Source organism: Diplotaxodon limnothrissa, linkage group LG6 (genome assembly GCF_057381915.1).
Source record: "Diplotaxodon limnothrissa isolate DT_005_m linkage group LG6, D_limnothrissa_male_GT1.1, whole genome shotgun sequence".
NCBI classification, from domain to species: domain Eukaryota; kingdom Metazoa; phylum Chordata; class Actinopteri; order Cichliformes; family Cichlidae; genus Diplotaxodon; species Diplotaxodon limnothrissa.
This window is the reverse complement of record NC_140601.1, coordinates 41,061,644-41,350,001: the sequence shown is the minus strand read 5'-3', so window position 1 is coordinate 41,350,001 and position 288,358 is coordinate 41,061,644. Positions and strand designations below refer to the sequence as shown.

General features: G+C 42.5%; 6 protein-coding genes across 12 annotated transcripts in view; 4 read left to right on the top strand and 2 right to left on the bottom strand.

Annotated features, from left to right (window-relative positions):
- The window catches only part of LOC146631255 (sodium/potassium/calcium exchanger 3-like), a 56,910-nt gene extending 11,586 nt beyond the window's left edge, over positions 1–45,324 (top strand). For both annotated transcript variants that reach the window (XM_085356473.1, XM_085356475.1), the window contains exons 3-17: positions 30,092–30,168; positions 35,017–35,091; positions 35,737–35,821; positions 36,664–36,767; positions 37,951–38,025; positions 40,307–40,332; positions 40,432–40,485; positions 40,561–40,691; positions 42,405–42,565; positions 42,953–43,217; positions 43,302–43,468; positions 44,054–44,168; positions 44,278–44,390; positions 44,600–44,665; positions 45,172–45,324. In XM_085356473.1, the coding sequence (XP_085212599.1) occupies positions 30,092–30,168; positions 35,017–35,091; positions 35,737–35,821; positions 36,664–36,767; positions 37,951–38,025; positions 40,307–40,332; positions 40,432–40,485; positions 40,561–40,691; positions 42,405–42,565; positions 42,953–43,217; positions 43,302–43,468; positions 44,054–44,168; positions 44,278–44,390; positions 44,600–44,665; positions 45,172–45,324 (1,667 nt within the window). The remainder of the gene's footprint in view (positions 1–30,091; positions 30,169–35,016; positions 35,092–35,736; positions 35,822–36,663; positions 36,768–37,950; positions 38,026–40,306; positions 40,333–40,431; positions 40,486–40,560; positions 40,692–42,404; positions 42,566–42,952; positions 43,218–43,301; positions 43,469–44,053; positions 44,169–44,277; positions 44,391–44,599; positions 44,666–45,171) is intronic.
- A 7,047-nt stretch (positions 45,325–52,371) lies between these two features.
- LOC146631254 (ras and Rab interactor 2-like) lies at positions 52,372–90,780 on the top strand. Its single transcript, XM_085355222.1, has 13 exons — positions 52,372–52,468; positions 62,469–62,604; positions 70,328–70,422; positions 70,720–70,909; positions 70,991–71,108; positions 75,459–75,531; positions 76,124–76,215; positions 80,325–81,701; positions 85,669–85,751; positions 85,849–86,074; positions 86,706–86,837; positions 89,423–89,586; positions 89,846–90,780. The coding sequence occupies exons 2-13, from the start codon at positions 62,536–62,538 to the stop codon at positions 90,170–90,172; spliced, it is 2,946 nt and encodes a 981-aa protein (XP_085211348.1). The 5' UTR covers positions 52,372–52,468; positions 62,469–62,535; the 3' UTR covers positions 90,173–90,780.
- Positions 90,781–99,482: 8,702 nt separating this feature from the next.
- Positions 99,483–108,146, top strand: LOC146631253 (NACHT, LRR and PYD domains-containing protein 12-like). Its single transcript, XM_085356657.1, has 7 exons — positions 99,483–101,089; positions 101,499–101,843; positions 103,197–103,364; positions 104,221–104,391; positions 104,528–104,743; positions 104,848–105,021; positions 107,969–108,146. Exons 1-7 carry the CDS (start codon positions 99,483–99,485, stop codon positions 108,144–108,146), a joined length of 2,859 nt encoding a protein of 952 aa, XP_085212783.1.
- Positions 108,147–114,652: 6,506 nt separating this feature from the next.
- On the top strand, positions 114,653–118,525 carry LOC146631252 (elongation factor 1-alpha 1). The gene is made up of 7 exons (XM_085355221.1): positions 114,653–114,796; positions 114,974–115,153; positions 115,833–116,129; positions 116,425–116,575; positions 116,812–117,068; positions 117,155–117,389; positions 118,401–118,525. Exons 1-7 carry the CDS (start codon positions 114,653–114,655, stop codon positions 118,523–118,525), a joined length of 1,389 nt encoding a protein of 462 aa, XP_085211347.1.
- Positions 118,526–123,512: 4,987 nt separating this feature from the next.
- On the bottom strand, positions 123,513–265,277 carry LOC146631251 (potassium voltage-gated channel subfamily KQT member 5-like). Of its 3 annotated transcripts, none has more exons than XM_085356472.1 (15): positions 264,842–265,277; positions 160,991–161,081; positions 156,279–156,405; positions 146,517–146,692; positions 145,653–145,778; positions 144,004–144,114; positions 143,501–143,596; positions 141,726–141,820; positions 137,072–137,098; positions 134,986–135,042; positions 133,214–133,443; positions 130,164–130,269; positions 128,343–128,474; positions 125,423–125,549; positions 123,513–124,757 (listed from the first exon to the last, which is right to left on the bottom strand). In XM_085356472.1, the coding sequence occupies exons 1-15, from the start codon at positions 265,180–265,182 to the stop codon at positions 123,513–123,515; spliced, it is 3,087 nt and encodes a 1,028-aa protein (XP_085212598.1). In that variant the 5' UTR covers positions 265,183–265,277. The 3 variants fall into 3 exon arrangements, with proteins under 3 accessions (XP_085212598.1, XP_085212597.1, XP_085212596.1); XM_085356471.1 differs by lacking the exon at positions 134,986–135,042 and adding an exon at positions 128,097–128,204 and having other exon boundaries at positions 130,164–130,272; positions 133,220–133,443; XM_085356470.1 differs by lacking the exon at positions 134,986–135,042 and adding an exon at positions 128,097–128,204 and having other exon boundaries at positions 133,220–133,443.
- A 10,217-nt stretch (positions 265,278–275,494) lies between these two features.
- rims1b (regulating synaptic membrane exocytosis 1b) overlaps positions 275,495–288,358 on the bottom strand; it is an 87,963-nt gene continuing 75,099 nt past the window's right edge. For all 4 annotated transcript variants that reach the window (XM_085355217.1, XM_085355218.1, XM_085355216.1 and 1 more), the window contains 6 exons: positions 284,918–285,135; positions 278,535–278,679; positions 277,946–278,058; positions 276,294–276,395; positions 275,966–276,105; positions 275,495–275,848 (listed from right to left, as the gene is read on the bottom strand). In XM_085355217.1, coding sequence (XP_085211343.1) covers positions 275,630–275,848; positions 275,966–276,105; positions 276,294–276,395; positions 277,946–278,058; positions 278,535–278,679; positions 284,918–285,135 — 937 coding nt within the window. In that variant the 3' untranslated portion in view covers positions 275,495–275,629. The remainder of the gene's footprint in view (positions 275,849–275,965; positions 276,106–276,293; positions 276,396–277,945; positions 278,059–278,534; positions 278,680–284,917; positions 285,136–288,358) is intronic.

Here is a 288,358-nt window from a genome sequence, read left to right as displayed (position 1 = left end):
TGTGTGGACACAAAACTGATTCAATCCTCTGAAATCCTCTGAAAATGGTCAGGTACAAGGAGTTGAGTGAAAATGAGTGAAAAAGTAGACAATGTCTAAAGTAAAGATCTTCAGAAAGCTGAAAAACTATTGTTCAAGACCAGTTTAAGAAATAAAGAAAGTCTGGCTCCTTGGAATTAAAATATAAAGTTGTGAACGGGGGTGCAAAATACAGTATGTTAGCTCCTCTTTGCAACCTGTTGTTGTTTAACAGAGATTAGTGTGCTGCACCAACATTATCCCAAATTACAACTTAGACATCCATCTCACAAATGGTCAGGAAAATCTGGTTCCTGATAGGTTGGGCTCCACTAAAAACAGCCTGCTGTGGAAAATGGTTTACAGTTTCCAAGAAGTGAATTTAGACCCGTGTCAATGTGATGGAAATGCACTCAGTTCCTTGTCTCTGGGTAAAGTTCCTGTGGTGGAAACTGGGCTCTTCATAACTTGCATAGTCTCACATCAAAAGCAAAAATTTCAGCATTTCTGAGGATGAGAAGCAGCTGGTGTTTCCATCCATGTCATTGTGCAACTTTTAATTTACTATCGGGACTGGTTTTATTAACTTCCACTCAAACGGCTAATCGAGTGATCAGCTGGTTTCGTGTGGGATCGTGTAGCAGCTTGCACATGCATTTGTGCACAGCAGAGTGTGTGTGTGAGTTATTTCCACAGCTTGCCACAGTGTACAGCACAAGGCTGGCTGATGAGGAAGTATCCCAACATGAGCTCTGTGTTCTGGGAGGATGCAGCGCGGCAGAGGCACTGACTGATTGTTGCCTGAAATTAGAGACCTGCTGATCAAGTGCTCGAAAGATGATGGAGAGAGAGCGAGAGAGGCCCTCATTTGCTAATTTCCCCTTCCAGCCACACATGAAACAAGCTATCATACTCGTCATTACTTCTCTCTTCGTGATTTTAATTACGAGGACCCCGCTGCTTCTTTTTATTTCAGGCACTTGTTTATGCCTTCTTTCCATCACCACGCCATTTTTTAGTCAAGGGGAAAAAGAAAGGGAAGCACAGCCAGTGGCTGGTAGTAACGTTTGAGAATAATGTGTCACCTTTGGTAATTATTTCTTTGCCCATTTGATCTTTTTGGCCATGCTCTGAAAATATCAAGGAGAGTTTGCCTAGAAAATGTCTGTAGAGAGGTGGCTGTGTGTTTGCTGTGTAGGTGAGAACGAGCAGTCTTATTCAGAACGAGCCCTCTCTGTGCGGCTCCTGACCTTCCTTTTATCATGAAAAACAAGAGTGTTTCATTTTGGTGACTTTGCTGCCCAGATCCAGCCCTTCCATGCATGAATAATGACAGCCTGTCATTGCTGAGTCACTATTTGATTCAAACTAGTCTCAAACTTGCTTCTTGTTTTGGAGGAAGTATTTAATGGCCATGGACTGCATATAAAAGATGAGTTATTGCTTCCTGGTTTGAAAAGTACCTGAATACTTTCTCATGGCCAGCAGGGATCTATGGGAAACCAGGTTTACTGCTCACTCCAATCTGAGGGCCTCAGGAAACAATTTCCTGATGAGTTTCTGCTAGTCTCCCGTCTTACTGATTAAGATTTTTCGACCTCGTTCTCTTCACATTTGGTTTCCAAACATCACAACAACAAAAAAAGCTTAGCTCAATGCTGTAAGCAGGACCTTACTAACCAATGGCTTATATGGGGTTGTGAAGGTGGCAGTAGGGCTGGGTATCGTCACTGATTTCTAGAATCGATTCAATTCCGATTCACAAGGTCCCGAATCGATTCGATCCACGATTCGATTTAATTCGATTTGATTCGATTCGATTCTGGGAAATTTTGACAGTCAGAAATATTATAATTCAGATCAGTACATTTACATATTTTTGTATCTATTAAAAGGAAGCTGACACACGCAAGACTTTATCAAAGGTGTGAGCATCACAGCAGATGCCTTTGTGTCAAAGTAGCTGAAGATAAAACACAGAAAAACATGAAGGTGATTTTCCTGTTCTGGGATTTTATAAAAATATTCTGCAGTACATCAAAAACGAAAGAAAACCATTAATCAACATATGAACATCACCTCTGAAGTTACAGCGGTTTTATTAGAGACACAGCGTTTTGCATTTTGCTTAATTTTAAAAAGTTTAAATTTGTTCAATATTGAACGGCAGAAATTAGGTTTACTTTTCGGAAGTAAGTAAAAGGGAAAAAAAAACGTCGGCCGACAGCGCTGTAAACAACGGTAGACTTGTGCGTAACAAGCAAGCGAATAATGCAGAAAAGAGAGAGAGAGAGAGCTGTGCATGAAGTGTGATTTTTATCCTGAAAAGTCAGCAAAAGTCAGAGGGAATTCATGACGATGTTTATGTGAAGCGTGGTTTGGATCTTCTTTTGCTGCTGGTTCGGTCAATATTGTTTGGAGAGAGATAAAACTAACAGCCATATGATCAGGCAAAAAGGGCGTAAACACACAGCGCGGACCCGCGGATCAGAATCAGCGAGCTGTCGGCTTTCAGCCCCGACCGTCAGCTGAGAAAAGCGACATCTAACTGATCCTGATCCGTCGGCGCTGTGTGTTTACGTCTTTGTGCAGAAGCCGTGCACCTGCTCTCATTTACTGTCTTAGCTGTTTGGTGGTTGTTGAAATTTTGTGATCTTTCACCTGAGATTCTGGCATTTCGGGCAAAATAAATTAATATTAAAAAATCGATTCAGGATTTTAATGAATCGATTTTACGTTATCCAAGCTAGAATCGATTTTAATCGATAAATCGATTATAAAAACCCACCCCTAGGTGGCAGTCAAAGCTGATGTCCAAACATCCCTCAGCCACTTTTTCCAGCTCTTCTAGGGCAACACAAAGACATTCCCAAACCAGCCGAGAAACATAATCTCTCCAGTGTGTCCTGGCATAGCGCTGAGAGGAGGCCCTGCCCGAAACACCTCATCTAAGAGGCGTTCATCCAGAAGACGTTTTGTTCAGATATCCAAACACCTCAATTGCCTCCTTTTGATGTTGATGAATATGGGTTCTACTCAGAGTCCTCCCAAATAACCAAAGCGTATTTCTTCTGCTTGTATCTCCACTCTATTTCTTTGGTAACAGCTCAAGAGCTTAGTTAAGGTTAGGAATGTGGACTGACCAGATTGACACCTTTTTCAAAACCTCAACATCTCAAGGATACTTGCGGGTGAGTGGGAGTTCAACTAGTCAACTAGTGTTTTGGGGTTACTGGAAATACTTTCTCACTTCACTTTTTTAACAGCTCATCCATCCGGATTTAAGTATTAAGTTTGGGGTGTGGCTCCTCTGATTAAATATGGCTCGACATAGGCAGCTGTAGCCTCTACCATGGATAAGACCAGGCAGGATTGAAGGAGGTCTCCACTTAGAGACCATCGAGTACAAAGTGGCTGCATTTTACTTTGATGCCCCTACACCTATAGAGGAAAAGAAGAAAAGTCCACCTTAGAAGAAGTAAATGGGCAACGATTATCCGCAGTAAATCTGAAAAGATGTACGTTTTAAGCTCACGGCCACGAACCCGCACGCTCACATGCACTTCATCATGCAAAAACATCCCCACAGCTTTTCCTTCAGTTTGCAGCACATTGGCAAACAGATTGCTTAATGTAACCCCCCTGAGCATCTCTGTGTACAGTAGCATTGGCTGTGTGATTAGACAGAGCGTCTGGGTACCCCGTACACGTGACTGCTCTCTCCAGGGGTCTTTCCCTGTTATTAAAGTTCCTCTCCACTCAGCTCAGCTCAGCTTCAACGCAATGCTCCATTTTAGGAAAGGAGGTTGCTATGACTTAATCAGGGCTTCCCTGTGAGAAATGTGCTGTGTGTGTGTAGATGAACTGTTAAGAATAGTATTGATTAATGCGAGGGTGCTGGCCCTGGATTCAGCAGCGAGGAGGAGAGGGTGTGCTGTTTTGCTTAGCGTGTATGTTCACAGATGTGCACATACATACACAGGGGGCTGGAGGATGCCCTCACTTCACGTGGGCATCTTGCAGCTTCCTCCCCACGTGCCAGAGGTAACTGAGTAAGCATCACCACAACACAGCTGATGAATTAATCAAGGCAGAATCCAGTGATTTCTCCTTTAATGTCTAACAAAAGCCCTCCAATCAAAAGCAAAACTGACCCAAAGAGGAGTGATTTCCTAAGAGAAATCCATTGTTAAAATTACATTAATAACTGTGAGTGGGTTGCATATTAACAGTTGCAGATGGAGGCAAAGTTCTTTCATAACTGCCTAATGTGCAGATTGGGAAAGTCATCTTGTCTTGTTATTGCAGGAGCTCCGTGCTCGGGGGAATAAGACCAATCCATCACAGCAATTAGCTGAGCAGAAACTACCCTCCACATCAGCTCCTCCTGGTTCTCCCTCACTCTGCGTCTCCTGCACCTACAAAACTCATCCAACGTTACATTTCATGCTGTTTTCCTCTCACTTTGATTGTGTTCATCCGCTCGCCACGTGTGGAGGAAATCTTACTCCTGCTGAATTATAGAGCTCAGGTTGTTTGCCAGCAGCGAAAGCGACTTGACACACCTTTAAAGATTCATCCTGCTGGTTGTGACTGCGACTGAGCAATGTTGAGGCTGTTTCCTGAGCCACGAACATCCCTCTTTACTGTCGTGCTCCCAAAGCTCCCACGTAAAGTTTTGCTCTGAACAGCACACTGGGTGTACAAATAAACTTCTTACCGAGCTGTTGGTTCTTTGATATGCTTCAGTTGTTAAAGTTTGGGTATTTTGGATAAAAGCTAACAGAAAATAAGAAAAAGTCCTGGACTTGAATCCTGATGTTGTAGTTAAAGTGTTGCTGTTTTACATCCATAGGACGCCAGGAGATTTTTAAGGGTTTTTGGTGCTCTGGGGTAGATCCTGAAGTCACTGCGCATATTACAGATCTCATCTGGCCTATAAAAACCTTGGGATCCATCAAATATACCTGGAAATAGCAGCTGGAGGAAAGGATGTCAGGAATACCATGTTTAGCTGCTGTCGCTGTGGGACTATTGGGATGGATGGATGGAATTCCCTAATAAAGAAAGTACTTCTCCCTCATTTTAAATTGGTGTGACACTAACAAAGACTCGTGGTTTGCAGTAAATTTAAAAACTGACTTCTGTGGAGACAGTTTTGAAGCCAGGCGGCGTGTATGTGCCACACAGCAGCACCTAAAAGATTAAAAGAACAGAGAGTGTTTGATAAGGTGTTTGATTTGCTTTATGGGGATGAATATTTCAATCTGTCAGATTGCCTTTTCTGAGGATGAGCTCTTCACACAGAGATGCCAAGCGACCAGGAGGCTTTGATGATGACTGACAGATCCACGGCTCCCGAATGGTAGAGCTGGCAGTTTCAGCTCTACCAAGGGAAGCATTTGTAAACAGCTAAACTGAATTATTGTCCTACTGAAAGAAAGAGAAGTGATTACACGTAAACATAAATAACAGATGGATGTACAGCTGATTATAAAGTCCTGTCTGTTCATAGCTTTGAAACATCAGCCAGTGAAAACTGTATCTGGTTCCTTACATGTAAAATGCTGGAGATTAACTGCTGATTGAAAGGACGTGTGTGTGTGTGTGTGTCATATCTCCATGTGGCCCAAAAATTGGAAGTTTATTATACTTATGGGGACCAAAATCCTGGTCCCCATAAGTTTGAAGACATTTTTGAGACTCAAAATGTGGCTTTAGTGACGGGGTTACACGTGGTTATGGTTAGGCTTAGAGTAGGGGTTAGGGTTAGGCATTCATTTTTGATGGTTAGGTTTAGGGAAAAAACAGGACATCAGAATATATCGTCAGAAATAAATACATCATTAAAATCATAAGTGTCGACATCATCAGATAAAAGGCTGATGTGCTGCCTCGGACCTTCGTATGGTTACTTGAAAAAGCCTGAACAAGAGTTTAAACAAAGTAAAGTTGTAAAACAGTTCTACCTAAGTCATAGTACAAATGTACTTTTACTATACTATGTACTATATAGTATTATCTACTATACTGTGATCCAAAACCCCCAAATCGCATATACTTAATATACAACTATACATGCATCTAAAGCATAAATAATTCTGATGCACAATCATATAAATATACTGTTTGTTCAATTGGTTAAAATGAATTTATATAAATGACTGTTGCAGCTCAAGATGATCGTAATCAAGGAGATGCTGCTAACTATAAATAATAATACAGTGTGTTATATTTTTGGATTGATATTTTTAAAATCTACAAAGTAACAAGGAAAGTAGTAAAAAGCAGAATAACATAGAGCAGTAAATGTAGTGAGTTTAAAAGGTCCTATCGCTGCTCTTTCAGGCTTTTGTGACCAAGCCTGAAGTCATTGTGGACCAAGATGAAATATTTTTAACTTGCACAGATGCAGATTGACATCATGTGGCACCAATTCAGTGAAAAAAAGTCTTTGCATAGACTTTGAATGTAAATGTGTTGCACAGAAACTTCACGTCACATTTGTGGTGAATGCACACCAAAGACCCTGCCTTTATTTAGTCTTTCTGGGACTGAAACACAATGAATGAATGATATTTAATGTAAAGGCAGGACTGTAAGGAGCTTGGAAAGAGAACCGACTCTACTTCTTTGAGTTTCTTAAAGACTTTTCATCAGAGAAGCTTCTTCAGTTCTAAAACCAAATGCTGGAGAGTCCCAGGTGTTTAAACCTTAGTGGGAGTTGTCCCTTCACACCAACGACTGTATCTCATCACGTCAGCCAAGGTGTGAAAACCTCAGCAGAGGTTTTGGGTGAAACCTTGCCTCAACCTATAAGGTGATGTATTGTGTCGTAAGCTCCGCCCTCTGTTCAAGGATGGTTGTTCACAGCGGACATAGATGGCCTCTTTCAGTCCTCTTTCAAGCCATCTGTATTATCCATCCAAAATGTGAACATTGGCATCCTGGAAAGAGTGACCTTTATCCTTCAGATGCAGATGCAAAGGTCGCTCTCTTGAGAATGCCAATGTTCAGATTTTAGACGGAGAAGACAGACGGTTTGAAAGAGGACAGAAAGAGGGTGATTTTCAAACTGAGCATCAGAATGGGAAAGAAAGGTGATTTAACTGGATTGCTGTGGTTGTTGGTGCCAGACAAGCTGGTCAGTATTTCATAAACTGCTGATCTGGGGTTTTCTTGCAGAACCATCTCTATGATTTTCAGATAATCGTCCAAAGAAGAGAAAGTATCCTTTTTTTTTTTCTTTTTTTTTTGAAGAGAAGAGAAGAGAAAGTGTCCAGTAGAATGGCCAAACCGATTCAAGCTGACATGAAAAGCAAAAGTAACACAATTCACACAGCGTCAGCAGAACTGCACAGCACAAGACTGGAAAAAGGTTGCCTAAATAACAGTAAAGAGAATAAAGGAGCTATTGAAGCACGTTTCTAAATACTTAGAGAATTTGATGGCTTCCGTGCAGAAGCTTCTGGGTGGCTTCACTCAGTTAGAAACCCTCCAAAGCAAAGCTGACTAATTTGACCACAGCACATCTAATGCTTTCACTGTGTTTTTTTTAACTACTTGTGAAACTCTACCTGTTTTTATCGAAACCCGGAGCTCGTTTAAAAAACCACAAAGTCCACACAGAAGCGTCCTGGCAGGGTTCAGACCCTTGACCTGTTTCCTTTGAGACAACTGTGCCAACCACTGATCCACCGTGCTGCCTGTTGTGTTATTAAGGCAGAAATGTGCTATAAATTGAAGTAAAGGAGGTAAAACACCACGAGATGCCACATGTAAACTGACTTAAACGTCAATGAGATCAGGACTGCAGAGAGGTTCTGCCTGTCGAAGTGTCCAGCAGTTTACTGAAAACTGTCAAAAGCGATTTCCTTCACGCTTCCTCACAGGCGTGCAAGATGCATTTTGGTGTGAAGCAGTGAACTTGATCTGAGCTTTTGTTTGTTTACAACAAAAATTCCTCAGGGTACCTTTAATATTAGATAACATCTGCCTCCGATGGGAAATGAAGTGACACACATCTGTAATGCAAGACAGTCAATAAAGCAGAGTAATAAAAGAACCCCCAACCAACAGAATATTTACTGTACACTCAGCTGATTGTGCGGTTATGTTAATATACTGTCGAGAAAACCCGGGTGAGTCAGATTGTAATTAAAAATGAATAAAAAGTGTTAAAAAGATTCAAGAAGTGAAGGAAAAGTGCAGACGGTGTAAATGTGAAAGTTATTGGTCTCTAACTTTGGATGCAGTACTGTGTCGCCACAGATGTGAAAAGATTTTCTATTCAAAGCTAAGCTGCCCTCCTGCTGAGGTAATGGGAATGTGGGTACAATCTCCTCCTCCAGTCACTCATAAGAAAAATGTCAGCACAGAACTAAAACTCTTCAGATGTTGTTCTCGTGGTGCCTGCAGGTTTATCGAGAGAGGACGAGGGTTGTGGTGAAGCTGCAAACACGTGTCCCCTCTCCAGTGACTGATCACAGGAGTCAACCTGAATCTCAGAGTCTGTTGCCTTTCGTATGTACGTGTTGTCAGTTACTGTATGAGTGGAGTTTGAATCGCTGCTCTCATTCATCTGATCTAAATGCAGCAGTTTTGCCATTTTTGTTCCACAGAGATGAGTCACGAGGAGGTAAGCTCCAAACAGACTGAACCTAACCAGCTCGCTGGGCCGCCTGTGTTTCCATGGTGATATACACTGTTTAACAGTGAGTCACCGTCAGTATGCCCAAACTTTGCACCGTGTTTGCACGGATTGATCTCGTTGACGTGACATGAAGGGATGACGCTGGAATTGGCTATTTTAGAAACCGCAGGAACCAAAAACTTTCAGCTGGTGCCACCTCAGTGAAGAGATCTTCTGTGCCAGAGCTGATAATTGGCGCCTTCACAGAAACCGCCTTTGAGATTACACCATCATCTTGTGATTTCTTGTTTCTTTTTTTTTTTGCATCAGCTTTATACAATACATACTGATAAAAAGTTTCAAGAGCACATCCATGAAATCACAAGCCTTTGTGGATTTCAATATGCCCACAGACAGTTTAAATGGTGGGCGGAGCCACTGTGACATCACCCATTGGTTTGTGAAATGCTGCTTCAAAACCGAGGAGGAGCAAAATCAGCTGATCTCAATGCCGGCCTACGTCAGCTGATGGCTCAGGTGATATGCTTTACCCTGCCTGCAGCTGCTGCACATCTGCAAACCACTTTGCAACCCTACACCCCCTCAGCTGTTCCTATTCATGCTGCTTCAGACTCAGTCAGAAATGTTCTCGCTGCTGGGACGAGCAGGTCCCAGAGCAGACCCACAAAGCCAAATATAAATTACTGCAGCCAATATTCTTTTGATTATAGTGGTCCTGACTGACTTGCAGCTTCATTTCAGCTGTGCTGGCATCGTTTCTAACCGTAATAACAGCTTTGTACTCGCCAAGTTAATCACTGAGATCTGAGAGGACAGTAACAACAAACAAACAAACACGAGCTGCTGGGTTTACTTCAAGAAATCATTTATTTCAGTCCAGTGCAGACTTTTTATCGTAAGGGATGATGGTACAGTGGTGATTTTTGCAGCAGATTAAAACTAAAAAGGTGATTTGTTTCCCAGCTTGTAAAACCTCTGATGTTTTTTTTAACTCTCGTCACTTCATGATGGGCTCTGATGAATTATTGCAAAGGGAACTTGTTTTTGTGTTTGATCCATCAGTTACCTGCTGAACTAAATCAGAGAGAGCCTGACGCAGCTTATCTTATTAATGCAGCAGAACCTCACTCGTGAGTGTGCGTTGTCTAGCTGAGTGATGCTGCATCACTGTTTGTTGAGCCTGATTTTTACTAATGCTCATATTATATTTCAGGATGTATTCCTTAATTGTAACAGCAGGTTTAAGGTGAGGATATTATCCCATCCTCAAGAAATACATCAACTTAAAACATAGCTGTAGCAGAATAGATATAGAGGCATTTGTTATTAATACAAAGATTTGTCATGCTCAGACCATGCATGCCTGTAATATAAGTGTGTGTCTGTGTTTGTGTGTGTAGATGTTTGTGGAGACACTGTGTTCATGCTATAAACAACGCAGCAAGGGACAAAAAGCAGGAGCCCTTAAATGTCACACATTACTCAGCACAATAGCCACGCTCACGACATGCGATGTGTCAGCCCACATCATCGTCGCCCACTGAGCATGTGCAGAACAGGCCCCAAGCTCTCCACGTGCGCTCGGTGTACACGCGGGATGTACGGGAGGATGAGCCCTTACGTGTCCCCATGGGTGGGAATGAAACTTTAATCGTTTGTTTCTTTATTTCGTTGTTTCGTGCCGCGATGCCTCTGCCTGTTGTCCTCGTGAGTGCGAGATTCCATTAGAGCAGGTGACAGCGACCGTCACTCCTCTTCGTCCTGTGTCATCATTACACTCTTCCCAACCTCAGTCAACTTAAACTCCCAGAATGCCTTGCTCCAAGTCATATGGTGCAGCAGCTAAAGTTAGGCAGCTATTTTAAGGATCTGTTTTGCATTTAAAAATGTTTTCTCGTTCTCACCCTTCCAGTTTTTTCTGTCACAACAGAGATGCAACGGTTAAAGGCACATTTCAGTGTTTTAGTGAGATCGAGCACACTGCTCTCCTACAGAGAGCTTCACAACCCTGAGCTGTTTGCATTTGAAAGAGATGACTGTGTTTACGCTACAGCTGAGCGGCTGTGCATTTCACAGTAAATATTAGCCCTTTTTTTTGTTTTTTTGTCAGACGATTGAGCCACGCATCAGTGATCTTATTCCCTTCAACTGAAAACAAATATGTGTTCACGCCAGCTGTGACATGGTTAGTTTTTTCCCCTCTTTTATTTAGAGATTTCTCCAAAGAATAGCTGAAAGACAAAGCTGATCAGATGGCATGTGTAGCAGTCTGTCTCCGCTCGCGGCGTGCTCCGTGTGGAGTATCTCGTGCAGGAGGCGGCACACAGGATGGCCACTCTCGCCAGCTGTGAATACACTGGAATGTTACCCTGAGCTATTCTCACATCAGCTCAATATCACATCACACAGATGATCTTTTTACGATTCTTGCAGTTTGAAGGGATGTTATACTGTCATTACTGTTATTATTTTACAACTTTTATTCTTCTGGCTGTTTGTAAAATATGAAATGTTTTAATGCCATTATAATAAAGATAGAAAATCACACAACTAAAGGATAAATTATCTGCTCTTAGGCTCTCCTAACAAATGCACTTTAAAAAATAACTCCAGTAGGACTTGACCTTTAAACTTTGTAGCACAAACGCTTCTTCCTTCATACATTTGTTTAACTGCTTATCTAATTCAGCCATAAAAGGCTAGCATGTATCCCAGCTGTCATAGCGTGAGAGGCTGGGTGCATCTGGGCAGGTCGACCACAGGGCTGACACAGTGAGAAAAGAAAAACGTTCTCACCTACAGCCAATCAACCCAGAGAACCCGGAGAGAACCCACACAGGCACCAGCAGAACATGCAAAGTCCACACAGAAAAGCCTCAGCTGGCAGGTTTGAGCCAAGATCCTTTTGCTGTGAGGCGACAGTGCAATGAAATCATTGTGTGCCTGTTATGCTTTTATTTTAGATGCATTTCCCTTTTTGTTTAACCAGAATAATACACCAGAATGAGGTCTCGTGCTGGGTTGAAAACGTCAGGGTACCAGTTTATACATTGGGAAAAACTGTACACCTGCTCTGCATCACGTGTTTTCTCATGACCACATTTATTTCCACTACGTTTTGCAGTTGTTGCAGGACTCTCTTGTGGGTTTTTTGTTCTTTTTTGCATTATTTCCTCTTCAGTGTGGTCAGTGCATGGGTGGTGCTTGTGTGTGTTTTGTCTTTGTTGCACAAAATGAAAGAAAGGTTCCCATGAAGAAGTTCTGACTGACTGATGATGGAATATGTATCATGTGATTGTTTGTTACCGTCTGGTATCGCTGTCAAATTTCCTCTTTATTCAGCATCATAACTTCTTGTTGTAACTCTTCTCTAATCATGTTCCTGTAAAGGTTGAGCCATCTTATCTTTGTTTGCAGATGTTAAGAGTTCATGTTTTTGTTCACTGTTCACTTTTTTTGTGGTTTTCAAATTGAGCAGAAATTTCTTGGGTTGTCAAAGTCAAGAATTCACATGATCATTTGTAAAGTATCGTGAATCCGTTTCTGATGAATCTGTCTGTATTCGTGAGTCATATTCTACAGGGGACTTTATTCATGCAGTAATCACTCAAAGTAACCCCGTATAGGTGTGGCGGTCTCTCACGTTTCTTGAGCTGAATCATTCCCTGCTGATTGGCATTCTTGTGAAGTTTTGGGAAACAATGTTGAAGCGATCTCCCTCTATCAATTCAGAAGTCTCATGAATGTTTTTTGTGGCTGTTGTGGTCACGTTGAAACAGCCACACGCTGTCCTGGATTGTTCTGCATGGTTGAGGATGCGGTAGAGTCCCAGAAGTGCTGTTTGAGGTAACAATATGCACTACTTTAAAAACATAAACACATTCACACCAGAACAGCAAGTGCTGAGCTGAAAACAAGCCTAAAGCAAAGGTAAAAACCTACCAGCTCTACTCCAGCTTTACCCGTTTACTGAACCCAAACTGTGCACCTGCTCATCATCACAGTTTTATTTCATTTTTTTTAAACTGGCCACCTAATCTTTTAGTCAAACAGGAACAACTCAGTTTAGACTCCTTCTTCGGTCCTCACTGCAACTATAGGCCAGTGTGAGTCTTTACTCTACATACATGTGGCTAAGACCAAACACCTGTTGACTGGTTTACAGAGGAGGCCCCCGCACTCTGTCTGATTATAGTGAGTCTGTGGCAGTGCAGCAATATAAAAAGTCAAACCAGGGATTGTTCTTTCCAATGAGTCAGTGCTTTGATTTTCTATGACTCACTTTTTGCTGGTCTTTAAAACTGTATCTTTAAAGGAGCAAATTGGTGAGGAATGTTTAAGATCAAAAACCAGGGTTTTGAGTTCATGGACTTTGAATGCTTATTAATAATTTTCTCTAATTTTCTCTTTGTTTGTTTAAATTTTCACTGTCACCTCTTTACAGAACATAACTAGAACTTATAACTAGAGTTTCTTAGTTTGATCAGTTTTTCTCTGTTTTCTTTTTGTGTCTTTTCTCTGTGTTTAGTTTATTTCTGTGTCTTGGTTAGTTTTCCTGTTTAGTTATTGTTACTTAATTGCTTGTCTTCTACGGCTGGTGTTGTTTTGCTTTTACCCCTATGATTGCGTTGATTGTGTGCACCAAGAGGTTAGGAAAGAAAAAGTGGGATATAATGAAGAAAATAGGAGTACTGGGCAAAAGGAAAAGGTTTATAGTGTGTTGTATTTGAGACTGGAATACTAGGGAAGAAGAAAAAGATGGAAGGAGTACTTTGAGGAACTGTTGAATGAAGACAATGAGTGAGGAGGATGGATGGAGGAGAGTTAGTGAGTCAGGAGAACTGAGCATTAGTACGGTGGAAGTTGGGTGTAGTAGCAGAGAAGATGTGCTGCTCTTCACACCTCTCTGTGGAGTGAGTTAGTGGGGAATTCATTAATGGCATTTTTACGTATTATTCATCTTCGGTGAAGCTCTGCAGACTTGCTAATGGAGATCAACTGAGGCATTATTCTGCATAAAATTGTCACCTTAGTAACCATGTAAACGTTTTGCTAAATGACAGTCTGATCAGAGTGAATAATTCATTGTGCAACAAAGTGAGAAAAACACACAGGTTACAGACTGCAGAGGATTTCACTTGTGCAACAAAATATCACAAAATCTTGTCATCGGAGTCTTTACATCATCGGTACTATACAGGTCAACGGATGTTTAGGATGGGTTTCACAGCTTCCAACAACTGCTCACTCTGTCAAGGCAACACACCTGACAATCACATCCACGCTCTTTGGTTCTGTCCACCAGTTCAGAGACATGTGAAGACAAAGTTTAAATGTCATTTCAGACACTGAATGTTGGGGTGGGTGTAGTTTTTCCTCTGCGGTGGGGTCGGGTGGCCCGCCCCATGCTCTGTGGTGCTGCTGCTGTGGGCACCCCTCTGGAGGAGCATGGGCCCCCTGCCCTTGGTGGATTCCCGGGAATGGCGGTAACGATCGGGGTCAGCGGGGGAGCTGGGAAGGGGTATGGTGTTGCTGCCCACCTCTCAATTTTAAATACATGTAGACATTGAGGGTTCTTAGGAGGGGCCGTGGGGTGGTCTGCTTGTCTCCACCCCAGAGTAAAGGGAACCATCTCCTGGGTCTGCAGACTGGTTGGCCCTCTGGGGGTGATGGTACCTGGACCTGGGGGTATAGAGTATGTGTGGGGAGTGTGGGTGTGCGTACAATGTTCATTTCTGTGTGTCTTTGTATATTTGTGGATGAGGATGAGAATGCATGTTTGTGTCTGTGTCTATATTTCAGGTCAGGTGTTAGACTCCACCTCTCTTGGAACATCTCAGACCCCCCCCCCAACGTGTAGGGGCCTATCTCCTCTCACCACCCTCCCTGCCAGTGGCGGATGCCCCCACCTGCTGGTGCGTTGGTGGTTCTCTGTGGGTTGGATGCTCTAGTATGTACTTGCTCACTCCTGGTGGCTGCTTGGTGGGGACTGGCCCCTTGGCTCTGTCGGGCCCCTTTGGGGGTGTGGAGGGCCCTCGGATCTTGGGTCTCTGGGCCCAAGCCTGATCTACTCTGCCGTAGTCGGCTGGTCACCACAGCCCCCTGTGGCTTCTGCACCATGGTTGCTGGGTGATATCTTCGTATGTTTAACTCTATAAAAGGATTTCTTTTTTTATTTCAAACTAATTTTCACAGTGAATAAAAATTGGGACCACACAAGACTCAAGTCTTAGTGTCCTGGTTGAAAGTCATGTGGGCTGGAAACAGTCATTACACTTGCACTGGTAGGTAGAAGAAGAAAAAAAGATGATATGATTCTTGAGCTGGAGGACGTTTTGGTCCATTTAATTAACACAGACAGGATTTGGTCCAGACTTGGTCCAGACAGCAGGCTGTCCATGTTGGGCTGAATGATTTAAGCAGATTCTTTTAAAAAAGGAGAAAAATGTGTGGCCAACTGCCACACTTCTTAGTTCAAAGAGGATGGAGTTCCCACCTTGGGTTGGAATGAGTTGCCTCCGTGTGTCGAGGAGTTCAAGTATCTCAGGATCTTGATCACAAGTGAGGGAAGAGTGACGGGCAGGTTGGTGTCTGTAGTGATGTGGACACGATAAGGGAACTGAGTGTCGAAAAAAAGCTGAAAGAATTGAGTTTCCTCCAAGAGGTGGCTGGGCTTTCCCTCAGAGATAAGGTGAGGAGCTCAGCCTTTCAGGAGGTTTAGACCATGGAGATCTGGCTCTCCAACATCGAGATCGAGACCTAGCCACACATTCATCACTTAAGTAGGCGATACTTCATCACCTGCTGCTGCTCTTTGTGGATTCAGCCAACTGAATGCAACAAGATATAGACAGATGTTACATGAGCCATCGTGGCTCAGTTTCCAGTATGAGCATCAACACCTTAAATTCAGTTTGATGTCTGCTACCCATGATGCAACACTGACCATGAACATCACAGCTGGTCTGCACCAGTGAAACAGACTGCTTTCCTGCAAACTTCACCACAGCGTTGCAAACTAACCAGTGTTGCCTACGAAAACTGACCGATCCTTTTCATGCACACTTTGAACAACGAAAAAGTTTGTTTTCATGATTTTTCACAATATGAATAAAACCTTCATGCACATGTTCAAAAACACTCAAATGAATGAGAACATTACATGAATGAATTTACAGTTTAGCAAATGTCAGTGAGCCGTTCCTACTTTTAAAAATAGTCTGTTTTGAAAAAAAGGTCAGGAGTAGAAAGTACAGATATTTACTTTAAAATGTCAGCAAAGTACAAAGTATTTGTTCTTCGTTGCTTCCTTAGAGTTTCCCAATATTAGCTGGAGGTGTTTGAGGGAAACAGTCTGAACATCGATTGCTGCTCAAATTAGGAACCAAAGCTTAATAAAAGCCAGAATTGAAGAACTTGCTCACTAGAACAGTAAAGTAATCCAAACAGGCAGCAAAACTCAAATGTTACAAGAAAAACTTGAGTTAGTGTTTGTGTTCTTCTGGATATAAACTAAACAGAAATCTCTTTGGGTCAAGTTTCTTACAATTTTGCACACCGAGGGAGAAAAAGTACAGATAACTCAACGTGAGTAAACTCCAAAAATTTGTATGAATTAAGTCAAGCAAATGACCTCGCCAGCTGTTTGTTCATGCTGTCCATCTGCTCTCTGGTCTGTGCTGCTCTGCTGCCTCTCAGTCTGTCATTTCCACACACACAGAAATCCTCTCTTCAGCCTTGGCTCCAGAGGTCGGTCAGGTCTGTACCAAACTGTATAATATGCTCAGTCATCAGAACAGCAAAACAGCATCTGCACACACACACAAACACACGCGCACACGCAGTGCACTTCAATCCAAATGGGAGCCTGGCATTCAAATATCCGAATTCCAAATGCAGTTAGACAGCCCCCTCTGCTTATCATCTTACACCCCCCCACACCCGCCAAATCCAGCCAGCCAGTGCCTTTGCGTTTCCATGACAACAACCTGAAACTATTATATCATCAGTAAGAAGGGAGCAGCGGTGGAATTTTGCACTCATGCTCACAAACTCGAACAATTTTTGCACCCACTTCCCAAAATGCTTCCCCATCCCCTGCTGAAGACTTTGCTACACAAGGTTTTCTTTTTTAGGAGATGTGGCATCATCACCTGGTAGGAGTAGGTTTTGGGGAGCATTGTCCTGTCAGGTGAAACCTTACTTTAAGGAGGCTCGGCGCATTCACTGAAGTGTCCCTCAGTTTGGGATTAACAGCAGAGAGGACGTATCCGTAATGAAGCCATCACATGAGTGCCAAAGTCTGCAGATCATTTGCTGTCAACTTTTTCTAACACAGAGAAATCTTTGGAGAGTAATTATGCAAAAAATCTGTTTTAATGTATCTTTTGGATATTTTAAAACTGAGTGAGTTGCAATTCAGCATTAAGGCAGAAATACTTGTGTTTATACAGTCTTGAACCAACATTTAAGAGCATCTGAAAAATGGCAAACAAATCGTATTTTGCATGGTTGGATCTTAACAAGGTTCCAAGTAGAGCTTCAACATGCAACAAGAAGAAATGGGAGTGAGACAGAACATTTTTTAAGCATGTAATTTATTGAAAACAGCGCTTAAACTCAAACAGGCTGTTTTACAGCTGATCAAAAGTTTAGGACCACATGCCTCTAAAAGGCCAAACCTGTGCAAAAATGTGGATTCATTTTCATTTCTGTCAGGTAGTCACACTGTCATGACGTTCTGGTGTTAAAGGCAAAAAAAACATTCCCTTTTCGAGCGTGGTTGATAAACACAGCACGCCATCTCTGCTGAGGTGGGACGCAGTAAGACAGTCATTGGGAATTTCTTAAATGGTTTTTAATGTTACTGGCATGACAAGCAGATCCCACCTGAGATGTTTTCTATGCGCCACAGTGGAGGGGGCGCCATAATGGTCTGGGGTGCTTTTTTCTTCAGTGGAACAATGGAGCTTCACGAGATGCCAAAAGGCCACTGGCTATGTCTAGATGTTGCAGAGAGCATCCCTCATGACTGAGGGCCCTCATCTGTGTGGTAACGACTGGGTTTTTCAACAGGACAACGCTACAGTACACAATCCCCGCAGGACAAGCGACTTCTTCCCGGAGAATAACCTCACTCTTTTGGACCATCCTGCGTGTTCCCCTGATCTAAATCCAAATGAGAACCTTTCGGGATGGACGGCAAGGGAAGTTTACAAAAATGGACAACAGTTCCAGACAGTAGACGCCCTTCGTGCGTCCGTCTTCACCACTTAGAGAAATGTTCCCACTCACCTCATGGAAACGCTTGCATCAAGCATGCTGCAAATTTTTTGAAGTGATCAACAATGACGGTGGAGCTACTCATTACTGAGTTCGTGTTTGGAACTTTGATTTCTGTTTTCGGGGGGTTTATGAGGTTTTTTTTGAGGGTGTGGCCCTAAACCTTTGATCAGCTGTAACACAGCCTGTTTCAGTTTAAACATTGTTTTCATAAACTGCTCTTGGAGCCTTGTTAAGATCCAACCGTGCAAAATATGATTTTTTGCCATTTTTCAGGTGGTCTTAGGGTGCCTGGAAAATAATATCGTATTAACATGTTGACATGGCAAGAGTGCATAACCTCAGACAGATATACACACGTTATTCAGCTTGAACTGACTACGATTGAAAGTTACACTGACTTCGTAGTTCACAAAGTTATCATGATCCCAGTCATTTTGCAGAAAGAACAGGCAGAAATTCCCATTATTTCATCCACAATACGACTTTCTTAGGATTTGAAGTGTGCAGTCAGTAGAGGAAGCATTGCATTCATGCAAACACGTAGCGATGCCATGTAGCTCGACTGGGCTCGACTGGATCAAGCAGCAACTTCTGGGTCTGAAAAGTGAAGCAAGCTGAACCTGTCTGTCATTTTTGTGACACTGGGTTCGTTTCAAACATTTTTAATGTAATTATTTGACAAATAACATGGCTGGCTGTGAAATTCTAGTATTTTTCAGTCTGTTACTTGCTAACTAAACTTATTAGCACTCCACACTCTCAGCCAAATGTGGTAGCATCTGAAAATTAAGTGAACATCCAGCTGTTGCTGCTGATTAGTTCTGTGTAACTAAGCTATGCGTGTTATAGCTAATGATGGCATGAGATGAGCGAGGCAGTGGTCCAGAGCAGAAGTGGTGAAGGAACACAGTCACAGTTGGGGCAGAGACTTTCCTGGTTGCTTTTTTTATACTTCACCGGCAGAGATTTCAAGAAGTCCCCAAAGACTTCAAGCTTTACTCCACCTTTCAAATTCCAGCTCCATGCCGGTTATAAATAAACATGAAAGATGGAGAAGGTGGGGGTAAAGATGGTGAGCGTGGACGTCCACTGGGATTTGTACAGTAGATGTTTGAAGGAGAGTTCCAGGCCAAGATATCAGCGCATGCCCTCACACTTCACCTCCTCTTTGCTATTTCCCTTTCTCTATAAATAACACACACACACACAGTTTGTTAGTCAGTGCAAGGTCCTCAATGGTGCTGAAATCACGAGGCAGCCGAAAAACATTTGAACATTTAGTAACAAATATATCTGATTGCTTCAATGGTTTGCCTTCTATTACAGCATATCTTCTATTACATGGCATCTGTAGACCTGTTAAACTTTTCTTTATTTTATTTTGTGCACGGCTCCAGAGATGGAAGTACTCTACTCTTGGCTCGGTGTTATGATCCCAAATATGATCATCTCAGGTTCCTGTTTAGAAGTTCTGTGTATTAAGAGTAGCCAATCAGGAGAAAGCTGGCTTCAAAGGAGGGGGAGGAGCTAAAACTGTTAATTCCACACAGAGGATAAAATGAGTGTCCCAGTATAGGATAAATAATGTTTATTTTTAACTTTGAATCATGCAAAGCTGCTCTAGCAAAGTGAGCAGAATCGCACCCCCAGTTATCTTGGGATAATTATATTGGAATAATTTACCTGATCCAAGCTTACTTTTCCAGTGAACATGTGCAGACTTTAATGGATAAAACTCCAACTGTCCTTCCAGTCAGTATAAAACAGCGTAATTACTACCGTATGTTTGCAGAGGGTGATATCGCACCCACAGGGGTGATTAAGATACCCCTGACCCAAGCAGTCACATGATTGCAGACGTCTGTCTCTCTGCACAGAAGGGTGTTCTGAGCTTGTAAAGGTCAGTTTGAAAATCACTTTTTAGACCAAAGTTCTGCTGCTGCTTTCAAACCAAGAGTTGACTGAACATTCGTTCACATAGCATCCCATCTTCTTTTAACATCAGCCTGTAGACATCTGAGAAAATGTTGTTTTATTGTTTTTCTGATAGAGGATTCTAGCTGCTCAACAGTCCTGGGTCTTCTTTGCTGTATTTTTCATTTCATGATGCTCCAGATGTTGTCAGCTGGTTAAAGGTCTGGACTGCAGGGAGGCTTTTCCAGATGTGCAAGCTGCCAGTACCAAAGGCACTGATGCACCCCCATCCCCACGCCCAGAGTGCTGATTACAAGCTGGGTTGTCTCTCTTCTTTTTGGATGATCTGATATCGTCGTGTTGGTGGAACAACATAGTAAATGTTGTTCCAGGAACAACATTGCAAGTGACCAATCACATTGTTGTGACGTTATTCTTTGGTGCGCCAAGCCATTCGTGCATTTATGAAATTCCAATGTTGCAAGGACAATATCAATTCTGCTTAGCGTTTATTAAAGGGTTAGGGTCAGGGTCCGTTGATCGGCAGACAGAGGTGGTTTCTCGCAGCTTAAGTGCAGTTTTTTGTTTTACGGCGGTTTTTCCCGAAGTCGCAAAAGTATGATGTCACAACATTCTCATTGGTCACTTGCAATGTTGATCCTGGAACAACACCAACACGACGATATCAGATCGTGCCTCTTCTTTAGTCCAGAGGATGCAGCTTTCATGTTTTTTATGTCAGTACATTTTGCAGGAGTGATCCTGAGTGCATGAAGTGATTCAAGATAAGATAATATAAATCTTTGTTAGTCCCACAAGTGGGAAATTTGCTAAATGTTTTACAGGCCCCAGCGAGATTTGAACTCACGACCCCTGGTTTACAAGAGCAGTGCTCTAACCCCTGAGATATGGAACCTTGACTCTTGGATCTGAGCCTTGCTTTCCCTGACAGAATCAAACCTGTTTTTAATGCAGCGCCACCCAAGGGCCCGAAAATAGCGAGCATCTTCATTTTCAACCTTGTACCTGGTGCACAGAGATTTCTCCACATTCTCTGAATATCTTGATGATGTATTTGTTGCCCCGTTCCAGCTTTTTTGAGACATTTTATTTCCATCAAATTATAAATGAGCCGTTCTATACCATGTGAATAAAATATGGGTTTATAAGAATTGCAAATCATTGCATTCTGTGTTGCTTTACATTTTCAACAGCATTCAGATGTTTTGGAAACTGAGATTGTATTTTATATCGCTTATTGCAAAGATATCCTCTGTTTATAGAAGCAAACAAAATCTACTAGAATAATGGAATATTATACCAGGATGAAAAGATGAAGCTATGTAACAAGTGAAACATGTATCTCATAAACGTAAATTACTTGAAAGTATTTGTATATTCTAAAAATGGATATCTGGTAGTAATATTCTGATTGTGTGGTCGCAGGATCAAATTATTATCAAATTTTTACAAACAAAGACTCATACAGTTGCTTTGTGCAGTAATATAAACACTGCCTTGCTGTGTAAGAGGGGACTTGCTAAGCAGCTATTGTTTGTGCAAACGTCGTCATTCGTCCACCTACGGTTCAGTTTCCCCCGTGATGTTGACAGAAATTTAACAGGAAAAGTAATGTCAGGGTTTGAAACATGTTTGCTGGGAATTGTACACGGTCAGGGGTTGCATTCAGTACCAACCATTACAGTGGCTGCTGGCTTCATTATTCCTTAAAGAGCCGTGTCTTAATTTAACAGCAGGTTTTTCACATTAAACCATCTCTTCTAGCTCCAAAAATATTTGGAGAGTAATGATGCACAGAATCAGCTTGTGTCAGTTTTGTTTCTTTTAAAACTTTGTGACCTGATTGAACATTAGTCGTGCATTCAGCTTATCTCAACTAACCACCACAAAATCATATTTATACTGGTCAGAAAATAATGCTGTTTTTGTGTTAACATGTTGGCCTGGCAAGAGTGCATAACCTTAGATAGTTATGCAAAGGCAGATTATTTAACTAGAACTGACTACATGATTGAAGTTACACCGACTTCTTAGTTGACAAAGTTATCATGATCCCACTCATTTGTTTGCAGAAAGAACAGGCACAAATTCCCATTATTCCATCCACAACAACACTTTGTTTGGATTTGAAGTGTACAGTGTGCTGAGGAAAAAATGCATTCATGCTGATGGTGTAATGGAGCAACTGGATGTGACTGAATCAGGCAGCAACTTCTGGGTCTGAAAAAGGAAGCAAACAGGGAGATGTCAACAACTGCAGTTCCTGTAATGGCCACTTGAGGCTCAGTAGCTACAGATGCTGGAGTCAGCGGCATGCAAGTATAACAGACAGATGTCCGATTATAGCTAGCTGGGCTGATATCTGCCCTCTAGACCAGTGGTTTTCAAACTGTGGTACGCATACCACTGGTGGTACTTGGGCTACATCTAGTGGTATGCAGGAAGTCTCCAGATTAAATAATATAGCATGTTCTGATGAGGGATTTCTGAAAAATTCAAACGTACAGCTCTGTTATCACTTCCAATATAAATGAAGACAGAAAACTAAACAGCAGTGACATTTGTAGGGTTACTGAAGTCGGGCTAGCTGGTATATAATGATGTGCTATGTGGTGGCTAGCTATACAGCTATGTTAGCATAACATAAACTGGTGAAGCTGGAGCATGAACGCAAAGTTTTTTTCCACTCGATAAAAGTTAACATGAGGGTTCCCGATGGTTAGGGACAAATGCAATCACATGGCAGGATACTGTAAACGGACCAAACTTCAGTCAGGAGAACAACTGAGATAATCCATCCACAATACGAGGTTAGTCATTAATATACTGCTGCATGGGCGGGGCTGTAGTGAATGTTCTATTGGAGTACAGTTGGTACAGGCTTTGTACGTCTTTCATGTACAGTCTTTGCATTTGGCCGGTTAAACACTCAGGTAAATAAGTTACTGAAATATACAAGATATAAGAAAACAGCAGCTCTGATATGTTATTATAATCAATGCCACTTTTAATTAGGAACTCAGGATGGGCATAGGCTTTTAATTGTTGTTTACTTTAACTGCATCATTGTTTGCATCAAAATGAAGGAACAATTCAGTGCCTTTGCTTCCATGTTAGTAATAATGATTGAATCTACTCCTCTCCTAATGGTAACTTTAAAGGTCCATTTGTTTCATGTTACAATATGTGTGAGAGTAAAAACACTTAACACTTAAATATTAGCACTTTATTCATTCCTTTTATTTTCTTTCTTGAAACATAATATTTGATGATATTGTGTATGATATGAAGTTTTATGGGATTATGCTTTCCAAATATTTGTTTACTTAAAGGGGTTACGAGACATATGGATATATGACACAACCATGATGCATTACACAAGGAAGAACTGAAGAGGAGACAGTCTCTGCTGTCATTGCTGTTAGCAGAGAGGATCCAGAATAAAGCTAGGAAGTGCAAACGAGAGTCTGTGCAGGGAGAAGATGGATATACTACGGTGCATCAGTCAGTGTGATATGCTTGTGTGCCTAAACATGTACAGTGTTTTATAAAGGAGAAGCCATGGTGCTGCAGAGTTCCAGCACAAGGAAACAAAGAGGAATCATGTTACATTGATTCAGAGCCCACAGTGGTTCCCTCCAAATTGCCTGGGAAATTAGACTGGCACGGGATGATGCAGGCAGGCAGGCAGGCAGGCAGGCACGGAGCAGGAGAGGCAGAATGTGTCCCCAGCAAGCTGAAGCCTGATTGCTGATTGATACATTGACTGCCACTGATTGTGCATCACGAAGAAGAGGAGGAAAACCGGGATGATTGCAGAAAGGGAAACAATGAAAGTCCCTGTGCACTCGTGTGCTGTGATTCTATGTGTCTTGGGTGCGTACGAGTGTTCAGCTTGTGTGTCGGTGTGTGAATGTACCACAGAGAGCAGGGGTGGTTCAGTCCAAAGCACCCTCAGCAGCTGTTAAGGGTTCATCCCAGTGACCTCACTTACAACTGCACTAATTATCTGACCACCTCCATCACTTTTTTTCCCCTCTCATGCGTACAATTCACTTTTCCCGCTTTCGAGTAGTCAGCTGAAGCCCTAAAGAAACACGGAGTGAGGTAACATCTCACGTCTTCCCACATCATTCCCCCACATGCCAGTATTACATGTATTTCTTTCCACTCTCCAAACATCATGCATAATGCACCGAACCTCAGCCTGCTTTCTGCAACGAGTACATCAAATGGCACTGCTAATGGCAAGCGTGCTGCCTAGCAGCCATGGCAGCGGCAGAGTGACTCGCTTCACCTTAACTCCAGCACTCTGTTATTTGTTTCCACACTCTACATCAACGAGACACTCACACTGTTGCTATGGAGTTAGCGTTCAGGCAAGCAGACTTCACAGGCACGAGTGATGATTTTAATTAAACAGGTGTGTCGTTGTCACTGACGTGTCAAATTTCATTTTAGAAATCTTAAACACTTTGTAGTCATAACTTTGATAGATTACCCAGACTGTCATCTAGTAGTTGTCAGATTAACAGAAAGCACCATTCACGAGCCTCATTCTCCTTTCGTGTTTGGGACCATTGTTTCTGCTTAAAGCAGGAGTGGCTAACTCCAGGCCTCGAGGGCCGGTGTCCTGCAGGTTTTAGACGTGTCCTTGATAAAAACAGCTGATTTAAATGGCTAAATGACCTCCTTAACGTGTCTGGTAATGAACTAATCATTTGATTGTGAGTTGACCCAGGGTGATATCTAAAACCTGCAGGACACCAGCCCTTGAGGTCTGGAGTTCCCTACCTCTGCTTTAGAGGGAATGGTCACTGCAAGTAAATGCGAAGCTGCTCCAATGGGAAGCTGTCTTGAGTAATTTCTGCCCTAATTGGACTCTTCCAAGATGATAGCTGCCCCATCTGTGGTCACGAGTGATGAGCATGTGACTGCATACATCATTACCTTCTTAGTCATCAAATCTCAACCAAATTAAACAGCTGTGGGAGATTTTTGGCCCCACACTTTTCTCCCCACAACCATCATCAAAACACCAAACGAGAGAAGATTGCTCATACAGGATTGAGGACCCAAAGACGAAAAAAACAACATATGAAAAAGTGAATGAACAAAACAAAAGGCAAGCCTTTATTTCAGCTGATAAAAAGTCCAAGTAACAAAGAGTACAAATGGATGATAACAGATACAGACACTGAGCAAAGGAACGCCAGGATTGCATTTACATGCACACTGAGGGCTAATGGGGACTGGATACAGCTGGGAGGAATGAGACACAGGTGCACACAATCAATACAATCACAGGGGAGGCAGTTCAGTTCAATTCAATTTTATTTATACAGCGCCAAATCACAACAGTTGCCTCAAGACGCTTTATATTATAAGGTAAAGACCCTACAATAATATATACAAATAAACCCCAACAATCATATGACCCCCTATCAGCAAGCACTTTGGCGACAGTGGGAAGGAAAAATTCCCTTTTAACAGGACACAGAAGACAAACAACTGACAAAGTAAAACAGGAAGTAAGTAACGATAACTAAAAAGGAAAACTGACACGGAAATAACTTTAACATGGGGAAAGACTGAAGGAAAAACGTGAGGGATGTAATGAACTCTAATGGAAATAGTACCTGGAACTAGAACTAAAGACTAAAACTACAGAGGAATACACAAAGACAAAAATATTTAATGATAAACACAATTTGAAATCCAAAAACTCAAAAGCCGAGGTCCGAGAACGAGGGCCACGACAGATGAGAGTGAGTGCACGTGCTGCAGGTACCTCTGCAGCCACGACTCTCGCCGCCGCCGCTGGCGTGACCATTGTCCCAACTGCTCGTGTAGAGCACCGTTCACCTTAGAAGTTTCCAACTTTGACGTTTGATTTGAACCACTTTCTGATCATTTCAGTCCACAAAGTCGTGCTGCCCTTTACTTACTGTTGCTTTGCTTTTTAAAAGATACTCAAGGTTTATTTCCTTGCTTTGTGGCTGGTGTGTTAAATACCTCTGCCTGGCGTTCTTTTCATTTCACCCGGATCCAACTGTTACTGTCCCCCACCCTCATCGCCTAGCTTTTATGTGGGGACGTAACAGTGGGTCATTTCAACCTCAAACTTTTCATATTCGTGGCAGAGATTTGGGGGAGTGCAAGGTCCCAGCTCTAAAAGGAATTGTATATTACTTTGAAATTGCCTGAAAAGCACGACAGGATAAACATGACAACAGGCAAGAGGAAAAAATGTAAACGTTTGAGTTTGTGGTGACCTGTAAAAGAAAAACTTCACATTATTATACAGGATCTTAAATAAAACTGCTTTCCTATTAAATGATGAGAACTAATGAAAAGCTCTTGCACCTGGGTTGCGGCTGTAGATCACCATACTTGTGTGAAATCCTGATCTGTTTTTCATTCCTTATTCTTCACTTTTTTGTTTTCTTTCTGAAAATCTAGAAAAAAGATGCAGCACCCTTCCACTTATCCAAGTCTCACAATGCAGTGAGGAAATCAGGATCATCACAGTGACAGCCGCAGTTTTTCGAGGGTGGAGGTGGGTTTGGCGAGCAGCACGTTCATATAGCGGCGTATCGTGGCGAGCATGTGTTTGAGGTTTGGAGAGAGCCAGGTGCTGTGAAGTGGAACCTTTCAGTGCTGATGTTTTATAAAACACCTTGTTTACATGGAGGTTCAGCGGGTTCCTTGTGGGAGTGTGTGGTTCTGCATCACATCCGCACGTGTACTTATTACCTCTCGTGGGAAACTGAGCTTCGTGCTTCTCGGAAAAACAATTAGCTGTTTGGCTTTTATCCCCCGATGCTTCAAGAGAAATCGTTTTGATAGATTATTTCAGCATTTTGTCTTCAATTGTTTCATAATGAACTATTTCTGTTTTTCATTTGAGAAAGTTTGAATTCAGGCAGAAGTGTTGACTTCTTGTTCTTCTGCGTTTCCAGCCTGATTCCTGTCATAAGAGCTGCTTGTTGTTTCCCCTCACATACTCGCCTGGCATTTTCGGCTGGATTGAGTTGGAGCTCGCCGACACCGGCTTGTAATAGTAAATATTAAACACATCCAGCTGTCGCTGTGAGATGGCTGTCTGCTCTGCTGCTCTGCAGCCTCTGTAGCTTTTTACAGGCAGCTCTGCATTGTGTTCGACTTTAGAAGTCGTGGCAGTGGAACATAGTGCAGGCGAGGACTGGTGGCCACAGATATACTGTGGATACAATCAGGTCAACAAACAGGGGAACAAGCGCTTATTATTCTACCCGCTCTTATTTCTTCTCTACAACATGAACATGAACGATTTTGCACTGAAATAACGCGTCATATAAGAGGAAGAGAAAACTACTCACCACGCTGGACTCTCATGTTTGTTCATTCTTTCACCTTTAGCCTGTCAGTGATGCAGAGGGCATCCCACTCTGTTCGAGCTGCTTACTCTGTAAACATGGACAGTTAGACTTAGATGCTACACCTGTTACTGCTGTTCGTTTTAACAACGCCTCATGACAGTCGCCATATTGGTCTGGTAGAGCTGGACCCCTTAATGCATTTAATTTTAAGGAGGCAGAAGTCTATACGCGAGTAGTCGACTAGACATTTAAATATTACTCCTCTTGCTAGTCTGTGCCAGAAGTACTGCCTGGTTAAATGTAGTATTATTATGTTATTAATGTGCTCAGAGCTGGTACTTACAGTAGCGCCGGCCACTAAGATAGCAGATGGCAAAGTAAACAGATGACAGCCCTGCTAACCAGCGCTGTTCTGCAGCACTTTGATGGTGTATGTCAGCTTTAAGCTGTTGAGACATTTATCACTGAAAGTTATATGTGCCCACCATCGCGGCTACCTTCTAGTGTTGTCTTACTGGGATTACTGGGATCAGTGAGCAGACTCACACAGCCGTTGACTGGTTTCAAAGGTTTACTGAATAACGCAGGAATGAAGTGGGCCAACGGGAGCAGGGAGTGAGTGAGCGGATCAGGATCCAGGATGTGTACGGAGCCTCAGCCAGAGAAAAGAGGCGTGTGTGTGTGTGTGTGTGTGTGTGTGTGTGTGTGTGTGTGTGTGTGTGTGTGTGGAGGGGGCTGCAGGTTTGGCGAGGGGTGGAAATCCCAGGTTGGAGGAGGGTTTCCCTGTATGGTAACACTTTGAGCTGATCACTCCCTGTAAGGTATTTCACATAACAGAGATGATCATATACATACGGAAGAGGATTAGGGCCACTGGGAAAAAGTCAGAATTCTGACTTTAATCTCAGAATTCTGAGAAAAAAGTCAGAATTCTGAGAAAAAAGCCAGAATTCTGACTTTAATCTCATAATTCTCATAATTCTGAAAAAAGTCAGAATTATGAGATTAAAGTCAGAATTCTTTTTTCCCAGTGGCCCTAATCCTCTTCCATATACAGGCTTGCTGTGGGATACTTTTGCATTTTCCAGTTTTAACACAAGCATCTGATGTCCTGTTGGATTTATTTAAACACTGGCTGAAATCATACTGTCAGGATTTCTGACCTCTGTTACAGTTACCCACACATCAATCCAAAACAGCCTGTTGGCTGTTATTATTCCAAAGCTGTTGCAAACCAGCCAATCACAAGTAGTTGAAACATTCTCGTGATTTTTTTATGCACTAATTTGTACATTTTCTCCATTATTATATTATCATCATATGCTGGAATGTAATGCGGTCTCTGGGATTCAAAACCAAACATGAATAAAATCTCATGAAAATACAGGACTGTGCTTTTTTACTTGACTCTTTGAAGCTAATCAGTAAAATATTTCTGATGTTTTGTGATTTCTCGTGGCTTAGCACTTGATAGCCCAAATCTGTGCCTGATAGCTGTCCAACCTTCCCCTGTTATCTCCGAAATATGTAACACATGTTAGCAGTGACTTCTGGTTTGTGTGGGTGGAGATGATGACAAGGATGACTCGACGCTTAAGGGGCGAGAAGGAGAGCTTCCTCGACTCTCGCCGGCACCCGAGTGCCTGTCACTCAGAGAGTCAGTGAGGAAGCCACAGAGAGGCAGTGGAATAACCCCTGCCACCTTTTAAGGCCAAACCCCCTCCTTTATGTTCTCTCTGTCTTTTCCTTGTGCTCACACACAGCTGATCCTCCGTTGTACTCACATTCTCAAGCTGAAACATTGTGGTTAAACTCCCATCACCCTTTCTCTCTTCTTTGCTCTCCATCCCACTTGCTGTACCTTAAATATCCCGTGCTCTATTTTTACGATGCTCTCTCCTCTTTGCCCTCTCTTCGTCCTCCTACTGTTTTCCATTTCACTCTTCTCTCTGAGGAAGGGTACTCGTACGCAGTGCCTGGGAGGACACCGTTTGACGGTCGTCGCATGCTTGGTTTAAGTTTAAGTATGTCATGGTCCTGGGCCATGTGGGCCCAGTATTCTTAGTTCCTTGTATTTTTGTATTTCGTTCCTTATTTAGGCCATGTTTTCTGAGTTGCCCTGTTGTGTTGTTCCCTAAGTGTTTTCCCTTCATGGCTTTTACCCCCTGTGTGCCCCTCTGTGTATCTGTGAGCCCTCGTCTCTCCTTATGTTTTATTCCATGTTTCCCCTGCCCATTATGTCTAAGTTCTCCCCGTGCTCTCTCTCCCCCCTGTGTGCCCTCTATGTATTTATGAGCCCTCGTCTCCCTTTGTGGTTGTTTCATGTTTCCCCAGCCCGTTATGTCTGTGTTTCCCCGTGCTCTCTCTCCTCCTGTCTGAACCTCGGTGCCTGTACATGTCATGTTCAGTTCACCCCGCCCTGTCTCGTTATGATTATCAGTGTCACCTGTGTTCCCCGTGTGTGCCCACTTTCCTCGTTTACCCTCTGTGTATTTCTGTCTGAGTCTCCCTCTGTTCGGCGTCGCGTTCTCCCTCATGCTGTGTGTGATTCCCCCGTGTTTCCTGGTGAGCTTTATGTTAGTTTTTCCCAGTTTAGTTTTGTATCTCCTATTATCTTTTGTCAGCAATAAAGCTGCTTTTTGAGTTCATCCCCGTGTGTGTGAGTTTTGCATTTTGGGTCCTCCTCCTGCCTGCCACACAGCCGAGCCATGACAAAGTAACTCTCTGGAAGGGACCGAGTTTAAGCTTCTGCAGAGCATTGGAAACGTGTTCTGTGCAGCATCCTCTGATAAAACCCACTGAGCGAAGTGTCCTGATCCTGGCTTTCTGTCTCTTGCAGCTCTGCACGAGTTCCCTACGGACCTGTTCACGAACAAAGAGAGGACAGAAGGAGCCGTGGCCTTGCATGTCCTGTGTGTAAGTTTGCCTTCACCAACACAGCTCTGCATCCGTTCCCCTGTATCCACGTTTGAGATTTTACTTACTCATCCAAAAATTCCCAGATGGTTTGTGCATCCAAAGCCTTCATTTTCATGAACACATGGAAACAAAATGCACATTGTTTTAGAAGACCTGCCGCCCATCACAGCCCAGTGGGTTAAATAATGGCGATGCTGAAAACCCACTGAAAGGACGGCTCTACCATTTGTCTAACCGATACTGCCTGAAAATGCTGAGGTTTAAAAAAATTCAAGCTAAAAAGAAGAAAAACACCCATTTACATCTAAATTTGATTGAAAATATAAAGAACATCTCTCCTTTTCCACATTTCCACCAACTCCTCAAACTGAGGCAGAAGTGCTAACCACTGGTGTAACTTTGCCATGCTAATAAACTAACTCAGGGTTAGTTCAAAGTCAATCTCATATCAGCTGATGGCTTCTACACATCTGACTGCAAACTCTCATATAAGGCCCACAGTTTAAGCTGCTTTAGCCTGCTCACAGTTGCAGATGCACCTTTGCAAGCTGATTTGCAACCATCTCTGTCCCCGGTTCTCCTCCCAGAAAAGAGCCATGCCACCAAATATAAATCAAAGCAATTGGAAATATCTTTGGTGTTTGGATTACAGTATTCCAGACTGAGCTGCAGCTCAGTGCCAGCCGAGTCTTTTCCCATCCGGCAATTCAACAAACACACAGCCTTTGCAGTGGGACCCATGCGAGGCCCAAACTATGATGGGGCCTTTCTTTCATCGCTGTGGCGTGAGCGACAAAGCATGCAGAATGTTTGAGCACGCGATGATCCATGTTGCATTGTGCTGATGGTCTCTGAGGGGTTTCATCATAATGGAAGCTCCTGCAGCATCTCCGCAGGACTAAACAATGAAGCGTTTGCCATGTCTCACTTTGCAGCCACCCTCTGAGCTGCTGCAGAACCTTTACTGGGATGCTTGGGTGTTTAGAAATCAGTGCAAAATAGCAGGTGAATATAAGCTCCATCTATTTTTTTAACCTTTAAAATAATGTTCAGTGTCCTTTCATAGCTGATGTCATTGTGCTTTTTTCTGTGTACAGCGGGAGGACAATCGTGCCCTGCAGCTGAGAATAAAACGCTGCTGTAACAGGCTGCCTTTAAAACAAAATAAGAAATGTTCAGACTGTGATTGTGTGTGTCTGAAGTATGACATGCAATTTATGCATTTGACTTACCCAAAGTGGGACAAAGTGGGTTTCCAGGAAGTTTTCGGATGGATTACTTTGCCGAGCCTGGGAATAGTAAATAGTCCTAACTCAAGGTGAGTTTACGAGGTTTTTCCAGACTTGATCTCAACTTGGCCTTTCACCAAGCCTTGGATATCCTTTCAACATCCTACAGGAACCCGTCGAGCACTTAAACCCAGAAGTTTATTTGGATCTAGAAGAGTCTGTGAGCTGAGTATACAAAGATGCTCTTGTTTCCGTTTGCAACGTATTTGTAAAGACACGTGACAAAAAGTCCACATTTGCCCTGTTTGGCATTGACAACGAGTCCTTCAAAAAACAATTAGAGGCAAAAGTTTAGCTCTCCAAAGCTGGGCAGTCTCTTCTAATGTTGGCCTTAAACCAAGTGAGTCAGTTTTACAACCACAAATCCACGTCTCTCATTTGGTCACAAAACTCAGTCCAAGCTGTTTGCTTTTTTTTTTTTTTCTTGGTTCAGTCTTTGACTTTATTATTATTAGTCTTTGAATTCATTACGTTCTGTTGAAAAAAGCAGCAGATCAACTCGAAACTTAAAATCAATATATTAGAAAATGACTTTTATGAAAGGAATCACAGCTAGAAGATGAGCCTGATGCCAAATTCTAGGTAAAAGGAGACCTTTTAACTTGTTCTGAGGAGTCACCGGTCACATGGGAATAAGACTCTTCAAAGTTTACCCAAAACGCATTTGTTGAGCTTTCTCCATTGAATGATCAGAGATCCAAGATGCCAGTGCTTGTTTCTGTTTCTCTACATCACGGGCATGAAAATGGCGCAGTTTATAGAGGTTATAGAGAAAAAGATTTGTCTCTAGATTGTTACACTTAGACTGGGTGTAAAATAGACGTGGTTACAGTTTCGAAAAAGATTAAATATGTTTTTCAGCCCAGAAATTACAAGCTACACATGGATCTCTCCTGAAGTCACGAGTGATCATAGATGCTGGACAAACAAACTCAAAGGCCTTAAACTCGCCTTAGTCGTTGGCTGTGATTCACTTTGATATTTTCTTCAGTAGAAACTTTAAAAGCTCGGATTTTCCTGTGCTTGTGACTTTGTGAAACGCCCTGCGATCTCCTTCATTAACCATTTACCTGTTTAAAAATATGAAATATTGAGCATGAAGCTCAAATTGTGACATTTTGGAAAACATGCAGCTGCTCCTCTGTGCAGATACTCTCTGCACAGTGCTTGTAAATGCTGAAGTTAAATTTTATTCCAGGCCATCCTGCGACTCAGGTTGACCACAGAGGGATGCAGATTTAAACACTGCTGTCTTTTCCCTCACATTTCCGTGTGATGCAGCCATAAGTGAAGCTGAACTGGGAAAGCTATAATTGACCATGAGTATTTGTGGTTTTTAAAAATGGAAGCATGCTTTGTTCATGCTTCAGTTTAAATTTTTTTTTGTTTTTTTAATCGCAGTATCTTGCTCCCAACTTCTCTCCCAGCAGCTGTGCTGCTGACTCACTCTCCAGTCCCGCACAGCTCGTTAGCGCTGGGATCATCACTTCTCCGAAAAAACACAAACACAAGCTCGGACTGAAGGACTTCCTCGACTCAATTCACACGTGCACACATAGAAACAAGTGTGCAGTCAGCATACGTCTCTGTGGCTGAAGACGCTTTCTCCCACCCTCTACCTCAGCTCTAAATCTGTGTTAAACCCAGTTAGCAGGATTACATGTGACCTCTGACCTTTTGCTTTTGGCACTCAAACACATAACGTGCTCGCTCTCACCTGCTGTCAGAATCAGGAAGTTGAGTTTGTGGTTGCTCGGTGAAATGTGACTGATCTCCGGGCACGAAGAGCGTGATCACTCCCGCGTCGGTCTAACTGTAAAGGTTTTGTTATTGCAGTGTGTGAGAGCGTTTCTCCTTTGTTCACACATTAGCAGTCACTCTGTCATCACTAGTGCTTTTGATCATCGCCACCTGTCTTTGATCTCCACCCCGTCTCCATTTCTTTGTGTTGGATCTATTATGTGATGCCAGAGAAGTTGATGTAACATCTAATATGACAGTTTTCAGTGTCACAGGCTGCCTTTTAATCCAGATCACTGATGTAACGTATGCTGCACGTGATCAACAAGAATTCATGTTCAGAGTTTTGGGTTTATTCTTTTTAAGATGATGTGATCTGTGTGTTTGTAATGGAATTTTTATGTTTAGGGTTTAATTTAACGTTTTTCAGCTTTTTTTTTGTCAAATATTTTTTCTGTGTTATTCAAACATGTTTTCATGTGTAAAGCTGGCAGTATTCAGTATTCGGTCTATTATGTACATTTCTTCTTATGGTGACTCTTCTTAAGGTATTTTTAATCTATTTGCAGATGATGAACTCGTATTTTATTGTTGCAATAATCTGAAACTTATTGTGGATACAGGTTTGATTTATTTTTATTAACTATTATTCATTATAAGCTGAGTTCTATTTTCAGTTCAATTCAGTTTTATTTATACAGCGCCAAATCACAACAACAGTCGCCTCAAGTGTCTTTATATTGTACAGTAGATCGTACAATAATAGATACAGAGAAAAACCCAACAATCATATGACCCCCTGTGATCAAGCACTTTGGCGACAGTGGGAAGGAAAAACTCCCTTTTAACAGGAAGAAACCTCCAGCAGAACCAGGCTCAGGGAGGGGCGGGGCCATCTGCTGTGATTGGTTGGCTATCCAGTCCATCTGCATAATACTTAAGTTCCCTTTGTAGATTTACTATGTTATAGAAATAGATTATATATTATGCAGATTACTACTCACTGATTAAATCCATATGTTTGCACTTTAGTCTCTTTTGCAGTGACTAAGATATTGCTGGTACCATAAAGGAGAGACAAATAAATTATAGTTGAAAAGAGCAGAATAACCATAAAAATCTTTTTAAAAAAACAATTAAAAAAATAACTTCTGATTTCCTCTTGGTTTTAGAATTAGGCTGAATTTAAGCATGTCTATAAATAACTATATTAGCTTTGGCTGACTACTATTGTTGAATAATGGGGGTTTCTCATAGCTGTTCATAGAGTGCACAGTGCATGTACGCAGTAAGAAAAATGTCTAACGGCCCAGTCTTTGCCCCCAGAGTCAAGCTGTTTGCATGTAATGTCTGCTCAGCTACACAGTAAAAGCTTAGAAGGAATCACAAATCCAGCGTCTTTACTAAGCATCAAACAGCTCGGTTACATTTACAAGGTCAGAGGTCATGTTTTGGTTGCAAACTTCCAGACCTGGAATTTTTTTTTTATGCCAGCATGCTTCAGGAGAGAAAACTAACTTCCCTGTTTTAAAAAGTTAAGCGTGTGGGCCTGCTGTATGTGTTTCCTGAATGTTTAATGTCCGATCTGTTAATGGACTCCACTGAATTGTCATGGGCCGAGATCTGTGACTTATTTTTAGGGTAATTTACATATAAATTTAAGCAGAAAGGTATTCTTTCTTGTACCATTCTGGAATTTGTTTGATGCAGAATAACAACATCTCTTGTTGCTGTCCAGTTTAAATAGATCAAATCACATAAAGCACAGTGTTTCTCCTTCACTGTAATGTTTAAGGCTCTTTCTGTCTCTTCACAGACCATATACATGTTTTGCGCTCTGGCCGTCGTCTGCGATGACTACTTCGTCCCCTCCCTGGAGAAGTTATGTGAGGTATTAATCAAGATTTTCAAAATATAGTCACTCAGCTGGGGAACTTATGTTGAAGAGTCAAGAAATTTAAAGAGTTACAGTTTCAGATGAACCACAGATACTGATATTCAGAGCTGGATGTTTATTGCTGGCGTATTTGCTTTGACAAACACATTTGAACTCTATTTCATTTTTATTAAGTGCTTTTCCCATCTCCCAGAAAAAGGAACTCATCAGCACTGATACTGTCTTTGTCCTCGCAGAAGAAAGAAAGAAAGTTGTTTATGCCAGTTTTTATCCTGATAAGGAGTTTTCTTTCTCTGTTTTAAGACTTTAATGTACTTCGCCAGCATAAAAATAGCAGAATATCCGACTCACTCTTTGAATATGAATCGTCATGTTTGCCAAACAGGAATATTTTTCTGTTTTTTTGACTCTTTTTTTTGTAAAAACATGTTTTCTTTTGCCAGTAGCAGAGACCCTTTTTTCTGTATTTGATTGAGAAATAAACAACCAGACTCTGTGTATTTACTCATTAGCCCAAATTAGTTACATTTATTTATTCTCCCAAAATTTTTCTAAAATCCTTCAGTCTTGTCTGGATTTTGAAACTGCACCTTTTTCCCTGTTGAAATTTTCTTAATCTTCCGATCTGTTCCTTCTCAGCGTCTCAATCTCAGCGAGGACGTCGCAGGTGCAACCTTTATGGCCGCTGGCAGCTCGGCTCCGGAGCTCTTCACATCCATCATAGGTACAACATTTCTACGCCCATCCCTCCATCAGTCTACATCCTCTGCTCTAACTCTGACAGCTGGAGCTGCAGTGCTGCTTTAGGCAGGCAGCAGCCATGGCTTTGAATGCTTTTATCCCAAGACACATGCAGTGAACATGGCTTTAAATATTCAGAATCACTTAATGGCAAATACAGTGTTACTGGTGGGTGAAGGGTACTGTTAAATTTAGCTGCAATAAGTTATAAATATGTTATAAATATGTAAATGTGCCAAATGTGTTTAACATGCTTTATTTTGTTTAAGTTCAAGGTGACATATTCAGCTCATTTCCAGCTTTATAGTTTTACTCTAAGACTCTACTAGAGTAGCTTTGCTTGATTCACAGTTTGAAATAATCCTTATTTATCTGTTATTGGGCCTTGGTGCAGTGTTCAGGTTAACCTTAGCTCCTCTGTTTTAAACCTGCTTTCTTCTAAATGGCTGACATCCCCTCTCTGTACAGATACAAATAGATAGAGGAGGAAAAACGTATGAATCCGAGTGTTTGTAGCACTGTGAAGCTTTGGCTTTTGGCTCAAAAGAATTAGAATTTGAAATGTATCATCGTCAGAGAGTAAGGGAAAGTATAACAGGTCCACAGTGATGCTTTCTCTCTATCGTTAACATAAAGTGCAGCGCTGGGACACGCACCCCTCTGCTGGCACGTGTGTTTGAGTCAAGTACTTTGACAGTTGTGTGACATCTGTTTGTCACCACTGCAGATGCTACGTGTGCTCTGCTCTCGGTGGACCTCATCGTGTGTGTGTGTGTGTGTGTGTGCGTGCGTGCGTGCGCGCGTGTTGGCTCACTCTCCCTGCAGGAGTTTTTATCACCCGTGGCGACGTCGGCGTCGGGACCATCGTGGGCTCAGCCGTCTTCAACATCCTCTGCATCATCGGCGTGTGTGGCTTCTTCGCCGGCCAGGTATGATGTCATAGCAGCGTTACACTGGCTGAGCTCGCTGCTGACCCGGTGGCATTTTCACAGCGCGCAACCGGCGGCCTAATGTCACCTTTAAATACCGAGCAACCACAGAGTGGTAGAGGGTGAATTCATGTTTATGCGAGGAGTGCACGCTGTTCGTTTGCGCTTTAATGTCACAGATGTTAGCTGTGGCACGCTTAGCGGGGAGTTCATTTTTATACATATTCTGCATCATTTCAAAGTAAATATTAAAACGCTGTAATGTCAGGAGATAAACATGATGAAAACGAACAAATCAGGAATCACGCTTGTGTTTTATATTTGATTCTTTTCTGGAGCTTTTGTATTTTTGTTTGTCTCTTTTAATTCCCCGCCTTGCTCAGACACATTTAAAACATCATGTCAGTGTGATTACAAGAGGCTGTTTGTATCTTTTTTCTACTTTACCTCACTGGTTTTGTGTATTTTACATGAGATACAGAGATAGCATCACGTAGAGCAGCCTCTCTCTGATGCTATCTGACATGCCTGGGACATGGAAATGAGCAAAGTACAAGGATAAGCTCTCTGCTCTGAAAAATATATGTGCTGGACTCCAAACAGTGATGCAATCCCAGATTGTGGATTATGTAATCATACTTGGATAATGAGGGGGAAAGACAGGCACTGGGATGGAGCTCGGAGGGGGCTCGGAGGGGGCAGTGAAATCATCTTCGGTTCCACCCAGTGCACCTCGCCGCTGCTTACCTTTAGCTAGATGTTTGTAGCAGGTTCCTTCTACAAAGTCAAACCCAGTAAAAGCAAACATTTTGTTGGGATCCAACTTTACGATTCCACAGCTGGGAGTGGCACATTCAAGATGTGACCCCCTGACCCTCCACTTATATATACAGTGAGCGCTGTGTGGGAGCGTGTTACAGCGTTAGTCACGGCATCGTGGGCCCCTGCGTTATATCTGATTACATAAAGTCGGTAAACACAGCGGCTCTTTTTCTATGTAGGATGCTAACCTGCAATTGCCTTTTTCAGTGGCTGTGATTCAAAAGGTTAACTTAAGACCTCCTGTGTTTACATCAGTATGGTAATGATGTCAGAAGGCTGAGTGTTTCTGTACGAGAGCAGAAACTGATGCGGGATACTTTCAGTGTGCTTATCTCTCAGTTTTCCTTTTTTCCCCTCACAGGCGGTGAAGCTGTCTCACTGGGCTCTACTCCGAGATTCGATTTATTACACGTTTTCTGTCACTGCCCTCATTGCGGTAAGAGCTTATACTGCAGAGTCACGTGTAGATGCACAGTTCACATGATCAAGTGTGGAGTAAGTGCAGGAAGAGGCACTCATGCAGTCACTTACTGAGCCAATTTACAGGGCAGGTCATAGTTAGCAGCTTTACAGTCACTACACATTTGCACTTTCTACCTCAGCAGTGTAGCTTTAAGTGTAGGTTTCTCTCCCACAATGCAATGCACAAAGGCAATGGAGTGGTAGGATGTATGCTTACTCAAGTACTGCATAGTTTCAAGTCAACTTTTGTGCAACTTTTTGTGGGGAAATATTGATCTTTTGACTCCATTGCATCTATTTGTTACTTTAAAGATTATACAAAACAATATTAGTTATTCGAAGTATGATGATATGTTGAAAACTAAATTAGCCTTACCTCAATGAACTACAGCAATGAAATAACACTTGCATGTTAATGTGGGAAACCAGTGGCTGACTTATGTTTCCTGTACAGTAGAATAAACTGGAGTGTCTCTCACGTTTAAAGGGAATGGGCCTCTTTGTTTCTTCCTGTCCAACATGTTTATATTAGCTAATCTGAACAATTTGCTTTTTAGATATTTTTATTTCTAACGAAAAAATAAACTGAGCAAAGAAACCAAAACAGGAGGAAAGTAGATGGGTGTCCTCAGGTGGGACGGTTTTCTTTTTAAAACAAAAAACAAGGCTTGGTCTGCAGTAACCGAGGAGGCGAATGTTGTTTCACCTGAGACACAGAATGTGGATCAAAGAAAAAGAAAGAAAAGGTGCGACATGAGTGTTTCTGTCCAACAAGGAGCACCAACACAAAAAAGATGTTTAAACACCGCTGAGCTCTCAGACCAGGGCGAGAAACTCACAGCAGACATTGCATTTTTTAAGCTAATCTGTGATTACTATTACAATTACCTATGTTACCGAATTAATGTTGTTATACAGTTTTACTTTGCCATCTTTGAGTAGCATAGACGGTGCTGTTGGAGGCAGTTTCTCCAGGACTGATGTGGCTTCAGAGGCCATGCATCTAAAATGCATTTAGGCCACGTGATGTCTTAAGAGACCATAACTCTCCTACGACAGCTTTTCAGACCTGATGCAAATAAACCTTTATTAATCTAAGCAGAGGGAGGAGGGCATGATTGCTAATGAAATCAAGCTTACAGCCCGTAGAGGCTCCTTTGGGATTTTTGTAGGGATTTAAATGATCTCATCAAAATGCAAACAAACAAAAAATCTGTAAATAATGACAAAAAATAAAAAAAAACAATTAATAGTAAGAAGAAGACCAATAATAGATCGCAGTATTTCGTTTAAACATGTTTGCATGTGTTCTGTTTGCATGAAATAATCATTATGCACACTTTACAAACAGCTTTGTGTGTCGACGCTGTGAAAGAGTCTTACTGGATGATATTCGTGACTACAGATTAGTTATTAAAAAGCTATTGATATTAAATTATACATTGGATTAGCCGATGGTTTCCAGCAACTGTGACTCTCCCGAAGGACTCTTTACCTGCATGCAACCAAAGCCTGCTCAGTGATTGGCCAATAAACAGAAACCAGAGAGACTGTGATGTCACACATCATGTCCCTTAAATGCAGGTTTGCATATTCATTTACAAATAACTGAACTGAGCTGTTCTGCACAGATGCAGAACCTTGCATAAAAAGCATGAAAACAAAATTCATATTTTTTAGTTATCGGTGCAGAAATGGTTTAACAACTGATATGTAACTAACATCCGTTACATAAAACTGTAACTGAGTAGCTGAAGCTGTAGAATAATAACGCCCTGCTCCACATCCTCATATTAATGATCCAATAACTTATTATTATACTTTTAAATAGTTATAATTTTATATTTACAGGACATCTTTATAAAACTTCATAAAATCAGTCTAAGGGTTGTACATATTAAATGTTTACTGTTAATAAACCAGAGTACAGCTACTGCAAAGAACTTTTTTTCAGTGCTTTTCTATCCTTCATAAATTTTAGCCCCGTGGTGTATGATATTTCAACTTTTTACATAACTTTTAAATGTATTATATTTGTATTTGTCAGTGTCATATTCCATTTGTTTCTTTTGGCATTGTTTACTATTTTGGCTGTAACACAACAATCTTTAATTTGGACCCTTTTGTAGATTTGAGCTCTTAGCTGGGTCTGCCCCCTAGCGGCAGAGATGCTGAACTGCAGGATTTAATTAAACTCCCACGTACTTCCTCCACCTAATGACCCCCTTGTGTCCTCTTTGTCTTTGCATCTTTAGTTCATCTACGATGAGCAGGTGTGCTGGTGCGTATTGACATTTACCATAAAACTCTAAATATATATGACTGAGCTTTTGAAATGGAAAGAGTGACTGTGAAACCTTTTGCTTGTGTTTGTGTGCAGGTGGGAATCTCTTGTCCTGATCCTGATGTATGCGGTCTACATCCTCATCATGAAGTGAGTGTCAGCTTCAGAGAGTTAAACAGCTGGTTGCAGTGATTTACTGAGTCTGTCATCGTTTGTTACTGCCAGGTTCAACGGCCGGGCCCATCGCTACTTCGACCGTCGAAAGAAAGGCTCGGTGAATCTGGCCAATGGGCTCACGGGAAGCACTGATCTGGAGGACGTCACGTGTGACGCCACTGCAGTCCTGCTTAAAAAAGGTATCAGAGCCTCTTCTGCTTGTCCTCTAAAGTGTCTCAGTGGGTTGCAGTTGTTCATCTCTGCACACTGAAATTTGCATAAATATAAAAGCCGCAGGAGCACTTTCCTTCTATTTTGATTCTGCTCTGTGTTAAGCAGGCAAAGGGTGAGGACAGTACCAAAGGACTACTTGTGCAGACTCTAAGATTTTGTATTCGGTGATTATGACCCTCTGTTTGAACACCGAGCTTCTTTCCATCCAGGAAACAAGCCAGCGTAAAGACGTTTGCAGAGAAGTTTGAATAAACTGGTAAACTGAATTCATTTACCTTCTCCAACCAAATAAGCAACCCAGTAGCCTTCCCGGCGTGTCTCTTTAAGAGCTTGAGAGTTGCTTTGGATGCTAGGAATGTCAAAGAGTCAGCCGTTTTGTTTGCCGTCTGCAGCTTTCTCTCTGCCCTCAAAAATAAGTTACAGCTTGAGAACAACAGAAGAGAGGACTGCAAGATGCTGGCACAGCCTGCTCTGTCAGCTCGTTTTGCACCTGATACTCTGAATGCTGCCCCAGTGAGAAACAGTCGCCCTCCTCACTTGTTACTGGGCAAAACAGTTTCAAGGAAATGCTCACAAAATGTCTTCCTGGACAGTAATTTTCCCCCTTTTCCCACCCAATGAGCATGATTTTATATCGGCATGATTTTATAATAGCTATTGATTCATATTCATGTGCAGAACCTGCATTTTTTCCAGGTTAGGTTGGACCTGATCTGATCTTTGGTTTTGCGTTTATCTCGAGGCTCCTTAAGGATTTTGATGCCGTTCTCGTGGACGTATCTCTGCAGCTTTGCAATGACGTCAGGGACAGTGCCCTCGACAAACTGGTGGTGTTCCAACAGTAGAGGGATCACACTCCTCAGCTGTAGACATAGACCTGGCATAGACTTTCAGGGCACTGGTGAGGGAAGTCGAATCCTGCATTCAGAAGAAACAATGCTGTTTTCATCCTGGTGATGGAGTCGACCAGCTCTTTATTCTCTTGGAGATATTTGAGGGTGTGTGGGAGTTTCACCAACCAGCCTACATGTGCTTTATGGACTTGGAAAAGGAATTTGACCACCATACTTCCCAACATTCAGCCCCTGTACAAGAGAGCTTAATCTGCATTAGCAGCAATAAGTCAGGCTTGTTCCTGCCCTTTGTCCAAGATTCTCTTCATAACTTTTAAGACTTTTATGGGTTTGGTGGTCTCAGAATGTCATCTCTACTTTTTTGCCAATGATGTACTTCCCTTGGCTTTATTGAACTATGCCCCCTGGGCGAGGTGTTCCAGTCATTATAAACCATGAGGAAGCATTGGTGGAGACCCAGGAGACCATGGGGAGATTATGTTTCTCAGTTTAGGAATGTCTCATTATCTCCTAGAAGACTTGGAAAAGGGGGCTGCAGAGAGGGATGTCTGGGCATTTCTGCTTGGATGGTTGACCTGGACTTGGATAAGCCAGAGAAAATCAGTGGATGGAGAGATATAATTAATTAATTAATTAATTTTTGGGGGGTTGGGTTGAGGCAATGATGCAACTTGCTGTCTGTGCAGATATGACTCCAGGCTTGTACTTCACTGTGCCTCCATACTGTGTGTTTTACAAACAACAGCTAAGATTTTCCAATCCAGCGAGATTTTATATTTAATGTTTTATCGGCTCAAACGTATTTTTCTGTTTTTTATTTTTTAGCGAACTTCCACTGCACGCCGTCTGTGCTGATGGTGGATGAGTTGCTGTCTGCCTACCCCCACCAGCTGTCTTTCTCTGAGGCCGGCATGAGGATCATGATCACCAGTCATTTCTCCCCGAGAACCCGGCTCACCATGGCCTCTCGGATGCTGATCAATGAGGTACTTACACACTGAACTATTCTTGGATGTGTGGTTTCAGATGCTCCTCACATACTTAGGAGAAATATAAATTTGTCAACTAAAGTTAGCCTGAAAAATTGCCCAAATCCAGAGTCTTAGCATAAATACAAACCAAATAATTGGGTCTGGGTTTAGCAGAAGATGAAATAAGACGTGGAATGAATGCTAATTGTCTTTTGGATATCTCAGACACCTGTCTGCTGCAGACTGAAGTTTCAGCTTGAATCCAAAGGAAACAACCACAGTTGGAAAGAATATTTATTTCTACCTCAGAGAAATATTTTCCTGTTTTGTATTTTATGCATAATGACAAAATAATTCACGAGAGCAATGCAAAGTGTCCAAATGATTGTTTTAATGTTCCAGAGACAAAGACTGATCAACACCATGGAGACTCGAGTCAATCGCATCACGAATGGTGACTCTGAGTCTGCAGCCAGGGCGCAAGGGAGGCGGGGCCTAGAGAATGGGATGGGCGGAGTCGAGCAGGGTGTGAACGGGAGGTGCAGACTTCAGCGGCTGGAGAATGAGACGGAGAATGAAAATGAGGACAACGAGAACAATGAGAATGACGAGGAAGGAGAGGAAGAGGATGACAAAGAGGGCCCCCTGGTGCCCTTTAAAGTTCCAGGTACATGAGACGATCTGGCTCTCAGCAAATGTTCATTTTAGCATCGTGTAACGTTAAACCCTGACTACATCTTATTCATTCCAGCGGGTGTGTGTAACAAGCTCAAGTGGCTGATCATGTGGCCGTTGTCCCTGCTTCTGTTCTTCACGGTGCCCAACTGTGGCAAGCGCCGCTGGGAGAGGTGGTTCATGGTCTCCTTCTTCACAGCCACCATCTGGATCGCCGGCCTCTCGTACATCATGGTGTGGATGGTGAGTCCAGTCAGGCTCGCTCAACCACCTCCTGATCCTTTCCCTCTAAACATGGAGACAGTTTCTTTCAAGACTATTAAAACTGTGTTTTTAGAAACGTCTAAATGATTTCATCCTTTTGACTTATGTAATGCTGCAGTCACACTAGAGAAAACACTGGTTGGGAGACGGCAACACGGCCAAAATTGTTTCAGCCATCTGCAGTTAACTTTCAGCCTCATTGCCTTGGAGATGGAGACAATCTGTCCACGGTTTGGAACTGAATGGGGTCAAGTCGCTAATTGCATTCAATCTGTTTGTGATAAACATCACAAATGTGTTTTCATCTATATACATAAAAGTTCACATTAATATTTACATTCACAGTCCAGCCAGAACCTCGTAGATTTGATACAAAAATGTCTATAAATAGTGAGTCGTTTCTAACACTGACACACAGCTGTCATTATGGAAAACACACACATCCTTCGATTAAGTGCAGAAACAGAGGGAAACTCTCAGAATTGATTCATTTATCTTACCGCCCTGCGTAAGGAGGAATTCCCAGAGAGTCTGTCTCTTGAGACGATGTCTGTCTGTTCTCAGGTGACTGTGATTGGCTTTACTCTCGGCATCCCTGACGTCATCATGGGCATCACCTTCCTCGCAGCGGGCACCAGCGTCCCAGACTGCATGGCTAGTGTCATAGTGGCGCGGCAAGGTACGTTCACATAAGAAGTCCAGCGTCGCACAGCAGAGTTTTGCTTGTCGTAATCGCTTTGTCTCCCGACTGAACACAGACTTTGACAGTGTTTCTCTCCTCACCTCAGGTCTGGGAGACATGGCCATCTCCAACTCCATAGGCAGTAATGTGTTTGACATCCTGGTGGGTCTGGGTCTGCCCTGGGCGCTGCAAACGCTCTGCATCGAGACGGGCTCCATCGTGAGTGTTCCCTGCTCCGCTGGAGGAGCGTCTGCTGGAGCAGAAATGAGTTCATAAACAATGAGACTTTGTTTGTCACCAAACTGCATCACCGTGAACTGAGACGGTGTTATTTGTCTCATTACACTTTAGAATAAAACAAAAAAACTGCATTTTAAAGTCATTGGTGAAAATGATGTGAAAATGCGCCTCTTTCTCTGTTTCTTCAGATCGAACTTAACAGCAGAGGACTCATATACTCCGTGGCACTCCTACTGGCCTCAGTATTCTTCACAGTAAGTCACAGATTTCTGCAGCTAACATTTTTGAATGCACAGACTTGTGGAGCAATGATATGAAGGCGTCCCTCACAGCTTTAACTTATGTTTCCCTGCCCTGGGGTAAAGACAGCGCACGGCTGACATGAGGTTTAAACAAGTTGCACACACTCCTATGTCAACCACAGGTTTGAAATTAGTATATTTAGACAAGAGGAAGAGCAAGTTCACTTGCAGCCACATAAAACACCTAGTTTGACGTATCGACAAACGCGGGAATTTCAGAAAACTGAATGAAGGCTGTCAGATGTATATAAGTATGCAAAGAAGTGCAAATACCTAAAACTGAAACATGACCTGAAGTAAACAGCTGGACTTGAGCTGGACCGACTGTTCCTGGGAGGTCCGGACAAACTAATAAAGGCTTTGCATTGTAGCTCTTTTAAGTCAGGAATTGTTTCATAGTTGCATCCACTCTTCTTATCTTTGTGCGGTGTGTCTCTAATCGTGTCTTCTTCGTTCAGGTCCTCGGCGTCCATTTGAACAAGTGGACTCTGGACTGGCGACTGGGCTTGGCCTGCCTCATCTTGTACGCCATCTTTCTGTCCTTCTCCGTCCTCATCGAGTTCAACGTTTTCACTTTCGTCAACCTCCCCATGTGCAGAGACATCCACTGACCCTCCCGCCTTCTCCTCCTCTTCTTCTTCTTCTTCTACTAATTCTTCCTCTGGCTGATGGGGGAACCTCACCTGGCTTCCAGTTTCATGGCACCTCCAAACAAAGTCCTACCTATTACTTAATAGAAAAATAGAGTTCTGTATGATTTATATTTGGTGCAATACACACGAGTGGCGGACAGAAGGACGTCGGATGTTTTGGGGTTATTTTCTGGAGGTGCGAAGAGAAAGTGCCAGCGGCGGGATTGCTGCCAATCATGTATAATGAACCAAAACGTTGGCTGGAGTGAACTTAACTGTATTAACGCCGACAATTAGGCTACTGTTGGTGAACAAGCTGCTACTGTAACTGACTGAGGCGAGAAAAGAGAGAAGTCAGCGATTTTTAGCTGGATTGTTTGTTACTCTTTCTACAAGTTTGGATATAAAGCACACGATTAAGTAATTTTTAAGCAAAAACTGGCTTTCTGTGTATATATTAGAAGTACTTCTATCAGCTTTTGTGTGGAATCCTCTTATGCACAACTGGATCGGTCTTGCAAAGCCGAAATATTCTGTGTTTTCCTTTAGGCTCAAAATGCTTCAACATGTCTCCTTCCAGCCCACACAGCATGCTGTAACAGCCACAGCTCTAGCTTTGCACTGTCACAGAGATATTTATCACATAAAGTCTGCTCTTGGCTGTTTTGTTTTGTTTGTCGTACCTGAGTAGATGTGGGCTTTAAATTTTCCCACACAATGAAAGGGATCTACCTGGAACTGACATCCAGCACCGTCACTTTATGGATTAGAGATTTATTTCTTTTAATATTCTATTGCAAAGCGTCTGCAGGTAAACATGTAACTACTGAAGTTAAACTTCCCTGTAGGCGGTAGACGTCTCGTACTTTATTGAAAAGTTAGCTTTTAGTCTCAGTCGAGTGTAACGTTATTTCTTAAAGCCAAAAGTATTTTTAGATTAGCCGAACTTGTAGATTTGGACTTAAGAGTCGAATGCACAGCGTGTTTGTGTGTGTGTGTGCGTGAGTGAGCGCGTGCCACAATCTGGAGCAGATGCAAAGCATGCCGAGGATGTAACTGGGAAGACGTAATCGTGATTTATTTATGAATTAATTTATTCGAAGATCACGTCTGACCTCCAGTTTCAGCCTTTTGGATCGTGTACAGTGATTTCAGTGGAAGCTGTGTACAATGTACTGTACCTAATATATAATCTAAGTACTGGAAACTGACTTGATGTTGTTTATATTTAAGAATAGAACTTTATAATTTATAAGTTTTGTATAGTTTGGAAATGTTGCATTTATATTAGTTTAAACACAGTGGATTTGGAGACAAAGGATGGAAATGTCAGCCTTTACAAACCCCTCACATGTTCTGATATGTCGCCCTCACGTGTTAAATTAGGGATGAGATGCAGATGTAACGGATTTCTTTTCAGGAAAAACACCAGACTTTGAACTTTCACAACAGTGCTTCAATTACTGTGCCGTCTCTTGTATTTGAGGCTCGTGGCTGTTCTTCTCTGCGTATTTGAGCACCACTGTTAGAACATTATGGTCACATTGTTTCAGCATGTGTTCAAAGAAAATGTGGACTTTTTATTTCAGTTCTTGAATCTGATCAATTCAAAGCGTCCTGCAGTCACAGGATGGCGCTGTAGAGCTGCGCTATGCCTTCAGCGAGGCTGCGCTTTGGGTGTGTGGGGGGATATTTTCAGGTAGGCTACGTAGTGACATATACTGTTCGGTTTTGCATGCCTCTTTCATAGTTCTGATTATTTTGTGTGTAATTTTAATGCAACATCTTAAAGGCACTGTCTTGATTATGCTGTACATATCAGGAGGAATATGCTATCATAAACGCAGGTGTTGGAATAACTTCTGATGAGCAGTTATATTTGAGATATATACAGTATTTAGGATGTAGGCCTACAGCACTTAGTTTCAGCTAATTCTTGTCATTTTATGCTCATGTCTGTTAACTTGTTTGTAAATCCTCATTTTTGTTGATGAGGAGCTCTGGGCAGGGACAGATGGACACCTTCACCTTGTTCCCAGTGATCTTCTTGCAATAAATTGATTTACATACACATAATGTTTTCAGATGCATTTATGAGTCATCGTGGAGTCATCTTTAAACAGGACCTGTGCAAAAAGTTTTCTAAGGAATCCAATGGAAAACTACACACAGCCTTACTGCTTCGGGAAACGAGAGGGTAGAATTGAGGTGTGTATTAACACAATGCCTCAAGCTTTGATCGAACATGACGACCAATTCATCCCAAAGTCAGGCCGTGCAATGCTCAAAGGAACTGCAAAAATTCAAGTGCTACATCTCAGGCTCTACAGGCCTCGGTTAGCATGTTAAGCATTAAAGTAATCAGAAAAAGACTGAACAAGCATCGGCTGTTTGTAAGCGTTGCAGGAAAAAACCTCTCTAAAAAGAAGATGGCAGTACGGCCACAGTTCTGTAACAACGTCCTTCTGACAGACGTTTGGCTGTAATGCAAAGCATCACATCTGGGGAACTCCAAACACAGCATATCAGCACCTACACCTCATACCAACGGTCAACGTGACGGTGGAGGGGGGATGTTTCAGGTTTGTTTTGCTGCCACACGACCTGTTGTTGACCGTGAACTCTTCTGTATGCCAAAGTATTCTAGAGTCTGATCGACGGCTGAAGCTCAGCTCAGATTGTTACTTGAAAGAGGACAGTGATCCCAAGCACAGCAGCAAATCTCCAACAGACGTGCTGAAAAAGAATCAAAGTGTTGCAACGGCCCAGTCAAAGTCCAGACATCAACCCGACTGAAATGCTGTGGCGGGACCTCAAGAGAGCCGTGCATAAATGAATGCAAACAAACTGTCCCCCGCCTGTCCCGTTTGGTTCTTTTGCCATCAGAATTATTGTCTAAAGGCCAAGAAAGATGCCCAATGGATTTACTTTACCAAGTGGACCTTGTCGTATTGATCCATTTGATTGACCTTTGTTTTTATTGTTTATTTAATTTTATTTTCAGATGTTACATAAGGGACAATATAATAAACAACATCATCGCGATGATCTATGTGAATATAACAGTAAATACTAAATATTAAACGTTATTGTGCAGCATGTAGGATCGACAGCGCACAGTGTGCTTTGAGGTAGGAGCCAAAAAAGTTTGTGTCTGTGAGCACCCGTGTGTACACCTGTGAATGTGAGCGCGCTTGTATTCAAAAGGTTCCTTCATGTCATGATCTGCTAGAGGGTGTGGGGAGCCACAGCCCCGTCCTCCAGGGCATGAAGCAGGCATGGAGGAGATCCAGGCTCCAGACATCCAGAGACTCTCAGAGCACAAGAGACCAGGGAAGACCAACGGAGGGGCAGCCGTACCACTCTGCCGGAAAGAGCTGAGGAGAGTCCCAGATGAGGGGTCACCCAGCAGCCGCGGAGCAGAAGCCAGACGGTGTTGCAGTGACGTGCCCGTGAGCTCCGCCGGCAGCCAGCTGTGCCAGAGTGGACCGAGCCCCAGGCCGAGAGGCCGAGGGCACCCCACCTCCTGAAGGGGCCCAACTGAGCCACAGGCGCCAGGCCCCGACAAGCAGCCACCGGGAGTGAGCCGGTGCATATCTGAGCGCATAGCTCCGGACACCAAGAACCACCAATTCATCGATGTCTGAGGGCATCAGCCACTGGCAGTCAGAGTGGTGGGGGGAGATAGGCCTCCATACCTTGGAGGGCCTGAGATGTCCCAAGTGAGGTGGCGTCTGACATATAAACACAGACAAATGGCCACACACAGATACGAATATCCAGACAAGCAGACCACTCCCAACTCAGTGCAGGGAGGCCCCACATTCCAGACCCCAATCGGATGGCCAACTCCTCCTCCCAGCCCCCCCGCCCCAACGGGCAACAGAGAACAGGGGTGTGTGAAGACTCCAAGCCTCCCTCCGCCCGCTCATATGTCAACACGTAGTGTTGATGCATGTGTGTTCTAAGGTGCATTTAAAAGGAGGGAGGGCATGGAGCTACCTGCCAGAGAGCAGCAGGTAAGCGCATAGCCCCTCCTGCTAGCCCTCAATGTATACACGTATTTAAAATTGAGAGGTGGGCAACGACGCCAGAGGTGAGGTTTTATTCCCTGATGGTCTTCTGGATGCTGTGTGGCATGCCCACCCCCAAGGTCCTATATGTATGTGTTATGAGAGTGTGAGTAATGTGAATGTTTAAGTTGTGGGATAAAATTGAGGCACAGGTGGCCAGAAGGGGACAGGGGGGGAGATGCCTCCCCTGCACACCTGCACCCCAAGGCCCTGCATGTGTGGGTGATTGTGGTGGAGCGGGAAGAGGAAGGCAGCTGGAGACGGGGAGGGAAGGAAGGGAGGGGCAAGAGGCCCCTCTCTGGGGCCAGCTCCCCCACTGACCCCAGTAGGCACCCCCACACTCTGGGCAAAGGGGCCCAGGCCCATCCGGACCGGGGCCCACAGAGACCGGGGCAGCCCACCGTTTGGTTTTTTACACACTGTTTCTGCATTTGGTTTAGCTTTTGGTAAATAAAGAAGGACGTGATGTAATGTGACATTTTGAATGTATGTATATGTCCTGATATAAAAGATGTATTTTTACCATGACTGTAGATGGTGCCTGGCTTTTAGGAGAGACTGAGAAGGTACAGACTCAGTTTTCTTCCCTGAAGAAAGCAGAAGACTTACTTGGAAAAATTCTCAAGTATTACTCATTGATGACTGCTTCAGACAGGGGCAGTTTTTTTTATGATGAATGGCCATGAGTTACATGAGTTTGATGGTAAATGGATTGGTACTTGTACAGCACTTTTAAGAACTCAAAATGATTTTTACTACAAGCCTCATTTAACAAATTGCACAAGTGTTTTTTCTATGAGTAAGCACTTTGAACATTCGCACACACTCACACAGTGTCGGGGGCGATTCAGTGCAGCGGCTTCCTCCGATTTATTTCAACACACAAACTGGAGGAGACGGGAATCAAACCACCGACCCACTCTACATCCTGAGCCACAGGCGTTTCGTTTTTCAGTTCATAAAAGGGAAAAACCAAAGCAGTTCACTCCACCTTGAATTAAACAGAAGTTCCTGAGAAATTCACCAACATGCATGTGTTTAACATTTATCTGATTAGCTTTATCATCCAGTGCGACTCAGAGAGTGGGATGATATGGGAGTTACTGAATCGAGGCTTCATGTTGGGAAAGATTCCGACAAACGTGACGTTTGCTTTGAGAGTGTTGATGGAGAAATACGGAGCAGGTCAGAAGGAGCCTCGCTGTGTCTTTGTGGAAGTAGATGATAGGATGCTGAGACAGGAAGTGTGATACTGCATGAGGAAGTCAGCAGTGGCAAAGAAGTATATGAGGGTGATGCCGGACATGTATGAGGGCAGCAAGACAGCGGTGAGGTGTGCAGTGGAGTGACAGATGGGTTGAAGGTGGGGGTGGGACTGCATCAGGGATCGCCCATTCTTGTTTGCAGTGATGATGAACAGGCTGACAGATGAGGTCAGGCAGGAGTCTCTGTGGACTCTGATGTTCACAGATGTGGTCTGTAGAGAGAGTAGGAAGCAGGTGAAGGAGACCCTGGAGAGGTGGAGGTATGCTCTGCAGAGAAGAGGAATGAAAGTCAGTAGAGGCAAGACAGAATTCATGTGTGTGAATGAGAGGAAGACAGTGAAGATGCAAGGAGCACTGAAGAGGATAAGATAAGATAAGATAAGATAAGATAAGATGACCTTTATTAGTCCCACAGGTGGGAAATTTGTTTTGTTACAGCAAAAGTGCAAAGTTATGTAGCAGAAATTAGAAAACACTGGAATGCAATAAAATACAATACAATAAAATACTATATACAATAGAATAAAATACAAATACAAATACTATATACAACTGAGTAGGAAAATACAAAAATACAACTTTGTCAGAAGAAGAATTGCACATATAGCAGTCTTATTGCACATGTGTGGGTTTGTGTGTTTGATCAGCTGCAAAAGTCTTTATTATGGAGTCTGACAGCAGTGGGGAGGAAAGACCTGCGAAATCTCTCCGTCCCACACCGTGGGTGCTGCAGTCTCCCACTGAAGGAGCTGCTCAGTGCTGTCAGAGTCTCCTGCATGGGGTGGAAGATGTTGTCCAACAGGGATGACAGCTTAGCCACCATTCTCCTGTCACTCACCACCTCCACTGGGTCCAGAGGGCATCCTAGAACAGAGCTGGCCCTTCGGATCAGCCTGTTCAGTCTCTTCCTGTCCCCAGCAGAGATGCTGCCGCCCCAGATGAGTTTAAAGACCAGCCAAAGCAGTGCACAAGAGAGGTGAAGAAGAGTGCAGGCAGAGTGGAGTGGGTGAAGATAAGTGATTTTAGACAGAAGGATAGCAGTAAGAGTGAAAGCAAAGGTTACAAGATGGGAGTGGGACCTGCTGTGATGTATGATTTGTAGACAGTGGTACTGATGAAAAACAAGAGGCCTAGTTGAAGATGTTCAGGTTTCACTGGGAGTGAGCAGGATGGACAGAATTAGAAGTACATCAGAGGGACACGACCAGCTGTGGGGTTTGGAGACAAACAGAGACAAAGCTGAAATGATTTGGACATGTGCAGAGGAGGGACAGTGGACATACTGGTCAAGAAGTGGAGCAGCACATGCAGAGGGTTGGTGTGGCGATGATGACGATCCAAACCAGTGCTGCAGGGAGAGAAAACAAACAGACAGGCCATCACTTCTCAGAAATCATTTTGTGTCTGTTCAACTGTTTGAATCCTCACTTTTACTTCAGCAGACTGTTAAATAAAAAAAACTTAAAGACGTAACTTAAAGACAGTGCGAGATGTGACGCAATGAATTCCTCAACGTTTAAAGGAAACTCAAGGTAAAATCATGTCTCAGCCAATCAGAAGGAAGCATCGTATTACCGCCCTCCTCCTCTCCCCCCCGTTCCTCCCCCCTGTGTCTCCAACACCTCAGCTGTCTAACCCCGAAGTCTCCGTTAAAGGATGTAACCGACAGACACTGGGGGGGACCAGAAGCTCCTCGGTGCCGTCGGACAAACCGAAACATCCCGGAGGGTTTTTATCATGGACAAAAGCAGCAGTAACACACCGACTTAGATCAACCACAGTAAGGTTAGTGGACGCAGTAGTTCTAAAACTTTCAGGAAACGCAGGACATGTTAAAATGTTTGCAGACACGGGTGACGGGAGTTTTCCTCCCGTGCTGCAGAGGAACAGCGACACATGCGCTAAAGTCTGTTTATTCTGCGCACTTTGTTTACACGGGGCGCCTTTTCGCTTCCTTCTGCAGCGGCATCGCTAAAATAAGCTGATTTTATCACAGCAGAAGCATTTTGTAAAGTTCACATGAGGCTGAGCTGCTTTTCCATCATGAACTGAAAGCATAAAGCTGCTGGTAAAAGTAAACACATGTTCATGGCTGTAAATCAAACTGCGACTTCAAAGCTTTGGATTTTTCTTTCAAATATGATAAAACCCAGACGTAAAAGTTTTACTTTAGGCACTGTAGAAACCATCACACTCTTCTTTGTCGTAAAAAACACAAGATCCCCTCAGGGTGCTTTACTTTTTGGACCTTTCCACTCTTTCTTCTACTCTGACCCTTTGATGCCCCTGTGAGGCCAAAACAAATTCTGAAATATAGTAAATCTCTTTGTCCCCAGTGCCAGGCTAGCAGGGTTTAAACGTAAAAAAAAGCTTTCTGACCAAGGCCAGATGATTTAATGGGTGTTGCGGTGAGCGGCAAGTTTTAATACAAAGAATAATTTTATTTCTACGGCACTTTGGAAAACACAGAGCTAGAAAGAGCTTCACAGTGTAAATAAAAACGTGGTTTAAAACAATTAACAGACGTGATAGGCTGAGGAAGGTTGTTCCAGGGTTTGGGGGCTACACTACAAACTCAATGTGATCACCTCTGGTTTTAAAATCAGAGCGTGGGACAGTAATGAGACCATGATTGGCTGATCGAAGAGGTTGGTTCCAGCAATTAGGTCTTTATATGTTAATATGTGTATATATGTTATATATATAATATATGTTAATAACAGGAATTTAAAGATTATTCTGAATTTCAGTGGGTGCCAGTGAAGAGATCCATAAATAAGTGGGATATGTGAGCACTGGCTAGTTTTCTTATCAGCCGTGTTGCTGCTCTCTGCACTAATGGGAGGCTATGGAGGACTGAGAGATACACGTGAAGAGAGAATTACAATAATCAAGGCCAGAGAAAAGTTCCAGATGATTAAATAGGAAAGGAACTGATTGAAAGGTTTGACGTATTTGCAGTATCTCTGACATGAGGGAAACAAGGGTGAGCTGAGAGATGTGAGATTCAAAATTCGGATGCTGGTCAAAGATGATGCAGAGGTTCTGAGTAGATGATTTGATGGTGCTGGCAAGAGCTACTGTACTGACCTCCTAGGGAAAAGTGTCCGTGCCAAACATAAAATCCTCAGTTTTACTATAAATGAGATGAAGGAAACTTTGATACGTCTAACAAAGAATGGCAGAAAATCATTCACTGAGGCATGAGAGGCTGCTGAGGATGTTGGGCTTAACAGAAAAGCATAGCTGTGTATCGTCTGCATACAATTGGCAGGAGATTCCATTAAACCCGTTATTTTAGGTTTTGAAGTTTAATATGTCACAAAGAATGATATATTTAGTCATAGAGGAGAAAAGGACAAGAGAAGGGATTGACACAAAAGTTCTGTGTGCGGACAATTTCATGCAAAGATTTTATCCTTATTAAAAAAGGCTTCATTTTCAAAGCTGAAGTTGTACTGTGAATGTTACTGTTCATTTTCCAGTGAGGTGCGTATGTCTAACGATAGAAGAAAGAACAAAGCTGTCATTCCCAGAGGGCTGTGACGGGATGATTTGTGCAGGTTTATAGCAGCGAGTCCGTCAGCAAACATGTTGATGATATTTAACCTTTTCAGGAAGATTCTCAGCTACTGCTCTGCTAAATGTGACACAACTGAAAAAAAGGTCATAAAAATAATTTTAACAATGTTTGTGAGAGGCGTCGTCTTCACTTCCCTTTTCACTTCACAGTTTATGAATGTGACAAACACACAAATGTGGATATATATGTTTTATATATATATCTATAAAACATATAGATGTGTTATATATAAAAAATGTATAACACATAAACCACCATAAGCACAGATGATAGGTTGGCTATGACTGTATGCATAGACAAGTTCTTCTTTATCTGTACATGCAAAACAAACTAATCGTACTAGACTAATGAGAAAAATGTAAATACATGTCAGACGGTGCACCTTATTATACACTAACAGTGATAATAATAATAATAGTGAAATAATGGAAAAATAGCTACCTTTCCTTGCTCTACCAAATGAGTTACCTCACTCGCTTTATGAAAAACGTATTAATCCTTCCTCAGCTGTGATCCTTTTATTCCCTGCAATAATTTTCGCACAGTCCCTCACTTGTTTAATCCACAGGTTGGATTTTGTGGGGGTTTTCCTGAAATTGAAAGAATTTCTGTATCTGGTGGCAACATGTCCCAGCTCGCTTTCACAACTGCATGAAGTGATTCTATCCAAAAAGATGTCTGCACCTAAATGCATATCCGACTCTTTCTTTCCTAAACAAATAGTTAGCTGATGTTTTTTAGAAGAGGCCTAATAAGCTCCCAATTTCCTCATCTAAGCTTCTTTGGAATCTGTTAAGGAGATTAGTTTTACTGCATTTTTGGCACTTTGCACCCTTTCTACATGCTGCACAGGGGAAATGACTCAGCAAAAAGGTGAGAAATGAGAAATAACTCGCCAGATTGTCAGATTTGGGTTATGAAGCTGATGTTGTTTTTGTCTGCATTGGCTTTAGAAGAACAGAGTTTTTGTTTAAATCACATCTGCCCGCACCTTCAAGGCAGAACTGAAAACTCCAAACAGGTTTATGGAAAGTGACGTCATGCTGGCTGGACGGGGAAACGGCCGCTCGGGTTGGTGTGAGAGTAAAGCGTCCGGTTGGGGATGTTAACACTGAGCGCTTTGATTGCAGCCTCACTGATGTCCGCTGTGATCCTGCAGAAACGCGCTGGGTTCTGGTTTTCCCATTTTGGCTTTGCGCTGACTGTATGTGTTATTTCACAAAGATTTCAAGTAAAGAAAAAGTCTCTGGTTGAACATTTAAATGCCAGAATTTATCTACCAAACTCATTTGTTTCATTTGTCTTGAGGGAATTCAAGTGTTTAAACATTTCCATGACTCGATTGGTTACCGTACATAATATTACAGCCACTGATAATAGAGAATAGACCAGAATTATTCTTCAAGGAAACAACATTGATTGCATTCATCGTAATGAATCATTGCAGCATCTTAGTACCTACAGTGGGGGAAATAATTCCAATATTTGCTGAATTTGTAAGTTTGCTCACCTACAAAGAAATAATTTTATTTTAATCACCTAAAAGTTTGATTTGATTTGCTTGTTACTGAGTATAATGAGTATTTAATCACATGCAAAACATGACTTATTACTTGATGGAGAAACCCTTAAAGCAGTAAGATGTTACTTGGTCAGGTTTGCAGACTTCTCAGGAGAGATTTGGGCCTCAACTCACCAGAAACTCTCTGAATCATTCAGGTTTCTTATTTGCCGTTTGTCACTTAGAAGCTTGAGGTCTGGAGGCTGGCTAGGCCACTTCGTGAAAGGCCTTCTTCTTTAGCTCCCTGTTGTTGCTGTGGTAGTATGTAGGCCCATCGTCTGCGTGAGGAAAGGAGCTTCTTGTCCAAGATGTGACATACGTATCGTGACCTATTGGCCCCTCAATCCAGCAAAGTCATCCTGTACACTAAGCAGAAAAACAGCCCAAAGCATGACGTTTCCTCTCCGTGCTTGACTGTGAGGATGCTTCTTCAGCTGCTTGCTGCCATATGTGTGTTTTAATCTATAATAAGTAAGCCTGCAAAACTGCAAAGTGCTCATTCAAAAATCATTACAGTCACAATGTTAAATGCACTGCTGCTATTACTGTATCGTGAGTCTTTGTGTTTTAGGGAGATGAGGTCCTCTTCTGCTGAGAAACACCTCCAGATGCTGATTCTGGGAGAAGAGTCTTACATTTATGTCCTACAGACACAGAAGGAAAACAAAATGTGTTTAACTTAAATTAAGGGTTCTCGTTCTCTCCCAATGCATTCTTTGTGATTTTTATCTCATGAATATGTCAAATTTTGGCTGAGCTACAATAAAATTATTGGGGTATTTTTCTAGAGAGGGAAGTCTTGTGTAAATTCAACATAATGTGGATTTATGTTGATGTTTTGTCTTTGATGACAGAACTTTCAAACCTGTTTCAAACACATTTTTCATATATGTGTATATGATATGAAATATACACCTGATTAAAGGAACTACTCATAACTAAAGCACTTTGGAGGTGCTGGTAGGCAGATTTGGCACAGCTGGCCAGCTATTTTTCAGTTTTCACACGTCATGTTAAGCCAATTCTAGCCAGCTTCTAGATGCACTTTGTCTTTGAGGCCACATCTTAAGCACTGGTTACAGGCTGGTTTGGGTTGACGGGAGTTTCTAGTGTTTGTTTACCCTTCTCTTCCTTATCTCATTTGGAAATTCCCAAACTATCTGCTCCATCTTCTGCCCCTTTATCTTCCTTTCTAGTCTGGTAAAGTCCGAGCGTTTGCACCGAGGAGCTCACAGCTCAGCTCCATCCAGTGTTTCTGTTACTAATTTAAAGGGGAGCAGCACAGGGAAAAATATCCAGGCTTTTCTCAGCTGACCTTTCGTTTGGAAAGTTTTGGCTGGGCGTTGCTGGTGCCTGACACAGTTTCTAACCATGATTTAATCCTGTGGCACTCTGATTATATGTGAAGCTGGATTTGTCTGATTGGCACTTTGAGTATTTTCAGGAGTCTCTTAAAGCTGTGATTAGAGGTCAGGCTGTTGGTCCACTTGGTGTTTGACTGACAAGAGATTCATAAACAGCTCATGGAAAAAATGAGAGTAATCCAACCCTTCTGTCCTCCTTTTAAAAATCTGTGAGTGATCAGATTCTTCAGGTCCTCCCTGGGCCAGTGGGTTCAGCTGAACTCACCAACAACCACTGCTCTGCTCTGCAGCCACAAAGAGCTCACTTAATCATCTTCCTCTACTGTAGTCGATCCTTTTTAAACAACTCCTTTGCCCTGTTTTGATTAAATGTACCTTTCAAATCAAATGCCCTCCAAATGGCTGTTTCCTGCATACACCCACACCATCATCTGGTTTGCCTCAGAGCGATAACATGACCCACGTGTGGGAGTTCTTATCTGCAGCTGCCTGCAGCCCCCCATCGCCATGCTCTGCTGTTCTGACAGCATCACGGACCCTGTTTGCCTTTTTGTTTGTCTGTTGAGAGTTTGAGTAAAGTCACACTTCATGCCGTCTTTGACAGTTTGAATAAAAACCCACTGGAAAGACATTTACAGACCGGCTGTAAAGAGAAGTGAGAAAATATCACGCAGTTTCACAGCAGTTTGAAACATTAAATGAATATTTTCCATTTTTATAGGTTGAACATGGTTGGATGGGTTAGTGTTGGAGTGCATCAAACAGATGATAGTTACTGTTTGCTATTGTATTGTATGCACTCTGAAGCTTTAACATTAGTATTTTAAATGCTGTTATTGTTTTTGAAGCCAGATGTTGTTAGCTAATGCTATCAAGCTTGGTTAGCAAGCTGCATTTCTTAACAACGGGAGTCCAAGCGGAGACACACATATTGGCTAATTAGGACTAATTAACATACAAAACCCAAGAAATTCACTCATTAGATCTGAGGCACAAACTCCTTTGATGATCTGTACAACACAGCAGCTTTAATATTAGTCCAGTAAGATCATATGAAGTCTGTGGTTCACTTCCACTGTTAACACATAAGAAGCATTAAAAGTTGAGTTCTATTGTGTGAACTGGAAATTGTTATCCATACTTTATTTCATCACATCTGGATTCTTGTAATTAGTGGTTTACTTAGGTAAACTTCCTTGGAACATCTGCAGGTTGTTCAGAGCGCTGCTGCGAGGCCTCACATGTCACACTGTTGCTCATTCAGTTGCATTGACTTCACGTCAACTTCAAACTCCACTTACTTTTAGAACTCTGCATGGACGAGTAGAAGCATATATCAGTGAACTTTTACACCCATACATCCCCAGCAGGTCCCTGAGGTCATGTGACCAGGACCTGCTGGCTGAGACCTAAAGGAGACAGAGCTTTTGCAAGAGTGACCTCCGACTCTTGAACTCTCTCCCACCGAGCCTGAGATCTGTGGACTCTGCTTTTGAGGAACTTTTTACTTGGATGTTTAAGCTGTTTTCCTGTCGACCATTCTTTGATATTATCTTGAAAAGTGCCATATAAATAGAATTTTATTACTTTAAACACTTTCATTTCACTCGAATTTTAACCCTTTGCACTGTTGTTGTGTTATAATAGTAGTGCTGACTATGTTTTGTAGCTTGCGTTGCGTGAATGATCCTGTTATCAGTGTGGCACAGAGCTTCATTCCTGACTGCAGTCAGATGGAAAATTCAACACCACAGAGCTGAATACAGTGTGACTGTAACAAGCTACAGTTTGGGTGAATTGTTATGGTTGAGTGCCTTTAGCATGAATTCTTTTAATGCCCAGTTGACAGTAAAAAAACATGGACGTATCTTCCAGGACAGAAAAAATAAAGTGAAATGATTTGAAATAAACTTGCGTTCTGGCTGAAGGCCATCGGATGGCGAAAGCTGTGGTTGAAAAACATTTCCGGTCCTGGGAAAACGGCATTCCAACCCCTGACATCTGTAAACACTTTCCTGCTGCATTAATGGGCTCAGTCACTCATTTCGGTCCATTTTGTAGATCTTGGTCATGGTATGCTTCAAAACAGAGGATTATCCGTGGTATGCTCACTGGCTAATGCCCTATAATTGAAACCGAGATGGTAACAGTGAAAACGTTCATCGTAGTGCTCCAAAAGGAGACTTTAGAAACAAATCTCTGACATTACGGCAACTACAGCTGTGGGTTCGTGGTTTTGTAGAAGTCTGGGGAAAGACGAGCCACCTCTGGTGATTTTATGGGCTCACTTCTGGTTAGTTTTCGAACGAGGATCGTCTGGGGGTGATAATTTTACTTGCTGTATTGCTTGAGAAATTTCCTGAATTTTCCTCCCTGAAGGACGTTTTCAAATAGCTTTTTTTTTTTTTTTTTAAATCATCTGGATCATAGTTTCAGTGCCAGGTCTCTGTCTTATAATTTCTTTCTTAGGTTGGAAGCTCTCACAAAAAAAAGGTGATTTTTGATGGAGCTGTTAAGAGGTGCTCATCTTGTTTTCCTACATTACCCAGCATGCTCTGTGATCCATCAGCTGCTCAGAGGTTTGTGTTGTGGAAACACATTTATCAGATTTCATTGGCACGTCAGCTATTATCACACCTTTTACCAAATCGACAGCAGAAGAAGACAAAGAAAGTAAAGTTCACGTCATGTGTGTTTCTCCTGACATTCTTTCGTTTGTCAAAATGAAACCACGATGGCTGAAGCAGACGATCGGTTCTGTTTAGAGAACATCAGGAAATGGGTGCAGTCTCTGCACAGTTTATATTAGAGCTTAACCAGCATTTGTTTGACTTCACTGTGGGTTATTCAGGCTGTAACTAACAAGTATTGCTCAGTCAGTATTAACTTTCAGTCATTAGAATCATTTTATTCTTGTTTTGTCTGTAATAAAACCCACAGCAGCCAAACCCTGTTGCAGCATAACTTAGAGATGATTCAGGGTCTTCTTTGCATGTCTGACTGAAGCATTCAAACATCATCACTGAAATACGACGGAGAACATCTGAACGTCGTCACTTCAGAAGCCAGATTCAGAAATAATCCCTGCAGAGCAATTTCCTGTATGTAACTGATTAATGCTTTTCTTTCTGCTGTAACATCTTTAAATTCATGGCTACATGTATTAAGCTGTTGTTTTATCACCTTGTAAACTTTTTGATTCATCTTAGCAAACAAATCTGATTTCCAATATAGACTGTATATAAAAGATGGATGAGATGTCTCCTGTCCAAACAGTGTGATGAAACAGGCGCTGCCCTGTGTGCTGCTGACACAGCACTTGGACTTGAGCCATTGCACTAGTATATTTATCCCAGTAGTTTGGAAATTCCCAGGTTAGAGCAGCCAAAGAAAACCCTCGAGTAACCAAACAGTTTCAGTGACTAAGATGACCTCATTTATGACCCCATTATATTTCATACAGAAGAAATTTTCTGTAACAATATTGTAACAATAGAGTTTATAGTTCTGCATTAAATCTATAGATGCGCTGTAGCCACAAACCTTACAACATAACCTGTGCTGTAACCTGAACTGCTCCTCCCTAAAGTGTCACGACATCCTGCACAGATGTAAATGCTGGGAATAGCCTCCATCACTTGTAGATAAACAGCAGAGTCATAAATTCATTGAAAAGTTACCTAAAAACTCTTTTCTTAACATGTTCCAACATAATGTACCGTGCATAATAAATGTGACAAATGTCATTAAAAAACAAGAAAACATAAATATTTAAAAATCTGTCAAAACCCCCAAATTTTAAACATTATTGCATAACAACAATGATGATTCTGGGTTGTAGATGTAACATTAGGATATTTTGCAGCAGTAAATCATCCTGCTGCCGGTTTGTTATCTGTGGTGGAATAATATATAAAAAAACAAAGCTTCTTTCTATTGTCCTTGAAACACAAAGGGTCCATTTTTGTAAACTTGTAGTTTCCCAAATTTATGATAGGAAACATTTTTATGATTAAAAATATCCCAAATGCCGCCCCCCTCCAAAGTTGCATGAAAGGAGTTGAGTTAGGCATCCGATTGCAATGCCTCCTGCGTGTGGCGCTCTGAGCATGTCCTAAGAAGAAGGCTCTGGGGCAAACTCGGGACACGCCGGAGAGATCGTATCTCTGAGCTGGCCTGGGAACGCCCCTGTGTTCCTCCGACTGAACTGGAGGAAGTGGCTGAGGAGAGGGAGGTCTGAACCTCGGCCCTGGATAAGTGATAGAAAATGGACAGTTGGATGGTTAAAGGCTCGTGTAATAAAATGTCTCAATAAGTAAAATTAAATAAAAGTCAGTAAAAATACAAATTTAAATATGTTACAATAAATCAGTGTTTAAAAACCTGATAAAAATATAATTGAATCAGAGCAGTACTGCAGACAAATACATGAAGATTCATAGTTTTATTCAAACTGTTGCACCAGGATATGTTCTGTATTATATTTCATTGAACTGAGGGTGGGTTCGTTGAGGCACCATGAAGTGTGGATGAGCTGGTCGTCACTTTCCTGACCTGAACCTGTGAACTGTCTCTGGTTTTTTATTTCCTCCCCCTCAGTCTGTGATGGTGGTGGTCGGGTTAGAGGGATGGGGTGGGGGGGTGAGGGGTGGGGCTAATGGCTTCCTGTCTGAGGGAGATAAAAGTGGATGTGGAGACTGACGGACAAATGGCGCATCGCCCTGATTCACCAGGACTATGAACCTCTGCAGGAAAGGAAAGTGCTAGTCTTAATAGTTTCAGCCTGGCTGCAGAGAAGGGCAGGTCGAGAGACAAAGAGACAAAGATAAAGACCATAAAAGAGATTTTAAAAATGTGAAGGTGCAGGCCTGTTTCTGTTTTCACTTTATGGAAGTTAAAAACCACCAGACATTTACGTTTTCTCATATTTGGAGACGTTAATTTTTGATGGGTGGGGAAGGAAAGCAGCTGTGTTGGAACTGAGGCTGTCCGGGATGGAAAATAAATTATGAATGACGGGATGAGGACATGAGAACAGGATGAAGGAATGAAGAGAGTGAAAATGTGATACGGTGAGGAAACGGTGGAGACAGGTAATCAGAGGACAGCAGTTCAGCCCAAAATAAAAAAGGGGGAGGGGAGGAGGGGAGGAGAGTGACAATCAAAGATTCCCAGCAGACGAGCATCACTGTAACCCCGACTGTGGCCGAAATTGGAATTTCCTCTGGGTGCACCACAGCTCAAGTGTCTGAAGTGAAACATGTTTGTGTCCCACAGAGCGCCAGCCTCTGCAGACGCTGACCTAAAAGGAAGAAGGACCGAGTCCTGCTGACAGGAAGACAACATGGCCTCCAGCTCGCAACCCAGAAATCCTTCCTGTGGTCTCACAGACAGGAGCAGCAGTTTCTTTAAGGTAAGGACTGGACAGCTCTGTGGAGACATAGCAGAACAAAGATCATGCAGAAAAGTAAGTCATCACATTTGTGTGGCAGATGCTGAATTTTATGAAACTATTTAAACAATTTTTTTTTTACCTTTTGGATTAATTGAACAAACAAACTGTAGCTGAGATGATTTAGATTAAGGGTGATGTGAAAACCGAGGTAACTGGTTGATTGGACGGATCAGGACAGGAAACGATGAATGTCTGTTTCATATTTGAAACTTATTTACACATTCAATTCAATACAACTTTGTTTACATATCACCAAGTCACAACAACGGTTGCCTCAAAGTGCTTTATATCGAAAGGTAAACACCCTACAATAATACAAAGAAAATAGACAAAACCCAACAATCATATAACTCCCTGTGAGCAAGCGCTTTGGCGACAGTGGGGAGGAAAAACTCCTGTTTTACAAGAAGAAACCTCAGAGCAGAACCAGGCTCAGGGAGGGGCGGGGCCATCTGCTGTGACAGGTTCTGGGTTTGGGGGAGGAAGTGAGGACAGAGACATGCTGTGGAAGAGAGCCAGAGATTAATAATAACTAATGATTAAATGCAGAGAGGTGTGTAAACACATATCAGATAAATAGTCACAGATGTTGGCTGTGAAAACAAAAAGTCCACCCACCTGTTCATACCTTCTGGTGCAGCCAATCAGAAGAAAGTTGCCTTAAAGAGGAGGAGTTAAAGCAGCTCGTTTTAGACAGGAGATGAAGATAAAGAAGGCTTATGTTGAACATTTAGTTATGCAAAGCTGCCCCAGTAGAGTTTAGAATAAAAACATGAAAGTGAACAAGAATTTTTGCTTTAAGCTACAAACTGGTGTCATAAAAGGTTCCCCGCTGGCAGCAGCTGTTCCGCTGGTTATCATGCACACCCCTCAGCATAACTAACATAATTATTCTGTTGATAATTAAGTATTTTTCTGAGTGTTTTAAACTGCTATCACATTTCTTCTTCTTCCTCCTCCTCTCGAGTTGCCACAGCAGATGATCTGCTGCCATCTCACCCCAGCAACCTCCTCTGTCACACCAGCCTCCTTCATGTCCTCCTTCACTACATCCATGGACCGTCTCTGTGGTCTTTTTCTTTTCCTGGCAGCTCCATCTTCAGCATCCTTCGCCCAGTGTCCCCTCACTATTCCTCCTCTGCCAAACCATATATCAGCCAGGTCTCTCCCTCTACCTGTCATTTCCCCCTTTTATTTAAGTTTGCCACCAAATACACCTTCCCTCTCTCCTCCTGCACTGTCTTCATCCAGCAGGAGCTCAGTTTTTTCTGGCGCCCTGCTGTTCGACAGCAATGGTGCTGGTTTCTGATGATCTTGAATATCTGAATGTTTGATTTGGGAAAGATTCCAGGCTTGGGATCTTGCATATAGTTTCTTTTAAAAAAGTTTTGATTGGCCACATTTATCTATTGACAATCACAAATAATTTCATAGACCCCTGTTCAGTAATCTTTTTTCTTCTTACCATTTTTGAGACAGACTCATGAATGTCTTCATGATTTTTTTTTATTAGTATTTTTAAAGCACTCATCAGAGTCTGTTTGGATTTATGCACTCTGGGATTTCTTTATCCTGTTGAGGTTTTATCTTAACTTTAAATTCTCACCATTATTAATTCTGACTAAGCACTTTTCCTTCATATAATCAGGAAATATGGACTGTTGACTGATGAAATACCAAAGTGGATCAGTGTGTTTGACAGTTTTCCTCCACTTTCTGCCATGCATCGAAGAAGTTCTGGAAATGAACAAAACCAGCTGCTCTTCCTGGCAGCCTGACAAACACACTCACAGGACTCATAAAAACCTCTCTCTGTCCACTCCTCTCTCTCCCTTTCATCTTCATCTTCTCCTAATTTCTTCTGTTTTCTTTCTCTTCTGCAATCAGTTGCATATTTTTGCTCCAATGTCACTCAGATGTGAAAACCTTTTCATGCAGTGCCTGTATGTACTGTTGTAGTCTTGTGTTATGAAAAGACCTGATCTATTTCTCGAGAGTTAACACATGACAGTAAATCTGTTTCCTCGCTGCTTCTGATTTCCTCAGTCTTTCCTCATCTTTCAGTGCCCTAAACATTTTATTTTGTGTGTGAGCCTTGGTCAGTGTTAAACGGATTGTCCTAACCTTGTGGTATAAAACCCTGATTTAACTCTGAGGCTGACCTTTAACTTCATCTAATGCCTGAGCCACACAGGCCTAGATACTATTAAGCGACTTCTCCCTGGCAAATATGGGGTGTTAAGGGAAAACGTGTATTTCCCAACTGGTGATGAGTGGTTACTGCCTGTTGCTGGGTGAAATTGGTTGCAAAAATGGTGCAGCATTAAAAACCAGCCTATGATTGCTTCGGGGCTAGCAGATTGCCCCAACCGTCCGTTTGCACGGAAGATTGTAACATTTACTCTGCAAACTGTGGCAAAGCTTGAAAAAGTGAAGACCTGACATGAGAAACATTCACCTTCACAGTAAAAGATGTTCCTTTGCGAGTATCTCTGCTATGGCAAGGTTTTACTTTTACTTTGAAGCCGATCCATGCCACAGCTTTCACAGTTTCACAACAGCTTGGAGAATATTAGGCAAGCGTTTGCAGACAACTGGACGTCTTCCTTGCTTCCAGCTACTGGAAACCACAGGATCTTCTAGCGCAGTGTTTCCCAACCACTGTGCTGCGGCACATAGGTGTGCCGTGGAAGATTATCTGGTTCCACCTGAGTAGTACTGATTAGTACTGATTAGTACTCTAAGTGATCAGCATAACAGGCAACACAGTTACATTCTCCTCCACTAGAGGGCAGTAAAACTACCTGCTCTAATTAAATGGCTTCTCAACTGCCAGTAAAACAGAAGAAGAGGAAGAAGAAATGACATACGGTAATAGCCGAGCTTTGAGACCACAGTGATAATAGCAATAGCAAAATTTTCAAAAAAATATTTGAAAAGAAAAGGTAGTCAGTCTGAGCTGGGTCCTGGAGAAAGTTACGATCCAGATGAAGCATGGGCAGTGGTCAGAAGAAAGCAATTCCTCTGTACCTGATGCACGGAGAAAAATGATCAATATGCTTGTTGTGACATTTTAGTTTTATGGTGTGCCGTGTGATTTCTCTAATGTGAAATATGTGCCGTGGTTCCAAAATGTTGGGGAATGCTATTCTAGCACCACACTTTTCCCTGGTGACCAGTGGTTGTCAATGAGCAGTCTCTAGGCCTGTATGACTGGGACATGAGCACGTGCGTACAGGTAGATGGATTCATTTGTACCTTGCTTCATGAACCAGGGTTGTGTTCTCAGACAGCTGTTGTTTATAATGTTGGTCCAAATGTCACTGCAGCAAACCTTCATTTCTATGCTGATGATATAGTGATGCTCCTCTGCACCACCACAACAGGCTCCCAGCACCACCTGTGTGTGTGTGTGTGTGTGTGTGTGTGTGTGTGTGTGTGTGTGTGTGTGTGTGTGTGTGTGTGTGTGTGTGTGTGCCCTCTACTGGCAAGTCAGTTGTGTAAAAGAGATTTTTATATACAGTCTTTTAATGAAAAGTTGATTTTTCATGTAAAATCTTTTACATGCACGAGGTCATCTCTCCACTATGGTTTGATTCTGAAGCTGCCTTATATGTGCAAACTTTTTATTATTAGATTTTGTTTTTTTCTTCACACGTTGCACATTTCTCTGGCATTATGGTGCTTATACTTTAATTCTGCACCCCTGAAAGCCTACTAAGAATAACACTTGAAGCTCTTTTCTGTTCTGGGCAGTTTCTCCCAGAGGGCAGTGAGGATGGTCTCATTTCTGGCTTTGTAAAATGTGGGCTTTTAAAAAAAGAAAACAAAGATTTGTTAGTGATGTAACAAATCCTTATTATGTGTATTATGCCCACTAGCCCTGAAGTGATTGCATCAGCTCAGTTTATCTGTATGATATATCAGTGCCCTGCACAGAGGAATGAGTAAAACCCCTTTGAAAGTAAAAGAGACGTCTTTAGACCAGACCAGCAACTCAGAAACAAAGTCACACTTTTAATTTCCTTTGCAGCTTTTTCCATCTTTAATAACCCTGTGAAAGCGCTCTGTACGCGTCTGTGTGTCAAAACCAAACACATAGTTTCCCGTTGACTCCATCCATGGCTTTAACAGCAGCTCATGCAGTGAATCAATTACGTCTACGCATGCACACACACACACGTGCATTGCTGAAGGAGCTGTGTTTGAGCGCTTCAGTCTGCCTTTGCTCTGCATACCTGTGCTGTTAAGAATAAACTATAATGAATGAAAATAAACCCTGTTTATAAAGCTCTGTATAAATCAGTGAGTGCTTTTTTATGGATGTGGGTTGTTTTTCTCTAAAGGTCATCAGTGTGACATAAGGCCTGTGTGGGTATCATCATTAGAGTTCTCTGCCCAGATCCAGTCACTCAGCAGCGCTCGTGCTCACTGACCTTCGTTTTATCGGTCAGGAATTTCCCATGTCTGCTCTTCTGGCTCACTTTCTACTTTCGCATTCATATAATTCAGTGCCCGTCTCAACAATATGTAATAACTAATGTTTCTCCTTCTTTCCGTCACTGGATAAACTCAGGATATGAGGCTCTGCAGAGAAAAAAAGTTCATGTATGATTCTGTAACATGGAAACCGTTTTAAAGGCTAGAAGGTGACATTAGGATAAGCAGACTGATGCCACGCTCACGTATGCTCTAAGACTTGACTGGACTCTGGCTTTAACTACAAAGACGAAGGGGAAACTTTTAACCTGGTACTGTCCAACACCAGCCTGACAAATTCCAACTTTATTATGTGATTCCCACTAGCCTTAAAACATTTTGTGCATTATAACTGGAAACTGTTTCCAACAACAAACATATGGTGTATTTTACTCCCTCCCATGTTATCTTTTGGCTAATACAAACTCAGATAATTACATTACATTACAGCTGATGATGTCAGGTAACACTACACACCTGAAACAACTTAACGCTCATCCATGTGACGCTGGCGCTCTGGCAGAGGGAGCTGCCAGCTTTGTTTTTGTCTCTGAGTTGGTTTAGTGGCTTGAATTTCAACTGGATCTGTCATCAGGAACACTGTAAACAATGCGGTCTGAAGTGGTGTAATCTTTGTCAGCAGCATGGGAGAGCGCTCGTTAGTTCTTTAGAAGGATGAAACATGAGAGCAAATGTTTTCCTTTCTGGGATTACCCGTGCTAATTAAAGGTTCATGCTGTTCAAACTTCCACTTTGCTATTTTCTAGCTTCTACTTCTACATTTCTTACATTTCTTGATTGAAAATTGATGCTTTGAAGCATGAAATCTTTGGCTGTTTCTCCAGCTTTGGTCAGCCTCTGTCTCCACCCAGGCTCCGGCTGAGAGCTCCTTCTCTGGGTTTGAGATATTAGTTGTTTGGTGTTGCAGTATCACTGGGGATCGGCTCGTGTTGTGTAACAGAGTTTTGACCTGATGCAAAGCTGTGGGAGTCTGTGGCTTTTACAGAGCTGGCTCCACTTAGTCCTGTGAGGGGGGGTTGAAGGTCCTGTGGTGGCTGTGGTCTGGCCTGGAGCCCAGTTTAGGGAAGAATGTTTGGAGAAGGATGCCTCCTGCTGGTTATAATGTATAATGGGCGCGCTAGTTCATAAAATCTTTACAAATGTGCCGTTTCTGTGATGATACACATCCTTCTGGCATATTTTCCCTAAATGTTGCATTTTAATGTAGAATATCAGAAAGATAAATACTGTAGGCTTTCAGGAGCAGCCCTGTTTGCACTGTTTGACCCAGATAATCAGTGAAAAGCATCCAGATTTCAACATCTGCTCTGATACGACGAGGAGGCTCTGAACCCCTGGGAGTTCTCTAAAATGTGCAGTGAGGGAATGTGGGAATTGCAGTGAAAAAAGACAACATGAAATCAGTTACATTTTTATGCAGCCAAACAGTTTTCAGCTCCAGTACATTTTGGAGTAAATTGCACACAGAATTAATTTTGCCAGAATGTGTGTTTTAACTGAATGCAGACGACTCAGAGATAATGTGTGGGGTGAAAGGGGCACACGTTTGCTTTAAAATAAAAGGAAGTTGCAACCGTTTTTGTTGCTGGTTCCTCTGATTTTACCAGCTTACTGTGAAAGTGAGTCAGAGCTTGGAGAGAAAAACGTACATGAACTATGGGTGAAATACAGTGGAACAAGTTGAAATCTAAATGTACGCAAATGAAACATTATTGATTCAGTTTGGGCTGTTTTCCTCGATATTGATCATAAATAAACATCCGGAAATCTGAGCAGACCTCAAAGACTAAAAGATGGAAGAATTCACATTTTTGAAAATTCAGCCGACTTGTTGACACTGTTGAGTTTTTGGAGCCAGTATGGATCATATTTGATCCAGATGATCCAAAGTTTTATTTTTGAAGCTTGGAGGTGAGGATTCTGTTACTGTTACCATCTTTGAAGCCACGTGTCATGAAAAAGGGCTGATCAGACACTGCTCACCTGTACAGTAAACACCAAACACTCACTGCGCCCACCCGAGGCGATGTCTGCGAGTCCACTCACCTTTTTTAAAGGTGTCACAGAAGCAAGTCTCCAGTCTGCGCTGGGTTCTTATTTATTTATTTATTCTTTGTTTGTTTGTTTGTTTTTTGAGGAAAGCAGGAAGTCCGACACAGAGACTCTGCCAAAAGCTCTCGCAGTTTCGTTTCAGGAGTTTAAGGAAAGGAACAGAAACACACTTAAGACACCACGTCACAGAAACCCACACACACCCAAAGAAGTGACTCTGGACCCTCGTAACATTAAGAGCAAAATACAGCTGAAATATTTAAAACGAGAGGTTTGTTCAGTCACTTTCATTTGACCTTATTCCATTAAACTGAACATTTTACATTTACAAAGCAACCAAATCCTGACTTTAAGTAATTTGATTACATGAAAATTACATGTTACAAAACATGGCAGCATAATCTGCAGGAGAATACCATCAAAGTGATGTAACTGTAATAACTGTAGTGGAAGTATAACTTCCAAGTTGCAAACTTAGAGTTTTTCTCTTGTTGTTAAAGTTATGGCTTTCTCATTCAAGCCCATTCATTTAGACTGGAGCTTCAAATTAGCTTTGCTGGTACTTGTTACCATGGCTGCTTTAATGTTTTGGGGGGATTACAGTTGGGGACACCAAAATCTACATGTCTCCAATCATTTCATAAACCGAGCAGGTTTTTGTTTTCTTTGTTCTTTTTTCCAGGTTTGTAAAACAGACTCCGTATCATCCATGTCATCACTGCTCGAATCCTAAAATATTCCAAACTAAATGCGGACCTAGATTTGAATGACAGTTGTGATAAGCCTTATCTGTGCCGACCTGAAAACAACACTGCCTGTCACAGATGACTCTTTGAAGGCTTCCTGTCTGAATTAGAAACAGCATTTTCAGTTTGGGCAGCAGTTTGTTATCTGCAGGAGGATTAGGAGAAATTTTCCCTCTTTTTTTTTTCACTCTGTGCTTTGTGTCTGTTTCCTTCCAACAGGAAACGAGGTCTACACCAGAAAATGAGTAACAGTTTCTCCAGTCCAGTCTAGCTCAGGCTCAGTTTTAAGTTTCATAATTTATGTTTCATTTACATCTCGTCCGTCCTCTTCTCCTTTTCACGCTCCCTCCAGAGTCACAGCCTCTCACTCTGTCTCTTTCCAGCTGATTGACACATTTGCGTTGGAGATCGGAGAGCTGAAGAAGGAGATGGTTCAGGTCTCTCATGCTGTGGACAAGGATCCTGTGGAGCTACAAGGGTGAGCCTGTTTTCTATGTGCTATCAAGTATTTTATTCCAGACTTTATGACACAGATCTTTCTGTTTTCATGTGCTTATTCTATCCATTTGGAGTTTATTATAAATTTGTAATTAGATGGTGAGGTCTGGAGGACAGTCTGAAAATGTTTATTTTCTTTTTATATACTAGGAGACAATCTCGGCATTGACTTATTTTATTAATTCTAAGTTATTTTTTGGTTAGGAGGAAACATATAAAAAAACATACAAACAACCAGCAGGTGGCAAAAGTGTTTAAGTCTTTCTCTCTGTGGCAGGCTGGAGAGCGGTGTGTACCTGCAGGCTCGCCACTGCGGTGGGCTGGTGGGTGAAAGGGATTCTGGGTACGACTCCTTGCGGAGGAGGATGAGCGTGTGGGACCGGCTGACTCAAACCCACCCGGCGTGGCTGCTGCTGGGGGTCAGCGAAGAGGAGGCCAATCGCATACTGCTCAAACAGCCGCCAGGGGTGAGGAGGTCGCGTCCTGGGATGCAGATGTTAATATGTCTCCTTTGAATGTCTTTCCAAACATTTAATTTCGCGGTGCAGGTGTTTTTGGTGAGGAAGTCTGTCGCTCTGCAAAGAAAGGTCCTCTCCGTGCGTCTGCAGGAGGATCAGGAATCGGGAACTCCCATCAGCCACTTCCCTGTCAGAGAGAGTCAGTACAGTAAGTGACATGTTTGACTACCTTTAACTAAAAAGTACTTTTCGCTAGACGTCAGAGTCATTATTTGCATTCTCTTAAAGCACTTTTCAAAAAGCTGTGATGGCAGAGATGAGTCAGACGGCTAAAACGAGGCTTTCAGTTTCCTTTGGTCCTTAGAATACATCTCGTTCGACCACAGCCGCCTCTGCAGTCACGCTGTCCTCTGGGTCAAAGACTTAAATACACCATTTCCTGTCCACCTCTGCAAATGATGCCCAGAAATAAACCAACACCGAAACAAGAATCAGATTATGACTGAGGCGGTTTGCCACATGTGTATGTTACATTGTGTACTATTGTAGTTTTGTTTTCTTTTTAAATGTAACTGATCAAGAAAATTGCCGGAACGACATTATTACACCATCGTTTTTGCCTTTAGTGAAGCAGTGAAGACGGATGGGAAAGTGAGGAGCAAGATGCACAGAAATGGCCCGCGGGTCGGGCTCGAACCAGGCCGCTCGCCCACTGCTCACTAAAGTGGCGCCCAGCAGGGAGAGACGGCTCAAACAATCAGGAGTAAATATTTTTGAGAATTCTTGACAAAATTGGCAGTTGTCCCGTCCCTGCCCCAAAGAGGCTTTCAACAAAGCTAGACACTTGGAAGACTCAGGAGCCAATCATATCGTTGCATAAAGCTGGACGACTGTTTTAAACCTTATTTTGGGTGAAAGCAGGTTTTGTTTCTTTGTTTTGATTACTTTTTTTTTTTTTAATTGGACTTGTCTGGTGAGCAGAGATGGGCAGTAACACGTTACTGTAATCCGATTACTTTTTTCAAGTAACGAGTAAAGTAAGGGATTACTATTGCAAAAAAGGTAATTAGATTACCGTTACTTTCCCGTAGGAACGCTGCGTTACTGCGTTACTAAAACCTTGGGGGTTTTTTTTTTGCGAGAATGTCTCACGACAGTGACGTAAGCGAGTGCGCCGTTTGTGACAACAGCTGTGTGCAGATCAACAGTGGATCATATATCGAGTGTGGGAGAGAGTATGAGCGTGCAGCGTTTAAAGCGTGGAAGTACTGACCTTACTTTGAGTTTGATTCCATAAAAAGTGACAAAAACATTAGTGTCCGCTGTGCGTGGGAAGAAAACTTCTTTTTACAGCGAAAAAAACCCCTAAACCTCCGAACAAGCACCGAGTAGCTACGACGTAATGGGAAACTCACAGAGAAACTCGCGGATTCTTCCACTGACCGCTGCAGCTCACCTGCACCAGGGTAAACCTCCGCCTACCACAGTCCTGCTTTACAGGTGAAAATAGAGCAACAGGACCGCTGAGTCTTTGACTTTATTTATTTTCTGCTGTGTTTTACTTGCATCTATTTGAAAGATAAACACACAAAAAAAAAATTTATGTGCTGGAATGTGCAGAAAATAGGTTTAAATGTTAAACTAATTTCTTCCAGTCAGAGAATGTTGCATATAATTAAATGTTTGCTTGATGCATAAAGTTAAAAGATTAAAACTAATAAAACAAGTTTTAAAAAGAGACTTTTCCATCTGATTACATTTTGTATGATGGATTATGTAGAAAAAGTAGAATTGGGCTGAAAGATCTATCGCTTTATCACCTATTCAGGTTGTAAATCGTGTTTTTAACAAGTAACTAAGTAATTAATTACTTTTGAAAATAAGTAATCAGTAAAGTAACGGGATTACTTTTTGGGGGGAAGTAATCAGTAATTAGTTACTGAATACTTTTTTCAAGTAACTTGACCAACACGGATGGTAAGTCAGGCCAGTTTTATGTCCCACTGACCAATGAAATGAAAGCTGTGACTCTCTCTTTAGTTTGGGGCTTAAAAATAACCTCCTGCATTCATGCCAACTTCCCAAGTTACAAGACTTGCTTGTACGAGGATTTTAAAACCTATAGTTAGAATTTGGTCATCCGGATAAATCAAAGAATAAACAAAGAGCCAAAGCCATTAAATGTTGCACGAGAACATAAGACGCTTGAAGTTAAAAGAAAACTTCCCTGCAGTGTCCAGTTTAAGGCAGTTCAGTCAGAAGCAGAAGAGCTGTGCAGCTGATTCCAGGCAGGAGCTGTAAACCCACACAGGATACACAGAATAAACCAAAAACTATAACTTCCTGTGATTTTTGGTGAACGCAGCTCAGGAAGTGAGATGGGAGCAGACTAGGAAATAAGCAGAGCATCCAGTTAAGATAATGAAGCCGAAATGTTGTTACATTAAAAACAAATCCAACATTTTCTATTGTATTTTTACTATTTTAACACATTTCCTCTGACGGTGCTTCAGCTTAGATCTCCAAACTCATCATGACCTCATCTTGTTTTTGCTCGTAGACAGTGTCCAAACTACAACTGCTGAAAGAGCCAGCCCTATAAGGCTTGACTGGTGATACTGGAAATGTGGGTTTTACAAACAAATGACAGCTGAAATGAACCTTTCGTCTAGATTTAACTTTTGTCCTGAGGGTTTGCCATGTGAAAAGACATAACATACACAGGCTTCTGTTTAAGTAAGAGCAATTATAGTACTTATCTTCAGCAAACACGCACAGCAGCCATGATTTTCGTCACCTTTGTGCTTGTGCAGCATACCTGCGCTGACCTCTTTCATCTAAAGCTCTTTGCAGTTGTGCCTGCTTGTTGTGGTTCTTCCTTATGCTTTGTGGAAGCTTTATTGAACTGTTAAACAGTCATTTTTAATTGTAACATTAACGTCTGAGATATTAAAGTAAATCAGTTGCATGTATGGTAAGCATTAGTCATTGAGCTGCAACACTGCCAAGAAGTGACGACATACCAGCTGTGGATTTTCCCTGCTGAAATGACAGCACAGATGGGATTGTGCCTTAGGCCTGCTTTTTCTTCTAGCTGCTCTATAGTTGGCGTGCCTCGTCAAGCTAGCCCTGTACACAGTGTTTGAAGTGAACTTAAAAGCTTTTAATTATGTATATATATAAATACAACTTTAGAAAAGTTTCCTTTGTGAAACTCTGCCTGTGCACATAATGAGAAGAGTAACTTCTGTCTTTGTATGTGACTGTATGGAAACTAAAAGCTCAAAGCCACTTCCCTAAATGTGTATCAGAGAGCCAAGAAGTCTCAAATGAGGTGAAAATCACCTAAGAGAGATTTGAACTCTTAGGTCTATGACATCCATTCAACAGTTGTTGAGGATATCTCAACTTGAAACCTGGAACGATCCACTGTCCCAGATTTTGTCAGTTTATGTAGATGTTGAGTTATTTCGTGGTCTAATTTCAGATACTAGAGATCTAAATACTAGAAATAAAAAATAATAAATGAGAAAATGATCAAACTCATCAGAACTCATGATCTGAGGTAGTCATCGTGACATCACCTGCTGTTTTATAGTCTCATTCTTGACGCCTCGAGCTTCTTGGCCACGGCCACCTTAACGTTGTGTAGCCAGACATGATGCAGATCTCACTGTGAGACAGAAATGTGCTCACAGCAGGTGTACCTTTGAACTCGGTCACCTTAATTTACAGCATGAATATCATATTGTATTCAATAAAACTTGAAACTCAGGAAAGACTGTTGATCTGTATCCTTTTATGAACAAATGTAGCCTGCTAACATCATAAATGTGTCCCATCTGCCCTGCACTCACGATGAAGGTTTCACAAAGAGACGTCACAAAGCAGTGGCTGATGTAATCTATTTTTTATGTACATCTATGACGAAAACGTTGCACCAAAAACCGAACGCACCAGCTTTCTAAGGACGCCAAGACCAGTCAGTTATTGGCACATCCACTTTTATTATTTCTCACCACAGATTCATGCAAGAGTCTCTTTGCCTTCAGCAATCAGAACACAAGATGACATGTTTATATCCTCATATTTGTTATGCGGCGTGAGGACAGTGAGGGAACTCGACACCCTGACCTGGTGTTATAACTGCCAGTTCAAAAGAGGGAAAATACCCAGAGGAGATAAGAGAACTTGTAAAACTTGTTGCGCTTCTGGATTATTGACCTGTTCTTCCAGAAGCGACGGAGAAGTGGGCATGTGCAGTTTGTACCTGGAGTCAGTGAAGAGGAGAAACCCTGGGTAACTGACGAAGGTCGTCTGAAAATGTTGCAGTCACATCGTTTTAATTTATCCTTTGAGAACCTTTTTTTTTCTTTGAGCTGAATTGTTGGGCTCGTTTATTTAATTCTTCTGACACAAGTACCATCTCATCAGTATAAACAAGCCTGAAAAAATGCTGATTAGGCGAGAAATCCCTCGGTGAACTCTTGCACTGCATGTCATTAACTTCCTGTGTGTGAAATCTGATGAGATCTTTGTAAATTTCATCTGCCTACAGCCTTTTCTCTCGATGGATCTGGGATCAGCTTTGCAGACCTGTTCCGGCTCGTGGCCTTTTACTGTATCAGCAGGTAAATACCCCACCTAAGGCAGCTTCTTTGTTTGGTTTTCTTTGCTGTTGCTTTGTGATGATTCAAGCATGGATGAGGATAATGTCGAGTAAGCAGTCCGCTCTCAGCGCTCACGGCTTTCGCTTCTTGTTTTATATCGTGCCAGCTGGGGCAACGCAGACAGACACAGGAAATAGTTGAGCTGAAAGAAATGCCAGGCACAACAAAGCAGAGAATTAAATGGACACAAAATTGTCTTTAGATATCGTCTTCAGCTGCGTGTTCGCTTTATAAAGTCTGAGCACGGGGTGTGTGTGTATCTGTAGCACTGTATTAAAGTGGCGTTAATGTAGTGCAGTGGAAAACCAAGGGTGTGTTATGAAGGCACTTATCTGTATGACCGTGTTTGGGTCGTGTTTTGCCAACCAGACTTGAGGCGTCATCACTTTTGTTCCAGGATTTTATGTCAAACGAGGACGATGGATAAACATAAATCTGTCACACATGCACGTTTCTTTCACGACTGACCTTTAATTCGACAGCTACTTCAGCTCCTATGTTTATCCCTTCTTCTGCTTTCTTAACACATTTTAATTTGTTTTTGTCTCTTTAGAGATATCCTGCCATTCACACTCAAACTCCCAGAGGCCATAGCTTCAGCCAAGACCCAGAAAGAGCTGGAGGAGGTGGCTCAGCTTGGAGCAGGTAGCCTTGCTGCTTTGTAAACTCACACCCTGAATGAACATGTTGGATTTCTCACAAGTATATCTCCAAGTTGTCTGCACTTAATTCATGGTAAATTCTACCTGGTATGTCTTGATAATGTGGTTATTGCACCTCCACCATAAATAGCATAAGGATGTAGCTATCGTGACATCAGCTGCTGATTATTGAAGTTCCATTATGAAGCCTCGAAATGAGCCTTTAAGTCTATAATGTGGATGATAAGATAAGATAAACCTTTATTAGTCCCACATGTGGGAAATGTTTTGGTCACAGCAGAAAGTAAGTTAAGAACAGTAAAAATTAAGAAAAATGAAAAAACAAACAAAACAATAGAATAGAATACGATATGACAGAATAACATACTATACCAAACAGAATAAAAAACTGCTAAACTGGGAAATTGCAGTTGGTACTATTGCACATCAGGGAGATGGGGCGAAAGTTATCGTTGTGTATTGGATGTGTGTCTGTCTGCATATGTGTGGTCATCTGCAGAGACCATGTTGTGGAGTTTCACAGCAGAAGGGAGGAAAGACCTGTGAAATCTGTCCGTCTCACACCGCAGGTGCTGCAGCCGGACACTGAAGGAGCAGCTCGGTGCTGTCATAATCTTCTTTTCTGAAACTTAAAATGATCAAAATTTACAAATGGGACCTAATGTTTTTTTCAATATGACCTCAAATGAGTGACTGAACCCATAAAGTCTTTTCCACTGACTTTACATGTAAACCTGACGCTCTGGCCACCTCTATCGTGTTCAGTGTGAACACACCGTTAGAGAAAGTGTTTAAAGAGTATCACAGCACCATGCGGGAATTCACCGAGCTCCTGAGAGCGACCCTTTCTGTCGGTGCTTGATTTTCATACAGCTGTGTTTGGATAGATGAGTGAAAACCTTTAGCAATGAAGTGTTTTTAAGGACTTTTTTCAAGTCAACCCCATTAGATGGGATTACCTTGTCTTTTGTGCATTGGCTTCACTTTTCACACCCAGTTTGATATTGTCTTTAGGACCTAAGGCTCATGCTAATTTAGTATTTTCTATCCCTTATATTAAAAGTGCTAGGCAAACTGATAAATAGTTGTTGTTTTTTTAAATTCTAATTGTTATGATTTCTTCTTTCTTGCTTGGCTAATCAGTTTCCTTCAGCTTTGTCCTGACAGGAAGAAACTATTGCTCGAGTGCTCAAACAGAGTAGAAATCACTGCATAGGTACTTTAACATAGGTACATAGTGTCTTTAGTGCTATTATTTTCACTTAATGTAAACTAGAGGAGTAAGTAAGTAAAGGCTGCTTTTCAATCTTAGTGCGTTGAACTCAGACTGTTCATTTGGTTTCCAAATCTTTTTAATTTGCTTTCCAGTTTGAGTTTTTGCTCGATGTATCTACTGGAAATTGTAATATTACCTGGTTACTGATCTGTAAAGTGCAGGCAGGCAAACAAAGCAAAGATAAAAAGGTCAGTGTTCGTGCTGCAGGTGCTCTGTTTGTTTTCCCTCACACTGACTATCCTGGTCGGGTTTCATAGCAGATTTGCTCACATCGCTCCGAGTTACTCTAAGCTCAGCTCCTGTGAAACTGCGGGTGAGTCAGCAGAAGCCTACGACATAACTCACCCCTGATGAGGGAGAGAAGGGAGTGGCGAGTGGAAAGCTACAGACGGCCAACTGCTGTCTGAGCACACACATGCCATTGCACTGCATTCAGACCTGTATAAAAACACAAAAGGCTTGCAAGCATGTGTGCTAACATAATATCATCATTACCAAGATGAAACGCTATCATTGTTTTTTCACAGTCTTCTATGAATGGATGTGGGTGGAAGCGTGCAGAGTTACTTTGTGATGAAGCACAGTGGCCGAAACATCCTTTAAGTATTAGCCAGTTTCTTTAATGCCGGATTTGCAAGATTATCCTGTCATTGAGGGAAACTCCCCTTCGTCATTGGACTGCTTCTATTTAAAGACAAACAGCAGACCGTTGTGGACTCTGGCCACGCACATGTAAGGGAAAAAACAAAGAAACAAAACTTATCTTGCGCCTCCCGTGAATCAGTTAGTTTATCTCTCATGAGGCTGAACTCTTATCCTCCCTATCGGCATGACTTTTGTTAGCAGTGCTGTGAGTTTGGTCATCTCAGCTTAGACATTAACTTTCCATTTAGAATGCAAAATACTACAGATTATTGCTGCTCATTGCAAAGTGAGATACCACTCTAACACATGCATGTTAGCATTGCTGACATCATCATTAAAACCGCAGACAGACACAAGGGTCACTTTTTAAAACCTACCTAAAAATTGTTGCAGACCAAGTGGGGACTTATGGGTTTGGAAAATTATGCAAATGTGGCAACTTAAATTAACCTGTATCCACTTATTAAGGCACGCAAACATTGTTTAAGCAAGTAAATCCCCATACACATGTTAAATCTTGCATGTCTGGCTTCACAGCAGAAATCACCATGTTTACAGCGTGCTGCAAAAACAGTTTTGGTCTTTATGGTTAGTTTTTCCCTTTGTAATAACTTAATCTGACAAATATTATGCTGTGAGGCAAGACCATCCAAAGTGTTTGTGCTACAGTTTGGTTAGTGAAATCAGTAGCTGTTAGAAATTCATGTTGTATTAGTTTGTTGCATAGCGCACATTAGCATTGTGCATTGTAGGTAGATCGTTTATGTAGCTGATAATTTAACACCCTCTCACCTGAACATGGTATTTACTACTCTAAAAAAACATGGCAGCAGCATGGGTTACATCACTGTCACTTCATCCATCATTTATATACAGTCTATGGGCAGACGAAAGACTCTAAAGACTTCCTGCATGGATATTTCACAATAAAAACCTTAAGGAATCTCTGGTGGAAGATTCCTCGCTTTCCTGATATTGTTTTAGTTTGCAGCACATGCAGGAAGTGATGAGGTTATTATTGTCAGTAACTTCTGCATTGAATTAATAAATTTATTTATATCTAAAAAAAAACAACCTGTGGTTTTAATGTGGTGAGCTTCACTCAGTATAAACAAATGTCTTGTTTGTAGTATTTAAGCTAAGTGAAAGTGTGTTCGAGGCACTTTAAAGTGCACGTCTTTACTTGGATAAAGGGGAACTGCGCTCAGCCCACTCTGCGGTCAGTCAGTTTTACGTGTGGTGTTTATTCAGGTTGGGTTGCTCTGCAGACACACACCACAGTGTCAGGTGCTCGTTGCTCACATGGACCAGCAAGAATCCCACAGGCAGCTTTCAGTCCCCAGACACCAAAGGATTACAGGACATATGAAACTGACCTAGCAGCTGGAGCTGCTTCTTCATTTCCCCCGAGTTTGTCTCCATTTTTAAGTGGCAACAACTGTGTAGATGTATGCTGAGTGTGGATTATTTGTTGTCTGTTCTCTTAAAGGGTGGTTAAATCTTTATGCTGTAGCCGTGCGTTTATGATGGGATTCCACAGATGCTTTATTTTGTAGTTGTTCTCGCAGCAGCTGTGTTAGAATGAGGTCTGTCTTGCCAAGCAGCTGAAAACAATGGGATGATTCAGTGGAGTGAGAGAGCATTTCCTCCACTCCCCTTTCATGTTTATGCACTGTCAGTGTAAGAAAGAAACAGAAGAAGAAAGTTGTTCAAATGAGATTCACAGACTTTAAATTTAACACTAGATATTAGGAAGAAAGAAGACTGATACTGAATCGACTCAGAGCTACAAGGAAATGCAGAGCAGGAAGAAAGGGGTGGAGGGACTGTGCGCTATGTGGAGTTTTTAGTGCCCTCCCACTGTGTGATTAGCATGTGTGGCTCCCTCTCTCTGGGTGTGTGTCGGCATCCAGTGAGTCAGAGCAGAGAGGCACGGGCTGAGTATGGAACACTTCTAGACGACAAACGAGCAGGAAAGACGGACAAAACTTTGAAAACTTAAAGGGAGCCAACAAAGTTAGTGGTGAGAACCTGCTGAAAACTCTGCTGCTGCGTTAATTTGAACACAGCAGCTGCTCTGAGGATTTATTCTCTGTGGGAGTTTTGACTTGTCTCAGGAGACGCTGGTCAATGTTTGCCTCTGACGGTTTCTTTACGTCTGTGTGTTACAGGTTTCTGGGACTCTGCCCTGTGCAGTCAGCGGCACACCTCCCCCCGTCCCTGTCGCCCTCTGAGCCGGACCCTCAGTCCCCAGCGGACCAACAGGAACAGCGAGGTCGAGGGGTCACAGCAGAGACACACCAGGGCTCACTGTGACAGCGCACCGGCAACCTTACAATCCCATGCACCTCCACCTAACTTTCACCTAGAGAGAAGACATTCCAGCGGTCCTCTGTGCTTTGTTAACCCGCTCTTTCTCCAAACCCATCCGCACCGCCATAGCAGCTCTGAGGAGGAGCCGCCCTCAAAGGCTGTCGAGTCCACCCTGGAGAATGCAGAGGAATCAAAGCCTTTAACTGGCAGCCAAAGCAGTGATCCACACGTGGACAAAATCAAACCCAACAGCAAATCGCGGCCCCCTCGCCCCCCACCGCCGCGCTCGATGCCACGCCGGCGTCCTGCCCCACCTCCACCTGGACCTCCAGCAGCTACTGCCAGACCGAAGAGCATGCCAGAGGCTGTAATTACAAGGCAGCACCAATCCTCAAATAAGCGCCCGGCACCCACTCGACCTTCGATGGGCATCAAGCACAGCGGATCATCCAAAAGTGGCAGCTCACCAATCCCCGTGACTTCAAACCCACCGCCTCCGAGGCCAAAGAAGCCGGATTTGGAGTCTCACCGCTGCCACATTGCCCTGGATGATGAGACCATCGCCAAGGCCCTGTCTCGTGCCAAACTGCCATCCTGCCAGCCTCAATCTGCCACCCCTGCGGATCTGGAGAGTCCGTCCGGTCCTAATGAGAGGGGACACCAGCGACTCAGCGACATGAGCATGTCTACTTCTTCCTCCGACTCACTGGAATACTCCCAGTCTCCTGGATTCTCCCTGGGCCTGACCCCTACCCCATCATTACACCTAAATCACCAAGACCCGGTGGAGGACAGCAGTGAGGACGATGACGATGGGGAAGAAGAGGAGGAGGACTACGGAGTTGGAATGGAGACAGACTTAGAAATGCGCCTCCGTCCATCCTTCAGAGCCCGGAGCCGAAAGGTCGGCGTGAATATAAGCGGTAGTTCCTTCATCCTTCCCAGGGCCTTGAAGGGGCGCTTCAGTAAGGTCAGCGGCATGCTCAGCTCCCTCATGACCCCGGAGAGGCGGACGGTGAAAAGGATCGCTGAGCTGTCCAGGGACAAAAGCTCGTACTTTGGTTCCCTGGTTCAGGACTACATCGGCTTCGTTCAGGAGAATCGAAGCTGTCACACATCAGGGATGGATTTTCTGCAGACTCTCAGGCAGTTTATGACACAGATGAAGGCTTACCTGCGCCAGAGCTCTGAGCTCGACCCTCCTATTGAGTCCCTCATACCCGAGGACCAGATTGGTAAGTGTTTAAAGTGAAATGTGACTTGGAGATTTGTAGTATGGGCTCATCCTGACTTTGTGTGGGTGCAGGTGTGGGCGTGTGTCATGTTTTTGTTATATATCTGACAGCTTTCAGATCTCTACATGTTCACATTCCAGATATGTTGGGCCATTAGTGATTCAGAGGGTTTCAAAATCACTACATTCATCGACAGTGCTGAAGCCTTGCATTGTGTCGTTGAACTTTCCATATTAGCATGCCTCATTAGCCGTGTTGAATTACAGACATGCCAGCGTGCTGTGCCCTAGTGAGTTATTCCTGGCCTGTGTTTGTCGGCATAATCTCACACTGTAGTTGAGTTTGACTTTGAAGGGCAGGTGTTGCTTTTAAGTGTATATTTAACTTGGTGGGGCTGTTATTAAATGTCAGGACTCAAGGCTACAGAACTGTGTCAAAAAGTACCTTCGTATGCCTTCATTTCATTCATTATTATCATTATACTGCTGCTCGTGTTAGGATCCATCAGGTCCTGCTGGATATGTTTTTTAAAGTGTTGCTTTCTCAGTGATGTCAGAACATTTGAAAAAATAGTTTGCACATATGGAAAACTCTCTGAAAGGGACGCTTCATTCTGATCAGATTATTGTGCACTTGCTTTGCAGAATATGTGAGCATGTCTTTGCACACATCTCACATCCCCTTGTTCATTGTAAACAATAACAGCAAAGCCTTGTTCAGGGACAGAGAAATGATCCTTTCTGATTGTCCTAACAGACCGCACATAAACAATCTCGCGCTCACAAAGGTTCGCTTTGGAGAGGAGAACTAATGTAAACATGTTTAATAAGCAGGCAGACTTTGATTCAATAGTTTGCAAAATGGAAATCTACTTTACTAGTCATTGGCCCAAATGTGGCCCACATCTTCAGTTTCCTGTGAGCCACGTTTGGCCTTGAGTGACGCTGATGTATCAGGATGAGTCTGACTGCCTAAACTTAGCCCCACATCCACCTTACATGAGCCAAATGAGGTGTGTTGTGAGTTTTGGCCAAGTCTAACACCCATAATACTTGCTGTAACCCAGCTCAGGATGTCTGAGCCACATCCAGCCTGCTGGAACATTTGTGAGCACCAGAACTGAAACATAAATGAGTATAAAGTGGCTCAGATTAAGCCCTCGTTTGTCAGCTGTCAGAATAAAAAGTCTGAGCTGAGAGCCGACAGTCCGCCTGATGTCATGTTACACTCACACATAACTGTAAAAAAGGAGAAGTGGAGCTAAGGTGACCCTTCGAGCCTCTCGGGCGTGTTTACAGAAATACTGGGGAGTGCAGTTATGTTGCAGCAGAACAAAATGTTCTGTTGTGTTTATAATGAAAAGGAAAGCTTGAAGTGCAAAATTTGGAGTGATTTTAGAGAGTGCAACACTTGAAGTATTGTGAGTGGGAGAAGCAGAATGGTTAGCTTATAGGGAGGCTTTTGACTGGCAGCACACACCCCAATTCATAAGTAAACAGAGAATGTGAATGACGAAGAAAGGCGGGGTGTAAATCAGTAAATGAGATATTTATTATGCGCTTCTGGTGTTCCGTCAGATGTAGGAGTACGTGTTTGCCTCCCGATTTAATTGCTTTTGAGATAAAACCTAACAACAAATCAGAAAGTCAGAAAATGTAACGGTCGATCCTGAGGAGGCTCCGATCACGTCCTTGTGTGCACGTGAGGATCTAACAGAGTCGTCCAAGGCTTCCTTTTTATGGCTCTAGATTTATATCTGTAAGCATTTTGCAATAAAGGACTCGCCAAGCCCTTGTCTCAGGTGAGCCACAGCACTTGGCTCTCGTACAGAGTGAGCGGGATAATTGGGAGGTAGTCATCCTGTACTTCTGTGGCTCACAAAGAAAGCAAAACAGAATACCAATTCTTCATAAGAACAGGATTCCTGTGCGTGCATGCACTGTACTTTGTTCTGCGTAAATCATTGCATAAGTCTGGCATAAACAGCGCCCGGAGGCTGGGGTTGCCTGTGCTGCATGAATACTCGCTGTCAGTGAACAATAACACGCGATTGTGTGAAATGCAGCATGCTGGGCATAGTTGAGGAAATGGTTTGAAGCCCGGGTACGTGGGTCAGAGGTACAGACGGAGCCGTTGTATTTACACTCACGTACAATCTGCTTCCAGGTTGGTATATGACCGGAATGCTTAAAGCTCACACTCGAGGTCAGTCACTCTTTAACCTTATCAGAGCCATAAACATGCAATCTATCTGACACAACCTGATTTCAAGTGTTTGAATGTCAAACTCTAAAGTTTAGTTTATTTACTCATTTTGCGGCTTCAGCTTTGAAAGGCATGCGTTGATCCTTCTTCCAATTATTTACCTTTTTCTGCTTTTTAGTGTTAAGATAGCAAATGTTTCCCATTAGCCCACATGTTCATATAATCTGTTCTTACACATAAAAAGAGCCAAAAAACACTATACTGTAGCAAATAAAGAGATTATTCAACCAGCTTGAGCTTTTTTGTTATGTCCACTAATCAAAGTAAATCATGCTGCTGTGATTAGTGGAGATAATCACGCTTAAATCTGATTTGTTCTCCTGCTGCCGTTTAGGAGGCAACTTTGTGAGAGGAGCCTTGGCATTAGGGAGACATATCGGCGATAGCTTGACGTCCTCGTAAATGATTTCATCACAGGATGGATGGTAAAGGGCATCATGTGCCTGAGGGCCTTCTGTGCTGCCAGACATTGTGCATCCTTATACTCAAATTACTTCCTGTTCATTGTCTTAAACGGCCTTCTGGCAGCATGATGGCGCGGTGGTTTGCGCTGTTGCCAAACCATCCCTGTGTTTTCCCCGTGTCTCCGTGGCTTCTCCTCTCACAGTCCCAAAGACATGCATGAAGTGGGGGGAGGTCAGTCTACTTGGTCTCTGATTTCGATTTGTTTTGCTGATGAGAGCAAACAGACTGGAATTCAAAAGTGTCTCCTAACCATAAAGTGGTTATGTGAGCCCCACAGAGATGCAGCTGGTAATATCTGAGGTAGGAGTATGTACTGTTTATAAGACTGGGGAAACCTGCAGTCAGCTGAGACTGAAGAAGTCAGTTGGATGAGTGACGAAACGTTTCTCCCACAAACTGCTACGTCCAGATGAACAGAATCAACTTTTGGTGAAGTAGGAGGGTGTTGTTGTTATTTTCTAATAAAGAAAACAACTGAAGAATAGAAACATCTGAAGCGTTGAGCTGACTGAGGTGAATTTCTTGGTATGGTCTCCGTTTTGACATGCAAATAACATGTAGTAGAAATGATTTTAAAAATGCAGATATTTTATTTTCCATGTGATTTCTTGAAATGCATTTATAGTGCACTGGGTCAAATTGCCATATTTCCAAAAAATACATTAAAAAAGAAATAATAAAAAGAAAAAGAAAGAAATACATTCAGGTACGATCAATTTTGGCAAATAAAGAAAACAAAAAGTCGGTTTGCCGACTGAATGCTCATGTTGAGCTTATTGTCAGTGATCTCTCACATGTCATCTGGGTTTAATTACTGATTAAAAGCATTAAGTCTTTAAAGATGACGCACTCTGATATTAGGGTGGATAATTTAAGCCTGATAACTTAATCTTAGCCTGACTTTAAGCCATATGTGAGGACGGAGTCCAGGACTGTGCAGCGTTAAATGTGAGAAAAGTCTGTGCAAGTTTCAGGGTTGATGAACATGACTTCAGCGTGCTGACTGCCATAAGCATGTGACGATGGTTTCGGGTTAACCAGTAAATCACCTCATTCGTTCCCAGGAACTGCAGTGTACATAAGAGTTACAGCAAATGTACAGTTTCAGTTTTATTTAACTTGTCATTGCACAACACACAGTGACACACTTTATTATTTGATTACTCAAAGAAATGATCGTTACATTACGTCTGGTGCTTAACCGGTTGTCTGTGTGTGGGTGTGTCCTCTTCCACAGACCAGGTGCTGGAGAAGGCCATGCACAAATGTGTCTTAAAACCTCTGAACAGCGTCATCGAGACGGCTTTGCATGACTTCCAGGTGAAGATCTTAGAAAAGTGTCTTGATAAATGAGGAGATAAGCAATGCTAAAGATGAAGCCCTGATATCAGTGATGCATTGTCTCTGTTCGCTGCAGGTGAGCAGTGGAGCTTTGCAGCAGCTGAGGGAGAACTTGGCGCTGGCTAAGACCAAAAAGCCCCAGGAGCTCGGGGTGGATGGTGCCGTGCCCCCTGACGCCGTGGCTATTGAGAAAATCCGGCAGAAGTTCCTGAACATGAGGAAGATGTATTCCCCCGAGAAGAAGGTGTCACTGCTGCTGCGAGTGTGTAAGCTCATTTACACCATCATGCAGGATAACTCAGGTATGGAAAAGTCCGTTTGTTCCCAGTTTGTCAGTTTCCTCTGATTGTTTACAGCTGTGATTTTTTTCCTTTTCCTTCCTCTGCCTGACCTGTGCGACTACCATCAAGGTTATTGTAGTTAACTGAAATGAAACCAAAAACTAAAATTAGATATAAAAAACATTGTTTTATTCTAAAATAAAAATGAAAAACCAGACTCTTGGAAAAAATTCAAACTAACAGAAATGATTTTGTAGTTTTAGAATGTATTCATTTGTGATAGTAGTTATCACAACTTGGCTGATGAGGCTTTGATGGGCGTGTTTGTTGAGAGTCTGGATGTCTAGACTGTGAGTCAACTGCTTCCAAAAGGAGTTTTCAAAAAGTAACACCTGTTCTGATTTTCCTAAATCACACCTCTTGACATACGCCCTCCATACAATTCCAATTAAAAATGACTAAACCTAACGTCAAAATTAATAAAAACGAAACTAAAATGAAACATTTTAACATTTTCAAATGAAAGCAGAACTGAGAACGATCTAACGAACTCCGGAAACGAACTGAAAACGATATAAAAGTGAAAAATAATTTGAAAATACAAACCTGCCACACCTACATCCCCCTCTGCTCTCCATCTGTTTCCTTCCAGGGAGGATGTACGGTGCCGATGACTTCCTGCCCATGCTCACTTATGTGGTGGCTCAGTGCAACATGCCACAGCTGGACACGGAGATCCAGTACATGATGGAGCTGCTGGATCCATCCCTGCTTCAAGGAGAGGGTAGGTCCTGTCGGTTACACAGGACATACACATTACAGCAGCACTTGTGCATCGGTTACAGACACAGTTACCATCTGAGAAATGTTCGCTCAATATTTGCAGAATTCTTTTCATGGTTTAGAAAAATAACTTCACGATATCTAATCATGATTCAGTTTAGCTGCATGTGAAAATAGTTAGAACAACAGTATGCCTTATACTTTAAAAGATCAATGTCTACAATACATTTAGGTACCAAACTAGTTTGCTAGGAAAAGATCATTGGGTCATAACAGAGCCTTTCCTACTGACGTGTAACATTGTTAAAGCAGGACTTTAAATAAAGCAGAGAGAGACTCTGAGGTCTGCTCACTGAAAACATCACCTCGTCTTAAAGTTTAGATGCTTCATTCTCCAGGTTGGGCGCACCAGTGTGCTGTGAGGCTAAAGAGGTCCACCCTGTTTTGTAACCTGGTCAGAGGAAGGTCTTGCCATTTTGACTGTGTGAGAACAGGAAGCTTCCAGTTTAATGGATGTACATACCCAAGATTATAGGTGGAAGTCACGTAGTGGAAGTTCAGACTGTGAGAGGAGTGGTTTCCTGCCACAGTCCGGTTGACAGTATTAGGATGTTGTATCAGGACTGATTGTGGAAAGGAATATTTTGCATAATCTGCCGCTGCTGCATGTAGCGATGAACCTGCCGAGTTTTATCTCCAAACTCTTTCCTTTAATAACTGTGCAGCTTTTACAGCATCTTATTACTCATTGTTATGGTTTTACAGCTTTGATGTTTTGATTCAGTATCGCTGCTCTTATCAGTTTTATTACCAGCAGCAACAAACTTGGAGCTGTTTTCTTTTGAAAAAACATCCTACAGAAATACTGCTCATGAATAATTTAGTAGGTAATAAGTCAGAGAAACGGCAACGAGGAAGGGTCAGACTCCATATTAGCTGTCAGATCACTCAGGTTTTTTGTGGTGGGTGAAACGTTTTATGAGCAATGTTAATGACAGTAGATGACGAGCTCTCAGCTGTAAGATGTTACTCATTGTTTGTCTAAATAATGAATAATTGCCTGTATATGTAAGTGTGTGGCTGTCGGGGCCATGTGTACTTTTAGCTTGGTGACATCTATGTCATGTCAGAGTAAACGAAACCACAGAGAATAAACCAGGCGTGTATCACTACACCATCACATGTCTTTCATTCACGCCGGGAGCGTTCAGGAGTGGAGTTCAGTCTGCTCAGGGTCTCCAAGCCTTTGCCGGGTCGCCTGTTCTGTGCAGCTTCATGTGCCTCCTGTTTAATTTAAACAAAAATCCGCCTGGTGGCACTTTTAGTGACGCTTTCTTGATGAATGTTTAGGAGGCTTCTGAAAGATGCTGCAGTGCGTCTGGTAGAATAAACATAAAAACACTCCCACATTCAGCTGGTAACAGCTGTACTGTACAACCATGACGCTAAGCTGAGAAACTAAAGAATTTAAAGATTCACTGAAATATTTTCCTCTCCATCACTGGCCCGGAGCGATGTTTTAAAAGCTGGTAAATTATAGAGCAATACACCTTCTGCTAACAATGAGTCATTAACCCTTCGGACCCGTGACCGGCTGAAAGAGAAACAAATGAGTTATGTTTTATAACTAAAACCATGTCACAGTGTGTTGTGTAACACTAGTGTTAGTTACTGTTCGCGGGAGTGAAAGAGTCGTGAATATCTACACGTTGCTGCTGGTTGGAAATGATGTGGGACACGTGGGCAGAGGTTTAATCATCACCAAAATCATCACTACTTGATGAGTTAGTTACAGATGTTTTGTTTTTAATGACTTTAATTTATTTTAATTGGTTCTTTTAGCTGTACAGCACTCTGCTCACCTGTTGTCTTTAAAATGCGCTTATGGAGAAATTGACTTGGCCTGCTGTGCTGCCCCCTAGTGGCCAGAAATCTACAGAAGTAGTTCCTTTTAAAGTTTGATTTAAAAAAAAACAAATGTGAGGTTTTCCTTATTTTAGCATTAATGTCTTTATTATGAAGCTTGGTATTTAGTGGAAACTAAAGACACAAAGTTCACTCGCAGGATGATGATAAATAGTAAAATAAATAAAGACTGAACTGCAAAGTGTCCCAACAGTTTCTGTCTAAAGTCATTTAACATGTTTGTTTCTTCTTTTGAAAGCTTTGTCTTGCCTTCAGTAGAAGGTATACGGTATCACTGAGGTCTTTTACAGTGATTCTCAGCTCCAGTTTTTATTGAAGGTTCTTTGAGAAAACTTGATAAATGCTTGCATAGGAAGGAAAAGTCCTCACAGCAAGGAAATTCCAGTCAGTGTTTTGATTTTTAATGGGCTGGAACCACTTCAAAAGGAAAAAATAAGAAGGTTTAATGTACCAAGAGTGAAATATTTTCCCATCAGCGCCAAGCTGTCTGGCATGTAAACTGAAAATGTTTAATAATCGGCTGTGTAGGTAAATATCTTTGACCCTTAAGCACCAAATCTGATTCATTTCTGCCAGAAAGGCGCAACTGTCTTCATTTTTCTTAATTATTTTTTAACTTCGGTTGGTTTCATTTCTTTTTGTATTTAATTTTTACCCCAGGCGGTTACTACCTGACCAGCGCCTACGGAGCCATGTCCCTCATCAAAAACTTCCAGGAGGAGCAGGCGGCCCGAGTGCTGAGCTCCGAGGCCAGGAACACGCTGCAACAGTGGCACCGCCGGCGGACCGCCCAGCGTTCAGTACCGTGTGTGGACGACTTTCAGGTATCACCTGACCTGAGCCGACCTTGACCATCCAGGCAGTGAGTCAAACTTGTACCAGTAAGAGTAAATCCAGCTTTGGACAGAGGCATGGAAGGTGCTGTGTCTCAACTGTACTAACATCACAGCATGTTGCTCCTGATAACATTACTGCATGTAAAATCTTTGCCACTGCATGTGGGTTTCCTGCCTGCTCACCTCCTCAGAAATGCCCCTTTCGTTCATTTTACAGTTTTCTAAAATTGAACTCTTTTCTCTCTAGAACTATCTCCGAGTCGCGCTGCAAGAGCCGGGGGTGGGCTGCACGGCCAAAACGCTGGTCGTCCACCCGTACACCACCACAGAAGAGGTCTGCTCGCTGTGCGCCCAGAAGTTCAGGCTCTCCGACCCTGAGAACTACGCTCTGTTTCTGGTCAACGAGGAAACCAGCCAGCAGCTCACCCCAGACACTCACCCTCAGCGAATCAAAGCCGAGCTCCACAGCCGGCCGCGCGCTCAGGTCTTCCACTTCGTCTACAGGAGGGTGCACAACCTGAACCTCTGCGTCCCCGGCGTCGTGCAAAATGGAAACTGTCCTCAGGTTGAATAGCAGAGGGAGACAAGCTCCGCCTCTGGTGCTTGTTGATGTTTTGTGGAGAGGGTTGAAGTTGCACGTTGGCAAGTTGATGCAGATATGAAATAAGGGTGTCTTTGATTAGCAAATGATTTTTTTTAATTAGGTTGAACTCTGGAAAAAGACAAAGAAGGGGAAATTCAGCAGCCTGTATCTGCTTTGGTTATAAAGGAGTTTAGCATGTGTTACGTGGGTGGAAATGAAATGTTTGGCCATGATGGACACGTATACCATCCTCAAATAAATGACTAACTTTTGCCTTAACTACTGCTCCCTCGGTGCCTTTAAAAGGAATTGATTATACTGTTTGCCACTGACAGCATTCAACCCAGATTAAAACTCCACTCTAAACATTAATTTAAAAAGAGAAATGAGCTTTTGTAAAGTGTATGATTGTTCTGTTTTTATTGTTCTGCAGTTGCTGGACAACTGCAGTTGGTATTTGTGTGTAGAAATATTTTTATATCCAAATATTTTTTATCCCTTAAGTGACAAAGATTTGTATTCTGAATTACTGTTTCTGTACTGGACTCAATACTGGACTTTATTTATGCCAGATATTTCTCCAAAGTCGACTTAAATCAGAACTGTTTCTATTGTATGTTATTAAAAAAAAAAAAGCTGAATATGTAAATTTATAAAATACACTTTAAACGAGGCCACTTGATGACTCCTGTATTTATGTATGTTTTTCTGAAAAGTCACAATTCAGTAGCACGGCAACAGGAAGAGAACAATGGATGATTTTGCTGCATTTATGAGACAAAATCACACACCTGCAAAATGCACCATTAGTCACCTCCTGAGGGTTTAAACATGAGTATCAGCCTGCAGCGGTGAGCAGCTTTATTTTCTACACTCAACGTGTCTGAGATGAGTTACACAAAGCCTCACATATTGGACAGCTGAAGTAAAACATGGTGCATTATGCCAAACCATTTCAAAAACCATTAATTTGGTAAATTTCTCAAACTCAGAAAACACGAGTCTGTGTGTATACGTGTGTGTGTGTGTGTGTGTGTGTGTGTGTGTGTGTGTGTGTGTGTGTGTGTGTGTGTGTGTGTATATATATATATATATACGTATATACGCACTGTCGAGCGCCTAGGCTGCGCTCGACAGTGCAGCCTAGGCGGAGTAGTCGAACGCAGATTCACTGAGCGCTCCACACAGACAGCATCGTCAGAAGGAAAGTTGATAAAATAAATTACAAATGTTGTATTGTTCGATACATATGCGTACCGAACCGAAAGCACTGTATCGAACGGTTCAATATCGATACGAATATCGTTGCACCCCTAATATATTTTTTTTTTCTTTTTTTTTACACAACTTATACAGCGATACATTGGTGGACTCTGACCACACAGTGAAACTTATGCAAAACAACCACCTTTTGAATGAGTCTACATCATTCACAAATTCAGCCAAATCTGTTAATTTATGCAGCAGCACAGCAGCCAATCAAAGGACTGCACGGCAAGTAATGCACCAAGTTTAACTTCCACACCAAGTTTACTCTCAAATAAAATAGAATAAACAGGTTCCTAAAACAAAAACAAGGTGAAGGTTTGCAGCACTCAGCCATGCCTCTGTGTGCTGGGACAGTCAGCGTGGTTACACCCCTAAATTTAAGCATCATCATGGCATCAGTTAAAAATAAACTTCCAACTTTCCCCATGTGGGACAATGAAAGGATTATTCTATTCTAAATCCACCCCACTACAGTTGTTATGACGCAAGAAAATAAAGAGTTCAAAAGTATTTCTTTTATTTGGAAAAATATCAGGATTCTGTCACCTTTCAAGCCTGTTTCAAGTGGACTGTTATGAATCTTCCTTTCATTCGATTTTCTGTTGGGTTGTTTTGTTAGCAGCGTCAGGCTCCACGCTGACCCTCTGACCTCTGTGTTTGCCATTTGAACCACGCCTGAACAACAAAGTTAATGTACTCACAATAGTGTATGCCAAAGTGTGGTACATAATGTACTGTAACAAAGTGAAAAGCTTCCTGGAACTGATAGTGAGACATTAGGCTTCAAGCTAATGGAGTTGTTCTCCGGTCTTTGTCCCCGGTTCATTGTGACTCCTGCCTGTCTCTTTGGAACATGGGTTCAACTAAAGATCTTCAAAGCCACAAGTGTGGCCTTTGCAATAAATATAGGAAAGCAAAGGTGGATTTAGAGGGTGAGGCAAAAAAACAAAAAAACAAAGACAGATTGTGGGTTTTGTCTATTTGATCAGGAGAAGGGATCAAATAAAGGTTAGGTGAGTTGACTGCTATGTGTAGTTCAAAGCTATTTAGCAAAGATTAAAGACGGTATGTGTTTAGACCAATACTGACTCCAAACAAGCAGTTTAGGTACAAGTGAAGGTGTCAGGTTTATGTTGAGGCCAGAAGATTAAAGTGTATGGTTTTGTGCCATACCAGAAAACAAAGTCTTACAAGGCTGTAATTAATATAATGAAGTCCCTGTATGTAGCATGCTTATTGCTCTTAAAGGACACTGTAAGAAGCCCGCCTCATGCACTACCTACCTTTCAGAGAGAGCACACACACACATCAGGAAATCCCAACTTAACTCTATGTTTGTGTCAGCAGAGACTGCCCCTCTGTGGCACTTACAGGGCAATACAGGCGCCTCCAGGTAGCCTTCAAAATTTGGTTTAGATTATCCCTAAATAAAACCTTCCCCCCTACGATTTTTATACCCAAAGAAGATGGAATTCAGTTTTCATTATATAGCCTTAAGTCACAACAACAGATGCTCCAAGACACTTTATATTGTAAAGATCCTACAATAATACAAAGAAAACAGAGAAAGCCCCGACAATTAGATGACGCCCTGTGAGCAAGCACTTTGGTAGGGAGCCCAACAAGGGACATTGGAGGAAAGAAAATTGAAAAAAAAAGTACGTCTTGTTTTCCCCCAATCTCCATTACCTTGCTCCGTACTTTGGCAACAGTGGGAAGGAAAAACTCCCTTTTAACAGGAGGAAACCTCCAACAGAACCAGACTGAGGGAGGGGCGGACACAGGGCATCTGCCACAACCAGTTGAGCTGAGGTAAGTAAGTCAGGACAGGTGTTAAGGTTTAAACCAGAACTAGAACCAACAAAGGTGACTAAAATCGCAGCCCTTACTTTCTTCCAGAGAGATGAAGGCCTAGAGAGGAGGAGTCAACCTGTGTTTATATACTGCAGGTGTGTGGATAGGTGATGGACAGGGCTGGACTGGGACAAAAAATCGGCCCGGGCATTTTGACTAGAGACCGGCCCACCAAAAATGTGACGTCATTCAGGGGTAAAACCGCAAAGGATTCTGGGAACTTGTGGCAAGAGGTACTAGCACATGCAGGCTTTCAATTGAACTCAGTTACACAGCGATAAAAAGAAACACAAAAAATGGCAAGAAGCTGTAACTGCAATAGCCGGTGTTGTGCCAAAAAGTGATTGCTCATATTTAAATTGCTATAAGAAACTTGTTGGGCTATAATATGTGAAACATAGGTCAAATGCATCCCTCATGGATGACATAAAGTCATCTCTCCATCTCTCTCTCCTGCTCTTTTATTTCTCTCTCTTGCTCCATCTCTCTCTGCTGCTCTTCTGTCTCCTCTGTCACAGACTTCTCCACTTTTGATGATAGATCAGCCTGGTGCAACATGTAAGGATTGGCACAATTTGTTAAGATTTTGAGGAGTTTGAGAAACTAACCTTAAGCATAAAATAAAATTTACTATCAGTAACTTCATAGCACCCGCCCAGCAGTATATAAACTCCGTCATGCTAGCTAGGCAGTACCAGTGACTGTAAAAAGTCAGCACAACGAAAACAAACTACAACTAAACCTGGTTTATATCTGACACAGATAGACAGCAGGGCCCTATTTCAGGAAGCCGGTTTAGAGCAAAATCTGAGTAAGTATACCCTGAGTTAACGAAAACTCTGGGTTTTCGGTTTCACAAAGCGAGTTTAGATTAATTCTGAGCGAGTTACTATGACAACACACTCCGTGAAGCTAACCTGCCCCCTAGCAGGTTTACTTCAACTAACCCTAACTTTCTCCGCCTCTTTGTCGGAAACCTGACTGTAGGAAGTGTCAGACATGGCGTGCCCCTTCCTTGAAGAGCCAGTAGATGTTGAAGCCCAAATTCTCCGCAGAGCTCTCCGCCGGGAGAGAGTGATTAGAGCGCGTTTGGACATTTTATCATTTCCTGATGATTTCCTGTGTGAACGTTACCGTTTTTCAGCACAATCTATAATTTATTTGAATAACATCCTCAGGCCTAATATTGCTCATGTGACACATCGCGGACATTCTCTCAGTTCTGTACATATTATTTGTATTGCACTTCGGTTTTTTGCAAACGGGAGCTTTCTGTATAATATTGGTGACGCTGAGCACGTTTCCAAGTCTGTCGGGCAGTCAGGAATGTTACAGTTGCACTGAAACGTCTCCTGTACACGTTTGTGGTGTTCCCCGGTCATAGACCCACAAGATTCATCAAAGAGGGATGCCACAAAATTGCAGGTATCAGGATGAACGAAACTTAATTCATGATGTGGTGATATTTGAACTACTACTTAAATTTTACATTTATTTTCATGGTTCCCAGGCGTGATTGGCTGTATAGATGGCACTCACATTCCAATCATTGCTCCTTCAGTAAATGAAGGAGACTATGTGAACAGGAAGTCTTTCCACAGCATTAATGTACAGGTACATAGTTCCCTGTAGCATTTCAAACTAACAGATTATTTCATTATAGTAATGGATGCTAATTTGTGTTCTCTGCACTGTGAAGATCATATGTGATGCTGCCAACATTATCACAAATGTGGAAGCCAACTGCTCAGCCTCTGTGAGTGGTGGTGGTGGAGGACCCCCACCTGTTTTTCAGGCCTCCGCTTTTTTTCTGTTGGCTATAACGGGTCACATTTGAGCATACAGAGTAAGCAAATATGTACTTGTAATGTGCTCAGATAATTTCAATAAGTGCTTACAGAGGGGAAATTAATGTAGCCTCTAACTGCAATTGATTTATATAGGACAAACAGACCAAGCACTATGGCTCATAATACAATTACACCTTACCTGTTTGGACTATATTTTTATATTTCATTTTTACTTGCTGCCAGGAACGTTTGGGGCCTGTTGGGTTGCACCTGCGCTCACATCACATGACAAAATAAAATGTATGAAATAAAAAATAAAATAAAATATAATAAAATAACGTGTTACATGGGTGGAAATCCCTAGATCAATGTTTAAATTAACACTCATGCATTGACTCTGTCGGCCATGTTTTGCCATGCATGCTCCCTTTCTTTTGCAGCTGAGGCTGTGTTACTTTTTTTCCGCAAAATTTGCATGTTATAGCCCACCCCCGTGACATCACGCTCCAAAGCCCTATACTGCCATCAGAATTTCGGCCTCAAGCGCTGTAAAATTGACCGCGCCTTCTTTCCCTCCGTCTCCATGGTGACTCGCTTAATCTGTGCTCCACTAATCAGGGCTTTATGTATCCTCGTGCGCGCGCTTAACTTGGGGTTAAAGCAACTCCGCGTTGATTGAACTAATTGTTATCAGCCTTTCTGAAACCGAATATTCCGAGTTGGACAGTTCGGGGTTACTCAACCCTGAGTATCGTTTTTCACTCTGAGTTTTCTAAACCGGCTTCCTGAAATAGGGCCCTGGTCATAACTTCTTACCTGAAGTTCAGTTCCTCTGCCACTATGACCGGTGGACGCCTCGGGTCTCTCCTCCTCTTGCCTCCCCTTTCCCTTATCCACCTGCTGGCCTCTTGGTGATGTTGCTAAATCTGTGGAAGCTATGCCATAGCTACCGCCAAACAATTCAGTTATTTTTACACATTTGGCAGCGTCTGCCTGAAGGGCTTGTTTCTTTTTGGCCCTAATTTTTTCTGCACCTCCTTTCCTTTTTTTGTTCTCCATTTTCTTTAGTTCGTCTATAAGATTGCTAAACAAGGGCGAGGGTGCATCCGACCTCCTCGGCTGTAATTGGTCCAGCCCAGAGTCGATCATGACTAATTGGCCAATCCAACACCTTTCATTATTTATACCCTTCCAAAAAATAATCGATCGGCCCATAAAAACAAAAAATCGCCAGCGGCCCACCGGGCAAATGCCCGGTATGCCCGATGGCCAGTCCAGCTATGGTGATGGAGCACAGGTGTCTGGAATCCACGACGAAATGTAAGAGAGGTCCTGTATCTCTGAGGGTTGGTAGATGTCAGAGCCAGTTTGGGAGAGCATGTGGATGTGATTGTACAAAGAATAAAAATAAATAAACATTGAAATAAAAAAGGCGGAAGTGGTTTCGGGAATACAGCAGCGATCATTTTAACGAATTTAAAAAATGCATTTATTTCCTTATTTATTTCCCTTCTTGTTTTTCCCCATAAAACACTAGTATTCCGGGTTAGGGTTGTTAGGGTTAACCCTAACCCTGGCTGTTAAGGCTTTACGTCGGGGCATACGTTTACAAACGCCAGGCAGCTGTTAGAATGGGTTATTAAACAACAACAGAAGGGTGCAAGTTTGTAGAAGAGCTGGTTGTGGTGGTTGAAGGCGAGTCCATCAGGAGACCGCTTGATTTAAAGTCCCCGTTGCTGCTGGCTTCATGCCAGGAGTCAAAATGGCGGATGCTGGGAAAGTTGCTCAGCTTGCACAGAACACTCACAGAAGGGTATTTTGAGGTAGTTAAAATCGATAAAGATGTAAAAGTGGAGTTATGTATAATGTTATGGCCACTTCTGTGTGAAATGAAGTGAAAACCAGAATAAAGATCTTTAACTCGGGAGATGTATGTTGTTTTGAGCAAACGCGTTGGAGTAGCTAGCTAGCGCCCCCTAAAAACCCAGGAGTCCCGAGAGCGGTCGTTCCCAGATTATATCAGCTTTGTGGTTCACGCCCATTCGTGCTCCTCAGCTGTGGCGGGTCCTAAGAAAGTGAAAGTATTTTTTTTCTTGTCGTTTTCTTCTGCGCACAATGCTGCCGTGAACGCCGCAATCTCCTCTTCGTGGAAAAGAAAGGTGCTGTAGCTTCTTCGGTGAGTTTGGCTCGCTTGTTAATACGTAAATTAATACGTAAACGAACGAGTCAGTATAATGCAAGATGAAGCTGAGTCAACAGTCCCGTCTTGCAGTTCAGCTGGATGAGGTTTTTGCCAAACACCGGTGTTTTTACTTTCGATTTCTCATTCTGGGTTAAAGCAGCTGATGGTGTTTTTTTTCCCCCTAGGGGGTCGATTTTAGTTAAAGTTCATTTCTATGTGTTCAAACGATGGTTAGGTTTCCTTATTGTTTTTTTGTTTTGTTTTGTTTTTTTAACTTTTCAGCTATTCGCGCTACATTGAGGGCACTTCCGAAACAAGAACTTATATCACTGAGCATGCGCAATGCTACACGGGTATTTACAGTGACTGTTGATATGCAGATCAATAATACAGTAAATAATTATCAGGCAACAGGTAAAATAAGCGTTTGATTTGCTGCTGAGTGAGAGTAACTTCTAAAAAATGAATTTATTTTTAGCAAGCAGAACAAAATGCAACAAAAAAACACGAGAAAGTGCGAGCCATACAACATATCTTCATCTGAAACACCGATTCCAACGATGTATTGGCCCCGTTACTGTTTTTACTTTGAAATGTTTATATGATTTCACTTCAGCTTGTTTTTCCGTGTTTTTCACATGAGTGTTGATATGCAGTTAAGCCTGCAGTTATCACACTAAACTCCAAATAGTGCTCTGTGAAACAGCATCTCCGATGCTTAAATTATGATATTTTTCTTTCTTCTTCTTTTACTGCTCCCTTTAGAGGTCGCCACAGGGGGTTATCTGCCCCCATCACCTCATGCCTAGCTTCTTTCTTTGTCTCACCAACCTCCTGTATGTCCTTCCTCACAAGAATCCTCTCTGAGCTGTCCCTCTGGTGTATTAAGTGTAAATCTTAGCATCTTATTAAACCATTTGTTTCCACATAAAGGGGACAAATGTTTTAGGTGAACATTTTGCATTCTACCTATCAATATCTTACAAGCTCTAAAGTTGATAGAAGTTGAAACTGGTCACCTACCTGCCTTTTTCAGTCCCCGTGACTTCATAAGTACAGGGAAATGCACATATCAAGGCCTGAAAAATACATTTAATCTTTGTCAACAACAAAAACTCTAAATGTAACAGTTTTTGCTCTCTACAATTATTTATAAAACCAACACTAAGTCTAAGGGGATATATTAAACTGTTGTAGAGAACATCTGAACACCTAATTGGTTCTCGATTTTAAAGCTACATAATGTAAAAATATAGTCATAGTAGAAAAATTTCATTGGCACTGAAGAAGGCTAGAGGCTAGAAGATAAGTCTGGTATGAAAATCCAGGTAGAGGGGAGACGTTTAGTATGATCTACCTTGTTTGGAGCCACCTGTCCCACATGGTGATATGACTCCTGAAAGTTTACCCAAAATGTTCTGTTTAAAAATGTATCAGGTGAATTATCAGAGCACACATCAAACATTCAGGGTACCAAAGGTTTTGACTACGTGAACTGTCTTTAGTGCTTGAGGTGAATGTCAATCAGCTGATTGCCATCCAAAGAGATTCCTCAATACTAAAAGCTGAATGGCAGTCCAAGAGTTTTAGTCTCATGTGGTGTTAAATTAAAAAATAAAGTTTAGCTTCCTTCATCTCAACCTGGAGAGATGAATCTGACTGTCCAAATGAAGTAAACTTTATCATTTGACAGCGTGCACAAGGTTCTTCACAGACATCCACATGCCTGCAAATGTTGTGTGACTGTGCAGCCTTGTGTGTAGAAGCTGTAGATTACAACAGAGCACCTGTGCAGCGACTTCAGAGTGAAACAGGAATGACTGCTCTGCGCCATGTCTCCAGCTGTCTGTGTCCTCAACATTGGATCATTCAATTTCTAAAGACCAGGGTCACAATGATTGTTCCTCTTGGTTAGTCTTTGTTACAAACATTAAACTGGGCCTGTTTTGTTATTGAAAGCATGACGTATCCCACTTATTGATGCTCAGGCTGGTAATAAAAAAAGCATTCTGATCAAAAATGTGATTGTGGCACTGGCATTGAGTGTAAAATTGATTTGGTTGGGTTTTTATGGCCTAAATGTGTTTTTAACCTTCTGTGTTTTTAACCTTCAGGTGGGAGACACTGACTGAGTTTTTGTGGACTGACTTTGCAGTAAAATGTTTCTCACTGACTTTTCATCTTTTCAGGAGCATCTGCCATTGTTATGGCTCTCCAAACCTGTCTCAAAGCTGCGCTGAGGAGCAAATATGAGAGCCTGGATGAAGCCTTTTCCAAAAGCTCAATACTTCCTTCGAGGCTCTGCTATCAGGACATCAGGTACAACTACACAGAGCCTGAATTCTTCCAGCATGAGTACAGACGCCTGGATAGGAGCTTCTTTTTTCCAGACGCTCCACTTGCAGACATTTTATCGTGCAAATGTCAACATAACAGAAATAGAACAGTCATCACTATAGGAGTGAGCGGAGTCGGAAAAACCACAATGGTGCAGAGCTGTGCTCTTGATTGGGCCAAGGACAAGGGGTACCACAGCATCAGCTTCCTGTTTCCTCTCACCTTCTGGGAATTGAATCTGCTGAAAGATAGACTGAGCCTGATTGAGCTTCTCCAGACATTTTACCCTGAACTGAAGGAGCTTGATGCATCTGTCCTAAATGAAGACGGGGTGTGGTTCATTCTCGATGGACTAGACGAGTTTCAAATCCAGCTCAACTTTGACTGTCCAGCTGTGAGTGATGTTTCTGAAGCATCAACTGTAGACAGTCTTGTCACTAACCTAATCAGGGGAAATTTACTCCCAAGAGCTCATATATGGGTAACGTCTCGAATTTCAGACGAGTATCAAATACCTCCCTTTTATTTGCTGAAAAAAACGGAGCTGCGGGGATTCAGCGATGAAGAGAAGGAGCAGCACTTCCGAATGGTCATCGGTGATGATGATCTTGTCAACAAAGCCATCAATCACGTGAGAATATTGAGGAGCCTGGACTCCCTGTGTCAGATACCTCCAATCTGCACCATTATGGCAAGTGCTTTAAAGGATCACGTAAAAGGGCAAAAGGGTTTTAAATTGCATCCCTTGAGTCTAACTGAGATTTACAATCTGGGTTTCGGTGCGCTGGAAGCTAAACACTTGCCTATCTTTACCAAGCTGAAGAAGGTGGCGCTGCTTCGGATGGGAGTGCAGAACGTCATGTATGAGGATGACCTTTCAGGAAATGGGATAAGTGTCGAGGAAGCTTTATCTTTCGTAGAAACATTCCCGCTTGTTTTGAGAACGGAGACGGGACTGAACGGTACCACTGTGTTTCGCTTTGGCCACTTGAGTGTTCAAGAGTTCCTGGCTGCGTCTTACAAACTGGAGGACATCAAAGCTCAAAAAATGAATTTAAGCTCCTGTATTCAGCATCAAGTGGATGAAGTGCTGGAGAATAATGAGGGAGTCTCTGATCTCCTACTTCGTTTCATGTTTGGCCTCATTAAGGAGCGCATGCTGTTGCCACCCAAAGATTTGCTCTTTGGCTATGTCAAGAAGAAGATCCTGAGCAAGATATCGTCCTACAGCACCGTCATCCTGTTTCACTGCCTGCGGGAGTACGACAGTCAGGCGTTGCAGGAGGAGGTTAGGTTCTTTCAGAGGTATGGCGTTTCTCAGATCCCAGGGTTCTCACTGATGCACTGGAGAGACTTGATGCAGAGGATCAGAGCTTTTGAAGGGATTCGAGAGACTTTTGAGATGGAGGTGTCAGTGAGATGTGATGACAAACTCATCAAGAATATTCCAGCTATTTTCAAATCCAGGAAAGCCATGTAAGTTTGTACTTACTGCATTCACTGAATTTTATCCATACGCCTATTTTCTTAACCACTTATCCAGGCCATGTTGGATCCAAGTTGTTATAGGGCGAGAGGCAGTGTTCACAATCACAGGGCAGTATGTACAGATGCTACACACATATTCGTACATTTAAATGAACTGAAATGTTTTATCTCACATCATATGACAAAACTGTGTTCCTTCAGGTAATGCAGGACTTTTGTTAAACCCCTTGAATTAAAGCTGTAAGTCAGTGTGTCAGGGGTTCGATTTAAAACCCACTGTGATTGTGCACAGAGCTGTAACTGCAAAATTATTTCATTGTCTACATACTTAAACATTTGCCTGGACATACAATATTTCCCTCTTTGCCAGATGTCATTAACTTCTACCTCTTTGCAGGCTGAAATTCTCCAACCTGACTGACAAGAGCTGCCCAGCGTTGGCAGCAGTCTTAAGCTCAAAGGAGTCATTCCTGAGGGAGCTGGATCTGGGGTACAACAGCTTCAGCACCAGTGGAGTCCAGGAACTTGCAGAGGGCCTGAACAGTATGACTTGCAGGCTGAAAATACTTCGGCTGCAAGGCTGTGGACTGACCGCAGAGACCTGTCAGTATTTGAGCCAATGCCTGATGCAACACCAAATACTGCAAGAGCTGGATCTTAGCAGCAATGGAATAGGAGATCGGGGGCTGAAGCTGCTGTCGCATGGTTTGGGAAGTTCTAGTTGCCGGCTGCAGACATTAAAGTAAGTGTTCAGATGGTAAAGCGTTGTTTCTCTATCAAGACCCCCTAACGCTTTTCTGACTTAATTTTGTTGATTAATTTTAAACCCCAATGACATTCTCAAAAAAAGTTTTTTTTTTTTCTTTTGCATAAAGTAAACCCTCAAATACTTCATCATTCATAAAGCCGATAGTTACTCTGTCCCCACAGACCACTTATAAGTCAGGAAAAATCACAAATACTCCAAAGTGAAAAAGGAATTGGGGGGGGAGAAGCTATGGTATAATGGGTTATGTTCCACATAAGAGATCACCACCTAGTGAGCAATCAACTCAAAGATTAATAGGATCTAAAGTGTTTGTCTCTCCCTGATGAGCATTGGTACAGTTTACATGGAGGCGAAGAAGACTTACCGTTTTATTTCTGGGTTTTTTCTATTTATTCTTTACCACGTCTCAGGCTGTTAAATGCCACCAGGACTGCAGCTGAAAGAACGACACTACCTGTCTTACTGTTTCTGCCTGGCAGCTGATTTACCTGTCCATTAACACCATTGATGCTACCAGATCTTTGGCTCTTTCATGTGAACATGACCTTACCTACACTGATAACCCTGAGTTGCCTAAGTGAGCTGATAACCACATTCATGTATTTGCTTAGCCTGATTTATGATGTTAGGATAAGTGAAGCCAAATAATGGAAGCTATCCAGGATACGTTGAATTTGCTTCATAGTGCAGGTCATAGGTCTCGCTGACAAACACGCCCAGTGAGACAAAAAATTGACGACATAAATGAGCATCACAATACGCTCTAATTCAAATCACACCAACAGACAGAAACAATCTCATCATCAGACTGTTGAATCATGAATTAATGAGGAAATGAGGTAAAAACTGTGTTTGCTGAGCTCTTCGATCCGTCCGTCGTCAGTCCCCGAGATCATCTGCAAATCAGTCAGGCCAGGTTTTAAATTTCAACAAATTTTGCAAAAAATTCCAAATCAGTGTTTTTACTTTTAGTTTCAGTTATTGGGTGTAAAAGACCGATTTGTATTATTGTAAAGCTAAATTTGTGGCATCTTTAAATAAAATAAAAATGTAAATAAATTAAAAGGGTTGTATGGATCTGGATACCTGTGTATTTATGTTGTATGTTTATCTTGATATTAACATTTTTAAAACATTAATAATATGTTACTGAGGAAAAAACCCCAAAAGAAATCAAGCAGTTCGAATACTTTAAGGAGTGATAGTGTAAATGCTGCACCTTTTACTCACAGCTGTGCACATACAATATTAAAATGACACTGATAAAACCATTCCTCACAGATGAAATTATGTTGTGTATTTATCGTCTGTATTTCTTACTCATAGGTTGTCACAGTGTGACATTAAAGAGGCTGGCTGCTATGATCTGGGCTCAGCTCTGCTGATAAACCCTCCTTTTCTCAGTGTGTTGGATCTAAGCATCAATTGGATTGGAGACGAGGGGGCCAATGAGATATTTAACAATTTTGACATATCGTATCTAAAAAAGTTGGAGTAAGTATGGCTTAATCTACAGAAAGTCCTTTTTCCAGTAACATACCAAAGCATATAAAAGTTGGGTTCATAGATAGACACGTTTGATTTATGGGATAAATGTAGGCTTTAAGTGTGGTTAGTCTTGATTTAGTGAGTTGATCACAAATATCACATTAACTCGAGGGAAATTTAAGCCATTTTTATACACAGTCCCCTCTTTTTTTTGTGTCTTTTTTTGTGCGCCAAAGCGGATCGTTTACGCCTAGTCAGCCCCCATAGACTACCATGTTAAAAAGAACCGCTTTAAAGCAGAAACAACCATGTTTACAACCTTCTAACAAAAATATCTTTTGGCTTCTGTGGACAGTTGGAGTTTGGAGGAATTTATGCCGCTAAGGTTTAGTGGCTACTTTGACAGATGTAACTGTAGCTACTAACTGCAGTCACTGAACTGGATTTCTCCAGTGTTTTGATGCCTTTTATGAGCTTTTAATACAATTATCTGACAAATAATATGGCAGGAACTAGTGTATATATTGTGATCATACGGTTTATTATTCCACTTTGTTAACAAAGCTTTAGCCGCTAACTTAGCATGTCACCCTCTCCAAATATGGTCACTTCCAAAAATATCATGGTACCATAATGTAGCTAATGAGGCTGCCATTTCTGCTTCCATCTTTTATTTACAGCCAATAATTAAAGCAAAAACTCTGCATGTTTAGCCCATATTTATGACTGTAACTTCATTATACTTTGCAAGAAAGCCAATTTAAAAAAGAAAGATGTCTGTCACCACAGATGTATGGATAACTGCTGCTTATCAACATAAATTGATAGATTTCACTCATATGGTCTTTCGTGTCTTTGGCAGGTTGTACTGCTGCGGCCTCACCGTGCTGAGCTGTGAAAGTATTGGGGAAGCTCTGAAGAGTGAAACGAGCACTCTGTTAGAACTCAATTTGAGCAACAACAGCTTGAAAGATGCTGGGTTTAAAATCATCTGCGAAGGCATGTATGCGTGGTGTAGTCTCCAAAAACTCAAGTAAGCATGACCTGATTACACACTGACTGAAACAAAGAGACGTTAAAAATCCTGGCAAAGATTTATTTTTAATCCATTTATTATCGATGAATATTTGGCTTAACACATTATTCATGTTTGTGGTATTTCTCCTCAGTGTTTCACGATGTGGAATCACTGGTGCAGGTTGTCAATACCTGGCAAAGGTCCTCTGTTCAATCTCGCAGCTCACCGATGGCTGGATGGGAGTTGGCGAGTGGCAGGCGGTGGAGCTGATAGACCTGGACCTCAGCATGAACCACATCGGAGACAAAGGAGTGAAAGAAATTTCACCCGGCCTAATGAATCCTTTGAGCCACCTGAAAACTCTGAAGTGAATCTTTTTTTTTTTTTTTAACCAGACTTCATAATGACAGCGTGGGCTCAGTTTGATTGAAAGAAAAGCTTGCTGTAACATAGCTTTTTGCTTCCTTTCAGCCTGAGTTACTGCAGTCTGACTGACAGCTGCTGTGCAGAACTCGCCTCTGGACTGATGTCAAAGGCGAACATTCTCAGCGAGCTCGACCTGTCTCACAACAACCTTCAAGATAAGGGAGTGAAGAAACTCTACATCGGACTCCAAAGCCCGCAGTGCAAACTTGAGAAACTGTCGTAAGTTATTAAACTTTTATACTATGTTTACAAAAACAACAACAAAAAAACCCTCTTTCTAATAAAGTTAAACGAGTCAACACATGGGCTGTATCTGCAGTGGCACATTAGATCAGTGCTTCTCAAACTTTTCACAATGAGTACCACCTCATAAAATATATGGCTGTTGAAGTGCCACCCTTATGACGGACATTAAAGTACAGTAGTATAGGCCTATTTAACACCACATACAGTTTACACGAGACAGTTTTATTTCTTATGAATGCTATTTATTTAACTGTCTGTCGCGGGGTCCTCTCCTAAACTTCTCCCGAACAAATACAGGCGTAGTCGGAAAGCATTCAGTGTGGATAATTTATTAATTTTGCCGGCCTCCCAGGTGCACAAAAAGTTATTTACAAAGAAATAGAACTGACTTAAGTCAGCACAAACAAATATCTATATACAAAACACAGTCTGCATGTTACCCTCTCTGTAACAGCTCACTGGAAAGAAAGCAAAAGCCACAGGTGGGCCCTGACCGCCTTCTCTTATACCCCATAGCCCCTCCCACTAGGCGTAATAGTCATCTCTTTATTATTATCAAACCGTCTTTCCCCCTCAGCTTATTTCCTGCTGTAGTCCTACAATACATATATGTATATACAGACATTTATGGCCACTTCCCGGCAGCCTACAGTGTTTCACAATAACACCAAACAAACCAAAAGAATAATGCAGTTCACGTGACTCTTCAAGCGCGCGCGAACCCACTATTTAAACAGGATGTGACAAGTGATAATAATAACAACTGTACTGCAATAAAACATTCACAGCAGGTGGGATATCCAGTCTTTACATAATGACCTGATGAATCCTGCTTCCAGGTCCAAACTACTCTGCATTTATTAAGGCTGTTGTGTATTTAACATGTTTTAATGCTTTGTATCTTGTTATATTTAATCTCAACAAGCCCCTAAAAACACTCAGTGATCACTGTCGGCCTCTCTCAGTTTTTATTACCACTCTTCATTTTAAAGCTCAGTTTTTAAACCCTTACGATTATCTCAGTTGTTCTCCTGACTGAAGTTTGGTTCGTTTACAGCATCCTGTGATTGCATTTGTCTCTAACCATCGGGAACCCTCACGTTAACTTTTATCGAGTGGAAAAAAGTTAGCGTTCATCCTCCAGCTTCACTGTGTTTATATTGTGCTAACCATAGCTGTGTAGCTAGCCACAACGCAGCACATCATTATATACCAGACTAGCCCGACTTCAGTAACCCTACAAACGTCACTGCTGTTTAGTTTTCTGTCTTCATTTATGTTGGAAGTGATAACAGAGCTGTACGTTTGAACTTTTGCTGAGGCGGTTAAGCTGCCGGAGTTTTGGCTTCACGACCCTACAAGGAGCTTCGGCATCCAGGCGATAGTTTCCGACTCACCCACAACATCTCCAGCGCCCCCACCGATTCTCCCGGGGGCCTCCGACACATCGATGGTGGCTGGGATCGTGGCACGGCAGCACCGCCGAAAAGGGCTGTGCTTTTTACCGTCAGTGTGACAACGCAGTGCCGCCTTTGCAGTTTTAAGGCCCAGGGAAATGAGCCCACCAGCACTCTCTAGTGGCCGTGACACTGGCGATAAGGAAAGGCTGCTCTTCATAGAGGACTCACGCTCAGGGAGACGTTTTCTGGCTGACCCCAGCTCCCAGAAGAGCCTCGGGAACTCTTGTGTTGTCTTTGCATAGCTCCACAATCGTATATTATTTAATCCTTTAAAAAAAAAGGAGTTTTCCCGCATACCACCAGAGAGAGCCCAAGTACCACGAGTGGTACGCATCCCACAGTTTGAGAAAGACTGGCTTAGAACCAGTGAAGTAAAATTCAGGTTCTCAGTTTATGTGAAAAGTCTACAAAATTAAAATTTACAAATATATGTTAAAAAATCCTCACAAATATGTTACAAAAATAAAATAAAAAAACACAAACATTTATGATGGAAAAAAATAGTTGAACAGTTTTTCGTTGTCACACTTCAGGATAAAGTTGGAAAGAATTCACATCCGCACCGGCCCTCAAGGCCTGGAGTTCCCCCACCCCTGCAATAAGTGAATCTTTTACCCATTTAACCATGTAAAGCAGGGGTGGGGAACTCCAGGCCTCGAGGGCCGGTGTCCTGCAGGTTTTAGATGTGTCCAACACAGCTGATTTAAATGGCTAAATTACCTCCTCAACCTGTCTTGAAGTTCTCCGGAGGCCTGGGAATCATTTGAGTCAGGTGTGTTGACCCAAGGTGATATCTAAAACCTGCAGGACACCAGCCCTTGAGGCCTGGAGTTCCCCACCCCTGGTGTAAAGTGAAGCAATTTTGTTCCTCGACTAATGAAAGTTTCCCTCTTGAAATTTTGCATAGTTCTTTTATAAATTTGTACTTTTTTTCCTCAAATGATTTTTTTTTCGTCTCTTTGTGGCTTTAACCTTCAGATGATATTAGCCCACTCCACTCTCCACAAATGGGCGAGACCTTAAATACTTCCACACATATGTGCTGCTAAGTTAGTGTTTTTGTAGCACAGTCGACTGTGAGCCCAGTAATGCACCCAGATGTTCAGATCTGTATTTATAACAAAACATGTTGACAAGTTGAAATATAAGTCAAATAGAATTTGCAGCTCCTCTTAATTCAAAAGACGTGCACTGGAGAGACTGTGTGTCACCGTCTCCATGAGATAAAGAGTAACAAATTTTTTGATTTGCCCTTGAATTTATGCAGTTATTGCTCAAATGACAGAAGTGATAACAAACATGTCCTGTTAATGTTTGAACACAAAATACTCGCCCAAGTTATTTGTTAATAACCAAATGATGCACCTGAGTCGAGCTCGGGTAAATGCATGTGCATGTTTGTTTGCAGACCCACACTGTCGGGGTAGACTGAGCTGTTCTGTATTTCTGTTTCTGTTCAGACTGAGGACCTGTGGCCTGACCTCGAGGAGTGTTCAGTTCCTGACCTCAGCCCTGAAGTTAAACCCGTTCTATCTGACAGAGCTGCATCTGGTGGGCAACAGGCTCGAGAACTCTGAAATCAGAGCACTCGCGGAGCTAACGAAGAACCACAAATACGCACTCAGGACAATAGAGTGAGTACCAAAGATGTGAAAAATACTCAGATAAGAGCAGGTGGGTTTCTGCTTTTGCCTTGTTGGATGGTCATTCACAACCAAGAAAAACGGATAATATTTAAGTATCGTAACACTGATAGTTTCTACTTCTATTTAGTTGTAAAACGTGAGACCTCAGATGGTACTGTGCAAAAGAAAAATTGTGAGATTTTTAAAACCTGGGCACTATTGTTCCATCTCTTTGGGTCTGTTATTAAAAAAACACAGAAATGTTTGTTTTCATTCAACGTTGAGCAAGAATGCTGTAATTTAACCAACAGCCCTGAAACAGTGGGAGTGTAATGGCTTAAAGCAACGCTCCACATTAAAGTTGTTGTTATTTTCCCCACTGATGGGCTCCAATTATAAGTCTCTCTCTGAGGTATCACATGATTGCATTAAAGCAGTGTAAACATTAGGTAGTACTCACATTCACGGCTTCAACACTGATTTTCTTGAATATGGTGGATTACACTGAGCACATGCGACAGATCCCAGAGTCTTTCACATCTGTCAGGTGTTCAGGGTGAATCTGAATCTGTGAAGAGAACAGGGCACCAGCGGTTTCTGCTTCCCGGCTGGACTGACTGATGTCCCTGAAGTTTAACTCACTTTGGGTTACATTGTGATGACTAAATGTTTCCTGTTAATCATCACCCCCAAAATAGGAAAATAAGACCCACAACTGTCCTTCAGTATATTTCTATCCTTATCTTTTCACTATTCATAACAAATTTCACTCCCTTTATTTCAAGCATTCATGTGCCTTTTTTTGTTATCTTATCTTCCAGCGTCTCAGTGGACTGAAGAAGAAGTGACACAAATGGCTCTGTCTCCTTATTTGCGCAGAAACTGGATGGCTACCACATAATTCTGTTCAGTTTGAGTTTCTGACTTAGAAATAGTGTAAAAATACCAAATGTGCTTTAAAAGATTCGAAATGTTTAATTTTCCATTATTACCTCTTTGTATATAATGTTTTTTTAACCAAGTACTTTATTTCTGGGCCATAGAAGAATTGCCCCACGTCTTGGTTACGGTGGCCATATTCCAACAAATGAAACGTTGCTAATGCCGAGAGGCATGTGGTATGTGAAGGACAAAGTTATTTCACGTGAATGTGACATTTGTAGCCAAGTAAAAACAATAAGTGTAAAAACAAGCTAACATTTTTATATACGATATTGTTCATAATTTACTACATTCTCGTTTTTTTCACTGTAACATTGAAATTGTTGAACTGTTCGTTCTGTCAGCTGGTGCAAACAGCGTTACAAGGTACTTCACATAAGTTATAAACACTGACACATTACAAAATGTGGTAAAATGAGAGAAATGGCTTAAATTAAAGCTAAACAGAGTGATAATAAAACACTCGGGTGACATTAAAAGTTGTCACAAAACACTCTGAGAATCATCTTCCATCGCTTTAATCAGTTAGTTATTTATGAGAGTTTCTATCATATTCTGCCCAAACTGTAGCTGGTCACTTTTAATTTTCCACCTTGGGTGTAATATGTTTACCTGCAGGAGAGCCATGGGACAGCTTCCACTGCCTTTTTTCACAGCTGTTCAAAAACAGATTTTGGATGCCTATTAATGTGGAGCATTTTCTCAACATTTGGCACGGTGTCCTGGTCACCCAGTCACACTCACTGTTTACATATCCATGCAGTTTTATTTGTTTCATTCCTCTTGAATGTGATGCATCAGCAGAACTGACCTCATCTCTGTAAACCGCACACAATAAATGCCTCTATTTTTGAACCAAGCAGTGCCGGTTAATTTGTTCTGTTGCAGCAGAGCGCCATCTAGCGGCTCATTGTTTCACAGAGTGACGCGTGTGACGCCACCTGACACAGCAGCTCTGTGTTTGTGTCGGTGTCGGTGCATCACACCGGCAGCATCTCCAGTTTCACCGCAGTCCAGTGAGCGCGCCCCGCGGCTGAAGGTAGGGTAGGCTTTGGGATGTTTTTCAGGGTGTTTTCCAGCGCAAAAAGCTGCGCTCTTTTCCTGCATCCTTCACTAATCCTCCGCAGATGGATGGGGATTTCATGTGTGTTCTGTGTGTGATGGTTGTTATGTAATTGCATCACACTGACAGTGAGGCTTGAATGTTGTTTGGCTTCCATGTCACGGTAATTTGATAAAGGAGAGAGGTACCAAAAAGTACAGAGGGGCGTGGGGGGCTGGGTAGGCCCGGATGGCGCAGTTTCAGCGCACAGACATTGCTCCCCAACGGCCACACCATCATCTTCATCAGCAACATCGCGCTGCCACAGCTAAATAGTGCTGTGTAATAACTGTGTGACTCCTGGGACATGCGGGCGTCTCTAGTGCAGGTCTGCAGCGTCATGACCACCGCCTGGTCGTTGCGGCAGTGTCGCACAGAAATGTCCTGCAATGACACGTTTTTACGTGCGATCTGATGAGCTGGATGAGATTTGTAAGATTGGGGGGCTTCATTTTGAAGTGCACGAGTCTTGAGTGTATGGGCTGCTGTGCTCTGATGTTAGCTCAGTTTACTGTGTATTTTGGCAAATGCCAACATTTTCCTTTCATAGCCTGCTAAACGAACAGAACAGTAAATGCAGTATTTACCCCCTTACCCCTCCCAGACTCATATATATTTAAATAACCACCGGTTTATGCAGTAAAATAAAAGTTTAGGTTCATTCCAACAATTTTTTTTGTTTTTTTTTTGGTAGTTCATTTGTTGTCTATTTGACTATAATAACCTTGGTTTAGTCTGCAAGCTTCTAAATCTGCTGAACTGCCCATGCGCAAGACACTTCCTTAGCTTGTTAGGGAGTAGTGCAGGTGTTGCTAATCAGACTTACTGTTAGCTAACTAAATTTTGTTTAGCCTCAGAAAACAAAAGGTAAGGTGATGGTTGGAGCTAGTGTATTATTTTGTTTTATGTATATATTTCTAATTGTTAATTTGGATATGTCTCTGTTTAAATTTCAATGTAAACTTTCAAAATACCAGCGGGAAATCCCGTTAGCTTATTGTTAGCTCGTAGGGCGGTAAATTTTGTCATAATAGAAGCAAACTAATATGAGCTTTACTTTTAACCGGCTTGTTATTATTAAATTAACTTATTTTATTATGTAACTAACTCGTGCATTCTATATTTATATGCCAGTCTGAGCCTTGGTGTGAAATAGTACAAATGTGTTTTGTTTTTTTAATATAAAACCTAATGTGCTATGCTGTAAATAAACTAGGGTTTAATACATAAATAAAGGCTTGGAAAGAAAATGTTTTCAAGTTTAACAGGTACACTAAATTAATTATTTAGTGTCCCATATTTATTAAGTACAGTGTAAAAAGTATATAAAATCCCTCTTAGCCATTTAGTGGGGCGTACCAGTATTTTATAGGCCACCATTAAATGTGATATTAATGTTAGATCCGTTGTTATTATACATTAATATCACACTAATATTTAATATTCAAGAACTGTAACAGCCCTAATAGTAGTTTAAACCACTTGGTACGAAAAAGGGACCCAATTGATAAGGTCACGTGACAGGAGAAAATGTAAATGAATTGAGAATATTGCCAAAAAAGTATAATTGTTGAAAAGAAATCTGAACTGAAAAAAATACCCGACAATTTGTACTTTAACAGTTCACTTAAACTGCAATTTGGTTTTTACCAGAATTAATTCATTAAATAGTTAATGAATAAGTCAATTACTGTGCCTTGTTTTAGTGGATGTTTTGTTAAAAATAGTGCCAGGTTATATTTTCTTCTTGCTACACAGAAGAAATGGGGAGGAAAAGAATGACAAACACATAAATAGGTTAGAGAGTCTAGTCTATTTTAAAAATAAAGGACTGTGCACATTTCCACTGTTGGTGATTTTTGGGGTTTTCTCTGTATTACTTTAGGGCCTTTTCCTCACAATATGAAGCGCCTTGAGGCTACTTTTGTTGTTTTGTTGCTAAATAAATAAAACTGAATTGAAATTGAATTGACCCAAATGCTTCACTTTTGAAATACTCCTACTGTGCAAAGAATGGTGTATATTTGAAGTACAGTACAGTATTTGTGGTCATAGGAGAGCAGGTGAGGTGCATCTTCTTAGTTAAATTAATAAGGAATAATTATGAGAGCATTTCCTGGACATGCCTTCATAGCACCAGAGTAAGGACAGATTAAAGCAGAAAGGCTTGTCAGAGGCAAGGCAAGGCAAATTTATTTGTATAGCACAATTCAACAACAAGGTGATTCAAAGTGCTTTACAGAGACATTAGAAACAAAAACAAATAAAAAGCATGATTTAAAATTGATTAAAACAAGCAAACAAACAAACTAACTAAACACACACATTTCACACCTGTTCGCGCGATCTGAACCCTTATCGTAAGGGGAGCTACCAGTCCTTCTGTGGACGAGCTACTTTCTATTTTAAATTCCCTGAATCTAAAATACTCTCTAGACCCAGTCTAGACCCAGCTGGGGAGCTACCCAGAGCTCTAAACCCACTTAACAAACAAACAAACAAAACAGTATATAAAATCAAAACAGATAAAATCAGAAATAGATAAGATCAGTAGTTAGTGTAAGTTTTGAAATTTAAGCTTAAAAGTGTGGATTTGGTGCTTTATTCAAATGCAGCTGAGAATAGGTGAGTCTTCAACCTGGATTTAAATAAACTGAGTGTTTCAGCTGATCTGAGGCTTTCTGGGAGTTTGTTCCAGATATAAGGAGCATAAAAGCTGAAACCTACATTTGAGAAGCAGTTCTTGTTTATATACAATAAAATCCACAAGTATTTGAACAGTGGCACAGTTTTATAATTTGCCCTCCATACATCAACGCAGTGCACTGATCTGGCTTTTTCCAGTTCCGATACAGATGCCCACAGCCAAGGTATCTGCTTAATCCAATACCTGTTTTGCATTAATAATCTGTAATCCTCCCTGTGAGGACTCATTTGTTTATATGTGAGATAAAATCAGGCTTGATATAAACAGCTTCCATAACTCTGTAAATTAAAAGTGAAAAGTTAATGGATCCAAGAATATACATTTGTTGAATTTATTAGCGAAGTAATAAATGATAACAAGCTCGGTATGAACACCATCAAATATAAATAATGTGTTGGAGTTATTCATCCAACTTATTTGCATTAGACTTATTTTGGTTACAGTGAGTCATTAGGCTGCTGCAGGATGATGTCAGGTACAGTCACATTGGTATCTCCTTTTTTCTCCTCACACACACATTATGTGTGAAGTAGGGCTGTTTGATATAGCGATATATATCAGATGATGATATGAAAACGTCAATCGTTGCATATATTACGCTTTCGTTTGTTTCTTGGTGTTGCAAAATAAACTGTTTATGGCAATATTTTTTCATTGTTTTGATAGTCACTGTAGAATTTCTTAAAGTTCTCTCTTTTTCCTATATTTAATATAACCACGCTACGGACGGAGAAGCGACTGTTTTTATGCGTTGACGTTAGCAACAACGACCGTAAAACCATTGCGTGGCTCCGTCGTCCGCTTGTTTATTTTCTACATAAACCTTTCACAATAAAGCTGAAGATCCTGTTGAGATTTTTTCAAAATAAACTGAATCACATGAAGGAGTACGGATGAGAAGCAAAAAAGAGCCGTCAGGTGCTAAAAAATAAACCTTAGAATCAAACGTCAGAACAGGCTTTTCCCCGCAGCACGCCGTGTAATAAATAGTCACAAAGAAAATGTCTAAAAATGTAGTTTCATGCATCGGTCCAAACACTTGACTCTAGGTACACGACCAGCTAAAAAAAAAAAAAACTTCACGCAAATCGAGCTGCCCGAGATTTACAGAAAATGTAAAATTTTTGTGATACATAACGTTGTCGGGACGATAAATGTCTTATATTGGGATATGAGATTTTGGTCATATCGCACAGCCCTTGTGTGAAGCTGTCCAAAGAGCTGAAGTGAAAGATTATTTAATCAAGCTGAGGACAACACATTATATTACAAAGCCATTTGGATCCAAATATCAGTTCAGGGTATATCAAGCAATCAAGATGTGACTGAAGTGGAGATTTTGAACTTTGATTCAAGCGGTTTAATGCAGCCATGTTTAGGTTGTGTGGCCAACTTAGTATTGGTCTGACTCAAAAAAATAAACCTATCAGAGAGAAGGGACTTTAGGAGTGGCCAAATCAATTGTCAATAATGTTGATTGGCCAATTTCATTTTAATGGGATCTGTCACCTTCTTTATGAGGCTCAAATATGTTTTAAAGCTCTGCTGATAAATTCATTTTTCTGACACCCGGTTTAAATGAGAGACAATTTTCAGGCTGTTTAATTTTTCAGATTTTAATTTCAGTTGAGTGTTTGGCTTCCAGAGTTAAAACAAAGAAATCAAGATAAAAATTATAATTGTGTCTTTGCATTACTTTTGCTGTTCCCTTTATGGAGATGACCCAAGTCTGTATCCGTTTCTTGTCTTGTTGTCAGAGTGAGCAGCGATGGGGAAGGAGAAGCTCCACATCAACATTGTGGTAATTGGACATGTTGACTCAGGCAAGTCCACCACCACCGGCCACCTGATCTATAAGTGTGGTGGCATTGACAAGAGGACAATTGAAAAGTTTGAGAAGGAAGCTGCAGAGGTATGACTCATGTTGTTCTTACTTCAAAAAAAGATCATTTTGAAATTTTTCTGCTATTTAACTCCTATTTTCGGTCTACTTGTCTCCTACTCTGGATAATATTCTCATCTTTTTATTACAAGTCCACAAAAAATATTCGGTCATCAGTCTTATCGATTTACCTTTTACACCTTGTAGATGGGAAAGGGTTCCTTCAAATATGCCTGGGTGCTGGACAAGCTGAAAGCTGAGCGTGAACGTGGCATTACCATCGACATTTCTCTTTGGAAGTTCGAGACCAGCAAGTACTACGTCACCATCATTGATGCTCCAGGGCACAGGGACTTTATCAAGAACATGATCACTGGGACCTCACAGGTACAGTTCAGTGGACTTCTTAAGTGCTCGTGTTAAATGCCATTTATAAGTTTTTCCTCTGCAGATCTTTCAGTGAGAAAAACTCCAACATCTCTGATCTCAGCTGGTGATGACATTCCTTGTTCTTGAGCTCACAGAGAGATCATAGTTTAGTTTAGTTTCACTTTATTTAAGACACACACGGGTCCATAGCAAATAAAATAGATGCAAAAAAAAAACAGTAGAAAATTTAAAACAAATTCCACAGTGTCACACAATTATATAGAAAGTAAAACAACAACTGTTCCATAACTTTGAATAACACCTAACTGAGTTTAGTGCAGGGTCAGTCAGAGATACGATTATACTGTTTGTGTAGTCCTTTACCCTACACATACAACTGTGCAGATTGAGACGATGACCACCATCATCAGCTTCTGTCCTAAATGCTTGGAATGGACTACTCCCAAGCATGGGACGAGATCCTCTCTAGAATCGCTGGTACAAGAAGGGTAATTGAACTGAGTGAGGTGTTTCTCCATTAACCCAAAGGCGAATGGAATCTCAGAAGGATTCAAAAACGTGGGAAAGACTGTAGCTAGTAGCATTAGAATAAGTAGAAGAGTATAACATGAGAGAAATGGTTGATGGAGAAACTTAAGGTGGAAAGACGTTTTCACATCTGTCTCCCTCCCCTCAGGCTGACTGTGCTGTGTTGATTGTGGCGGCGGGCGTGGGCGAATTTGAAGCTGGCATCTCAAAGAACGGGCAGACACGTGAGCACGCCCTCCTCGCCTACACCCTGGGAGTAAAACAGCTCATTGTGGGCATCAACAAGATGGATTCCACTGAGCCCAACTACAGCCAGAAGCGCTATGAGGAGATTGTGAAGGAAGTCAGCACTTACATCAAGAAGATTGGCTACAACCCTGACACCGTGGCTTTCGTGCCCATTTCTGGCTGGAATGGGGACAACATGCTGGAGCCCAGCCCTAACGTGAGACTGCCATGAGACCAGCTATGACTCTTTTATTTGTCTGAGACTAGCAGGGAGTTACACGTCTATAATAATATAAGGTTTTATAACTATTAAAGAATGAGCTTTTGGGTAAAAATACTCCAACATGCTTACAGGTCTAATGCCTGCTAGTTAGCGCCTCATTCCTTCTTCAGCTTTGGCAAATGGCTTCTGGGTGTAAAATTCTAGCTCAGAATTTATCTGGTGTTAACATTCACATCTTATCACTCCTTCTTGCTAAGCTGCAGACATGTGGGCTTCTCTCCCTTCACAGATGACCTGGTTCAAGGGCTGGAAGATCAACCGTAAAGATGGAAGTGCCTCAGGCACCACACTGCTCGAGGCTCTGGACGCCATCCAACCTCCGACGCGTCCGACCGATAAGCCCCTCCGCCTGCCTCTGCAGGACGTGTACAAGATTGGAGGTGAGGCTGTAAGGATGAAATGTGTTGTGAAGTTTGGCTGAAGTGTTGGTTGTTCCAGAATATGTATGAAAATAGGAATGAGATCACCTTGTGATAAAAACAGCTGAGCTGAATGAGGTCTGAAGAAATTCCCTTTGGTTCATTCTGTCCTAAATGCTGAGGCTTAGAAGTATACGACTTTAATCCATGCAGGTCTTCCACACAGCTGTAAAGTTGTTAACCTGCCTCTCCTCCAGGCATCGGTACTGTACCCGTGGGTCGAGTGGAGACCGGCATCCTAAAACCTGGCATGGTGGTGACCTTTGCCCCCGTCAATGTGACCACTGAGGTGAAATCTGTGGAGATGCACCACGAGGCCCTAACTGAGGCACTGCCCGGTGACAACGTGGGCTTCAACGTCAAGAACGTGTCTGTGAAGGATATTCGCCGTGGCAACGTGGCTGGAGACAGCAGGAACGACCCGCCACAGGAGGCAGCTGGCTTCACTTCTCAGGTGTGCTGTCAGTAGTGTGAAATGCACATCCTTCCTTCTGTTCCTCTCCAGGTTTACAAATAATACCTGTGTCTGCTGCCCTGCAGGTGATTATCCTGAACCACCCTGGTCAGATCAGTGCTGGATATGCCCCCGTGCTGGACTGCCACACTGCACACATTGCGTGCAAGTTTGCTGAGCTGAAGGAAAAGATTGACCGTCGCTCTGGTAAGAAGCTCGAGGACAACCCCAAGTCCCTGAAGTCTGGAGATGCCGCCATTGTTGATATGATCCCCGGGAAGCCCATGTGTGTGGAGAGCTTCTCTGAGTACCCGCCGCTCGGTAGGTTTTTTTTTATCCTGAAACTGGATTTTGTGGATCTAAATTTTAGCTTTATTTGACTGTGAATTATCCAAACTTTACTCTCACTGACAGTAAGAAATTAGTTTTCAATTCAAACTAAAACCAGATTATTGGCGATGCCTGTAGAACAACATGTACTGAAGGCTTTGTCCCCACTGCAGATGCCTGGGTTCGATTCCAGCTCAAATAATCTCTCTATTCACCCCACAGTTATCTGTCACTGTCTAATAAAGGTGAAAAGGACAGAAATATATCTTAAAATGCCAAATTTATTATTTGCATAAATTCAATGGATATTCTAAACTTGATCATATAGGTGAATATTAAAAAAAATATTTAAAAAGATTTTTTTTTAATTATTTTTTGGAGAGAAGCAGCACTCTCGATAGCTTCCTGTCTATCCAGCAGCACAGAAAGAAAGGGTGGGGGCACAGGTGACCATATACCACATGGTCGAAGTGCTGTATCTTCTCTCTCTCCACCTTCTAGTCTGTCTTCACTGCTTTATCAGTGAACATAAATGGACAGTTATGGATAGCTGAAGTTAAACAATTTTAAAATCATAAAATTTGCCCGTTAGGGAGAACACAACTTCTGAATCAGAGGATCGTCTGTCATGCGTGACATTTTTCTATCAGACGAATAAAACAATAAAAAAAAAAAACAGCTAAATATCCCTGGATTCCTGTTACATGTCTGTGTGTAAAAATAACAACGTCACTCTGACTCTGCACAAACCCAAAGCAACGGGTTATTTCCCCTTTCTACATTTGTTCTCAAGAAAAACAGGAAGTGGTTTTAGTAGCTGAATAAGTTCATCACTAAGTTATTAGGTGAAAAGTCACATAGACATTTAGATTGCTTAAACAACAGAAAACACATTTCATGAAGCTGATCAGATTATATAAAAACAAAAATCTCTTGACACATACTTAGGTCACCTCCTCTCTGTATGTTAATGCACATTTTTTACCAATAATTCTTCCTCAGGGCGCTTTGCTGTCCGTGACATGCGTCAGACGGTGGCGGTGGGCGTCATCAAAGGCGTGGAAAAGAAAGCCGCCACGAGTGGTAAGATCACCAAATCGGCACAGAAGGCGCAGAAGGCCAAATGAACGTTGTGCTGGGCTGCTGCCCCAAACGCTCACCATGGCCGAAGACACACCCCGCCCCTTCTGCACTCCATAGTCAGCGTCTGGTCTATTATCACAATGCATCGCAAAAGCAGACGAAGGAAAAAAACTAACCAAAACGCTGTTAGTGCTCGTCTTATGTAGGTTTTATTGCAGCAGAACACAATAGGTTTGCGTTACAGTTCTCTGCCTGTTGAAGTTAATGATTCAGCTTCTCGTGGATCTAGACGACAATCGTAGTGACGAGGCAGACGCGTTCTTTTGTCAGCTCTTCGTTCACGTAAGCTCTGTGTTGTAGCTTTAACAAAAAGATAAACTTGTTAGCCTGAGGTAGATCAGCTTCTTGCATGTTTGCACCTTAGAGAAACTCTCCGTGCCTCGCACTTTGCTCAACTTAAACTCCCTCCAAGTAGCTCTGATAAATGTTACTGTTAAGTTCACCTTAACCGCTGTTATTTGTGATTCTACGTTCATACAAGTAAAGGTGTTTAAACATTATCTCTCTGCTCCTCATTTCATTCAAATCAAAACCACCAAAAAACATCTGTAGAATTTCCTTTATTGATGAATGAGAATAAAAGTTTGCTTGCATTTACATTACAGGCTTCATAAATCTGAGATTATTACTAGTGTGTAAATATGTGAACATAATTTAAATAAATTAAAATGACACACAGACAGAATGGTAACATGTCAAAGGTCCATTTTTAGCTCAATAGCAAAATCTCTGAATATAAAAACTAAAATGCCTCAAGTAAGGACCTAATGAGAGGAAATAAAGACAGTGCAATCATCTCTGTGTGGAGGAACCTAATGCACCTTTCAGAAACTAAATTAACTCAAAGCTCAATATGTACCATACAAGCAAGGCACCGGTATACTGGATGTACTGCACATTTTGTAGACTTCATATCAGAGCTGGGCTCCTTGATTTTAAACTCAAGTGATGGCATAGCATTCATTATCACTTCTAGATAGGTTTGGATATGGCAGCCTCTTCATGCAAAGGAGATTAAAATCCATTCTTCAAAGCAAACTAAACTTCCTTAAACTTTTCTGGTTTTTGGTAAGGGGTATCTGCAGAATCTATTCAGGTGTTTTATGTCATGCATCTATAGATCAGTCCACGTTCTACCCTGCTATTTAGCCTGTCTGTGTCACACGGGCAGGGACACTCAGATCCACAATTGTAGGTGAGGGTAGAAATGTAGATCGACCAGATGGGCAGTTTTTACCTGTGATAGCCAGAGGTGGACCAATCACCAAAACTGATCTGCATCTAGCTGTGCTGTAATAGTTTTCCCAAGTACCAGAAAAACCTACTTAACCGTATCAAATGCATCTAATTCTCTAACATGCAACAAGGAGGTTTGACATTGCTTTTCTTGTTTTAATGTCAATACTCAGCGACTATACATTCTGTAGCCAGGAAGCAAAAATAATCCCCACATCACAGAGTATAGAAAAAAAGCAAACATTGACCATGATTTTAAATAAGAGTTTAAAAATCTTCCCTCATGTAAGAACAGGCCGGGAGAAAAGCCAGATACAAGAAAAACTCGTACGTCGAAACATTTCCTTCAGTGTTTCTGAACCAAAACAAAGTGCTTTGCCAGGTCACACACCTGTTCTGACATTAAGCAATTCTCTTAAACCAGGTAATGACATTTGAGATGTTCTTCAATCCATGGCTGCGATCGGCAGGGAAACCAACCGGTCGGTGCATAATTGATGTGAAGTTAACAGCCGCTGCTTGTAACCTCTGTTGACGTCCTCACTGGCTGCTGGTGGGAATGGGCATTCTTCTCTGTACACGTGTGCATACAGCAAACTTGCATGCATGCCTTTGAAACATGATTTGAGTTCAGGGGTTTTACGGCCACCCATCAAAGAGACCAACATTTTTTAACATGGGGTTTAATTTATCCAAGGAAATGGTCAGAAATAACAATTTGTGTTGGCTCTTCATGCTTGGTCAACCCCAAAGACTCATTCTGACCAGAAAAATAACTCCCTGAGCCAATAGCAGGGAACTCAACCTCAAACACAACTGGGCATTTGAAAGAAGGTAACAAATAGATGGTGAGCTATGACCTCGGGCTGAGGATTGGTGGTGGTGTTGACAAAAAAGTGATCGTCTGCCAAAAAAATGATTGCCTGTATTTAAACTACTGTAAATCACTTGTTAGCCTATAATATATAAAACATGTATCCCTCATGAATGATATCAAGTCATCTTGAGCTACAACAGCATTCCTGCCACACGGTAGAAGCTGCAGAGTTTTTGGCGTTTATATATGTAGGGCCGCACGGTGCCGTGCTGGTTAGCACTGTTGCCTCAGACAGCTCAACTCCACAATCTGGCCAGGACCCTTCTGTGTGGCGTTTGCATTTTCTCCCTGTGTTTGTGTGGGTTCTCAAGCTTCCTCCCACACTCCACAGACATGCAGTTTGTGGGGTTAGGTTAATTGGTCATTCTAAATTGCCCATAGGTGGGAATGGTTGTCTGTCCCTACACGTTAGCCCTGCGACAGACTGGCGACCTGTCCAGGGCATATCCTGCCTCTCGCCTATGGTAGACGACACAGGCTAGAGTCCCACCCCGTAACCCTGGTAAGGATAAGTGGAAGAGAATAGATGCATATATCCTTTATTTATCCAGTTAACAAATCTCATTGATATCAAAAATGTCTTTAAGAGTGATCTGGTCAAGAGCGCAGCAGTAGTTGAAACAAATACGACTTATGCGACGTTTTAAGAGACCAACATGGTCACAAAGACACTTGCAAAACTGGTCATTTTGTTATTTTATGTAAAACTCCTTTTTAAAATCCTGTTCAAGTCTATTAATCAATATAAATAAAGACATTACAAATAAAACACACACTGAAACATCAGGAATCACTTTTTTGGCAGACTATCACTTTGTTGTTGTAACGCCAGCTCCCGGGCTGATCCCACAAATAGCAAGGAGAGAGGGCGGGGCATGGAAACAAGAATATACAAATATGTAGGGCAGGAAACATTTGTAGACCAACGGCTTGAAGAGGGTGTTGTGAGGAGTGGTTCCACTCCCCAACTTAAGATAAAATCCACACTTAAATGTACCTGTTGTGTTTGGAAAAAGCCCAAAGTACACAAAAGTTGGGCTTTGTGATAAAGCATATCTTTTCTTCCCGCTGAACCTCTGAGTAGCAGCTTATGGTTTTATAAGTTTCAAAATAAGACACCAAAAGAATCTGAGTTTAAGTGAACAAAGACTATATAAGATGGAGGTAGCCACTCTGCTTTCACCTATCGGTTACTCATTTCCTGCTATGAAGCACTTTTGGGGTTCCCATCTTGGTGTTTTTGAAAGCAGAGGTGGAGCTGATGGTGAAACTGAGGGACACTTAATGCCCATATGTTCACCCTGTAAACCTGCTTTATGTCCTGCACAGTAATAGGGATCACGATTCACAAAATGAACAATATTTTACTTGAAACTAGTGATGTTAACTATGAACCCATCGAGGAAGTGAGCAGCAGGGACATTTCTTTCTCAGTTTATACAACAGGGCTTTCTTTTTGAACCAAGGGAGTGTCCCCCTGCTGGCCATCAAAAAGAATGCAGGTTTAAGGCACTTCTGCATTGACTTCACTTTTCAGATCTAGAAGCTACGTCCATCTCTTATATACAGTCAGTGATTGTGGTTGAACAGTCCAAAAATATCATTTTACCTTGATGGAAAACATAAGAGATAAAGAACCATGGTGCTCAGAGAATCTAACTGTACTTATACTAACATAACAATACTTGATAACATCATTATGCTCCAATACATCAGTGTATATATTCTTTCTTTTTTGGGGGGGCCCTACAAGCACAAACAGGAGCCCATTTGTTCATTTTAATTACTGACAATCAAATCTCTGAATGCAACTGGCCCCTCCCCTACCTTCCCTGTGTGTTCTTGCACCTTATAAAACAGAGTTCCAAAATTGTGTTGAGGACAACAACCTAAAACCACAAGAAATTTGTTGTTCTTGCTGTAAAGACGGAAAAAAAAAACATGCATGAAAACGTAAATCGTATTGCCTGTATTCACATTACACTGGTATATTCCTTTTTAATAGAGTTCTTTTTAAAGGTTTGATTGAAACTAAAATGATTTAAATTCTGTCCTTTGAATGTATTGCTTTAGTTTCATAAAATTTACCCTCTTAACTTCAGATTACCTGTACAGATTATGGTTAAAGTTGGGTCTTATTTTAGCCACAAGGCCAAATTTCCAGAAACAAAGACGACGTTACATCTCAGAATTAAGTCTTGTTCATTTCCACATTACAGTTTTTCTATAAAAAGATTTTCCATTTTCCAAACAGGTGAAAATGTTCAAAAATGGGTTGAGTGCTAAGAAACCGAAACCTAAGATATGTCATCAATGACCTTGTGAATCTTAAGAGGTTAAAGATGGGAAAGAAAGAATGCATCTGGCAGTAGTGATGTAACATCATTTCAGTGTGGAAACGTCTTGTTTGATGGGAGACACACAAAATGTGGCTTTTATACACTGAACATGGCCATTCTCAGAGAGGGTTTCAATAAGTGTTAGGAGCCCATGCCCTCGACTGCAAACTGTACCTTTCAAATCTCTGTACCTCTTTACAATAAGCATGCACTCCATGCTGTATGTCAAGGTCTCATATCAACCCGAGTTTAACAGCGGAGGTTTTTGGGTGTCTCTGTTGTCGTTTCTCAGGCTCTTATCTCAGATTTGTCAATCACACTTTAAAACAAAACTCATGCAATGATATGTCATATGGTCAGCCTGTATGAAAATACTGTGATTCTTATCAAATGGATCAACATGAATATAAACAGAAGAAGACCCCATGTAATATTCCCACCCACCCACTTCCCTCCAAAAAGGATAAAAACCGTCTTTTTGAGGTGAGATTGGTGTGCCTTCCCGACATGTAGCTGGGTCTATTTTAGCCGTACGTGTGGCATGTTCAGCAACTCGTTGCTGCCAGTAGAGGGCAAGGATGCGTGACCGCTGGCCAGACTGCGGTTTGAGCCCTGGGTCCCTGCTCCGGCTCTGCCGCCTGTCCTCAGGAGTTCTGAGGAGTAAGTCGGAGTCTCGGCAGACCCCTGTGACAAGAAGTCAAGTCCCTGCGTCTCAATGTCTCTATCACTGATAAAGAGGTCCTCCTCACCCCACCCACCTCCACTCCTCCTGCCTGTACCGCCCCCTCCTCCCCCAGGATCTTGGCTACAGCTATGGAAGCCAATGGGGGAGTCACTGCTTGTACTGGGGCTTGGAGATGACAGGCTGTGGCCGTGATGGGTGGGGGCTACTTGCTTCAGATCCTGCACTGACATGGACTTGCCCAATCCTCGGTCCATCTCGTTGGACCCAGAGCAGCAGCCCAGCGCTGGTGGCACCAGGGGCTCCAGCTCCAAGCTCATTTGTCTCCTCCAAGATCCCTCCTCCTTTGTGCTAAGCCTGCTGTTGCTGTTCCCTTGGAGCTGCTGCCCCAATCTGTTGAGCCCCAACCCAAGGCCCTTCCCGACAACGCTGTCCTCCATCTGTGTCCCAAGACCTCCACAAAAGTCCTCTATGTCAGGGGATACCTCTATGGAGGCTGTTCGCACTAAAGTGCCTGGGCCGTGACTTCGGCTAGGAGGGGGTGGAGGTGGAAGCCTCGCCAGAAGAGGAAACCCACCATCTCTTACTCCTCTGTCCTCTGAACTGCTGACACTGTTCGGGGTGAGGATGGGTGGAGAACTACCCATAGCCTCATCAGTGCCACTTTCAGGTGTGGTGGCCTGAGCCTGGGGATGGTGGTGGTGGCGATGGTGATGATGATGTGGCAGGGGCGATGGGCTGAAAGAGGATGATGCGAGGCCAGAGGGAGGCGTGGAAGAGGGGGCATTGAGATTGAGGTTGAGCTCGTTGGGGGGCCCCAGGATGAGATGGAGTCCTCCCTGCGAGAGATGAGAACTGGTGGAGGAGCGAGTGACGAAGCCGCTGGTGGGCGGCGCTCCACTGCTGCTGACCTGGGTGGAGCAGGACATGTCCTTGCTGAAGACAGAGGAGTGGTAGTCTGAAGTCTGTTCCAGCTCGAAGAGGGGAAGAGAGGAAAGGGTGAGGGCCGAAGACGAGCCTTTACGCAGAACCTGACGATAAATGTCGAGCAGGGAGTCCAGCTTCGACTCAATCGACTGGACCTGTGAGCAGAGAAGAGGAATAAAGGAGTGATCTACCGCCACATCTGGCAGAATGTACAGATGCTCTAAGTGTCGATTTGAATGCTTGAGAATCAGGTCTGGGGGCTCATAGCTACCTCAACAGCATCTTGCTTTCTACCAGATGTTTGTTTTAAGCTTTAGGATTCATATGCATTTGCCACTTTCAACTTGTGCACCTGAAAAAAATCAATTTGCTGTAAAGAGTAAAATGTGATTCAGGGCCGTCTTAATAAGGTTTTGAATTCTACCCATTGTGACAAATACCAAAATAAAATGATCAGTAAGATGTTTTAGTCTTATAAGCAGTTTGGAGATGAATGTGATTAGCTGAGTTAGTCTAATGTTGCATAAAAACTGGAAGCGGGACAGAGCCGGAATACCAACAAGTTTATTTCCTGTAACTTTAGGAAACTTAAACGCAGTCGAGATGGATCACATTTTACTGTATTTAGCTGGTTTGCTGTCGATGGACTGGCACTTACGTAGCGCTGTTCTAGTCTTATTGACCAGAAACACTGGGGGCATTTTGGGGTACGTAATGAGGACCGGAGGCAGCAAGGATCCAAACACTGAAGTTCCAATTAGCAAAAACCCTGATCCTCTCAACCTCCTGAAATTTTAAGAACAAAACCCAGAGGACGGACCTGTCGCTCCACCTTACAGACGCGACCCAGCATGCTCATGTCCTCCAGTATATCGCCATCAGAGAGCAGCTTGTCTCGAATCTTCTTATCCAGAGGAATTTGGCCCTTCCCAAGGATTTGGTCCACCCTGAAATGCACAGAAATACAAGCAAACACAATAAGATATTAATTTTAAAATGTACAAAGGAGGACTACAAAAGGAAGGAAAATTAGAACCGTTTATCTAAAGTAAACCTTTCCCCGAATAAAACAAATCCAAACACGAGAGATTATTCTTCCTCACTGGACTTCACACTTCCAAACATTACCAACCAGATTACATTTTACCAATTAACAATACAACTTTTTATTTCAGACTCTAAACATTAGAGTCTTATATTTTGGTTTACACATGATTATATTTATGTCTAAATGCTAAATCCAGTCAGGCTCTGTGGGATCTGGTTAATAAAGTCTGTTTGTGTTAAAGCTGACAGAGAGCACAGAAAAACTGAGCCAAGATCATGCAATCACGAGTTCACCAAAAGGAAGAAGAAAAAGTCAGGTGTGGACACCCTGTATGTCACCACTAAATCATGCTAGAAGAAAAGGGGATCGAGCACTACACCGGGAAGTTAGATCTGGATTCTAAAACTGTATTTTTACAGGAGGAAGCGAGAAGATTTACGACACTCGTTCATTGTAAATCAGTCCAATTTCAAATAAGAAATGTAATTCAGGATAAGATGGGCAGGAACCGAATGATTCACGCTCCTCTTGAATATGAAACATGCAGATCAAATGTAGACGATCTGGGGATTGTAATTGTGGACTGGATCCAAATATAGACAAGACCAGCCTCCATGTAACATTTTAAACATTTTACTAAAAAAAACAAAAACATTTTGCGTAAATTTAAGGACTGTTACAGCTTTCTCTATTCTAATCTTACAGATGTTTTTCATATATTACAGTGAGGTCATGGCAGGTTGAAGTTATTTGTGGCTGGAGCTTGCTGACCTGTGTTAGACTCTACTCGTGACTACGAGATGTGTTTAAAAAAAAAAAAGAAGCATGTTGACAGGCCCTCCACCCTTTGCAAGTCGGATTGGCTCATCTGCAGCAACAGAGTGCACACAGCATCAGCAGGGGGCAGTGTTGCAACAGCAATGACAGGTGAAACCTTCTGGTGTGTGATTGGAGTGTGTCTAAAACATGTTAGCATCACATTGCAAACTCCTTTCCCAGAACAGAAGTCAATTTACTTAAGAGATCTGTTAGTGGCTGGTTAGTAGCAGATATATCCAGGACGTGTTTGTGTGTGGGAGCAGAGTGTGGCTCGAAGCTCAGTTAATTCAGGCTTTAGCTCGTCAACCAGGGGCCTCATTTATCAAATCATCAGAGGAAAAAAGCTCCAAACTTACACGTTTTTAAAACCTGCAGACAACTTGGATTTATCATGCATATAAAGGCGGTGACAAATCCCGAACTTTCAACCGCTTCTCCTTAAAAGCCTCGGGTGGCACATGTGGAACAAGAAGTGAAGGTAAAGGCAACAAAACAACACTGGCAGCAATGTAAAGGTCCTGATTAACAAAGACAAGCAAATCTATCAGTTTTATGGAGGACTGGAAGGAGTAGTACTGTACTGCACTATGTGTCAACTCAAGCTGATTTAGGCTTCATCTGTCCCCTTCCTGACAAACCTGCCAGTCTCTTAGGACACACAGCATGCTTCAGGGGCTTACATCATTGTTAAATGGTAAGCTGAAATCCTTTGAGTTTGGGATTTATAGAGCTGTGTTTGTAATTGTTCTTCAATGTGAAAACTGTACACATAAAAATAGTTTAATGTCCTGGTGAGCAGTGAAAACAAGGTTCATTCATAAAAGTTTCCAAGCAGTGCTACTAAGTGAATTTTGGATCAAGAGGGTCTTTGCCTGTCCAAAATCAGAAGTGAGATGTTGGCACAGCTGAAGTATTATGTATTATGTACTCGTCAGCCACTCAACACCATCTACAGAGGAGGTCCCCGCAGTCCTTAGACATGCACGCTGCACACCATCCATTTCTCTATTTTATCTCTGGTGAGCCAGGCTCAGCAACTGCCGGTTTCTATGGATCAGTTGATCCAGACCTAACTATATGCTTTGTCAAAGGGAAAGTTTTAAGCCTAATCTTAAAAGTAGAATCCAAACTGGGAGTTTCCACAGAAGAGGGGCCTGAAAGCTGAAGGGTCTACCTCCCATTCTACTTTTAAATACTCTAGGAACCACAAGTCAGCCCGCAGTCTGAGAGGGAAGTGCTCTAATGGGTTTATATGGTACTATAAGGTCATTAAAATAAAATGGGGCCTTTTAAATTTGATTCTGGATTTAACAGGAAGCCAATGAAGGGAAGCCAATATGGGGGCAAATATGCTCTCTCTTTCTAGCAAAAAATGAACTCAACAGTTGTACTAATTGTCCCGAGTGCATGTTTTGTAAACCTCATTGCCATCACTTCTCCATGAAGGGGCGGTCAGGTATGCTGGACTAACGAATGGTTGATAAATGAGGCCGCACTTTATGTTTTCCTTCACGTTTCTGACAACAAACCAGCTCCTGAATTGTGCGACTGAGGAGTGAACTGAACCCATGTGACATGCGAATGACAGAGTAGGTGGGTAGATTGAGTAAGTTGGGGGAATTCTGACCCCTGGGTGGAGTTCTTCCTCCCCTGGCTGTAATAGACAGACAGGGAGGGGGAGGAAAAGGCCTTGGCTCGGCTGCTCAGGGGCTGTGGGCCTACTATCATGTCCAGCCTGGAGAGAAGCAAACACAGGTACAAACATGCAAAAACACAAACTGCAAAAAGAAAAAAACAGCGTGAGATAAACCCATGCATGTATAAGGAATGCATACACACATGCAGATCTTTTGCAGTACAATGTCCGTCCTACCTGGTCTGCAGGCTCTTGATGCGGCACAGCATGTCCAGGTGACCGGCAGAGTACTGTTCGATCACGTCCTTCACATCATACGGACGCAGCGTCTCCTTAAACTTCTTCTTGGCTACATGAAACTTCATGATCCTGCATGAACAGCACAGAAGTTCATAAATTCACCAGAAGGGGGAGCTGTGGTCCAGCCGTGACACTGCCAGCCTGAGCTAATGTAAACAAATTAAAGCCTGCATTTATTTTGATAGTGCTTAATGGTGCTTTTAATGTGTCGACCTGTTTGTTCACAGCATTTCAAACGCTCAGAACAATCACTTTCTCAGAAAAAAGGCAGATTTTAGCTGCATGTGTATGTGGATGGAAACACCTGTGGAGCACTGAGGCTGAATTCAAGGGAACGTGGCTGAAAGTGGAGAGTCAAAGGGGTCGGAAACAATGAAAACATGCTGGATTATATTGTCACAGCCTTCCGATATACAGTTTTGGTCCATGTGAATGCTTCAAAATATCAAAAATATTTAATAAGATGCTCAGCCAGCATCATTTCATAGAGCAAAACAGGAGGTCCCGATGATGTAGTTTACATGTACATACCACTGAGCCTTCTGACACGAAATGTGATGCATATAAAAATGTACAAGTGACAAGTTATGAGGTGAATGGCATACCTGGCTTCTGCTATTGTTAGATTTGACTCAAAGAACATTTTTGCTGCAGCTGCAAATCTCATTTAGTGACTTCCTGAATTTGCCGTACCCCCGACTTACCTTCGCATCTCTGTGCTGTCATGTGGTTTCAGAATGTACCTCAGAATGTGAGACTGTTGTGAGTGAGTGCATACACAAAACTCTACTATGGGCTTGAACATTAGTTTTCCTTTGGGTGCGTTCTGCGTAAGGAAGCTCGTTAGCTTGCAGGTGCCATGGAAGTGAGCACGTCTGTTTAGCTTCTTGGCCCCTCAGTGGCCTCGAGTTTGGCACGTAGGACATTTGATTAGTGAATTTACACTTTTCTTTGCACAATAACTGAAGCATATTTAATGAAGCTAATATTTTCAGAATACAAGCCTTTGAAGCGCACTGATGTTTATTTGCTGTATTTCCAGCATTTTTGATCCTACATAATTTTGTAAATACAGCAGGTACCTACGTTAAAGTTGTAGCCTTTAGTGAAGGCTATCGTGACTGATGTGGCTGTGTCACTATTTTCACACCTGTCTGTGTCCACAAAGTGATGCGTGACAGCCAGTTCACTTTATATGTGGAAGCTGGATAAAGGGATGAGGTGAACCACTGATGTTTATTATTGTTCTTTGATAAAACTGAAAGTCTGTCGATGCTCATAAAGTAAAAACTAAAAGAAAAACCAACATGAGGTGTCTTGTTAAGGAGCTCGTTCACCACATGGAGCCATAGAAGCTTCAGCATTATAGTCTTAGTTGTTATATATTTAATAATTCAAACACTGAGCTGCTTTTAACTTTTATTCAACTCCTGCTGGTCAGGAACGTATGATGACCTTGCATCTAACAGGCTCTTTAGTTCTTTCAGGACACGAAGGACATGAAGACGTGTCTACTCTTGTTTCCTTGTGACACGATCACCTTACACAGCTTTTAATCCTCCCACTAACCATATTTCCTGATGATCCAAAAATAAACTAACAGAAATAACAACCATCCGGTCACTTTAATCCCCTGAGCTCAATCAGAAGACGGCGGGGGGTTGGCCGCAATCAGGGTTAGTTTGCCTGCAGCCTGGGTCACGGAAAACTGCAGCAGAAGTTAGACTGAAAGAGGAAGTCTCATTTCCTCTGTCTCACCTGACAGCTCGGATGACAGACTTGACCGAGGGCTGCAAGTCCTCCACTGAGATGTCGCAGTGACAGCCCTTCTCATCAAAACCGTCCTCCGCTGTAATGTTGGAGTCTGCTGTTTGGAAGAGAGGCGCAGAAAAGGAGGATTATTTATTTCTGTGATAGCAATGAAGTCACTTTATGCCAATGAGAACATTTTGCATCCACACAAACAACAGATTGCAGTGAGCCGTGTTAGTCTTACTGCTCAAACACACTAACACACGGTCACGTAGCTTTCCGTTGCCCTGGAGATCCATCCATTTGTAGTTGGGCAACAGAAGATGCCTGGGACAGTTCAGCCAGAACTTAAATCTTTTCCTGCTCATACATGCCTGGGTACGATCTTGTCACTAAAGTGGACGCACAACGGGATATCATAGCGTGGCTCAAGCACGTGCATCATAGTTTAAACCCCTTGTTTTGCACAACGGAATACGGCCTCCCGTCTGCAGCGAAACACCCCAATAGCTTTTGTATTAGCTTTAGCCCGGTCGGACTGGGCATGAAAGGGCTGCTTAAGTACCGCAAACTCCTCTGCTCCTCCACTTGGACCGCTAGCGCTGGCCATAACTATCGCTTGACAGACCCACCATGCGCACTGTGGAGTGGGATCAGTTTGGATTACGGATCAACTGTGATCCGTTGCACCACTAGACGAAAGAAGGATATGTGAAGAAGAAAACATCAAGCAGTCAGCAGGCAAAACCAGGTTTGGGTAATAGCTTTGTCTTCCAATATGACAACAACTTCAAATTTGCATCACTCCTGCTGAAGAACATCTGACGAATACTTTTGACCCTGGTAGTTTTTGTAGTTTTGGACAATTCCAGCTGTTTTTAGACAGAAACTTTAAACAAAACCTGCTCATCACCAGGTCACTGTTTAGTTTCAGAATAAGTTACCACCTCGATGTAACAGGTAAAAAGTGACTCAAGACTCATAAGAGACTAAACTCGGACTTTAAGCTCAACACAGCTTACTAATCCATTGACCTTCACTTTGTAGTTACACGCCTCTGCTGGGCCGTGGGGATCTCTGTGAGCTGGTGGAAAATCTGGAGTCTAAATAGTTTAAAGCACAGATCAAAGCTGTCCAAAATCCAGAGATTCACCTTAGTGTCATGGGGTAATAAAGCATTAAAGGTTTAGAAAGACTTCATTTTGATTTTCCAAATGGAGCAGGAACCCTGAGCACCCTGAGGAGGTAAGCACAGGGTTAATGCCGTTGATGTGTTCTGTTGAACTAAACACTGTAGATGACCTCAGGAAAGGATCGATTACTCCACAGTATGTGGGTTTTGTCAGACCTCTAGTGTGGTTCCCCAGCTGCACCAAGGCCGATCAGCAAGCACTCCAGCGGGTGGTGAAAGAAGCTGGCAGAATTATTGGAACAAGTCTGCCAGAGATCAGTAATATCTTCCCCACTCGCTGTCTGAGGAGGGTGCACAGTATCCTGCGGGACCAACATCACCCTGCGCGCCACCTTTTCCATCTGCTGCCCTCAGGGAGAAGGTACAGGTCTATACAGGCCAGAACATCCAGACTGGCCAACAGCCTGTATCCACAGGCTGTGAGGCTCCTGAACTCTCTGCCCCCCTCTCACGGACAATAACCATATCCAACTTCTTAATAGCAATGAACTGGTCTACATTGGTGCATCATATCTTTATTCTCTTCCCCCTCCTGCCCCCCCCTCTTTCTTAAATAGATAACTATCATATCTGATATCATATCTCACAGTACAATAATATTGAATGGGTTGCATTGTTGTATTTTGTCATGTTTCTCAGGTCTTTGTCTGAATTTCTACGAACATTATTGCTAAGGATTGTCTTATTGCATTGGAGTCACACTGGGTTAAATATGTACACTTGGGTTTTAAGGGGTATTTATTATTTTCTTCTCTTTTTTTGGGTTGTATGGAAGCCCCAAACGCAATTTCATTGTTCTTGACAATGACAATAAATAAATAAATACTAAATACTAAAATACCTGCTGCTGATGAAAAACAGTGCTGATTAATGATTTGCTCCATTAAAAACTTTCCACTAAAATAATTCCTGGTTTCATTTCTAATTAAGACAGAATGGAAGGGAGATGTTTCCCATCCTCTAATGTCTCACTTAGCCAACATGTCAGCGATCAGACGCAGCGTGGCTAACCAGCCAACCAGTTTGGTTTTGGCTAGCTTGGCTAATGATTCCTCTCCACCAGCAGGCCTCAGCCAGCTGGACGGCTCTGACACCCCATATGGCTCCTGGAGCTCACCACCCCCACCTTCCATCTATCCATCAGTCCGCCGACAACCACCAACTGGCCGTTACCCAGGAGGACTCGCCAGGCCGGCACTGCTAGGCCAAAGAAAGGGAGCACAGCAGCCATCAGCATTCCTCCACTCCGCTGCGTCATTAGTGAGCCAAACCAGTTCTGATGAGCTGGATCGAGAGTCAGTTAAATATGAGCAGTGAGGTTGGGGCAGTTGTGCTTATTTTTATATCTCAGGAACACCTTTCTTTAAATGTGGCACTCAAGGAAGAGCAAGAGCAGCTGTTTGGAGAGGTTACTCACTTCCTGTTAATCCCGCATGACTGAAACTGGCCGATTTTGACAGCACACAATGAGCAGCAGTGAATGTAGCCTAATGGCTAAAATAAGTTATTAGACCTGCTCTGAACAAAAAAAGACATTGAGACATTTCAAAATTTAAATGGAAAAAATTCTAACATCTTTTTTTCCCCCTCACAGGAAAAGCAGTTTTGTCCAGTACTATTTATATAACGCAAAAACACAACAACGGGCACCTCAAGTTAAAGACTCCATGATAATAGAGAGGAGATGATGAAACCAAGAAGGCCGTCTTCAGTTTTGGTACGGTAATATGTTACTTAGCATTTATAAGCCACCACTAAAAAGCCAGCAGGGTGGAGGCCAGAAGCCAGACTCTAAAACAGGTGATTTTGCTTTGTTAATAATCCACACTGATATAAAATACCGGCAGTGAAAGCAGAATGGCACACGCACCATCAGTGGTGGAGCGGGACTGACTCTTGAGGCGGAGCGACGGTCTGAACCGCGTGCGGTCGTTGAAGCTCCAGCTCTTCTGAACCTTGGCGGGACTGGTGCCCTCTGTGCCAGCGTCAGCCACCGGAGAGCGCCTGTCGTTCACTGATGACGTCTGCCTATTCTTGATGCTCTGACCTCGGGGGCTCGCCATCCTCACCCGCTCCTTAAAACTCAACTTCTGGCTGAAATTAGTGATGAAAAGTAGTACAGAGGGAGATTGGAGCGAGAAGGGGAAAGAAGAAGGAAGTGAAGTGGGGTGGAAATGACAAAGAGGTCAACATGTTTGAGCGATAAATGATTTTCATGATAGCAAAAAGTTATCCTGGAAAAGTGTTCCTTCATAAACTGCTGAACATGGCAGCCATCCATTTAGTATAAGGGCTGCAGGACAGGATGGAGACAGACCAGCATGCATTGCAGCAGATGCTTTAGACAAAATGCAAGCTTTGGTTAGATATGAAGCTTCAGCTGTGTGATGATGCTGGTGGTTTGTTCCTGCAAGTGTGCACAGTATGCCGTCTTGTGTGACCAATTCGTTTACACATCATTAAAAGAGCCAGCGGGTGTCGCACAGTTATATTAAATGTATCGCATGTTTTTATATAAAAGTGTGAGTTTATGGATGAAAATTCATAAGAATTACCTGCAGAGTGTGAACAGGCAGGACCATGAGGTGTGGAGATAATTAGCGAGTGACAGATCCTGTGTTTATGCAGAATGACAGCATGCAAAGCCGTTCGCAGGCGTCAGCCGTGCATCATTTACACGCTGCAGAGGATTAAACAGAAGTCTGTGTTCTTCTTATTGTCACCAAATCAGTGGATTTTGGTCATGAATGTGTTGATTCGTCTCAGTAAATTCTTACTCTTAAACTCAATAGTCTGAGAAAGTCAACAGGATGGCTAATGATTTCATTAAGACGTTATCAGCCAACGAGTGCATCTGCATAATCCTCCTTTCTAATAACTTGTAAAATGAACGTCATGATCTCACTTGTTAGTCTCAACGTGACTTGACACTAATGACTGAGCCCGTGAAGTCATCAGGAAAATGTTGCATGCTAGGTTCTGATTCTAAGCTAACGTTAGCTAGTGTTGCTCACTGCTGACTGTGCCGAGTGGCAGTGAGGCCCTCGAGACTTTGTACCGACTCTGACTCGTATCCCTCGTTAGAAATCAGAGCACATGATGTAAGAAGTAACTGAGAGTCTCATAGCTGTTAGGTGGCTAGCAATAAGAAGCAATGCTTCTCACCGGTGGAGGGGATGGTACCTGAGATGTCTGTGTGGGTTCTGGTGAATGAAGCGCGGTTTATCGTTTAGGTGGAATACAAGGAGGTGAGTGAAGAAGAAAATGTTGACGGTGCATCACACACACACACACACACACACACACACACGGTAATTTCAATCTCACTACATCCAGAGAAAAAGCTAATTAGTTATTTCAGAGGAGCTGCTGCTGAGAACGAAACCTGGCACAGACTAATGACCTGACAGTTAAAAACCAAAATCACAACAGGCACAAATAGCGCATTGCTCAGGCAAATATCAAACAAAAGGCAGATAGTGTGTTACTATGAAGGCGACTGATGTCTCCCTGCAGGGTTTTCTGACTCTGCTCTCTCTGAGGCTGCACAGCCTCCTACAGATACCCATGCACCAAGAATTAGTCAGCATTCCCAAAGAAAAACTTCATGTCACAGGGAGCAGAGATGCTGTGTACCTATGTTTCCGAGCAGTACACCTCCTCAGTAGCTTCTGTTTATTACTATGATTTTTACTAAAAACCAAGGGGAGATAGACACACGGTGATGTGTTACATGAAGCAGAAACAGATGAGAGAAAATCTTTCTGTCTTAAACCCTCGTGCATCTAAACACCACTTTCTTAGTGTAAGCTCTGCAGAATAACTGATTGATGAACCTTTGCAGGACTGTATGCATGAAGTCTAGGAAGTACAAAGTAATACGTTTACCGCTGGAGTTTCAATTTGTCGACCACTGACATTTAGAAGCAGCAGAACGGAGGCAAATTGAGCTTAGTAGAGAAAATGAACATCTACAGGACCGTTTGAAAAAGGCTGCAATTTGGTGAGTCACACAGTTCATGCCGATATCCCTCATTTAACTATGTGAATTCAGCTGGGCCATGGCAACAAGTGCCTGAATCACCAGTGAGCGGACAGGGAGCTTTACACAGTCGTGTGGGTTTACTGAAGGTATAAACATGCAAATCCATTTTTGTTTCCCATGTAATGTTTTGGTTTCCTCACTGCCTTTTCTCATATATACTGATTCTGTTAATAAAGCAAGGCAGCTCTGCACTGACTGCACAGTGTGGCGTTTAATCCCTCCTCTCTAGCTCTGCAGTAGAGACATAAATAGAGTTGGGGGTTTTGCAGAACCTCCATCACCTTTTCTACATTGTGGTGTATTTCATAAACCAGGTTCAAAGGGAAAGAGTAATATAAAAAAAAAAGAAAGCACGCCTGCCTTCAGTTCGCAGCGGTGGTTTGCAGACAAACATTTACTCAGTGTTTCATAACTGCAAACACAACATATTACATCACACAGCCTCCACTGCCCTGCACACTGCCCTCCCCAAATGAGTCTATAAATGCATTGGCTCAAAGAGAAACATCAGGAGCACTGATTTCATTACAAAATTAAGCAATATTAGGACATTATCACACAGAATAACATTTGTAATAAGTGTGTAATAGATACCTCAGGCAAGAGGATGGTTTAAAGCATGAGAAAAATGTTGTGTGTGTGTTTTTGCCTTTGTGTGTAGTGAACGCGGTGTGTAAATGATTTTATTTTTTCTCTTTTGGAGAGAAAAAGCAATAAAAAGAAAAAACAGCACCAAACAGAAAGTCAAAACAGTGAGTCATACAGAGTGCTTGTGTAAAAGTGGCTGCTTTTCCAGGCAACACATCATCACCCTTATGGCCTTCAGCTCCTGTTAGGGCACCTGTTCTGTCTGGGTGACCATGCAGGTCGCACAGAAGTGTGGCGGAAAGAGCCCTCAAAGACGGCCGGCCATTGTTTGAACATAACGATGCAGATCACGAGTGTATTAACAGAACTTCTTCAGCTTTGCTGCTGATTTCCCAGCGCTCATTCGTTTGCATTAGAGCATTGCAGGAAATGCTTTGTACCTTCTACTGAATTTAAGTGAGTGATAAAAATAAAAGCTGCACCACATTTTTGATGTCATGCAACATAAGGTACATCCGGTGTAGCTAAGTTGTCCTAAAGGCGATGACACGTCATTAGAATAGAAAGTAAATATGGGCGTGGCCATGGAGAATCACTAATGAGTGAGCTGCAAAGTGCAGATGAAGTTTGAAAAAGAAGTGCCACAATAACATCAGTTCCTCTAACAACCGGTGTTCAAGAAGTCCGGCTGTACAGCAGAAATAAACACATTTATAGCCTGATACATAAAACCATTTCGGCCTCTGTAGATTGATTCCCCCTTCATAACATTGTTGAGGTGTATCTTATAGCCGTCATTCATCTTTGATCTACAGGCAGGAGTTAGAAACTCTAAAATCTAAAGCTGACTTTTCAAGGTAATCTAAAAACTCAAGTACTTACAAACATTTGACTAAAAACAAGAAGAAAAAGCCATGAAAATAAAATTCAGGCACTCAGTTATTTTCAGGTAAATTTCCCAAGTGGTCACACGTGGTACTGCGTCGCATCAGCTTTGTTGATACATTCTCTGATTTGACGCCCAGCCCTATTTCCAAGTCATGGACTTACAACACTACGTAACACAGCGAAGGTCAAACAGTCACAAACCTTGTGGTCGACTCTCCCTGCTCCTTCCTGCAGCAGACAGATCAGAAAAGGAAAGATATTTGAGAACACATCTTTTCATAAAACTTCAGTAATAGTACAGTGCTTATATCAAAATACTGGTGCTTTTGCAAGTTTTAGCCCATTTATTAGAAATCTCATATGTTGTATTAAAGAGAGTTTAACTAATATTTTCCACTTTGTCTTGCATCAATTTTTGTATGGTAAGTTATGTAATCTACCACAGTGAACAGTCTTTTTTGGTCAAAGTTACAATGTTATTGCAAGGTAATACAGTGCACCATTTTTTATTTTGCAGCTTGGTCTATTCCAAGACCAAGGAATATTGGGTATCTAACCCATTATTACAGGACGATCATTTTCTGCACAACCGCAGTGAGAGCCTGGTTCACACTACCAGAAATAATTTGGACCCGGGCACAGTGGAAGCTGCCCTCTGCCAGGTTGCCCTTGGTCATTAATACTGGTCATAACCTTCTAGAACAGGGGTGTCAAACTCAAATACACAGTGGGCCAAAATTCAAAACTGGAACAAAGTCGCGGGCTAACATTAATATTTATTGAAAAATCTTCCTCCAGATATAAGAATGAATCTTTTGCTATGGACTCAAACAAGTTTTGCTGAAAAACTGAATATGGAACAAGCAAAGCCTAATACTAAACGACATATATATTAGCTGTATAATACCAGTAGGCCAGCTCTAATAGTAATTTGGTATGGCTTCGCGGGCCAAATGTAATTAGGCTGCGGGCCAAATTTGGCCCGCGGGCCAGAGTTTGACACCTATGTTCTAGAATTTCTAGGCAAAGCCAAGGGGGCAGGGTTTAGAGTTCAGAGTTCAGGGTTTAGAGTTCAGATGAGGTTCCTTCGAAGGGTGGCAAGACTCTGGATGGAGCATGAGGAGCTCAGTAAGTCAGGAAGGACTCTGCTTAGAGCTGCTTCTCCATCACATGAACAGGAGCCAGCTAGAGTGGTTCAGGTATCTAACCAGGACATATCCTGGCACCTCCTAGGTGAGGATGAGGTTAGTCCAACTAGCAGGAGATCCAGACCCAATAAGTGTCAAAGTTTTTGTGAAGTGAATGCATTATTCCACATAATAACATGAACTCGTTTGGCTTAATGAAAACCAACAAACCAGTTTATAAAGCACACCCTGACGTGTACTGGACAGTGAACCTGCTGGATGCGCTTCATGTTGGGTAATGCAGGTTGTGCCTCATATACTTAGCACCGAGGCTGTTCCAGGCAGCTGATTTCTATGTTTACTTTTGCTTTGCTTTGCAAACCTTTTCAGCGTGTAAAGTTAGCGCGGCCTCAGCAGTAGTGTTAACGGCAAATGCGAATTCTTCTTTAACGGCAACATCATAAATGCAAAGTTTATGTCCACAGTGATGAATGACACACTCAGCATGTTTAAAAACTCCTTTACTCTCCAGTTAAAGTCGTGATGATGTGAGCTTTAGGAATTCATTAAAATACAAGTTATACATGATTTATAACCGAGGAGCTAAAACCTGCAAACGCACCAATGTGTTCAGCATGATAGGGAGATTTCTGCATCACAAGCTTTGCCAGCAGCTGTTTCTTTCACAAGTGCAGAGGATTTGAAGGCCGCAACACATCGATCAATAAGAGGCCTGATGGTGGAAGCCTTAACAAACAGCAGACTCACTACAAACATGCAGGTTCATGCACACTAAAGCAGCAGCGAGAGAAGAAAGTGACTTAAGGACTGCATGTTTCACACATTACTCCTTTAAATAAAGTAATCATAAAGCTATAACTGTACATTATATGTAACCATCTGCAATGCATTTATTGTATACATTGCAGATAGCTGTCCCAATATTTCCAGGCTCCACAGATGGCTTTCAAAAGCACATAGGAGGGGTGGAAAACAAACCCCAATCACTGGGTGTTTGCAGGGTGTTTAGGATGGATACCAAAAAATGCACAAATCATAAAATTTTAAAAATGTTCTTTAACCAAAGAAGAAAAAGCTCCCCATTTCTATAATTCAAGGTGCATAACTAGCTCGAGTATTAACGTTTAGCAGCTTGGTTAGATGCCTGGATTATATCACAGAACTGTGGATAATTTTAAACAGAGTATTTAAATGTAAGTGCACAAAACTCATAAATGCCAATACTAAAACATGAAGTGAGGCGAGCTTTTAAGGGCAGCTTTTCTGCTTTTATCATGTGCTGTTTGGGACGATACCAGTCATTTCCCACAGCACGTGCCATCACACTGTGATGACCTGTCATTTTGACTTTCATTTAAATAAAAACATTATTGTGCCAATTGAACCCATGTGGGTTCTAGAGATTTATGATCTTTTCTAAAATGTGTAGTAACAGTACGTGGGATTATAGCAGTCATGCAGCGTATGTTGAGGTCTTTTATTCTGAAAGGAACAGGAAGAAGCTCTTTTTAGATATACGTTACATAGAGCAAAGCAGGTTTTGGTACAGACTGGGCAGCTTCATGAATAAAGTGCTCATCTTAGGTCAATTTAAAAAATAGAATTTGCTGGCTGGAGTAGACACGGTATGATTTATGAAATAATAAATCAGAGGCAGGGATGTTTCTGAAACTTTCTTAGTCATAAAAATTATTCAGGAACTGCATAGTTAAATCTTTTACCTCACAGGGTATGAAACACAAAACTTCAGGAGCTTCTTTTCCAGCACATGTTCAAATTCTGATCTAGTCCCAACAAACTAAACATGAAGTCCATGATGTTTGTGTGGGACAACATGGGTGATGAGATTAATGCTAAAATGTAGATTGAATTTTTTTTGACATTGAGACAATTTAAGAAAAGGAACACAGCTTGCAGTTTTTTTTTAACTTAATTCCATTTTCCCAACTTTTATAAGCAGAAGTAGAAGCTAAAGTTTGTTTTTATGCTGTTATGCGACATGTCAGCTGCTGCCGTGCCTGGAAATTATCTTTGAGTTCCAGCATCCTTGAGTCAGCACATCTGTTGGTGAGGTGTGTTTACGTTTGTGAACTGGAGCCAATAAAAATTTGGCCTCAATATGTGGGGACACGAATAAAAATAATGTGTGGTCCCATTTAAAGTGTGACACCTTAATACAGAAACCAGGTGAGGCGCAAACATGGAACCTGTGAATTGGCCTTCAAGCGGTTTCTGAATGCTGAGAAGCACCTGCAGCCATGCAACACTCCTACGACTCAGACAAAAACATGTCAACTTTGGTGACGCGGTCCAAACGGTTATAAAGAACACGTGAACACCAAGGATGATTCGGATTGGGCTTTTTAGAAACTTGTTCTGACACCGCTCACACAAAGTCAGGTAGGTGAAAGGAGAACTTTCATGTCATGACTTGTTTTGAGCAGACGCGCATCTCACATGGTGATATGAGCATTTAAAGTTTACCCAGAATGCACTTTTTGAAGTGAATTCTCTGGGGCGTCTGTTCCTCTACACTGCAGACATTAAAGTTGTGTTACTGAATACGATCTGAAACGCTAGGATGTATCACGAGATACTGAAGCTCAGAGATGTTTATAGAGCAGCGGTGTCAAACTCCAGGCCTCAAGGGTCGGTGTCCCTGGGTCAGCAGACCTGAATCAAATGATTACTTCATTACCAGGCCTCTGGAGAACTTTTTAGGAGGTAATTTATCCATTTAAATCAGCTGTGTTGGATCAAGGACACATCTAAAAACTGCAGGACACCGGCCCTCGAGGCCTGGAGTTCCCCACCCCTGTTGTTGTAGAGAAAAACAAATCTTACTTAAATAAAACCTTGATTGTGACACTCGTGGTGATTTGGTAGCAGTTTTTAAAAGAGATTAAATGTGATTTTCAGTCCTGAAGGTTTCATGTGGATATAATAAATACTGACACTTAAAAAGCCTTTAATTTAAAATCATCCCTTTTGTACTTTGAGGGCTGTAAAATTTGAAAAGATTCGCACTATGAAGGTAAAATTACGTATGGTTTTATTATAAATACCAACTTTCCTGTCATTGACAGTAATATGAAGAACCACTTGATGGAAGTTGACGGTTTGACGGCACTGGGGGAAATTTCTCAACTCTTTCCGCATCCCTCATCATTTTCTGTAAAAAAGCTGCACTACAGCTAAACCTTGACACACTGACAGACTGAAATAGGTGCGTCCCTCTAAATCACTCTGGGCCCTGGGCTTTTGAGAAGATGAGGGCTTTGAGTTCAAAAAGCCCGATTGGGTCATTGAAGCCACAATTGGAGTCATAAATAGACGTGCTATGAAAGGGTGACGGCTAAAATTGCTGCCTTGGTCCCTCAAAGCAGCGAACGTTCCTGGCCCGTTGAGCACTCAGCACACAGACGGAGACATTTATAGAGAAGCAGATGAAGGAGTCAGCTTTTTTTTTTACATTAATGGAGCCTGGAAATTGTCTGTCATTTATAAATTAAAATTCTAAAATCACTTCTTCTATAAATTTTCAATAAAGAGAAAAAAAGCAGATACGTAAAACGACAGGACAGAGCAGGAAAAGTGAATAATCCAAAGAGGATCTAAATGAACTTTAAATTTGCAAAGTTGAAGTGCAGGAAAGGAATGTGGCACAGACACCAAATACAGACACCAGCTGCCATAGTTGTACCTACTTTGTAGGGCTGCAGGTATGCAACGCCTTCAAGTGAGGCTTCCAGGTAGCAATGGAAACCGAGTTCTCATCAGCCGCATAACTACGCCAAACACACTGCATGCAGAATACACAAAAAAAATAGGTGGAAGGGAAAAATTAAAAGACCCCCCTCCCAGAAAAAAAACGATAAACAGACAGAAAAAAGGTAAAAAAAAAGAAAAACAAGGCCCCAGAGGGAGTCAGGAGAGGAGGAGAAAAGAAAAGAAAGTAAAAAAAGAGCTGATTAGTGAAAACTAAAACACGGATGTGTCACACGTCTGGGGTCGGCCGGCGGTCAGGCATGGATACATGCCTGTGGATAGGCAGGAGGCTCTCATAGTGCCGCCACGTGGCGTCCAGGTAGGGCCTGGTGCTGTCGGTGGAGTGATAACGCCACGCAGCCTGGTACAACATGGGGATGCACAGGATGAAGAGGAGGAGGAGGAGATGGGAGCATATGATGGACAAAAGGAAAAGGAAGCATGTGGGGAAATATACGAGGAGGTCAATGTGAGGTCAGCACCAGTGAAAGTCAGGATGAAACTAAAGGTGAGTGAAGATCAGGTAGCAGGACGGAGGGGATCGTTGGTGTTTCTGTGCTTTATACCATAGACTGTATAAAAAAGACAGACATACAGTGGGAGGAGTTTTCTCTGTAACTCAGCTCTTGATTTAACATCGCCGTGGTTCCTCAGACCCCAAAAAATAAACAAAAACAAAACAACCATCCCCCCAAATAACCCTGCCAGGCTTTCGGATTGTTTCAGACAATAAGCTCAGTAGGAAGGAAATGTTTTTGACACATTTAAACAATTGCTTTAATCCAAACTGGATTTCATCTGAAAGCTGATGACGAGTCCCAGGTATTTAACCCAGGATTGTCACGTTGGAGTTCGTTCCGGACATGTTGGCCTTGTTTGCGAGTTGTTGTCCCACCCTATCATCATGTCGTTTGTTAAGGTCATATAGGACGAGGACTGAATGTTGTTAGATCGTCTGGAAAGGGACCTCAGGACCGAATCATAGGTGGCAGATAGTTGGAGTTGTCGGACACCACTTCAGTTCAGTGGACAGAGATGCTTTCAGCCACCTACAACACTGACTCCTCATCAGCTTTAAAAACTGAAGAAGCCTTTGGAACGTCAAGAGATCATCTAGATTAGATGAGCTGAACAGACATTTCAAAGCATAAATAAAGTCACACAGTTTTTTTCTCCTTGTCATGAATCTTCCTTGGGCAGTGGTGGTTAGCACAGCTGCCTCACAGCAAAAAGGTCCTGAGTTCAATTCCACCATCATGCTGGGGTCTGTCACACCTATTGGTGTGAATGTGAGTGCGGATGGTTGTCTATGTGTTAGCCGTGGAACATCCCTCGGTTCCACCTGTGCTCGTAACGCCTGCTTTCAAAACGGCAAGAAAGGAAGAAAAACAGGAATCTACAACCCAAATGGTGATCTCATGGTAGCCATGACCATCTTTTATATACAGTCTATGGCTATACTAGTAGGAGGTGAAAGAGATGATTGAGCTTTGAGAAGATGAGGAGAGAACTGGGCTGCACAGGGTGACGATATCTGCTTTTCACTGGGTTTCGTCGAGTCCACGAAGGAAAAGGACAAAGTGGAGAATGACAGTCGCTTATAGATTTTAACAACACTACAGTGGATTGAATCGTCAACGTTAACGTCTTCATTGTCCAGCCCAAAGCAGAGATATGTGTCAGAGACAAAAGAATAACAGGGTGTCTGTTTTACCTGGATGAGGTAGGCCGCTGGGTTTCTTCTCTTCTCAAAGTGCTTCTGTCTGTGCTGCTCCTGGACCTTCAGGGCAAAGCCTGAACCCAGAATACCCTGAAATGATATAAACAGAAATAAATACACACACCACAAATACACCATGATGTGGTTTCGTGCACTGGTAGCAGTGACTTAAAGAGAGTATCCTAGTGCTCCTGTGCAGGCTTCCAGAAGTCAGCCAATAAGAAGAGAGCAGGCAAGCGCTAAAACAGCTTGTTTCAGAGAACTTTTATGTCCTCAAGTAGGTACATAATTCAATTTAATGACTGAATTACTGTGACTGGAAATTAACTGAATGTTCTATTACAACAATACAACAATAATTATTATTATAAACTGCAATAATAAGGTTGTAAATTTACATTAAAAAAGAAGCAAATTTCATAAAAAAGGAAACTTTATGAGAGAAAAAAATGAAAACCTGTTACAGAAAACTGATTCATAAAAAAAGAATAACTTACAGCTGGCAAGGCAAAGAAGGAGATGCCGAGGAGGGCGAACCCCGCGGACAGCATCCGCCCCGTCCACGTCTTTGGCGTCTTGTCTCCGTAGCCGATGGTTGTCAGGGTGATCTGTGAAAACAATGATTATTATCAGGGCCTGATGGATGCTCATATGCAGCCCCTGGCTGTTTAAACAGGGAACTTTTAAACAAATGTTATATTTAAAATTAAAACTTGTGCTGTATCAGAACTTGCAAGTGACCTGGTAACGCTGAGGTTGTCTATGACTTATCTAAACATCTACAAGCTATTAGTAGTTTTTTTATTTAACAGTAAGACGTCATTAGTTGGAAATTATAAAGTCATGTGGAATACCTATACCTATATCTACCTATATGAGACCTGTTTTTAAAGGCATCTTTTAAAGGTTGTAGGACAGAAACTGGTTTCATCTTTTTGTTTGTGCCTCAGGCAGCTTTTGCAGTTTTGGTGAAATGGTCCTTTAAGTGATATTAAAAGGGGTTATTTGGTTAGTAGACTTGAATGAAAATGCATCCTCTGCTTTACTTACACCAATCTATTAAGACTGCTTTTATTTCTGTCAGACTGCTCAGTGTTAAATGTCTTCTAGTACGCATCGCTCCATTGTATTTGCATCTTTTTCCCTTTTGCATACAGCCTGATTTTCTCCATACAGAGACATGATTTTAAATGATGCCTTCAAGCACTGCAATCACATCTGAATGATTAAACCTGCGCAGAGGCTTTAACGGGCGTCAGTCTGTGCGGCCTTGGTTCCAAGAACGCTGCTGAAAGCCGGCGGCTCAAATGTTTATTCTGCCTTATCTGAAAAAATAAAGTTTTCTAAGGCACCGAATGTGCACTCCTCTTGTCCTTTATGTGCAAAGACCTACCGAGCATCTGATGATGTTGTGCAGATATACACGGAGAGGGCGTTTTGACAATATGAAACCTCAGATTCAATGAAAATGGGACTCAAACATCTCGATGTCAGCAAGTGAAGTTTTAATAGAATTAAAAGAGTTAATTGCAGTAATGATTTAAGTTGATGGTACTTAGTGCATCAAAATATGACTGCTGGATAAAAGCATTCTCATGTATTCAACAAAAGCCTGAAAAGGAGCATTTAATGAAGTGTATTCACCATTTAATGACAGGGGCAGATGTATCTGGCCGTGGACTGAAACTGGCAGAAAAACCTTACTTGGCTTTATTACTGTGCCGGTTTTATCTGCCCATCTGTACAGATATCCATCTATCTACCTCTTTGATTTGGAAGCCTGAACATTTTTCATTCAGGCTCTGATTACCATTCATGACAAAGGCTATTTTACACCATTATGAATTTCTGAGCCGGATTAATAATGGTGTTTAACGGAGCCGTGCAGGACTAATGTTTATGGACGGCTGTTGGTGCTCAGAGGCAGAGCTGAACAGGAGATAATAACAGCAAGGATTCTGCTTTTCTGCATCCAGAGCACGACACACTCATCTGAAAATACTCAGAGTAAAACCTGTACTCTGCTGATGTCCAAGAAAGTCTAACTCAGGAGGGTCAGGTGGCTGCAGAGATTGGCTGACAGCTGCTAAAAAAATCATTTCTATCAGGGCTTTTTACTAAAGTACAGAAATTCCTCCAAACTCACCGTGCCCCACCACAAGGCATCCGCATACGTAGCAAACTCATTGTTGAACTTATTCTCCACAAGGTAGACAAGGAACGAAGAGAAGATGAGGACCAAGAAGCCGATGTACCAGGCGGTTACCAGTTCCTGCAGAAGTCAAAGAGGTCATTCAGAGTTTAATGGTGGAAAAAGGAGCATTTATTTAATGCACATCGACCTAAAACCACTTTTCTCTGAACACTGAGGTCAGAAACAGAAATAAAATAATGACGTGATAGGTCACGACCCTTTACAGAACCTTCCTCTGATGCAGTCACTTATTGGTTTAGACATAAATATGATAAAACACTGCGACCAACTTCCTGATGTGCTGCTAAAACAGCTGCTGAACTGCCTGCTCTGAACTCTACAAGACCTCTGAATGTGCCCAGTGTTACCTGCAAATCAGGGACTGCAGCTAATCTGACTCATTGCTCTGCTCGAACAACGCTGTAGGAACACAGCTGTGCTGGTGTACACTTTATCAGGAACATTTAGGTAGGTGATGAATGCTCATGAAACCCTCTGTGACCTCAAAATAGCAAGGAAGAGCAATCAAACTATCATGCAAGATTAGTCTACTAGCTTAAAAATAAATAAATACTGCATTTAATCGCCTATTTAATCGCAATTTATGACAGTATGTTTGCACTGAAGCACCGCAGCAATTTCCTAATGTTGTAAACCTGCTCAACATTTGGCAATAAACCCCTTTCTGATTCTGATAACATTTCATCTTTAACACCTTTAATTGTTTTAATCGTATAAACATAGCGTTACAGAAACATCTTGAGATTCCCTGAAGCTTGATCAGAAGCTTGATCTGCAGATGCCCTCCTCGCCTACCTTGCTGTGTGCGTAGACTACAGAGCCCAACAGCTTCCAGGTGCCTCCCCTTCGGTCCATTCGCACCATTCGTAGGATCTGCAGGAAACGCAGGCTTCGCAGGACTGACGTGGCAAAGATGTTGCCCTGGCTACCTGCTGACACCACCGCCACTGACGCTATCAGCACTATGATGTCTGGAATGAAAACACAAAACGACGGCTTACCAGCAGAAGAGGATACAATTCTTTATGAAGCTGCCTTTAAAATGATCTGCACTGATAAATATGTGTTTTCAAACAGAAATAATCTATACAAAGCTACACTATACAGACAAATCTGCTGGGTCACCAACACACTACACCTACAGGAGCTGCCTTGCTACAGGAACCAGGCCGTGAAGCTCCTGGCATGCCAGAGGAAGACGACCACAAAAAGATCAGAAAAACTTGAAATACAGTTTTTATTATGGTGGATTATGAAAACTGATTTTGATGCTAATGCTAGCTGAAGTTTGGACCTCTGCAGTTACTGAGTCAACAGAGCATTATTCATGTTTATGCACTTTACCTTCTCTGTGCTTGATTTTATACACCTGTGACTGAAACACTTGAATTCAAAGGCTCAGAGGTGTGCACCAACACTTGTGCACAGAGTCTATATTTAAAGAAAAAATTTTAACCGAGGGAAAGTTGGCAGAACCGGACTTCCACAGAGTGATAATAAAACATCAGCAGTGCTGAAAGTGGACACACAGAGACCACCTGGAAGTGTAGTTTTTGGTATTTATGGGTGGTGCCAGAGAACTTTATGATCCCAGAAAGGCTTCCCGACTGTGCATTATAACCCTGGAGGCCAGCTTGGCATAAGTTGACCTGCTGTCAGATCTATTTACTGGAGATATATATTACTGTAATACTAAAATTGATTAAATATTCAATATTACTAATATCTGAATGGACTCGAATATACACGCCACATGCCTCTAACGGCCTGTGGAGTGAATCTTACTTGCTTCGGGGTGCCTTGCTTCACTGCCTTCCTTCCATAAACGGTCAGCTACGTAAACATGAAACAAGAGCTCAGAAATTGAGTTTTTTAATCACTAATTTCAACACTCAGCTCGCTGTCGGGCTAGCGATTTTGCGAGCCCTGTATCTGATTGAGGAATCACTCATCTTTGGAAAAGAGAGTTTATTACAGAGAAATGGCTCTTTCCTAAATAAAAGCTATACTATCCGCTTCTTCTGGGCTATATTCTCAGCAGCATATTGTAGCGGGTCAGGGCTGTTCGGGGTTCTGTTTGTACAGTTATGTTTTGTTTATGTTGCCATAGTGACGGGTGACGCCCTCTCGCTGCGACGGTGTGTCCTTCCGGGGTCAGAGGGCGCCCTGTGTGTTGTTGTTGTTGTTGCTATGCCGTTGCCGCGCTGAGCAGTTAGCTAGCGGCAGTGTTCTTCTGCAGATGTCAATAAACGGCTGTGCTCCCTGGCTAGCTCACGGGAAGCAAGACCAAACGATACCTCCGTCTCCTCGTTGTCTGAGCTCGCCACATTGGTGTCAGAAGTGGGATGATGGTGGCACCCCATGTTCTGACCCGAGTGACTTTCCCCCCGCCGGTCGTGACCGGCCGGTGCGCCAAAAGAAGGCACCTGGACATTTGCAAAGTGAAAGCAAAACACAAGCGCAAATTCAAACGCGATTTCAATATGTCACATATTGACAGTGGCTCACCGATGCCAATGACATAATTACCCAGCTACATTTCCGAAAGAATGCAAAAGCATTGACATATATTTTTCCTTTCTACAATAGCCCTTCCTACAATAGCCCGCTAGCCCCGGGACGTCGGGCTAGCGATTTTGCAAGCCCTGTGTTACAGGCATGGCCCTTTAAGGATGAAGCCTGATGGGAAATGTATTCGGGATGTGTGTAGCGGGACTGCCTGGTGTGTGTGTGAAGAGAGAGAGCGGAGAAGGGGAAAAAGTAACGGTTAGCTACAGAAGAGACGAAAAGAAAATAAATAAAAGGAATATAATAACTCCGTCGACAGCCAGAGTTGTGTCGGCGATGCTCGCTGTGAGTAAACTGTTTCAGCCCACTGTACGCGGTGTTCGTGCCTTAGAGAAGAAATAAAGTTCGGTGAAGCAGTTTCCTACGCCTCCTTCGATCTTTTTGCTAGCGGAGTTGACCTGTATAGTAAGCTGTTGCTGGCTACGAGTCAGTTACGGAACCTTCAAGTAACTGCCAGAGGTTTCCTTACTACAGTTCGGGGCCGCGGATCTGGCGCGGTAACACCTGTATCTGATTGAGGAATCACTCATCTTTGGAAAAGAGAGTTTATTACAGAGAAATGGCTCTTTCCAAAATAAAAGCTATACTATACGCCTCTTATGGGCTATATTCTCAGCAGCATATTGTAGCGGGTCAGGGCTGTTCAGGGTTCTGTTTGTACAGTTATGTTTTGTTTATGTTGCCATAGTGACGGGTGACGCCCTCTCGCTGCGACGGTGTGTCCTTCCGGGGTCAGAGGGCGCCCTGTGTGTTGTTGTTGTTGTTGCTATGCCGTTGCCGCGCTGAGCAGTTAGCTAGCGGCAGTGTTCTTCTGCAGATGTCAATAAACGGCTGTGCTCCCTGGCTAGCTCACGGGAAGCAAGACCAAACGATACCTCCGTCTCCTCGTTGTCTGAGCTCGCCACATTGGTGTCAGAAGTGGGATGATGGTGGCACCCCATGTTCTGACCCGAGTGACTTTCCCCCCGCCGGTCGTGACCGGCCGGTGCGCCAAAAGAAGGCACCTGGACATTTGCAAAGTGAAAGCAAAACACAAGCGCAAATTCAAACGCGATTTCAATATGTCACATATTGACAGTGGCTCACCGATGCCAATGACATAATTACCCAGCTACATTTCCGAAAGAATGCAAAAGCATTGACATATATTTTTCCTTTCTACAATAGCCCTTCCTACAATAGCCCGCTAGCCCCGGGACGTCGGCTAGCGATTTTGCAAGCCCTGTGTTACAGGCATGGCCCTTTAAGGATGAAGCCTGATGGGAAATGTATTCGGGATGTGTGTAGCGGGACTGCCTGGTGTGTGTGTGAAGAGAGAGAGCGGAGAAGGGGAAAAAGTAACGGTTAGCTACAGAAGAGACGAAAAGAAAATAAATAAAAGGAATATAATAACTCCGTCGACAGCCAGAGTTGTGTCGGCGATGCTCGCTGTGAGTAAACTGTTTCAGCCCACTGTACGCGGTGTTCGTGCCTTAGAGAAGAAATAAAGTTCGGTGAAGCAGTTTCCTACGCCTCCTTCGATCTTTTTGCTAGCGGAGTTGACCTGTATAGTAAGCTGTTGCTGGCTACGAGTCAGTTACGGAACCTTCAAGTAACTGCCAGAGGTTTCCTTACTACAGTTCGGGGCCGCGGATCTGGCGCGGTAACACCTGTATCTGATTGGGGAATCACTCATCTTTGGAAAAGAGAGTTTATTACAGAGAAATGGCTCTTTCCAAAATAAAAGCTATACTATACGCTTCTTATGGGCTATATTCTCAGCAGCATATTGTAGCGGGTCAGGGCTGTTCAGGGTTCTGTTTGTACAGTTATGTTTTGTTTATGTTGCCATAGTGACGGGTGACGCCCTCTCGCTGCGACGGTGTGTCCTTCCGGGGTCAGAGGGCGCCCTGTGTGTTGTTGTTGCTGTGCGGTTGCCGCGCTGAGCAGTTAGCTAGCGGCAGTGTTCTTCTGCAGATGTCAATAAACGGCTGTGCTCCCTGGCTAGCTCACGGGAAGCAAGACCAAACGATACCTCCGTCTCTTCGTTGTCTGAGCTCGCCACATTGGTGTCAGAAGTGGGATGATGGTGGCACCCCATGTTCTGACCCGAGTGACTTTCCCCCCGCCGGTCGTGACCGGCCGATGCGCCAAAAGAAGGCACCTGGACATTTGCAGGACTTTGTGTGGGGTAATGGGGTCGTCGGGGACGACTGACCCCTTAGGTGGGGGCTATGTAGCTGGTCAGGGCTATTCGGGGTTCTGTTTGTACAGTTATGTTTTATTTATGTTGCCATAGTGACGGGTGACGCCCTCTCGCTGCGACGGTGTGTCCTTCCGGGGTCAGAGGGCGCCCTGTGTGTTGTTGTTGTTGTTGCTATGCCGTTGCCGCGCTGAGCAGTTAGCTAGTGGCAGTGTTCTTCTGCAGCATGCATGCTTGTTGTTTTTGTCTGCTTCCACTTGTCTTTGCACTAGGATGATGTCTGCGTAAATGTGCAGTCATATTCGTTGTGTTCCCACTAGTGCTGTCAGCGTTAATCTCGTTGAAATGACGTTAACGCCACAACACGGCAAATCTCCGTTAACGAGCTACCCCTGCGTGGGGCTAGACGGCCAACACGTTAACGAGCTAACTGCGCTAACACACTAGTTCCCACCCATGTAATTGAGCATTGCGTGGCACATCCAACATACTGTTTTACTTTAGTCCATGACGCGCTTACCTTCAGGGTCATACCTCACATGAAAACCAAAATAATTCCAAACGCCAGATCTGAATGAGGTTGGGGGAGGTTCAATTTGCCATGTTGCAAGGAGAGCTTAACTTCTGTCTCGCTAGCTTGCCCTGCGCTCTTCCTTCTGACGATGCTGTCTGTGTTGAGCGCTCAGTGGATCTGCGCTCGACAGTGCAGCCTAGGCGGAGTAGTCAAACGCAGATTCACTGAGCGCTCAACACAGACAGCATCGTCAGAAGGAAAGTTGATAAAATAAATTACAAATTTTGTATTGTTCGATACATATGCGTACCGAACCGAAAGCACTGTATCGAACGGTTCAATATCGATAAGAGTATCGTTGCACCCCTAGCGATTATGTGTAGTGATTTATGTGTACGTTCTGTGTGCACTCAAAAAATAAGAAAACTGGCTCTCAGAAAAAACACGACTATTTCCCTCATCTCATTGACAGCTCCAAAAAAAAGAAAAGACTGCTCACTCCTGCTAGCAGAAAAGAAAACAGAAGCAAGTATATCTTGTTGTTATTGATCTTAACGTGAAACCATCCTATCAAAATTCATTCTCATCTGAACGCCAGTTAGACGGTTCGACGTCTATCATGCAGCAGCAATAACAGTAAGTCAGCGTTGTCATCTCTCGCTGCTCACTGCAGTAAATCAGCCCAACAAAGGCTCCATATTACTGGAGATGACATAATCTGCCACAGGCATCAACAGCACAATAGCAGCCTATGGCCTCTTCCTATACAGAGTATATGCTGATTTAAGTTGCCTGGCTACTGCATCGATCTGCTGTTTACACAAACACAGCAGAGGGAGAGGTAATTGGCTAAAACAGTGCTCTGCTGTATATCTGAAAGCAGAGCTCACACTTCTGCTTTGTTTCCTTTTAATTTCCCATAAGAGCATAAAAACTGTGACAGACGTAAACACGGGCACAGAGAGGCAGACGCACACAGATCTGACTCTGTGCAGAGGAAGTTCACACAAAGCACAGCAAGCACATGAATAACACCAAACCCACAAAGAGCACAGACAAATAAGACCTCGTCCAACTCAAAAAAAACCCCCAAATCTCCCCGTCTCTTCCATCTCGGCGATGCTCCGCGTTAAACTCTACACCCGGGCCGTGCTATTTTACTTCACTGTGTACAAGAGGATTTCCCTTCTGTCCTTCAGTTGAACCCATTTTTTTAAAAGAGAGAATGTTTGTTGAGGTGAAGCTGATGGTCGTATAAATAAACAGATCAGTTGACCCACAGTGGGGAGAGGAAGAGAAAGGGGAAAGGTCATGAGCAGCAGCGGCATTACAAATACATTAAAGGGGCACCAGCAGAGCTCGCCGACTTTGAAGGTGCTCAGAGGAAAGTAAAAAAAAAAAAAAAAACCCCACAAAGAATCCAAAGATTTAAATCAGTCCAGCTGACTCTACACAGGCATTCAGCCCTACAGACAGCACATCTCACGATAGCTCCCCAACAGTGAAGTCAAAAATGTAGGAACATTTTCACTCATCACACATCCATTCATCAATCCGCTTGTCCAGATCTGGGTTTCTGAGGAGCTGCCCAAACCGCCCGCCCAAAACACACTTGTACATGGACTAAATGGCCTGTAACATCAGGCCAGATACACTGTACTACTGAAGCACTTCCCTACAGGTTAAACCAAAGGATGCAGGTGAATGAAGTCCACGAAACACATGTAGACTGGTTGGACAAACTCCTATCCTCACTTATCCTTAAATATCATTCTAGGTCCAGTGTTCCACAACCAGGATAGAAATTGTGTATTTCAGTCTGAGTTTTTCACAAACCAACTTCTTCCCAGTTTAGAACTTAAAGACGACAAAGAGCTCAGCTTCTCAATGAAACTACACAGACCGGTGGGCGGCCTCCCATTTTTAAACACCTCCACTGCAAAGCTGCACTTTCTGCAGATTTTTAAAAACTTTAGACATTGATAGCATGTAAGGGCAAGCAGGACCAGCAACAGCAAGTGCACATATGCAGAACATATTCAGTTTCCAGAACAGATCCGAATGCAAACCTGCAGAGTTGATGGTTGATATGATCAAATTGTGATGAATGATCACAATTTGAAGGTCTTCATTTGAAACACAGTGTTCTGAGCTTCAGGCAAAACTTCACACGAAAGAATGTGAGCGTGAAACCAGACAAACACAAGAAAGCTGCATATTATGACAGTCCATCCTCAGGCGCATCATTCAGATGCATCTCCATAAGGGCCGAGCCATGTGCATCACAGCCACCATGGAGTCATTTACTCAGGCTGTCAGCGGACATGCTTCCTTTAACCCCCGGGGAGTCTTTGGTCTTTTAAATGACTCACAGGGACAAATCACCTGTTCACACCAGTTAAAGCGATGCTAGTTTTCATTCCCGCTTCATTTGCGAGTTAATGTTGGTCGCTCTGAAGTCACAGACTAACACATCTTTAGATCACGCTGGTTAAAACGTCATATCAACATGAAGATTCTGCACGCGGTGCTTATTCTGAGCACAGAAACTTCCTTTGGCGTTCGGCTGTTTTGGCATCAACATGCTGCCGTACGGCTCCAGTGAAGCTGCTTGAGCGCGAGTAATTAGGGAGCCCTGCTGCCACAAATAAACTGGTTAACAGAATTTCCACTGGGCACGATGCAGCAGCCAAAGTGAAAAGAAAAAAAGAACTGCTTAAAGGACTCCACAGAAGAAGAAGAAATGATTTAACTTCTGGGCCAAAAGTAACAGCAAAAGGAAGAACATTTTAAATGAGTTCAGCTGGAGGCTGTATTATTTTTAGATATTCAGACCAGGATATCTTATTATTCTAGCATTATTAAAGCATTTTAATGTAAGACAGATCAGTCAGATCCCGTGCATCCATTAAAGTAAATGTTGCTCGAGTTTAAAAAGTACTATCAGCAAAAGTATAAAAACTAAAAGCACTCATGTTTACAAGATTAATATTTTTATTACACTTACAGAGCAGCTTAAAATGGAAATACTCAAGTATAAATACCTAAACTGACTCCTGAATGATTTTCAGGAGTCAGACAGGTTTACTTTCCCCAGGTTGTGCAAATGTTAGCATGACAGTACCATCACCCTAGTGTTCTTCTCTAAATGTGTGTTGAACTCTGTAAATGTTTTAACTATCTGCGCAAATATCAGTGGTTAATACAGCATACAGATTTTTCCTGTCTGTATAAAAGCTAATCTGTCCTGTAGCTTTTACAGAGTTTTCTAAATCCAGAATTAAAGAAAAGGGAAAATACATTTGTGTTCTTCAAGGTTGGATACAAATAAATCATTCGTAAGATTCACCGCTGTCTGGATGAGCTCACTTTCTACACCTTTAGGCACTTTCAAACTATCACACAAATATGCACAGAGTTTGTTTAGAATCACTGAAGTAAAAACAAGCCCTCCTGTTTCCATCTACAACCACTTATGTTTGACATGGCTCTAGAAGAACATCAGCACATAACCGAGCTGACATCACTGATAGGACACCGAGTCAGAAACGGAGATAATTGGATGGAGGCTGGTTGCAAAGTGGCTTGCAGGTGTGCAGCACCTGTGTGAAGGCTAAAGTAGCATATACAGTGCAACCTACCTGAGATTTGGTAGCTGTAGGCTGACTTCATGGCCTACCTGAACCAACACTATGATCAATTAAAGGTCACTGACCCTACATATCATACTCAAGGAGATGTTGCATAAAACGGCATTCAAAGCTACTCACATTTTTCTCTTTCCACTAAAGACATGATCCACTTTAAGTCTTGCCATTCTCAAGGCTTTCAGCATCTCTGAAGTCAAATTAATTCATGATAATCCTAACAATAATCCTGGCGATACAGCAATGCCCAGACTGAGGAAAGACTGAGCTACACAACCAGTTTCACTTCATTTAACCTGCCAGGGGCTAAACTTGGCATAAACCAGGAGTTTGCTCATTTAGAAATCTTCATATAGAGAAATAACTGCAGTCATGGCAGAAAAAAATCAACAACAACAACAAAAAAGTTTTGCCAGTAGCACAAATTCTGTGTTTCATAAATCCTTGAACAGCATTAATCTATGAATCTGGTTTTCCTGCAGTTCTCTGTAGCAGGCTGGATATCTGCTTCATTCCTGCCTTATCAGAGCTCCACACTAAAACCATCCTCAAAGACCAGCTGCTTCAAAGATCCAGGAGTAATCTGGTAACAATCTGTGCATTTTCCAGCTTGTCCTGTGACATTTTATACCATGCTACAAGTAAAAAGTGATAATTAGTCACTGACATTAGGTGAGAAATTCACATTATTTTATACATTTATCCCACAAGTATTTTACTGCCATGACAGTTACGTCAGCTTCTGCTACCCAGCGTTCCGTCTCCAAACCGGCCACAGTGGGAGCTGGTTCAATGGAGGACTAAACCAGAGCTGGTTCTGCACTGGTTTAGTGGGAAGAGCTACCAATATTTCCGATTCAGTCACACTAACACAAAGAAATCACCCACTATCACTCTGAAATCTTAAAATCCAAACGTTTTTCTGCAAATGATGGAGAATAATTGCCGTCATGCTCTGGAGTTAAAGTCGATGTCTGTGCACAGAAACTAAAATTAGTATAATAAAAGTTGTAATACGACCAAAACTACACACAGACGCAGACAGAGTCATTTTATACTGCAGCACAGTCACAGGGTTTCTCTCTGTAGGGATGTGCGTTATGATTCAGCTCCATTTATCCTTCAAATCCTTTCTTTTACTTTCTCACTTTATTATTTTTCCACGCTCGCCATCACACGCCGTCGTCTTCTCCATTTCTCCTTATCTCTTACTTATATTTCACTCTTCTTTTGCTCGCTCCCCCGTCAGTGCTGAACAGTGACGACCGGAGCTTGCGACGCACTCGCTGACCTCGGAGCCCTGCTCTCCCTCCCTGCGAGCGCCCTACTGTACTTTGAAAGAAGCAGCAGAGCGATCCTTGTCTAAACAGTGGAAAGAATAAAAGGCAGTTAATGCAACCTCATTACGTAAATGCTCTCTGCGCTTATGAGGCCTGACCACAGCTGAAAATGACACCAGCAGACTTTGGTCAATAGCGTGCCATGGGCTGCATTCACAGAGAGGACGCAGAGCGGTCCGCTAGAGGGCAACTGTAGGGTGAAACAATGAGAAGGGAATGGCTTTGTAGCTGGAAAACAAAACCTTTAAGCAGCGAATTAATCACCCAAAAAAAAAGAAAAAAGAAAGGCGTGGCCCAAAGACTCACCGATGACACAAAAGGGCTTCCTGGCAAAGCGCAGCCGACCCTGCCATCCTCTGTAGCGACAGCAGCATCCCGCTGACCAGATACGGATGATGAATTCCAACCCGAACACCACAATCATCACAAACTCCTGTTGGAAGCATAGAAACAACAGTTGTTTTGGAAGCGTGTTGATGACGGCAACAGAGAGCATTAATCTGGTTTTCCAGGGATTAAATCAAACACAGTTAAGCCAGTGGATATATTAGACAGGAAGTAAACAGTTATGCACCAAATACACTGGCAAAGAGAGAAGCAGATGTAAGGACCAGAACAAATGTGCCTGACAGTCCGGGTCATGGTTGGACTGAGGAGAGACGAACTTACAGGTTGTTGGTGGAGCGCGGCTGATGTGTATAAAAGAAAGACACAGCATAGTTTTGGCTCAGTATTTTAACATCAGGCTCTGGGAACTGAGCAACTGGTCTCCACAGAGACTCAAAAGTCAAGCCAGTGTAAAAATGCCACAAAGTGCAGTTCCTGTAATGTCCACTTGAGGCTGTCTCCTGACGTGAGTCGATCAACGTAGACTTCGATGTTAAAAAGTCCAATTTTACAGCAGAAGTAAACAGGTTTACAGCCTGGTATACAAACAGAGCTTTGATCTCTACAGCTGATTTCTCCCTTCATAACAACTGAATTATTTTTTTTAACAGTGTTTCAATATCAGAATCTGACATTGTTTCAATGTCAGATTCTGATATTGTTTCAATGTCAACAGTATTAGAAAATATAACGTCGAATCAATGTCAGGTTTCAACATTGATTCAATATCAAAACCTGACGTTGTTTCAATATTAAAAAAGGGTGCAAGAGTGACGTTAGGTCAACGTTAGGGTCAACGTTGATTCAATGACATCACCTGATATTGACAATGTTTCCTTGCTATCTGGCTTGACGTTAGGCACTGTTGGGGGTGTGGTAGGTCGTATCTTGGCTGTTACTCGTATGCTGGGCTTTACCTTTGCTAAATGAACCAGTGAACTGGACCTCTGGACTCTGCTGTTAGTGCTTTTTGGAGCTTTTTAATGCACTTACTTGACCTGTTGTGCTTTTAATGGTACGAAGCGACTGTCCGAGAAGTCTCCTTCACTTCAATTCAGTTCTAATATTATTTCATTACTTAGCACTGATGCTAGCCACAATGCTAGACCCTTTGGATGCGTTTCAGGAAGATCTGCCAAATCAAACCCACTGTGGTGACTTAACTTAGCACTAATTAGCAGATATGTGCTCGAGTAGACTGTACAGTGTATAGATGTAACCTGCTAACCAAGCCAGCTAGCATTAGCTCAGAGGTTAAGAAGCTTGAGTTCTGTCTACAGACGTTATAAAAGATACACGCTGCATTCTTTTTAATGGCCACCAGGAGGCAAAGACATCTGGTCCTGAAAAGTAAACAGGAAACAGTCCTTCACACAGAACTCTGTGAATGCTTTCCTGCTGATTTTATGAGCTCAGTCACTCATTTTAGAAATGATTAATTATCTGTTTTCTTCCGGTTATCCGGGGCTGGGTGGCAGGGAAAGCAGCCTAAGCAGTGAAGGTGCTCTCCCTCTCACCGGCCGCCTCCTGTGAGGTGTTCCTAAGCCAGTGGAGAGATGTAATCTCTTTAGCCACGGCATCTCCTCCAACCTAAACTATTTATTAAACTCTTTAAAATTTGGTTATTTAATCACTGGCCAGTTACTTGTCAATCATAAGTTGTTGTTTTAGTTGTTTTATTGACTTATTGTCTTCTATATTTTACTGCATCACGGTTGTGCATTTTATTGATTTTAGTGGTTTTACATTGTTAAGCACTTTGTGCTGTGTGGACTGTTGGAAATGTGCTATATAAATAAACTTGAACTTGGCCTTGACCACAAGTTAATGACCAATGAGCATGCTCCAGCTCCAGGCGTGATCAGTTTGACAGTCGGATCCACCTCTCACTCATCACATCTGGTTTTAAAACTTGAGGCTTTATAACGAGACCTCACTAACCCCTGGATGATGTCATGATAGCCTGTCTATGTTTCAGATGCAAATACCAGCAGCACATTATGTTGGGCTGGTCTTATTATTTTGGCACATCAGTGTAAATTTACATTAGTCATTATTTGCTGCATTGATCACATGTCATTATACGTCATTAATGCAGTGTTTGTCTCATTTAAATGGATGCCGGGTTGACAAAAGTATTGTGTGTTAAAATGACTGAGACGGGTCATCTGTTAATGCACACGCACGGCTTTACCTTCCATTAGATGGAAACGCTGATGCAATTAGCGTAGTGCAATTTGTGAAATGGCAGCTCCAGCTGCAGGGGCAATCATGTGCAGTAAATGCTGCCCGTGCAAAAAAAGTGACCTCTTCTTCTGCAAAAGCTTTTTTTTTAAAAAAAAAAAAAAGAGAAAAGAAAAGAAAAACGTGAAGAGTCTGTTAAAAAGGCATTTCTGCTCCCGTGCCCACCGTTCCTCGCTTTCTTCTCAAGACATCTTTGAACTCAATTTGTTAGTACTTAAAGAAAGTGGAGTTCTCAGTTTGAGGGCAGGCACTTAAATCTGCCATTTATTCTGTTATCCCGAGGTCGACCCCGAGAGTTTTCCCGATGGCCGTATGGCTTATTCATAATGGCAAATTCTCCTTTCACCAATTCATACTTTGGTTTCTGTTCAGAACTTCTTTAAACAAGACATTCAAAGGAAAGGCAACGTTGTTAACTGCTCATCATATTCCTTATTTATCTCCCACTCCTCCGCACAGTTTGTCAGCGATCACAATTAGCACAAATTACACAAATTACTGGGTATTTTCTGCAGACTGCCTCATTTTTCCTCTTTCACTTCACATCTTGGTTAATTTACAGGATCACTGATATTTTGTAATTAATATATAATTTTACTCATGCAGCTAAGTGCATGAGTAAAATGGAAAATACCAGATTACATTCCATGTTCGGCCCCAGCCACACACATCCAGAGAGCCGACCACCGGTCAGTAAGAAAAAATATGTTTACCTGTTTCTGAATACGGCACTGAAATAAAAAAAACATCTCCCTACAATTGTTTTGATTGCTAGCAGATTACTGTGGTCACTGATAGTTTGCAGTGGAAGATACCAACATGTTTGCAAACACTCAAAATAACTGCTAACCAGCAGGGAAACCTGAAAAAGTGAAATGCAAACCAGGAACAGACAACATTCATCTGCAAAGAAAAACTCAGCCAGCACTCGACTTTTTAAACATTCTCCGTTTCCAGTTTGTGACTCAATTTTTCAAGTTTCACTGCAGCTCAGCGTTTAGAGACAGGTCAGCATTTTGTATGAAAAGTATAGGTAAGCTGTGGGCGACCAAAGGAACCTGAAGTTTTTGGTGCAGCACCAACTTTGTGACCGATTTCACGCAACGGCAGCCAAAATCACTCCGGGTGGTTTCAGGGGTTTCTGAGCGGTCCGCAGGCCTGAGGTCTTACATCTGTGTCAGTTAATCAGACTGAAAGGAAGCGGGTCAGACGTACCTTTTGTAAACGTACGCTTACACTGCAATATCTTGAAAATGTGCTAAATGAGGTTACACTGGAACAATGATTATTATGCTCGGTTACTCTGGATGAAAATTTGGGGTCAGCGGGTGACGTGATAAAATAAGGATACAAATGTCGTGTGCAAAGTGAATGAATAAGTCTGTCACATATTTGTTCTCTCCTGAGGTATTATGTTGCTCTTACAAAAACCCTCCAATGTCAGAGACACCAAAGAGCTAGAGAAACTCAGTTTGTGGGATGAGAGTCTCACATCTCAGAAGTCTGAAACTCTCCAGTCAGGCAGGTGGAAGTCACACACCTGGATGCTGAATCTGAGGAGGAGGAAGATAAGGAGGAGAAGAACTGAGGCTTCAAGGATTTAATTAAAATTTGGGAGGTCGCAGGAGGTCGAGACTCTGGTGATCCACTCGCAGGAAATTTAAAATGTCATTTCCTTCTGGTGACTTTTCATGCATCTTTTCAGGTTAAATTTAGAGTGGAATTCTTTTGTCTGTAAGGGAAACGCATCAATCTGCCACGCGATGATAAAAGTGTCCCTAATAAACGGTGTTAGACACTGAATTTCAAATATATTTTTTATATTTTCTATTTGTTTGTAACAGTGGTCCAACTCAGCTGTAACCTTGAACATAAGGAATAAAACTCAATATCAGTAACTTTTGGAGAGTTAGTGAAGGAGGGCTAACTGACATACTATGATGGAAAACTTTGTATGGATTTGAATATTTCTGATGTGGAGCTTAAAGTAGTCAAGGAAGGTCAATCAATAAAGAGCCTGATCATGGAGAGACGACCACCATCATACGACAGGAAGAAGATACCTAAAAGAGCCAAACTGCAGCAAACTGCCTGAGATCACTTCGTGCTGTCTGACTCAATGCCAGCATAAAGACTACAGTCGTACAGGCACCGACGAGCTCACAGTCCGTGACCGACTGCTTTCACCAAGTCCACAGAAAACACACACAGACTGGCTCTACAAACTCCCACACCCTCAAATATCCTCAATACGAGAGCGAGCCGAGGACCATGGATGGTCTTACTGTATGTACTACACGTATGCTTGGGTATATTGTAGATGTCAATGAATTAAAGAGCTGATTGCTTAGAGTTCCTGGCAGAAGAACATTTTTCCAGGTGCTTACCAGAATGAGCAGGCAGTAGGAGGAGAACTCCTGATGAGCCGGGATGGTGGAGAACACAGAGAGGACCAGGCAGCTGAAGACCAAGACGAACCTGAACAAAAACACAAAACTGGAGTCAAACAGGATGACATCAATGGGCTGACCTCATCCACCCCACTGACCAAACCCTCATTTCCACTGGTCCCAAACAGGCTGTGCACTGAAGTGGAATTGTTCCTCTGTGACAAACTCTTGAACCCATTCTGGCAGTGAAGGAAGAGCAGCACACCAACGACCTGGCAGCGCAATCGCACAATTATTTCCTGTCTGCAGTGAACAGTGAGCCCGACCATTATTCAATTTCCTGAGATATCAAGTTAATCATGCTTGTTTGTGCAACATGGTTTGCAAGAAACAAGCAGTGAAACTGCGGCTCTTGGAAAACAAGCAACATCCGACCACTTCCACACTCCCGACTGTCGCTCCCTCCGCCAGGAAACCGTAGCTTTCCATCTTCATTGTTGTGTTTTGTTTTTCCATCACACAAAGCTTCCAAAATGAGAAATATGAGTGCAGCCTTTAGAGCTACAGTGGCTCCTGATGTTAAATGGTGAGAGCACATCTGTGTTTTATCATCTCAGTCTGCTGCACAGGCCCGTCTGACACGCAGTGTGTGTGTGTTTTCTCTTAACTATTGTGCAATGACAGCAACACAGCCCACTTCATGTTACACAGGTCTTGTTTTTAGGCCTCTGAAGTTCGCTTCAAATCATAAACACACCTTTAATTACAGAATTTCAGGTGATTATTTACACTCCTGTTGAAATCCAAGCAACCCCCCCACCGTTACAGAACTGAAAGCAGAGGCACCTTCTGCTGTCCACAATAAAACCGGGTTGCATCTATGAAAAGTATCCACAGTTCCCGTTTACTGCTTGATACAGAATAAACGTCTTTATTGAAATAACTGTGTTTATTGTATATATTACAAACTGTATATATTACAGGCAGGACCAAAGTCAGAGTACCAGAAATGACATTTAAGCAATAAAGATGGATTACAGTGTGCAAGACCTGTTTGAAAGCCTAAGCAGCTGAGAGATGAAGGTTGTGGTCGAATAGTTGGAATAATACCAAGGAAAGACGCTTCCTTTATTACCTGCTTTAGCAAAGGACACAGTGGATCATCCTTCATGAAGGGAAATGAGATACATGATTGAGTGGTTCAGGAAAAAAGTATATCAGCGTGAGTACCAAATGAAGTAGACGGTAGTTTAATCTGCATTTGCCTTCTAATATGTGGGTGTTTGAACTTTAAACAATGATAAAGTGAAGTGACGGCTGTAGTTTAGCTGCCATCAGTCATTTCACATCAGGTAAAGATCCATCCATTCATTTTCATAACTGTTTATCCAGCTCAGAGCTGTTGGGATGCTGGAGTCTATCCCAGCTGTCACTGAGGGACTCAGGTCTCCAGTCTATCACAGAGCCATCCGTCCTCGCCTGCAGCCAAATTACAATCACCAATCAAACACAAACTTCAAAAAGAAAGGCTTCCTCTCATGAATTCTCCTTCACATCTTTCCTTCCTGTCTTGATGTTTTACCTCAGATTCAAGGAAAACACACGGGAGAGAATCTTTTGAACTATTCAGCCTCAACCAGCAACTCCCACGGGTCTGCCTCCCTGCATCCGCATGTAGTCAAAACTAATACGTAGTGTCTACGAGGGATCCTGGTTAGATGCTTCGCAGACTTCAACAAGTCATTTCAGCCCTTTGTCAAAATACCAGAGTCAGCTTTTTCAGTCAGGATGGGACCAGATATCAGATCGGTGCATCTCTACATCTCCAGCATAGAAACGAGGCACTTTGGTGTTATTTTAACCTGGAAACTCACAATCCATTTCCACTTCCATTCTCAGGCCACAGAACAGTCACCACTGGATAAGCCGATAAAGACTCCTAGCTGGCAGCGGACTGACTTTTAAAACAGCTTTGCATGCTACTGGAATTTGAAAAAGGTTTTTCACATTACAATCATTTCCTCTAGGAAAAATATCATTTCTGGCAATCTGACCTTGGCCCTACCCACAATGCAGTTTGTCCCTGTGCACAGCTGTACCGAAGCGGAGACTGGGGACTCCTTCCTATGGGCCCCTCGTGCCAAACTGACCCCAGATTATCACAGAGTTGAAGGGAAGTCTTTCAAGCTTGTCTGCCGGGCCCATCAGGACTACTTCCAGTGTTTGAATGGTGCCTGTGTGAAAATAGTGGGTGTGCAGAGCAGGTCACACTCCCATACCCCACAGAACAGTACAGGACTGTGCTGTTCTGACCCCACTTGGGCCCTCGCCGACATGCAGAGAGCCAAAATGAAGGTCAGGATTTTCCACAGCCTTGGGGATGGTTATGTCATCATTTCTCGACCCATGAGTTCTCCTCCTGCTCTGCGACAGGCCTCGCAGAGCTGCTGGAGGTTCCGAATGAAACGAAAAGCATAAAGTATCGAAAGTTTGAGGTTTGCACTGTTGACATTTCCAAAGATTTGAATAATGTGCTTTTGATTGGAGGAAAACATCTAGTGACAAGCATTGTGGTGCTGTCAGCTGAAGCACGAGCTCCTTGTCAGTGGCACACCTACGCCTCTCGCACTTACAAGGTTGTCAGACCGAAAATTATAGAGTGACAATCAACTCCCTTCATCCGTAGCCTAACTCATGTTTCCAGTTTGAATATATTTACTTTAAAAAAAATAGGGGGTGGGGGGGGGGGGGGGGGGATGAAGTGAAAAGCCCTGTGACAGCATCATTAAGTTCTCAATGAGGTTCATTAATTAATCCCACAAGGTGAGGCTCTCGGACGGCCATGGCCCCCGTGTGTCGTGATGCCCTGCACTCAGAGCTGAAGGATTCATCTGGAGCATCTCGTTCAGTGCTCCCAGCAGAGTGATCGCTCTTAACCTTCCAAACAACACTGACTGAAAATTAAACTGGCGAACACAAAGAAGGAGAGGTACGTCCTTCCACCTACTCACCCTCCACCTCCCCTGCGCTCGCACGTTGGCCCAGCATCACCGAACAAGTGGTGAGTGCTGCTCTGATTAGCATAATTTAATTGATTTGTCTGCAAAATGAGCTCCAAAACTAATGATATCCGCAAACTGCAATGGTATATTACAGCTCATTATCACTCTGAATTTGATTGGCAGACATTTCTCCACAGTCTCCTTTTTATCTGTCATCTTGGATGATAGGAGGGTAAGGAGAGCGGGGCAGTAAATGGCCTGGAGTGGAATTAAAGCCATGCCTCTGCAGTGAGGACACAGCTTTCACCAGGTGAGCTGCAGGGCGCTCCTGAATGTTTTTTGCCAGAAAGTCAAAAAAATGACTTTGATGCAATGCAAAATGCCACAAACAGACAGCGAGACACAAAATAACCACAAAAACATGCAAAATCACCAGTACGAGGCTGAAAATGACCACGGAGATGTGCAAAAAAGATCAGAGTGAGAAAAGCAAATGGGAGACAGAGGGGCCATTATAAGATACATAAGAATTAATTTGAGCTTTGAATTATGTAAAGCTGCAAAGAATGTCCATCAAAGAAAACAAGAAAGCTGAAAATTAGCAGAAAAGAGCCTCTTTAATACGCCTGGCTGAACACTCTCTGTCTACTGATAATAAAGAAGAAGAATTTTTCACCTCAATGTTTGGTTCAGTGCAAAAAACATAAAATTTAAATAAAACTGGAAAAATAAATCTAAGATGAGGACGTCTGTGTCCTATTAATGAAAGGTCTCTGCCCAATAAAAGACATCAAAATCTGGCTTTGCCGTCTTAAACGTGTTCCTTTCAGTTGTCCGTTTGTTAGGAGCCGGTTTTCGCAGCAGTTCGCAGGTGAGACACAAACAGGTTTTTCTAAAAGTGAGAATCTGCTGCCCGAATGTTTTCATCACTCACACACCTGGATAATCTGCGTAGCAGAGGAAAACGTGCACCCTGGAGCCCTGCAGAGGTCATCGTTTTGATTTGATTTTATCTGACTGCAAACCAGTTCAAGTTTAGCTTGAGCCATAGTTGTACTTTTATTATGTATTTGCCTTTATTGTATTTTATGTAACCTTTTTTTTCACTTATTCAGTTTCAACATTTTTACTTTAGCGTGGCTTCATCTTTGATCCTGATTTTTCTTAATTTTCTTATCGACCATTTCAATATTTTCCTTTTTGTTTTTTGTTTTTTGTTTTAAGATTTCTTATTGTTGGATATTATTTTTGCTTTATTACATCTTGTTATCAGCTTTGCAGTTCCTGTGTATTGTGTGTTCATCACTCAGCACAAAAGGAGCTATAAACTAAAGTCTAACTGATTGATTGCCCCATTTAACCTGGTTTTTACACTGTAGGGTCATGTGAGCGTGCTCAGTACACGTGTCACTGTATGCACAGAGCGTATGCAGAACAAGCAGCATGGCGACTCATTCACATCTACATGTGGTGTAATTAGATAAACTGTGCAGGACAAAAACTGAACATATTTCCCACTTTATGTGTCAAATCTGCATAAAGAAGCTCTACTCCCACTTAAAAGCACCTTCCTGATTAGTTCTGTCGTGTGTTAATTGGACCACAGCACACTAATAGATTGATTAATGATGTCGTAATGATCACATGTGACTGGGTTTATGCCAGATGATGTCATAAGCTGTTTTGAGACACATGACACAGATATATTATCTGATGCTGTCCATGGTCCTGAAACCAAATCCTGCTCCTGCCCTTAGATTTTAGTTTCAGAGCAGATGTCACACGATCGAACTTGATTTGTCTTCAGTGATCCCACCTGCCGATCTGCCTTTTCATTGAACAGAGATCAGCTGGTGCACAATCAACAATTATTCTACTTTAAAGAATGCATCGCCACTTTACACATAATGCTGTTAGTGTGATGCTATAGTGGAAGCTTTGCAACTGTTTAGTAAACAGAGCAATCCAACGTATTGTGATCTGATTTTTAAATCTGAAACCATCAACTGTCTCAGGCTACATTCCCGTTTTTTGGGACAAAACATTAGGACGTCTCAGTGCTGCAACTTTATGAAACCGCTGAATCAAAATTCAACGTAGTTTGATTATTTTGTTTCATAAAGACTTCAAAAAGTGAAAGAAGAAGTAGGATTCCCCACATCAGCTGCATCGCGTATCTAAAATCCAGTTACACTCACAATCTCTACTGACTGTGTTTCTCGAGCTCATGACCTGGAGGGGAGACGGCGTCCTTGCATGCTTTGGCAGAAGATAGTGTTCCCAAATGTCAGAGCACGTGTTGCCAACACTATGAAAACTGAAACCTTTTCACTTATTATGGTGAACTGCGGAGCAGGGGAAGTGTGTGTCACCTTAATGTCCACTGTGTGTTGTCCTCGGGAACTTTATGAGTTGACAAGGAAAAGCAAAACCTAAACCTCCATAAAAGAGCCACACGAGCTCAGAAAAGTCGACTTTTCAGAGGACTGCGTGTCGTGCTGGGTGTTGCACATTTATGTTGTGCGGGTGGCCGGTGTGATCAGATTGTGGAGCAGCTCTTTAAAAAAAATAGCTGTTTCAGGTTTGGGGTCCCGGGACGCAGCAGTGAGAAGTTATCTTCTGATTCAAAAAGCTGCCTAAAGCACAACCATCAACAACATAATTAACCACAGTCGTCTAACCGTGACCCAGAAATTTGACCTCAAGACCTTTGACCTTCCCTGCGAGGTTGACATTCCTTCACGCACTCAGTCAGTCATGCATCTGACATCTCAAAGCATTCCTGGCATTCGTCCTGACAGTGTTGGTTTATTCCAACAGCGACGGGCCTCCTCTGTGCACTCAGCACATTTCAGAGACTCACCAGAGGAGGAGGAAAACCTTATCACTTGTTCAGAGACGACCATTTATGGGTCTTTTTATTTTCTGTCAGTTATTTGCTGTCAACCGTGATGAGATTGAGTACTCGACATTACAGCATGCGTCTCTTACTGTTACCACCGCACGTAAATTTGGGTCTTTCAGAGGATGTGCCGATCAATTGTTCGGTGTGTCTGCTCACTTTAAGGACTCATCCTACCATAAACACCGACTTCTTCCAAGATCCACGTGCAATTTGGTGACAATCTGTGCATTTGCTCAAATGACGGAGCATCATGTCACAAAGCAAAAGTGATAACAAAGTGGCATCAAGTGAACATTTCAGATCCATGGCCAGGAAACTCCCACAACTCTTAATCAGATTGACAATTTATGGTCAGTCCTTAAAAAGCACAGTCTGCACATTTATCAACTTGGAGCTCTGATAAGGCAGGAACAGGTCATGCTACACTCTTCCTGCTCAGTCACACATGCATGTAACATATCTGCAGGGCTGTACGTATGAATATAAGCTGTTAGCTGCTACGTGTTAAAAGCCACAGTGCTGACAGTGAGCTGCAGACATTAGTGTGACTGAAGCTCAGAAGACGACAGAGCACATTTCCATAATTCACCTGGGCTCTCTGAAAGCCTGAGCCAGGGATGCGCTCTGTATTTTGTCAAGCAGTAGCAAAGAGGGGTGGGGAGTGTCTCTCATTCCCCATAATGCTGATGTTATGCATCTCAGGCTGCAAGAAGCACGAGTTAGAGCAGAACAAGCTGAATGCGTTTGGGAGATTAAATGAGTGCAAATGAACTTGCAAAGTCGGCTCAATGAGGAAGCGAGCGTGAGGATTTTTGTGACGTCTGACTATTGATACAGCGAGGCGTCTGGGAGGAGCCCCATGACAGAGGGCTGTTTGCCGCGAGCAGTCTTCAGAATACCGATAACGCACGCACTGAAAACGATGCACGACGAGCAAAGAACAGAAACTACAGCGCAGGGATTTTCAAACCGTGGTGGCCACATTAAGAATAACAAAACACACACTGTAGCTATAATGTTTCATATTTTCAGTGACGTCCTGCATTGTGGTGAGGGCAGCGGTGGTGTTTATGTTTGAGTTAAAGGAGAGGAAGCTCATCCACCACAGTGGCAAGCTTCGGAGTCAACAGATGACAGGAATGTTGCTTCTTGGCAAAAACTTCCAGTTTACAATATTTCTGCAGCCAGAGAACTTCCTTTTTACGTCATTTCATTTAAGTCTGGCTTTCGCGTCTGCACACACGCCGAACCAACGAACCTCCGCCGAGTCATTAGGTACGAGACGATTATTTCCATTACATCCTTAAAATCGCACAGCCAAGAGACGTTCTTCGACGTCATGTAGCTGCAGGCAGCGTTTGGCTGTGACAGCTTTCATTTGCTCCTCTCCTGAGGCGTCTCCTGCTTTATGTGTTTGAGAGGAGAGGACTACATAAACAGTTTATAGATTATTTCAAAATGAGGTTTCAAGCAGTCACCAGCACCGACTGCTTGCGTGGGAGTCATATCACTGCATTAAGTTGTGTGAAAGATTAACTCCAGAAAACACGTTTAATATCAATTCTCATTATAAAACTGAAAAATAATATTTCAGAAATGGGAAAAGCTCCAGGCTTGAATGTGTAGGCAAAATGAGAACTCTCAAGTTCTGTTCTGTTAATGTACTCACAGATTGATCAACAGGAAGACTGTGATGCGATGCGTACAGTGTGCTTGTGCACTCCAACTATGGCCTCACCGCAAGCACTGAAGCCTTCCAAATCAGGACTAATCTCACCATATGAGGCATCCTCTACAACATAGGTGTCAAACTCTGGCCCGCGGGCCACATTTGGCCCGCAGCCTACTTACATTTGGCCTGCGAAGCCATACCAAATTACTATCAGAGCTGGCCTACTGGTATTATACAGCTAATATATATATTGTTTAGTATTAAGCTTTGCTTGTTCCATATTCAGTTTTTCAGCAAAACGTGTTTGAGTCCATAAGAAAAGATTCATTCTTATATCTGGAGGAATAAATATATTTCAATAAATATTAATGTTAGCCCGCGACTTTGTTCCAGTTTTGAATTTTGGCCCACTGTGTATTTGAGTTTGACACCCCTGCTCTACAAGGTGGATACACTGGATACCTTGTGTCCCCAGAACCTCAGGGTCTTGGCAGATAATAAGCCCCCCCCCCCCAGTGAGTGGACACGGGCTGATGTCACTGCCTTTTGAAGGACTCAGGGAAGCCAAAGGCTATGGGAAAACACCCAGGTACAACATCCAGACAGATTAAACTCATGAACAGGATGGAATCACCTGGGAAGGACTATTCAGAGAGAAACTATAATCCAGCAGCCTGGAGTTTCAGCATGGGGTTGACTAGAAAGAGTCACAGAAAGTAATCTGAGAACTAACACTGTTTCTGATCTATTGGATGACCCGAGGCAGGAATACAACCAACAGGGCAGTGCGACATGTAGACTAGCTGAATGTGAAGACCAAAAACTCACAGGTCAAAGATCCTGAACATTCCAAAAACCCTTAAGAAGGCGAAATTTCGATTTATCTGTCGCGCTACATTCGAACCATTACTTGTAGCCAGGAGTCATGGAGTTGTTAGCTGATGAGTGTATTTCACAGTCAGACCCACACCCCACTTAGATCCAGCTTAAAACACTGATGGTGAAAGGCTTCACTAACAAATGTCCATCTTTTAACACTTATATCCTACACACTTATAAAGCAATGACTTTAAGTTTCTAAAAATCTTGTATGCTGCATGCCAACAGTTATGAAGGCAAGCTCTTAAAACCTCTTAAGACAGTCACTACATTGTTTGATATTTGCCAAGTAGAAACAGTTCGAAGGCACCGACTCCAAACTGTACACGCATTGGAGGTCGTTCACACTCTCCAAATTAAAAATTCTTTATTGAAGTCCTGAAACAGCTGCTGGCGAATTGAGCTGCTAACATCTACAGTTATGCAATATTATGATAATAAACAATAAAAAAGGACTAACAGATTTTATTAGATTGGCAAAACAGTCATGCACTGTATTGGATCCTGCCCTAAGGACCCTAAAGCGCTTTACACATCCAGCCATCCACACATTCACACACTGGTGATGGCAGCTACATTGTAGCCACAGCCACCCTGGGGCGCACAGAGGCGAGGCTGCTGAACACTGGCGCCACTGGGCCCTCTGACCACCACCAGTAGGCAACAGGTGAAGTGTCTTGCCCAAGGACACAACGACCGAGACTGTCCAAGCCGGGGCTCGAACCGGCAACCTTCCGATTACAAGGCAAACTCCCAACTCTTGAGCCACGATCGCCTCAGATGACTCACCATTATCCATTACTTGCTGAAGGAAATAAATCAACTTCTTATTGCGGCTGAATAAACAACAGACTCACGAATACAAGGAGAATTTGACAGAAAGTACGATATGTCTAGCTGGATATGCCTATACTTTATTATAAAAATACCCCAAATTACTAATATTTCTGAGTATCAAACTAACATTCAGTCATAATGATCATGTGATAAGACAGTGATGTTAACTCAAAAAATGTATCCAATCAATATACTTTATGCTAAACTTACTGTCTCTTCACAGAAAATACACACAAAAAAAATCATCGTCTCTTGAGTGAACTTTGAAGGGAACATGAATACATCATCTGAAAGTCAAGCACCAAGTCCAAACTGGAAAGATGATTTTTTTTAAGCATTAAACTGCACCATCTGTTTTTTATTTCGGCAAAGTGGATAATGATGTGAAAATGACTCAATTTACAGTCAGGTCGTGTTGACATACATTAATCTTGACTCTTTTTTCACATAGAATGCCAATCTGTGGGCTACTGCGTGCTGCAGACCTGCAGCACCAGCACACACATGGCCATATACATGTGTGATGATGCACCGCTGAAGTCATCGGCTAGATCCTGGACTGCAAAAATATTTTGGCCTCTGTTGATAGTTTCCCCAATCATAAAAGCTCTGAGTGGAGTAGTTTGGTTATACTTCATCCACTGGGAGCAGGTAGAGGCGTGGCCACGCTGGTTAAAAGGTGTCTGGACACAGGCGGGTGGAGCCCATCGACCTCACGCTGATGACCACCTTTTAGACTATTTTAGTCAAGTCAAGTCAAGTGGCTTTATTGTCACTCCAACCATGTGCTGTGGTACAATACGCAGTGAAATGAGACAATGTTCCTCCAAGACCGTGGTGCTACATATGACATACGACAGACAATCAACACAGGACCACATAAAGTGCAAGTGTGCAAAAATTGCAAAAAATAAAACAAACACAGTGCAACCCCAGACATAACAGAACGATACAGACACAACAGTGCAATAGAAATGTGCAAAAGGCACGTCTGTTATTTAGCATTAATCAGCTAATACCGGTGTTTGTGCATTGTATTGTAACATAAGTGATGTTACGATGGCTTCATCCATCTTCATCCATCAGATGTGAGTCTGTGGCGTCTGACTCCCTTTAGGAGCCAGACTCAAGTGGTCATTAGGGGACTGCAGTTTTTGGCACTTGGGGATGGCTTTGTTTTTCTGCACTGGAGGTTGCATTGTAGCTAAATTGCATTGTTTTAAACTGTACTACAAATAAGTCTGTATTCCCCTATTATTATCAACGACTTATTAATCCACTCTTTAAAACTAAAACCTGAGATTTTAGTAGGGCACGGTGGATCAGCAGCAGGCCACCTATCCCATTAAAACAGATCTAGCCAGTGCATCTGGACTACAAACAATATTGTTACTAGTTTTCCTTCTGATACGGTTCAGTTTGCAGTATAATTAAAGTCTGTGAACCAAGAACTTTAACATTTTAACCATGCTTTCACTGACGAGAGAAGCAAAGCTTGGATATATAAACATTATAGAATCATATAGCTTCACCTGCTGATGAATGGAAAATGTAGAAAGAGCTCACTGCGTCCCTATAAACTTTATCTTTCAGCTTAGTGGTTCCATCCAATTTGGCTGCAGTTTATTTAGCCATTTTTGCAGCCTTATTAAAAGCCTGACTCTTTCCATCCGCAGCTGGTGTTACATATCATTTCTAATTGTGCCCCAAAAAGGTAATTAGTGTAAAAAGCAGATGGACAGCATGCATCACCCTGTAATGCTTCCCCTTATACAGCAGCTATCGCAGCTCGAGTCCAAAAAAAGAAACAAGAGAAAAGCACGAGGAGCCTGAGTAAGGGCATGCACATAATCCCGTGTGCTGTGAAACAGTGCTCTATTACAAAAGCAAAATGCGAAGGTGCTGTGAGGAGATAAACCCAGCGAGACCACCCACAGAGTGCAGCTATTTCACAGACGTCCTTATTAAGAGACCACAACCAAAATTCAGCAGAAAACTGAAACGTTAAGGACCTTTAAAATGTTTGAAGAGAAAGAGAAACAACTGCATAAAACCACAAGTGTGCAAAGTCGTAAAGCAGCCTGACTGTAGTTTATTGTGTCTGTTCTCTTGTGTTGAGGCACGTAAAGAGCCTCCACAAATTAAAAGTCCATCAGCAGAGCTGCAGGAGGACTTGTAATGGAAAGCAAAGGGGAGGAACTGAACAATTCAGACTTCATAAATGAGCCAGACCCTGATTGTGAAGTTTCCCGCTGTTTATGAAGCTCTGCTGTGTTGTGAAGTGTTCGTCTCACATTTACCGTAATTACCGTATGTTGGTAAGAGCGCACCTGGGGCTGAAATGCTTTTTAAAAATGAGAATAGCTGCTGTTATAGACGTATACAAAAGTGTTTTTAAAAATGGGATGACTTTTTTAGCAAACTTCGGTTTCACCTTTTCCTCTGTGAATCTCGATAGACACGAGACGAGCCCTTTGGTGCCAGAAGCTTTCTGGTTTCTATTTTTATAGCCAAGTACTACTGACTAATGACAATATCGCAGGCTTTTGGTTAGGAAATGCGTTTGAAGCTTTAAAACATTTTTATTAACTTTGCATCATTACAGAAAGAGACAGCAGCAATGCTGCAACCAGAGACCATCACATGTCAATGAAATTCGACAACAAATGAAGCAACCGCTACCGACATGATGTGGGCGTATCCTGAGCCTAATTAATCTCAGCACTGGGGTGAACGACTGAAGCAACTACCAATGGGAGCAAAGGATGCTGTTAAATGGCGTACCTCAACAGTCCTCAACCCACAGGCATCATCTTTCAGAAGATGTAGGCTAATGCTAACATCATGCCTTGAAAGCTGTTGGATGTCCAACAATTCAACACAACTTTATTTATATAGCACCACATCACAACAGCAGTCGCTTCAAGGTGCTTTGTATTGTAAGGTAAAGACCCCACAACAATACAGAGAAAACCCCAACAATCACATTACCCCCAATGACAAAGCACTTGGCAACAGTGGGAAGGAAAAACTCCCTTATAACAGGAAGAAACGTCCGGACATCTGCCACAACCCAATGGGTGTGAGGGGAGGTTAACTGTGGTTAACATAAGGTGATCGATGGATGTTTTTCTACACAATCAGAGGCTAAAATCTCAACTGGGGTCCATACATTTTTTTGTGTGTGTGTTTTTTATCAACAGTTGCCCTTTGATCATAAAGGCAGCAGACTGCTGCTCTGGACTGATGCGTTTCAGTCATTTTGGATGGCGCTCCACTATAGAGCTGTTATAGACGGGAAACAGTGCTCTGCTGTAAAGGAACGGGGTGCACTTGACTTAATAACCCCGATTATTTTATCTTCATAACCATAAGCTAACCATAAGATGTCAAAACTGCAGAAACATTTGTGAAAATAACTATTCTGCAGAGAGCGAGTGGTGTATCTGTGGTCCAGTCTGTTTTCAGGCCTAAAAAATAACTTTCTTTCATCACCATGAATCACAAAGAGAGCATGTGCTGCCAATCGAGGCTGATGTGACAAATGAAAATGAGTCCTTTAAGACAAAACTGACACAACGATTCATCCTCACGACTGAGTTTTTCCTTCCCATTATCCCCGTGTTAGAAGAGGATATTATCTAAAGCAATCACTGTCGAGGACTCTGTGTCATTTGCAAACCTATTGATCATATACCACCGCTGAAAATATCTCCAGCCACTTTTTGGCCTCTCTCTCCATCGATCAAGCGCATTTGTCTAATTTCTCCAGCCAGTGACCATCAATACTTGAACCGTAGGGCTCCGACCCACTTCCACCACCCATCTCCTTCCAGGCAAACAAGTATTAATGATGCCAGGTGAGAGGATAATGAGGCACCCAGACATAGACTCACTGAGGTCAGCGAGTGGCGTGGACACGCAGAACTCTCACTGTCACGCCGTAATGAGAGACAGACCTGGCGTCCCGGACTAACCCCACTGACTCTGGGACAACTAATACCTCTCTGTCTTGAATAAATGTATCACCTGTCCAGATGGTGTTCTGGACAACCAGTGGAACGCTTTTTGGTGTGCACAGTCACATGGGCAAAAGGTTAAGCTCACAGATAAATAGAGCGACTGTATGTTTGGAGGATAAATCAGCAGAGTGATGAATAACAAAGCTGGTGGCTTCAATTTAGCAGCAGCAGAGCACAACATTGTCAGGGGTCTGCAGAGTTTCGATTAAAGCGATAAGTATCGGGAGGTTTACAGTCATTTTAGAGCCATTTAAGGTGTTGTTAGGCTCATCTCAAAGCTTCAAAAGATCAGGTCCTCAAATGAAGGCTGGCTTTTCTTTGCCTCAAACTTTAGAGCTTTAAATCAAAAACCACTCTCCCTGAAAAATTGGCGGGCTCAGGACGCTACACATTCATCTAGGAGTAGAAGACAACCGACAAACTCATTCACTGTGATATCTGCTCAGGCGAACCCCTGCGACCTCAAAATAGCAAGGAACCCATAAATCAGCAGTGGTGGAGTGGGCCGGTCGATGGGCTGACGCCCAGCATCCATCTCCATGCAGTCTAAATTTGGGTGATAACGAAGGGTGAGGCTGATGGCTGAGAACATTAAAATGGGCCGCGCTGCTGTGCCAGAGCTGAATTATTAATCAAACACAGATATACGTGGCAATGGCAGCTTTCTGATCGGCAGGCAATTTTCTTTTTCAATCTTCTTCGTCCTCTGATTGGTTTATTTTCTTCAGCGCATTCAGACGTCATTAATTTTGTCTCTGTATAAAGAAAATGCCACAAAAATAAAAACTTCTGGGCACACTCAGTCAGCAGTAACTGACAGCTCAAAGGCAGATATTCTTTTTACGTTAACCTTTAAAGCACCAAAAATACATCTCTGTATGTGTGTTCAGTAAAAGTTTGTCATAGCTTTGGTGTCTTTTGGCTCATCTTTGTCCCAAATCCCTTTCACTTCAGCATCAATAATTGCAAACCTTAAAATGACCCCGACTCCTTCCGTCCATTAAAATGTCCTTCAACATGAGCCTGAATCATCACTGGATGGACAGCAGTGCGTCAGATAAAAGAACTGTCTGAATGTAATCCACCAATGGAAGTCCTGTGCTCTTCACTGGCATAAAAAGGAAAATAAAACCATGATTTTTCTCTAACCTCAACCTTGCTAAAATAAAATGCAGTCGCTGAGTACAAACCTATTAAAGTAATACTAAGAAAAAGATGCCATCCTTGAAAAAAGAGGGAAAAAACATCATTCAGTGCAATGTAAGAAAATGTTTTTCATTTGTTTGGGATTTTATACTTTATTTCAGGAGACTTCACTCCCAAGTTCACTGGGCTGCAGCCGAAACACTTCCAAAATACACGTTATCAAACTCATTGTTGTTTTTAGTTTTTATGATGTGTTGTGAAGTCGGTTCGAAGACCAAGAGTTTGGAACTGAAGCCAAAAATGACTGAAGTCTGGCAGCAGTGGCCCAATTTGGGCCCATTTGAAATGTGTCAGGGTTGAGCTGGCTTAGGTTTTCTGTCTTCTTTTTTTTTTAGGAACAGGTGCGCGGCTGAGCTGGGCGTGGCTGTGGCGCGCAGGGTTTACCCGGTACACCTGAGGCCTGTTTGGGTCAATCGGGCAGGCGCATTAAAGGAGCGGCGATTCGTCACCTGATCGTTGCCCCTGCTCTAATGGTAACCAGCAGTTTCTTTGTTTCGTTTAAACTCTGACATGGTTCCAGTCTGCACTCTCTTCATTTGCTTCTCACCAATCCTTCATCCACCAGCTTGCCCAGGACTTTCCCGAAGGACTTTCACTGCACCCTCCACACCTCCCACCTGCGCATCTCTCTGCCTCAGCCTCCTGTCCTCAAGCTCCACCCGAGCCTTTTGTAGAAGTGTGACAAGTAAGCTCCACACTCCGTTAAATTCTCTCACTTATTAACCAGAGTTTTCTAATTAAGCACTTGTCAGTGACTAACTGCTGTTTCCCTTTCTCCCGAGATCGCCCGAGATCCTCGGTCTGCTTCGCTCCTGCACCTCGTCATCTTCTATTGTGATTTCACTGTTAATACATAATTTACTGTAGTGTGTTTGAGTTGGTCTGCTCCTTGGGTCCACTTTAGCTGCACATGACAGAATGCGACTCTCAAATCTCTATTTGTCCTTTTGACCTCTGCTGTGAAGGATGTTAAACAAATCCTGCCCTGGCATGTTTTTTTTTAAATCCTTTTTATTATAAGGAGTAACCATACACAAGACATAAGCTTAAAATTTATGGTTAAAACTAAAACTGCATATAGGAAACTGTAGACGTCTTTGGATTCAACACATCAAAATCCATAAAAAATGGCACATTTTATCTGTTTGGTTTCTCTGTGTAGATGCAGGATTCAGAGATGCCTGAGCTCAAATTTTACAAGACCAAGCATAAAACTACATCCACGTACTACATGCACATCGCCTTGCTGCTGTATTCACAACACAAATGCAAATCATATCAGTAATGAAAAAAGACCCTGAGCAGGTGACTATGGTACATAAACACACCGGCGGTTCCCGGAGGACCAGGAAGCCTACAGCGAGGCCACAAATGTGCATGGCAGAGAGATGGTTAACAGGCATGGCAGCGAGAAAGAACAGACGGATGCATCCATCACGTTTAATGCTTAAAACGTACCTCTGATATTAAGGCGATACATTAAAATGTTCCACTCCTGTAAAAATCATTTCTATCAAGAGACAAATCTGTCCTTCGTGTGTTTCATGATAAAAAGTCTCATAACCTTGTCATGAATGCACCATTTTTCAGCTGCTAAACCCACGCTGAAGAACACTAAAGCCCCATCAGCCACTGCGTCTGCCTTTCAGCTCTTTACTAGTACACTGGGAGTGCTGTCATTGAAAATGTGATAATGCTGTGATGAATGACTTCTGGATGACATGAAAAATGATCTACAAGGGAGCACTAAATATTTCTCTTAGCAATGACATGATAAAAATCATAAAAATATACAGGAAGACTAGGCGGTGAGGCCTTAACGACTCTCAGCAGATATCTGATGGGAACAGGAAAAACTGACTGTCAGCATCTCCTCACAGCAGCTCAGATTTCTTCAACACGAGAGATCATCAATCATCTCGTACAGGGCAGTACGGCTGCACCCTTTTTATTATATTGCTTTATGATGCAGACTGTATGATGCAGTCTTAAAGCAAAGATTTATCAGTTCAGGGTTGTCAGAAAAATTATCAGGATGTGCAGGTTGAAAGAAAGCTTGCTTTATGTAACTAATGGCATCCCGCAGGGTTCAGTTCCTGGACCACTGTTATTTATTTTACAGATAGGCAATCTTGGTCATAATAGCACTAGAGCAAACTTTAATTCTCTACAGGCTCTGACTCTGGACACAATAGACGTGATTAAGATTGGTAACAGATGACCGTCTTCTTCCTCACATTAAGCAATTGGTTTAAAAAAAAAAAAAGTAACTTTAACCTGTGTTTTTAAATTTAGAATCGACTTACATTGTATACTTTTGTGTATTTTTGCTGTGTGTATTCACATGTGTTAGTAGCCTGTGCAGCTCTTGCTGATTGTGCTGCTGTCTGCCTCAGCCAGGGTGCTTATGCTAAAGCAGCATCTCGAGAGTCATGTTATCCAGGTTAAAGAAAGTTGGAACACAATAAAGACTTTGTTCACATGAACAACTATTTGATGTTTTCCTCTTCTCAGCAACATATTCAGTTTTTTTTTTTGCCTCCTGCTGTCACTTCAATAAATATTTAATAAATACATTTATGGAGTCCTGCAACTGACAGGACAGAGAGTCCAGGGTGCATGCCAGCACTCGGCCTGTGGCAGCGATGGTCTCCGCCCCCTGCAAGCCTGAAGTGGATAAGCAAATGAGGATGGATGCTTTTATAGAGTGTATAATTCTTCTTCTGCAGGTTGGAGGGGTAGTAACCCAGGTTCAATCCATACACATGGCAGATTTAATTTCTATTTATTAATTTGCATGCATTAATAATTTAAAAAGTACTTAAGTAGCCTGGTTTACAAAAGGGTCACAGTCTGAGCTAAAATAGAACTGCTGTGACTTCTGTTACACCATGACAATTTCACGTTCACAAACCTTTATTCGTATAGTTTAGAAGCCTCACACTAGCCAGCCAATCAAAGGAAAGAGTACAGAGGGGCTATTTATTTTTGGCTTATACTGAGAAACTAAAGAATAGAAGACAGGAAATCTGAATGCAAGAACAAAATTATGGAGCTGGAAATGGGGTTGTTTTAAATGTTGATTTTATAACAACATTAAGCACACAAAATGTGTGCTTTTACAACATAAGTAAGTGCTCATATCACAAGCCCAGCTTTGAAAAAAGGAAGAGGCTTTAACTGCTCCCTTGAGGATTTTGGATCAACACAGCAGCAAATGGATGGAAATACGCTAAAGATGATAAGAAATAATTCAACCACATCGTAGTGCAGATAACAAGCATCCTGTTGAAGAAGTGTTTTGTGCTACAGAAGCTTGCTGACAGGTTGGTGTGCTTCTTGCAAACTTGCAGGCTGTGCAGATGAGAGAAAAGAGATGAAAGAGTCAGATGAGCTGAAGCTGTCAGCTCACGAGACACAAACAGCAGCCGGCAGAAGATAAAAATGGCAGAGCTTCATCTTTCTCTTCCCTTTTCTCCCTGTGCCAATATACAGTAGAAAAACACACCGGATGGTCCGCAGCAGCATGCACTGTTCATTAAATGGGTGGTTGGAAAATACAAATCAGCACACTGAGCCCAATATGACCACAAATATTTATTTCTCTATGCGTGCAGAGATGATAAAAGACAATTACTGCACGAACCTCACAATGAAGGAGAATTTCCTGTACACCGCTGCTCATGTCATTACATTGTGTGGGGGCCTTTTTATCATTGGCTATAGAAAAAGAGCGAAATTTCCACAATAGCTTTCCAACATCAGGCTGGAGAAATTTGCATTGTTGAGTCACAATATGACGAGCGGAGACCGGTTCATCCCGTTGCTCTCGGTTCGTGAAAATGAATTCAGCCGAGGGAAAGCAATTACGCTAAAACACAAAGTCTAACTAGGCGGACGAGACAAAGAGGAAAGGTGTATTCTCAGCGGCGGACGGATACCACTGCGCCATCGGTAACCTCAGCGCAGCGAAAACGCGGAGGGGCAGCCGTCGTTAAAAGGGGAGCTCGACTATTTCCCCGCTAATTCGGCTAAAAATGCACTCGCAGGGGTTTTCAGCACCTCTCTGGCTGCTGCACCACTGGGATAAAGAGAGAGGATGAAAATGATTGATGGAGCTCTGACTCCTCCCGGATGCTTCGCCATTGATCTCCTTGGCTCCCCTGACAGGGCCAAGAAAACACATGCACCTGATCGCATGCCACCGCTCATGGGAAAACAATTTTCTGCGGAGTCCTGTGGAAAAGCAGTACACTTCCTGTTCAGTCGCAGAGTGGTGAACACCACATTCTTTGGCTGGCCCTCAGTGTCTCTGTTAAAGGGATTTGTTATGCCGTTTTTACAGTGTGGGTAAGCTTCAGGCCGATGCGTGCGACTCAGAGAGCCGCTCGGTTTTTGTGGAAACAATCACGGAGGTGCCAGATAATCACGCTCGCAGTTTTCTGGAAAAACTGTTGACTTTTCTGTTCAAGGTAATTTGAACTCTAAGCCACCGTACAGCGACACAGACGTCAGAAATCGAGAAGCACATAAAAGCCTCTTCCAATATTTCAGATTGACAGAAAAATGTTCTGGTGAAAGGTTACACAGCAAGATTGGTTTTTAATAACCGTTTTTCAAACGAGGGGCATTGACAGGATCAGGAAGATAAAACACATAAATACAGGAGCTGGTTGGCTGTTTTTGTTACAGTAACGATAGCAACCTCACAGTAAATTACGACCGAGACAGCCAGAGAAAGCCAAAATGGAAAGATGATATAAATCTGAGACGCTAAATCTATTCGCTTTAGAATGCACGAGTTGGAAATTATGAGACGTTTTCTGGTTAAAGGGTGTGGGGAGGATGAGGTCGGAGATGGAGGTATTTTCCATCCATTAGTGGCGTAGCATGAGATACGCGCATAATTCACTTTCCACATCTTCACCCAATTAACTAATCGCATCATAATCGAGCGAGCTCTGGCTGGATGCTTCACGTCAGAAGAGAAAAGTTATTGAGTCTCACGCACGCACGCACACGCTCAGCTGGGAGCTGCATATCATCGTCTACAATGACATGAATGAACACAGCTGATGCAGCTCAGTAAACCATTTCCATTATGGCAGATGTTGACCTCTCAGTAAAAATGTTTTTAACAGCCAAAGAAAATGAAGTAAAATGAATAATGCGCGGCGTGGATGTCGCAGCTCAGACGAGAAACGTGCTGACACGATGGGCAAAGATGCGTACTCGACATTTAAATTCGCAAAGAACACTTTCAATCATTAACATTAATCACGGAAACGATCTGCAACAACAGCTTAGTTTGAAAAGGTCACTAAGCCCTTCAGTAACAAAGAAAAACACTCAGCTGGCTGCGGGGGATCACCGGGGACGCGGCTGAGATTAACATTATTAAAAAGGCACCAGTCTTCTTCTGCAGTTAAATAAACTAGTGCAGCAAGTTTGTGCAGCAAGTTCAGGGAGATGTCAGATGTTCCCTGAACGCATCGCATTCAGGCAAAGCATGTGATTGTTCCTGCGCAGAGCGGGCACACTGTGGGCTGCAGCTTGAGCAGAACTACTCTAGTTTTTCCGGGTTTTCGGATTCTGGTGGTTGCACAGCGTATTATGAGATTATTATGAATCTGTCTGAACATGTGGCCTTTATGTAGTCTTACCACGGGTCAAAAGCATGGAGGTACCCACTGTGAACAAAGATTGTGAAGCATGAGTGGTGGATATGGCTGTACGCTTATTGGCTAACATCTTGTCAATTACAAGTCATTAACCAATGAGCATATCCCTGCTGGTTCTCCCAATTCTTAGAATGATAAAAATTTATAAAACGATTTTCATTTTTTATTCAGCATGATCAGGAAAGATCATGACAGAGTCAGTTCCCATAAACTGTAAGTCTGGAGGTCTTTTAGCAGCCACAGGTAACACCTCGCTGTGCTTTCAAGAAAACTAAACAAGTTGATCTCAAATTTGAGATTCAACACAAAAAATTCGAAACACAGATGCAAGATAAAAGGTACCGAATGCTACACCCAGGCCTGCTCCCACCAGTACTCACATACACACTGTAAAAACTTGATACATTCAGGCAACAAATGCAAAAACTAAAAATAATAATTTAATTAATGTTGATATAGCTGCTTTCTTAGAGTTCTATAAAATATATAAAAGTCTGCTGCTGAGCTTGTTTCATTGCTTAATGCAGGGGTCTCGAACTCCAGGCCTCGAGGGCTGGTGTCCTGCAGGTTTTAGATCTCACCCTGGGTCAACACACTTGAATCAAATGATTACCAGGCCTCTGGAGAACCTCAAGATATGCTGAGGAGATCATTTAGCCATTTAAATCAGCTGTGTTAGAGCAAGGTCACATCTAAAAGCTGCAGGACACCAGCACTCTGGTATCTGACACCATGTCATCTTTGTTGTCGTCCTCTTGAACACAAACACATCGATTTTGAGCTTCTGGAGCACGTTCTGGTGTCGATATTGGGAGAAACCTCCCGAATGGATTTTTGAGAGCTCAGCTGATCTAACTGCTGCAGAGATGTGCAGCCACACACCAAACACTGCTAGCATCCAACCCAAACACCCTTTCAAAGGTTAAACAATTACTTTTGCCCTTTCTTTTCTGCCATTACTCAGGCTCTTTCAGCCTGTGTTGTGTCTTTGTTTAGGTTAGATTAGCTCGGTCTATTTTTCCCCACTGACTGCTTTGTCTCACAAAACCATCAAAGCAAAACCAAATCAAATCAAAATTTATTTCTGTAGCACATCATAATACATCAAAGGTGACCAAAGTGCTTCACAGTCAGTCAGAGCAATAGCATAAGACAGAATAAAAGAGTTAAAAGGAGGGCAGGAAACAATATGAACAATATGGGTAAAAAATAAATAAATTTAAAAAACAAAAAACACATAACAAGCCACGAAATAGCATACTAGTTTGAATCAAAGTCAGACTAAAATAATATGTTTTAAGATGCAATTTATAAGACTGGATGGACTCGGAGGAATGAATATAAGGAGGGAGGTTATTCCAGAGTCTGGGAGCTACGACAGCAAAGGCCTGATCACCTCTGGACTTCAGGCGAGACCTCGGTTGCGTCAGGAGCATTTGATTGGAGGATCTAAGTGCCTTATTAGGGATATACAAATGAAGGAGTTCGCATAGATAGCTGGGAGCCAAATTGTTTAAAATTTTAAAGGTAAGCAAGTGAATTTTAAAATTGATACAATATTCAACAGGGAGCCAATGTAGGTTGGCTAAAACTGGTGTGATGTGGGCATCGTTTCTAGTACCAGTTAAGAGACGCGCAGCTTTGAACTAACTGGAGCCGGTGAATAGAGGAAGATGGGAGGCCCGAGTAGAGGCAATTACAGTAGTCTAATCTGGATGTGATAAGAATGTGAATGAGCTTTTCAAGGTCCTTCAAAGGGAGGTATGGCTTTGCTTTAGATATAAAGCAAAGCCATACCATGTCCTCCAAGTAGTTCCTGATCAAATTAAACTGAAAAAGAAGAATAAGTAACACGGTGAGACAGGTTGACTAGTGTAGCTGTTTTTCAAACCAATAATCGCAAAAGGAAAAAAAAGGCTCAGCTGAATTTTCAGCAAAGCTACTAATATAATAATAATAATAATAATAATAATAATAATAAGCCTTTTTCATCCACCTCCATGCGTAGTTATGCAAACAAGTGGACAAAGGCTGAACGCACAAACTTCTTGTTTGTCCTCCCTTAAAAGAAAAACAATTAGCAGCAACTGCTTTTAGCTGGCAGATGCAAAGCAGGCTTCTATAATAACGGCGTGAGGAGAACAAACAGTGCTCACACACGTGAGAAAGTTACCTCGGCTGACATGGCTGGCCTGCTTCATGTTTGGAGGCAGAGTGTCACTTTGCTCTTCTCTCCTTCTTTCTGTTGCTTCCATGCTGCCATTTAAAATGCTAAATCACACCAGCAAAGATTTCGATTCCCCTGAAGGCCGCTTATTATGCTTAATTACTCCCACTGATTGGCTGTTATGCCCTGTCAGGCGCGGGAGCTGCATGTTTGCTGGTTATCTGTGGATGAATGTGGGTGCAACTACGAGAAAACACGTTGAGTGCAGAGAGTCATTAGGGTTCACATGTCAGGTCAGATTCATTCATTTGCACTTTAAAATAATCCACTGTTCTGCTGTTGACTTAGTCCTCTCATCACCTGTCTCTCTTCTGTGACCTTTGACCTATTCCTGCAGCAGGTGTTGAAGCACCTATACCTCCTTGGCTCAAGCCTCTGGCACCTCAGCTGCTTCACACTACAGTACAAGCGCTGCAGACTTTGCATCTGGAAACCATTGCCTCACAATCTCATTATCAAATTACCAGGCTGCAAACACGCTGCTGTTAGCCTGCTAGCAAGCTGCCGGTGTGCACTGGAAAGTGAGAAGTTGGCCGCATTACTCTGGACTACAATGTCAGACAAGATTTGGGCTCTTTACAGAGTACTTTCCATATGCAGTCAAAACGCTGATTCAGCAAAACGAGCCAGGTCACTGCTTTAACTGTCACTGAACACTTTTTATGCATCTCTGTCACTTTCATTCAAATTAATCCAGTTTTATAAGATAAACCCTACAAGATCAGAGAAAGAATCCCATCAATCAGTTGATCCCCTATTAGCACCCCTTGGTGACATCAGGGAGGAAGAACGCCCTTTTAGCAGGAAAACTGGGCTGAAAGAGTGGCAACCATTCACACTCAGTGAGGAACACCACAGAGGCCACCAACAACACCCACAAACTATTCAACAGAGTAGACAAAGTTTATGACATGACTCGTATTTTCTTTGATGTCGTTTTTAAAACAAAACGAGCTTCTACTTCTTAAGCTTTTTGATTGTTTGTAAAAATTCTAGTTCATTAACCCCTTTTTATGCTTTGCTAACATGATTATAACTCTGTTGAATTTGAATATGAACACCTCTTTAACCTCGACCCTTTAGAGCGGCGCAACAACCAAATCAAACGCTGCTCGGGCTCATTTCCAACACTTCCGCAGACTTTAAAGCATTTTTGAAATTTCTTCCAAAGTGGTTTTTTGCTCTGCTTTTATGTCAGCAGTCTTCTTCTGAGATGTTCCTCTTCTCTTACTGCACTCAATCATCTCTCGCTGAAGCTGCAGGAGTGCAGTCTCGCTCTCCTGATGTCTTTTGCTTCTGGCTGTATTCGAAAGGGCTGGCTGTCGAAGTCAGCCAAACCCTCCCCGTGGCTATGCAGTGTTTGTGTCCTTCATATAGCACTGTCAAATCTCTCCGCTCCCCTGTCAGACTAACAATGGTGCCATTAAAAAATTGACAAACGGCAAGCTATAGCGTTCGGAGACTGTGGGCGAAGGCAGGGGAGCTCACGGTAATTCACTGACATGGCAGTTTGGATGTGGGCGAGTGATCGCTCCTCTCCCGTAGAGACTGTTGACACGGAGGAAATGATACAGCGAGTGTCAGCTCATGACTTCCAGACTAAAAAGTGTCGAGTGTGTGTTTTATTATGAAGCCGCATGCTGTTCTTTTATGTTGGTCTGATTATCAAGTACCATAATAACATTTGTTCCCTCATCCAGCGCTGTTTCCATGGAAACTTTGACTTGTTTTGTGTAAATCCTGTGAGATGTAAGAAGAGGACTAAGGTTCATTTTGAATTGGAATTGTTCTGTTTGAGCTGTGGTTCAACCACATCTAAAGGCACAACTGTCCTGAACAAACAAAGGTGATGAAAGCAGAAAGCCTGCAGCAGTAACCTCGTGACTCCCGACACAGGTCATTAACGAGCAGCAACCTCCTCGGCTCGAAAGACGAAGCTGAAGCTGGCTGGCTGCACAGTGAGTCGCTCTCCATAGACCCCGATATTAAAATGTAAACATGCTTAAACTGATAGCCACATCCATTTTTTATATGCTGTGTGGCTATCAGTAGGGACGTGCACGATTAGGTTTAATTTTGCGATTAGTCAGCTAATCAGATCATGCATCCACTGGACGTAAAACGTAGAGCTTATTGCACAAGCATGCATCTGCTCTTATGCAACTATCATTAGCTTATAGCTTTAAGTGTTTTTTTTAAAGGTATGTCCTAACTAAAAATAAAGACAAGATGATAGTTTATTAAACTTTAATAAAATCTGCAGATTGTCTCAGTGGAGTTTAATAAACTCAGTCTTCAGCTTCGAGCTGGTGGGTAACAGACGTCTCCGAAAAAGTCAGAGCACTTTTGCAAATATGTGATGTCTTGATAAATCGAGCAGATATTTGAAGTTTAGAAGCTACATTCTCGCCTGAAAATACCTTAACAGTTTATTTTGTGACCCAGAAAGAGTAAGCCTTCGTCGCGTCGCTGTAATGTAATCGGCCTACAAATGCGGCCTCCGAAGGATGCAACCCCTGAATTTGGACACAGCTACGATACCGGTCTTTCAGGATCTTACAAAGCGCAGACTATTAAATTCGTCGACAATTTTGATAGTCAACGTAGTCGTGACTAATCGACTAATTGTGGAAGCCCTACTCAAATCGTTCACGTCTTTGCTGGTCGCTTAAATGTTTTATTTTACTATTTTTCAGTTGCAGTTAGCAGTTCAGAGAGGTTGTGACACCAGCGGACACTACATGGGCCTGACAGACAACTGTGCCCCGCTGTCTCTGCAAATGGAAGCATTAACCAAGCAGAGTTGGAAAGTATGATAGTAGATGAGTAGATGATAGCCATGCTGACCAGCGCTGTTCTGCAGTGCAGTAGAATAAACCAAGTAAAGCCCCACGAAAGGTCGCTGGTGCAACATTTTAAAGGGCCATTAAAGGGTTCATCTTGGATAATGCAGAACGTCACTGCAGAGTTCAAATCCTCAGGGCAAGCACATGCAGAGGGGGGTCTTCACCATCAGCATGGAAAACACTCTGCCCATTGAGCAGACGGGATTGTGTAACACACAGGTCAGACATACAAGTAGCTGAATGAATGTCTGAGAACTCAGAGCCATTAGAGACACAGATCTCTGCACAAACTCAATGCAAGGCTTCAAAATGGACCCGAAACAAAACAACACAGACGAGAGGGTGAAATCCCGTGTCTAAATCCCTCAACAAACACTGGAAATGAATCTGAGTGAAAATCCGCCCCCGGTCAAGAGAGCGCAGAAAGACATCTGGTCCTGATTACACTACTCGCTGACAGCAGGATGTCTCCTCTCCTCTTTTTGTCTCCTCTTCATCAGCTCTTCTGTATCAGCCGGTTCAGCACGCCCTCCGCTTTTCTCAGCATCGCTTTGTCTCTGTCTTTTCTCTCTCATTTTCAGTCTTAGTTTTCTCTGGCTGCTGCCTGCAGCGGTAGAGCAGGAGTTGTAGCACAGAGGTAATCTGAGAGGGGCCTCAGCTCTCCGTCCAGACGAGGCCTGTGGTGGTTCTGCTCCTGCCTTGACACCTGGACTCAACAACCTGGATCTAACTGATCCCCCCAGCAATCTCTGGCTTATTTACAGCCCTGGAGGAGGTGCGAGGGCAGTCAGAGGCAGCCTTACTTGAGCAGATTGAATATCCAGTGATCCCTGAAAATCGTACTACAACTTCTCCCCATAAGTCATAATTCAGTCAGATTTATCCATGTGGATATAATACTCTTAGATTTAGCGCAACCTATTTATTTCTGAGGAAATTAAGTTACAATAAACTTTGATGAACATGCTTAGAAATTAACTTCTTTTAAACAGAACTCGTGACCACTCAAAGATTAATGAGACAGACAGGCTTCCATTGTGTTAAAGCTCATATGAATTTTTTTAATGCAAGCAGTACATGTAGGCAGGAAGCTCCCACTTCCTGCAGGTCTGAATCATCTGCGACCTGACCAGACTTTCATTACCCCTTTTCTTTATTACCCAACCCTTTTGGGTTTTTTTATTTGTGACTGACACCCAGTTTACTCATATCTGTTACTCCATTTTTCCTTGTAGTCTTCTGTTTAGATAGTATTCTTGGTCCTACAGACTCAAACCCAGTCTCTCTCTATCTGTAATCACATACTGGACAGTGTTCATTGGTCCTGTTGTGCAGACCCAAGTCAACAAGGGGAAAAAGTGTATTCCTCAACAGGTTGTGAGTAATTCCTGGAGGTTGCTGCATGAAATCAGTCACAAAGAGGTATTTGCTGCTGTACCAAACACCACCTTGCAGAATGAAAAGTGCAAGAGAAACCAAAACCGGAGACGGTTCGCCTTCAGCGTGAATGACACACCTTTTGAAACACATTGTTTCAGGGGAGTCACATAGAACTTTTTTCAAGTGTTTGCAGATGTTCCATGCAAAAAGCTAGAAACGAAAGCAATCAGAATTGCTTGAGTCATTTTGGTGCGGCACCGTCTTTATGATTGATTTCACCCACCAACAGCCAGCAACATCTCAACAGCTTGTAGGGGAATATAGCAAGGTTGCCAGGAGGGTTGCAGACCAGTCTCTAGGCCTGTGTGAGTGACGGGTTTACTCAAAAGGGAACCTTAATTCACAAAATTAAGTTGCATTAAATAAGAGCTGAAACTTGAGGTGTAAGGCCTTTCCACATACATATAGTCCATACAGGACTAGAGTAAGACTGTAAAAAGGGATATGCAGTCATTGCTTATGAAACATAGAGATGCTTAGAAAATGCGCAAAAATCAAATTGGTCCCATAGTGGCAAAAGCCTCAGATAGTCTACCAAGCACATAAAAGTACAGGCCCAGTAGCAGGTTTTATTGTTTTTATGAACAGTATTACCCGCTTTATGACTCCCACAAGCTCTGCCCTGCCTTCTCCAGTAGGCATCCCTGCGCCATACAGCCCTACGAACCAACATGCCCCGGGGTGACAGATTGTGCCCTTTCAGAGCAAACATGTTCAATTATTCAGGAGCAGCTGAAATGCTCGATAACATTCAACTGCTGCTCTTTTTCTACAAAGCAACACCAAAGTCTGTTTTTGCAAAGTGCTTATGTGCAGCCGAGAGACAGGAACAGGCTTTTTTAAAAGGTAGGAGATCTTTAATGAACGTCCTTCACAATGATCGCGTAAGACAGAAGCTGGCTGATTCCTACAAGGACACGGGTGTAGAAAGGGGAAAAGTACCAATGTTTTTCCTGCTGAAGTGTCTAGAAATAAAGAGCTGGGATGACAGCGGATCAGGCTGATTGGCCAAAGTGCTTTCTGCTGTAAGACGATTCTCGCTGGAAAAAGACTCCACTCTGCGCACCGGGCTTTTGTTAAAGAACAACATTATTTAAAGGAGAACAAAAGGCAAACTCTGCAGTCAAACGTTTGCATAGAACGAGAAACCAAACACTGAACTTTAACGCTGAGAAACAAGCAGATGGTTAAAGGAGCAGCCCGAGGGCCCGTTCAGACCACCGAAAACAGATCTGCTCCACGTCTTTCATTACCGATTACTTCACTTATGCTTTTTCCAGGCTCTGCCGCCTTAAACTAACAATCTAAAAATCACAAAAATATTGTTCTACTTTGAAAAAAAAAAAAGCAAATGGGGACCACCAACCAACTCTGCTATGATTTCTGAAGTTTCAGCTTTGCCGACTTGGATATTTTTGTCCGTTAAGCCAAACAGCAGGATGTAAAGTGGAAGTGGGGGGTTGCAGGGGTCCTGCCCCTTCGCATCGCTGCTCCAGACAGCATGAACTCACCAGAGCAGCATGGTAAGCTCATGAGACAAGGCCATAGCGGCTATGGAAAACCTATCCCCTGACATTTTCCATTCATAAAATTCCTGGAATTGGAGTCGAAGGGGGGGAAATAAATCAGGCTGCTGCCTGGTGTCTGCGTTTTTTAAAATCCATGTTACAGTGATTGGCAGAGTGAGGGTTTAGCCATATGTTTCCTGCTGCTGCCACTCTCCTCAGCCTCCTTTTGTTTTTCCTATTGACATTAACTAGACATAAAGACGGGATTTGCTGAGTGCGCCTTCCAAGTGAAGTGGTTTGAAATGAGAGGCTTTTACGACATGGAAAGGTCTTCATTACTTTGTATATTACCAAGAGCCATCTATTGATGGAAATTTCCGCCTCCCTTCACTTTTAAAAAAGGAAAAAAAACATGACTATAATTTCAAAAATGCGTCTTTAATCTCGCTCCAAAATACCCATGGTTTTGTTTTAGTTCTTAAACGCAATGATGTACAGTATTATACCACACTGCGGCTTATTTGGTTTTCATATTTGCTGAAGAAAGATTGGTGAGCTGGATTGAAGGAGGAAATTCAATTCCCCGTTCTAATCTGCAGGTCTTTGAGGTGGTTTTTCATTCAGTAGTTAAGGGCCCTCTCAACAACACGCCACCTCCTGCTGCGCGCTCTAAAGATAAAAGGATCAACTTTGAAGTTAATGTACAAAAAAAAAGAAAAAGAAATGTAATTTCATCAAGCAAACAGAAGCAATCCTTCCCCCTGATCCCTTACAAACCAGATCAATCACACTAATACTAAAAAGATGAACTTCCTCTTCGTCCTGGGTAAACGTCAGGAGAATCCGCGTAAGCATCCATCGTTTTCCTTCGTCTGTGCCTGCACTGAACCTCAAGTGTAAAGCCACTCATTACCTCTGGATAGAGCCAATTAATCACCTTGTTAATTAGTTTGTTCATCACTTTGCACTAGGGCTGCTCAATTAATCGAATTTTAATCACGATTACGATCTGGGCTTTCAACGATCATTAAAAATGACTGAGCCGATTATTAGCCCCTCCCTCATTTATCCGCGACACCTTAAAGGCCGGTCCGTGAAAATATTGTCGGGCATAAACCGGTCTGTGGCGCAAAAAAGGTTGGAGACCGCTGATTAAGAGGACCCGAGGGAAGCTCGGAAAGCTAAGCAGAAGTTATTTGGAGAGTGACTGCCGTTGGTTGAAAAGAGAGTTTAAAAAAAAAAAAAACTTCAGTGGTGTTGCACACTATTTTATATTATTTTTTAAAGTCATTGTTAACCCTTTAAAGCCGGTCACAGCAGCACGCTCCGTTTTGCGTAACTATTTTTAAATCCCTGTAGAACCTGAACCGTGTAAGCTAGCGCAATAATTTGTTTTGCATATGAAACCGGAGGAGTTGTACTTACATCTGATGCCATCAGCTTGTCCTCGGTCACGGTTTCGTTCCACATATAGCTTTGCAAAAATTGCATAAAAAGCGCTTGCAGGAACAAAAACATAATATTCCAGAAACACGTTTTGCCGATCCTATCAGCTGTTCATAACACTTCCCACAGTGAAATGATGCACCTGCTGTTTTCTTTGCAAATTTGCATCATAGGATTGTTTTTTTGTTTTTCCTGCAGTATATAAAAATTGCTGTATCTCCAAAATAAAACTATGAAGACACTCAAAATAAATTTCCTGTTGTTGTAAACTATTTTTTGCAACTTTATTGTATTTAAAGTTTTGAGGGATAAACCTCTTAAATTTCTCCAAGTAGAAATACAGCGGGGAAAATAAGTATTTGACACATCAGCATTTTTATCAGTAAGGGGATTTCCAAGTGGACTATTGACACAACATTTCCACCAGATGTTGCCATCAAGCCAAATATTGAAGTCATACAATCAAATCAGAACATATAAGTATACAAGTTAAACCATAATAAATAAAGTGAAATGACACAGGGAATAAGTATTGAACACACTTTATTCAATACTTTGTAGAAAAGCCTTTGTTGGTGATTACAGCTTCTAGACGCCTCTTGTATGGATAGACCAGTCGTCTGCATTGCTCAGGAGTGATTCTGGCCCATTCTTCCACACAAACGGTCTTTAAATCTTGAAGGTTCCTTGGGCCTCTTTTATGAACTTTAATCTTCAGTTCTCTCCATAGATTTTCTATGGGATTTAGGTCAGGTGATTGACTGGGCCATTCAAGCAACTTGATTTTCTTTCTTTGAGACCACTTCATTGTTACCTTGGCCTTGTGTTTGGGATCATTGTCTTGCTGAAATGTCCACCCTCTTTTCATTTTTAGCTTCCTGGTAGATGGCAGCAGATTTTTATCCAGAATGTCCCGGTACATCTCTCCATTCATCCTGCCTTCAATAATATGAAGTCTGCCAGTACCCCTTGCTGAAAAGCAGCCCCAAACCATGATGCTTCCACCCCCAAACTTGACTGTTGGTATGGTGTTCTTGGGGTGGTGAGCAGTGCCATTTCTTCTCCAAACATGGTGTGTAGAATGACTGCCAAAAAGTTCAATTTTGCTTTCATCTGACCATACTATAGTCGTCCAATAATCCACAGGCTTCTCCAAATGCTGTTGCGCAAATTTTAACCGAGCCTTGACATGCTTTTTGTTCAGCAATGGAGTCTTGCGTGGTGAGCGTGCATGGATGCCATGGCGGTTCAGTGCATTGCTTATAGTTTTCTTTGAAACAACAGTACCTGCTGATGCAAGGTCTTCCTGAAGTTCTGTCCGAGTGGTTCTTGGCTCTTGGAGAACCCTCCTGATTATTCTTTGGACTCCTCGGACAGGGATCTTGCGTGGAGCACCTGATCGTGGCAGGTTTATGGTGAACTGATGCACTTTCCATTTCCGGATAATGGCCCCCACAGTGCTCACAGGAACATTCAGCATTCTGGAAATGCACCTATAACCATTCCCATCAAAATGCTTTTCAACGATAAGATTACGAAGATCTTGAGAGAGTTCTTTGCCTTTACCCATCATGAAGTCTTTCCTGTGTGCCTTCTGGGTAATGAGGAGCCTTTATAGGCCATCAATTAGGACTAAAGCAGCTGATATCAATTAGTACTGATAGGGGACAGGATTTCTCTATCAATACTGACAGATTTCAGGTGATCTCCTGGCTTTCTATGTCATTTTGCCCCTTGTTATCTCCATGTATTCAATACTTATTCCCTGTGTCATTTCACTTTATTTATTGTGGTTTAACTTGTATACTTATATGTTCTGATTTGTTTGTATGACGTCAATATTTGGCTTGATGGCAACATCTGGTGGAAATGTTGTGTCAATGGTCCACTTGGAAATCCCCTTACTGATAAAAATGCTGATGTGTCAAATACTTATTTTCCCCGCTGTATATGTAAACAAAACAAAAGCGATTTTCAATTTTTTTTGTAGTTTATTGCACTTTTTTGCAATTTATGTAGTTACTATGGACTTAATGCATACATATTATTAAAATATGGGCTATAACAGTTGTATTGATGTATAGCAACTTGAAATGCTCCCACAAATGGCACTACAGCATGTAAAAAAATAATATAAGCTCTGGTGGACTTGGTTCTATGGTAGGTCTTAAAGGGTTAAATAAATATCGTCAAATAATCGTGATCTCAATTTCAGTGAAAATAATCGTGATTATCATTTTTGCCATAATCGAGCAGCCCTACTTTGCACAATAGCTTTGCCTGTAAGGTCCCTCCTCTTCCCTTAACTCATTTATTTTTGGCACATTACAGATACATTGCCAGAAGGTGGGTCGCACAACGTTACAGAAGGGAAATCGCATGAAAATAGAGATTAAGAAAAAAATCACAGCAGGCAAACATTCCCACATACAGGCCAGTTTGTGATGGCCGAGCACGGCACACACTGTGCTCGACACACAGAGGCACCCGATGCAGCGAAGCTATAACTTATGGTGTCTGCGGTGGAGCATGGATGAGCTAAGTGAGCTGTCCATTTCTGAACAAGAGGAATTAAATCAAGTTTATTCAAGAGCCAAGCTGAGGCAGAGAGCTCCACAGGGAACGTTAAAATCTGATTAAACCGCCCGAAAGCTTTGATTCAAGGTCCTAAATTTTAAGTGGCATTTATATATATTTCTAAGTATTTTGCAACATAATTACATTTATTCTTGTGGTTCCGAGTAAAATTCCGTTTTATGGCTCTCACACTATTGTTATGATGATCTCGGAAAAAGCTAAGCAGTCTCAGCTGCGCATTTAAAAAGGGACGGACCAGAGGCTCGCTCTCTTTTGTATTCGTTGCGCCTCGCTGCCCTCCAAACAATAATTAACTTTAATTTTTCGCTGTTTTCAATGATGTAAAGAGTTTTTATAACGGTTCCTGTGAGAGAGTTTAACCAGGCGTAAAAACTGACCAACCGACTGTCAATCGGAAACATGTAAAGGTGCCATTTACCTCTCGGTGTGTAGGGAAGCAACAGTAAATATTTAATACCATTTTATTCCATTTGTGTCTTCCTTGTGCTACCTCAGGAATGATTGTTAGACTCCCTCAGCAGCTTTTATTTTGACTGGATTCTTCGGCTCTTCCTTCCTGCTCTCGTCGTCTGTGCAGCTTGATGGTTTTTTTGTGACACAGCTGAACCCAACATACTCCTGAGGTTAGACTTTACCTGGTGGGAGGGACCCTGTGTTTAGTATTTATTTATTTATTTATTGTCATTGTCAAGAACAATGAAATTGCGTTTGGGGCTTCCATACAACCCAAAAAAAGAAGAAAATAATAAATACCCCTTAAAACCCAAGTGTACATATTTAACCCAGTGTGACTCCAATGCAATAAGACAATCCTTAGCAATAATGTTCGTAGAAATTCAGACAAAGACCTGAGAAACATGACAAAATACAACAATGCAACCCGTTCAATATTATTGTACTGTGAGATATGATATCAGATATGATAGTTATCTATTTAAGAAAGAGGGGGGGGGGGGGGGGGGGGGGCAGGAGGGGGAAGAGAATAAAGATATGATGCACCAATGCAGACCAGTTCATTGCTATTAAGAAGTTGGATATGGTTATTGTCCGTGAGAGGGGGGCAGAGAGTTCAGGAGCCTCACAGCCTGTGGATACAGGCTGTTGGCCAGTCTGGATGTTCTGGCCTGTATAGACCTGTACCTTCTCCCTGAGGGCAGCAGATGGAAAAGGTGGCGCGCAGGGTGATGTTGGTCCCGCAGGATACTGTGCACCCTCCTCAGACAGCGAGTGGGGAAGATATTACTGATCTCTGGCAGACTTGTTCCAATAATTCTGCCAGCTTCTTTCACCACCCGCTGGAGTGCTTGCTGATCAGCCTTGGTGCGGCTGGGGAACCACACTAGAAATCCATACGTCAGAACGCTGCTGATGGCACAGTTGTAGAAGTTCAACATCAGAGATCTGGGAATGTGTGCGCTCCGCAGTCTCCTCAGGTAGTAGAGGCGCTGTTGGGCCTTCCGTACAACTGAGGTGATATGGTTGCCCCAGGACAGGTCCTCGGTCACAGTTACCCCCAAGAATTTAAAACTGCTCACCCTCTCCACCGCCTCACTGCCAATGAAGAGAGGCAGATGGTTGTTATGACCCCTCTTCCGGAAATCTACAATGATCTCCTTGGTCTTTTTGGTGTTTAAGACCAAGTTATTGTCGTGGCACCATGACTCTAGTTGTTGCACCTCTGTCCTATAGTTTGTCTCATCATTGTTGGATATAAGTCCGAGCACTGTAGTGTCATCTGCAAACTTAACAATGAGATTGGACGCGCGGGAGGAAATACAGTCATGGGTGAAGAGAGTGTATAGCAGAGGGCTCAGAACACACCCCTGAGGGGCACCGGTGTTGACCACAAGGGTGGAAGAGGTGTTCTTACCCACTCTGACACTCTGTCTACGGTTAGTGAGGAAGGCCACAATCCAGTTGCACAGAGAGGAGTTAAGTCCCAGTTGGTGGAGTTTGGGACGGAGTTTGTATGGCCGGATGGTATTAAAAGCCGAGCTGTAGTCTACAAAGAGGAGCCGTGCATAGGTGTTCCTGTGTTCCAAGTGCTTCAGTAATGCGTGCAGCACTGTGGCGATCGCATCCTCGGTTGACCGGTTCTCCCTGTATGCAAACTGGTGCGAGTCCAGGGATGGTGGAAAAGCAGCTCTGATGTGTTTAATGACCAGTCTCTCCAGGCATTTGGCGGGAATGGGGGTGAGTGCCACAGGTCTGAAATAGTTCAGACATGTGACATTTGACTGTTTTGGGATGGGAACAATGGTTGCTGCTTTGAAACAGGATGGTACCAGTGAACAGGACAACGAGGTGTTATATATAGAGGTGAAGACGTCCGCCAGGTCCGCAGCACAGTCTTTTAGCACCCGGCCCAGCACTCCATCCGGCCCGGCCGCCTTCCTGGTGTTAATGCTCCGGAACACACGCCTCAGCTCATGAGTGCTCAGGACCGGAGCAGGGTCGGTTGAGGGGAGAGGGGACAGGACAGGGTCGGTGTTCTCCCTGTCAAAACGGGCATAAAAGAGATTTAGATCCTCAGCCAGAGTAGAACTGTCGGCTGAGGGTGATGGTGTTCTTCTTTTGTAGTCCGTGATAGCCCTGATGCCCTCCCAGACCTGCCTTGGGTTTGTGTTGTTCTCAAACCTGGCCTCGATACGCCTCCTGTGCTGCTGCTTGGCAGTCTTGATGCCTCTTCTCAGGTTGGCCCTGGCAGCACTGTATGCCTCCTGGTCCCCGGATTTGAAAGCGTTGTTCCTTGTTCGAATAAGTTGTTGAACTCCGTGTGTCATCCAGGGTGGATTATTAGGGAACACACGGAATCGTTTCCAAGTTGTTACATTGTCCACACAGAAACAGATGTAGTCCAAGACAGTGGAGGTGTAACTGTCCAATGCGACACGATTGTCAGTGTCCTGCACCTTGAATACATCCCAGTCTGTGCAGTGGAAACAGTCCTGAAGCATCGGAATAGCATCCTGCGGCCATGTTCTCACGGTTTTAATAATAATAATAATAATAATAATAATAATAATAATGGATACTTTATTGATCCCCATGGGGAAATTACTTGTTTTTCTCTGCATTTGACCCATTCACTCAGTGAAGCAGTGGGCAGCCCACTAAGCAGGCGCCCGGGGAGCAGTGTGTAGGGACGGTACCTTGCTCAGGGGTACCTCAGGGTAGCCGTTAAGTGGATTCGAACCGCCGACCTTCCGATCATGGGGTGACCACTTTACCTACTGAGCTATCCCTGCCCTTATGGTTGTAATCCCAGTGCTCTTGATCTTTTGTGTGTATATTGGGTGTAGCAGAAGGGAGAGATGGTCTGACAGACCCAGGTGGGGATAAGCCTGGGCTCTGTACGCATTCGCCATGTTGGTGTACACCTGGTCCAACGTTCTATCTCCTCTGGTAGCACACTTCACATTACGGTGTAAATTGTGAAGTACAGATTTCAGGTCCGCGTGGTTAAAATCCCCAGCCGCAATAAAGACACTGTCCGGGTGTGCTACCAGGCTGTTATTGATGCTGCTGCTCAATTGTGCTAACGCTAGCTTAGCATTAGCATCTGGTGGAATGTAAACAGCGCAGATGTAAACGGCAGAAAATTCCCGAGGGAGATAGAATGGACGGCACTTTAACACCAACAGTTCTACCTCTGTACTGCACAGTTTTTCCGTTACCGTGACGTTCGTGCACCAAAGGTTGTTAATATAGATGCACAGCCCCCCGCCAGTCTTCTTACCCGAGTCCGCAGACCTGTCGGCTCGATAGGCGGTGCGGCCTGCTAGATCGATAGCCGCATCGGGAATGGCGCTGTCCAGCCAGGTTTCAGTGAAAATCATGCACGAACAGTTATTAAAAGTCCGTCGAGTGGCGATCTGCAGTCGTATTTCATCCAGTTTGTAACGGATTGAACGGGCGTTGGAGAGGAATATGATCGGGAGTGGTGGTTTAAACGGACTAGTCTTTAGCCGTGCCCACAGGCCTCCCCGCTTGCCTCTCTTCTGCCTCCGCTCGCAACGTCTCCTCCTGCGGCTTGCTGTTGCGGGTAGCCCCGGGGGTTGCTTAACGATCTCCGGGGGGATGAGATACTCGGATGTTAGTTGAAGATCTCCACGGCTTAGTTGTAGTAGATCATCTCTGTTGTATTGAAGTAACCCCAGACTGTGTGAAATAATACACAGTACCACCAAAAGTGTAGGAGCTCCGGGCCGCTGCGTCTGTGCGCGCCGCCATCTTGGTTTGACTGACTGTTTACTCTGCGATTGGAGACCTTCACCCTGTGGTAGTCGGGTCGCTACATTTGTGCTGTTCATTACAACGGCTTAAAAGACACCACGACTAAAATGGTGTGTAATATAACAAGTATTTATGTCTGCAAAAAAGAAGACTGCGCGACCAAAAATACTTTTTGACCTGCAAAGCAGAGAAAAGGCCGAGGCCTGACTGTGCAGCATATAAATAGCACAGCAAAATCTCCTTTTAAGGTTTATTCTTAAGGCGTCACTTTATTGTCTGCTCCTACTTGCTGTCACTTAATTTCCACTACATACATGCACCAGTTAAAAAAAAGTGGATTTATTTACAGAAACTCACTTTGCGAGTTTCCAGGGTATATTTCCCATCTTTTTATCTATTAGATCAGCTTTACACTGAAATTTTTATCTTGTTTTACTTATTATATGCAACACTTGGAAGAACATGCAAAAAAAAAAATGTAATCATTTTAAACCTGTCGTGGTGGTGACTGAGCACGGGCAACGCATGTCACATTTAAACTCATTTTTTATGTGAGTGTTTGTCGTCAGGGCAACCGTCTTTTTATACTTTATAGTAAAATGAAAAGTATGATGATCAGCTTGTTTTGTGTACGTCCTGTGCATGCTGTGCATGTGAATAGAGCGCAGTGGTATGTGAGGTTTCTTGCTGCACAGCACCTCTAATTGGGATTAACATATTGCCTACCAAAACAATGCTATGGTGCTATGACTCTGCCAGGTCCGGTGGCCTTTGCTCATCACAGACCCAGTGATCCTCCCGTCTCTGGGAGTAAATCTCATTAAATCTCACGGAGTTTGGCCCATTGTGAACGCCGCCAGCTCTGGCACCTACTCCAAATCCTGTCATGGCACAGATGTGGAACTGTGGCTCCAGCGTGAGGGATAGTGGGCAGCTAATCACAGCCTGGCTGTTTGGGCCGCCGATTAGCGCTCTTCACCGATTTCTGATCCCAGGGATTAAACCCAAACAGCAGCAGCAGAGCCCGACTACACGCTCTCCTGTGAGCAACAAGCTTTCCCTTCATGCATGCCCACAGTCAATTAAAGGTTAACTTACAGTGTCTAATTCATACCACACCACGACATCCATTATCTTAGTTCAGCAATCAGCATTAAAAATGTTGTGATTTACTATCGCGCACACACAGACACACACACAGACACACACACACACACACACACACACACACACACACACTTACGTACTACTGGAGTAAACTCTCCGCAGCTCATGTTTCTCCCTCCCTGGGTGTAATGTGACATATCCTTGCATATTCTCCCTTTATTGAGTGTTTTCACAGAAAACTTTAATTGTGACGCGTCTCCAGACCAAACTTTCTTTGTCTGCAAAGGAACGGAAGCATCTAATCATAAGAAAAACATTTTCTAACACTTTAATGGAAAACAAGCACAAGAAACGGACTGAAATGAGCATTTTTTTGCACTTCTAGCTCTTTTGCCTCAAAGTTAACGTCCTCTACTTTTAAACGGGCTTCGTCACACTCACGTTTTCCAACATCAGTGCTACAGATGTCAAGAATGTTCGATGTCATTAAGTCAAACACAGGAACCCACCGGTACTGATGTTACAGCGACACCACCGTGACTTTTAACCAGCTGCATCGTAACAGTGGCATAAGCTTGCTAAATAAAAGGAGCACAGTGTGACAAATGTACATTTACCCCAAAGCAGCCATAAAAAAAGCCTACAGAGAAATCTTGTGGGATCTTTGCAAAGAATTCAAGGTTTAAAAGGGTTGGCGACACTCGACAAGATTGCAGCTTTAACTGCATCGCAACACCTGAGCTCACATGCAGGACCAAATAGTGTGTAAGCAAAACATTTACAAATTGGAGAACAAAAAATTGTACAACTTCACAGAATGTCACAAGGAAACACTCACTGCACAGGTGAAGACCAAACACAGGCTCAGCAGCAGTTTTTGGAAATGTAATCTAAAGTTTCCATGTTTTAGTATTAAAACACAACTTTGTTCAGTCTTATGGATACCAATTCATCTCCATGTCCCAACTTTAAAGCGTAAAAAAGTCCATATTTGGAGGTAGCAATTAGCTGCTCACACAAGTCATACACATCTCAGATGTTCATGTGACATTTGAATATGTAAGTAAAAGTACATACAATACATAAAGCCTAGCTGCAAATATGACCATTCAGGTTAAAATACAACATTTATTGCTTCTTTTAACCCTCTGAGGTCCAAGTTTCTATGTTGTCATCAGTGACGACCTCAACCTTAACTCTAACCAAGTCAATCAGAATATCTCATTTTTAAAATGTCATTTTTCTTGTTTTTAAATTGTTCCCCCAAGTTTGGGCAATCAGTGAACGAAGAAAACAATCACTCTGACTCATCAAAAGATTCACTTTTTTCTATTTGAAACAAGAAAAACTCGACTTCTCTCCAAAAAACATGGTTAGGTTGAGGTTATCTCCTGCAATGACTTAGCCCTGGGTCTAAGCTGATGATGATGATGATGATGTGTCCCCATTTAGTCTGGACAAAATATGTGTTGCACATAAAGATATCCCTCCTAAATATCATTTATAAACATTGTGTCACCAAAAAAAGTGACAATTTGGCTCCATGAACACAAACACAGTCGATTTGTTTTTCTGCTTCACGTTTTTCTGTGAGTTTGGGGCTAAAAGTTCACACATGAGTGTAGCTTTATACACAAGTACAAGAAAAGATTTGTTCTTTTGCAAACAGATCATTTCTATGTCTCCCGTTTGATGTCTAGCAGAACACACAGGCGATAAAAGCATGTAGAGAGAATGAACATTCATGACCTCCACAATGGAGTTACACACACAAACGGATCATTGTCACGTTGCTTTGTAGGAATGGAAAAACAGTGTGGTACTGTGGGGCTCTGTGTCACAGTTGCGGTTCTGTCTGAAAGAAACTATGAGGGGCATTAACGTGAAAATGTCTAAGGAAAGAATGCTTATTAATGAAGCCAGCAATGTTACACATCCCATGACTGAAAACAGCTTTGAAACCTTAAAAAAAAATGTCCGTGTCCTTGTTTGTTCGTCCAAAATAAGCAGCAGCAGCACAAGTACGACTCGGGTATAATCTGGGAGGGCAGGCAGTCATAATCGTGCATGATACAGATCAATTACATCTAATCTGGAAGCACCCTGAGGGCCGTAATACAAGGCACAGCCTATAATTACTCCTATACACTATGAACAGAACATTTATAAAGTGAATTTCAGATAAAAAGTGACAGGCTAACTACACAATTACTCAGATGTTCAGAATCTTTACTGTATATGAAATGACACTGCTGTCAGCCCAAACTCTCATAAAGCCTGCATGTTCCTCTAATCCCTGCATCAGTGCAATGAGAGTGTGCTGCAGGGATAACACAGTAAAATAGGAATCACATAATGACACTGTAATTGCATAACAGAAACTGCACTGTCACACAAGTGCACTCTGCGTGTATTTTTATTGCACTTAAAATCAATCTGACTTTAATACTGCATGAAAGCAATGCACGACACAATGTGATGCATTCGACGGTTTCTGAGAGGCCGCTTCATTCTGTCCTACATGATATGAGTCATGGTGTATGTGCATATCTGAAGGGATGGGATATTTATGACCGCATGTTCTCAAAGCCTACACTGCAAATCAGAAACCAATATGCAAATTAACAGTATGTTCAGGCACCCAAACACCGGAGGCGTTGGCCGTTACTCCAGATGGAACAAAGACATGACATTTATCGGTGCATTTTCACGGTAGATATCTTGCTGACGAGGACACCTGGTTGCTTCAGAGGGCACAGTTATATCTGCATTTAAGTCTGTAAAGACACTGTGGTGTTCCCGTCAGTGTTCGTGTCAAACTGAGGCTGTGTGTTCTTTTAGTTACAGCATATTCATCCCAGCTTCAGCTTAAAGATGGCCTATCACTGGAAGACCGTCTTGTACCCGTTAGCTGCTGGGGCGTTTAATTGAAGGCTGATATCTGTGGTGAATACGTCTCAGGTCATGTATTAGTGCTCACAACCGGCCCTTCTGGTTTTCAGCCTCTGATTTTCTACCCGTTTGTGAGAAACATGGAAACACGTAAACTTCAGAGAGAGAAACAATACGAGAAAGGCTCGTATCGTAAAACTCCCTTTTAACGGGAAGAAACCTCCGGCAGGTCTTAGGGATTATTAAAGTATTCTGGTTCTGGTTTTAGACATTTTTTTCTACTCTTGGATCTCTATGATGTCATAGAGGGGTTTTTTTTCCCCCCTAATATTATCACATTAGCAGTTCTGACTGTGAGCACAGAATACAGAACGATGGTTTTAAACAGCTAGTAAGCTTCCATTTTTTTTAATCAAACGACCACAAGAACTTTAGCAAGAAATCTAACAGAGCAATTGCACTTTCTCTCTGCAGTGATTGGATTCACCTCCTGATTATACTGGGATCGAGGGTCAGCATAGTGGGGGCCTAATTTAACTCATCTTCTGCCCTGAAATCATCCGGAGCACACATTAGAAAACAGACCAGCACAAATCTGCTGGTTAGCCTACTCCACCTGAAAGTTTCAGACACGAGTTATTTTAAGAACACATCGGAGTACGTTATAGACAGACTGCATGAAGCCAGGACAGACGCTGCAGTATCTTTACGTGGCGTGGCATCTCCACTCTTACATAAGAGCATCTTGTTGATCCAGTTCACTCTCACTGTTGTCTGATGGAAACCTCGAAGGCTGTGCAGATCAGAAAACAGTTAAAAGAGGTTGTTTACTCAAAGCTCAGCAGGAAAAGGTTCGACGCCGTGTTTCAAATCCCAGGCCACACCTTCACATGGCAGGTGAGTCCAGAGCAGACGGGAAACAAAACATGCCATCTGTCTTGTCTGTCCATTTTCAACAGTTTCAAAGATTGCAGAGTGCAATGCCATCCCTGATGCTGATGGCATGTTTGCCTGGCTTCTGTGAGCAGAAGGCTCAATCATGTAAAGTGTTTAGGAGCATAAGGGGGATTTCTCTGCTGTGCACTTTTGGAGCTAGTACACAGCAAGTGTGAGACTCGTGCTACACCGAGGCAGGATACTGAAGCATCAGATCCTGCAGATGGTAGCTGCTAACCGGTGTTCTTTTCTACTGACACATATGATGCAACAAACTATAGACAGTGTAGAACGAGGACTTCTAGGCCTGAAAAAGGCAGGCCTAGAAGAAATTATTTTTATTCACCTGCAGGGATTGATCCCTGTGAGTGCAGAGAAGATTTCTGGTCTAATAGACGTCTCTGGGAAAACAGCCCTTGGGTCTGACCTCTGCAAATACTTCACTGATGAGTTTAAAATTACTATAATAAAGTCCATAATAGTATTTTTAACCTTTATAAATTTCAGAAATGAGGGTTTTCCAGCTAATTGGCTGACAATTGTTAATCAGACAAGTCAGCAACTAAGAACGACACTTAAGCCCAACTATCTAAAAGAACCAACTGCAGGACCAGATATTTGGATTTTTGCTTTAAAGCCAATCTACGACCCTGCTGTTCATAGTTTTTACACATTCTAATCCCAACATATAAACGTAGGCTAACTCATGCTGTATGTAAACAAGGTTAAATACGATTCATTGCTCTAGCCGCTGGTAGACGTTGCTTTCTATCCATGCATGAAGTGGGAAATAAACTCCCCGGTGGTATTCTCCATCTCCCTCCTTTTTACTCCTGCACTCGCATTTCACACAATTAGCGATTAGCGTCATGGCACTAAAGCTACAGCTACATTAACTGCGTGCAACATGATTAATGCAGTGCTACCCACCCTCTAAACTCCTTCATCACAGTGTTTTTGGGGGAAGCCCTGTACAGCCACTTAGAAAATTAGCTAGTTCTACTTTTAAAAGCAAACAACTTCACTGTAATGACCTCATTATTCACTTTCAGTCCATTTTGTGGCACATTATTATGGCCATTCCTCTCTTTCCCAGCTGCTTCGTCTAAAGAAGATACTTCAAATAGCACTGCGCAGTATCACACCCCGCTGAAAGTGATGGAAGAGGAAGGAGCCAAGGAAATGAGGTCAATTTCCCCATGGGGCTCCCATTACCATTAGCGACCAAACAAGTTATAATAAGAAAAGTCATTAGAGTACAGCATAGTGGCAGTGACCCACCCATTTCCTGCCAGGTGTCCCCCAAGTAGGGCTGCCACAAACGATTATTTTGATAGTCGACTAGTCACCAATTATTTTTGCGATTAGTCGACTAATCAGATCCATTGGACGTAAAACGTACAGCTTATTGCACCAGCAGCATCTGCTCTTATATAACTATCATTAGCTTACAGCTTTAAGTGTTTAAGGTATGTGCTAACTAAAAATAAAGAAAAGATGATAGTTTATTAAATTTTAATGAAATTTGCAGATTGTTTCGGTGAAGTTTAATAAACTCCTTGCTATCTAAAATATAACAGGACACCAGAGTAAATTCTGGAGCATCTCACACTTCTGATAATCAGCTGTCTGCTTGACGTTTATTCAGCTGTGCAAAAACTATAACTTTAATCTCAGCCAAACCGATTTACTCAGGAACAAATAAAATACTAAAAAAGCCAAACAATAACATTTTTAAGTTATCTAAGTGACTCATATATCATGTTTAACCTGAGTAGCGAAAGACGGCGGTGGGTTTGAAAACGATTTGCCGGGAGTCCGGTGTTCTCACAGCTCTAGTGACCTTGCCCCCGGCTAGCTATCGAGCTAGTGGGTAACAGACGTCTCCGAAAACTAGGGTTGCCAACTCCCTGAAAAATAAATAAGGGACACCTCGTGGCCAGGGCCGGGCGACCCAGTTGTCTTCACCCTTCCCAGTGTGGTGAATTTTCTAGCTCTTTTTTTGTGTGTGAAATTATTTTTTTTAACCCTTTGACTTGAATTTGATTTAAGTAGATGTGTATTCTTTGTGATATGAACACATGTGAAACAAATGATCATTTAGCCATTTATTTTTAGCTCAAAATGACAACATTAACACAGTAAAACAGGTCTCTTTCTTAAACAGAAGCCTGTCATGCTTAACTTTTGAGAATATAAGTAAATCTTTCTTTAAAAGAACTCTGTCCTGCTTAACTTAAAATAATAGAAAACAATAGAAAGAAAAATATTCTTGTAACAGTGCACATTTAGTGCATTTAGTACAATTGGCTTCAGCTGAGGTATTATTTCAGCTTTTCTAATGCTAATCAGCTGCTCCCGTTTGAAAACCCGCTTGTTCCCATGATTACGCATCTTAACTCATCATCATTATTCATCTATGTATTACTTTTATGTATTAGTCATCTATTTGTTGTAATCATCTATCCTTGCAGTCGTTTATTACACAAAATAAATTATATTATCACACTTCTGGCCACATAGCGCTGATATTCACTGCACATGCCCATATTAACTTTTTCCAGCCAGGTGTTTTCCTTTTCCCATTCTTCCCTTTCTCTGAGGGGAACAAACATTGCTGCTCTAATGCTGGGCTTACACTGTGCGGTTTTAGGCCCATTTTGAGCCGATTTTTGAGTGATCGGACCGATTTTGGCCTTCATCGTGCATCGTGTAGTACACGTGGGGTAACGAGAAGTGATTAACACCTCACGACCAGCTCCCGATCATCAATCGCTCGTGAGCCGCTCACACTGCTCGCGCGCAAACACGTAAACGCCGTGAAAAAGACGGAGCAGCACGGCTGTGCAGCGTGTGATCTGGACACAAGCGATGGAGGCACAACTTGTAGAACTTTGAAAAGCTCATCCGAGCCTTTTCGATGTGGCCTCACAAAATTATCACGACCACAACAACCGTGAAAATAGTTGGATCGACACTGCTGCTCAATCACAGCTGCCTGATCATGTTTTTCATTAGCAATTTAGCAAAGTTGATGGTGGTGGTGTGTGTGTCTGTGTGAGTGAGAGACAGAGAGAGCGAGCGACAGATTTTCTGTTATAACCTTAATTTTATGGACGCACAGTGTGAGCACTCAGGTCGCATCAGAGCATCGGGCGGTATAGTGTGAGACCTGCATCGTGACCTACCAACTTCTAACCCCTGCGAGTCAATCGTGCAGTTTGAGCAGGAGCTGAATAACGCGACTGAAAAAATCGCACAGTGTCTGCCCAGCTTTAGGTGTACTGTCGTCCGAGACTTGCACCGCAGTGTCGGCGTTTGTTCCCCTGTTGGCCATGCTTCTTGTTGTTGTCTTCCGGTATTTTCTCCGTAAGCGACCTTTCCTCGACCAATGAGATGAGCGGTAATCTGAATTGTCATACTCGAATTGTCATAAGTGTGCTGTCAGCTCATTGGTCACAAAGCAGGAGAGGGGCTGGGAATTATGTTTTCAAACAAAGCGTTAATTCCATTAACATTTATAGACTACTTTTGATTCTCACTGTATTACGGGACAAAGTGCGTCCCTTATTAGCTCAATACGGGACGTGTACTTTTGTTTCTAAATACGGGACGATTCCGTATTTTAAGGGACGGTTGGCAACCCTACCGAAAACGTCGGAGCGCTTTTGAAAATATGTGGTGTCCTGATAAACTGAGCAGATATTTGAGGTTTACACAGCTACATTCTCGCCTAAAAATATGTTAAACGTGTATTTTGTGACCCAGAAAGAATAATAAGAGTAACATTAAAACTAACTAGCTGCCGCCATTGTTGGAAACTGAGCAGGGCCGCGCTATGAATTCTGGGACACAGCTTCTTCTTCGGGGTTTAACGGCAGCTGACATCGTTGTACATGCAGTGCTGCAATCTTCTGTTTCAGTCCGTTATTACACTCTTAAATCCTGCTACTCATTCCTGCATCTTTTGGGATCTTACAAAGCTTCAAACGACGCGTCGACTATTATATCAGTCGTCGACGATTTTGATAGTCGACGTAATCGTGACTAGTCGACTAATCGTGGCAGCCCTACCCCCAAGGCTGTGCTCCAGGACCTCTGCAATTCTGTCTGGGTGTCTTCCTCTTATCATCCAGTCCTTTTTGCACTTCCTACGCGTCTGCCCGTTTCTGAGTAGCCTCATCAAGCTCCTGGTCACTTTTTATATTTAAAAGGCATAAACAAACCATGTTGTCTGTGATGACCTTAAGCGGAAAAAGAGGACAAACTACACACTGGAAGTGAAATGCTCGAGCGTGCAGGAAGAGAGGATGCTTTGACCAGACTGGGGCCTCTGAGGGAGGCTCGCTGTGCTTCCAGCGGCAGTAAAAAAAGGAGCAGGCCTGAGCTGCAAGCACAAAGTGTGCAGGGGCAGACTGGAAGTTTAAGAATTTCTGTCCTGCACAGAGAGCAGGCTAGTGTCTGCCAGCAAGAGCAGCACTCTTTTTCCACAAGGGAGAAGTTATGGCGTGATTTGCATGTCATCCAAACCACTCCATTTGGCAGGAAATTGGTGTGTGTGTCCACATGTCAGGCCATCTAGTTTGTAAGAGCTGCCTCTTTGACTGCACACAGGCACATCATTCAATTTCCCACCTCAACAAGTGTGCCATAATGCTAGGGCACAGAGGCAGCAAGCCTCAGTGCAGCACTGCAATTCAAAAACCAGCACTTGACATATTCAGCTGCAGAGTCCAAGCTGCTACGGATTCATGCGCATACCGCGGTCAATCAAACACTAATAATAGCTCTGCCTGGGCTCAAAATTATAGTTGGGAAGGGGTCATTTTGTGTCAGTCAGCTCTGATGTCTTTATTTCATATCTGCACGGCTGGCCCCTGCCGATAACGAGCGCATCCGCAACCTTACTTCGCACCTCAGTGGCTTTTTGGCACAATATGGTCAGAGTGGAGGGGTGCAGGGGTGCACCGGTAATCAGGTAAGAGCATGCAGTATCACGACAGCAAAACAAAAACTGTGCCTCAGGCCCATCATCACGCTCTGGTTTTTATTACCTACACTAATAGCGGCGCTAATGAGAAAGAATTACAGAGGCCAAAAATACCCTGGCAGGGTGGTAAGGATTCATCATAGCCCTGAGTGTCATCAGCTGTAAGAATATATGGACCGTGGCCTCGCCTAAATCCTCCTCATGTTCGCCGGGTCTCATTATCACACAATCATGCCTCACTAGCTACGAAGCAGGCTCTGTCTGCTTCATCCAGACAGGACCAAGTCCAGTCCAGACAGGTGGGAGGGAAAATGAGAAGGAAAACACTCAGATGGACAGAGAGAGAGAGAGAGAGCGCAGCAATAGCACAGAGAGGAGAAGGTATAAGAGAAAGAGAGTTGGACGGGTACATATTAAGGCTGTGGAGGTCACAGCAATGAGTAGGTGGCAAGAGACGAGGCGAAGTGAGACAAATGGGGCTCAAATCCTAAACAGAGAGCATTTTAGAAGAGAAGGTAAAGCAGAGGGTAACTGAGATGAGGCCAAGAGAGAGTGAGGGGGCGTAAGAGTTTGTGGACGACTGTGGCAATGTTTCTCTTTCACCTCCCCCTCCTTATTTTCCATCCGAGTTACACGGTCATTTGGCGGCACTGGCTGAGACCACCGGTGTGTTTCCACTTGGTCTGTTTGTGTGTCTGACTTCCTGTCTGTCTTTCATCCACTTTGGCCATTTGTCCATTGACAGTTTCTCACCGCGATCAGTTTAGGAAAGCAGAGCTCTCACTTCCCCTCCTTTGCAGAGTTAACGTTTCTCAATGAAGAAACAAGCGCACTCTTTTTAGGTTTTTTTTTTTTAAGTGCACACATCTTTAAATACAAGTTGCCAATGTCTGACTTGAAAAAAGTAAATATATAGACCTTCAACAGCTGCTTCAGGACGCTCAAATAGCCTGAAAACTGACTTCTGTGTAGGAAAACCAGAAAAAACGAAGAGTGTGACACTCAAATATTATAAAAGAAGGACATAGCTGTGGCTACCTAGTGCTTTGTTATGGACCCTCGAGTTGAGCGCTTTCACACAAAACAGAACACTTGTGGTTGAAAAGTCATTAGCCAATGGGAATATCCTATATAATCCTCTTGACCAAAGTCATCAGCAAAGTGTTTCCAGAGGTCAGGGCAGAGGACTATTTTCCTCGTACTTTTTCTGAAGTTTTGCAGACATGTAATCAAAACCAAATATCATTAACTTGTGGGCCAAGTGACAATCATGGTTACAATGTAGATTGGGTGAATAAGACCCAAGTCACGCAGGCTTAGGGACCTGCGTGGTTACAATCTGTGAACCACCTGTCGTGAGAGAAATAGTAATTCCCCAACTGCTTGCTGGAGGATGATGGCAGGAGCTGGGAAATACCTGCTAAAGGCCCAGTCACGCAAACCTAGTGATGCTGATTTTTCATTGCTGGGAAAAAATACATATTCCCAAACCGGTCGCCAAAAACATCCTTCCATCCTTATGATTCTTACATTGGCTTCCTATTAAATATCGAATTGATTTTAAAATTTTATTGTTTACTTATAAAATCCTAAACAATATGGCACCTGACTACCTAGCTGATCTCCTCTGTATAGCCCTCAGAGAGCACTAAGATCATCGGGCCAACTGCACTTAGTGCAACCAGGTCTCGGCTGAAGACCAGAGGAGACCGTGCCTTTGCCCAGGTTATGGAATACTCTTCCTCTTCATATGCGTGCATCAGATTCCATTCAGTCTTTTAAATCATGTCCAAAAACATATTTGTTTAACCTGCCATTCAAGGCTAATTAGGGTAATTTACATCTGGCTTTGCATTTAGATTATGTAATTATTTTATATTTTATTTATTTTATTTATATCTGTAATTTATATTTTATATTGTGATTTTTATCTGTATCAGGATTTTACTGGAAAGCACTTTGGTGTAGTGTAACTTTGTGTGTTACCGCGGAGCTCTTGCAGTGTCTAACACACACACACACACACACACACACACACACACACACACACACGTATTTCCTGTATTTGTATATTTGCTATAAGTGCAGCACCAAGTTTCATGACTTTTTCCCTCTGGAATCCAGTAACTGCCAGACAAAGCAATAAATTGTGAAGCCTGTTTTATTTTTTCCCCCTGTAAAGGTGCGAGTTATTCAAAGAGACACCTTAAACCAGCGTGGAGGAAACGATACACAGGCGTCTGACTTATGATGGAAAAAAGTGTGTAAAAGTTGCCATCAGCTCTGAGCCAGCTTTTGCTGTGTCTCCATTAATAGTTATGTTTTGGATTTTGGGAAGGAGGGAGGCCGATGCCAGGTCAGAGCACACATTTCCGCACCTTCTGTTCGACAGCCACAGCTTCAAGCATCTGGAAACACTATCCGGTTTCCAAATTTAGCTCGTTACGGTCTTCACTCCCATCACGAGAAATTCTCTGACGACGAACGGTTAATCATGTGTTATATTAGTTTAATAAAACCAACAATTAAACACAAAGTGTGAAAAGAGTCGGGAGATATTTTCTGTGACATCACTTTGGACCAGAGCGCAGCGGCGGATCTGACAGTCACATCTGTGCATTATATTTGGCGTGTGACTTTTTAGCCAACACTCTTACAGAGTGGAAAATAAGAATCTGAGTCTTATAACATTTTTGCTGTTTTTATAGTGGAAAACAACAAGTGCACCCAAAATCAACCACAGTGAATAAAATATTTACAACAAGTAGAAAGGCGCTAACCGAGGGTTAGAAAGGTAACGAGGACGTCTGTAACTCTGCGTTACAGATTCAAAATCCTGCCAGATTTAAACGTTACTTGTGGGATGCTGTCTTCACATATTTGGTAACTTTTCAAACAACATTCTTTTTGTTTATTAGACATCAATCGGTTCATTCATGTTCTTATCAGTTTATTCGGCCTAGTGTCTAATACATGACGCCACCAGCATGAACGGTCTGAAGCACCACAAAACCACCTCTCAGTGTATCAAGCACAAAGCGTACTGTCACTGTGTCGCTGTGGACAGATGCAGCTTTGTCGCTGGTCTTATTCCAGGCTCACTCTTGCACTTTAAAGCCAACGGCCTCCTGTTTTGCCGTTTCTCCCAGGAAACTCCTGAATTTTGACGCTCCAACTTTCTAAGGAATAACTGGAATACATGCCAAGTGTCTATGAAACAAGTCTATATGCACATTAAACAAATTAACACATTTTCAACCCGTCTGTCAATACAATCTGGACACACGCAGTCCAAATCCACGTGTGCTGAGAGAGCACTTAGATGCTGAATAAGTTACCTGTTACAGTAGCTGCTGTGTGACCAGTCCAGCTCTCCCTATTACGCAGTAAAGACCGAGAGTTTGAACGCACAGCGAAACAAACCGTGACGAGTCGAGTTGTGACACTTCAGATTTGTGGGATTTCAAACTTCTGGGTTAAATAAGTAATAATCAACAATAATCATCTAACACTGGTCCAAAACTGAGATGCTACAAAAAATGTACAATTTTTAAATTTCACTTAAAAAGATAAATGAGTGACACACGCCTGTCACAGTGTAGGATTGTCTTGTACTTTTGCCATAATGACAATAAAAGATTTGGAATCATACAGACTGATTTATGCCATTGACTGGGAGGTCACCACAGCCTCCAAACATTCATACTGGCAGCTGGCATCAGTACTGGTACGGGAGCAGAAGGACTCAAACCAGGACACAAAGTCACTGAGGAGGTTTTGTTCTCCAGAATGTCTTCAGCTTCTTCTTCTCTATAATCTGGGAATATCGGTGCTCCTGTACTCAAAGAAAAGACCGATCCATACACTTGTGTCTGCAACTCGGCTGCCGGCAGTTGTAATGTCACTTTTGGCACTTGATGCTGCTCACAAGAGCAACAGCAAGCATAACTCAGTGCAGCATGAGCCGCTGCCAGAGGACAGCTTGTGTTCAAATCAAGCACGCCAGCAGCTCTGATAAATCGGCAGCGATCGATGCCTCGGGGATAAGAACGGGCTGGAATCGCCCGTTAATATAACATGCTGGAGCACCAAAAGAGAACCCGCAAAGGTACAAGCAAAGCTAGAGGTCAGATCATTAGTACACATCAAGAAGACTGAAACGAGAAAGAGGAAAGGTGTGGCAATAGGTGGTTAGCGCTGTGGCCCCTGCACGAGACGCGCTGAGCCGCATTCATCATGCATCGGTGCTGCTCCCCAGATGATCTTTATACTTTATGTAAACATCTGTTATGTCTTCAGATGGAGAGAGTGATGCAACAGGAAAAAGAAAGTCAGCAGTGGATGCAAATTAAGGAAAAAGATAAATGACTACAGCCTGTTGGTGTTTTCAAAGAGCTGCTAGGAAGGCATTCCACAGCAGCGCAACACGTTTTATGTCATCTGACTTCATCGGCTGAAATGAACCGACTGCGCCGCTTGGTGTCATCTGGCCACGTCTACTTTGAAATACTGACTTTAAATAAGTGTATTTACAACATTAATCATGCACATAAAGAAAAAACACAAGACTGTAAGCAAGAGATGGATGTAGACGCAATATTAAGCTGAGCACTTTCACCGCCATCATGCTGTGTTAAAAGCAGATTTAACGAGTCGGGTGTGAAACAGAGACACCGCAAACTTTTTTTATGCTTTACTTATTTTTAGTTTTCCTGTTACTTCGCTGTAAGCGGGAGAAGAGGACTTTTTGTATTTCTGAGGTCCCTTATCCACAAAGACATTTTAAAATGACAGAATTGTAAAGAACAGCCTGTGTTTGTTCATGCTTGTGCATTTAAGACTCATCTTCTTGTTTCCCTGCTGTTATTCAGCTCTTGAACATTGTACAACAGGTAATCCCGCAGGTATGTTTGAAACGTCGCCTGCAGAATAATTCCTATAATCCCAATATGAGCTTTTTGAAAAGGTCGTCTCGTGCACCCACGCTGACCACAGACGGCCGATGACATTTAAATCAGGCTGCTGCTGTACCACTTATAGCGTTTTTACACTTAAGCTGGTGATTCAGTGTTTGCTTGTGTCACGCTGCGATCGTTTGGTGACCTTCTGGGCTTAAATGGTGTCGGGCCATCTGCACCAAAGCTGAAAAGGCTGGGGACGAAAAAAAGGGGAAAGAAAACATACTGGTGAATGGTAGAAATTAAGTGGGGGGAAAAAAACAGAAAACAAAGCAGATGGAAGCTGAAAGAATTACCTTAAATGGAGAATCGGATTAGTTTGGGTCAGGTTAAAGATAAAGCTGGGTTAATTTAGTCTTAAAATGCAAAGTGCAGAATGTGAGTGATTAAATAGTCCAGGAAAGGGATCACTGGGCTGTTTTAGTTGGGTGCTTCAAATTAAAACAGATATGGTACTGAAATAACAGCAGCAGCGGTAGCAGAGAACAGCTTGTTTTAATTGTCTCTGAAGTGGAACAGCTGGCTGTGACTACTGGGCCTCACAGTATAACAGGGGGGGAGGGGGGTACTGAAACAGAGACAAAGAGAGATGGGGCTGAGGTTCAGGGCCAGGGGTTCAGGCCAAAACTCACGCTGCTCTTTAGTACTTAAGAGCTTATATGGAGCTCATCTGGACGCAGCTTCGTATGAAACGCCGTGTCGATTTTTCAGGATTGCTCCGTGGATTTAATTGGAAGTACAGCTGCAAATGCTTTACAGGAAAGAGAATTATCTATGGAAGAGTAAAAAAGTTGAATTAACATGTGTAAATACTGTAATTAATAGGCTGGAGACAACCAGTTGCTACTGCTGGAAAATGGGCCGTGAAATTGAGGATACTGTGAAGTTCAGCTCAGCTGCAAACCCGGCAGATCAGCTAAAACTCACATCAGCACAAAGCTCAGCTGGAATCCTTCCAGTGTTTCTCCTCGCTCTTATTTTGAAAGTTCACCTGCTGATAACCGGTTAACTGCAGTCAGGCTGCTGTCGTAGAGGTCGTCGATGTTATTCAGCTGTTTCAAGTCTCTAAATAGATTTTTCAGTGAAATGTTGATTCTCTCTGAGGGATGTGCTGCACACGCAGAGGTTGTTTTTATTGAAATGTCAGACATCATCATCATGTTGACAACAGTAGTCAATAAAAGCGAAGCAGTGTCTTTTATTGCAGCGTAACTTTATTAGCAGCGTCGTCCTGAAATGCGCCAACAACACTGAGAGTAACGTCCTCCTAACTGCCCCTTAATGCTCTCTGGTCGCTATGGTATCGCGTAAATACTTGTTTCAAAATAAGACACACAATAACAACAGGGGAAAAGACCCCATGCAAACCGAGTTAATGATAAAAACACTGAAAACCATAAATTTAGAGTCTCAACTCTCATGGCCCGGTAACAAACGACTCACGGACCAGTAAAGTCCCCTGGCCTGGGGGCCGCCATTTTATTGTGGTAGTCTGTGTAATAGTACAGTAATAGTATATCAAAGTTGTACAATTAATCATTTTTATATTGTATGTGATGGGACATTTCCCTAACATTTTGTGAGGGTGCTAAAACTGAGCATCATGCAGGAATAACGTGTAAATCTGTGCAGCGAGAGCAAAAAGCGTCGGTCAGGCGAGCAGGAGTTTGTGCTTGGCGAGCGATGAAGGACATGCAGACTCTGTTTTCACTTGAAGTTTGGTTTTAAAAAAAGCAAAAAAGATATTTGGTTGAAGAAATAGCACTACTGTGGCCACCTCACTGCCAAACTGCACATAATCCACAAAGATGGATTTTAAAAAGAAAAGCTGTTAAACGCAGCACTGCTGTGGGATCAGCGGGTCATCATCCACCCACATCCACCCACCTACTGTGGGGCAGAGCTGGAACAGCTGTGCGCCACAGCTGCAGTCCTCAGGTATAGTGCTTCGGGTGTCAGAGAGCGAGCTTCCTCAAATGTAACATTCAGGATTCAGAGACCAGAGTGTGCAGGGATGCAAATGTGAAAAGGGCTTTTCACTGAATGAAAGGTCTTACAGAAAAAAAGTGAAAGCAATCTACAGCAGGCTCCAGGATTCAGATAAGACGCAACATTGAAGATTGTTTCCTATATTAAAAAAATAACATGTTTCTCTTGTTTTTGTGTCTAATATACTCATGAAAACTAATTTCTCTTAATAAATAAAGACCCAGGAGTTGAAATTTATTTTTTCTTTAAAAAAAAGAAATGTAATAAAATTTTATCTTTGATTTGACCAGTTTTAAAAGTCGTTCATTTCACATTACAGAATACTAGAAAACAAGAAATCAGGCCGTCAGTATTAGGGAGGAGACCCAAAGATAAGAACAGACAGAGAGTGAAATGAGCAAACACAAACATGAGTGACGCCCAGGCCAGTGCACACTCTCTAAAACAAACCCAGAGCTTAGTTTGCTTCCTGCTACATCTGAACGTGTTTAATAATGTCCTCAAGCCGCAGTGCTGAAACTCTCAGATACAACGCAGATGAAAACAAATTACGTCCTCGCATCGATGCACTTCTGCCAAGTATTTAACCTGATATATTGCACCGAGATGCTACTGAGACCAAAGGCCTCATGAATATTCAAATGAGATGTTCAATTTGTGTTGGAGAGATTATTGGAAAGCTACAGAAGCGAGCAGGATTCTCCCCAAAGCCTCGTTGAAATCGTGTTACGCATCAGCCTGAATGACTTGCTGAGATACCAAGACCAAAATTAAAGTGGGATATCCTCCCCGCTCCCTTAGAGGGGGGAGAAAAAAAAAACCTGAAGTCAGCCTGTTGGCATTTTAAGCCGCAGGCAAAATCCAATATGTCTGCTGAGCAAGTCTTTCTGAATTCTGCTCAGCACGACGGAGCTTTACGCAATTGCTTAGGTCTGAACTTTACAAAGAAGAAAAAAAGACCAGCATTAAGGTGGAAGTTGAAGGAAAAAAACAACCCAAAAACACTTCACCTTTACATGTTTTAAGAAATCAGCTAAACAACTTCATGCAGGGACTTTTCAGCATAACAGAGATAGAACAGAGATGTACAGCAATGCAGTCACACAATCTTAATCGCATGCTTATCTCTATCTCCGACTTCCTTCAGCGTACTGATCCTGTTTAGCCGAGCTGAAGGTGGAACGTGCCACGCCTAAGATAAAGATCACTGTGGAGACATTACTGTAAAGTAAAGAAAGCAGGATGTTTGAGCTACATTTGTAACTATTTTGTAAAAGCTTTTTGATCCACAAGGAAATCACAGCTAGAAGATGGCCCTGGTACGAAAACACAGATAAAAGGGAGACCTTCATATGCTGAAACGTATTCTGGGGTCAGTACTACCAGACTGACTTCAATGAACCTTGGTTCCAGATTACACATCAAGGGGTATGAAATCAGCACCTACTGACCAATCAGCTCTCCAGAAAATAGCCTCGCCATTCCTGGAAGATCTGTTAGGCCTCTGTTGAAAGAATAGACGTCTTTGTGGTTTCCTGATGAGCATCAGCGATAAATAGATTTAATCTTTACATTCAAACTGTTAAACAGCACCAAGTCTGCAGCTGAGAGAGTAAGAACTGTGGTGCGTAGGTTCGGTTCTGAGCTTTGGTTTAAAAATCGTTAGAATCGCCGCATGTTCACTGATTCATTGATTCACAGCATGTTTTAAGAGCAATATGGATTCAACTCTGTTTATGTGCAGCTTGTTAAGTTTTATCTGACTAAAACCATTAAAATGAATCAGAAACATTCATTATATCGTCACAGGAATGTGAGCGTATTAATTTGGCGATTTAGAAGAAGTATTAAATTTTGGAATTCTTGATTCTAATCTGCAACCAAGTTTCTTTAACACTGCTGGAATTGCAGCTGTTGAACACACACACAAAGAAGACCTGTCCACTCAATCAAATAAAGAGAAACGATTTCCACGGCCCCTTTATCAGGCTGCGACGGCTTTAATGTTTAAATGGATCCAGTCTGAAGATTTGGAGCTCAAATGTGTTTATTTTACTGCTTTGTGTGCTAAAAACACCTGCAGACTATGCAATTCTGCAGAATTAACTTTGTAGCACTTATTTCTGCATTATTCCTAATATATTTATGTTTATTCAACAAAACCAACCTGTAGTGATCCTGCTGTACCCTATAGAACTGAACACTTTCAGCATTTCACCATGACTGCATTCATTATTCATAAAAACATAATCTGATGCCAACAGCTCATTCACAGCTGGGATCAAGCTTTACCCAGACAGGTGCAACCACAAGTGCAAGAAATGGGTACAACTGGGGCCCCGCAGAGTGCAAGCTGCTGATGTTTCCTATTTGTCAGTGCAGGCACTGCACATGAAGCAATGCTGACACATCTGTTTCTGAACATGTGGCAGGAAGGTTGATAAAGTTGTGACAAATGTCGGGGGAAATCGTGACTTTCACAGACGCACAAAGCACCCCTGACCCCCACCCCCATACACACACCACCTGATGTGATCAGGATAACCTGTTCGTCTGACTCAGACGTGGTGAATTTCAGGATGAAGACCATTAAAGAGGCAACAACCGCTGCTTCAGCTGCACCCTGGGACACTTGTTATGTACTGTGGTTTCTGTGTGTATGAGTGTGTGTCTGTGGGGTTATTTAGCATGTGTACATTTGCATCAAAGTCTTCACAACCCTGTCACTCAGAGGCCTCCTCTCCCACCTCACATTCCTACTAACATCAAATCTCACAGAGTGGAAGGGTCACGCACATCTCTCTTGCTCGCGGGCCTTTCGGTGAGTCACCGCACTCTGGCCGAAGAAAAGAGTCTTTTGCATTCATCAGTCGTTGTACGCCTATGCTCAGGCTGAGAACAGAGCGAGAGAGAGGGGAAACAGGCAGGGATGAAATGAGATACAGTGGTGAACAAAGCTCACTTTTCAAGTTAAACCAGGAGAGGAAGAAAAGAGAAGGCAAGCCTGTAGAACACCAGGAGATACCAGTAGAGGTGTCCTTTATTGCAAACACAAAGAAACGCAATAAGAGAAGAGTGTGAACGTGCTGAGAGGCGGTTCGGCTGAAGAGGGCTCAGGACAAAGAGGGGGAAAGAAAAGATACATGCAGAGGAATTGCAGCAAAAGCTCGTTTACTGAGAAGAAAAGACGCCTCGGAGACACGAACAATGCTGCTGAGTGTGTAGCAGGAAAGAAGAGGGGCCCACACGGCACAGCGCTGTATTCCATGTATGTGTTAGCTCAGCAGGCACCAGTCTGTGGCCTTCAGTGGTCTGATCACATCATTTATTAGACCTTCAGTCACTGTGACGTCCTGGGTTGAGTCTGATAACGCCTCATTTCCTGTGCCATGTCCTCCAATCACAGAAAGGTTGCGTTTTGCAATTTTTGTCACATCTGCAATAAATGCAATAAACACAATTTTTTATATTTGTCCTACTCTCATGCTGCTAACATGAGCCTGCGGCAGGTGTATTTTTATTAATTAAGCCTGCACCCATTAAGTTAGCTTTGGTAACTTTGGTTCTGAAAGACCATTTTCAATCTAGCATCTTTAAAAACTTGTCTCGTGCAAGTACTGTACTACATGCATCTTGCACACCAGCTGAATTACTGTATACCTGAGTACTGTGCTGAGAGAATTGACTTTGATGAAGCTACGTTTCCAGATACAGGCTATATAGCCAAGTTACAGCTAGCCAGCTAATTGCTCTGGCACTGCAGAAAGTAATGAGTCATCAGGAACTAAAGTCAACAATGCAAAATAATTACAGAGTGAAGCATTTTCCAAAGAAGCATCTTCATATTCACTATAGAAATACTTTTAATTAGAAGTTTAACAGCATCCAGTCAACTGCAGGCCAACACAGAACCAAACACGTTACTATAAAGAAATTCAAAAATAGCTAGCACACCACAGACATGCATGAAGGCCAATTCATGAGCAGATTCTTAAACCAGTCTAAACAAAGTGGAGCTAAATCCCTCAGCGCCAGTCACTATTGCAGCTAATGATTCAAGCACCAACAGTCAAATGCGTCCAGTATGACCAGAGTTCAACCTCAACAAGCTGCTTGGCTGCGAGTGTGGATTTACAGCAGCAGTGTTGATAGTGTACACAGAAGCTGAGCAGCCCCAGTGGAGGGTTACCGAGGTCTGTCCGTGTGTGCTGAATGTTAGAAACAACCCAAATGCTCAGTCAAACAAAGGCTGGCGCTGTATTACAATCACAGGAGTCGTGCTACGATGAAGAAATAATGAAGTGTGCGGTAGCTGAAGTCTTTGGAGAGCGAGCGCTACGAGGTAAGTGCAGCGGGTGCAGGAAGAGCTTGGCTGTAGATTTATTTCAGTTGTAATTGAGAGATCTGAACCCGGCTTTCTGCTTCATTCACGTTCCTGCTTCCTCACACTCGATTTCACTGCTTCAGCATCTCTTTCTGAAGATGCGCTGTTCTCTGATGCGGGCTCTCTCCCTTTTGTTTGCACGACTGTCACATCATCCATTTGTCCTTCCCGGCTCCTTCTCTCATTCCCTCCTCTGTCTTTCCGTTTGTTGAACTATGCTCCAATTAGTTTGGCCCCACAAGGCAGTGCTGTACCAGTGAGGACTCTTTATAAGGCCATCTCCACACACAGCCAGATTTACACACTGGGCTTTATTAGCCAGACACACATGAACATTTCTGATTATCTAGCATAAAAGCATCTCCTGCTGTACACATTTTTATAAGAAATATACGTTTCTACAGGAAGACACTCAGAAATATGCATGATCCACATTGCCATACAATGCCATGGTTCCGTTAGAAGCAGCAATGATAGCTGTGGTCTTTGCTTGGACTGGCTGTTATATTCGGTCATGGGGGGGTGCGCAGGATATCACGTCTCACGGGTCTCCCAGACTAGAGATTGCAGGTTCTCGCTGTGCCTGCGTGGTCTTCCTCCTACACTCTGAAGACATGCATGTAAGGTTAATTAGTGCTTCCAAAATGAGCCAAGATGGGAGGTAGATAAAGTGCCTAAAGTATAAAGTGCCTTAAGAAGGTATGGTTAAGTCTAGCTTGTAGTCTAAAGTGCCTTGAGGTTTCAGTAAGACCAGAAAAGTGTTTTTTAACCACGTAGCCAAAGCGAAACCTAAACCTGACCCCGGACGGGTCGCTGGTTGCTGGATGGTTAATTTATTCAATTTCCTTCTCTCAGTTCTTTGTTAGGAAACCGTAGTCATTCATGGAGGTGCAGGGGGGTGGGAGTTATGAGAATGTGACACGATGAGGAGCGGAAAACAGACCACAAACTTGCACAAGGTTTGCTTTAATGTACAGCTGGTTGGGATGCTATTTTTTCAAGCTGACATGAACAGGTCAAAGGCTTGTTGTTAAAGGATGCAGAGCAAACTGGATGTCTCAGGGTTTCAGCTAGCCTCGGTTTGGATCCTCGTTTTTAATAAAACAGTGTAGGTTCATTTTAGATGTTTTTTCTCCTCCTTTCTGTATCACTCCTGTATATCTGGTCTCAGCAGATACATTTAATACACATAATTTTAACAGGTTTTATGGTTGTCTGTTGAGAGGGTTGCAACAATGTAAGACAAAGTTAATGACAGTGGTCCTTAAAGGAAAGAAAAAGGAAAGAAAAACAGTTTTATGAATTGAAGAATGTGTAAAAGTCTCCAAAGATTGAAGTAATTTTTACAATGAAAAGGAAAAAGGAAAAAGAAAAACCTTTAACCTTTAAAAAGATCAGTCTTAAATAACTGAATCATGCGTCATTGTTAACAAATTACAAGGGAGGAAAAAAAAGTCAAGGAGTTCTTCTTATTTTCTTTTCCAGATAAGCACTCGAGGAGGAAATGGAAGAAACAAGAGATTCTCCATCATTTTTGACACAACCCTACAATAAACTTAAAGTGGCCTTTGTAGGCATCTTAATTATGTTCCATCAACACCGAACATTTTAAACATTAAACATTTTCTTCTTTCACCCACTCTTCAATAATCTTTTTTTCATACCGCACACATTCAGAGGTTGAAATGTCACAGCCGCATCTTTATTTCAATAGCTATTCAATAGCACTCCTCTCAGGTCCAATCAAGCAGGCTGAAAGGCTGAAGAGGCTGCACGTAAAGCAAATCTACATGTACGCTGAGTGGTACACACAATGCATTTATTTTGCTTGCGGTCGCATGTTCGCTGACATCTTCTATTTTGTGCACTCATCTTCTTGAATAACATAATTACTGAGCAGTGGAAGGAGAGCAGGGAGAGAAGAACAGTTGCGGTGAGGAGGATGAAAAGACAAATTGCAGCATGCTTCTATGTTTTTCTTCCTCAAATAATTTAAAAGCTACTGTGCTTCTCCGGTCGGTCGCAAAATCAGCACGAGGTATCGATGCATATGATTGAGTACACTTTACTAACAAACAGCTGGAGGTATGTCTGTAAACCTCTAAGTGGGGTGGCACCATTTTGTCAAAGGGTGTCGCCACATTCACGGCAGACGGTGACATCATCACTGCTGGAACCCAGAGGCGCTGCCGCCTTTCCCGTGAGTTCACACTCTATTTGTGTCTTCAGCTGCACTCATTTGTCCTCATAAAGCTTTAATGGTGAGACTGAACAACAATAAGCGCTGCATCAGTATCAGCTCCGAAGCTGGAAGCGTGCACCTGCACGAGCCTCTGAATGTCTTATTTTAATTACAGATAGCGTTTTATCGGCATCTAAAGTTACAGTGGCATTAAATAAAATTCAATTCAATTAGACAGCCTCTTTTGAGCAAGCACTTGGCAAAAGTGGGAAGGAAAAACTGCCTTTTAATAAGAAGAAACTTTGAGTAGAATCAGGCTCAGTGAATCAGTCTGAAACACAAGTTTCACACAAATACCACACAGGAAGTTACAAAAAACTGCACTCAGCTACATGCTGGACAGATGGATGAGACGGGGAACTATCCAAAAAAGCTAAAAATATTTTTGTACCAGGGTGTAACAACATGCTTATTTCTATATTATTAAGTAGGACAATTAACATAGTGGTGGGATTAGTGAAGATGGTGGTGACTTAATAATATCTTGACTGACTCCTAGTTTCGGGCAAAACCCTCGTTAATCTTAACGCACAAGACTCCGACTAAACTACGAAAACTGCACCTTAGATACATTTTGCTTATTGAAGTTTTCTGCCATTTTAGATGTCGTTTTTGTCACCATGTGCACGTTCAAGTTCTTTTTCTCATTAGTTTCATTTGAATTTTTTTACCATCTTTATAAGTATGTTCCAAAAAATATGGACATCAGTAAAAAGAAAACAAAATGAACAGTCACAAACCAGCTGGAGCTAAACTTTGCAGTAAGACAAGAAAAAACATTTAACGGAAACATTTTAACGTAAGAAACTCAAAGTCAAGGTCCTGCTCACAGAGTTGGTAAACTCCACCAACGGGAGAGGTTACAGCAAACAAGCCAACAGGTGAGGAGCATTGTTTAATCACAAACAGCTCTTCAAAGTAGCTACATGGATGAAGGATAACTGCATCACTCAGGGCAGCTTTGTATGAATTTGCAGCAAACCTTACTTCTGAGGGTACAAATGGACTAAACCAACAAAATAAACTTGACAGCCTAACAAAGCTACTGGATCCCTTCGCTGCGTCACCCATCCATACCATGAGGTAGCCTCTGAAAGCTGAAACTCTTGACAGGACGTCTCCAATTGGATACTCACTGTTACTCTCTGAAATGAGACAGAGATTTATTAGAAGCTATTTTTTGCTGTGGACTGCCAACCAAGAGAGAAATCACGCGCATGTGGAGTGGGTATCAGTAGCTGGAATCCAACCAGGAAGAGCAGAACTTTTTTGGCGTTTGCCCTCGTCGAGCAACTTCTCCTGGAACTAACGGACAGCATGTTGGAACCCAATCTATAGTGTTCTTACATCACTGGTTACCAGCCAAATGTGTGTTTTTTTAATATATAATTGGTGGCGGCAATATCTGCTTGACAAATTTGTTTTTCCTTTGGCTCCTAATGTCTCGCCAGATTTCATGGATGTCCTGCTAATTAAAAAAAGGAAAGAAAAAAGGAGGAAAGACAGTGATTATCTGTGGGAATCACTTTTCCAGAAAAATTTGGAAGAAAGAAAGATTCAGTCATCGTGCCTTTAAAATGACAGCCTCAAGATTAAAGCTTCTATTAAATCTAGTGTTTTTGCAAAGGTGGCGGGGGGGGGGGGGGGGGGGGGGGGGTACTTCCACCTCCACAGATTTCATTCTTGGGCTCTGGAGCAGCTTTGCATGACTCGAAAAAAATCTTAATTTACCTTGAACTGGGTCATCTGCAGGACCCCAGTTCACCCTCTGAGGTGAGTTGTTAAAGCTTGAATTTACTCAGTGTTTTAATTTAGCTGTACCACATGATCACACAGCCTTATTCAGTCGTGTTCATATGTTGTTGTTTTATTTGTTAGGAACATAAGAGGCATACTCTTTAACACACTGTGTGTTGCACATGCATATATTGTGGAAAAATGTGTAAAACATAAGCTTGTTACGTTGATGTAGGACACATCAGATCTAACCTACCCAAGCCTAAAACTTTATTAAACTGCAGCTTGTAAGTAGTTGATTAGGCTGTTTGTGCTCCGTGTAGATTTTGTTTCATTTTGGGAGCGATTCAAAGCAAGTCCAACTATCTGGGAGCCTCACGAGAGAGTCACATGTGGAGCTTCATATAGCAACAACGATGACACGTCAGGGAGTCGAGGCTCGAAGCTTCCATTAATGTCTGTGTTAATAATTAAGAGACGGCTGCTTTGTGACAAGAGTTGGGCGACAGAACGGCGGGTTTAAAACGGAGTGTGAGAAAATAAAAGCATCATCATCATTATCATTATTATTATTATTATTAACATATATTGTAAGAAAAAAACGATTAAACTCACTAAATCATTAACTTTCTGCTCTGTTGTCATCTCTTGTTTTGTTTTGTTTTTCTAAATGTAGCATAAAAATCCAAACCTTTCAGTCACATACGGTAACGTGAACTCTCCGCCTTTACTGTATAAAGAACGATCATGCTGACAATCTCCCACTCTGAGCTACAACAGCTACAACAGGAGAAGTTACAGCCAGAAAGTCTGTGGAGTGAGATCATGATGGATGTTGATGGATGTGTCAACAAAACACTTCAACTGAGGGGATTATCTGTTTCCTGTTTCAAACACATAGTCCTACTGTGCCTTCATGGCTTCATGTTCCACTAATACATTTAAAATTAGAAAGTTTCCAGCGCTGGAAATGTTGTCTCAATCCATCTGGATTTTCATATGCAGATATTTGTGTATGCAGACTAGCCCAGGAGCTGTAGCCTTGATGCTTTTCTTAGATGATAATAATTAGTAACTGAAGGTTGGGTTTGCTAGTAAGATCCATATCAAGCAGACGTTTCATTAGAAAGAACAACAGAGTGATTTGGGACTGTAAGTGGAGGCTGCTGCACTCTGCATACTTTTTTTTTTTTTTGCACTTTCAGCACCAATCCAGTCCGTTTCTGGCTTTGCCTGTTCTTTGTAATCCTTTGCTGGTGGGGAAGTCTACTGTATTTCTCTCCTTTTTCATGCACAAAGCGCATATTTGCATTCTATGACATTATGCTAATTTCATAGCAAGCCACAGCTCAATGTTCAATACACAAAAACAGAATTTGTCAGAGAAGCCAGCACTGGGTCTTTCTGTTGCACACTTTGTGGTGCAGCTTGAAGGCTCCATGCCGTGAGCGAGAGAGAGATAGACAGAGTGGGCATTCATCCTCTCAACATCCACAGCCTTAATTAGAAGCCTAATTACACAGGGAAATGGAAAGCCAGGGGAGAAAAGAAGGAGGGATGGAAGAGGCAGAGAGAGGAAAGATGGCGAGGAGGTGGTGGTGGCGGGGGTTCATGCTTCAGAATGGCAGTGCTCAAAAATAGTTCCCCGCCCTCTAACTCCCCCAGCACCGCCGCCGCCACACTTTTCATCTGCACCATGTGACCTGCCAGGGGACCAAAAACATAACAGCTGCTGAGGCGGGCCCCCATGCCTGAGTCAACCTTCTCGGTTCCCAGTTCTACCTCCAAAATACCTCCGCCGCAGACTTTGATGCTGCTAAATGCTCTCGGTGTGTCGCAGGTGTTCTGAGATGCATATTGCAGCTTCATTTTATCAGGAATTTCTTATTACTTACTTTATGTGGACGCAGTCAGATTCCTGAGTGAATTCAACTGTTTAAAAATGTTTTAAAATGTCTAGTTTTTGTTTGTTTCTTTGTTTATTTCAGTTTTTATTATAATATGGAGAATATTTTTCTCAGGACAAGATTTCTGAAGATCAGAACCCAAACACAACAGTGTATGAAGGCAGCGATCTCACAGTCATGTAGACCCCCAAAGTCTACATGACTGTGAGGTGAAAGTCTAAATATCAATCACATTATGATTGACATACAAACTGTATGTGCAAAATCCAAGTCTGGAGAGGATCAGCAAAAGAGAACAGGCATCAAAGACACTGGACACGGCACTGATGCACTGATGCACTGATGCAACCCAGCCAGTGCAGAGTTTGAAATGCACTAGCTGAGTTGCAAAGCTGCTTGCAAAGACACCAGCTGAAGCAGCTTAACTGATGTAGAGGGTTATAAGCTGAGCCACTGGTTTTTGCAAGCTGACTCAAATCAGCTGATCTGCATTTTCAGTCTTAATGTGTCTAAGGTTTTGATGAGAACCTTTCAAACCACTAAACCCCAGCAGAAATTTCTGTTTGTGGAGGCCACAGAATTGCAAAATACATCTGCCACAACCTTTAGTGAACATTTTTCATGGGAACTATTTTCCCCCGTATAAAATTTTAGTGTCAAAACTGTCCAGAAAGGGAAGTCTGGACTTTCTGGTCTAAAATATTTCAAAAACCACTCCTTCAGTGTTATGTGCACCACATCCTCCCTCAGCTTTAAAGAAGAATCACATATACCCCAAATCCAACCTGACAGTGCAAATAGTTTCAATTAGAGTTTTAAAGTTTTAAGATGTCAGCCTTTTAATTTTTTTAAATCACAAAACCAATGGGTAGCTCCAAAACCTCAGCGAGAAATTTATAGACTAACCTTCCCCCTCCCTCCGTGAATCGCTACCTTATCATGACGGAGAGGTTTGTGTGTCCCAGGGATCCCAGGGGCTATGTTGTTGGGGGGGGGGGCTTTTTGCTCCCTGGTAGGGTCTCCCATGGCAAATTGGTCCTGGGTGAGGGACCAGACAAAGAGCAATTCAAAAACCTCTATGTGTGAAAGACCTAGGGGACAGTTCACCCAGCCTGGGATAGGGTTACCAGGGAGGAGCCAGGCCCAGGGAGGGTGCTCGAGGGTGAGTGCCTGGTGGCCTGGCTGGGCACAGCCCGAAAAAGGGACGTGGGCCTACCCTCCTTGCAGGAGGCACTGTAGGGATCGTGTGAAATGTGTGCTGGACAGCGACCAATCAAACCAATCCTCAACGACCAAGACTAGCCATTGGAACATGGAACGTCACCTCTCTGGTGGGGAAGCTGCCTTACTGAGTGCGTGAGGTGGGGAAGGCACCAGACAGGTACAGTTGGGTTTACCTCAACGCACAGCTTGGGCTCTGGAACCAGTCTTGTGCGGGATCTCCAGGCGTATGTTCTGGACACTTGGGTGAAGAGAAGAGTTGAGCTGTCAACTGATCACCATCTGGTGGTGAGCTGTCTGCGAGATCCTCAACTCTCACCCACCGGTACATGTTCCGTAGAGGAAGCAGAGTGTAAGGCCACTGAGGCAGCTAAACAACTCCCTGGTGGCAGGGCTCCTCGTGTGGATGAAGTTCTCTCTGAGTTCCTGAAGGCTATGGATGCTGTCTTGACTGACACACCTCTACCATTTTGCGTGGAGATCAGAGGCGGTACCTCTGGATTGGCAGACCGGGGTGGTGGTTCCCATCTTCAAGAAAGTTATCTATACAAAGTTATCAAAAAAGTCGCTGTGATGCAAAATTCTCTGACAAGAACTATTCCACAACAGTAGAACAAAGGTTTTCTTTTACTGTGATGTTGTGGAAAGGAGTTAGTGACAGGGGGTTATTGGGTGAAGCTGGTCTGGGATGGACACTTTGAACAATCTGCTGTATTTAGAACATTTTATCTTCTATCAGAGAGTTTGTTCTGACAAGGAAATGAAGCCATTACACTCAAGCAGACTTCACTGACAAAAACAGTAATTTTGCCTGACAAAACAGGGGCTGTTGTTCATCTGCTGCTGCCCATTTCAGTTTGTTAGTTTGTGTTATTATCTGGCTTTGGTGTTTTATTGGTTTTAGTTTGGATCAGAACCACAGACTTTACGTAACACAGACGTAGCTTAGAAGAGAAGTAAGCCAGATGTTTAAGTGTCTCACCTGCATTCATTTTATAGACCATAAGAGGGAGCTACCCATGAAAGGACTTCCTGCACTGTAGGATTCAATATGAAAACATCGTTCTAACTCGACCTCAATAAACTCTTCCCTGAGACGTTTATGGGCTCAGGCACTCATTTCAGGTCATATTCACATGGCTACCTCCATCTTTTATACCATCTGTGATGGTGAATTGCAAAAGTTACAGAAAGGAGATCAGCAACTTTTCAGCAGGGAGAGAGTGATTTCTTCGTTGTTTTCATTCATTAAATAACTCTGTCAGCAACATTGTCTCCCGGTCATGATATTGTGGCAAAAAACTGAACCGTGGACAAAAAAAAAGTCAGAATATAAATAAAGGAAGCAATTCATGCGTCTTTGTTTTTTAATCCAACATTTAAATTGAGAACTAATGCCATTACTCCGTTCTCCATTCTCAATTCCCGTTTTCTTACATACAAAGCCAACTGTGTTCATCTTTATGTAAATTCTGTCTCATTGGTTGCACGATGACGGTTTTCTGGACTTTCACAACCATCACCAGCAAGGTGTGAGACCTGTGATATGAGAAGTTTAGCTTCCTGTTAGAGCTCAGTAGAATGTCATCCATGTGGTGTTTCTTTTGTTGGTGTTTGCAAACAGATTCTTGAACACACAATTAATCTTTTATCACTAGAACCCTTACTTCAGTGTCTCGGTGAAGTTAAATCTTGGATGGCCTCTAACTTCCTTAACTTCAATGAGAACAAAACCGAAGTGATAATTTTTGGACCAAGCGGCTATCCCAGCACCTCTAATTTTAACCTGCACAGTCTTGACCCTTTTGTCAAATCGCATGCCAGAAATTTGGGGGTTATATTTGACAGCAATTTCACCTTTGAAAAACAAATTAGCTCAGTCGTACAGCGGTTCTTCTTCAAACTGAGGCTTTTATCTAAGGTGAGATCATTTTTATCTTTTAAAAACTTTGAACGGGCGATTCATGATTTTATTACATCCCAGCTGAACTATTGTAACTCCTTATACAGCCAGACCTGCCTGACAAAGCTGCAGTTGGTCCAGAATGCTGCAGCTCGTCTTCTGACACGTACTAAAAGATGTGAACACATTTCCCCGGTGCTCGCCTCTCTTCATTGGCTCCCTGTCCGCTTCAGAATTAACTTTAAAATTTTATTGTTGACTTACAAAGCCCTGAATGGACAGCTCCCGGGTATTTGTCTGACCTCTTGCAGACTTATACCCCCCTTATATCTCTTAGATCAAGTGATCTTTTGCTTTTAGCCGTACCAAGGTCGAGGCTGGTTCACAGAGGCGATCGAGCATTTGCAGTCGTAGCACCTAAGCTGTGGAATAATTTACCCCTACACATCAGACAGGCTCCTACTGTCAATCTTTTTAAATCTTATCTTAAAACGCATTTTTATTTACTGGCTTTTAATACAGCATGAGAGTTATTTGTTAATTCATATTTGGTGTTTGCTATCAATACTCTAAGTTATTTTATTATGTATGCTGTACATATCTTGTACAGCACTTTGGTCAACGCTCCTGTTGTAATTAAATGTGCTATATAAATAATTAAACCATTAAACCATCTTGTTAAACCAGGTGTGGGGAACTCCAGGCCCCAAGGGCCGGTGTCCTGCAAGTTTCAGATGTGTCCTTGATCCAACACAGCTTATTTAAATGGCCAAATTACCTCCTCAACATGTCTTGTTCTCCAGAGGCCTGGTAATCATTTGATTCAGGTGTGTTGACCCAGAATGATGTCGAAAACGTGCAGGACACCGGCCATTGGGGCCTGGAGTTCCCCACCTCTGTGTTAGTCTAACAAGGACGTCCAGGCACACTGATCCAGCAGTGAAACTATGTCCCAGTATTGGCATGACTTTTATTTTGGAGCCAGTTTGCTACATAGATTAGACACTGAGAAAATACCACCGGCTAACAGTCACTGGAGTCACTGCTGGAGCAGCGCAGTGACTCTGTCCTTCCTTAAAGGCCAGAAAGCCCCTTGAGATTAAAATGTCTTTTTCAAAGAGGCACACCATTACAATGTTACAAACTGTATCAATATCTCAAAATGTCACTTGTTTTTTTTCCTGCAAACAAACTACTGTTCAAAGTATCTACTCATACTACAACATGCATATGAAGCATTTGCTGTATGTTTCTAATTGTGTACAATGGTGCACGTACAGGAAATGACAGGCCACAGCAGATGAGAGAGTGTAAATAGCTGCATGTTTCCCATACATGACTGCAAAGAGCAGAAAGACTCTTCTTAAACTGGTTGACCCAGCGGGCTCCTGATCCTGCACTAGCTACTGCTGACATGTCCTTGAACAAGACGCTATACTCCTGCTAACTCCTGCTCAGCGGATGACCCTGCACTTTGACCTCAGGGTACCAAAAACAGCACAGCTACATCCAAAAAGCATGTTCCACTATACCACATGAAAACACCGCAGTAGTGTGAATATTTCAATAATACATCAGCAGAAAGGTGAAGAGGCTGCTGTTTGTTTTCACGCTGCGCTCTCACACTTCCCATTAGTGTAAATAAAAAGGTGGCAATAGCTCGAACTAGCAGATGAAAACATGAATGTTTTGCTCGACTTTTTTTCCCGCCACTCCACCTGCTGTCCTGCATCTCGAAATCATCGAGGCTAAGGGGATAATCAGGGCTGAGGTATGTGGTAGGTGGGGGTTGTCCATCCATCTTATGGATATATACTGTATATATCCCAGTCACCTTCTGCAGCCAGTAACGCCCACAGACCAGAAAGCAAAAGCCAGAGCCGGTCCTATGGAAGTCAAGCAGGTGAATCACAGAGAATGCATGTGTATAAGTGGTCATGTGGCGTGTGGACAGATGGATGGGCATATAGATTAGATGTGTGGGCTTTAAGTGTGTGTGAGTGTTTATGCATGTTCCTGATGGGCACGAGTGTTCGCCGAGTACCTTTGTTTTGTTTATATGGTCCATTTAAGTGTGTGTGTGCCTGTGTGTTCATCTTAATGCAGTGTGTGTGAAACAGCTGACAGGTTCAAATTTAAAGCGTGACAGTGAGTGTGTGGGAGAAGAGATGAAGGCCAAGTGGCCTGCCAATCCAGGCAGCTGCCGTTCACACTCAAATCACAGAAATCACTCTTAACATGATCCATCTACTCCGAGAAAAATGCGTCCATCTCATGGATCGCCGTGGCTTCTTAAAGATTAGCTGCATATAGTGTTTGTATTAAAACTGCAAAACAGAAGAACATAATTCTGGTTTACATTACTACAACTCTTGTTTCCAGTCCATCATGAAGCTATCACAGATTAACGTTTCTTTAAAGCAGGTTTGGCAACCCATTGGAGGTGTAACCATTCTTTAAAATCCAGGGTTTGGATTAAACCTTCATTTCTGGGACATGGCCTTGAGTCATTACTCTTTAATTTTAGACCCGTCCTCATTTTCAGTCAGCCTGTCTGAGCTGGATGTGATTCGTAAAAATCTTTTAAAAAAAAATGCAGATATGTGATGTTTCTGAATGTTTGGTAAGTTTTGAAAATGTTCAGAAATCCTCCCTTTCATCAAAATCAAAGATGACATCGATTAATTTAGAAATGGCACATAATATTTATTCAAGTAAAGTTAAATATGGTGTGAGATTGTGTCTTGATTGAAACAAAGAGGAAGATTAAATCATCCATTAAATCATTTTAGAATATAAGATGTTTATGTTTGTTTAGTATAAACCGAGGGCCGTGGGAGCAAATTTCAAATTCCTGTGTACGATCTGTGCATTTGGTTTTTGAGCCTTGAGCCTCGCTGTGCTGTATTCTGTATTTAACTGTTACTGAGTGTCTGGTTTTTTACCTTTTCCTGTTTTGTATCTTACTGTGGAACTCTGTAAAGTAGTGTTTGCTCTGATTGGTCTGATTGCTCCTAATGAACCAGCAAACCTTACCTTGAAAACTTTGTCTGGAAAACTTTAATCACAGATAAATGTAGTGGAGAAATTCAGCCTTAGGCGAGTCTCTGCATACTTAAAATACCTACAGATATTTAAAAATGAAACATTATGTTAATGAAAACATATAATGTTCAGTCCTTTTTTGAGCATCTGTGGTACCGTTATGGATTCGCTCGCCACTTCCCTCCACTCGTTCTGATTTTACTAAATACAAACACTGACTTACTGATAGCACTTCATTATTTCTAATATAGACATCCAATAATATCATTGAAGTGAATTATTTTAATCATGTGGAGAAAAGCTAATATGCAACCGCCCTAAATGCCACTTAGGGTTAGACTATCCGGCCTTTGATGGAGTCAAATTTCCAGCTTGAATTAATGTTTCGGTCCACACCAGTCTGCAATGCCCACTATCGTAGCAGGGACATCCAACACCTGGCCCACGATCCAAAAGGGGCCCAGTAAATGGTCTGCTAGTTACAAAAACTGCAAACACTGAGGCCTTTTCATCCTGTTTTACAGCAGGAAGGTTTGCGCTGCAGGTCACTAAGAACGGATTATAACCTGAGGCTGTCCAGGTTATAATCCACCAGTTCTGAAGACCTGACATCACTAATGGCCTTCGCTACTTCACCAAAACTAAGGTTGGGTATTTTTTAAATGACACAAACCACCTGAATGTGGAAAATGTGGGATGTATTGCTGAAAGGGACATCTCAGGCTGTTCATCAGTTTTATGAAGATGAAGGTTTTCTGAATGTACTTTGCATTAAATTAAAGAGAAACAATTTGCAGCTCTGAGTTTCACATTCGTGGTATGCGATAGGTTTACCTGTCCAGCCTACTTAAGACCAAACTGGGTTGTTTTTGGTCCACAACCTAAAGTGAGTCTAACACCTCTGGATTAAAGAAACCATAGAGAGAACACTGAGGACGTGGAATAAATGAAGACATGCGTTATCTGACTCATGTTTGATTCTGGGCGAGTGTTTTGTTCTGTTGGGAACATGCCTTCTCCTTGGGATGTTTGTCTGCGGAACAAAACTGGGATTACACACGAGGGCTGATTTTAACTAGTCCTCTGTCTCCCGGTTTAATTACAGAGAAGCCCATAGGGACACAACTTCACACTGCGTTTACAACACTGGTAAAGATAAAGCAGCTTTTTCTGCAGTTCTGAAGAGCCTTGCTTACAGCTTCACAACAACTTAAAAGTTTATAACAGCAAATTAGGTAACTACAAGAAGCTAGTTTCAGGTCTTGAATACATGCAACAGTGCGTAAAACAGTGCATTTAACAGTTCACAGCGGTAGTTTTACAGCTCGATTCGCCCATGTGTCTTCGAGACACTTGCCCGCAAAGGCGCGTCGCTCCAGTCCTTGTAAACGTCTGTAATAGCAGCGGGTGGGCCGAGCTGGAACAGCTACAGCGGCAGCGTCATTAAGTTACAGAGGGGAGGGCGTGATATGATGCAATTTTATTCATTAGTGGTCTGATGGATGTTCAGCTGCCTGTGATTAGGAGGGGTAAACAGCAGCTGTTCGCTGGAGTGAAAGTTGTTCCGCCAGGGAAGGTCATAACTCTGTCCACACTGGGAAACCAGAGGCTGCAGCTCAGAGCAGGAAACAGCTGATTCACGGGCAGAAAGACGAGCGCAACTCCACGACTGAGCTCACGACCAGATTCCATCATTGAGTGATTTAGCAACCACAGCATGAGTTACTACAGCAGGTATTTTTATTTGATAAAAAATAAAACTATAAAACGTTCGCTGTCAATCTGAACACTGCCTGCTGCAGCTGAGTCGACAGGTGTCGTTCTCTCTGCAAACAGCTTAAAGGTTTGGAACGAATCCTGATAAAACTTTGTTGGGATGCAGAGTGGGGTCGGAGCGTTCGCTATTGGAATGATCTCCCTCTTCACATTATCTACATCAGTGGTGGTTTTTAAATCCAGATTAAAAGCTCATTTTTATTCCCTTTGACTCAGTGGGTAACTGACACTGTTATTTTTTTGTTATCTATTTATTTTATTTATTATTCTTACTGTATTTTTTATATTTCTACTGTACAGCACTTTGGTCAGCCATGTGTTGATTTTTAAAGTGCTATATAAATAAATGATGGTATGGTGTGGATGCAAAGTGGGGTGGTGTTAAAATCAATGTCAACTTAATGATTTATTGGTCAAACATTGACAAAAAGCATCATGACCATTATTCTTAAGTGTGGTGTGTGTTATCAACATACAGCAAGCACCGTAGGAAGAATTACATCTGAAGGTCAAAGTGATAATAAAATAATCTATATATGATAATATAAAACATGTTGGTATGAAAGACTAATTTGACTATGACTTTGTTTTGTGCATTAAAGAAAGAGGTTTAAAAAGGTTTAAATATGTCATCTGAATACATTTACACAGTTTCTGAATAAGGAAAAATAAAGTTTTTAGCTGATATTTATTACTAAGCAAAGAACAAAGAATAAAAATAAAATTCTATTATTCCACGTACGGCCCAGAGAGTGAGCGGCTGTGGCGCCATTTTTAAAATAAATAAATAAAACCGTCTCTGGGCTGTGGCTGTAGTGAGAATGATGGAGAGCTGTGTGAAAGATGTGCATGTCATTTTTAACATTATACTTTTTTTTTATTTTGTCATTTTCCACTTCTAATGAGCTGGACTTGCAATTTTAAATAGTGCTTTTTTGGTAAATGGTACTCTTTTACACTCACATTGATTCATATAGTGCTTTAAAAACTTTTTACCAGCAGTCACTTAACATTGTGTGAAAAGAGCCACAGATAAACTTCAGATCTTAGAGCTAAATTAGTTTATTATGGAGACGAGATCCTGAGATCAGCTTGCTCCTTGGTTGTGATTATTAATTTTGATCCAGCCCTGGTGGAGTCAACACCTACAGCATCAGGAACCACTCTGAGGGACTAATTTAGGAGGGGCTCAGAGTAGAGCCTCCACACTGAAAGGAACCAGCTGAAGTGGTTCTGGCGTCTCTCTAGGACTCCCCCCCCCCCCCCTCCCCCCCTGCAGAGAGAGAGAGACAGGGCCTGGCATTTGTGCTGAACCTGCACAGACTCACATTTGAAGCAGAAACGGATGGATGGATTTAGTAATGGTTGAAGCATTTACTTTTTAAACCTAAAAGAATAAACTTTTTAACTGTATAACAACATCCATCTTTTATTTGTTGCTAAATTATTTTTTTAAAGTGCTAAAAAAAAATCATCCAGTTTCAACTGATTTCAACATAAAAGGAAAGCGCTGATGAAGGAGAACTTGAGTTCTTCCAACAGGTCTGCGGGTCTGATCAAAGCTCTCAGATCTCTGCAGTTCTGCAGGGATTTTGAGCTTCATCTGATGATAGAAAGGCTGAACTGTGCCCTAAAGTTCCCACACACGCTCACGTTGCAGCCCAAAGAAAAAGGTCTCTGACGGAGGTCCCGGAGGGAAGTCGGGCAGGTTGGTGGTTCAAGCAGACGGAGCAAGAGGCCGAGGATCTGATGCCTCTAAGGACGAAGCAGCAGATGGTTGATGAGGAAGCTGCTTGCCATGCATTAACAGTCATCCAGGTGCACAGACAGAGAAAAGAGGCAAGAGTGACGCCTATCATTTCTTCTGCTCAGGCACTCAATGTATGCATAAGCAGTGCAGTCTGTTCAGAAGTCATTATATTCTTCTATTCATGAGTAGGCAGGAGCTGAGATACAGGATTACAGACTCTCTCAGGTTAGAAGAATATATTCATTGTGACAGAGACGGTATGGCTGCTCGGGTGAGGATACCGACAGCTTTACATGCAGGAAGAGCGCTTTCATGATCAAAAGAGCCAGAGCTTTTTCGATTAGCGTTTAGCCAAATGTCATTTTAGAAAAAGTAAAAAACAAGTGATTTTTTTTTAAAATCACACTGCTTATTTGTCCAAACAATAACCCAAACCGTATAAAACTGTATCATATCTATATGTTCCAGCTGTGCTTCTAGATGCAAATGCAATGCTTGTACAAACACTTGTGAAGGAACATGTCCTCCTAAAGAACCGACTGAAATTTAGGATGATTCCATTTCAACAAGTGACACTTTTTCCCTCCTAGATGTTCTATAATCAGATACAGCTGCATTAGCTGTAAGTACAAGACTATTGCACAGTGGGAGGGTTTAAAAAAAAAAAAAAAGACACTCAACCACAGAGTGCGAGGCAATGTAAATTTAGAGAGCGGGGTCGCCGACTTGTGAGGCACATCGTGCACAGAAGTCACAACAGTCAGCTGACTCTGTAGCTGCAGAGCTCCAAACCTCCTCTGGCATTAACATCAGAATAAAAACTGTGCACCAGGAGCTTCATAGCGTGGGTGTCCACAGTCGAGCAGCTGGTGTCGGTATAATGAGGCACAGTACTTTTGTTTATATACTGTATTTTGCATGCAAGAATTGCACTAGTTATTAAAAGGGTTACATTACTGCAGTGGCATGAAAATGTTAGTTTTCCGATGAAATGCAGTGGAGTGCAGGTTTAAGGATAAATGAATCTTTTTAGGTGCTTTTTTCAATTCAGGGCCAAACTAGACTGAATGTGTGTTTTCTGTGATAAGCTGACCAAGATGCTAGCTGTAGCTTAGCTTAAATGATTTGATATCAAGGATGCATTCCCAAGCTTTTCCAACTTTGCTACAGGAATGTCCTCCACACAGGAGTGACGTCACTCAATGTTCCAGCATCCGAGTTCTGAGACAAATGGAACACAACAACAATCTTCTACTAATGAATTTCCTGTCACTGATTAATTCATTAAGTTAGTCTAGCAACATGTTGTGTATTATAATGCAGTTTAACGTTTTCATTTTGAACCAAGCACGGCTGACTGTTTAGTCTAGCCTAATAATGAATCGTGTAATCTGCTACCAATTCATTTTCTGTCAAACGACGACTACTTTTAAATTTGCACTCCAGCTTATAAAAAAAGCATAAAGTTCAAGGTTTTAGTTAATTATGAGAAGAACACTCAAGTTCCTTCCTTTTTAAAAATTTAGACATAGAACTCATTACTGATCACTCTGATTGGATTTAATATTCTCACCTCAACGGCTGGCAGCAGATGGCCCCGCCCCTCCCTGAGCCTGGTTCTCCCGGAGGTTTCTTCCAGCTAAACAGGAGTTTTTTTCCCCCACTGTCGCCAAGGTGCTTGTTCATAGGAGGTTGTTTGAGTGTTGGGATTTTCTCTGGATTACTGTAGGGCCTTTATTTTACACTATAAAGCACATTGAGGCGACTGTTGTTGTGGTTTAGAGCTATATAAATAAAACTGGTTGAATTGAATCTTTTAACAAAATCTGTTGATCGACTGATCAAATCCTGCTAAGCAGGTAGCAGCTGCACTTACAGTATTGTGTAGATATTGACAGAGACTTGGGAGCCTATGACCTTAATCCATTATGTTTCTCTAAATTAGATGTTAGCAACTAACGTACAAACATACAGTGAACAGAAAACAAGTTAAGCCAGACTCTGGCAAACACGCTTGCCACAGTCACAAAGGAACAGAACTGGTCAAAACATCTTAAGAAGTTCTCTGTAATCGCACGTCAAAACAAGGCTAGGGGAAAAAATTCAATTCAATTAGTAACACAAGCAACACACAAAAAAAGAGTTTCAAGAGAAAGAACTGGGACAATGTGGGATTTTAATTCATGCCAGCTGGGAGGGAACTTTTCCTATTTTCCACTGTGCGAAGGTTTCATTTGGCTCAATGGTTGTTTTTCAAAGGGCAAACAGCCATCCTGAAACCAGAATAGACGTGTGAAGACGCGATGTTTTGGGTTCAGTAAAGACTATGATACGTCACATCTGACAGCAAACCTGTCGCCGTCCTCGAGGTTACATAAAGGACATGCTGACCTTATTTTGTGGCTCAACAAAGACACACGAGCTGATTCCTACAGGCAGGATGACCAAAGCAATCATATTACCCTTTAATTTGTCAGATTTGTTTTTTCGCATTCATGGAGACACTCCACGGAGTCTATAAGCTGAAGATAAAAATAAAATCTTGTACACATACAGCAGGACTGGGTGCACAGGAACTCGTCTCTTATCAAGTAATTATCAAGTATAGAACAGAAGTTAATAAACTACATGTCAATGACTGTGGTATGGGGAAATACTGCATGTTATTGAGATATACATTGCACACTGAAATGTGTGTTGCACTGTTTAAATATACTAGTCTGAGGAAAATGAGAAAAATGTGGGGATAAATACATTTCTGGCTCTGAGCTTTTTCTTTTTCCATGTGGGCACCTGCTGCCCTCCAGCATGACGGAGGACTGATGCTTTTAGCAACGAGAGGCTGTAACAAATTCAAGAGTGCAAGTTTAAAGGTAAAGTGTGTAAAATCTGGCTGTTGAATGCAGCCCTTAAATGAACTCAAGGCTCGACCTGCAGTTTGACTTTACTTTAAACCTTGATTTTATTAACCAACGACATCTCTACAAATATTTTTAGTCACGCTCTGTTGGCTTTAACTTCAGACTGTATATAACTGAGGATGACATGTCAAAAAACGCAGAGCTCAAATATGGCAGAAATGGGCACTGCCATCTTGCATTGGTGATAATGTATGATGCAATCGAGGCCCCGCCTCCTGCCCGGCACATATGTGAACACACACACGATTCAACTCCCTCACAGCCCATATTAAAGGTGTACTATTACCAAATATGAGTGCAACATTTCTTGCTTCACTTTTGTTGCATCAGATGTGATGCAAGTTATTTTTGAGAGCTTTACAACAGAGTCAGAAACAGCAACGTCCCTGATGATGGAGACAGAGAATCAACTTTCTCTGATCCAAAGAGCCCAAAACTTATATTGACCTTATAGACTGGGGTGTGCTTTTCCTGTGGGAGTTTCTTAATGGTTTAAGAGCATACGTGCAAAAAAGTAGGTTTGCAAAAATAATATTGCCTGTGCCTGTATTATATGCCAAGAACACATTTGTGTGTTGATTGATTTTCAGAACAAATCTGTCCTGGTTTGAAAAGGGAAACTGATTCTTTCTAACAGCCAGCAGGGGGCGACTGCTGGTGTTGCAAAAACAGGTCTGATTATACAGAAGTCTGTGAAAAGTCTGATCAGTTTCAGGTCTTATTGAATAAGGTGTTATGAATATTTTGGAAATGATGGTCCCATCCGTAGTAAAATATGTAATAAAAACATAATAAAAGTGTGTCTGTGGTGTTAGTGAAAAGTAGCAACCATGGTTTAAATAAAAGTCCTATTTAAATGAAACCAAGAAGAAAAAAAGAAGTTTGTGTGGAAACAAAAGTTGCAGCTTTGTGAAAACACTCGCTCCATCTGAAGCTAAAGGGAGAGGTGAGTTTATCACCACCACGACAAACACACATTAACGATGTAAACATTCAGCACTTTCACAAAAACTGCACTTCAAGCCTTTAAAGTTTATAGGAAACGCCTTGTTTAGCTTTTGTCATCCAGGCGGTTTTGAAGCAGTTGACCAAGTACACTTCTCCTTAATCAAAACAGGAAACTGATAAGAGTCAAGAGTGTTGCACAAACGACGGAGTCTTTCATTTCAATTTCCCGCAAAAGAGAAAGCGAGTAAAGCCACCGAGAGCGCATGGGAGCTCAAATATGCAGAGCTCATAGTTTGAGGACTAGATCTAAATATAAGTTATGAATAAAATCTCTCATTAAAATATATTTAATTCTCCTATAAAACCAATAACGACGCTTGGTTTTCCGTCTCCCTGCAAACTGCCAAGAGCAATAATTCTATTTCACAATCCTCACCACCGCAGCCAGGCTAAAACATAAATTACTTTGACAAATATTTTTCCAACAACCTCAGTAGCCATATGTAGAACTGAGCTCCGGTGGCAGGGCAGGAGCATGACTTAATCGCTGATGGAGATTCCAACAGGGAGCAGAAACCCAGAGGACTTGGATGGACTAAGAATATACAGTGATCTCTCAGACCTCTTTGGGGTGAACTCTGCAGGGCAAGCCTTGCAGCTTACAACGCATAAAGCACAGGTGATACAGCCTTCTGTCGACACCTCTTTTCATGTATGATATGCGATCAGACGACCGTACTCTGTACTAATCTTTTCTCTCTGCAGTCAAGTCGTCCTATTAAAAGCCCGGCTTGGTAACATGACCCATGTGGAGCAGTCATTTCAGTCACTCTTGTTATTCCAGCAGGCAGCTGTTGTATGTTCCTCCTCAGCTTGATTCCCCAAATCCGAAGCCCCCTCTTCCCACCTCTTCCCCACAGCCCCATGAGCTGGCATGCTGCGGGGTCGGCTTATTTTGTAAAGACAAACACTTAGGAGCTGATCTGTCGAGCGACAGGAAGACATGATTTGGCAAACAAAAGCGAGCGGCAGTAGCTCAGAGCCAGTTTAACAGACTCGTGTTGGGATTGTAAGTGACATTTACGCTGCCCTCTGGGATTGGTTGCGATCAAGGCGCTCGATAAGAGGTTTCCTGTGCTAGCCCAGCCTTATTCTTGATTTGATGCGGGAACCATTTGACCCTGCTTTTCAGAGCGTTACGTAGTACGTAGAAACTTTGAACCCGTGTGGCCTCATCTTCCCTTATTGTGTGAAACCCTGATTGAGAATGACACACCAGCTGGTCACCGCACTCGCACACGGGGAGATTATCATTGCTCCGACTCTGTCACACACTCACTCGTTCCCTTCGTACCCTTCAAAGTGGGCCTACTAGTAGCTCACACACACACAGTCCAGTTTTAGCTACCTATGTGATCATATCTCCTTGTCTACAGCTTCTGTCAGAGCTCATAAAGAGAGAAGGAACCGGGCCAGAGTAAACACGGCACGGTTTAAGAGAGAGGCCAACCTTCAGCTTTGATGAAGAGGTGAGAACAACAACAAGTATCACTTTACTCATGCAGCTCAATAAACATGGAAAAATCTGTCTTGGTGGTGCATGAGGATTATAACAAATGTGCAAATGATTAGAAGCATTTTAAGGGGTTCAGTTACGGGGCAAAGGTGAAAAAATAGTTTGGGAAATATGACTATTCTCCTTCCTGCCAAGAGCTGGATGAGAAGACGGACGCCAAGGCACTATGTCCACACGATAAATATGAAGCAGCAGCCAGCGGTGATTAGCTCCAGCGGTTCATTCATGTGGAGGAGTTTCTGTGTTTCATACAAAAAATATCCCATTGACACAAGCTCGTCAGAATAAAAGAAGAGAAGAAGAACAAGAGCACGTCGAAGCAGCAAGCAACAACATATCCCAGAGTCCTGTTGGCCAGTCGACGTCACAAACTGCTTTTCTCTGCGTCGACACAACAATCTGAGGTTATTAATATTTCACACAGGAAGAGTTTTTCCTGAAGGTTTGCTGCAGTTTTCCTGTTTCAAGAAACTGCATCAGTGTGTGTTTATATTTAGTTTAAACGATGTAAACATGATCATTTTACGCAGTAACTATTTTGTGTGATGCATGAAAATTATCGAATCTATTATCTGTACCATTAGTGATTTTGTTCACCTCTGACAGCGACTGATCTGCTTCTCTTTTTTTTACCCTCCTTTCATTGTAGCACCATCAAGGTCATTTCATTGTACTTTGAATGAATGGATGATTGAATGAATGCCTCACTGACATTCAGTAATCATGCATTTCTGCACCTACTCTGGGAAGCTAAACGCAAAGAAATTCTTCTCAGGCGAGAAGCCATTTAGTACCATTTGATTGTGTTTGAATTTAAAGTGTCACTGTCAATAAATGGCAAACAGAGCAAGCCCCGCCCCCCCCCAGTAAATAAAAAAAATATAACAGGCTGAAAACCTTGAATCCCAATGAATGAATGAAGCTTCATGTTTTCCGGATGTGCCCGTCTCTTGAGTTTTGAGGACACGTTCTGCCATTCTGAACCCATAAAATGCCAAATCTTATAAAATTTCCTAGAAACGTCTCTGTCGACCCAAGCATTAGTATATTTTATCACAATATATATTGTTATTGCTTAGTTTACAGCTAATAAAACATGTTTGCATGTTTGTGTATTAAAATATAATTCAATTGAATTGGAGTTCACTGCCTCTCCCGAGTATTTATGCGACTGCTGCATATTGTGTGCGGATTTGCTCCTTTTTCCTTTTAAAAGCATCACGTTCATGTCCGTCATTGTTCCACTTCATCAGCGTTTCCTTTTTGGCACCGCAGTTCGCCAGTGTTTGGAATAATAGGCATAATTATTCGAGTGCCATCTTTTCTCTGACATTATAAGTCATTTTGCTTTTTCTAATTCACCTGCAATTAGGGCCGCGTTGGAGCTCTTTATTTGTTCCTCATTTTGATGAAAGCACAATACATTTTAAATATACTGTACATGCAATTGCATTATGAAGGCCTGGTTTGCTGCAGCTGTAGGAGCTGATGTAACACTGGGCACAGACGCTGCAAACGCTGAACGCACACCACCAGAAGCCTTGAGGAAGAAAAAGAGGGATTAGATGAAGAAGACTTTTTTTATGTCAGAGGCATGTATGCAATCGCTTCCTCTTTTAGCCCCCAACCCCCATCTAACACTCACACTGTGCTCCATCTACATGACAGAGGACTTCCCCTGAGGTGACCTCTGCAGCAAACTCATCACTAATGTGTTCTGACAATCAGCTCCAAGAAAGTGCTAACAGAGCAATGTAATGGTTAAAACCAGCCCGGCTCTCATTCATACCTCAGCACTTTAACCTCAGCGCTCTAACCTGGCTGACTTTTGTGAGGACAAACAGAAGATGACATCGGACAAGCCGTGGCTGCGTGGGCTTGTGAGCCACAGATAAGTTCAGGGCGCTCTCATTGGTTTAAAAAGACTTTGTGGGAGGGGCATAATGATGAGAAAAATTGAGGTTGACCAGAAAACATGTTGAAACAACATCTGAAACTTGTGACTTGGAAGGATAAACGGAAGAAGATTGCATTTAAAAGAAAATTACAAACTTCTGATAAACTGTATAACAAAAGTGATCAGAGCCACAGACTGTATGTAAAAAAATATCTAGTCATCGCAACATCACTCTGATGGTCACCTGCCTCCATTATTAGAGTCAGAAGTGTTTTTCTTTATTTTTAAACACTTTTTTAATTTCTCAAGTGTGCAGCTGTAAATGCTTTCATACACTTGAGGATAAAAGCTGCAGCTTAAACACTAAACACTAGTTTAAACACTAGTGAATGATTTATTCATGCTTTCTAAAACTATACAGCTGGAAATCTTTAAGATTTTTGATGCAGGATTTTTTGTGTAAGAATAGATAAGATGAGGAAATCTGGTGCATTACACAAAAAAATGAACGGAAAGGGAAGCATGAACTCACACAAACAGGTCATTTTGTTGTCATGCAATCGAGGAAAGTTTAAATCTGCAGCACATTTCACTTTTTGTGCAACACAAAAGATTCTTGTAGAAGAATTACAGCAGAGGGAAGTAATGGAATCACCACCACACAGTCACCAAAATGTCTTTTCCCTCTGTTGTTAATTCTCTGCTTCTCTTTGACCTCTTCCCTTTACACTCTGTGGTGATGGAGGGAGCAAATGAGGCACAGACTTGCTACCCAGCTGCAGTGTTGACCCTCTGGGTAAGACAGGAAGGTCTCTGGCCTGTTACCCACATGCAGCACTACCAGGTTCGTGCCAAGCACAGAGCCGGGGGTGGGCCACGCTGACGTGCTGCCATTCACCCACTGGGACCAATCTTCAGCTTCTACGCTCGCCCTGGTTTGACTGTTGAAGCCACCTACGTCACTCGAACTCGGGTGCTATATTTAACCACGTGTCTTTCCTAAGGCATATCAGTCTGTGGGCCTTTTTTGACATTTGCAGCAACATCAGTTAAAGTTGTGCAGTCTCTAATATAATAAAGTGACGTATGCGTGAATGACTTTTATCTTTCGCAAATTAAGATATAAAAATGTGAAAAGGCCACTTCCAGGATTCAAATTCTGCTCTTTGTTTTAAGTGAGAACGCGGGCAGCTGAAATGCATAAATCCATCCATCTCTGCTGCACTGACCTGTCTACAAACCAACAAACAGCAATGAGATACCAGCACAGGGCGGGATGAGATGTGGAAGCTGACATCTTTGATATGCATCACACACAGCTGTTATCACAACTAAGCTAAGAAGAACATGTCATCAGTCTTAGGCCATGATTCAGCAGGTACCACCATTGTGCAGGCACAGGAAAAACGTGCAGACTACATGCATCAAACTTGACGCCTGACCTGTGTGTAACCTTTGCCTGATACACAGTTAAGACTGCAGTTAACTGATAAAACTGCTGAAATTACAGTGTCCATGCGCCTCAGGCGAACCACACAGACACTCATCAGGAAAGAGAGAAGCCAGGAGGAAACTTAGATGAACTCTGAAGAAACTCAAGTCAGGAAGTAAAAACACAGCAAGTCACGAAGAAAAATAAAAGAAGCCTTCAAAATAAAACAGGAAGTAAATGAAAGACAAAAATAAAGACAAAGGGAAACAAGGGAACAAAAGCTAGAATAACAACAAAGGAAAAACTAAACTCATGACAGATACTAGTGTAACAGTGTTTTTGTGATATTATTCCACTTGCCACAAACGGTGGCACTGACGTCACATCTTATGAAGACTCTAGAGCGGCTCTTCCTCAACTTCCTCCGACCACAGGTACAACATGCCCAGGACCCACTACAGTTTGCATACAAGGCGGGTGTCGGAGTGGAGGATGCCATCCTGTACCTCCTACACAGAGCCCACTCACACCTGGATGGGGGAAAAGGCACGGTCAGGATACTGTTTCTTGACTTTTCCAGTGCCTTTAATACCATCCGGCCCTGTATGCTTCAGGAAAAACTGAACAGGATGGAGGTGGACCCCTGCCTGGTGGCTTGGATCTCCGACTACCTCACCGACAGACCACAGTACTTCAGGCTGAAGGACATCACGTCTGACACTGTGGTCAGCAGCACAGGAGCACCACAGGGAACTGTGCTGTCCCCTCTTCTCTTCACCCTGTACACCTCTGACTTCTGCTACAACTCTGAATTATGCCATATTCAGAAGTTTGCAGATGACACGGCCATCATGGGGTGTATCTGGGATGATCAGGAAGAGGAGTACAGAAGTCTGGTGAGGAACTTTGTCGCATGGAGTCACACAAACCACCTGCAACTCAACACCTCAAAGACTAAGGAACTGGTTGTGGACTTCGGGAGGTCCAGAGAAGGTCCACTGCCGGTTCAGATAGAGGGGGAGGAGGTGGAGGTGGTCAACAAGTACAAGTACCTCGGGCTGTGGGTGGACAATAAACTGGACTGGTCATGCAACACAGAGCACCTGTATAAAAAAGCCCAAAGCCGACTGTACTTCCTCAGGAGGCTGAGGTCTTTTAACATCTGCAGGAAGCTCCTGAGGATGTTTTACCAGTCAGTGGTTGCTGGAGTACTTTTCTATGCTGTGGTGTGCTGGGGGAGCAGCACAGCAAAGAAGGACTCATCCAGGCTGGAGAAACTGATCAGGAGGGCTAGCTCTGTGGTCGGCATGAAGCTGGACACTCTGGTGACAGTGGCAGAGAAAAGGACATTAAAGAAACTGCTGGACATTATGGACAATGCTGGGCATCCTCTGCACACGGCCATTAACAACCAGAAGAGTCTGTTCAGTGACAGGTTGCTTCTCCCCAAGACAAGAACTAACAGACTTAAAAACTCCTTTGTCCCACACGCCATCAGACTGTTTAACTCCTCTCTGGAGGGGAGAGGGAGGGGAAACAGGAGGACAAAGGAGGGGGGAACAACTAAGCTGTAGTGCCTCTTCACCTCACTGTACAATACCTTGTGCAATACTTTTTGTAAATAGTCAACAGTGCAATAGACTCAATACTTGAAATGTGCAATTCACTTGTATTTTTATTTTTTATTCCTATTTATTCTATTTATCCCCTTTGTATATTTTATTTATATTTGTCTCTGTATTTATATATATGTGTGTGTGTGTGTGTGTGTGTGTGTGTGTGTGTGTGTGTGTATATATATATAACAATTCTGTAACTGTAACTTCGGTCGTTGCTGTGCTTTTTGGAAGTCGAATTTCCCAGAGGAACCCACCCGAGGGATTAATAAAGTTCTATCTTATCTTATCTTATCTTATCTCTTACAAATATCAGTGTAATGGGGAAACAGCGCCCCCCCTCTCGGTGTGGCTGGTTAGGTGTGGCTGGCTGCAGTAATCGCTGCCAGTCTGCCGTAGCCATACCAGAGGTGAGTTGTATTGTTCCGCACACAATATAGCTAAGTAGTACAGACACATAAAACATGTTTGATTAGCTGACGAGCACTGAGTGTAATAAGTGCTTAGTGGACACATGTCCAATACCAGTTTTATGTACTTTTCATTTGTTTATTAATGTGTGAAACTATATGCTAAAGCGGAATGCTAATGAGATGTTCTGCCGTAGTGTGCTGTGCGGAGTGGTGTGTGGCGAGCCATTTGCACTGATACAACACCGTTGTTTCCATTCAGGAAATAAAGTGGCAACGATCGATCAGAGACTCCTTGTCTTTTTAAAAACACAACACAACGCAGAGTCGAGGAGTCTGTTTGGGCCGAACTGTTGCAGCGGGATGAAGCAGAAACCGGTTACACTGGTGCCGTGACCCCAGCTCCTGCAATCCTGCAACCGCAACGGGGGCCGTCTACTTCCTGGAAGGTGGAAAAGTCGCGGGAGACTGGCTTTTCTTAGTCCCGCCATTTTCTGCGTTCTTTAGAGACATCGGGGCGGGGCTCTGTGCTTTCTTTTTTTTTTTGGAGAGTTAACAAAAAAAAAAAAAGGAGGGATACATTGCCATGGCAGATTTTCCCAGTTTTGGCAGGGGAAGGGGGGCAGTTGGTTTTACCCCTCTGCATTCATATGGCAGAGGCAGATCAAGGTTGCTGACAGCCCCAGTTTCCTCCACACCTAAGCCTGTCCTTGCTGAGTTAAATGAAAACCCTATTGTTGGGAACTGTGATGATCTACAAAATACTAGATCAGAAACCAGTCCCACAAAAGAGAACCTTTATGCAGAGATTGCAACGCAAATTGGGTTTTCTATTGGGGAAAGCATTGCCTCTTGTCTTGAATCTCGGCTGGGCTCTGGAGTGGGAAACAGTGTTGTTGGGTCTGCCAATAATGTGTTATCTGAACCCTCACTATTGAATGTGATTGTAAAGTCTGATGTTAAAGAACCTGTGTGTTTTAGAGGGGATGGCTGTGATACATGCAGTGTTCAGGAATGGGAGGAAATGATGATGACTTTTTTTAAGAGAAGAGGGGTACCAGTTGCTGAACAAGCTGATGATGTGCTAAGTAAACTGCTGGGGAGGGCACGAGAAATAGTCAAGGTGGGCATACGTAGTAAGCCATCTGTGTGTCTTGAGAGGGGCCCAGAGCCCATTTTTGAGATCTTAAAGCAGCACTTCAGTGACACTGCCTGTTCAAGCATGCCTTTAGCTGACTTTTATGCAACACTACCCAACTCAGGTGAAACACCGTTTGATTACTGGCTCAGGTTGAACAGAGCCATGGAGGTGACTGAAGACTGTCTGAAGAGACAAAATAAGTCCTTTGCATATCTGACAAAAGAGCTGACTGCTATGTTTATCCGCCACTGTCCAGACCCTGCAGCAGTGGACGGTTGCTGATGTGCACGAGAAATTGCTGGAGCATGGCAAGGACCGGAAGTGCACCCCTCAGTTTAGTGCAGTCAGTGCCTTGAGTTTTCAGCAACAGGAGGTGAGTCCTAATGTGCAGCAGGCGACAGGCAACAGTAAGTGTATTACACCATCACAAACCTCAACATCACTTACCGACCTTCATGCAAAACCACCTACTGATCGTCTTGATCATGTGATAGCCCTGTTAGAGAAAGTCCTGGAGGGACAGCCTCGACAAGCAAAGCTGCCTGCTAAGGATGATGTAAGGGCTCCCCGGAACCAAACACACAAAATTGTGCCTTGCGTGATTTGTGGTGACACTGAACACTCTACGTATCACCACTGTAGAGCCCATCGGCTATGTTTCATCTGCCATGCTGGCGACCACACACGGGCTCAATGCCCCAGGGCCGTGTCTGTCAGAGTGAGGGGGCCTGACTCAGCCACCCAGCAGCTGGGAAACTAGATGGCCTACATGTGGAGGGGGCAAGTGTTAGGCCTGAAATCGCCCCCAAAGAGGATGATTTTGATGATTTAGAATCTGTATTACACACTGTTTGTGAGGAGTGCCAGCTAGGCCGGAGACCCATTCTTCAGAACACACACAGACTAAAACAGCATGATGAGCTGTTCTATGAAAATGTGACCCTGGGTGGCAAAGTGTCTGTTAAAGCCATGCTTGACAGTGGCTCTATGGCCTGCACCCTCAGCACCAATATGATGCCCCAACTATTACATCATGCAGTGCTGCAGACCCCCACCTTGCAACCCACGGATGTCGTCCTGATTGGCTGTGGTGGTTCGAGGACAGTTCCATCAGGTGTGTGTGACATTACAGTGGAGATATATGGCTGTAAAGTTGTTGTGCCAATGTTGGTGATTGCAGGGCAGAATGAGGACCTCATTTTGGGCAGTAACCTAATGAGGTATCTGAGTAATCGCCTGAGGGAAGAGGGACATTTAGGAGAGGAATGCAGCAAGACTCTGAGTGCAGAAGAACAGCTTAATAAAAATCTGCTGAGTTCAATGTCAGGAGTGGTGGCCCCAGGGCATGTTGGTGATAAGATCGGAACTGTCAATCTAAAGAGAGCTGTAACATTAGAGCCCTTGACAGAACACCTTGTTTGGGGCAGGCTGCAGCTAATGAACAATGGGGAAGTGGGCAGTGCTGTCGTTGTAGAGCCCACCGGGTCAAGGTCTGGACCGAGGTCAGTTATGGTTGGGAGAACTGTAGCGCATCTAAACAGTGATGGGTGGCTCCCTGTGAAAGTGCTGAACCCCTTTGACAAGCCGATAACACTGAAACGGAACATGAAGTTGGCTGACGTGTCCCCCTGTGCAGCAGTGGAGAACTTCAGCCCCACTGGCTCCTACTTGCAACAGAACATGCAACGGTCTACTGGCCCAGCTTGGTGCCATGATGAGCAGAGTCTAGTCACTGATGTTTCCACTTTGCCAGATGTTTCACCCTCACAGGAGGTGACAAGTGGTTGTAGCCCCCTACATGCAGTGCTGCAAAATCTGGGGCTGTCTGATATCGACATTGATTCATGTGCAGTTTCGCCGGCTGGCAAAGAAAAACTGGTTGGCCTTATAGCCCAGTTTGAGTCTATCTTCTCGAGAGACAAGCTGGATTGTGGCAAGGCTAACGGCTGCCTACATTGAATTCGAGTTGTGGACGACAAGCCATTCCGGTTGCCATGCCGACGTGTGTCACCGACTCATTATGAAAAACTAAGACAGGCTCTGAATGACATGGAGGAACGAGAAATAATTCGGAAGTCTTGCAGTGAGTTTGCATCACCCCTGGTCTTAGTTTGGAAGAAATCCGGTGAGTTGAGAATCTGTAATGACTTTCGCTGGCTTAATGCTAGAACTGTCAAAGATGCTCACCCACTCCCACATCCAGCTGACGCACTGGCTGCTTTGGGAGGGAACGGATTGTTCTCCACAATGGACTTGACTTCGGGTTATTATAATGTGGAGGTGCATGAGGAGGACCGTAAGTACACGGGATTTACGTCTCCATTTGGATTGTACGAATATAATCGTATGCCACAAGGACTGTGCAATAGTCCAGCCACCTTCATGAGGATGATGCTAGGCATTTTTGGGGATCAGAACTTCCTCAGTGTGCTGTGTTATCTTGACGATGTTCTGGTTTTTGCCCCGACAGAAGAATTGGCACTGGAGCGCTTGCATATGGTGTTCCAGAGACTCCAGGTTCACAACCTTAAGTTGGCTCCAAAGAAGTGCCATTTTCTGAGACAGTCTGTGAAATTCCTGGGGCACATTGTAAATGCTGATGGGATACAGTCAGACCCTGACAAAATAGCATCCATTACATCCCTTACAGAGGCAGACCTTATGGAAGCGGGTTTGAGTGTCCCATCCCAACAGAAGGTCCGCTCATTTTTGGGGATGGTAATGTTCTACCAACAATTTATTGAGAACTGCTCATCCATCGCAAAACCTCTGTTTCGGCTGACATCTGGGGATAAAGGCCCTCGTGGTTCACGGCGAAAGCACCGGCTGGTGCGTAAAAAGCTGTGTGAGGAGGACTGGACGGATGAATGCAGGGCAGCTTTCAATGAGCTGAAGCAGGCCTTGTTGGATCGAGTGCTCCTGGCCCATCCTAATTTTGAGGAGCCCTTTTTGCTCTCTGTTGATGCCTCCAGCAGTGGCCTTGGTGCCGTGTTGTCGCAAGTTCCTTCTGGAGCTTCTACATCAAGACCGATCGCCTTTGCCAGTAAGACACTCAATCATGCACAGTCCAAGTACCCAGCGCATAGGCTGGAGTTCTTTGCATTGAAGTGGGCGGTGTGCGACAAGTTCCATCACTGGTTGAGGGGTCATCAGTTTACCGTATGGACGGATAATAACCCTCTCACCTACATACTTTCTAAGCCAAGACTGGATGCATGTGAGCAGAGGTGGATCGCAAAGCTAGCGCCTTTTCAGTTTGACATAAAGTACATTCCTGGTCCTAAAAATGTGGTTGCTGACGCGCTGAGCAGGGAGCCCTTCGTGCACCCCAGGGCCTCCCACCGGTTGATAAGGGTTCCATATAATGAACTTCTGGCAGAGGCAGTCGCCACTGGTGGGGTTCAGGAGGCCTTCAGATGGACTGTTCACTCAGCTGATAAGGCCTCAAGCAATAACCAGCCTGTTGTTTCGCAGTGCACGGCTGTTGCACAGACAGGAATGCTGACATCTTCTGAGGTGGGAGCTGTCTTCCAGGCCCATAGTGAACATGAGTCCAGGGTGTGGCCACATGCTCTCCTTCTGCCCCAATGCTCTCAGACTGTGCTTACGCCAAACCAGTCTGACTCTGAACCCTTCTCGCATGATGACCTAGTGGGACACCAGCGGCGTGATGATGTGCTATGCAGAGTGATCTCCTATGTGGAAAGGGGACGGAGACCCTCGAAGAGGGAGCGGGCAAGTGAACCGGTTGATACGAAGAGATTTCTAAGGGCTTGGGACAAGTTAACTGTGAGGGATGGTGTGCTGTATCGAGTCTCCAAGAATCCCGTCTCAAAGACAAAGACTTATCTGTATGTTGTTCCGCCAACCTTGCGGCTCGCTGTACTGAAAGGCGTCCACGATGAAGCCGGTCACCAGGGACAACAAAGAACACTTTATCTGGCCAGGCATAGATTCTACTGGCCTGGTATGGCCAAGCATGTGTCAGAGTATGTACGGTGCTGCAGAAGGTGTGTTGTTAGCAAGTCGCCTGAGCCAGAGGCGAGAGCACCTTTGGAGAATATCAGAACATCAGAGCCCCTTGAACTGGTCTGCATAGATTTTTGGTCTGCGGAGGATTCAGCGAACAAATCCGTGGATGTGCTTGTGGTCACAGACCACTTTACTAAGATGGCTCAGGCCTTTCTATGCCCCAATCAGTCTGCTAAGGCGGTGGCACACCAACTCTGGCATAACTACTTCTGCATCTACGGCTTTCCGAAACGCCTTCACTCTGATCAAGGAGCTAATTTTGAGAGTGTGCTCATTGCCGAGCTATTGAATGTGGCAGGTGTCCAGAAGTCCCACACGACCCCATACCATCCGATGGGAAACGGCTCCTGCGAGAGGATGAACCGTACCTTGGGCAACATGATTCGTGCATTACCCCCAAGAGCCAAGCAAAGGTGGCCTGAGGCACTGAAAGCTCTCACATTCGCCTATAACTGCACAGTCCATGAGACAACTGGCTATGCGCCATTTCTGCTGATGTTTGGCAGAGTGCCAAGACTGCCGATTGATGTGATCTTTGGCTCTGTTATTGAGCACCAAGACATCATGAACTATGATCGATATGTCCAGACATTGAGGAGGGACCTCAAAGAAGCCATGGATTTGGCGCAGGAGGTGGCACGCAAAAATTTGAAGCGTCACACGGACCTCTACAACCGGAAAGTGCGGGGAGCCCCAGTAGCGATTGGTGATCGCGTCCTTTGGGCCAACAAAAAGGGACGTGGCAAAAGAAAACTTGCTGATCGCTGGGAGAGTGTTGTCTATACAGTTTTTGACAAAAATGATGAGAGTCACACCTTTAAGCTGATGGATGATTCCACAGGGCAAGTGAAAGTTGTGCATCGCAACCTGATAATGCCAGTGAACTTCCTCCCTCTCAGTGGTGTTTCAGTTCAGGATGATGGAGATGAGCTTTCTGAGTCTGGCTCGCTGATGGTTGGATGCGACGGAGAAGCTGTCTGCAACTCATCAGTGGGCACGGCTGAATACAGGACGAGAGCTTGGGTGTCTGACTTACCGTCTGCAGTGTCCAGCGACTCGCTGATGACAGAGGTTACTCAACCAGAAGGCAGCATGGTGGATCGAGAGCTTGCCTGTACCAGTGTTCCCCCTGTTGACACTGAGGAGCAGGTAGATGCCACCTCTGGTGGTCAACATTCTGACCTGCTTATGTCTGTGGCCCCAGTTGCAGCCTCCTCTGTTTCGGAGTTGGCAGCCATTACTGACAGTGACCAGGACAATGAAGCTACGATTGAGGGTCATGTCTCAACCACAGTTGTTCCACCCAACGCAGACCCGATTGATGTTAGCAGGATGGTGGGGACCCGTGCTAGATCGAGAGTGGGACGGTTACTTAAGCCTGTTTCCAGGTTGATTGAAATGATGCATCAGAGACCTGTTAAAGTGTAAATATTGTTGATAACTGTGAGTTGATTCTATTGTTGTTGAAGTGGGACTTTGATCTTTAGAATTGAAACTGATTATTTGTCGTTGATTTTTCTGTGTCGGAGTGGCGTACAGTTATGATGTGATGAAATTTGTAACTGGCATATTTTGTTCTTTTTTGGAAGGGGTCTGGCCAACTTCTTCTTCTACTTCCTTTGGGGATAGTCCTCTGACTGAATTTTCTTTGTGACTGTACGACCTGGTATTACTGAACAGATTTATCACATGTTGATAGCTATAGATTAGCTATTGGATTTTTTTTATCTTGTTCTTTTTTTTGAGGATTATTGGGTTTTTGTCCTCTGTTTGTGTTATGGTGATTGGTGTACCTGATTTTTTTTTAAGGGTGTTTTTTTTTGTTTGTGGTGTTTGTTTATTTGAATGTGCAAGTGGAATTCAGCAGGGGGGAATGTAACAGTGTTTATGTGGTATTATTCCACTTGCCACAAATATCAGTGTAATGGGGAAACAGCGCCCCCCCTCTCGGTGTGGCTGGTTAGGTGTGGCTGGCTGCAGTAATCGCTGCCAGTCTGCCGTAGCCATACGAGAGGTGAGTTGTATTGTTCCGCACACAATATAGCTAAGTAGTACAGACACATAAAACATGTTTGATTAGCTGACGAGCACTGAGTGTAATAAGTGCTTAGTGGACACATGTCCAATACCAGTTTTATGTACTTTTCATTTGTTTATTAATGTGTGAAACTATATGCTAAAGCGGAATGCTAATGAGATGTTCTGCCGTAGTGTGCTGTGCGGAGTGGTGTGTGGCGAGCCATTTGCACTGATACAACACCGTTGTTTCCATTCAGGTACATCACTTGTTGTTGCTGTTATTTTATTGTATATTAAAAATTGTAATATTGCTGCAGTAATCGCTGCCAGTCTGCCGTAGCCATACGAGAGTGTGCTGTGCGGAGTGGTGTGTGGCGAGCCATTTGCACTGATACAGCACCGTTGTTTCCATTCAGGAAATAAAGTGGCAACGATCGATCAGAGACTCCTTGTCTTTTTAAAAACACAACACAACGCAGAGTCGAGGAGTCTGTTTGGGCCGAACTGTTGCAGCGGGATGAAGCAGAAACCGGTTACACTAGGACGTGGGACAGAGGGAAGGGGTGAAAGTGCACTTGTGCCCCTATAATGCATACTGTGCAGCCAAACACAAAGACATGCTTATGGTACACACACATCAGGGAGCTTATTTCCTACTTCCAGCATGAAGAGAACGAATGCAGAATCACACCAGCAGGAGAGCCTCGTTCACATACAGCGATGAATGATTTAGCCTGCTGTAATTGGTGACCATGAGTTTATCGTATAAGCTGAAGAGGCAAAAAACAGAATCCACTCATAACACGTGCCTGGATCTTTTTACAATGCATCGCAGTCAATGCATCTGACCATCACCGATACCTGAGGCCATCCTCCATCAGCTCAACTGTAGCAGTGACCAGAACAGCTGACGAATTCAAATATCTAGCGCTGGCTAGAGAATTGGCTGTGTTAAAGGTTCCTACAGGTACATAACAAACACTAAAACTAGCTGATACACGACTCAATATAACACGGTGGGCGACGGCGGCGCAGCGTGGGCCGCCACAGCCATCGTACGAACACAGGTAAGAGAATGTGCTCTTTGTTTTCGCCCGTTGGAACCCACCCAGCACATCCTTTCATCTTTCATCCATCCATTTCTTTATAAAATCACTCTTGAACAAGCTCAAGAAGACAGCATCAGTTTCTATGGCAACACATAAGTGCCCAAAATTGCCCCTTTCACTCTGGGATTTCTCTGACACTTTGACAGCTGGCTGGTGTTTTTGATTATCTAAAAACATATTAGGAGGCCGGACGCGTGTTTGTGCGTGCGTTTCGTATGAGGCCTATTCTGAAGCACATCGGCTGTCAGCAGATAAACCCAGTTATTAGGCCTGAGTCCGCTTGTGTCACACTCCACATCAGATGAACTGCTACACACAGAAATTAGTCAACTGGCGTGCCACCTCCGTACCCCTCCAGGCAAGCATCTGCTAGCACATTTCTGATTAACAGTTAGAGATCAGGGAGGACTAAAACTGCAATAAAAATAGGCTAAAAGGGAGGGCGGGGCCATAAAAGATCATGATACTCGCTCCTCTCTTTGTTTGTGTTAAAGACCAGTCTCTCACGGGCCAACAAAAGCCCTCTGATGACAGAAAGGCAAACAAATAGCACTGTCAGGGGAGAGAGATGAAGACTGAAGTGATGTCTATCCAGCGCTGGTACCCCACTCACCAGTCATTCTGATAGAACTGTGAGTTCTTCTTGGAAGAGAGTGAAGTTTGACGTCCCTCCCATTGTCACGCTGACAATGGGGGTGAGGTCACATAAGAGCAGGAGGAAACAGCTGGAAAACACTGGAAGTAATGCAGTAAGAAAAGGGGAGCTAACACAGAGAGCTGTATGAAAAAAAGAGCTTCGCTACACTAAAAGTGACTCATTCACACAGATTGGAACCTGTGAAATGACTGGTTGGGACAAACAACCACAAAAACACTTTCTTATCAGGGAGTGAGACACAAGGGGCAATCAGGTGGAAAACCCCCTAACCCACGATGGCAGGCTCACTTCGCGGCAGTGGGCTGGGGTTTCTGTCAAACGTGAAAGTACAATCTGACATTTTTCAGAGAGGGGAAGCCAGACGGTAATGGTGTCTACTAGTTGTTTGGTTTGCGAGACTTTCAAGATGTCACCGGAATGAAACTCCCGACATCTCGACCGTAGGCTCTGGGAGGCGTTGGAGCGAGGCGGCGTTCAAAGGAAGCAAACAGGTGCCGTTTACCTAAATGATGTCTCTCTTCACCAAGGTACAATACCCACAACGCATGTGTGCAGGCGTATCCTGTGACAAGGCCTGTCTTTGTGTTTAGAAAGGCAGCCCCCGACAATAGAGAGAGGGGAACTCCCTCTGAGTAAACTGAGGTTAGAAACATGAAACCTGCAGCAGGCAATTTCCATCAGCCGCGACCATCCTGTGATTGGCATCAAACGGGCACAGTGATTTACATATAGGTACTATACAACAACACAGTCTGAGGCCAGCTCATGAAACAGTCATGATATCTAATGTGTCATGTCGTTTGTGCTGAGTCCATGTACACAAAGTGAATCCAGTTTTAAATGGTGAAAAAGTCAACATCGGCAGGCTGGAGGTTTTTGTGCTGGAGCAGCAAGAACATGATACCAGGATTTCCAACTAAGACATAATGCAAAAATACTAAAGTACCATTTATGATACAACTGGGTAAAAAAAACGAAACTATTGAGAGGACTTCTTTATATAGATTAGAACAATAAAATACAACGTCATTAATAACGGAGAATAATAAAGTTCTGTCAGACTCAAAATCAAGCTCTTTATGATAACTCACACAGGACTGAGAGGACATGAGGGCAGTCTCGGTGAATCTGGTGAAAGGACATGAGAGTAGGAAATTACAACATATATATATATAAAATGCAACAATTCTGTTTAGCCTTCATAAGAAAACTCTACAGTTGAAGAAATAAGCGTACACCCTAAAAGTTAAAAACTACTGCTAATCCATTATCTAGGAAAATAAAACAGTGAATATGTCACAGCGATGAGGAGCGCCAAGCAATTAATCATCTCATTATGATCCAACGTTTGGATGAAAAGCTCAGGTTCTGGCACTCGTGTGGTGTTACTTTGACACACACAATCAACTTTTGCACTGTTATTGACCAATGACAAGCGCCTACAGCAACAGCACGCCCTGAAAAACGTGCGCATTATGTCTTCTGAGGATAAGACACCCCGCCACTGTGGCAAAAATGTTTGGGAACAGCTCAAGAAAAAAAAAGATCCCAACATGCTTCTCAAATTCAAACACAATTTGATCAAAGCTTCACTGGTTAAAGCAAAGAAACTAAACCTCGTGAATGTTACATAGCGGCAACTCGCAAAGAATTATTCTTAATATTTAAACCATCATCAATACAATCAATACAATCCAGTAGGACTGTATTAAACTGATGAGGACTTGTGACCTGACTGCTTGGACCTATTCTGCCTGTATAAAGGCAACCTACGTGCTATTAGACAGGTGGTTTTAATCTCGTGGTCAACTAATCTATTCCTGGCCTCAGAGCTCTTTATTCATCGGAAATATAAGTTTAAAAATCACATTTGACACACTGTTGGAGTCTTCAATCAGTTTCTTCGACAGCATGAACACAGGAGGTGTAGCTTACTTTATATGCCGTGCTGTAAATAGTCACTGCGTCTTCCTTTTAAAGTAATCAGGGGCCCTTTTTAAAAGTGAAACAAAATATTTATGACGACTGACAAACACGAACCAGCTCAAAGATGTGCAGGTTGTGATAGTTGGGCTGTGGTTGATCCGTATCAAACGGTGCTCGAGAAACAGCCTTGATGTCGCACACGTTTAGATGAAGCATGCCTAAAACATCATGCAAAAGCTACTGCGTCAAACAAACCATCACAGAAACTGTTTAGCCCCTTTTCCACTCATGAACTCGCCTCTTTCTCGTCAAAGCATCTGAAGATAAATTCACATCATAAACCTTCTTGACACGGCGTCTGCTTCTCACTTTCACAGTGTCAGTGTGAGGCAGCCACCATCTGAGTAAAGAATCACACCTCTGGTTTGTCACCACACAGATCATGCCGGCCGGCTCCTCTTCACATACAGGTCAGCTGTGCTTACTAGTGCTTTATGCTGGAAGTTTCTTTCCATTGAGTTACTGAAAAGGTGACAGATTGCCTTAAAGTGTGCAAAATACCCCAATATGCTGTGAAGGTTAAGCAAATGTATAACATACACAGCAGAGTGCAAACCTCTCGAAATGATAACAAAAAGGAGGCTTAGAGGGAACAGAGATATTTCTAAGTGAGAATTTAAAAGGGTGGGTAACAAATGACAACTCAAAATATAATACACAACTGCAGTGGGATTTAGAGCAGCCTCTGATTAGTCATTTAGATGTCTACTAAACATTTTATTGTCTGTTGGCTTCACAGGCCCAATAACCTAAGCTTATCAAACACAGCTTTCAGGATGAGCCAGCATCCTTTACTGCAGTCTATAAATCCAAGTATTTCTAACAACAAACCGACTGATAGATATTTAACAAGTGAGAGCAGTGAGTCCATATCGCCACTCTGTGCACCGCGGCTGTTCGAGGTGCCAGTTCAGAAACCTGAGGCGGAGAAACGCCATTTCCCCTGCGTGTTTTCCTGCCGCTGAACATACTTGGAAGGATAAGAGCTCGTTAATGCAGAGGTGAGATGAATGGCGGCACTGTGTACGCATGTGCACGGACAGGAGAGAGGGCCAGCGAGGCCCCGCGACCGGCTCGGTACAGCACAAAGGCGGGCTCAGTGCTGCAGCTGTCGCAAAAATGTATCCAGCAGACATCCAGCTGTGGTTCCCGACCTTTTCATCTAATGTACCTCCACAGTCAGCTTCATCATCCATGCCTCCGATGCTCTACTGTACTCGTTTAAACTGGTTTTATACCAGATCTGGACAACTATGATCCAGATCTACATGTCAGTCATTCATTTATTCTACCTGCTACTCTATTAAACAGTGATGTCATTCATTTTTATTTAACCATCACATTTAGCTACTTTGCACTGCTTGCAAACAGTTTAACCATTTGTTATATTTTTATCAACCTATTTTAACTAACATAATAAAGTTAATTAACCAATTTGACCAACTAGAAGAGTTCTTTTTATTTGTAAGGTAAAGACAATAACAAAGAGGAAACTGCAAGGATTAAACAACACCCGCAACAGCGAGTACCTGGCGACAGTGGGAAGGAAACTCCCATTTAAAAGGAAAAAGGTTAGCGAAAAAAGATACACTGTGATTTTATAATAGCAATAGTTTTAAGCTATCATAAAAAGATTAGCTGTAATAGCTATATAATGTTCAGCTTACAGTTATAATAATCACCTACAATGCAACCTAACAATTAAAACTATTTTACATATTTTTAGCAACTTCCACAAAAAGTCCAATCACACAACAATTTAAAATATTGACTCGTTAAGTTTATCTAACAATTTCATTCTAGAATACGTGACGAAGCTGAGCTTGATGCTGTTTTCATAGAGTAATCAATCACGTATCAACCACGTTGCTGCCCAGACACAGACCAACTCTATTTAACTAAGATGCAGTCAATAAACATTACGATTTTTAAAAGAGGATGTTCTGCAGAGTTCAGAAATAAAATAAAGAGAACCTATTTTTACACCGAAACAATGTGTTATGTGAAACCAATCGTGAATACGAGGCTCTCTAAAGGCACGCTCTGCTTACATAAGCCTTTAAAAAAGACTCAAACCCATCTATTCAGTACATATTTTGTATGAAAATCTGGGCATGAAATGGTTTACATATAGATTACAGCCATCATTTAAAGCTATAGCAATACCCTATTTAAACTGTGCAGAATTAGCTTATTTGGCTGAATGGATCAGAGCTCATGACAGTCAGGATCAGTTTCTTCTCTCCATCGCTTACAGTGTTATTGTAAGTCCGCCCCCTTTTGATTTTAATCAGTTGGTAATAAGGAAGTGATGCTAACGAACACGAACTAATGAACTATACCTGCGACATAAGGGAGTCATTTTTGAGATGAGAACTTTGACCTAACCTTCATAGTGTTTTTGCAAAAATTTGATGCTAACGAAACAAACAGAACAGATGCTAAAACAGTGAAGACCAGTGAGAGTCAGAACTGTAAATGCTCAAATTAACTCATTAAAATTTTATTCAAATAGCAAAAATTCACAACAGTCATCTCAAGGTGTTTCCTATTATAATGTAAAGAGAGAGGGAGCGAGTATGTCTGATGCAACAATCAGACATGCATGCTTCCTATTAGGAGACTATTAGCAGGCAACAGGAAGAGTGAGTGAGAGGTCAGGAGACAAACGCAGATCTCTTCCTCCTCACCTGAAGCCTCATCTCCTGAAATCAAGTTCAGGCTCTAAAATTACAACATGCAGCCGTCCTATCTGAGTACAGCTCAAGACAAGCTGGCTATAGCAACAGCAACAGCTAGTCGCGAGCTAACGCTATGCCAGCTAATGTTAGGCCTGAATGTCCGATGTGCTTCGCTGAATTATTGACTCGTATCAGACTCCTTTCACTAGTTTTACACCCTCCAGAGTAAATACGCACGAATGCCTCACACCCGGCATTTTGACAGCTGAGGTAAACAGACTGACATCCTAGACTTACTACAGACGAACGGCCAGAGCGTTGAGGTGACTCAGGAGTAAAAATGTAAGATATTGCAAAAATATTTAACTGAAACTTATAAGTTTTTTTTTTAAATTCCTGAAGTGTTGGTGTTAATAGAATACTTTAAAATATCCAGTGTACAGAAATGGTTTTTTTTCCAATAATAGTAGAATCCATCTGAAGCCATTATGGAGTACAGAGGGTTAACTGTCAAGAAAATGGATGTTACTTAGTTACACCAACTAATTAAGTAGTTACAGTCAGATACTTGCTAATTAGTGTGTGTTTCACTCTTACAGTTTTTGCAGGTTTCAACAAGGCTTTCCAGAGTTAGCTGGCTACATAGCACATCACTGTCACATCCAAATATGACCCCTCTGGCAACAAAAACATTCCAACAAGGCTTCAAAATGCAGTAGGGTCCGTCTTTTACATACAGTCTATTACTGAAGCACATGTCCACGTTACAGTCTCACAGAGAACCTTTAAAAACAGACATTATCTATTATCTTTTTGTGTTTGTTTTTACTCTGTAACACAACATAAATTCAGCTTTTCCCTCCATATCGCAGCATTCTGCCAACCTCCGTGATCATAGCTCTCCTGCTCCCCAGTGATAAAAGCTATAGGAGTGTTTTGCAGGTGGTTCGTGGAGAGCAAGCACATCTCAGCTGTGATGTCAGCAATGCAAAGCTACAAAAATATTTAGCGAAGCAGCAGACAAGATAACGTCCTTAAAGTCCTGCATAATGTTACATAACATTTTTAACAATAAAAAGTTTTTCATATTCAGATATCACGTGACCCTTCGAACTGCACTGAGTCCTTCTTACCGAGAGCCTTTCATTCATGATTACAATAATTATGCTTCTTGCATAAGAAAATTAAAAACCAGACACCTTTAAAAATAAGCTTGTACTGGAGTTTAACAATATATATGTCTGTCTTGGTTGTCTTCTTATTTCACATCACAAAGCAGCACAGCAGGCGGGAAAAACACCCTGTTCTTAACTGAGATTATGCAAATTTGCTGCTTGCCTCAGGGACCATTCTGGTGTCGAGTATCATGTGAACATGTCTGCATGTCTGGTGATTAGTTCGCAGAAACCCAACCAAAGGGTTTCCACACAAACGTTTGGTTTAATCTACGACCGGAATGAATTTTAATAGAAACAGAAAGAATTTTTCAGCCATGGTTATATTTCAGAATAACCATGAATGGATAATACTTGGAACTTATTCCAAGATTAGATTATGTTATCACTTTATTTCATGTTTCTGATGATGTTAGTCTAACGCTAACCTATAATACAATTATCGATAGTACCTCATTGCTTTCACATTATTAACAGCATACTGGGACTTTCATTCCTAACATTGTACTATAACTTTTTTTCTCCTGCCCCAAAATGCTCAGTTTCAGACAGTTTTGTTTCTATTCTTGACTCTGACGTCAGAGAGGGGGATATCCCTTAATGATCATGGCAAGCATGTGAGCACAGAAACCACACCCACCTTTCATTCTAATCTCGTGTGTATGAACGGCAGCCAATCAGATGAATGCCTGCTAAAACGGACCCTTCCTTTCAAAGGGGAGGAGCTTAAATGGCTTAGTTCAGACAGGGGATGAACTAAAGGCAGCAGCAAGGTCCACTTTAAGGCAGGTGAGGACTTTGAAATGTGAACCATGCAAATCTATTCTAGCAGAGTTGAAGAAGGAATATGGGGGTAAATGAGCAGAAAAAGGCACGTTAAATGTTTTCCAACTGTTCAGCCCCAAGTACACAATACTCAGATAATACTCGTGACCATTACCTGGTTGTTGCTTACATGATAGAAATCACCTCTTTATTATCAAACTCTTACAATATTACCAAGCTAACCCACAGTGCTACCATTTGTGTATCGGGTACACCGTGTGCAAAACCTGCATTTAAACTAACCACCTTCTTCTGAGGGTGCCCAACATGCAAGGCTTTTCTTTGCAAATTAGGTACTTATTGGGTTACTAAAACACATTTAAACCACCGGTTTCACCGAATAATTGGATTATGAGAATATGAAATGGACCCCAAAGCAAAATATCACCTTGCTGCTTCTTTCAATTTCAGTTAATTTCAGGTTTTCCTGTCCATTGAGCCAACTTCTCCCCTACACACCAGCCAGTGAGTGCTCCGATTACTGAGTTGTGATTTAAAGAAAGATTGATTAATACGCTTGCAGTGCTTTTAATGGTGAACCACAGTTAGGTCTGACATCATATGGACATGGATGTCATCTTATTTCAAAGATAACAACTGTGACGGTGACACACTCGGCTTCAACAACTGTCCTATAAGCAGACCAGTATAACTTCAAGGCCACTAACCATCACAGCTCCATTCATCACAGTACAGGAGAGACAGCAAAGGGCCGAGTGAGAGTTCACTCCTCCTCCCACATCTCCAGTTCAAGCTTGATGCCGCAGGAATGAAAGAAAAGCATTCAGTAACTTCCAGGCCACCCGACCATGCGTTCCTAATGTTTTAGAGCGCCGATGTGAGGAGTCTGAAGATCCCTGTGGGCGTATGTGACTAACTCACTTTCATAAAATATGTAAATTAGCAGTTTTCAGTCAAGCTTTTAACTAAAACAGCAAACTAAAGCATATCGACTGGTGTACGTCTAAGCTATGGCTCCAATAAAGGGGAATACGGAAGGTCAGCATAAAGCTGGATGGCTCAAAGTACTGGGGCTGAAGCGATGGCACGTTCATGCTAAAAATAAATATAGAGCAAGTGTAATTCAAAAGTTTCAAATCTGGATTTTAGAAAAAAAAAAATCAAAATTCTGGTTCCTGGAAAAAAAAATGTTGCCCATGACGCAGTTTACATGAAAGGGTGTAAAACAAACCCACACCCCTGACTGGTCACAAACACTAGATTCTCTATTTTGGTTGTAGCAAATCATTGAATTTAGGCCTTTTAATTAATATACAAACAAATCTGAATGGGAGGGTTTGTTGGAGTAAAGGTCACAGAAACATTTAAAGCTTAGAAATATAGTGTTGAAAATCAGCTGGAATCACTTGCAGGGGTTAGTAAATCCATCCATGTCTCTATGTCGAATTCTACTTTAGTAAACATCAAACTGCCTTAACAGTGCTTATCTTTGAGGTAACACAGAGCTGCTATTGTAGCTTTTGGTTGATGATTGTACTATCCAATTTTAACCCAACACTGCAGGGAGCAGATGCTGCTCCACGGAGAAGAAGCAAGACTTGTACGGAGTGAGACGAGCCAGTGGCTCAGAAACAGCTTTTGTAGAAACTGAGAAAACTTATTGTCCCATTAGTTAGCCAGCTACAAGCATGATAATTCAAACCCCGTGTCAAAAATCAAGGTTCACACCAAATCCAGCCCTTTGCAAATTTTGACCAATTTTGGTTTTTAATTAAATTTGGCCCTAGTTGTAGCTGTGGTCTGCAGAGTGATTCTTTCACCGTGTGCGAGCTGCACTAAATGGACAGCTGAAAAACTGCTCAACTTGCAGCTAGCTCGATTTGCATCAAAATGAAAAGGTGATGCTGAGACAACTTTACTGGGTGGAAACAAAGACCTCTGTACCTTTATTTCCACAAGACAATTCCTGTGTTAAAAGAGCATAACTTGCATTGTTGCCAGCAGAGATATGGAGGCTTTTCCAGGGAACTGAGCTTCTGTTCACTGTGAACTAAAGACAGACATGCAGTTACAGCAACATGCTTCTGCGGGCTCAATCTTAAAGTTTTGGTAATGTTAATTTTTTACGTGCAGCCGACTCCATGTCAGAAGGCAGATCTTTGCAGGCCAAATAACCCATATTGTATCTGCACACAGTCACCAGGGTGCAGTGTCAAAAATGTGTGGAACAGCTTGTAATATAAGCATTCTTGTTAATTTAATGCTGTTCCATTTTTTCCACAGTTCTGCCTCCTGGTGGTGGGCTCAGTCGTCTTTACCTTTTCTGTTCAAACCAACTCTTCAGCCAGTCAGTATTCGACGTGTGGATAAGACGGATGCAATGTCTTTGTTGGACTGTGCACATGTCCATTTCCATAGCCTCAGTGGTTCAAATCTCATATCCTTCTAACCTCTGCACTGCCAAAAAGCTACACAAAGAAAAGCCAATCAAATGGAGAAGATGGCTGCTCCTCCCTAACCCTGGTTCTGCTGGAAGCGTCATCCTGTTAAAATGGAGATCTTCTTCCCCACAGCCTCCAAGCGCTGCTCATCTCCTTATCTGATCATTGTGGTTTTCTCTAGTATTAGGTATTAAGAGCTTTACCTTACAGAGTAAAGCACCTTGAGATGACTGGTTTTGTGAACCAGCTCTAAGTAAAACTGAACTGGACTAATCAGAGGTTTTAAAAACATATATCCGAATGTTTTCTACAACTAGTTAGGTGGTTATAAACATCACACGCAGTCGATCATACGAGTCCAAGGCCAACAGCTTCTTTGTTTGCTCCTCCAGTACAATGGCAGCTAATTCATGCAGCACTGTGAAAGGAGGCAGCACATCAAATGAAAAGATAGAGACACACTTAAATATATAAAACCCAAAAATGTCATTCAGGCACATCTGTAACTCATTTAGTTACAGATGTGTCAGACCTGTCTTCATAAATATTATGGGAAATCTGTTTTTTTGGTTTAAATTTTCAGTTGAGCTTCATCTCTATACGCCACTTAAAACGTCTTTCCTGATGTCATTTCCCTCTTTTCTTTTCTTGTTTTTTGTCACATGTATACAGTTACAGTGCTGGATGCTCATATTAAATATGGCCAAAGTTTCACATCAATAGATCAGCATATGCTGAACAGAGAGGAGCTGAAAAAGCAAAGTTAAACAAAAGATAAGTTGGGTTTTTTGAACTGGGAATCATGTGAACCTCCAGTTGAGCCTCGGAACAAGAACATGATGCTGGAAATGAGCAGAATGCGTCCTCTTTAACCAACATGCTGCTGTATTGTAACTGAACAGTATTTATTAACAGGACCAACTCTGCAATGAGAAAAGGATCCGATTTCCATTTCTGCCTTCCATCACCGCGCACGACACATGAAATTTCGATTTCACTGTCTAGGAAATTTTAAAACCGTTTTCAGTCAGCGAGTGTAATTTCTTTTAAAAGAATGCGACATGAAAGGTGCCACCGCAGACCACAGCCTACACACGACACCAAGGGGAAAATCCTATGTGCTCATGAAGAATGCAGTTTGAAAGAGTAGCTTTAATGATGACTCAGAAAGAAAAGTGAACACTTGAGCTGTTTGCGTTGTGTGTAAACAGCTTCTGTCCTCCCTTTGCAACCCCTCCCCTTAGTGTACACACAACACACACACCAAAGAAAAAAAATGGTGCTTTGCAGTCAGCATGTGTCTCGACTTCCTTCCTCCCTCTCAGGAACAGTTATCACGCCACAACAACAAACAATCGCACGCGGGAAATTAAATACAGCTGGTTGAGAAGCGAAGAAAGGCGCACAGCACGGCTGAAGATGTCCTAACCGCCGGGACCCTGAGATCCGGGTTTAACAGCACACATGAAACTCATTAACGCAAAAGTGACCTGTTAGTCTCACACTGAAGCTGCTTCATGTGCAAAAGCTGTGAATCTGGCGCATGTCAGCCATCACATATCAAAAGTGCCCCAAACTGAATCAAGCTTTCTAACTGCAAACCCTCCCGCAGGGACCATCGACAGGTGTGCATCCTCGCATCACACAACTCCGTACGCATATCATAACGTGAACTTACACAAACGCGTGGTAGATGAACGCCCAGGCTCTCGGTCTTTCCAGCACGTTGTACAGGTAGTTCTGAAGCCGCCGGTAGCGCACGTTTCTCCGGCCGCTCTGGGTGCTGTATAAGAGTGGCTTCCCCAGCAGGCTGAGCCGGGCTCCCTGCTTCCCCCTCGCGTTGTCGGACCCGGCAGCACCTGCGGCGCCGGGGGCCGACAGCAAGCCGTCTCCTGCGTTGTTCATCATCTTTCCGCCGGACTCCACATCCTTCAAGCCGTAGCCTTCGGTACGGTGCCCCGGTGAGGTCCTCATCCAGAGCCCGGTGCCGCCTTCGTCTCCGCTGTGGTTCCGGGGCATGGCATCACCAAAGCGGGCGTCAAGTGAGCGCAGGTCTTTTCAAGCATGCGTCTCCCGACGCCGGTAGTCCCGCCGTGCACGAACAACAAACTGCACGTGCGACGGGCACCCCACCAGAAGCCGAGCTGGGAGTGAGAGCAGCGCGCGGCGTACCGTGTGCCGTCACTCCTCTGACCGCCCTCTTTCTCGCTCCGCGTTTACACAACGGCTCCCGCGCGTGAAGGTATCCACGCCGCGTGTCCTGTGCTGGCTCGCACCAAAATCACAAGTTACAGATGTCACGAGGAGAGACGTCTCTCGCTTCACCGCCTGTTGCTTCCACGCACGCCTCTGCGTCCACGTGCACAGGCGCATCAGAGCTGCCCTCGCGCGACGGCTTTATCTTTATCACACTTTGTCGTCGCTGTGGCGATTGTGTCTCACTTTTACATGCTGTTTAAAGAAAGAAGCGTCCACTCTGAGTTGTTTTGTCTTCGCGCGCCAGGACAGCAGACATGCAAATGAGGAACCGTCGCTCCTCGTGTAATTCGATTTCCTGAAGAAGTTCAAAATTACACCCGGTTGTTGGTTTTTTAAAAAGTCTATCAGGTAACACGGGTTCTGCAGAATTTTCCACTTTCTGTGCTGGAAAAGTAACCGCAGAGGAAGGCGCAGTGAACATCTGCAGAAAGTATTACGATTCTTTATTCTTTATTACACGTTTTTATGGTTTGTCTGATCACTCTGATCACACTGGCACAGTAAAAGCCTTTGAGTGTCACCCTTTTCTTTTCAAAGCTGCTCTGTCATCTGCTGTCCTGCTGTCACCGCAACCACGTGGCACCAGAGACGCATAATTTCTCGGCCGAAGTGCATTTTGAACCTGTCACGCCGTCTGTTGTGTATCTGTCTCGGTGCTGCACTGACATAACAGCCCGACATAAACTCAGAGACGATTCTAAACTGCGGGGGTCCTGAGGCTGAATGGAATCAACCCGGCCTGTTGTTTCCTTTGTGTCACTGCAGCCACGCTGAACACTGCTTTGGTTAGAAAATGTCATGTCAGTTACGCCTCGTGTGTGAACTTCCTCTTCTGTTCACAGTCACACAGGCTGAATATTCTTATAAGCTGGCCCCACCGTGAGTCCAAGAAGAGGCCCCCCCTCAGGAAACAGAGGAGAGAAACGGGGAATAGAAAGGGGGAGCATATTTCTCCTATATTGGTTTCCATTTATTGGCTCCCTGTTAAATCCAGACTTGAATTCAAAATCTTGCTCCTCACATACAAGAATAATCAAGCCCTATCTTACTGTATCACCCCATTAGAGCACTTCGCTCTGGCACTGCAGGCTTACTTGTTGTTCCTAGAGTATTTAAAAGTAGAATGGGAGGCAGAGCCTTCAGTTTTCAGGCCCCTCTTCTGTGGAACCAGCTTCCAGTTTGGATTTGGAAGACAGACACTATCTCTAATGATAAGATTAGGCTTAAAACTTTCTTTTTTGCTAAAGCATATAGTTAGGGCTGAATCAGGTGACTCCCAAATCCCCCCTTAGTTATGCTGCAATAGCTGTAGGCTGCCGGGGGATTCCCATGATGCATTGATTCTGCAGGAGCTGCTTTATCACCCTCAGAGCTCAACTCTGCTCTGTATTCCTACAAAACTACTCCATCTACTGGTGCATCGGGCAGTCTTTCTCAGTGATGCAAGAGAGTCACCAGCAGATTCCAGACACAACATCAGAAGAGTGCAGTCCTGGGAATGATGATTATGAAGCATTATGAAACAAGCGGCACTGAAAACGGCTTCATTTTGAGCTGCAAATGATTCTGGTTCTCATTCAGTTTGACATTTAAAAATAAAATTCGCATGAAGCTGTTTGCTCAGATGAGTTTCAGCTTACCGTTCCCATCTTCATGTTTCCTGGCACAAAAACCCCAAAGGGTGGGCATATATAAACTGGTTTAAATTAGAACAACCAATTTAATTAAGGGCTCAATGTTTTTAAAGTCTGAAATGTTTAGTTTTAACTGATAGGTGATTTTTTTAATTAAATGTTGCATTAAAAAGTTGAATAAAGACCTTTGTTTTGAGCCTTTTACTGGTTTTGACCACAGTCATAATGAAAACCCATCATCATTTAGCTTTTTTCATTACTCATCCTATGTCTTGATTACTATGTTTATGTGACTCATTTCCAGAGCTTCCTAATAGCAGCTCAGTTTCTGTATGAAATGTGTTGATCTGAAATGTACCGACCACCAGTGATAGGAAACATGAGTAGAGTCCTCCTCCACAATTATTTATTCATTTATTTTTAAATTCCAACTTCAAAGCCAAAATCTAAAGAATATTGCAGCATATTTTGGACCCATGATTGGATAGAAGTATGAGTATTACATCAGCCACAGTTTGAACAAAGCAATAAAAATGCTCTACTGTAAATAAATTTTAAAAAAAGAGTACATTTCAGATTTACTTTTTCCCATTTTGTTAACAGAAATATAACTTAAGCCAAATGTAACACCTGTGTAACCACGTTCAGTTACACCTCAGTGTAACTGGCTGGCTCAAACTACCCCTCAAAGGAAAGATTGTATGACAATTTCACATGACTCCAAAACCCTGATTATAGCCGTGTGAACTCTAAAATGAAGTGCTGGAAACAGACAAAACCCTAACATGGTCAGACTGTGCAGTAAGAAAGCACCTAGAAAGTTTAGAGAGGAAAGGACTAGTGTTAGGAGGGTCATAATCTAAGATTAAAGATGAGAAAATGCATGTTTGTAGGCTCAAAACCAGAAACATGTCACCTTAAAAGATCAGTATGAGAGCACACAGCCTAAAAACCCACGCAATCACAAGTAAATGCAAAACTATTGTTTCCAGTGAAGCCACTTAAATAGAGAGAGGCCCAAATTACTCAGGTGTGTACTGCTTCCTGATGTCCTTCCATTGTCTGCTCATTGGCTCCTGAACCAGGAGGTCAAACCAGCCATACAAGCAGCAACAGAGTATTTCCATTAGATTTCACTTTAATAGTTATTTTTAAAGGTGATGTTTCCTTCCTTTTCCTGTCATATATATTATGATAGTGGATGATTATATTAAACAGATCCAAAGTTCCAAATATCCTGTCGGCCCCGCCCCTCCCTAAGCCTGGTTTTGCTGGAGGTTTCTTCCTGTTAAAAGGTCGTTTTTCCTTCCCGTTGTCACCAAAGTTCTTGCAGATAAGGAGTCATATGATTGTTAGGTTTTTCTCTTTGTGTATTATTGTAGGGTCTACCTTACAATATAAAGCGCCTTGAGGTGTTGTTGTGATGTTGGTGCTGTATAAATAAAACTGAATTGAATTGAAATAACGAGGTCAGTCTATATTTAGGTATATATATATATACCTATATATAGACTGTATAGACCTATATATAGCTCAAACCTATATATAGGTTTGAGCAGCACCGAGCATTCTTCAGACTGCTCTAAACATTTGGAGAGTGAATGTGCCTCATCTGGTCATTACTGATCTCTGGCTCTAGGAAATCTCTGGCTGTGAGGAGAGCCAATCTACTTCCTGTTAACCCCATTGTATAGGAACTAACTTCCGCTCTAGCTGAGTGTTGAACAGGACAAAAAGAAATCCCACAGTTTATTAGACACTAGCATTCTGCTAATGTGTGTTTCTGTATCTCCATGCATGCAGAGGAGCAGGCGACTGTGGTGACTGAAAACGCTGCAGCTATAAAATTTCAGCTGCTGCTCGCTTCATGCCTCAAATAAAAATGGCAGAAGCTACAAATTGCTTTATGGTGGTATGATGTCCCTAAAACTCACAGAAAGGTATTTTTGGACAATAAAAAACAATTGTCTCAACCCTTCCATCAAAATGTATTTATTTATGGACTATTTCAGAGGAAGTACATTATTGTAAAAGTACTCTGCTGTGAGCACAAAAGCCCCACCCCCCTGCTGTAATTCCTTTTAGGAGGCGCAGTGAAAGATGGCTTTTAACAACTTGTTTCAGACAGAGGATGAAGTGTGGCACTGAAACAAGACCCAGAATGAGATAAATTAGCATTGTTTTGAACTGTGGGTCATACACAGCTACTCTGATAGAGTCCAAGAATAAAAATACGAGGCTGGAAATGGATAATCCTTTTATGCTGGTGTTCTCTTTTATAAAAATCTGCACCCTTTTTAATCCCACTTGAGAAGAAATAAGTTGTAACATGTTTTGCTGGAGGGAAAGCAGTGGTAAACTTACAACCCAAACTATCACTGGTCTCACGTCATCTCATCATGTGAGATGGTTTCTGGGTCCTGAACCTCATGCCGACAGACTCTCAGACTGTTTTTCCCGGCATCGCTCGGCTCACATGAGCCTTTCTTTTCCCAAAGGTTTTGTTTGTTTAATATTTTACTTGGGAAGCCCGTCTTCATGGATGATATTAAAAGTTAAGTTTGAAATGTTTGTATTCCACGTGAACTCATGGTTTCTTTTCCACCAATGCATGACCTTTGACTTTATTAGATAGATTAATCTTATTCCTGGGAGCAGCATGGAAATTTTATAGTGGCCTCTGACATGTGTGATCTACATGTGTCTTTTCCACGATGGTCTGTGTCCATGTTTTTTTTGTTATTCTCTTTTTATTAAACAACCTATATAAACACAAATAATCCAAAATAAACATATAATCAAGAACAGATGTAAATAATAAAAATAAATAAATAAATAAAAATAAGAAAAACAGACGGGTGTACCCTCTAGTGTGTATGTACTCGCACACACATATTCACTCACACACCCATATTCTTAAGCATACATACACATACCTACTTACATATGTGTTCACTTGTAGTCTCATACATACTAACATATACATATAAACACATAACGATTCAGAAATGTGGCATATATAGTTACAGAGATTCAAACAAGATCGGGTCTCCTTAACCGGATGTAGTGTTTCCATTTACCCCAAATTTCACTAAATATATCAAACTGGAGTCTTTTAATGAAGGTAATTCTTTCCATTTTAAACATCCCATGTACAGTCTCATGCCAATCACCCAGTGATGGAATTTTCACACTAAGCCATTTCTTGGTAATAATTTTACGGGCAGCCAAACTCAGGATACCATACAACTGCTTAGACATTTTATCTACATTTACTGAGTATAAATATCCAAACAAAAGTTCGTCCCAATTAAAGGGAAGCTGCATACCAAAAATAATCTGCAACTCAGAGTGGATCAATACCCAAAAAATGTTGATCCTTGGGCAAGACCAGAACAGATGAAAATGTTTTACTCCTTGGGCCCCACAATTTCTCCAGCAATTAGAGTGATTAAAATAATGTTTACTTTGTGCAGGGGTAATAAAAAACCTACAGATACTCTTCCAACCATAACATCTCCATGTATTAGAACTAGAAATTCTCCACTGAAAAGCGCACTGCTCATACCAAATGTTATCTGATATTGCTATATTTGTTTCATTTTCCCATTTTTTTTTGATGTAGGTAGTATTCCACTTCTTAACCTCTTGTATACCCTTGTACAATCTTGAAATCACCTTAAGGCCTGTGTCAGCCTGATAAGCCTTGACAAATATACTCAGAACAGGTAAAGAAAAAAGATCTGTTCTCTTAGGTATAAAATTATATAGATGATGCCTAATTTGTAAGAACCTAAAAAAGTCCGTTTTACTTAACTGGTATTGATCTTTTATTGATTGGAAGTCCCTAAGAATTCCCTTATCGTAAAACATACAATATGCCGTTAAACCTTGTCCAGACCATTTTTTATATCTTACGTCTAATTCATTAGGTAAAAAATCACTGTCAAAAGCGCACCATCTTAAAATCCTAACCTCTTCAATCCAATCATTCTTATTAAGAAATTGTAACCAGAGTTTTAAAAGTTAAGTTTGAAATGTTTGTATTCCACGTGAACTCATGGTTTCTTTTCCACCAATGCATGACCTTTGACTTTATTAGATAGATTAATCTTATTCCTGGGAGCAGCATGGAAATTTTATAGTGGCCTCTGACATGTGTGATCTACATGTGTCTTTTCCACGATGGTCTGTGTCCATGTTTTATACAGGCAGGTTATGACCCCTGATGCTGCAGCACAGAGGGAGCCTGGGGGCCCGGCTGCCAGGGCAAGGGTGGTGGGCGGGTCAGTGTAGATTGCCTGCAGATGTTGTTTTTGGGGGATCCTGTGGTTACTTAACAACAAGTGGAGCATAAATCTCCCAAGCTCTGTGTTGTATAAGAAACAGCAGATCCTTTTTGGTTAGATGGATCGCAGTGGCAAGACTGTGATGGTGTTGTATGTAGCACCACATGGTTGTCATGTGACTTTATTCACAAACAGAGCACTTAAGAACCTAAAATTGTCCTCCGTTCTCTCATCTCTGGTCTTTGAGACTTTACTTTGCAGAAGCCGTCTGTTTACAGGTTCCACTGTACAACAACAACATTTCATTGTTAAAATTTTATTCACAGCATGTCTTTTGTCCCGCCTTCCTTCTCTCAACCCAACCGGTCACGGCAGATGGCCCTGCCCCTCCCTGAGCCTGGTTCTACCGGAGGTTTCTTCCTGTTCAAAGGGAGTTTTTCCTTCCCACTGTTGCCAAGGTGTTTGCTCATAGAAGGTCATAGGATTGTTGGGTTTTTATCTGTATGTATTATTTTAGGGTCTATCTTACAATATAAAGCACCTTGAGGCGGCTGTTGTTGTGATTTGGTGCTGTATAAATAAAACTGAATTGAATTGAAATGGTGTATTGAATTAGAAAAATACCACTTAGGTGAAGGAAAGCAGCCTTACATGTATGTCTATACTGTGTGTGCTGAAGAACATATCTTGGTCTGAAATTACGCCGGTGTTCCTCACAGGATCACTCGAGGCCAAGGTAAAGCCATCCAGACTAAGTACCTGGTTAAATAACATCACAACTTTAGGGATTTTTGCATTAAAAAAAGACTGAAAACTCATTACATAAGAACCTTTTAGAAAATCTTTCTGGTATATCATGTGGTCACAAACTGTATTTTATTTGCTAAAATATCTTGGTCGTTTGAGGTTATAGCGCTTTTTAAATAGTTGCTGCTCCCTTTCCAGAAGGCGTCATCACACTGGTTACCAGCGCATGTTTGATTTGGCAGACTTTATATTGGATGCCCTTCTTGACCCAAACAAAAGCATGAAATAACAAAAAAAAGGAAATAAGGACGACATAATCAGTGCAACACATATTGATAAAAACTGCAGTTTCTCTTGTGGCCACTCAAGACTGACTTCTAAAGTGAGTCACTCTCCATAGACTCCCTTGTTGAAATAGCCAACTTTAGAGCAAAAATTATCATGCTTACTGCTTGCTACGCAAATTATTTTCCACTCCTTGATCAATTTATTCCTTAATGAGAACTGTTTAGGTATAAATATTACTATATTAATAATTATTAAGTAATATTACTATTACTCACCTGTTTAAACTTTATTAGCCACGTGTTTGTCTGAGTAACAGATAGGACACTAACTGTCTGCTAGGATTAACCTCAGCTAACTGAGCTCACCGAACTGGACATGTAGGCCATGTTGATTGCTGTAAGAGCTACTAGTATGGTCTGACTACTGTTTAGATTCCTAAGCTGTTATCTGCACAGACAAGTTAGTACGATGGCCACGGCGCATAAAAGTCTAGAATTTTGTTGTGCATGCTACTGTACATAGCACTAATTAGCGGGTATGTCCAGCAATAGACCCATAGAGTTGGTTAGCATTTGCTAACCAAACTAGCTAGCGTTAGCAGATAGCTCATCACCTTCTCAACTGAATAAAAGGGGGAAAAGCACATGTTGTTCTTTTATATTGTATCTAGAACTGATGAAAACACTTGAAATATGTTTTTATGAACTGTAATAAATTTACTACGGTGGGAACAGTGATGGCCCTCTCTCTAAAATAATGCTGCTCTGCTCAGAGATGCACAGACTGAGAATAAATATTAGCTTTCCCACAAACAAGGCACCCTGGCCTTTTGACATCATGTCAAATCAGAAAATTAAAAAATAAGCATGAGAAACAATCAAGGAAAACATTGGTATTTTTTTCCACACATTCTTTTTTATTTGTAAATCATAAAAATGAAATTTTTTTATATATAAAACATACACATCATTTGAGCCACATCTGTTATACAAACAAGAAATGTTGCAGTGAATGCTTTACTTTTTTCTGATTTTCTTGTTTCAGTGGAACACAGAAGTTGTAAACAATCAGCAATTTTTTCTCCTGTTAATACTGACAAGGAAAAAAAACCTAAATAAATAAGGAAAAAAACAGCTTCACTGGACAATGAAAAGAAATCTGGAGTGAGGCGGGACTGAGCATGGCGGGCCGGGCACAGACGCCGAGTTCGAAGCACAGAGAAGTGTTCAGACGAGGACTTTCAGACCCATCGCCGTCCCACAGCACGGTCCCCTCGTCACCTAAAGTACTAATCGCTCCTTATTATAAGACTTGGCCCCTTTTCTCAGTGAACCAAATGAAAACCCCGGGCATAGTGCTGAGTATTTACAGGGTGCGACTTTCTGTGCATCTGAGTTTATTCTCCGTGTCGTCTGAAATCATTATGTTGAAACATAATTCATATTTTCATAGATCTGATTTGTACATATTTATTCATACATCGTCCCAGCCCCTCGGAGGTATACTATGATGTGGAATAACAGTAAGAGGGGCTGCGAGGTCTGCTCAGTACAGTACAGTACATCTTCCAGAGACATCAATGTAATCTTGGGATTCGGTTTGAGAGACATTCAGCACCGGACTGAAGGACGTGGACTGGACTGCAGTGGATTTGGATGTCTTTGCGTAATGGGAATGGCTTCAGTTTCTTGGTTTTATCTCTTTAATATTCAAGTACGAGCAAACTGTACAACTGCATGCAACATACAAGCGGCCCTACAGTATGTGGAGCTAACACGCGTATCTAGATTTTTTTTGTTTGTTTGTTTGTTTACAAAAATGTGCATGCAGCTTGGAACGGGTTCCAAAGTCATGCTGCCCCTCCCCCCTCCGGGTGGGAGGAGCCTGCAGGCCGGACGGAGGATGAGCGTTGGCGTCCCGACGGATCGATCTGATTGGCCCACATTCACCGAGATGCACGAGGAAAAAACTGTGACAATATTTGTTGTTCTGTTTGCCTCCGAACGTCGAGACGAAACGATGAAGAGAACCGGTGACGGGAGGATTGCTGCTTTTTGTCCTTTTTTTTGTTTTTGATTTTTTTAGCTATGTATTATTATTTTTTTCTTCAAAACGTTAAACTTTTTGTTGTAAAAAAATCAAGCTCTTGTGCTTGTGTTTAAATTTAAAAAGAAAAAAATGTTGAACTAAAGATTGGATAAAAACCTTTAACATGCCGGGAGGGAGGGAATGTGCCTCCCAAAAAATGTGAAAAATTAGACGCCCCTGTCTCGCTCTCACATAGGTGAACAAAGATTTACGTTTTCTTTTTTTTACATTGACATTGTACCCTTGTGATATTTCAAAGTGACATAAATTTTACTTATTGGTCAACCTCCTGGGAGGCCTAATATACAACTATACAAAGACGACTGGCCTGCACGCTTGCCAGCAAAACAACGCTAATCTCACATGTAAAAATCTAACCTGTTCCCTCTTCCTGCATTACACTTGCAGACATTTAATAGCTTCTTTTTTTTTTTAATCTCTTGTATTTTATTTTTACTCTCCATGCACACACCAGACTGACAACATTATCATGAGCATTTTTAAAAACATCTTGTGCCAGTAGTAACGAAGGGAAAGAAATGAACAACAAAGCAAACACGCTGAAACGGTGCGGCTTCAGAGCAGCCATGGTAAACATATTGAAAAGAGGATCTTTCCACAGAGAGGGGGGGACCAGTAATGCGGCTCCGAGGTCTAGGCACCAGAAGAAGGCCCTGTGCTTCCAGACTGAGCACCCCGTCCCCCACACACGGCGGGGACGGGAATACCAGCAGTCTGTTGGGGTTCTGGAGGAGGCCACTGCAGGGAGCGCAGCGCCGCCTGCAGGAGCGGAGGGTGATTACCTCTTGTCTCGAGTCCATACATTCCGATGCTTTACATACATTTCTTTGCTATTGTTGATTCGGTTAAAAGCCACCCTGCTTCGTTTGGATTCTCTGGTACTGTCTGGACAGCTGCTGCACGGCTTCTTCAGCACACACAGAGAAAACACAGAGACTTTTCCTCGAATGGACATGAAACACTGAAATGCGACGCTCCCTACGACAGACAAAATTAACCGCGGCAGGAGTGATTGTCAGATTTCAACAAAGCTTTCTCGTGTTTCTGATTGTTGTTGTTCTACATTTCTGCCGTTAGTATTTCATTTCTCTCCGAGTTTTAGTTTTAGTTTTTTCTCGGTGGTGTAGAGCTGTTTGTCCACTAAGATCGGACCCCGGGCGGTCCGGACGAGCTGTCGAGAGACGACTGAGAAGCTCGTCGCGTCAGGGAGGCGAGTGTCGGATCCACCAGAGAGGATGGTGGGAACAGCTTGTACCAACCGATGACTGTGCTTGATAAGTCCAGCTCCTCCAATAAGATTTGTGCAACTCCCATGAAGCTTTTATGGTCCATGCGGCCATAGTCTCCCCATACAATCACCTGAAGGAAAAAATAATTTCACGTTGTCATGTTGCTCTGCTCGATTTCCGTCAGCATGAAGTAGGAGGGGGGGAAGCATTTAACTTTGTGATGAAGGGAAATAAATCTCCTGCTCACCTGTAACACTTTCCCCTGCGGGCTCTCCTCAAATAGCAGTGCTTGCTGGTACAGTGGGTCAAGTGTTTTCCGTGCAATCTTGGTTTTCTTTTTGGCTACGTACGCTCCATTATTCAGCAGATAGACTTTGACATATGGAGCTGACGGCAGAAACAGAGCAATAAAAAAAGCCATTAGTGGGAACACTATCGGCTCTCAGGGCTGGTTGTACGAACGCAAAGAACAGGTGAGCTTGAGTCGAGTGTATATACTGGATTATAATAACATGTGTGTGAGTGATGGAGGGATTAGTTGGTCTGTGGCGGCTTCAGTCAGGTTGGGCGCTTACCAGGGAGAGATTTGGATCCTGGCTTCTGTACAAGTCCTCGTGCTCTGATCACCTCCACCTCCAGCTGACCCTTTTTCTCCATCATACCGATCTGGATATCACCTAAAAAACACAGCACAAAAAATAAGAAAACAAAGAGCTCAACACCAACATCTACTACCGACAGGAGCGCAGACTTAATGCATAGGTAACACTCTCAGCCTGGCACAATTAAATTGATCATCATCAACAATAACAATAAAAAAGAACAAGATTAAGTACAAATAATCATAAGAAACAATAAAAATATAAAATTAATAGTTATAAGAACATGAAAACAGTCTCTCTTTCTCCCTCCCTATGTCCTGATTGTCGTGTGCACTCATGTGCTGAACATTGCTGCATTGTCCTACTGGAGGACTTAAATGCTCACATGGGCAATGACAGAATGATCTAGAGGAGTGTGAATGGGAGGGACTGGCTGCACCGCAGTTTCTCCAAATTGAACACAATGTTCAAGCATGAGGGTGTCCAAAAGTCCACGTGGCACCAGGACACCCTGCGTCGCAGGTCAGTGATTCATTTTTGCACTTCACCACCTGTTGGTGAGTTGCATCAGGTGGCAATGGAAGATGTTGGACAGTGAGGGTGAACTTGGCAAAGGCCAGAGTGTCAAGCTCTTCAGCTCTCACTTTGAGCAAAACTTTAACAGCATTCTGTGGAAAGCGGACCCTAGTGTGGCGGTAATCCCTGAATCAGATGAACAGCAGAGGTTAAAGGAGCCATCAAGCAGTGGGAGGGATTCTATCAAGCATGGTGAGCAGAGGCAGCTGACAGGTACCAACAGGCCAAGTGGATTGCAGCTCTTGCAGTACCAAAAAACTCAGGTATGGGAGGAGCTCAGCGAGGCCATTGAGCAGGACTTTTAGTCGACCTTGAAGGAAGTCCGGCAAATCGTCAGGTGACTCGAGTGGCGTGGACAGCTCCCTGCAAACACTTTTTATAGCAGGGATGCAACGCTGCTGACCTCAACTCAGGACATAGTTTGGTGGTGTGAGGAATACATCAAGGATCTTCTCAGCCCCACTGACAGACCTTCTGCAGTGGACACAGTGAATGGGGCGAATGAGATTTTCCCTGAATTTCTCAAGGCTATGTGGCCTGAGGATCTCGTGCTTGATTTTCGTAGATGATGTAGCTCCGCTGGCTTTATCAAGCAGTGACCTCCAACTTGCACTGGAGCAGTCTGTGGCCCAGTGTGAAATGAACCACGACATGCTGGAAAGATCACATTTCTCGGCTGACTCGGGAACGTCTTCCCACCTGAAGAAGTGGAGGAGAGGCTGGGAAGATGGAAGACTGGGATTGTCTGCTTAGATTGATGCCTCACGACCAAGAGAAGAGGATGAATGGCACAATCAACATTTAAAATAAAATACCAGAAATATCCAAAATATGTCAGAGAAATTCATGCTAGAAATACTCAAGACACACAAAAATACAAAGTAAAGTAGCAAAAACATTACAATACTAATGATTTCTGACATTTTCTGGCATTTTCTGATTCATTGTTAAATGCAAAAAAACCTTTACAACATCTATCCATGCATGCACAAATAAAGCTTTAAAAAATACCCCAAATAATTCAAAAGAAGAGAGAAGAGGTTTTGTACCGATGGCAGGAGTAGCCAGTGTTTGTCTTCCCACTAACTGAGCTGGTCCGAGTCCATCCAGGAAGTCACTGAATTGACTGCTGGCACCTAGATTCACTCCAGAAAAGATCAAGCTACCACAGAAAACACAAAACAGCCCATTATTAACTCTAAAAATCACCAACCTATATACAAATGTGTCATCAGTCTTGCTGATGGCCCCACTCAGTCAGCACATGTGGTGGATTCACTTTGCTGCCTCCAGGAGAATTTCACTTGCACTCATTATTTATAACAAGAAAAAATATCTACGTGATTGTCCAAGCGACAGAAAACACCCGGTCTTAATTTGACTCTGTCTGAGTTTTGGTTTTATCGTCGCCTCACACTCTCCACGCTGACTCATTTTTAAACTGCGTGCTCGTTATATTAGACTGTGTTTACTCTCAGTCGGCCAACACATACAGAAATACCCGCAGGCGGGAATGGATGTCTCCCTCAGAACATGCTGACATGCAGTCATTACTGTCACTCTAACTCATTTCATTCAGGACGTCTTTGTGACACAGAGAGTGCAGATGACGAGTAGCAGAGGGACGGGTTTACTGACTTCCCCTCAGAGTTGCAGCTGTTCATGCTGCCGTTGTTGGACTCTCTGCTGGGCTGCCGGCTCATGTTCCTCGTCAGCTCCACGGCCATGCCGGTCTCCGTGCTCCTCTGGATCGACGCTCCTTTCTCCTTCTTACTCTTCCCCTCTGGAGGTAAACGAGAGCGAGAGGAAGAATCATCAAGCAGACAATATTTTGATAACAGACTCCAGTGAAGGAATGGCTCTTTTCTTTAAAACCGATACCACAGGAAAGTTGTTAGGCTGAAGCTATAGATACTTACAACAATTAGGAGTTATACATTCCCCTCCCACAATTAAAACATGAACAAAGCAGAGGATATTTTTATTTATATGGCACCACTGCACGTTTTATATTGTTCATGGTTTGCGTTTGCAGATGGCCCCGCCCCTCTCTGAGCTTGGTTCTGTTGGAGGTCTCTTCCTGTTAAAAGGGAGTTCTTCCTTCCCGCTGTTGCCACGTGTTGCTCATATGGGGACATTTGATCATATTTGTTTCTATAACTAATATTGCAGTGTCTTTGACCTACAATATATACAAATAAAACTGAATTAAGAAGCACATGGTTAGGATGGATGGATTTGTGTCATTTGGCTTTAGGTATCATCTGCATAGCAATGAAAATGTATCCAGTGCTCTGTAACACTATTGAGGGGAAACATGTATAATGTAAAAATAGTGGTCCAAACATTGAGATCTGTGGAACGCTCCTCGTTTAAATCAACAAAACTAAATTTATGAGATATGTAGGATTCAAACAAAAACACCAGTGGTGCGTCTGAGTTTGTAATTTCGGATCAGTTGTGTGTGCTGTACTGAGGACGAGCAGGACAAGCACAGAGAGGAGTCCACTGTCAACGGCCATAAAACGATGATTTGTAACCTTCACTAGCTGTTTTAATGCTCCTCTAGATCATCATCCAGCTGCTTGACAACTACTCCTTTTCAAACAAATAATGGAATGATATTTTGTAATGATTGTGAAGGCACATGTTTGAAATGTTTGAAATAAAAATGAACTGAACTGAACTCTTTGGAGAATCTTTGAAATAAAAAGAAGGTTAGAAATTGGCCTATAATTAGCCAGATGGAGACAGATGGATCAAATAAGAGCTTTTTAGGTAATGGTTTAATTATAGTGCTCCTTAAAAACACAACACAACAAATGCACATCAAAATGACGTGAGAAAAGTTTGGAGACATTATCTTAATGTTTTTAAGTATAGATCGCATCCAAATATCCGGAGACTCAGACTCAGTTCACGCTTTACACGAACATTTTAAGCCTTGAAGGAAATGTGCAGTCGTGCACTGCTCTTGCCTTTGTAAAGAAAACTGTAACTTGTTCTTGAAAGGTGCTACTGTTTTTAAATAAAGATATTATTATTCTTGGTAGTCCCTTATCATGAGTGATTACTCAAATGACCCCACAAAGTGATTCATCTAGAAGGTGGAAAATCCCAGAGTATCAGGATTCACACAAAGATTTTGCTGTTGTGGTTTTGGAGTTTGGTCTAACTTAGAATAATGTTTCTGCATTTTCAGAGGACAGAGTTCACTCAGTGGCCTAAACAGTAAACCATTCATATGTTAGACAAAGCTGAATATCACAAGATAGCCCACAGATCCAGTTCAGGACTGTTTGATCTCGCTGTCTGAACCACGGTCAAAGTTGCGCCCATGTTCTGTAGAATCTGTTCACCAGCAGTAAACAGGAAATTGTTGGGCAGAAAAACAGCCAAAAAACCCCACTGTGTGGCATCTCGGACAGGGGCGCGTCTGCCTTCTGACTCATGATGTTGGAAAACAACATTTCTGAGCCTCCCTTTATCCTGTGTCTAAAACCTCACAGTAAATAGTTTAGAAAATACAAGTGAGCCTCTCTTACCTGCATTCGGCATCATCCATCATGACCAAGAGAGACTTTTTTACATTAGGCTGATGTTCGTCCTTTCTCTACTTCCTCTCTCCCCTCTCTACATCAGTGGCAGTGGGCGAGCGACCCCCTGAAGGCCTAATATTCTCTAATAGCTTTTTATGCCCTCTACAATGAAGAGAAGTACAGCATTTGGCTTTCATCGTACATGCCCCGGTGGTGGAAGTGGATGCTGGGCTCGGACGAGCCACACTCTGTTGTGTGACCGCGAGCCGAGCTGTGGTTGTTTGTCTTTATGACGAGCGCTGGGCCAGCGACAGCAGCAGAAGTTTGTCTTTTACAGAACAAAAGGACACTTTCAATTTGCGGTGCTTGGGTACAGTCTGTACCTCGGGACAAAATGCAATGAATATTTCTGTATGGATGTGGTTGTTATTAGCTTAGCTGTAGCTTAAGGGTTCAAACCTGCATTCTCTAAGTCGAAGTGATCGCACACAGTAGTTTAACGGTGCAGCTGCTGTTTTAACCATATTTTCTTTAGAGAAAACCAACAAGAGAAATCACCTAGACTCCTGGGTTTGGTTAAATTAGATAATGTAATCAAGGTTTGCACTTTGCATGTCCTTTTGTAGGCAAAAATGAAGAATCTGGAAAAGTATAGAGTCATATGACTAAAACTTTTGGGGATCCCCAGACCTCTGCCTCCCTGCCCCCCAGCTCTTTTGGAAGGACACCGAGGCGTTTCCACCCACTAAGAGAATCCACACAGCACCGAAGCCCTGTGGCCCCTCCTGCAGGCAGCAGGCCCACAAGAGAGCGGGCCTGTGTAGCTCTTTTGGGAAGAGCCCAATAAATAATGACATAGAAGTCACAATCCAGCATGCACAGCATTCAGTTTGTCAGTGAGCAGCTCAACGTTAAAATCTCACAGCATAACTGCCCCCACAGGGACTTGTATTTAGAAGAACAAACTACTTTTCTTCACATTTAGCAGCTCAAAGAAAGAAGTAGGGGTGCAACGATACACAAAATTCACGGTTCGGTTCGATACTTTGGTGTCACGGTTTGATATTTTTTCGATACAAAAAAAATGTTCATGCATTTTTAATTTGTCATTTATTAAAATTATAAATATATATTTTAACTCAAAAGTACAGTTTTTAAATTTAACCCTAACCCTTGTGCGTGTTTTTTATTTTGACAGCGAATGCGCACCTGCGGACCACTTATGTGCAGCCCTGGTTATTTAGCTCGTCATATTGCAGCCACAGAAATTCTTTTGTCCATGAAACCATAAAGCTGCACTTTCTTTTTGCCTTATAGTCTGATTTGTCATAACTTCTCCGTTTTGTGGTAAGCTTTTCTTTGGCTGTCACTTCTTCACCCCGACCTGTCTTATTTGGCTCAGCAGAACTGAAATGCTTTTACACGCGCACTCACATAAGCTCAGCGATTCTCTGCGCGATCAACCTCTCACATGTTTAAGCTGCGGGAGATTTCACTTGTCATGTTTGCATAGTAAGCTAACGATTAATAAGACGATGTCAGAGGAATTGGTGCACAAATTATCATCACTCACAGATCAGTGCTGTCGCTCTCTATACACAGTTTGCACGATTGCAAAGTGAAAGCAAAAAAACAAGCGCAAATTCAAACGCGATTTCAATATGTCACATATTGACAGTGGCTCACCGATGCCAATGACATAATTACCCAGCTACATTTCTGAAAGAATGCAAAAGCATTGACATATATTTTTCCTTCCTACAATAGCCGACGGGCAGGGCAGAGATAGATTTTGGTACCCCGACTGGAAAAATCGCTAGCCCCAGGATGTCAGGCTAGCGATATTGCGAGCCCTGTATCTGATTGAGGAATCACTCATCTTTGGAAAAGAGAGTTTATTACAGAGAAATGTCTCTTTCCAAAATAAAAGCTATACTATCCGCTTCTTCTGGGCTATATTCTCAGCAGCATAAGGAGAATCATGTGCTAACAGCTGTCTAAATGACTCGGCTAAAGTTAGTAGCATGCTTGCTTTTTTTTGTCTGCTTCCACTTGTCTTTGCACTAGGATGATGTCGGCGTAAATGTGCAGTCATATTCGTTGTGTTCCCACTAGTGCTTTCAGGTTAATCTCGTTGAAATGACCTTAACGCCACAACACGGCAAATCTCCGTTAACGAGCTACCGCCGATCGCCCCGTGCATGGGGCTAGACGGCCAACACGTTAACGAGCTAACTGCGCTAACACACTAGTTCCCACCCATGTAATTGAGCATTGCATGGCACATCCAACATACTGTTTTACTTTAGTCCATGACTCGCTTACCTTCAGGGTCATACGTCACATGAAAACCAAAATAATTCCAAACGCCAGATCTGAATGAGGGTGGGGGAGGTGCCCTGCGCTCTTCCTTCTGACTATGCTGTCTGTGTGGAGCACTCAGTGGATCTGCGCTTGACAGTGCAGCCTAGGCGGAGTAGTCGAACGCAGATTCACTGAGCGCTCCACACAGACAGCATCGTCAGAAGGAAAGTTGATAAAATAAATTACAAATGTTGTATTGTTCGATACATATGCGTACCGAACCGAAAGCACTGTATCGAACGGTTCAATACGAATATCGTTGCACCCCTAGAAAGAAGGTATGAAGGAATCTGAGTAGTTTGCTTCTCATGCATCTATTATGCATGAGAAGCATGACAGTGCCGACCTGAGGACAATAAAATAAATTCACTTGAGAAAAATGAACCGTGTGATTCTTCCAAGGTGAGCACGGGTTTTTTAACTGGACTCAAATAATCTTGACAAAGATTTTAATGTTGCAAAGTTTGTGTCTGTCCTTCATATACAACCCACTGAACCAGCACAAGAAGGAAAATATTAAAGGAAACACTGAAAGACTTCAGCTTCTGCAACAAGTCGATTCTTTGTTGTCCTCGTTGAACCACTAACTGTGTGTTTGTGTCACTGTCCTGGAGTTTTGTGTTTTAGAATCACTAAAAATCCTCTGTTTTGGTTTTAGTTGTGACTTTTATTGTTTAGAATTATTGGTGTATTGCTTTCAGGTTTTTGAGCTCTTATTACCTCTGTAATGTGGTTTCTGTTAGTGTTTGAATTGTTTCTGTTCTTAACGTTTGTGCTAAAGTTGGTCTAACCACCCCGGTGTCCTTTGGCATCTTAAGTCTCCGTTTCCTGTTTTATTTTGGTAGCTGGTTGCTACTTGTGTTTTGTATTTAATTTTACTTGCCTTGTTGTTTTAATTACTTTCAGCTCTGTCCAGTTTGCTTGGTTACCTCTGGAGTGAGTATTTACTCTTTTGGTACTCTACACCTATAAAATTAAAGGCGTCTTTTCAGTTTCTTTGAGTCTGTCTGCGTTTGGGTTTTGTCTCCACGCTTTTTGATTGCTTGCATCAAATTCACTAATTCCTTAGTTTAAGTCAAATTAAAGGCAAGAAGTTTGTCACTTGACAAATGCAGGCAAAGCACCAATGTGCTCTGACTTTCAGCCCAGTGTCATCAGAAAACTTGACCAGAAATCTGCCCCACTGAGAATTCGTGCAGCTGTCTGTGCACATGATAAAAAGCAGAGGAGAACGACTTAGCCTTGTGGGGAGCCAGAGTTTGAGATAATAGGATTGGGCATGCAGGCATTTCCAAAAGCCCACTGAACTCTGTCAGTTAAAAAAATGAAAAGCAACAATAAATGTGATCGGGTAATGTCGGGACTGCATCTCATTGAACGTGGAAGAAAAATCTGCAAATAAACCTCCCATGTAAGATTTTGGTTTTCAAGATTCTTATATGCGCTGTCTAGAATGAAGAGCTTTGCCCACTAGACAAGCAAACCGCAGTGAATCTAGTTTATCACCAATTAAGCACACGTCATGTTTTCAAAGATTTTCACGACAAAGGATGTAAGTGCAGCTGGTCTGAACTGGTTACTTCGGATTTTGGAACAGGCATTACAGTTGATGTTTTCCATATACTGGATATGTTGCCACCCTCTGCACACCTCTGAGAAAGTGCAGAAAGGATCTCAGTGAGCTGATTAGCACAGTAATGCAGTGTGTGTCCACAGAGCCAGCGGGCTTTCTCATATTAACCCTCTTCAATCAGGTTGGGACTTCTTGCATTATTAAAATATCATTCTGAGGCGTGAGAGACTTCCTCGCTCATTAACATTCCTCAAGAAGTCAGATCTTGCAGATTACATCATGCATTTAATTAAACTTTACATATTGTACCTTTAATGGAAAAAAGAATGCAGGTTAGCAGAGGATGGAATCAGATTAGAGAAAGCTTTTGGAAAGTGACATACAGCAGATGGATGTTATGGATGTTAGGTATCTCCACCCTCTTTTCTAAATATTGTCATGTCTGCTTCCAAAAAACTAACATGGTCCAAAATCTTTAGTTTTAAGTTTTTTTTTTAAATACAGTCCTATGAAATTCCAGCAAATCCCTGAAACCGCCGACTCACCGGGGCCGCTGATCTGCGACGTGCTGCGGCTGCGACGGTTGCCAACGATGGCCACCACCCGCGCGCTGAGGCTGGAGCGTCTCTTCTTGCTGCCGCTGCCCACCGTGCCCAGCGCCGTGTCTGATTGGCTGCCGTCTGTGCGCTCCTGGGTGTAGATCTCTCCGCTCACGCTGGAACTCTTCAGCATGCTGCGGCCCATGGACGCTCGCATCTGCCGACTGGAGAGAGAAGGCGAAGCGTGACTTTGTGACCTGGTGTGTTTGATAGATGTTGTTATTAAGCTCTCTTTTACTTCGAGTGTACTGTACCTTTACTGTGGCACAACAACAAAAACAGCATGACTGATGGGAGGTGGGGATGACGAACATTGCTGAGGGAGCGTGTTTAATAAAAGAGCATCAAATAAAAGTCTGGAGTCCCAAAGAAAAGAAATGCAGTATAATCATCAACGTGTCACATGAGTCAAAACTCAAGCTTTACAAGCCAAACTTGACATCTTACAGTTTTAATGTCATTAAACATGTCGTTTAGCCTCATGTCTGCTCTGTTGACCAATCTGAGCACATTAAAATTAAGTTTTAAGACTAAAACTTAATTTCCAATTATAGTTTCAGTTAATTGTTTTTTTCTCCTGTCTAGTTTTTATTTGTCACATTTTTCCTTGTAAGTTAACTATAATAGGCTTTTAAGTGACATCTACATTCCTAATCATTTGACTCATATAAAGGAACTATATGTTTGGCCCTTTATGTTTTCTTCCCTATTTAGACACTTCTGAAATAATCGAAGCCAAATCATAAGTGGTTGGTAACAGAGCTGTGCTGTGAAACCCTCAAAAAAAGAGAATAAAAATGAAGTAGAATGTTCCAGCAGTTTATAGCTGAGCATATTATCTATTAAAGTTCAGTCTTCTTAAACAAGCCACTACACACGGACAGAACGTGTCCAGCAATCGATGCTGTCTCCTAGGGATTCGGAGGAGCTGTCGCATGTCCATCAGCTCAGAGGGGGCCAAAGTACTGCAAGAGAGTCCAGCTACGCTGCCCCTATCACCCAAACTCTCCGCTCCCTGTGGGTCCCTGACAGCTACAGCCCAGTGACCAAGAGGAGAAAGCGGGAGGGTGGTTTGAGGCCTCTCCACCTCTCCCTGCAGGGGAGTTAGAGAAGGGCGTGTAGAACAGGGGTAGGGTGGAAGGGGAGGATCCAGGTCTTGAGGGTGGAGGGGGTCCAGGCAGTCACAGCACAGGATGCATGCAAGGAGGGATCTGAGACATGCGAGGAGGATTACACAAACACAAACACATATAAACAGGCACAGGGGAAAAAAATCAGTCTAATCACATTTGCTGTTTTTGGCTAAAAGGCTTGTGATTTGTGTGTGTGTGTTTTTTCCAGCTCATTTTTAAAATGTCAGCAGGAAAATTTATGCATTTGTCTGTTTGTGTGGTTTTATTCTGAAATGTCAGCGTGTCTGACCACAAACGTCTATGCAAACAAATGCAGTAGAAGGCAGGACTCACAAAAGCTTAAATGAGCAGCAGCTCATCAATTATTAGGAATTAGGAAGGAGAACTACATCAAACATGTGGGGGAATTAAAGAGGAAGGATAGGTTAAAGGACAGCTGTAACAGAAAAAGATGTAAAGACTGTCTAATCTCCTCTGTATGCACTCAGTCACTTCCACAAGCCATCATCAAAGCGGCCTGGAGGAGACGTGAAAATATCCACTGAATGCTTGCATTAATATCCAGCTCTGAGTGAAAACTGACCCGCGGCCTGCAGTCGATGTGCATCAACTCGTTACTAATTCCTGCCCACCCTCTGTCTAAAAACACATTACAGGCTTTCTGACACTGACCAGCTTTTATAAATGTAGTCTGACTCCACTGTCTGCTTTTAAAATCCAACTCTGTGTTTGAACTGAATAAAATGCTGCTCAGTCCATTACACGCGTTCTTTGTTTCCAGCATGCAAACAACGGGATATGAAAATCTGAAAGCCTCACTGTAATACTAGACCTCTCTTGTTTTCGAACACTGAGGGACTCCCAACGGAAGGCTAAACAATGTCAAAATGGCTCCTGCATTACCCGGTAATGCATAACCAGTACACCGACTGTGCAGCATTACCACAATTAAGCCAGAGTTCCTCTACCAGCTACACAAGGCCTGATTTGAAAGTGAGTCGCTCCCCACGGACTGTTAAAATGTGCGACTGTGTGCAAAGAACTTGTGGTCTCTGCAATTAGATGGAGTCAGTCTGCTACCAGTTTACAGTTGAATGGGGTCAAGTTTGCAATTACATGGAATCTGTTTGTGATACGGAAATTAACTGTGATAAATCAGCAAAAGCTGCAAATCTGTTGTTATCTAGATGGCAACAGAGCAGAAATTCACATCAAGTGGTTGCATGTAAGCCAGAACCTCGAAGGTGTGAAACTGAAATATGGAAATACCTCCACAAATACTGACGGAGTTGCTGCAGGACAGGAATTTAACTGCAAAATGCACCACCACCACCACCACCACCACACCAGGTGGTTTTTATCTTTCAGTAATACATTCTTTTCTTCTTTTGCACATCTAATTTTTCCTCTCTGTAATTTTGAGTTTGAATGTGCAGCCCATGGGAAAAATAAGCGGACCCCTGTGTCTTAAATTAATATGCAAACCTCATTTTTTGAAGGATTAAAATTAGTGTGCTTCTGTGCTACACAGTAACTTCTTTTTTTCAGGTAATGCTCTTAACAGTGAGTCAGTGACATCAGTGTCACTGACTCACTGTTAAAGGCTGTTATTTACTTTAATATTCCAGTTTGATTAGGCAGATGTGTCAATGTGTGTTGAGTTTTTCACACATCAGTGAGGTGGGGATGCTGTACATCAGAATTTTCTCTCTCTGACTCATAGATCCCAGTTTGTTCATTTTGGCCCTGAAACTATTAAAGGTTGAATTAGTTTGTTTTCAAGTTGAGATTCTTATACTTACAGGGCTCGTTTCAAGCTAGCACCTCCTAAGATAAATCTTAAGGTTAAAAACTGCAACGATAAAGCGAGTTTGGTGTTGGACAAATGGGTCCATAACAAAATGATTGTAGGTAGAGGAGTAAAGAGCCTTTGGGATGAACAGAAGCACTGATGGAGAGCGAGGCTCGGCCTTCCTCACTAATGTGTCTGAATGGGAAAAAATCCCCACAAACAAGTCTTCCCAGAAGAGTGAAGGCTCAGAGAATCTGATTAATGCCTGCTGACGGAGCTAATGTGACTGTCCACATACTTTTGGCTCTGTGCATGTGACTGTGGTTGCTTTTGTTTTACTGGTGATAAACTAAATAAAGAAAATAATCTATTCCTAACATACAAGCCTCTGACATCCGAGTCCGAGCTGCTTTTAAAAAACCTGGTTTGGATTGATCTGTGTAAAGAACGCCCGTCCTTTTT

Coding starts and splice junctions, on each gene's coding strand:
- LOC146631254 (XM_085355222.1), top strand. CDS start 62,536: ATGGCCTCCAGCTCGCAACCCAGAAATCCTTCCTGTGGTCTCACAGAC. Junction 70,423..70,719: donor GATCCTGTGGAGCTACAAGG/GTGAGCCTGTTT, acceptor TCTCTGTGGCAG/GCTGGAGAGCGGTGTGTACC. Junction 81,702..85,668: donor CATACCCGAGGACCAGATTG/GTAAGTGTTTAA, acceptor CCTCTTCCACAG/ACCAGGTGCTGGAGAAGGCC.
- LOC146631253 (XM_085356657.1), top strand. CDS start 99,483: ATGGCTCTCCAAACCTGTCTCAAAGCTGCGCTGAGGAGCAAATATGAG. Junction 103,365..104,220: donor TCGTATCTAAAAAAGTTGGA/GTAAGTATGGCT, acceptor TGTCTTTGGCAG/GTTGTACTGCTGCGGCCTCA. Junction 104,744..104,847: donor AGCCACCTGAAAACTCTGAA/GTGAATCTTTTT, acceptor GCTTCCTTTCAG/CCTGAGTTACTGCAGTCTGA.
- LOC146631252 (XM_085355221.1), top strand. CDS start 114,653: ATGGGGAAGGAGAAGCTCCACATCAACATTGTGGTAATTGGACATGTT. Junction 116,130..116,424: donor TGCTGGAGCCCAGCCCTAAC/GTGAGACTGCCA, acceptor CTCCCTTCACAG/ATGACCTGGTTCAAGGGCTG. Junction 116,576..116,811: donor GGACGTGTACAAGATTGGAG/GTGAGGCTGTAA, acceptor CCTCTCCTCCAG/GCATCGGTACTGTACCCGTG.
- LOC146631251 (XM_085356471.1), bottom strand. CDS start 265,182: ATGCCCCGGAACCACAGCGGAGACGAAGGCGGCACCGGGCTCTGGATG. Junction 133,444..137,071: donor CAGGGAGAGTCGACCACAAG/GTTTGTGACTGT, acceptor CACTAATTTCAG/CCAGAAGTTGAGTTTTAAGG. Junction 125,550..128,096: donor AGGAAGAACTCCACCCAGGG/GTCAGAATTCCC, acceptor TGTGCATTTCAG/GGTGGACCAAATCCTTGGGA.